Genomic DNA, 285845 nt, shown 5'->3' on the forward strand with positions numbered 1-285845 from the left:
TTAGACCCAGCATCTTCTAAGGTCTAAAAAAGAAGGACCAGTTGTTAGAGGTGGGGAGAGAGTAAGTCCACAGCAGTGATGACACCAACTGTTCTATTACAAAGTAGGAGCTGCCTTGAAGGACGGGGTCAGGATCCAGTCTACCCTGAGAGCTCTAAGCTAGTTTGATAGGGGTGCAAGGACAGGGACAGAAATGGGTTCTGCAGATGACCATGCTGAATGAAAGGACTGTCTGTCTCCCTCTAGTCTCAGCCAAGGCCCAGAGGCCCCTTCTCCTGAATCCCGAGGCTCAGGGACCCCATTCTTCCATTCTCAAATCTCTTTCCTTCACTCCATACCCCAGAGACACTTCCTCCTCTATCTTGAAGCCTTGACACTCTGCCCCACTGACAGTTGTGGTACAGAGAGCCACAGATGTGGCTTCTACTGAGAAGGAGAGGAAAGAACAGAATACCCACCGGGTGGTGACACATGCCTTTAATCCCAGCACTTGGGAGGCAGAGGCAGGCAGATTTCTGAGTTCGAGGCCAGCCTGGTCTACAGAGTGAGTTCCAGGACAGCCAGGGCTATATACAGAGAAACCCTGTCTTGAAAAACCAAAAAAAACCAAAAAACAAAAAACAAACAAAAAAAAAACAAAACAAAAAACAGAACACCCTATCAAATCTTGGGGACCTTAGATTTTCTGAGCAAGTGCCTTCATGGACTGGAGGGGGGTCAGGATTGGGGAATGACTGTCCTTAGACAGAGAAAGAAAGGTCAGAGGAGCCAGGGGAAGGCTATGAAAAGATGGAGAAGAGACCTAGTGATTCAGCCAGCACAACCGAGGGACACCACGGCTTGAAACTGACCTCTCCTGGAGCCGCCAGAAGGGTCACCCTGCTGACACCTTCTGACAGCTGCTGACTGTTGACCTTTGGCCTCCAGGACAGAGGGAACTCATTCTTGTCACATTAAGCCCCCATGGGGTGGTTGTTGTAGCCAGCTGGAAAGTGGCTCAGATATGTAAATGTTAGTCTGTGCTTAGCTTAAGCTTCTTGCTTCCCTCCTGTGGACAATCAGAATGGGGAAAGGGACAGATTTAGAGACCTGGCTATAGCCTGCAGGGAAAGGTAGGCCAAGTGAATATCTTTCCTTTTTTAAATCAGGTTTTGGAGACCTCCACTTTTCAGAGTGACCTGGGACTCACCGTGTGTATAGCTGGCCTCAAACTTGCAATCCTCCTGCCTCCTGCAGCTTTCCTAGTGCTGAGGTTACAGATATTTCCCACTGCACCTGGTTTTCTTTTCTTTTTCTTTTTCTTTTTCTTTTTCTTTTTTATTTTTTCGAGACAGAGTTTCTCTGTGTAGCCCTGGCTGTCCTGGAACTCACTCTGTAGACCAGGCTGGCCTCCAATTCAGAAATCCGTCTTCCTCTGCCTCCCAAGTGCTGAGATTAAAGGTGTGCGCCACCCTTTTATTTCTTTACACTCTACTGCCCCCAGACCTATTGGTACATACCTGTAATCTAGCATTTAGGAGACTGAGGCAGGAGGATTAAAAGTTCAAGGTCATCCTGGGTTATAGACTGACACCCTGTCAAAGAGAGAAGGGGAGAAAGAGAGAAGAGGAAGAAAACAGAGGGTGAGCAGCGAGGCTGAGCTACAGCCTAGTAGGAAAACACTCGCCTAGCATGGCCCTAGTGATGCTGGCACCCACAGCTGTGGTTTGGATTGTTGTTGTTTGGTGGTGCTAGGAATGGTACCCAGGGCCTTGCAGACTCAAAGGTGTTCTGCTGCTGAGCTCACCCCACCCCACCCCCATCCCAGCTCTCCCACTCACACCCCTGCACCACCTGAAAAGCAGGTTCTCTCAGTCTTATCCTGCCCCCGGAACTGGAAGATGAGATATATGAGATGTACCATGCTACCCTGAGCACAGGCCACCTTCTCTGCTGTCTACTGTCTGTCTGTCTGTCTGTCTGTCTGTATGTATGTATGTATGTATGGATGTATGTATGTATGTCTAACTGGCTACCTGTTATCTGTCTATCTATCTACCTATTTGTTATCTGTCTATCTGTCTATCTATCTATCTATCTATCTATCTATCTATCTATCTATCTGCCTAGTGTGTGTAAGGGGGCCATGACGCATGCGTGCAAGCCCTAGTGCATATGTGGAGGTCAGAGGACAACCTTTGGGAGTCAGCTCTCTCCTTTTCCCATATGGGTCCCTGGGATTAAACTCAGGTTGCCAGGCTTGGTAGCAAGTACCCTACCTGATGTGCCAATCTGCTGACCTTATCTGGTCTTCTCTGGCATTTTTTCTATTCTAGTCAGTCTGTGCAGGGCAGAGAGGCAGCAGAGGGCAGTGGAGGCCCAGAGGCCTTCAACCTTCCGGAGTGTTGTCCTTCCTCCTGAGCTCATGGGCAGCCGGCATCAGGCAGACCTCTCTTGCCAGTGCTGCCACAGTCAGACCATACTCATCCCTGTGGCCCTCGCTCTGCTGGTTCTTGCTGGCCCCAGGCCTTCGCACTGGCTGTTCTCCCCACCTTAAACACCTTGTCCTCACCCTTCACATTGGGTAATGACCTGCAGTGACTAGGTTCTCGCCTCTCCCAGATGCCATCCTGCTGAGAACCCGTTTCGTCTGCTTCTGTTCCCTGTGCTTCATCCTGCTCCTGGCTGGCTTTGTTCCCAGTGGGGAAAGGAGAAGCCAAGAGCCCTAGGCAGTGGGCGAGGCTAGGGTAAGCGGTGAGCAGTGGATTTGGCTCCTGTCCAATACTGCCCACTCAGGTTACCTGTGCTGCCAGGGGCTGAGGAGACAGGTAGGCAAGGAAACATGGCTTTGAAGCTAAATTCTGTTGTAAGAAAGAAAAGGAGACAGACTGTGAATGTTCTAGAAACATAGGGGGTGGGAAGCACCATTTGGGATCTGAGTGTAAGAGCTGTCTAAAAGAATCAACTTTAAGAATAAATCAGAGGACAGAGGCAGGGAGATCTCTGTGAGTTCAGGGTCAGAAGATGAATGAATAAGGGGGCAGGGTCAGAAGAATGAATAAGTCAGTCATCAGTCGGACAAACAACCTTGAAGCCTGGAGGCAGTGATCACCCAGGTCCAGAGGCCCCTTCCCCCTTCCTAGGGACCTGGAGAGCCCTTAGATTAGTTAGTTATGTTACAGAATGAGAAGTTACACAGGAAAAGAGTCCCTGATCCTGTCTCCTGTCTGGTGACAGCCTGTAGCATCTGGGACAAATGGAAGACAGCAGAGGAGAGCCCTCCCTGGCTAGCTGGTATGAGTGAGTGTTCATGCCGTCTCCCTCCCAGCTTTCCCACGCCCACCCCAGTTTGTAAGCTCAGGATGTGGCTGTGTGGGGGCAGCTGGCCCTGCCACCCCCACCCACTGGCCAAGCAGGGACTTGCCCAAGGATAATGGGGCTTCAGATAATGACCTCCAAGAACAACTAGGAGAGAGCCAAGGCAGAGGGCTCCCCACGGGGTGGGAGGGAGGGGGGGGTGAGGTGCAGGAGAGATAGTAAGGGCAGGGTGCTGGCTCTGCAGTTCTTTTCCCACTAAGGTATGTAGGGACCTGCACTATCTGGGACCAGATCTGGAGAGACTTCTCTACTGGGGAGACATCTTGTGCTCTGCATAAGAAAAAAATGGTGGCTATCCCAGGGGGAATTTCCTACACTCTGACCCACATGCTCAGGTGCCTCACAAGGCAAACAGCATAGCACAAATGCAGCCAGGACCCAGACAAGGTTAGACCCAGACATCTGTGGGGATCTCAAAAGCAGGCCACAGGCCCACGGGGACAGGGATGTGAACACTGTAACCTGCTCCGTGACAAACGTTGGTGGTCAGTCTGAAGCCCTGTGCCCTGCCTGAAGCACTGCAGTTTCTGGGTCTGACCAGATTTCTGCATCCTGAGCATCATACACCACGGCTTCCTCGTCTTCATGTCAGTCTCTCAAATGGGAAAACCTAATTCTATGTAAGTGGCATTTCCCCAGGCAGTCCCTGTGGTGGCTGTCAGCAAAGCCTGGTAGGCAGCCATGCCTAGGCATACTGGCCTGTCCCTTTCTCTGTGAGACAGGGTCTTACAGTGGAGCCCAAACTGTAATGGTGCTCATGAGTCTTGGAGAATGCACAGTCCTGCTTCAGCCTCTGCATGCTGGGGCTTCAGGAGTGTGTCACGTGGTAGCTTCATGCTTCTGCTGATATCCCACAGTCCTTCACTCTTCTGACTCTTCATCCTCCTTCTCTCCCCTCCTGTGATATAACCCCTGGCTCTCCTCTGGGACTCTTTGCCTCTGATAGCATTGGGGTTGCTCATTGTCCCACCCCAACCTTCTCTCTCCTACAGTGGATCTGCTCAGGCAGTCTTCCATTCTAAACAGTCCCCCTTCTATACTTATTTGTAGATACTTTTTGCTGATGTGACTCAGGTTGAGGTCACAGAGCCACTCTCTGAGCCCTAATCAATCAACTGCAGTCCCTCTAAAAGATGGGGACAAATGAATCCCAGAGGAAAAAAGACCCTCAACTGGGACTGAGGCAGACATTAGCATGGTGTAAGCTGGGGTACCATAACTCTCTGTAAACCACCAGGTTTCTGGGACCAAGAGCAGCAGGGATCCCCCTCTAGCCACTGGGGAGCACCACTGGGGAGCACCACTGGGGAGTACCACTGGGGAGCACTGCTGGAGAACATCACTTGGGAGCATCACTGGGGAGCACCACTGGGGAGCATCACTGGCAGCCACCTTGATTTTAGACATGTATCTTCCAAGACAGAAATGGATTTCTGTTGTTTTCAACCACCCATGTGTGACCATTTGTCACAGCATCCCAGGAGGCCTACATAGTTCCCATTCTGGGCCAGCACAGCCTTTTACCTGTCTAGCAGATAGTACTCCCAGCCTGCTGCTCCTCCCCAAATGCTCCAGAGTCCTCATGGAGAGAACACTTCCTTTTCCTAAGGCTCATTTCATTAGTGATTACTATTTTAATAAATCTTAAACCTACATCATTTGGGGTGTGTGTGTGTGTGTGTGTGTGTGTGTGAGAGAGAGAGAGAGAGAGAGAGAGAGAGAGAGAGAGAGAGAGAGAGAGAGAGAGAGATATTGAGATCCCATGATGTATATATGGAGGTCAGAAGACCACTTGCAGGTGTCATTTCTCTCCTTCCATGTGGGTGTCCAGGATCCAGCTCAGGTCCTCAGAATTGGCTTGGCAGTAGATGTCTTTACCTGATGGGTCTCTCACAGGCTAAGTTTAATAACGCTTTAAGACCAAGAGAAAGGGCATGGTGTAATTCATGTAATCCCAGAACTTGGGATCTGGAGGCAGGAGAATCAGTAGTTCAAGGTCATCTTCAGCTATATATCCAGTTCAAAACCAGTCTGGGATAGATAAGACCCTTTCTCAAGTCAAAAACCAGTCAGGCTGGAGATGCACACCTTTAATTTCAGCACTCTGAAGGCAGAGGCAGGTGGATCTCTGTGAGTTCAGGGCTATAAGGTGAGACTTTCCTTATCAAAAAAAAAAAAAAAAAAAAAAAAGGCATGCCTCTGCCACCACTCCCTGGTTTAGGTCAGAGGCAGTGAAGTCAAAGCCTGCTGGGTGGCCAGGGAGGAGTCTGTGGGAGTGGAAGGTGAAGCTAGCTGAAGCTGGCATGGAAGTCCCCAGCACCAGGCTAGGGAATGGAGTCCACCATGGCTGTGAGGGCACAGCCAGGAAGGCACAAGAGGCTGAGCAGACTCGGGAAGCTCACCTTGCAGATGGCACAGAAAGAAGTCAGGCAGGATCACCAGGCCTCAGCCAAGATCACCTGACCTTGTCCTACCTGCTGGCCCTCCTCAGTCTTAGTCACCTCCTGCCTTCAGGGTGAACATGCCATTCCCCAGCACCCTGCCTGGGAAACTCCCTGGGTGCTGGCTCTGCCCCTCTGGCCTCTGCACATCCCCTCCTGTCACTGTGATTGGTGGGAAGCAAGGCTCTAGATCCATCCAGACATTTCTTTTTAGAATAGAAGAGCTGCCAAGAAGCTTGTGATAATACAAGGTGACCTAAATCTCACATCTCCCCAGCAGGTGAACCCTGAAAGCCACAGTAAGTCCCTCCAGCAGTCAAACTTAGAGGCAGAAAGACTAGATGGGGCAGCAGGGGTTACACAACATCTTTCCTGAAGAGACATGAGTAGATGTAGGTTCCCCAGAGAGGCGCCTTCAGACCAAAGGAACATTCCACCTCAGTCCAGTGCGGTGAGTCAGTGCATTGTCAAGCTTACTGTCCTAGAGGGGGGCTCCTTTCAGGAGTGTGGGTGACTTTGCAGTGCTGCAGTGACTTGCATAGCTGCATAGTGGAGTCCTCTCTGTCTCCTGAACCTGTGACCTCCTGAATCTGGGGTTCCATACAGCTGAGAGGAAGGACAGGAGGGTGTGGCTGGAATCTCAGGTGAGGATCTGATGACCATCCCCATCTCACCTTTTACAAGGTACTCAAGGGACTCCATCTTGAGGGTTTTGTGTGACAGTTGCTCAAGGCAGCAAAGGCAATGTGCCTGGAGAGTAGCATTCAAAAACAACCAAGGGCAGAGTTTAGTTTGTGAAGAAGGGAAGCTCTGGAGGACCATAGAGTGCTGTGGTGGTTTGAATGATAAAGGTCCCCGTAGGCTCATGTATTTGAATGTTTTGTCCCCAGTTGGTGTAACAGATTAGGAAAGATTAAGAGATTTGGCCTTGGGGCTGGAGAGATGGCTCAGCAGTTAAGAGCACTGACTGCTCTTCCAAAGGTCCTGAGTTTAATTCCCGGCAACCACATGGGGGCTCATAACCATCTATAATAGGATCTGATGCCCTCTTCTGGTGTGTCTGAAGACAGCTACAGTGTACTCATATACATAAAATAAATGAATCTTTTGAGAGAGAGAGAGAGAGAGAGAGAGAGGGAAGATTTGGCCTTGCTGGAGTTGTGTCACTGGGGGTGGGCTCTAAGGTTTCAAAAGGTCATGTTGTTGCCAATTAGCTTCCTTTTTCCCCCTCCTTGTGGCTTTATTTCAAGATGTGAGCTCTTGGCCTGGAGAAATGACTCAGCAGTTAAGAGCACACTGTCTTCTCTTTCAAATGACCCAGGTTCAAATCCCAGCACTCAAAATGGCAGTTCACAACTGTCTATAATTCCAGTTCCAGGGGATATGACACCCTCACACAAACATACATGGAGGTAAAACATCAATGTAAATTAAAAGAAAAAAAAAAAGAGTGAACTCTCAGCTACTGCTCTAGTGTCATGTCTGCCTACCGCCATGCTCTCTGCCATGATGGTCATGGACTCTCTCTAAAACTGTAAGCCCCTAACAAATTCTGTCCTCTATAAGTTGTCTTGGTTATGGTGTTTTATTACAGCAACAGAACAGTAACTAAGACAAGTACCTAGCAGGCCAGAACCAAGAGCATGTGTGTGGATGGCCACACAGCTCAATAATCCTGTCATCACCTCAGCTCCATTTATGGGGTGGGAGGACACTGGAGCAGTGGAGGAGCATGTTGAGGCACATACCTGATCCCTGCTGCACCCTGCATGCAGGGTAAATGAATGATAAAAAAAGCCAGGGTAATAACACATGTCTATGTCCCAGATACTCTGGGGCCTGAGACAGGAGGACTTCCATGCTTCTAGACCAAGCTACAGAGTGGGACATTGGCCTCAAAACAAAGCAAAGCATGGACCCAATGACCAGGCCTGGGATGTGGCTCAGTTTGTTGAGTGCTTGCCTAGCATGCATGGTGCTGGGGGTTACATTCCCTACGTTCTACAGAAAACTGGGTGTGGTGGCACATTCCGACAATCCCAACCTGTGGGAGATGGAGGCAGGAGCTCCAGGAGTTCAAGTTATCCTCAGCTACATAGTGAGTTTCAGGTCAGCAAAAACCAAACCAACCCAACCCAGGGGCTGGAGAGATGGCTCGGTAGTTAAGCACACTGGCTGCTCTTGCAGAAGACCTGGGTTCAGTTTCCAGGTCTATATGGCAGCTCACAACTTCAGTTCCAGGAGATCCAATGACCTTTTCTTACCTCCAAAGGCACGGGTGGTGTCCATACACACCCCTACACAAAACATCAATACACATAAAATAAAAATAAAATGTCAACACCTACCACCCCCAAATATATGGAGTTAGATTAACAGTGAGTAAACTGGAGGGTCTTCATTGCTCTGAACCCAACCTCCAGCAACGTCTCAGGGAAGATGTCCTGCCCTTCCTCTCCCCGCTGCATGGGGAAACTCGGGTTTTCCCATGATGAAAGGGTTTGGGATGCTGTCCAGACATCACCGCCCTCTCTTCTTGGGCTCTGGCCAACGTAGGCTTAGCTGTGGAACTGCCAAAGCCTGGGAGCATTTCCGGAACCTAGGCCTCATGTTACGCTCCTCTCAATGAGAGTCCCTTGCCCCAGTCCAGACACTGACCACTTTTGAGTGCCTGGTGACATCAGCCTGTTTGCTCTTCCCTGTGGGTCAGCATGCTGCTGGTGGTGACTGTGTCCTTCTGTGGACTTGTGGGGTAGACCATTCAACAAAACCAAAGTTGAGAGTCTGTACTAAACCACCAGTGACTGCCTGGAGAGAGACACTGCTCACAGTGCAGCCCCGAGTACATTTTACAGGGAGCTTTTAAAGGCAAAGAACACAGAAAAACTACATCCTGGTTGGCAGCTGTAGAGGGAAGAAGGAAGCAGTTTAAGAGTACCCCAAAACATACAGTTAGCTTAGACATTTCAAACCCAAGTTTCTAAAACAGGGTTGGATACGTACCTTCCTTCCTTCCTTCCTTCCTTCCTTCCTTCCTTCCTTCCTTCCTTCCTCCCTCCCCCCTTCCTTCCTTCCTTCCTTCCTTCCTTCCTTCCAAAGATTTGTTTATTTATATGAGTACATTGTAGTTGCTTTCAAACACACTAGAAGAGGGCATCAGATCCTATTATAGATGGTCGTGAGCCACCATGTGGTTGCTGGGAATTGAACTCAGGACCTTTGGAAGAACATTCAGTGCTCTTAACCACTAAGCCATCTCTCCAGCCCCCGGTTGGGTACTTTTCCATGGTACTTTTCACAGTGGGAGTAGAAAGGGGAGCAGGAGTCAGTTTCAGCTTAAACCAAAGATGCTCCAGCTAAGACAAGATGGAGGAACCTTTGCTCTGTCACATTTCCCACTAGTCTTAGTTAACGAATCAGATCATGGACATATCCTGCTCTAACGAGGTGTAGTTTGTCTTAAAGACCATTAATTTGATGCACTACTTTTTTGTTTTACATAATTGGCCATATAATTTAAGATGCAGGGCCTTACCATTAATCCAATCAGAACGAAAATCAAAGACCCAGTCAGTGCTGATAACAGAGCAGTTAGCTGGGAACCAAGAGAACAGAGACTGGCACCAATGATCTGATTCATGTCTTTGTCTTTCTCTCTCTTTGAGGTTTTCCCCAACCACAGCATGATTTTCTCTCATTACTCAATCAATTAGCACAGGAGCAACAGGTCTCTCCCAAAGCAGTCCCAGTTTCAGTCTTGTGAGAAGTAAGCCCAAGCCTCTCTGATTTTGTAGGACCGTGTCTGCAAGGGAGCTAACTGTTGTTCTAATTCAGAAGTGGAAACTTTAACACCTCTGGGTCCTGATCACTCTGCCTGCTTAGTTCCTTCAAGTTTTTATTCCTGTGATAAAGGCTGACTCTCTCTCTCTCTCTCTCTCCCTCCCTCCCTCTCTCTCTCTCTCCCTCCCTCCCCTTCCCTCTCTCTCTCTCTTCCTCTCTCTTTCTCTCTCTCTCTCTTTCTTTCTTTCTTTCTTTCTTTCTTTCTTTCTTTCTTTCTTTCTTTCTTTCTTCTTTCTTTCTCTCTCTCTCTCTCTCTCTCTTTCTTTCTTTCTTTCTTTCTTTCTTTCTTTCCTTCTTTCTTTCTTTTTGTGAGACAGGGTTTGGGTTTCTCTGTGTAACAGTCTGGACTGTCCTAGAACTTGTTTTGTAGATCAGGCTGGCTTTGAACCCAAAGATCTGCCTGCCTCTGCCTCCCAAGTGCTGGGATTAAAGGTGTATGACATCACCTCCAGACTCTTTTTATTTCCTTTGTAATCCAGGGTCCATATTTAAAAACATTCTCCCTTCCTCCCCATTATAGAGGTATGCCTGGGACAGAATGGATTTCTTAGTTTGGAAAGCACTAGAAGAGGCACAGATAGTTAAACCATTAGTACAGGCTCATCAAGTAGTCACGTGGGTCTGGAAATATTGCTGTTGTCCAGATGAGTTAAACCAAAAGGCAGAATAGCAAGCATCAGAATAAGGGGAAGTGCTTAAGTTAAAGGTTTTGAATGATATTAGACAAGTTCCAGCCCTTTGTAGGTCCTCTGACATTACTTTGGGCTGCCCCTAGTCACAATGAGTTTTTTCAGTCAATGGGCTGACAGTCTGGAGAGTTCCTATCCCTGTGTAGTATGGGGTCTGGGGATCCAAGCATACCCAGTGATCCTGGCCAATTTCTGGCTGGCAATGATTAGCTAAGGGACAGTGGAAGGTGGGACTCTGCCCTGATGTGCTCAATAAGGTAGTGAGTGTCTTTGGAAGGGAGAGTTGGTCAGGGCTTTGGCATGGGTAGGAGATTTTTGTTAGGACCCAAAGGTCTGGGGAAAGAGGGGTGAGGAGTTTTCTGGGTACTGAATCTATCCCCCAGGGTCTTTTCCTGTAGTATAGAGTCTTATTCCCCAAATTTTCCCTGTTTCCCATAGGCCAGAATGTTTCTTAACGAATTTCCAGACTTCTAATTTTATGGCCATTGGATTGCATTTTCCTATTGTATATGCCTTGGGCGGGCCTTCCTTTCCATACACATATTTTCATTTATGAGGGCTCTGTTTTATAACCCATTCTGCCCCCTTGTTGTTGGTAACTAGAGTGCCCAGCCACAGGGCATGCACAGACTTATAAACTCTGTATTCCTATATAAAAAAAAAAAAGCTCCCACAGCTTTCCTTTCTCCGATTCAACCAGACACTTAAAGCGGGCATCAGTGAGCAAAGATCAAAGTGGAGTATGGGTTGTTGGTCTGTAGTCATGCTAGCTAACACCTCCCAGGTATCTGTCTCTCTCGGTTCCCTAGTCCAAGCCTGAGGGAAGTGGGGTTGGACCATGACCCTATACTCATAACCACAGGGCAAAACACAAGGCTAAGGAGGAGGTAGAGGGGCAGGGAGGGAAAGGGTCCAGACCAGCCAGACGAAACTTAATTTTAATGAGTCCGTAGTTCAGGAGACAGTTCATTTGGAGGCAGTGTCTCTGGCTTATGCTTTCTTTTTCTTTCTTTCTTTCTTTCTTTCTTTCTTTCTTTCTTTCTTTCTCTCTCTCTCTCTCTCTCTCTCTCTCTCTCTCTCTCTCTTTCTTTCTTTCTTAATTTTTAATTATGAGACATTACAATGGAGAGAAAATATATAAGGAGTTATTAAGAATGTTGGGGAACCATGCTGGAAGAAGTAGAAGGCTTCAGTATAGACAGAGAAAAAATAATGTCAGGCAGCTTAGAACTTCGATGCAATGTAAGCCACAAACATATTCACTTAGGTCATGATCGTGGAACACTGCTCAGACTGCTGATACTCGAGCACCCTGGGCTATATTAGTTTTACCTTTTGTGTTTTCACTGAAGACCATAGCTTTTATTGAGTTCTGATCGTTAATGAGCCCTAACACCAAACCTAATCTCTCAACCCAGCCGAGATCATGTTTGCACAGCCTGCTGGACACATTCACAAGGCTGTCTGTCCCCCACACGTGTTGAATAGACACAGCCACAACTAAATCCATCTCTTTCCACACCTGTGTTTGGCAAAAAATATTCCAAACACAATGATTCTTTTCTTTTCTTTTTTTTATTAGATATTTTCTTCATTTACATTTCAAATGCTATCCCCAAAATCCCCTATACCTTCCCCCTGCCCTGCTCCCCAACTCATCCATTCTCTAGTTGGCTTCTGCTTTCTTGATCTAGGGTGGTGGATCCCTGGTATATGCCTACTGCCCTCAGGGCTGTAGAATTGGTGAGAATCGCCATGCTGGGTCCTTTCCAAGCTGGTTCCACCATTCCTTAGCTACCTACCTATTTGACCCAGATGGCAGCACTGGGCTTAAACAAGGGGGAGCTGGTGGTTGACAGGGAGGTCAACCAGGTCTCTTTGACAGTCTGATTAATATAGTCTTTATGGAGGAGTTTTCAAACCATACATGGGGGTATGTGTGTGTGTGTGTGTGTGTGTGGTGTGTGTGTTGTCAGTTTGGCTTAAACCAAAGGGGGCTCCAGCTGAGACAAAAAGGAAGAATCTTTGCTCTGTCATAGACTGTGACTTCTTTTTGGGTCAGTGGTACTTGACTGGGCACTAGAAGGTTCTGTGGGTCAGGCCGGCTCCATCTGGCTGGTAGAATGTCTAGGACTTGGACTCTGTTTCTCCAAACTCATCCTGGGCCATCCTAATCCAGCCCTAATCAGCCAACTTGAAGCCCTTCCCCTCATCTGCTGAAGGGGAGGATGAAACCTGTTTCTCTATACAACCAGGCTCAGGAGATCCCAGAGCAACTTGTAACATAGAATTTGTCAGAGTATGGAGCCAGAGCTGTTTGTGGATAGAATACCTCAATCTATCCCAAATGGTGATCATGGCCCTAAAGTCAACTGGGGCACCACTCTGGAACTCATTTAGTTTAGCAAGTTTTCTCCTCCTCCCTTCCTCTCATCTTTCCTTACTCTTTCCCCCTGCCCCTTCCCCCCAATTCCTTCCCTTTCTTCTTCCATTCCTTTCCTTTCTCTTCCTTTGTTTCTGGAACTCAGTTTCTTGAGTGCTGGGATTAAAGGTGTGCACCACCATGCCTGGCTCCTTCTGTTTCTTTGAGGCAAGGTCTCCTGAAGTTCATGCTGGCTTGGAACTCTATGTGGCTGAGGCTGGCCTTGAACACTGATCTTCCTGCCTTTCTCTTTCTGATTGCAGTGTGTGCCACCACACAGCTTTTTCTTGTTTGGTGGGGTGTGTGTACGAGAGTAGTAGTTTGGATGTAGCCTAGGCTGGTCTTCAATTCTCAGTCCCCTGTCTGAGGCCAGCTCACCCCCTTTTATTTCACACCCCGTCCCCCCTCCCCCCCTGGCCTTTCCCATCACTGTTTCCTAGGACTGAACTGTTGCTTCCCGGAGAACTTCTGCTAACCTTATGAAACCCAACTGTGATGGTGAATGTAAACCCAGATCATCTGGGAGATGGAGTTTTAAGCAGCTTGTGGGTAATTATCTTGATTACATTAATTGATGTGGGAAGACCCATCTTAATTGTAGGTGAGACTTTCCCAAGGCAGGAATGGGCCAGGGAGATAGCTTAGTAGGTAAGGGCACTTGCAGCCAAACCTGAAAATGCAAATTCAATTCCTGGGACACACAAGGTGGAAGCAGAGAACCGATTCCTGCAAGTTCCTTTGAACTCCACACATCAGTCTCCGAATCCCAGAAATAAAATGTAATAAAAACTTTAAAAAATAATAAAATGAAGAAAGTGAGCCAAGTGTCAGCAGTTATTTGCTGTTCTTTGGTTTCGTTTTTTGTTTGTTTTTGTTTTTAATTAAAACAAACATTTTTTCTTTTCTTTTTTTTCCTGAGACAAGGTCTGTCTTAGTTAGACATATTGGTATGGTGATATGCCATGACCAAAAGAAAGTTGAAGTAAAGGGTTTATTTTGCTTACACTTCCAGATCATAGTCCATCACTGAAGGACAGAAACTCAAAACAGGGCAGGAACCTAGAAGCAGGAGATGATGCAGAGGCCATAAAGGGGGTGCTGCTTACTAGCTTGCTTTCTGTGGCTTGTTCAGCCTGCTTTCTTACAGAACACAGAATCCCTAGCCCAGCATCCCTCTGTGCCTAACCCCTATGCCAAGCCTATACGGCTCCCATATTGCTTCCTGCTGTTATCCCTGCACACTACCCAAGCCCTCCTCCCACCATTGTCCCCATAGCTACCCCCATTGTTCTCATTGCCTCTAAGTCCTCTCCTGCTTCCTGAAGCCAGGGAGGTACTTGAAGAGCACAAACACAATCTCCCCACCAGATGCACCAGCCAGAAGGCTGTAGTATGGAGCTATCTATCAGGTGTGAGGGCAGACCTTCTGATGTTGGTAGTCCTGGGTCTGGAGGGTTGAAGGCTTGGACAGTGCTACCAGAAACAGGCTTGTAGCTCCAAGCCCTGGGAACTAGACAGGGATGACTGCAGGCCTCAGAGACAGAGACTGATGGCTCAGGGTGAAGGTGGGTGTCCAACTTTCAGACGTCCAAGGAAGATGTTATTTCCCAAGTTCACCTCGGAATTGTAATCAAGTTACAAACAACAACAAAACAAAACAAAAAAACCCAACCCTCAGGGCAGCTGAGATGGCTCAGCAGGTAAAGGTGCTGGGTGTGTAAGCATGGCAGCCATAGTACTATCCCCAGAATAAAAAGAGGGAAAAAGAAAATCAGCTCCATTAAGCTGTCCCTTTACTCCCACATACACAATGATAAATCTTGGCATGTGCCTTATGGGCTGCAAGTTGGACATGCCTCCTAGGACCACAGGTTCCAGGCATACAGTCACAACAGTAGCATTAACAGTAGCTATGCGCCAGGCATGGAGGCGCACGCCTTTAATCCCAGCACTCCGGAGGCAGAGGCAGGCAGATTTCTGAGTTCGAGGCCAGCCTGGTCTACAGAGTGAGTTCTAGGACAGCCAGGGCTACACAGAGAAACCCTATCTCGAAAAACAAACAAACAAACAAACAAACAAGCAAAAAAACAAACAAAACAAAACCAGTGGCTATGCTATACAGATTCTGAGTTCTGGGTGCACACATCCTTCAAGGACTGGCAACTCCCAGGAACCTGCAGCCACCAGCCTCTTGCCTGGGCCTCCTGTTGCTTTGGAAAAGCCTTTTTTGTCGGGGGTGGGGGGTGGGGGTGGGGGTGGGGGGTGGGGTAATGTTGCAACTCCAAAAAGAAACAAAGCAAGGTGCTGTGGAAAAGAAAGCAAATGAAGCATTGTATCTACACCAATCAGCTTCCAGTTCCAAAGGATTGAAGATGCCCACAGTAAGTGAAAGCTCATCCAGGCTAGGGCTGGGTATACTGTCTGGAGTGGTGCCTCTGGTAGGGCAAGGCCTCCTAGGTGCAGGAGCATGCTTCTGCCCAGTGGTTCCCCTGGAGCTGGCATGGTCTCAGCATGCTCCCTCAATGAAGGCTGCAGAAGTAGTCTGTGGCCACTGAGAAGCCATGCCTGGTTTATGTGGTGCTGGGACTGAAACTCAGGGCTTCTTTGTGTGTGCTAGGCAAGCACTTTACTGAGCTACACCCAAGCCCTTACTTACTTGGCAACTAGATACCTAGGCTTTTTTTTTTTTTTTTTTTTTTTTAAAGAGAGGGTCTTTCTAGTTCTGAACTTGTATCAATCCTCCTGTCTCAGCCTACCAGGTGTTGGGATCACAGGTGAGTCATACACAGGATCTCACACACAGCCCAGGCTGGTCTAGATTCTTCTGCTTCAACTTCCAGGGCTGTAGCACCAATGGACAGGCTTGGCCCCAGAGGACGACTGTTCCTGTCCAAGTTAACCTTCCAGTGAAAAGAAACGGCATCTTTGCATGTGCTTTTCCTGTCTGGTGGGAAAGCCAGGGGACACAGGGGCCTTTCACTGTCTCTGTGCAAACTCCAAGGAAGTGACGACTTTACTTAGAAGAGACTGGGATGAGCCTGAGTAGGCCCCTCAAGGACACAGGATGGTAGGGAAAAGGCCAGCCCTGGCTCTAGTCAAATTGGTGGTAGCTTCAGCTGGGCCTTAGCTATGAGCAAGGGAAGGAGAGGGCCTCATCTAGAGGACACTGCCTGTGTCCTGCTGCCTCTAACCAGGAGACCCACTGGAAAAAGTGCCACTGTCCCAGGCTTTTATTAGCAGTGGATCTCTGCCACATATAAAACCTAGGCTTTGTGATCAACAATAAACAAGAAACCTGCCAAAGCAATAGAATTTAATTTAGCAATGTAATTAGGTGTGCACTACTACCTAGGAAGACAGAGAACAGGCCCGTGTAACTAACTACATCTCTCACCAAGTTCAGAGACTGAGGTGTTGAAGCTGATTTGCTGCAGTCACCACTGAGCATAGGGACTGTCTTCTGCACTCTACAGGAATCCTATTCCTACCTAAATATGCAGTGTGGCTTTTGTATTGGCAGTGGGGTCAAGGGGTTGTTGAGATAGGGTCCCAGGTAGCTTAGACTAGCTTTGAACTGATCCTCCCAAATGCTGGGATTACAGATGTATATGCCATGACACACCTGCCTTTTTTGTTTGAGATAAGGTCTATTTAGCCCAGGGTGGTCTTAAAATGCAGTGACCCCTCCTCCCCTCGCCTCTAGTGTTGAGATCACAGGCATAAGACAGTATGCTCATCAAATTTTGATGGACAGGGAGCAGACCTCATCTTTACAGTCCATTCAGGCTTTGGGAGTCTGGGAGCCATAGACCTCCACATGCATGCCTACCATGCTGTCCTGTTCTAGCCACACCTAAAACACTCCAGCCCTCTCACTTGGCTTTGGCTGAGCAAAGCCTTGGTGACAATGAGTCCCATTGCTGGCAGATATCCCTCAGGCAAGCATCCACTTAGCACATGACTAAAGATTCTGTGGGCTTCCCGAATCTCCCAGAAAACCAGCACTGTTTTGCATCAGCTACTGGAGGCCCATGGCCTATGGTGGATGCATCACACATTCCATCACATCATGTCCCATCGTCTAATTTGAAACACAGCTCACACTGGGACCTTGTGACCAGAAGGCAGTCAGCTGAATGACTCAGAAATGATTGTGGAATTCAAAAATAGGAAACTAAAAATATGCAGGGCGGCTGGCTTCTAGGAACAGGCGGGTCTGTGGTTCCAACGCTTGGTAAAGGATGGGTAGGAGCCAAGACCCTGATGGGAGCTGAGGAGTGAAGAGCAGGCAAGGAGAGTCACCTGTGAGCTGTGCAGCTCTGACAAGCCTTTATTAGCAGCAGGAGGAATTGATGCTGAGGTGTTCAGGGCAAAACTGGGCACAAGTTGGGGAGATGCAGAGATGTGTGGGGTGCTCACCCTGATGATGACCGCGTTTTAATCCCCAACGTGGTTGAAGGGACTCTGTACAAAGGGATAAGTTTCTTTGGTGGCCCAAAAGCCCTGCAACAGTAGTAACTCAATACTGCCACTTAAAGAGGGGAATACAGCAAGTGACATTCTCTTAAATCTAGAAGGAAACCAGCTTGCTCATATCTGAGCTGAACTCTGGAGAGCCATTTTGGATTCCTGAGCTGTACAAAAAATGTGACACGCCGGGCGTGGTGACGCACGCCTTTGATCCCAGCACTGGGGAGGCAGAGGCAGGCGGATTTCTGAGTTCAAGGCCAGCCTGGTCTACAAAGTGAGTTCCAGGACAGCCAGGGCTATACAGAGAAACCCTGTCTGGAAAAACCAAAAAAAAAAAAAAAAAAAAAAGTGACATCTAAGCCCATCGACCTGTGACTTGCCACAGGACAGTTAAAAGGCATCAGCAAGAGCAGTAGGGTTGCCCAGGCTTCCTAGCGCATAGGATGATCAGAAAGGAGTTCAAGGTCACTTCAGTTACACTCAGCTTGAGGCCAACCTAGGTTACATCTGGGCTACAAGAAACCGTGTCTTAAACCCTTCAAACTGGAGAAAGGGGGAGGGGTAGAGAATGACAGAGAACACCCACCAGACACCTTATACAGGCCTATGCATAGTCTGGGGAGTCAAGAGCATTGTGGCTACAGCCAGGTGAGAAATGGGGTCAGAGAAAACAGGATGAGTCCCCAGAGTAGTCAGGAGGCCTCAATGGCCAAGAATTTGAACAAACAGCCAGATGGAGCAATGCTGAGCTGAAGAACATGGTAGGCTTGAGGCTGTGGAGGAGGGTGCAACCCAAGGAATGCAGGAGGGACCAACAATGCGGAAGGCGATTGAGGAGAGTTCAAGTGTGCTGAGGGGTCAGCTGTCTGGTGGATAGGTGGAGCAGGGAGCAGGAAATGAGGGCATAGAACCTAAGTGCCAGGAAATGACTGATCTGTGTTTGAGTACAGGCCCCAGGCTGGTCACTTGAAGTCCACATTAGGTTAGGACAGTGAGGTACAGCTCTTCACTCTGTCAGGAGAACCTGTGGCTAAGATCCTCTTCTCCAGACATGAACTTTTATTTATTTGAGATATGGTCTTTCTACTTAGTGTTCTCTATGTAGGCTAGGCTGTCCTTGAACTCATAGATCACAGAGATCCACCTGCTTCCACCTCCCTAAAAAGCTAGGATCAAAGGTATGTATTATCACACCCAGCCAAAGGTTAGAAAGCTGAGACAATGGTTTATTGGGCTCCAAGTGTGGCAGTCAGGGCCCCTGCTGGTGTGAAGGAAATCACATCACTCCATTCACAACTAGCACCCAGGGCTGTAAGCACACCTCAGTCAGCCTGATGGGAGGGATTTCTGAGGTTAGAAGGGTTCTTAATATAATAGAAATTCTTGGTGACACAAGTTATCTCCAGGTAAAGGCACTTGCTTTTGTGTGTTTGGGGAGAACATCTCATTTGTAGCTCAGGCTGCTGTAAAGTGCAGTTCTCAACTCTCAAGTGCTAGGATTTCAGAGTGAGCCACTATATGTAGGTAGGCCCAGGGCACTTGCTTACAGACCACCATGGAGGCAAGGTGCTACCCTTTAAACCACAGTCCTCACAGGGGTCTTGCACTTGTTTGAGGGTGGGGGGTCAGGAGCTGCTGTCTGATGGCCTCCAAGGATGTGAGACAGATGTCCTCTTGGCCAACTGTAAGGCAACCAAGTGATCTTAACTGAGATGGTGTCTTCCCCCAAGGAACAAGAAGAAGGCTCTCAAACTGCAGTCAGCACATGTGCCATCAGCTTCAACTTCCTTCTTGCAAGACCAGAGACCTCTTGGGGGGGTGGGGGGGAGGAGCAGTGGTGGAGAACACGACGGGGAACCTTCATGTGTTCCGAAAGCCCAGGGAGCAGAGGTTCCGTAGATACAGATATACTCCAGGAGCTGGTGGGAGGGGACCCGCCCTGGATCAGCAAGGTCTTTTTGGCACTGGGCACAAAAGGCACTTGGTGCTACATCATGGTGTGATCAAGTCCACAGTGACTCCTGAGAGGAGCTGTAGGCTTGTCAGGGTGTTTCTGAGGAAGACACAGTTGAATCCCTTAGTACTGGGGACATATTCTCACTCTTGCTCACAGATTCCTGGGCTTCTTCCACCAGGTCAGCCACCAGATTCAGCCTGCAGGTCCGCAGCGCCTTAACCAGTCCGGCCACCGAGGCGTTCTTCTTCTCAGCATTCTTCCAGACTTTCAGACTCTCCCTTACCCGCTCACTCAGACTTCGGGGGTACTTCTCCTCAATCCCATCCATCTTGGCCTCAGACACCTTCAGCTCGCGGGCCAGTCTTTTCCAGTCTCTCCCCACATTGTCACACACAATGTCAAATGCCACCTGCAGATCTAGGAGGGAAAAGAGCAGTGTGACTTGACTGAGGAGCTGGGGCAAGTCTCCCTACCGGCCACCAAGCATGGGCCTGAGCACTTCGAAGACAACATCACTTCAAAGCCACTCAGGTCCTGTGCTGACACTAAGTAGCACAGGAGCTACTTCAAGATACCCAAAGTGGCCTGATCTGCCCAGCCACATTCTCAGCCTGGGCCACAGCGAGCTATGGCTTAGAAGACTGTCAACTGAGGACTGGAGTGTCAGAGGGAAAAAGCAGGGCTGCCCTAACACCCCGCTCAATAGTGGGTTGGCCAAAGTCCCCAAAGCTACATCTTACACTGTGACCTTTGCTGGTTTGACCAGACACCACAAAAGATCTGTCTCTGTGCTACTCTGGAGCCCCTGCTTAGACACAGGCAAGGTGTAATCTCTGTAGGGAGCCCTGGGCAGTGGCTGAAGACCCTTTACTGGATTCCTGTAACAATAACAAACATTGGAATGCCTTGGAGATGTGAATACACAATCCATTTTCGTGTGGATCTTGCACACACCGGCAGTGGGAAGCTTTACTCCACAGGCCCTCCAGCTGCTTTGATGTTCTGTGTCACTGTAGACAAAGAGCAACGGTGACAACCAACCAGGAACTAAATAAACCTTTGCCCCTTTAAATGGCTTCTCGAGTATTTGTCACAAGTGATCAAGTGTCTAATATATGCTTAATCTGTATCTACATCCCAAGGCCAGCCTGGTGTTGCTCAGCTGTGGCTGCTATCCACTGTGCGTTATGGGGAGGCATAGCGCCTCCTCTCTACGCAAAACAGAAGTAACTGCCGATAACCAGACACTGCACTCTGGACCAGAGAGCACAGCCGCCGCGCAATCTTTCCTTGGCCAGGAAGGGCAGTCTTGGACACAGGCACTCCCACTACGGAAATGGTGCCGAGCAGCCGGCACACGTGACCTCTGCCCACTCTTCAACGCTACCCTCACTGGGGTTAAGATGCCTTAGTCACATTCACTTCTTAGCTGAGTTTTCCAACGAAGCACTGCAGGTCTGAGGCGAGTTAATACTGGGGTTGGGCAAGTGGCACGAACCCTTGGGTTCAACCTTGGCACTGCCAGTAAGAAACAAGACCTCCCAGCTTCCGGCTCAAGCGGTTGAAAAAAGTGGGCGTGCCCTAGAGTCCATCCCAGTCGGAGCCAGTGGAGGGTGCACTGAGGCCAGGCCTCCCCGCCCATTCCCCGCCCCCTGCCCACCTGCCTCCCCCGGGGGCGCAGCGGTCGCCGTCCCCGCCTCGAAGTCGTCCAGGCGCTGCAGTAGATCGTGTCGGCGCAGCGAGGCCAGCAACTCGCGCAGCAGCCCGGTGTGCCCGCGCTCCAGGTCGTTCTGCTCCAGCAGCACCGTGAACAGGTCCAGGCCACTCTGCACGCGCTCCAGCTTTCGTTTGCTCACGCGCTCGCGGCACAAGAACTTGAGCTCCATCAGATCGTTGCCCGACAGGCTGCCGGACAGCGAGTGCAGCAGCACCAGGAATGGGTCCATGGCAGTGGTACGCCGGGCTGCCCCTCAGCGATCCCACATAGGAAATCACCTTAGGCTTTCCCGCCCAGCGTCTCGCGGGATGTCCAAATCAGACGCATGCGCTTCGGATGTGGCTGTAACCGCTTCCGCCCGGGCTGGCATCCGCTGTTGTAGTAGCTTTGACAGCTGAGCTGCGTTGACTTCAGCTTACGCGCGCGTTTCTCACCCCGAGGCAGAACAGATCTTGTTCACCAGAAGTGTAACGTGGATCCTCTTGGGGCTCTGAGGAGCTGCGCAGCCCTACTGTGTGGGGGGGGGCTGGAAGAGCAGCTGCAGATGCCTACGGCTGCCAGATCATGTTCTATCACCGGAAAGAAGGAAAGAGAGAGAGAGAGAGAGAGAGAGAGAGAGAGAGAGAGAGAGAGAGAGAGAGAGATGGATGGAGTTACTTATGGGCTGGAGAGACAGTTCAGGGGTTAAGAGCACTGGCAATTCTTACAGAGGACCTTCACGAATTCAATTCCCAGCACTCACATGATGGCTTACAACCATCTGTAATTCCAGTTCCAGGGGCTTTGACATCCTCTTCTGGCAAGCACACTTGTGGTATGCTGACAAAATACTCGTACATATAAAAACCATTAAATATTCCTTGGTATATGTATGAGCATTTGTAGGTGGTTTAGTGCTCCTACAGGTCTTCAAGTGCCCACGGAGGACAGGAAAGGGCATGGATACCCCTAGGACTAGAGTTCCGTTTGGATGTGAACTCTTGTGTGGATCCAGGTTCTCCGTGAGAGCAACACAGTGCTCTTAACCGCCAATCCATTCCCCCAGGCCAATAATATGTATATTAAAATGAGTAGAAGAGAGGATTTGGAATATTGTCATCAGAAAAAGTTGATGTGTGCCGGAGGTTGTAGAGACACTAACTGCCCTGCTTTGAGCTTTCGTTAACAATACACTGATTCCACAGCCACACCCAAGTACTGCTCATGAGTTAAAAAGTGCCTGTTGCCCAAGCTTGAGGACCCATGCTCAGATCCTGGTGTCCACATAAAAAGACGAACAAGGAGGTGCCCATCTGAAACCCCAACTTTGGCAGAGACAGATGGATTCCTGGTGCTCAGTGGCCAGGCACTCTAGCTGAATGGCTGAGCTCCAGGTTAGTGGGGCGCAGTTATGCACAGCATACCCAGCAGGGTTGACTTATATTTTTTTAGATTGACTTATAATTCACCCATTTAAAGTTCAGTGCTTTGGTTGATTTTTGAGACAGGGTCTCACGCTGTAGCCCAGACAGACAGCTGAGGCTGTATAGAATGACAAATGGGGCTGGAAAGGTGGCTCGAGGTTAAGAGCGTTTGTTACTCTTCCAGAGGATCTGGGTCTGGTTGCAAACAACTATGCAGGACTGCTTACAACTGTCTGTAACTACAGACAGGGGAATCAGGGGCCCTCTGCTGGTCTCTGCTGGGCACTACAGTCTCTCTCTCTCTCTCTCTCTCTCTCTCTCTCTCTCTCTCTCTCTCTCTCTCACACACACACACACACACACACACACACACACACACACACACACGAACACATTTTTACTAGGTTGGGGGAGGGCTCTTTAGGGGAGCAGACCAACAGAAGTGAATTTACTGGACTGGCTTACTTGAGGGGGCTGAGTGTATGTATCCTGTAAATGCAGAGGAGATTCAATCCCAGAAGCTGGAAACCTCAATAGTCAGAATCCAATCTTGAAAGTCTGGGGGTTCCCTGGAGAGCCTATAGTTGTTGAGTCTATAGTTTTTCCTCTATGGTAGTTTCTTTTGAGACAAGATCTCATGTAGTTCAGGCTGCTCCAGAACTACTCCCCTTCACACCATGTAGCTCAGGATGACCCTTAAGCTTCTGATCCCCCTGCCTCCACCTCCCAGGTGTGCACCACCAGGTCCAGTTTATTTTTGTTCTGGATGTCAATCTCTTGTTAGATGTGTGTTCTGTAAACACCTCCACATCATGTGCACTACTTTTCCAGTCTGTTCATAAGATCCTGCAATTTAAAAGTTCATAATTTTGATAAAATCAGGTGCATGTATTTTTCTTTCCATTGTGCTAATAAAGGGGAAAAAGCCTCTCTGGTGGCGGTGACCAGAACACGCCTCTCAAGAATGGCCTCCACCATCCTTGTCCAGAAGAGAAGAGGACATACAGAAGCAGGGTGCTACAGAGCCAGGTTCCCACCTCACAGCTGTGAAATGCCCAGAGCATATGCAATTCCTAGTCATGCCACCATACTCCACGTTGGCTGCTCCTACAGCAGGGAGAACAAGGTTTCCAGAAAGAAGTTCTTCATGAGGGAGGAGCACTGAAAGTCCCTGAACCAAGATGAGCCGGAGGCCATCCCAACAGACACCAAAAGGAAGGAAGAGAGCCAGCTGTGGCGGTTCACGCCTTTAATCCTAGCATTCAGGAGGCAGAGGCAGATGGAAGTCTGAGTTCGAGGCCAGTCTGGTCTGCAGAATGAGTTCTAGGTCAGCCCAGGCTGAGAAACCCTGTCTAAAACAAAACCAAACACAAACAAAAAGGTAAAGAAAGGAAGAGAAAGAAAGGGGGTGGATAGGAGTCAGGATGGGAGGAAGAGGAAAGAAGGAAGACAAAGAACAAAGGGAGAGAGGGAGGAGAGAAACAAGGAGGGAAGGAGGGAGAGCTTGAACATCCCTTACTGGTTTCATGGAGGTAAACTCACCCTTGTTTGTGCTGATGATGGTTAGAACTCTTGCCTTCCTCTCTAGGGTTGTCTGTCTCCAAGTTTGTCTTTTCTTGAGTGTTGTTGCTCCACTAATGCTAGGTGGGAGCTTTCCTCAGCTCTGCCATCCCTTGCCTTTCCTTGCAGAGGTTGTTGTTATTGTTGTGTTTGTTTGTTTGAGGCTGGGTCTCACTATGTACCTCTAGATGGCTTGGACTCACAGAGATCCCCTTGCCTCTGTCTCTGGAATGCTGGGATTAAAGGTATGCCCCTGCCATGTCCATCAGGGAACGTGGAACCTCCGCTGCAGGGATGGGCAGCGTTGTAGAAGCCTCATCTTAGACACCCGTATCTTAATTCTCAACCTGTGACACCCAGGCTTAGCCCTGGCCCCTGGATGGAGGCCATGAAGGCCTGCTGAGTGAAAAAGATTTTGTAGATGTAGTGAAGATAAGGCCCCAGGTTGGAAGATCTGCCTGGCATGCCTCAGAAGACCCATCTGGGCCTGTACACTCAACAACTAAAGAGCCCTGAAGAGGAAGGGCCCAAAGTCAAGGCTGGCACTGCAGTTCTGCCTTGGATTTTGGGGACTTGGCGTGTCTGGACCAACCTGGAACTCAGTCTACAGAGTCCCCTTCAGACCTGAAACTTTAGGCTCCTGTTAGCAGCATCATTTGCACCAAGGATTTGGTTTATGCTCTCTGGGTACAGATCCCAGGGTTGCCAGCAGAGGGCGGCAGCCACCAACAGAAAGAGGCCAGCAGTGCCTGTCTTGGCTTGGAGTCAGCACGGTGGTCAGTGAAGAGGCTGCTGAGTATGGGACATGAAGGGATAAAGGCTTCGGAGGAGCCATAGTGTTCTGCATGTCTCCCCTGAGTGCTGGGATTACCGGCATGAACCGTCAGGCCTGGACAAATCTGAACATTTAAATGCAGATTTCCAGGACTTTTATTTAGGAAATTTTAGAAGCAAGTAAGATGTGAACCAGTGGTGTAGATCAACTGGAGCTGCCTTATAACCAGGACAGGCCCCACTTTTGGAAGTATCAGGCCACAAAAACTGTCCCTGTGGTCTGACAAGACTCATTATGCACCTAGTATGACTTGGAGAACTTGGGGCCAGAGAGATGGTTCCATGGTTAGGATCACTTGCTGCTCTTCCTGGGAACCCGAGATTAACCACAGCATTTACATGCAATTAAAAATAAAAGAAAATCTTAAAAAAAAACCCCACAGAAGTTGCAGACCTAGGGCCTTCCCTACCTCGCTCCACCCATGAAGTCCCTGCAATGGTAGAAATGTTCAAGCCTAAGTAGGAAGTTGTAGTTTGAAGAGATGGTTTTCCAGCCAGCTTGCTGGGTGAATGTAGCCCTCTCTAAGCCTCTAAATTCTTATTTAAAATAACACCCCTGGCTGTCTGGGGTTGTTTTTTGTCACCAGGTCCTGAGCCATATTAACCATTCTCCATTCACCTCATGCTAGGCTTATTGTATGCCTGCCTGCAACCTTCTATTTGGTCCCATTCATTATTTTCCCCCTCAGCCATGGCATTAATCCCTAGTGTTAACCAAACTCCACTGATGTGCTATATCCTCCTCTTCCTAAAGTCCAGGCTATCATGTCCAGTCTCCATGAAGCCGGAGAGCTCTGCCTGGGTCAGTACTGGTCTTCTGTCCTCCTCGTTATCTTGCTACCCCCTTGCCTCTCTCATCTCAGAACTTATTAGGCACCTTAGGGCCACCTCAGGGCCTTTGCACATGCTCTTCCTGTTCGCTCTACCTCCTTCTGGGCTCTCACTGCTTGTACCCAGTGCAGTTACTCGAGACAGCCTCACCCGTGTTCATTAAGCTGTTGGCATCTTACCTCCTTGTGGGATGATATGGTTGTGGGGTTTGTCTTCTGAGTCAACACATGACACCCTCAGTAGTGCCATCTAGGGGGAGGGGATATGTTCACTCTGTCCCTGCAAATGCTATGTCAGTTCTGCAGAGTGGGGAGGAGGCTCTGTTAGGAGACCTCTGTCCAGAGCTAGTAAGGGGTCTGAGACATCATGCATGTAGTGCAGCTCTAGACCCTTACTCTGTACCCTAGCGGGCTTCAAAAGAGGGACCCTGCAATGCTAACTGTGCTGATGTCCTGTCTGGATCCTATAGACGAGAAGGAAATGTTCCAGGGCTTAAACAGGTTTTTCTTTTTTGAGACAGGGTCTCACTATGTAGCTCTCGATGGCCTGAACTCCTGAACTCCAGAGATCCACCTGCCTCTGTCTTCTGAGTGCTGGGATTAAAGGTGTCCATGCCATCAGCCCCCCTGGCTAGGGCAGAGTTAGATTAGGAGCTGCAGCTTTCTACATGGTTTGCAGGAGTGCCAACAGTAGGGGGCATCAGAGGCTGCTGCTGCTCTGGGGAGGTTCCAGGGCTAAATGGTATGCAGACTCCATAGCTAGGTGATTAATGCTTTACTGGCATTTTGGGGTGTTAGAAAGAACTCTTGTATTATGAAATTATGGTGAATATGGGCGACAGATCTTTAAATAAATGTCCCCACTTGCCCACTCACATACACTGGTCCCACAAAGTTGCTCCCCATGGGATTTGGAGACAATGTGTGATGCTGATTCTACTGCGCTGGGTTATATGGTGCCTTAGCTGTGAGGCTGTGGGACAAGCAGCTAATGGCCAACTGTAATCTCCACTGAGGCAGAGCTCATGCCTAGCAGGGTCAAGTGCACCTGTCCACACCCAAACACAAAAGCACATCTGCACACAGACGCACAAATGTACACATACACATATACAAACATGAGAGAGTGTGTGAACATGAACGCAAACACACCAATGCCTGTGTGGAGTGTGTATAAACACACCCACATACCAAAGTGTGCATGTGCAAGTGAGTGATACATAAGACAAGGCACTTCTGAAACATATCCGTATACACACACACCTGTGTGTACACACAGGTCCGCATGTGCATGTGTACACACAAATACGAACATGGAGACACAAATGCACACAGGCACACATGAGCACCACAAGTATACACATGTATGTGCACATTCAGAGGCACACACAAACACTTGCACAGCCCACGCACGCAGTACAGGGAGATGGCATCCCAGGACCATCTAGAACAATTCAGACACTGGCCACAGAAGAAATGAGTGTTCTTGAATGTTCTCAGGTCGGTGGTAGTGCACGCCTTTAATTCCAGCACTTGGGAGGCAGAGGCAGGCAGATTTCTGAGTTTGAGGCCAGCCTGGTCTACAGAGTGAGTTCCAGGACAGCCAGGGCTATACAGAGAAACCTTGTCTCGAAAAACCAAAAAAAAAAAAAAAAAAAAAAAGGATGGTCATTTTCAAATCTGCTGTATTAACCATAGGGCTCATCGGGGACTTTGGGGACCGGAGAAGGTTAGGAGAAGAACAGCCAGGAGAGACCAGGGTTGTGTATTCAAATTTATTTGGATGAACGCTCAGCCACAGTCTCCTGTGGGTGTGTATACATTCAGTTTTGTTTTGTTTTTTTGTTTTTTTTTTAGTTTTTTTTGTTGTTTTTTAAAAATGGTTTCTGTAAAAGAATTTTTGGTAATTATCTAATTTTGGATACAGTAGCTATATACAAAACATCATTGGAAACCACATCACTGCACAAGAGAAAATAGAAGCATCAGGTCTCACGATTTTAGCAAACAGTGCAAACCTTGGAAGCCTGAGATTCGGACCCCAGCTCACAACTACAGCACTGTCTGCCTTGCCCTAAGACGAGTGCAGGGAATTGCCTTCTTCGGCTTGGGCGAGAGAGACACTTCTGGCAATGGTGCCGAGAGGCCTTGTACAGCTGGCTAGCACATCAAATGAAGCTGGCCCATGAGGCTTGTTTTAGAAGCTATTACAATGGTAAGTGCTGAGGGTCTCATCCCCACGAGTGAAAATATAGGTGTGTTACCAAAATAGAAGCTTTTATTGAGAAAAATCTTTGGTAGTAATGATATTTTAATTTCCTCTCAGTATTTGGTTAACTAATGAAATAAACTCCTTCCACCTTCAGCTACAGAAAGAAAATCCCTCAAATCCATCACATTATTGATTTTTAGACAAAAACCAATAGATGGTTTAAAAAGCAAAAAAAAATGAACCCACAGAGGTCCCAGGGCTTGGTGAAGCCCTCCAGCCTGTTTAGAGATGCCCTGCTTGTCACGACAGCTTGTCTCACAAGGAGGACATCAGCTTCATGTGAGGGGCCCTTGAGTGGCTTGTGTGCAGCCTGCCAGGGACCCCAAGGGTACTGGACAACTGGGAGCCCCTGTACTCCTCCGTTACTGGAGTACAATGTGAAGCCACCATATGTGTGTGCTGTGTGGGTGGTCAGGCACCTCTGTTTCTGACCCCAGGTCTGAACTTCTGAGCTCCCAGAAGGAAAGACAGTGGAGTCTTCCAGCTTGTCCAGCTAGAGCAGGTGACATCTTTGGGAATCTGAGTCTGAGTTGTTCACCCTTCTGCAAAATGTCAGCAGGTTCCTAGGTACCATTCTGCATCTATCCCAGGGCATCCTTCAGACTAAGGATGCTGACTTGGCTCCCTACCACCACAGGGGGGCTCTATATTCCTCCATATGTCTGTGGAACATGCCTCACCCTGTTCATCCCCATCACCAGCCATCCTTGGCATTGAATACTAAAGATAAAAACTTCCCTGCATAATGGCCTTGTGCAAAAATGAGAAGAAACAGAAAGAAGAAAGAAGACCGTTGTCTCATCAGAGTGCTCCTCCACACGTCCAGACGACACAAGAGCCATAGGCCCTGGTGGGGCTAGAAGTGCTGGCTTTGGAGGAAGCCGAGTAGTCACTTGGTGATGGTCAGAAGCCTGCTGGCCTGCTGGCCTGTCATCATGGCTACAGCGCGTCCCCATGGTACTCGTAGCTGGGGACTGGGCTGCCGTCGCCTGCCTCTGGGTGGGTTGTGGGGCTGTGGTTGTTACAAGGCACATCCCTTGGCTTCTCCTTCTCCATCCATGTGTCCAGTAGCTGCTGCTTGCCCTGCTCCTCACGCATAAACAGCTCCACCATGAGAACCTTCTCTTTGTGGATCTGCTGGCTGATGTCTTTGGGGATATCAGGGATCACCCAGTCCACAAAGTCACTCATGAACATCACCAGGTTCTGCAGGGAGATCAGTGATTGGGGGTGGGGCAGGAGGTGTCTGAGGAATGCCTCAGCCTCTGCCTAGTGTCTACATCGCCTGTGTACCCTACTCACACACTTTCACCTCCTTGTCTCATCTGTGTACTCCACCTGTGCACCTCACCTGTGTACTACCACCTATGCACCCCACCTGAGTACCCTCACCTGTGTACACCCACCTATGAACCTGTGCACCCCACCAGTGTACAACCACCTACACACCTGTGCACCTTCACCTGCTTACTCCCACCTATGCACCTGTGCACCCACCTGTGTACTCCCACCTATGCATCTGTGCACCTTCACCTGCTTACTCCCACCTATGCACCTGTGTACCCACCTGTGTACTCCCACCTATGCACCCCACCTGTGTACTCCCACCTATGCAGCCCACCTGTGCACCCATTTACACATCTTCACCTATGTGCCCCACCTATACACTACCTACTGTCTGCCTGTTCTACGTGGCAAAGCCCATCCCTTCACTCTCTGTCCCTGCCTCCATTCCTCCAGGTCTCAGGTTCCCAGAGGTATAAACAGGACAAGGAGGTGCACGGGAGACCTGGTGTTTTTCTTTTTGAGAAGCTGGGGATGAAACTGGTTCTTTCACTCTACTACCCCCTGTTAGCCTACTTGAGGAATCTGAACTAAGTTGTCAAGAAAATGCTCCGAAAGACTGATTCTTCAGCGTTTGAGGTGCATTTGTTGGCACCCGAGCATGGATGATTGACCTTTGTTCAAAGGTGATTCCCCTAGCTGTGCTCCCGGCTTTGAACAGTGGCACAGCTAGGAACCCTCTTCCTTACCCTTTTCCAGCTTGGCTGTGGAAGTCAGTAACCAGCCATTTAAGATGCTATGGGTCTGTAATTTGGTGGCTGGGGCAGCGTGTACCTGCTGGGATGGGCAGAGCTACCCTCACTGCAAACCCTTTCCACTACAGCCCTGCCTGCTGTGCTATCCACTTAGCCCAGAGCAGTAGTCCTCAACCTGTGGGTCGAGACTCCATGGGGAGGGGTCACATATCAGATAGCCTGCTTATTAGTTACATTACAATTCTAGCAGTACCAACACTACAATTATGAAATAGCAATAAAATAATTTTGTGGTTGGGGTCACTACAACATGAGGAACTGTATTAAAGGGCTGCAGCATAGGAAGGTTGAGAGCCGCTATCTAAGAGCTCATTAGCCCTAATATGTACTGGGTAGTTCTCTGTCAATTTAACAAAACCTACAGTCATCGGGTAATGAAAAATTGCCTTCACCTGCATGGCGTGTAGGTAAGCCTGAAGGACAGTTTCTTTGTTTCATAAAATTTTTTTAAAAAGTTATTTTTCTCTAATGTATTTGAGTGTTTTTCTTGAGTGTATGTGCAACTTGTAAGTGCCTGGTTCTCAGGGCATCCAGAAGAGGGCATTGAATCTCCTGGCACTGGGGTTATAGATGGTTGTGAGCTGCCATATGGATGCTGGGAATCGAACCCAGGTTCTTTGGAAGAACAGTTGGTGCTCTTAACTGCTGAGCTACCTCTTTATACGAGGTGTTTTCTTGACAGATAACTGAAATGTGAAAGGGCCTAGCCCACTGTGGAAGGAGCCATCCCTGGGCAGGTAGTCCCTATAGAAGAAACAAGCCTAGCAAAACATAGGGAGCAAGCCAGTAAGCAGCACCCTCCATGGCCTCTGCATCAACTCCTCCTCCAGTTTCTGTCTTGACTCCCCACAGAGATGATGTCACAAAGTCTTCCCCCCGGTGGTTTTGGTCATGGTATGAATCACAGTAACAGAGAAGGAACTAAGGCATTACCCCAATCCTAGCCTTATGTCTTCTGCACCCACTTCAGTGAAAGGTGAATGGAGAAGTGCCTGCCCAGCAAGGGCGTGTAAGGAGCTTAGCAGTGAGGACCTGGTCTTGGAGTTTCCCAGCTCTGGCATAGATTTCCCTGATGCCAGAGGGATGTGCAGGGATATGGCCCGGGCAGCACACATGGGCCTCAGTAATTCTTCTCTGGCCATTCAATCAGTGTGTGTGTGTGTGTGTGTGTGTGTGTGTGTGTGTGTGTGCATATATCTGGAGTCAGCCCATAGTAGGTGCTGCTAGCCAGGGTCTGGAGTTATCTGAGAGCTGCTACCTCCAGTCTGAACTTGCCCTGGCCTGGCACAGAAACCCAGAGGGAGACGAGCAGGCACAGAGACTGGCTTCTCCTTCCTGCAAGCCTGCTCAATGAATCTTACGGCTCTTACCAGGTGACCCTTTCTTTGCCTGTTCTATGACTACTCAGGTTCAGGTGGGTCAGCGTCCTTCTCAGAGTCCCTGACGATATCTCCTGCCACTGTCAGCTCCCCCTCCCCTGTCAGTACTTCCCAAGTGCTGTCCTTCTTTAGAATTAGACAGACATCCCCAACACACACATACCTGGAAGACAATGACAAATGCCAGTCGGGCGGCCAGGACAGCCCAGAAGTCTTTGGAGATGTCATACTTGTGTTCTGACCATGGGGGTTCCCGGTAATCTTTATACCTGCAAAGGGTACGAGGAGTCATGGTAGGTCAAGTGGATCTTGGGCTCTCGAGAGGAGCTTCAGGACTGAGACGGCTCTGTGGCTGGCTGCAGTGGTGGACTGCTCTCTGCCTAGGAATTCTCTCCATGTTGGACAGGGTGGTCAGAGCCCAGGGGCTTGACATAAAACAGACATCAGGGACTTTGAGCAATTTTAGAAGTGTTGAGACTCTGGGGACTTTTTGAGACAGACTAGCTGCTGCAGTGCGTGCTATGAATGGATTTGAGCCTTTAGGGCCAGGGTGGGATGTCCTGATTTAAAGTGATGTTTGGTGTTAACAATGGATGATACATTTTTTTCTTTTACATTTAATTATGTGTGCATGCGTGTCTATGAAGGTGCATGTGGTGTTCTCACAGGTTAGGAGGGAATGGCAGATCACCCTGCAGCTGATGATACAGGAGGTTGTAAGCTGCCATATGTGGGTTATGGGATCTGAACTCTGGTCCTTGGGAAGAACAGCCAGTGCTCTTAGTCACTTTGCCCACACGGCTGGTCTTGATTGTCTACTTGACAAGATTTATAATCACCGTGGAGGGCTGGGGAGATGACTCAGTGATAAAGACACTGTTATCAAACCTGACTGACTACCTGAGTTTAATTCTCATGGTATCGAGAGAGAACTGACTCCTGAAAGTTGCCTTTTGCCCTCCATGTGCACCATGGTACATGTGCACCCACCCATCCACCTACCCACCCACCCACCAACCCACCCACCAACCAACCAACCAATCAACCAACCACCAACCAACCAACCAACCAACCAACCAAATAACCAAAAGCAGACAAATATAATAGAATGATCATGGACCTCTGGGCAGGTGTGAAGATGTTTCCAGAGAGGTTTAACTAAGGTGGGAAGACCTATACTGAATATGGGCATGGGGGTGGGGGTGGGGGTCCCATGTGGGCGGAGCCTTCCCATGTGGGTGGAGCCCTCCCATGGGCTGGGGTCATGGGCTAAAAACAAAGTAAAACAGCAAGGCTTCCTAGCTCTCTGTTTCCTGACTGTGGATACAATGCCACCAGCCCAGGCACCTCACACCCTTCTGCCCTGACTTCCCTCAGACTGTGAGCCAGAATGGACCTTTTCTTCCCTAAGTTTGCTTTTTTTTTTGTCAGGTATTCTGTCACAGCATCGAGCGAGATCCATAACTAATATAATACAATTCCCAAAGTCAGGGACAGGCCTCTAGAGCAGCTGGGATGTTCCAGGCTGGTCACTATCAGCCGAGGCCGAGGAAGAGAACACAGAAAGAGGCACCTGGCCCCAGATGCACAACCTTGATGCTCAGCTCCCATTGACTGTCAACTTGCTGTGTGTTCCTCAGCACCTGCTTGGCCTCTCTAGGCCTCAGCCTAAGCATTCCCTCACTTGTTTGTGTCATGAGCATCCATCAGGAGCTACCAAGTCCCGACCCCATCCCAGAGGACACACAGGTAAGAACACAGCAGATGGGGCCTTTTGTTCAGGAAGGGAGTTGGACAGGAGTCTCTGGGGCCTGTTTGCCATGGAACTACCAGCTCCCCAGATGAAACTGGCTGGGAACAGCAGCAGGTGCTGAGCAGAGGTTGTATCATCACTCTGACAGGAACAAGCGTCCTGGGCTCCCAGTGTTACCACAAATGTCTGTTTCTCCTTTTCCTTCAAAACCTTGGATCACCTGGAAAACTCTTATGCATCCCTGAAAGTCCTTTCTATAGCTCTTCAGTTACTAATCTCCCATCAGCCATAGTGACTTCTAGAAGATTCATTTTCTTCTCTTACTTAGCTTTACTAATCAGCCATCCTCCGGCCCCCATGGGGAGGGAATGTGCTCTCTCAGAGCGGATGGGGCTGACCTGGGTTATGCTTGCTTTAGCTCAGAAATAAACAGGGGCCTGCAGGGATCCCAGGTCCTAGCTATTGCTTCTACTATGCTCTGGGCCAGCTTGGGCTCCAGCTTTGGGAGGTGGCTGGGGTGGGCGCATCTGGTGTATGCGGGGAGCTCAAGGTGCCTACAGGATTATGATCCAGGTGGTGGGAAATCTGGCTGGAACTGGAGCTGGGGACCAGAGCTAGTCTCTGTTTTCACGAGACCAAATCAGCAGGAACATACATACATATATACATACTACCCATGGAGGCCAGAAGAGGGTTTCAGATCCCCTGGTGCAGGAGTTATAGGTAGTTATGAACCAACCACCTTGTTGTTCTGGGACTCAAACACAGGTCTTTTACAAGAACAACAAGTGCTACTAACTGCTAAGCCATCTCTCCAGCCCATGTTGTTGTTTGGAGACAAGATCTGATGTAGCACAGGCTGGCCTCAATCTCAATATGTAGCTGAGGAGGGCCTTAAACTTCTGATCTTTTGTTTTCACCTCCCAGTATATTACATTTGAGACCCGGTCTCATGTAGTCCAGGTTGGCTTCAAACTCATAGCTATCCCCCTGCCTCAGGCTCTGAGTGTGGGGTTACAAGTGTGTGCTACCCCTGCAGGCACTTTACATTACTCATTGAGTCCTGCCCCCGAAGAAGCCTAGCTCCTCCTTATTCTTTCCCAGTTTTCTTTGCAAGGGGCTCTCTTCAGAAGAAGACATGAAGGTAGTACCTGCAGATCTGAACCTCATAGCCCAGGTCCAGTGGGTCATTGGGTGCTGTGCCATTCTGGAAGTCGCTGACATTGAAGGAAGAGAGCGTGTGATTGACGAAGCCGTGCATGGTCCCATTCTGACTGTACATGTAGAGGTACACCAGGCGAGGGATGAAGTCAGACGTGAAGGAGATCACAAAGGCCTGCCAGGGAAAAGGAGTAAACACAGATCCAGCGTGAGGTAGGGCATGGTGGGGCAGGGGAGCCACATGAGTGAACAAATGGTCAGGAGGTTCCTGCTCTACTCTGCAGCTTGCAGGAGCCTGATTGTCTATGGTGATGATTCTCCTTGGACCGCAGGGACCACAGGGACAGTGGGCTCCCTCTCACAGGCTATGTGACTCTGGGCAAAGCTCTTAACCTCTCTGTCATCCTTCTGTTCTTGTTCAATTGGTTGACTGTGCCCACTGAGCACAGACCTCACCTCCTGGGCTTGCTAGGGAAACTCAAGAGTCCAAAGAAGGAAGCTGTAAACTTTAAAGTTTCTGTCTACCCCTAAGGCAGATCTGTCTCTGCAGTGACTTCACGCAGAGGCCTGAAGCCCAGCAGCCTCTGATGGATAAGCTGGACTTGGCTATGTCACCTGCCCTTTCTGTGCCTTAGTTAGTTGTAACAGGGTGCTTGCCAGCCATACCTCCTCCAGCTGTATGCAGAGTAATGGTTTGGTATGTGGCAAGAATACAGAGGCTTTAGAATATTCTGGGAGCTCCTAGCATTGTTGCAGTTGTCCTCAATAGATGTCTCATGTGTACCCTGGCTTCACGCGGGCTGTACTCTGGGGCATCTTCATTTTGGGCCCTACTGTCACTCTCCCAGAGGGAAGCATAGATATCAAGTTGTTATATTTCAGGCCTTCTCAGTTCCCTTAACAAGGTCCTCAAGGCCTTCATTGGAGAAGTGGGCAGTTGGCAGGAGGGACCAACAGGGTGGAGTTTGGAGGCTCCTAGGAGCGCAAATATTATCCCTATGCCTGGTGGGGACTGGATTCTAGGTGCTTCTGCATTGGACGCCCTGAGCCTGTTACTGTTCTGGGAGCAACCCCTACTTCCCATGTGCACGGGGTCTACATATGGGGCTCAGGCAGTGGATGGAGAGCTGGGAGGTTATAGAACACTGCTGTGAATGGTGGAGGTCCACTTGTGGTTCCTCCATTTCTGAGCCAGCCTTGGGCTTTGCTGCAATTATATGGAGGCTGTGAGGACCACAGTGGCCAAGGGCTATGCCACTCCTGACCTGAGGCTATTACGATGACTTGGGAAGACATGGTCATGGGCTGGGAAGAAAGCCAGGAGTGTAACACTGGAATTGATGGAGATAAGGGTGCTAACTTGTCTCTCCCTTCTCAGCTATGTTACAAACAGGGTTGTTTGTTTGTTTGTTTGTTTGTTTGGAGACAGAGCCTTATGTAGCCTAGGCTGGACTTGAACTTTCTATGAGGCTGAGGATGACTTTAACCTTCAGATCCTTCTTTTCCCACCACCCCCTGCCATCCCTAGTGCTGGAAGAACGGGTGTGCTCCACCATGCTGGGTTTATTCAATGCTGGGGATGAAACTCAGGCCCCATGCCTGCCACACAAGCACGCTACCTACTGAGCCACAGCCCTAGTCTTCAAGGGAGGTTTCTAAAGAGAGACATCCCTCCCAGCAGCCTGGGTGGTCTCAATGCCCAGCCAGGATCCCCACTCCCATCACTTACATTAATGATGACAGCCAGCTTCCCAACACCTCTGAGGATGTTATACCAGATGCCTAGAGAAGAAGCAGATTGGAGTGCCTGTGGTCAGGTATATGGTTTGTGGTGCCCAGGAAGTGCCTGGGTGGGCCCATCCTAGTAGGCCCTGAGGCAGATAGAGGGGCACCGTCAGCAATGCTGGGGAAGGCACAAGAGGAGCCCAGGGACTGCCAGTGCCCTTGGCTACACTGTGTTGCTGTCACCTAATGGATTGTCTATGAGCAACCTAATGGGTAAATGCCTCACAGGGTATCTGTTAGACAACCTGGTCCCTACTGACCCTGGCCCTTCCCTGTGAACCCGTCTTTAGGTGCTCAGTACAGGAAGATCCCTTTCCGACGGCCAGTGATTTGGCTCCAGTGCCAGTGCTTGAGCAGCTGTGGCTAGGGCATCCTGACTGGTGAGGCTGGGATCTAGCCTCAGGGTTGATGGGCATCAGTATTCTGCCAATCACTGTGCTTGGATATGGCCTGGCTTCCACTCCTATGATCCGAGATGGGCAGAAGGTCTACACCTAGTGTGGTGGAACCTTGCTCCTCAGCTCTTCCACAGGAAAAGAGAAGGTTCAAGGCCCAGGAAAGAGGAGAGGGACTGGTTGGGGCCATAAGGCTGAGATTCCTACAGGGAGTCCCAGGTCCTGCATGACCCAGCTCCAACTTTACCCATGAAGTTGGGTGTGTACCCAGGGGCTCTATCCTGAAGTGTACCCCATTAGACCAAGAGAATGTCCTGTCTATATGTCACTCCCAGTACTGGATCCCAGGTCTGACAGCCCTGACATCTCTACCCTTGGGGAAATTATGGCAGGTGTTTTGTTCTAGGTGTGGTGTATGGCCCAGTGCTACATGGTGACCTCCCTATCTAGGAGCAGTGAGGCAGCATTCAAACCCTCAGTTTTGAGTTTCACACTTGTAGCCCATGAGGCTAGCAGGCATTCAGCCCTGGGCATCCCAGCAGCTAAGGTCACAGCAATGTACATGTGTTAGGTACATACTCCTGCTCCAGTCAGAGATGATCCCAGCTTAAAACAGTCTCCCTCACAGCGATGAGACTCCTGTGATGATGGTGGCTCTGTCTAGCTTCTTGCTAGCAGAAGTGTTAGGCAGACAGATGCTGAAAGCTGAAAATCCCATAGGCATGAGGGAGCCAACACTAGGAGGAGAGGGTATCCCTGTTGGGCCATTGCAAATATATTTCAGTAACCGTGGGAACGCTTCGTGCCTGGTCTCTTACACTTCAGGAGCTGAGTGCTGTTCTGTAGACTCAGAGCAGGCTGTGGCCTATGCACTCTTGTGTTTCCTGAACCCTTACATAGCATTTACCCATTAAGTGTTTGTTGACAGGCTGCAGGAGTGTGCAAAGCCTTTTCAGAAAACCAACCAACCCCCCCCTCCCCCCAAGCAAAAACCAAAACCAGAGGAGAGGACACAAAGAGGCAGGCCTGTTGGCTGCACACTCCTAAAAAACTGGTGGGCTGGTGAGATGGCCCAGCAGATAAGCACTCTTTTTGCCTAGGCTTGATGACCAGAGTTCTACCTCCTGAAACACAATGGGAGACAGTGGGGAAATATGTAAGAAATACTTCCTGTAGAGATCCTGTGGCTGACAGTGGTGGCTCCTGCAGGTCATCTGACCACATCTCTTCCCTACATACAGGGAGTCCCTGATGCCACCTCTTGGAGCCACCAGACACTTCTTCACTTCTTGCTGCTTTAGCTCTTTGCTTGCTTGCTTGCTTCCTTCCTTCCTTCCTTCCTTCTTTCCTTTCTCCCTCCCTCCCTCCCTCCCTCCCTCCCTCCTTTCCTCTCTTCCTTTCTCCCTTTTTCTGCACACCCCTTCTCTCTTGGTCTCATGTGATCCAGACTAACTTCACCATGATCCTGTGGGCCAAGGATGGTTTTGAACTTTTGATCTTCATGCCTCTACTTCCCAAGTGTTAGGATTACAGGTATGTGCCATCACATCTGAATTATATGGTGCTGTGTGTATGTGTGTGTGTTGTCAAACCCAGGCAGATGTACATGGTAGACAAAGCACTCTACCTAGGCCAAAGCCTTAGCCAAGCCAAGGTGTAGTTCCGGATGGCCTCCATCTTACTTCATGTGACTCAAAGTCTGCCACTGCTGTGTTTCACAACTGGCAAAACTCACATTGAAGCTTATTTTATTAACTTAAAACATAAATCTATTTTCGAGACAGGATCTTACTTTATTAGCCCAGGTTCTGGCCTGGAACTCATTGTGTAGCTTGGGCTGACCTCGAATATGCAGCAATCCTCCTGCCTCATCCTCCTGAGTGAGCTTGGATTTACAAGTATGGCTATGCTCCATCTATAGATATGCTTGTTTTGTTTTGTTTTGTTTGTTGAGACAGGGTTTCTCTGTGTAGCCCTTGCTGTCTTGGAACTCACTTTGTAGACCAGGCTGGCCTCGAACTCAGAAATCCGCCTGCCTCTGCCTCTCAAGTGCTGGGATTAAAGGCGTGCACCACCACCGCCCGGCTTTAGATATGCTTTTATTTGAACATTTGTTTTAAATTTTCCAGGGCAAAAACCAGGAATAGACTTGCCAGGTGACTGATAATTCCGCAATGAACTTTAATCTCAGAACTCCAGTCAGAATGGGAGGAGAGAGTTCCTCCTTCCCCTTCTTCTTATTTGATTGTTTTAGACAGGGTCCCACAGTGTTAGCTTTAGCTGACCTGGAACTCAGAAATCCACCTGCCTCTGTTTCCTGTTGGAATCAAAAGCATGTGCCAGAACAGCTGGCTAAAGTCTACTTGTACTTTATTTATTATTTTTGGAGACAGGCTCTTACATAGCTCAGGCTACCTTGAACTTGAGGTGGGGAGCCCAGAATGACCTTGAATGTCTGGCCCTCTTGCTTCTATCTCTGGAGTGATGGGATTAGGAGTGTGTGCCATTACATGTGCCTCCTTTTCTCCTTCTTCCTCTCCTCCTCCTCTATCACTCCAGAGGACTCTAAACCCCATTTCCAATCGCTTGACAAAGAAGCATGCTGGGCAGGCCAGGTTCTCCATGAAGAGTATGGCACCCACCCACCTCAGTGCTGGGACCAGCGGCTAGGGCTTCTACATGCAGTATAGTGTAGGGAGTCATTACTGCCTAAAAACCTGCATTCTGGTGTCCCCTACACTTACTGTGTTGGCCCCCAACAGAGAATTCCTCCCAAGAGGCCATGTGATAAAGGCTTCTGTAGTCAGGAGCACAGTTGCTACTAGCCAGGGTCTGTGGGGGTGCAGGCCACCGGCGCCACTGGGTCTCCTGTCCCCTGGGAACACTGTCCCAAAGACTCTGCACGGATCAAAGGAGGAAGACAAAAGCCCCTTTGAGCAAAAGGTTACTGCACAGGAGGCCACAAACAACCATGTGAAAGGCAGATCATGCCTCTAACCAACTGGGCAGGAACCAGGAAGCAGCCGCTGATCCGTGAGGCCTGGGAAAAAGCAAGGAGCCTGGAGGCAGAAATTCTGAGGGCACACCAGGAACCCCATGGGGTGGGGAGGACAGGGAAGCCAGGAGGCCACCCACATACCCTGTTCAGCTTGGTGGGTTTCTAGGTTTTTAGGGATAGCCTGCCTCTGTCCTGAAGCAGACTTCACCAAATAGTGGCACATACACTGGGAACTCTACCAGGGGCATTTTGCGAACTCAACAGGGCACAGTGTGTGGCCATATGCTTTTCTTCCTTTCCAGCTATGGGACAGTAAACTGAAGAGTTTCTAAAAATTACCTAGGAGAGCCCAAGTTCCCTTTGGGCCTCCAGCATTCAGTACAGGGTTTGCAAAGTTGACCCTCTATTCATTTATGAGCCAAGGGGCTCTGGTTTTCTGGGCAGTGGGACTTAGACTCTGTCCAGGCTTCTATTCTTCCAAGGTTTCTCCAAGGGCCCAACAGGTGGAAAGTTCCTGGAGGATTTTGCAATAGACACATCTCTGGGCTTGTCTGAGAGCAGGGTTTGGGGCACCCATCCTGCTGCTCAGATGTGGCCCAGGGCTGCTTCTATATCTGGAGGATGGCTTTTAAATGTTAAGAATAGAAGGGATTTGGCCTTCCACTGAGAACAGTTGTGCCCCAAAGCTGAGGTAAGCCAAGAGCTCCTGAAGGGCTCTTGTAGCTCTGAGTTACCAATCTAGCCATGCCTGAGTGTGGCTTATGCTATGACCACAATGGGGCAGAGTATGGGACTCTGGGGGCTGAGAGGGTCAGTTTGTCTAGAGAATTTCAGTGGTTTTAAAGTCTGTGGGCATAATCCAGGCCCACTTGGGTGTCTGTTTCCATTGTCTGAGTTGCCTGGGTAGGAGGTGGCATCAGGAAGCCATAGTGTCTGGGCATAGGATGAGAACCTTGCACATGAACCCTGGCTCTGACCTCCTCATCCAGCACCATGTTTCTAGGCCACTCTCTTCAGGCTGGGGGCAGGGGTGGGGGCAGGCAGGGGCAGGGTGTATGTTTCTACAGGCTTATAGCAAAGATGTGAGTAAGGCTATAGAACCAAACAGATGAAGTCACCATAGTTGATGTGCTTGACTGTGACCATGGCAATTCCATCCAGCTCACTGTAAAAGATCACAGGGTGACAGAGAGGCCCAGGCCACCTTCTCTCAGAGGTGGTTGGGAGACTGGAAGATGTGCTTGTCCCTGGCAGGGGCTGGCCATGCTGCCAGAAGCCATGGATGGCCCAAAGAGCATCTAGCCTGGCAGAGACACTAACTAAAGCAAGAGAGAATACGGAGTAGATGGTACCATCTGAGGGTTCCCACAGGTGTGGCTGGTACTACCCAAGGGTTCTCCATGGGATGACCTGGATGTGCTGGGGGCTGGGAAGTGTCTTAGAGAGGCCAATGCCACCCCAAACAGTCTAGAAAACTCCTATCTGGGTCACAGAACCTAACCCAATGATCCCTTATCACTATGGAACTATAATCTCTATGGCTTCCCTCACGTGATTCAGTCTGCACAGAAATGCCCTTCTTACTGAGGTTGTTCAAGAGGAGATGGATTAAAGGATAGTGGGTCTCTTTGTAGGATAAGGAGGACACTATCCTAACTGGCTCTGGTTGTGGCATGCATGGCATCTGGAGCTCTATGAACTCCATCTTCCATGTTCTCTACTCTTCCCAGATACACCCAGTGTTTCTCCTTAACTGTCGCTGATGACGGGATGCTCACTACCAGGGGGATGTGTGCTCTTTCTGTGGACTATTGCAGCGCTGTGTATCTCACTCTCTATCTCTCCCCCCATCCGCGTTCTCCATTTATAACACAGGCAGGAGAATCAGGGTTCATAGTCCCACACCGAGTTTCATCCTGGCCTTGAACTTCATGGGTAAGCCATCAAGACAAAACTATACTTCCTTGGCTATGGGAGGTATCCTTACCAAAAACATTTCTTTTAAGGTTTTAGTGTGTGTGTGTGTGTGTACCCTTGCAAGCCAGAAGGCAGCAATGGATCCCCTGGAGTTGGAGATTATGAGAAGCCCAACATGAGGTTAGTTGGTTAGATGGAGTTAGGTCCTCTGTAAGAGCAGCCAATATGCCTAACTGCTGCACACTCTCTCCAGCCCCAGCTACTTTCTCAACCATGAGCTCTGAGTGCTGTAGCATACAGGAGGCAGGGGGCACTTGTTGAGCAGCTAATGCTCTGTCTCCATTGCTCTATCTTTTAGCTCTGGGGCTACCCCAGTGTTGGAGGATGGGGTGTTGAATAAGCATAGAGAAAAATGTCCCCTCATGTGTGTCTGATGCATCCCAGGAGAGCCATCACAAATTTACTTAAAACATGACTTTTGGTGTGGTGTGGTGTGTGTATGTATGTGTGTGTGTGTGTGTGTGTGTGTGTGTGTGTGGTGTATGTGGGGTATGTGTGTGAGAGAGAGAGATTTTTTTTGTAACTTTGTTGTGTTGCTCTGGAACATGAACTTTGTGGATGACAATGTGATGTCACAACACCATAAGATTATTGGACATGCCTGGGAGACCTACATCAGTGGATGGTCAAGACAGGCAGATGGCTGACAAATAGTCCCATATGTCATTGGTAGCTGACATATCTTGGAGGTTGGGGGACCAGTGGGACACTCAAGATCTTGAACTACTTGGGAAGGTGGTGGGAAGGCCCTGGTAGGGAACACAGGTCTGGAGCCCCCTATCTTCTCAAGAACCCCTGCCCATGTGCTCTGAGCCCATCTCCCAGCTCACTTACCGATGTCTTTGGCTCTGATGGCTACTGGCCTCCGTAGCTCGGTGACAAACTTTTTGGCATCCAGGCGGATCTCAATGATGTTGTTTAGCAGGGCGAAGAGTGGAGCCAGAGGGAAGGACGCAACAAACAGGGTGACAAAGCCGAACTGAATGACTGCAGGGAGAGCACACAGTGTCAGCTGTGTAGCCACACAGTGCCCTGTACACTGTCAGCAGTACAGCTGTGCATTGCCCTGCACACCACACAGCACCTTGCACACCATCAGCAGTGCAGCTGCGTGGAGCCCCGCAACCCCGCATGGTTCAGACCAGGGCTGCCTGGTACCCTGCCTCAAAGGAGTTCATCTCCATGGACCTGCCTCCCTCCAGAGAGAGAGAGAGAGAGAGAGAGAGAGAGAGAGAGAGAGAGAGCGCCAGAGCCAGAGCCAGAGCCACTATCATCTTGGACAGTGCCCAGGTCCCAGGAACTGAAGACAGAAGTCTCTGTATCTGGAATTCAACATGGCTGGCTTTGAACTTGTGACAATTCTCCTGCCCCAGCTTCCCAAGGATGGCACTGTACCATCATGTCTGGATTATTTTATTGTGTGTCTGTGCATATATGTGCACATTTGCATGGGTGTACATGTGTGCATGGGGACCAGAAGACACTGTAAATGCTAGTTTTCAGGTGTCAACTACCCTTTTCCTATTTCTTTTCTTTTCTTTTCTTTTCTTTTCTTTTCTTTTCTTTTCTTTTTTCTTTTCTCTTCTCTTCTCTTTTCCCTTCCCTTCCCTTCCCTTCCCTTCCCTTCCCTTCCCTTCTCTTCTTTTCTTTTCTTCTTCTTTTTTTAAGTAGACTCTCTCACTGGGACTTGGGGCTCATAGTAGCCTAGACTGACTGTCCAGGAAGCTCTAGGGAACCTCCTGCTTTTCCCTCCTCAGTGCTAGGATTACAAGCACACCACCACTACCCTTGGCTTGTTACAAGGGTTCTGGGAACTGAATTCATTTCTTCATGTTTGTGTAGAAAGCACTTCATGTACTGAGGCATCTTGCCAGCTCTACACTGTGTAATTTTTATACTTGTTTATAAATGTGCTCTGGTCATGTTCACCCTGGTATGACTGCTGAGTTACATGCATGCTTGAAGTTCACAGGTCCAATCTTATGAAATATCTGCTCATAGGCAGATCCAAGTGGGCGCATGGCCTGGCTTGGCCCGGCCCATCCCTGTGCCCAAATCTCCCTAGGGTCAGGAAGACCTGCTCCCATAACTGTTTAAAGAGTCCCTCTTTTCCTCTTCCATCAGGCCTAGGAGAGTAGGAGGACATGTCTTCTGGGACTGTCCCAGCCTTTTGTCCCCAGGCTTCACGTTGCTGTTCACCAGCTCTGGGCTTCTTCAGACCTAGAAGCCGCAATCAACTTGAGTTGAAACAGGTCAGGAAAAGGTCATCAGAGGGATGAGAGTCGGAGAGCTGGTCCAGAGGCTGTATAGTGGGACCTGGTCCAAAGGCTGCTCCGTGCCAGGGGTAAATAAGGAAGCTACAGAATGTCACTCTGTGCTCAGATGGCTGAGTATGGCTATTGTTAGCAAGGTAAGCAGGGCAGGAGGCTGTGGGAACTGTCTCCCAGATGTCTTGGTGACCTCTCTTTGGCCCTAAAGTATGGGCAGCAGGATGGGATGCCTCTGCTGAGGAATGGAGGTGTTGGTATGTGTGTGTGTGTGTGTGTGTGTGTGTGTGTGTGTGTGTGTGTAGGTTATGATGAAACAGGACCAGCCATGTGCCATGGTTATGTGCATGAGGCTCAGGCTCAAGGTTGCTGCTGTAGGTGGGCTTTCCCACTTTAAAAAAATTTTTTGACACAAGGACTCATGTAGCCCAGGTTGGCTTCCAGTTTACTATATAGCTAAACATGACCTTGACCTTCTGATGGGTCTGTCTGCTTCTCAAGTGCTGGGATTGCAGTATAGGTCTGCACTACCATGCCTGGTTTATGCTGGTGATTGAACCCAGGGCCTTGTACATGTTAGGCAAGCATCTGCCAAAGGAGCTACAGTCCTAGCCTTGGTTTTTTCACTCAGAGTGATGTCACTGCCTCATCCATCATGAAGGGGATGAGAAAGAGAAAGTGGAGGGGAAGTGGGAGGGAAGGATTCTGGAACTGAAGCTAGTGTGGGATATCCTTCCATCCATAGCTGTGAGCCCCCATACTAGCCTTAGATTTCCTGGAGGACAAGATGGCAGCTGATGTGACCAAGAGAGAGAGCCAGGCTAGTACTGCACCCTGGTGCTGGGCTGGGCTAAGCTACTTGACACATAACAAAGAGACCTTTGTGCCTGAGATCTCCTTATTCCTAAGCCCTGGAGGATCATGGGAGCCTGAGGTGAGATTTCAGTAGTAAGATAACTGACCATGTCTCTGTCAACTACAGGGTGCTTCTCTGTGGTATCTTGTTTCCAGAGCCTCCTCAGAGAGTGGAGGCCTGACTTTGGGGGTAAGGGAGACCAGTACCCAGACTCTATTGGCCATGGCTCTGGGGATGAACAGGGAAAGAAAGGAGCCTGGAGTCCTGTTTGCTCCCCACCCCCATAATCTCCTGAATTTTGGGGTGAGATGATTCCAGCTGGGAACATGAACAGAGAGTAGCTGGGAGGTGTTTATGGGGGCAGAATGCTCTGGCCACTGCTTCAGCCTGGAGGTCACCATTGTCCTCTACGCCAAGGCTGAGGAGCTCTGTGGCCACATACCAGGCCTGCCTTGCTTTTCAGCACTGTGGATAATGCAGAGTCCAGAGCAGCCCCTTCCCAGCCAGGACCTGATACTGCATGCTTGAGTCCTGTCCATGGAGGCTGAGGCCATGCCAGTCTAAGCCCCCTCTGCTTGAGTCTTCCTGTCTGTGCTCGCTTATCCATATGTTCAGTGATCATGCACTGAACATCTGCTATATACTCAGGCATGCATTGAGTATCTGCTGTATACTTGGGCCCATTCTAGGGTAGGGGGACAACAGTCAAGAGTGAGAAGGAAAGGTCTTCCCTCTACAGGGCTCCATCCTTCTGTGAGACAGACAGAAAAGGGGGGGGGCAACTAACTTATGATGTCAGCTGGATTTAAAATGGGGCCAGAGAAGGAGCTGGGTCCTAGGCATGGGGAAGGACTAACTTTTTTAGTCACTGTGGTCAGAGAAAACTTTTATTGGGGGACACTCAGAGTCTTCCAATAAAAGGAAGGAAGGAAGGAAGGAAGGAAGGAAGGAAGGAAGGAAAAAGAGAGAGGATCCATGCAGGTATTTGAGGGAGAGCATTCCACTAGAGGTATCTATCATAAAGGCAGAGGCCTCATTATAGGCCTGAGCTACATGCTTACAGAACAATGTGGAGTTCAGTGTGAAGACAGCATAGAGGCCCAATGGACGGAAGGGAGCTTGGGAGGCCCCAGGGCTGTGTAGGCTGCACAGGCTGCACAGGTTGCACATGGCTTTCCCTATCGCTCAACATCCTTCCATGCAGGGACTGCATTAACACTGGCTGTTAATGAGGCTTATCCAGGCCTCCCTAAGAGGACTGGTGTCATGTTAGGGTCACAGCAAGCCCAAGTAGAGACAAGTATCTTGGTTATCAGGAAGAATAGAGAAGTCACAGACCCAAAGAAGGTCTCTAAAAGTGTGTGGCTATGGTATCCCAAATGCTGGGGGCCTCCAATGGAGCTGGTATTGCTGTTGAGGGAAGTAGAGGGAGGAGGAATTGTTGCTTGGCCTTGTGTATCACACTGTGTGGCAGGTGACCATGTGTTGCCTGTCCTGGGCCTTTGGAAGGTGAGTTTGGAAGAAAAGGGACAGTGTTTATAGTCTGGAGGAGGAATAGAACCCAGAGCCAAGAGTCAAGGCCAGGCATCTCCTGTCCTGCCTCTGCCTGACACCTGTGAAAGGGTGAGGGGCACTGAGGGTTAGGTCATGGGCATCCCAGCCCACAGCCCTTTTCCTATTTCTAATGTGGTAGCCTGTTTCCTGTGTGAAGGTCAGAGGTCAACTTCCTGTATCATTCCTTAGGTATGGTTCATTTTATTTTTTTGGCTCCCATCTCTTACTGGCTTGGCACTCATCAAGCAGGCTAGGCTAGGCTGGCTGGCTAGTGAGCTCCAAGGGTCCTCTTGCCTGCCTCCTCCATGCTGGGATTACACATCTCCAACTCTCTCTCTCTATTTTTTTAAATGTGGATTCAGGGATTGAACTTAAATCCTAGAGTTGATAAGGTAATTTACTAACTGAGCCATCTCCCTAGATTGTTTTCCCTTTTTCTGTTTGTTTTGGTTTTTTTTGAGGCTGGGTCTCATTATGTAGCCCAGGCTGGCCTCAAACTCAAGAGCAACCTGCTTCAGCCTCCAGGTTCTGGGATCACAGGCAGGCATCCATCACTGTGCCAAGATCCATAGTCTTTGTCCGATCTGCATCCCCCATGGCCGGTACCCACTGCCCTGGCCAGGATACTACTCACTCATTTCCATGTACTCGGGCGTGAGGCCGGCGAAAGGTTCGAGGTTGAAGTCCACCTCATAGCGCTGCTTCCGCTTCACGTACTCTTCACGGTCTGAGGGGCTCTGTCTGCGCAGCTTCAGGTAGCGGATGAACTTTTTCATCTTCCTGCAGGGGGCGCTGTGTCAGTAGGCAGCCAGGGGTGGGGGCTGCACTCATCCCACCTCTGAATTATACTTATACTACTCTGTCTGCCCTAAGCCTGGACCACTGCTAGTGTCCTGAAAGAGGCGTCTTTTTTTATTGTTGCTTTGTTTTGAGCCAGGGTCTTACTATTAGCCCTGGCTGGCCTTGAATTTACTATGTAGACCAGGTTGGCTTCAAACTCAGAGATCTACCCTTCTCTTCTTCCCTAATGCTGGGAACAAAGGCATGTGCCACCATGCCCAGCCCGATACCTTTTGGAAGGGGACTGAAAGCTCTGACCTCCTCCTAGAGGCAGCACAGCTCTGTTGGTTTCCTAAGATGCTGAAGGTCAGAGAGAATGAGAGGCCACCTATCGCCATGGGAGTCCCCCAGAGGGGACCAGGAAGTGTGGGCTGTGCTATGCCCCTGTGGACTCTCATCAGTACACTAAGGTCCTGGCTCCAGGGAACCTGCACCCCTGAGGAGCAAGATGAGGGGATTAACCCCTTGGCTAGACACTCTGCCACTCAGGAGCCGGCATGCAGCTAGGCTGTGTGGCCCTCTGAAGGTGGGACTCCATGTCTCCTTGTCTACAACAGGGCAACTTTTGCTTCATGTCCTCTCCCCATCTTTCTCACCTCCTGGTTTCTGATGTCTCCTATCCCCAAAGAGGCTGATGCCTCACTTGTCATAGAGGCTACTTCTAGAGTCCACTCAAGCCCCCTGCCCCCCACCGCTATGTCCCCACCCATAGCAGGCACCACTCACGGGATGCCAATCTCGAAGAGATTGTTCTGGATTAGCTGCTTGCCCAGCATAATGATGCTCAGCTGGATACAGAGCTCCATGAGGCAGCCGCCCGGGGCACACTGTAGGGAAGAGGGCCGGTTAGGTCTAGTCTGGCTCTGGGTCAGGGGGAGGTTGGCCCTCAACTTGTGAGGTGACTCATGGCCTCATAAAAGTCAGGTTGGGGGCTAGGGAGACGGTGGATGGGTAAGAGCACTTGCTTGCAAGCAGGAGTATCCAAGTCTGAATCCCAAGCCAAGTGTGGCTGCATGTTATCTCAGCATTGTGGGGTCGGGGCAGATGCAAGAGACACAAAGATCTCTCGGCGCAGTCATCCTAGCTGTAATAGTTAGCTTCCAATTCACCCTACCACAAAGCATCAGGAGGAGAGTAGTAGAGGAAGACACCTGACATTATTCTCCTCTAGCCACCTCAAATGCACATTATCTGTACGTGTGCTTGTGCATATGTGTGCACACATGTCCGCGAGCATGCGCGCGCGCACACCCCCCCCCCCCCACACACACATACTAAGGGTGGTTCACATCAGCACCTTCTGAAACCTTGAGAATAAGACCTAATTTTAGGAAGAAGTCATTGCCCTGCTTCAGTGACCAGTGTCCTCAGAAGAACACAAAGATCCAGAGGGAGACAGCATCTGGAGTGATGCAGAGAGGGCCACCAAGAAGCCAGGCTTGGTGGCACACACCTATAATCCCAGCACTGTAGAAGTGGAGGTAGGAAGAGCAGGAATTCAAAGTCAAACTCAGCTATGTTAGATCCAAGCCAAGCTAAGCTACGTCAGACCTCGTCTCGAAGAAAAGAATAGGGTATTGTTGGCTCAGTCAGTGAAGTGTTTGCCTTACCAGCATAAGAGGATGCCATGCAAGAAGCAAAGCACACATTACAGACTTTCTGTAAACCTCACACCTGCAGAGGACTCCCTGCGGCGCCTGGGCCTGTGGTCAGATAACTGAAGCAGACTACCTTCCACTACTGAGTCATCCTGTGTCTGACGCTCATCCCTTTGTGACAATGTCCTCTCTAGTGTCGTGTGTGTGTGTGTGTGTGTGTGTGTGTGTGTGTGTGCATACACACACTCATGTGCATGTGACAAGCACATGTGCGTGCATGCATGTGGAGGGCAGAGATCAATCTTAGGAGTCAGTCATTCCTCAGAAGCCATGAAGCTTTTTAAATTTAATTTAATTTTTTACATTTTTATTTTATCTATATGAGTGTTTTGCTTGCATGTGTGTCTGTGTACCATGTATATAAGTGCGTGGTGCCCATGGAAGTATAAAAAAGGGCATCAGATGCCCCAGGGCTGGAGTTATAGATAGCCACAGTGTAGGTGCTGGGAATCAAACCTGGATCCTCTGCAAGAGTAGCAAGTACCCTTACCACTGAGCAGTCTCTCCAGCCCCCATGCCTGGCCCGAGTTCAGTCTGGAGAACCATGAGGTGGAAGTAGAGAACTGACTTCTGCAACTTGTCCTCTGGCCACCACACATGTGCTGCAGCATACACACAACAAATAAGAAACTGCACTCAAAATAAGATTAAAAAGGGGCTGGAGATATGGCTGCGATAGTAAGAGCATTTAAATGCTCTTGCAAAGGATCTGGGTTCCCAGTATCTGTATCAGTCGACTCGTAACCAGCTGTAACTCTGGTTCCAGGAGATCTGATGCTTTCTGATTTCTGCAGGCACCTGAACATATCTGATGTACATAGCCCTTGCTGCTTTGACTTCTGCTCCATGATGCACTGCACCCTAGAGCTATGGGCTGAAGTCAACCCTTTCTCCCGGAGGATGCTTTTATCAGGGTGTCAATCACAGTGACAGGGAAGAAACTATGACATTATAGATCTATGTGGATGTGTGAAGATGCAAGAAAGTTTCCCCCTGTAGTGCAGAAGCCCAGGGGACAGGAAGCTAAGCAGAAGGCTGCTGGGAAGGGGGTGATGTATTACCTCCTCCATCCGGAAAGAGCGGAAGATGTACACGTAGTCACCGGGCCGACCAACAAACCTGGGAGAGTTGGGGCAGTGGTTAAGGAGGAGCTGGACTCAGGCCCTAGGAGCTGGCACCCAAAAGGACCTGTGCTTCTCTGGATCCTCAGTCTGAGCCACCAGGATTTTAAACAGGCTCCCTCATTTCCCAGTGGATCTTCAGTATATATACCTCTGTGCCACCTGGTCTGCTGAGGGGACTAGCCGAGGTTACTGTCTTGGCTGCTGTCTGGGGTCTATTGACAAAGGTCCCCACTGCCTAGGGTCTGCATCATTAGGAAACTCCTGTGCTCTGTTGACCCAGCCCTCCCCAGAGCATCTTGGGCTGTGGAAGCTGCACTTCCTGTTTTCCCTGGGTTATGGGAGTCTCCCACCATCGAGAGGGACAAGGTAGGACAGAGGCTTCTACCCAAGTGAGGAAGAGGCAAGGAGCCAGGGTGGAGGAATTCCTACCGGCCTTTGAAGAAGGCGACATAGAAGATGGGAGTGTAAGAGTTCACAAACTTGAGCAGGAAGGCCTTGAAGGTTAGCCTCTCCTCAAAGCTCTTCTCTGTCTTTGGGACCTCTGAGGAGAGACATACGGTACTGACTGTGCCAGCTGCTAGCCACTCACAGCCAGGCCAGGCCAGGGGAAGTTGGGACTAGCCACAGTTCTGTGACCAGGCTGCCCACTTCAAGGCTGGCCCTGCCCTAGGCCCATGCTGCCTATGCTGTCCTGCACATGGCACTCACCAATCTTGGTGAGCCACCTGGCAATGCAGCCGTAAACTTCATCCAGCAGAATGATGACCACGAGGTTGATGATAACAGCGGTGGCCGTGACTGTAACCCGGATGTTGGACCGCACAGACGGGGAGGAGTTCATGGCCAAGGCTGCAGCTGTGGAGATTCTATAGATGATAACTCCGAGGACGATTGCAAATGTCACTGCGATCTGCAGGGCAGGCGTAGACATGCTTAGTGGGAATGCTAGGGGTGGTTTGGGGGAAGGCGAAGAGCTCCTGTGAACCTGCTCGTCTGCTCCTAACCCCCAATTTTCCTGCATCAGAACTAAAGCTGGAATTACTGGAGTCACCCACCCGATGCCAGGTTTTCGGTAGGAGTCAGACCGCAGAACAAGAAGAAAAAGTGGGAAGACTCCCAGGATCAGAGAGGTCGTGTGGCTGGGTCAGGGCACCTAGCTCTGGAACAGGCTTCACCAGCTGGTTCTTCCAAGCCTAAAGTTCTCCAGATCTGTTTACAATCCTTCCTTACTGTCCCCTATGTAGATCCCAGGACACTGTAGCCACACCCCCAGTGGCTGTTCTGGTGGGTGGTAGAGCAGACTGGCTGCCGTGGATGCTTCTTGCCCAACCTGAGGCAACTAAGATAGCAGACATTTAGTGTGCAGGGCTGAGTTGGTGCCCTCACTGTGATCATGTAGATGGTGGCATCCTGCAGGTTTGCTGGGGCATGGGCAGAGTCTTCCCACAGATATCTTGCAGTTACTACCTTCCAGCTCTTCCATGACAGCAGTCCCAAAGCTAGCCAAACCCATCTCAGGCTACAACATTCCATGGAACTCAGACTGCTGGTGCCTGAGAGATGGGTGGGAAGCTGGTGACAGGTTTGTTCCGCCTGCTACAGTCGTCTGTCTGGGTTCCTTTTCCCTTTGGCACAGGTCCATGGGTAAGACCCAGTCTCTGCCCAGCCCAAGGGTGTGAACACCCCACCCTAGAGCTTGCTGGGCAAGGGTTGGCATGTCTGAGGTTCGAAAAGCAAAGCATAGCTGGGCTTTAACCAATTGTGTGTAGGTTTTGGCTGCTCTGGGCTCGGGCCCTTATGCCCCTGAGTCCTGGATGGAGGGGAAGCCTTGTCCTTGCTGGCATGGTCTCTTATGGCTCCTGGCACTGCTGCTCTCTGTTGCCCACTCAGGGGACATGGCCTTTGGAATTTCTTCAGAAGACTTGCCCTGTACACTATGGGCCATAACCAGACCTTTCCAGACATCTGTTAGTGACTAAACAGAGAAACACCCTGCCTGGGAAACCATCTGCAGCCCCCACTATGCCCTGTAAGCACAAGGCATGGATACCACGCCTTGATCTGTGCCAGGCACTGAGGTTTTCCTCGGAACACCCCTCAGGTCTGCCAAGAGGCCATTCCTGGCCATAAGGACATCTCTTGTGCCAGCGTGCAGAGGTGGGGAAGGCTCTGGGTCTGTGGTGACTCAGCAGAGGCAGCCCTCCACCCTCCTCCTCTGAGGGAGCCACGAGCCATGTGCCCTGCACTTCTGGCTGGCCATGCACACTGATGTCTTCAGGCTTAGCTCATGTGCATCACCAGTATCTGTGCCTGAATGGAACTCTGGGGTCAGGAGTGAAGCTGTATCTCCCATCAGCCATGAACCTGTATCTCTTGTGACAGGACCCTTAAAAAAAGACAGTCCCAGCTGGTTTCCTACCTGTGTCTGTCTACCCTGGCTTCACTCACCTACCTCTGTTAGCTCACCCTATATTCCTTATTAAGGCAGGGGAGGTAGGTAGGAGAAAGGATTCTGACCAATGGGATACATTGTGGGAGGGTCTTCTGAGGAAGCCCCCTTCACACACAGGCAGCCTCTGCTGCTCATCTTTTGCTTTATTCTCAGCTTTCCCCTTTCTTACCTGGAATGCAGAAGTGATGTTGGAGGAGGAGCTATAAGGCAATCGGGATGAGTGAGCAGAAGTCCAGAGATGCCAGTGCCTCTGGCCACACTAGGCCCTAGGCTACCTACCCTCTTCCTAAGCCATCACTGGCCCTTTTGCTAGGAGCAGCTGAACTGTGGGGCTGCTGGAGTCTCTTGATTCCCGAGCTTTGCCCTTCACTGACTAAGGGCTGGGGGTGTGATTCTCTGGTTATGCCTCAGTACCTGAGGGAACGTGCCGCCCTCAAAATGAAGCTGAGAGTGTGTCTGTAGTCCCAGCTACTCTAGAGGTCAAGGTTCAGAAGCTCAGGAAGAGCCTGGGCAGCACAGGCCTCATCAAAGTGAATCAGAGCAAATGAGTGTGAGCTTGACTTCCTGTGAGTTCCTGGCTTCTCCAGGAAAAGGTGGGTGAAGCTAAGGCCTACACTGTCTTCCAGCGGCCCACCCTGCCCAGGAAACACAGCCTGACTCAAGGCTGTCTGTCCATCTCATATGAAATGAGGGGCCCGTAGGGCAGATGAAGAAGAAATAAGCTGTTAGCTTTGCCCCTTCTGGCTTGGCCTTCCAAAGAACAGCCTTTAGATCTGTTTCCTCAGCAGCAGCATTGTGGAGTCAGGGCTGGCTAGCTGTGATGACTGAATGGATCATTCCCTGGAAAGCCCTTGGGGCAGGTGGCTGATGGGCATCTTGGACTGAGAGACTAGGTGGCTGTGCCAGGATTTCATCAAAACCTCTCAGGCTAGACAAAAGATGACAAGTGGCCCATGCCACGTGAAGGTTAAGACAAGTACAGGTGGTTTGAGGCAGAGGCCTGGTGGGGCCAATGGGAATGAGAGCCTCGTAAAAACCATGAGGTGTTTGCTGGGTCTTTAGAATCAGCTTAGAGCCACCTGTCCTGTTCTTCCTCTTTTTCTTAGATTTTGAGACAGCCTCACTATGTAGCTCAGGCTGGCCTTGAACTTGTAGCAATCCTCCTGTTTCAGTCTCTTGAGTACTGGGATTACAGGAGTATACTGCCCTGCCTGACCATCTTGTGAAATTTTGTTACTGGTTTCTCTAAGAATTGTCAAAACTCTCTAAGAATTTTGAGGGCACAGAGATCCCAGTGTGAGGTATGTCCCACTTATGGAAAACCATGTGTCACTGGATTCAAATCACATAACCCAGGACCACCACAAAACCTAGCCCAGCCCATCTTAGGGATGGAAGAGGGGTATCCCTCACTCCCTCTCTGTCTCATTGTGTCCCAAGATGAGTGCAGGGCACCTCTCATTCCAAGCCCCTCCAACCTTCTAGAACTTACCATGAAGATGATGGAGACAAGATTGGTGAAATAGGCTGGGAATCGGTCCCTCCAGGTCAGCTTCACCTTGTCGGTCTGCAACATGAAACCATCTGCTCACTCACTGGGAACCACCCTAGTGGGTGGACAGGAGTGTGCACAAAAACTCAGAGAAACTTCCAGAAGGTGCTGAGCAAACATGACAGCGCAGTGAGAGGAGAAGCACACAGGGCCTAGTCCCCTGTGAACAGGGTCACATGGTGACAGAGAAGGGAATGGGTTTGGGGCTAGGTTTCTTCTTTGCATGGGCATGGCATTGCCTACTGCTCCCTAAGAACTGGGTGGCCTGCAAGGGAGAGGCCCACATCTGAGACACTCTTCTTTCTCTGCAACCTCCTGTCCAGGGCTCCAGGTCCTAAGCTGTTGGGCCATTTGTCTGGGTGCAGACCATAATAGCTATTTCTCCCTTTGCTGAGCAGGTCAGAACAAGTGGCTAGCACTACGTGTTAGAACTCAGAGCACTGTAAGGCCATGTTGACCTGGGGCCACATAGCTCACAGAGGCCCTCTTGGGCCCTGAGCTGGCTGGCCTGGAGGGACCTTGGGGAACAGTAGTTGGTCACTAGCCTCTTGGGCCCTGAGCTGTCTGGCCTGAAAGGACCTTGGGGAGCAGTTGGTCGATAGCCTAGGCAGTTTCAAGTGTGTGTGGGAGGGGCTTTCAAAGACAAAAACACACTTGAGCTCAGCATGCTGGCACTGATGTCACGTGGGAGGCCACTCATTCCAGAGGTGTCTGCATGCATGCGCACAAGGAAAAAAGAAGCAATCGTGGACACTCGTGACAAGCATGTCTCCAGAACCCCACACGAAGCTGCCTTACTCCCTGTGGATCCCTGAGAGCCATGCAGTGACATCACAACACAGGGCAGGCTGCATGTGAGAGGTGGGGAGAGGACACAGATGGGAATGTTCCGAGAACACACCACAGAGATGGCCAGGGACAGACACAGTGGGCAAGAAGGCCTGCAAACAGTGTCAAGCCTTGAGTTGCCCCCAAACAGAGAAGTACCAATTTCACCCCTGCCATGGCTGTCCTAACCCTCTGCTTCCATTTGTTGGTCGGTTCTTCTGGAACATTTCGGCACTTCTGAGGGTGGGTGGGGAAAGAGAGCACTGGGTGGCAGAATGAGGGCAGGGTATTGCTGATCTTGGATGTGAGTCTAGGCAACAGCTCACTCTCTCTGTGAGCACCATTTGCCAAGGCTGACCTAGGCTCTTGACATTTTAAACAAGTTAACACACAACAGAGTCTCAATTCAAGGTCAGGGCAAGGAGAACTACAAGTTTCCAGAATAAAGAATCCAGCAAAGAGTCCCCATAGGTTCCTTCAGCAACATGATTTCAATGGTTTAGAGCTTGAGGAACCTGGGTCTGTTCCCACTACCACCCTAAGACACTAGAAATGGAGCCACACCCAGAAATACAAGTTGGCATGGCAATCAGTGGTTGATCTGTTTTAATAAACCAATTTCATGGGACTGGACTGGAGCTCAGTTGGTAGAATGGATCCTAGTCCTACACAAACACACGGTGGTGTCATATCCTTGGAATCCTAGCACTCTGGAAGATGGAGGCAGGAGGATTAGAAATTCAAGGTCATCTTCAGTTACATAGCTAGTTGGAAGCCAGTGTGGGCTATATAACCATGGGCTGGCAAGAAGGCTCAGCTGGTAAAAGTGCTTATGGCCAAGCCAGATGACTTGTTTTCAAAACTTCAGGACCCACACTATGGAAAGAGAGAACAGACTTCCTAAGGTTGTCTTCTGATCTCCACACATGTGCTGTTTCATAGACATACAAATAGATGTAATTTAAAAAGGAATAAAACCACATGAAGTAATGTTGTTCCATAACTGGGGAAAATCAATGCAAAGCTGTCACTGGGAGCCACACGAAACAAGAGAGAGAATGTGGTTGTATGAACCCAATCGGCTCAGGGCTGCCATCCTCCTGAAGTCTGCAAAAAACCCCAAACCCCAAAACTCAAAACCAAAACAAATCAAAACAGAACAAAACTAACCAACAACAACAAAAAAAAAAAAAAAAGAAAGAAAGAAAAAAGAAAAAGAAAAACACACACCCTCCTAACATCTTTGTGACTCTCTAATGATTCAAGAGCTGGGGCTAAAACTGAGGCAGGGTAAGGCAGCGCCTGCTCTCTGAAGTTGCTTGCTGCAATGGGTGTGGTATATGGGGGCTGCAAACCTCTGTGGCTTTAGGAATGAGCAGACACTTCTCTGTGTTCATTCCAGTTTGAGATCTGTGACCAGAAAGCCACTAGGCCCACAGTACTAGGGAGCTCAGGCTGACTCTTGAGATTTCTCCAGGAAGGCTTAGGGCCAGAGAGATGCCCTGGTGACATGACTCACTTGGGGAGGCCACCAGGTTGTATACAGAGGAAACTACCCGGCTGATATGTTAAGTCAGACAGATGGCTTCTGGCTGGTCTAACCCATGGGTTGCACATGGCCTACCACAGCTATGGATGTGACCCAGCATAAAATTGTAAACTTCAAACATGAATTTTTTTGCCATTTATTTCTGCAATTTGAATGTAAGGCTGTCTCAGCTCTATAGATGACAATGTTGTGCCTCAGTGTCAGAACTCCAGACACACCTGAGAGTGATCTAATTGTTTATGTAGTTTTATTCTTTTTGAGACATGGTCTCAGTGTCTAGTCCTGGTTGTTCTAGAACTTATTTGTAGACCAAGCTGGCAGAGATCTGCCTACCTTTGCCTCCCGAGCACTGGGATTAAAGGTGTGTTCACCAGCACATCTGGCCATGATGACTGTACACCACCACATCAGGCGTGTTTATTTTTTTCATTCTTGAGTCCTGCTCAATCCCTTTGGGGTATTCTTGGAGATGTACCTCCTTCCTGGCTACAAAACGAGCCCTGTACCTGCCTGCCTGAAGCCTCTGCTGTACCCACCTCCATGTAATTGTAAAGACCATACCCGGAGGCTGCTAGGTACCATAAGCTCTGTACATGGGACATGATAACAAACAAGGTAAGAAGAGCCCAGGGTTTGTCTTGTTACTCTAGAGGCTGAAGGGGCAAGGGTATCAGGAAAACCATGAGCATGGAAAAACATCTTCTAACTGTCTAGTACTGCCAAGTACCAACATGACCCGGAAGCCTAGAGGTCCTGGCCTGTCCCCCTCATGTGAAAACCATTAATAACGAACAGGTCAATGCTTTTAGAGGTATGCAGCGAGATGTGTGTTTTGCACATACAAGCTGCCAGTCAGAACAAAAGGCTTGGGGCAGTTTATCAGAAAAAGACAGAGGCCTGAAGCACATCACAACACCCACATCTGCTCCCTGTCCTATGTCCTAGATTCTAGGACATGGAGAAACAAGAAGCTCACAGACCCGGATCTACAAATGCTCCTAATTCATTCTTCAACACAGAACACAGGTTGCCCGGGGTGGGGCAGAGCCTTCCCAGCAACCAGATCTAGTGTGACATGTTTGTTGAAGTTGAGGTCACTTTCAGGATACACCAGGGGACAGTCTAGATCAGAGTTGGGCCAATTCTGCACCTTTGGTCCAATTTGGCCCCAGGCCCGTTTTTGTAAATAAAGTTTTATGGGAACACAGTCTTGCATATTTGTTTATCTTTTATCAATAGCCCTGTTCACACTATAGTGGCAAAGCTGAGTAGCTGTGGTATAGGCTTACATAGCTTAAATATTTACAATCTGAGCTAAGCTGCAGTCGGCAGAGAGCACACAGTATTTGTTGACACCTGTCTATACCTGGGAACATATAGTTTTTGCTGACTCCTGGACATACCTATAAATGTATAATGTTTATTGATTCCTGGTCATACCTGATAAACAATAGTGTTTGCTGACTCGCGATCATACCTCAGACACATAATGTTTGCTGACCCCTGATCACACTTTAGACACTCAGCATCTCACTGTGGGAAGTAAAGAGCAGAGCCTGTACCTCTTTGTTTCTGGATTCTTTTCTCAGTGACTTCTCTAAGACTCTGGCTTCATACTCTGCTCTGGGATGATCCTGAGAAAGACAGCAAGTGAAGAAAGAATGTATTAGTGTTGAGTCCCTCCACAGGAGTTGATGTATTTGCCTTTGGGACTCTGGGGACCAGTTCACAGCTGGCTGTCATATTTCCAACATTGAACTCCCTGAACTTGGCCTGAATCTCAGCCCTGGACTCCCCTTCTCCCTAGGAACCCCAGCTCAATGGAATGGCCAGAGGGTCTGGCTTCTGTGTCCTGCATAGGGTCTTGGCTATGCTAGGTTTCAATGAACACCCAGCTGTGAACTGACCCTCTGGAATATTCTGTAGAGTAGCCACGGGAGCCAAAAGAGATGTAGCAAAAGGCAGCAAGCACAGGCAGGCTGGAGGTGCCAGGCCTCGGGGAGCCGAGAGGAATTCAGCAGAAGGTGCTGGAAGGAAAGAACAGGTCAGGTGATACCAGGAGAAAGCAGAGCCCAGGTGAGAACCATGAGGAGCTGTCTGGTGGAAAGACAGGAGCGTGTGTGCGAAGGTCCCTCTCCCCAGAGATAGGCTAGAGGAAGGCAGAGTGACCAAAAAAATAATTTCAAACCTTGACAGCTTCCTGCGGGGAACCGGGAATAAAGACAAAAACAGAAAGAAGCATTACTGAGGTTGTCTGTAGAACCAGGATGGTGGCAATGTCCAGCAGAACAGAGGTCTGGATGCTTGCCATTTCAAGATGCCAGTTGTGCAAGCTTCCCACAATTCTCAGCTCAATGGAGAAGCACACAGAACAATGACCTGGTAGCCAACCTGGCCTTCAGACCACTGGATGGGGGTAGGAGGGTAGAGGCAGCCTCTTCACCTGAGGTCACATACCCCACCTGGACGGTGGTTGGCTGCCCATGGGATATAAGTGGCTTACTTTGGGGGATCCACTCAGGCCCACTGGGGTTGTATGCCTGGTATCCTCGGGGATACCTCTCAGAGATCAAGCCCTAGGGACCTTGGGGTGGTGGGGGTCAAGATGGGGGGTGGTGAGTTGTTCCCTTCAGCTTTCAGGACACCTTGGAAATGTGTCCACCAGGACAGTAAGACCCAGCTGGTGTTTCTTCTTTTGGAATTATCAACATGGAAACAGCAACCAAGGAGAGGGGCCACCTGGGGGTCAGTGAGCCCACTCAGGCCAGAGCTCCTCCTGTACCGGGTACAGAGTACCAATCATTTGTGAAACAGACTCACTGCAGAAGAGGACAGACACTGTTATGTGGGTGGGTGGCAGGTGAAGCCTGGTTGTGGTTAACCAAGTAACACTCTGGGAAGCTTTCTGTGTCCTGGGCACAGATATGCCCAGCAGAGACCTCCCCAGTCTGATCAAGTGAGCCTTGCCTCTCAATATCTAGGGGTCAGTAAAGGGCACTGGGAACAGAGATGTTAACCAATATATTGCAGGTTACACAGCAGTGGTGGTATCAGATCAAATGAAGTCAAGTACTGTGGTCCCAGAGCCCTGGATTATAACCATAACCTGGCTGCCAAGCTGGGAGCATAGAACAACATGGCTTCAGCATGGAGCAGAAGCCACCACAGGCTTCTTTGAAGGGTGCATGAGTAATGGCCAAGAGTAACCAGCAGACTGGGACTCCAGAGGTTGTGAGCTGTTTGAGTTTTATAAGGGTTTGTAAGTGGGGCTTAGTAGTAGCACTTGTCTACTGTGGTTCAAGCTCCAGAGAGTGGGAGGGAGGAAGGGGAGGGAGGAAGGGAGGAGGGAGGAAGGGGGAAGGGGGAAGGGGGAAGGGGCAAGGGGAAGGGGGAAGGGGGAAGGGGGAAGTGAGAGACAGATTTATAACACATCAAAAACATAAACGGGGTCTCACTTATAAAAGGAAAACATGAGAGGGGCATTGGCAACGCAGCTGAGATGGGACAGCATTTGCCTGCACAAGGCCATGGGTTAGATTCCTAGCACTGAATAAATCAGATGTGGCAGTATACGCCTGCCTGCGATCCCAACCGTCCAGATGTAGAGCCTGGAAGGTTGGGAGTTCAAGGTCATCCTTGATTATGCAGCGAGTTAGAGGCAGCCTCAGCTACAGTCTCAAAGGGGGTAGGGTGGGGTGGGGCATGCCACTAAGTGTGCCTCAGCCCTGTAACCCCAGCTGCTGGGAGGCTGGCTCCTGAAGACTGTACTGTAGAACAGAAAGGAGATGGCACGGTGCACCAGGCCATGGCCATGCCTCAGCTCGTGCAGGGAACAGCCTGCTCTACATCAAGGCTCTCCTTGATGACCCTAACAAGGGATTCCTGCAGGAGATGGCAGTCAGGGGATTCTGGGCAGACGTATTGTCCCTGACTCCAGGGCCATCTACCAGTGAGCAACTCCGCTTTGGAGCCCAGCCACATTTGCATTGAGCCAGTTATTAAAGGTTCTGCCAGGCTTCCCAACTTCCTCTGCTTGTAGACAGGGATTATTTGGATCGAGGACGGAGAGGAAGGCAGCCTGTGGATGGCAGTGACTCCCTGCCCACACCCCACAGCCGCAGATGTGATGAGGTCAGCATGGGGAGCCCTGGCCAGCACCCGAGCCCACACTCGTGGGTGTTATGTCTTTGGGAGCATGGAGACAGAAAACACTGGTAGATGGAAAACGGTTGCCCTGGCAACTGAGGAATACCAAAGCCATGAGTGGAGGAGCCACAGGAGCCGCGCCTGGGATCAGAGACCAGTCGGGACCTGGGGCGTCCACGTGAGCCAGAGGAGAAGGCAGAGGGGGGGTCTGGGTAGGACAGACACAGCCACTCACCTCCTCCTCCTCGAAGCCTGTGAGGTCCCATCGGTAGTTGAGCCTCATCTGCTTCCGTTTCCAGTGCTCCATGAAAGTGGCAGCTGTAGGATATTGGGAAGCAATCAGGGCCACTGGGCACCCTGGACGATGCAGAACCTGTCTCTTCCATGCCATGGGCTGAGCAAAGGCCAGGGCCACATAAGAAAACAGGTTTAGCCCTTTCACTGACCCTGCCTGGATATTGCTTTCCCACTTTGCAGATGAGGAAACTGAGGTAGATGTAAGCTCTGGCCAAGGTCCCTCGGCTAGGAAGAGAGGGCTAGACTGGCTAGCCTCTGACCCCGGATCTCTAGTAATATAGCTCATCGCTCTCAGGGACTCTGGGGCACAAGTGTTGGGGAGGTCTTGAGGTCAGAAAAGGTAAGGGTTAGCTAGACACTCACACTAGCATTGAGCCCTGCAGGCATCCCTTGTATCTGTCTGCTGACTGCACCACTGGCCACTGTGTCCCGTGTTCCATTTGTTTGTTTGTTTGTTTGTTTGTTTGTTTGCTTATTGAGAGGGTCCTGTGTACCTGAGGCTGGCTTTGAACTTGCTGTGTGTGGCTCTGATGGTTGGTTTTACTTGTCAACTTGCCACAATCTAGAATCACTTAAGAAAGGAGTCTCAAGCCAACTGACTGTGTAGATCAGACTGGCCTGTGGGTATGTCTGCAGGGGATTGTTTTGATTGTCAAAGACCACCCTGATTGTGAGCAGAACCACTTCATGGGCTGAGCCTTAAAATGTATAGGCAAAGAAGGCAAGCTGGGAGTAAGCCTTGGGAAAACCTGATTTTCCTGCCTCCACTTCCAGAGTAGACAAGTCTGGACCATCATACCTTAGATCTGTGTTATACACTTGACAAAATAACCAAATGTTTGAATGCCACCTCTTCTAGGGGATGCAGGTGACCCACACACACACTCCCCACTCCCAGCTCCGCTGTCCATACAAACCCAGTGTCAGAACACACCAAAGGCTGGAGAGGTGGTTCAGCAATTAAGAGCACTGGCTGCTTTTGTAAAGGGACCCAGGTTCAGTTCACAGCATCCACATGGTGCGTATAACTATCAGTAACTCCAGTTCCAGGGGATATGTTGCCCTCTTCTGACCTCTGAAAGTACTACACTCAAATGCAACCCATACATACACTTCAGTGTGTACACATACATATACATCTTAAAAGAAAACGTATCAGCCAACCCCTCACAGGATGCTACAGTGCAGGTATAGGTGGAGCATCTTCTAAGACTCAGTGTTGAAGTTTGATCACCACCGGGAGCTATGAAGACAGTGGAAGGTAATCCCACTGTGCTGTTCAGGGGTGGAGCCTTCAGGAGCCAATTAGCTCAGATAGGTCCCCAGGATGGAGCCTGGTGAATGAGGCCCCACAGCTCTGTGAGGAAAGGGAGAAACCTTTGCAAATGAGACCCTGTGCTGCCCTATGATATTGCCAGCACCAAGGCCATCCTCAGAGATGGGATCTTGACCTCGAACCTCCAGTACCATGAGCCAAAATGAACCTCTTTGCTCTATAAAGTGACCCCATCTCAGACATTTCATTGTTGTATGAAACAGAAAGGATACAGGATGGACCCCAGACTGCATTTGTTCCTGCCACCTTCCAGGACAATCCCTGTCTACGTGGGAGGCTTTTCTAGGTATTCGGGGCAAGAATAGGGCCTAACTCCTCTGTTCATCCTACATAGTGGGTACCTGGCCCAGACTGGTTCTCCACAGTATTCACTGATGGATAGGTGATTTATGAGCAGACAGCTTGCGAAGGCAGACACAACAGCTGAATGTTTGCTGTGCATACTGTCCCCAGAAAGTCAGCAGAGGGAGGGAGATGGTCATCAGAGCTTGAGATTCTCAGGCTGCCACATGCAAGATGCTGTGCTAAGAACTGCCATGCGGAGTACCTCTGTGAGGCCCTGCAGTGACTGGCCAGGGTTGATTTCCCACTGTCTCACAAAGGACAAAAATGAGGCTCACAGGCTGTAAATGGCTTGCCTGATAAGTGGGGACATCAAGACAGAAATAAGATGCCCCATTTGGGAATCCCAGTGGGGGCTTCCAGGAGTCAGAGCCATGAGGATATGGCCACAGTCCCAGGACAAAGGGAGAAGCATCCTAATGCCCTTTTTTACTACTTCAAACTATGCTGGAGAGATAGCTCAGTGGTTAAGAGCACTGGCTGCTCTTTCAGAGGACCCAGGTTCGATTTCCAGCATCCATGTAGTACCTTACAACCATTTGTAACTCCAGTTTCAGGGCACCTGATGTTCTCTGTGGATATCTGAAATATGTGCAGGCAAAACACACACACACACACACACACACACACACACACACACACACACACACACACACACAAATCTAAATCCTACTTCTAGATGAGACTCAAAGCTGAGGACGTAGGACCGTAAGAGCGGAGAGTTCGGTTCCCAGCACCCACACGATGCTCACACTCACCTGTAATTCCTCTTCTGCTCCAAGGGTTCACACATGTACATAACAGTCACAAACTCACATGAGCACACAGCACACATACAACTATATTAATCAAATCAAAACAACCCAAACCAAATGGGCCAACGATGTGAAGAGAGAATTCTCAAAAGGACACATACAAATGAGCAACAGGTTTATAGAGGGGCTCTGCCTTGCTCTCCAACAAGGGGACCAAAACCCACAATCACAACAACTCAAACAAAAGATAAATAAACAGGAATCAAAACTAAAAACAAAATCCTCCCTCACTACAGTCAGAGCAAGACCCCCCCCCCACACACACACACAGACACTAAAGACAAAAGACAAATGTTGGTCAAGTCACAAAGAAAGGGGAATATTTGTTTGCTTATGTCTGGTGGGAGAGGACTACATAATCTTAGCCATTGTTCAAAGCACAGGGGCTTCAGAAACCTCGGGCTGGAACCACCACACCATTAGTCATCCAGCTACTGGTGTCTATGCAAGGGCAGTGTCAGCATCGCCGAGGGAAGCACCCATGCATAGGACAGTGCTGTTCAGGGCAGCTAAGATGTAGCACTCAGCAAGCATGCATAAGTGGGTGGGTGGATGCAGAGCACGTGCTGGGTACATGCAGCTGTGCCTTAGACATAAGGAGGCAAAATTGTCATTTTTTATCCACAGTGGGACCAGAAACCATGATGAGATGTCCAAATATAGGAATGGAGGCTGAGAAGAGGGAGGTGCTGTCATCAGAGACCAGGAACAGAGGTGAGCAGAGGCTGGGTGTATGGACATGTGCAAGGCCAGGAACAGGGCTGACATTCCACAAGTGGGTGACCAATTATAGTCTTATATCATTGGATTCTGAGAGCTGGAAGTCAGGACTGTGGATGCCCTCAGCAGGGCTGTGATGCCTGAGGGGTCTGGAAACTTCAGTGTTGAGCTGAGGACACACCCAAGAATCCTTCCTTCAGGACCTGAGAGGGAGTAACCCTTTCTGTAGAACCCTCCCTTGCCTATGGGGAGGTAACAGGGGACAAGGGATTTGCTTGGGAAGTCTATGAGAGAAACCAGACCCCAGAAGAAAGACACCCCTCCCTGTCCTGGGATATGGCACCATGGCAGAGGCCAAGGTCACCTCCAACTGCCTCTGAAGTCCCTGCCCCTTATAGTGTTAATACAATTGGCTTTATCTCCAAGACAACACACCAAGACCTCAGGCAGTGAGTGTTAGATGGCTGGGCTCTGCCACTTACAGTCTTCTGCTCTGCACACCCAGCTCCCTTGCCTGTCAGCTGCAATCACTGACTGGCAGTAGAGTGCCACACTGCTGTGGAGGTGGGGTAACTTCGTGTCCACTAGCATCAGAGACAGAAGGAATGAGGTGCCACACTGTGTCACTTGGAACTGACTCTGGCTGACCCTTGGGTCTATGCTTAGTTACTTCACTCTAGTAATGTTGAGGGATGCTAGACCTCCTTAAAGGAAAAACAGTCAGGTCCTATCTTATATGTCAATCTATTCAAGCTTGCTTGCTCTCGCTCTCTCTCTCGCTCTCTCTCTCTCTCTCTCTCTCTCTCTCTCTCTCTCTCTCTCTCCCTCCCTCCCTCCCTCCTTCCCTTGTTCCCTCCCTTTTTCTCTTTTTTTTATACAGGGTCTCTCTATGCAGCTCTGGCTGGCCTGGAACTCACTTATATAGACCAGGCTGGCCTTGACCTCACAGAGTTCCTCCTGCCTCTGCATCCCAAGTGCTGGGATTAAAGGGGTGCACCCTCATGCCATGCTGAACACATCCTTTTGGCAGGAGGAAACAGTGAAGCAGAGAGGTTAAGCAATTTGCCTAAGGTCACAGCAGCTGGTTCCAGAACACTCTTTGCTTGTTTAAAGGGAGGTATGAGGGTCCTAATCCACTGGGATCCAGGCTGACCAAGACCCAACAACCCTCAACTGTGTTGAGAAAGAAACATTTAATATTAAAGTGGAAATTGCTGGTTTCTTTCATGTGAGCTAGAGGCCAGTACTGGCACTAGGGCGCTGGAGCTGGGCCTTCTGCACTTGGCCACAGGCCACATGGCACACATCAGCCGGGCTCTGTGCTGAGATGGAACAGAGGGTGAGACCATGCTCAGATGAGGCTGCAGGAAGGGGTCAAGGAGGCTCAGACAGAGGCAGGGTCAGACCTCAATGTTAGGCATCAGAGCAAGGGAGCAAAGTTCTTTCCACATGGGCTGAGCAAAGCCCAGAGGGGAGCCAACCACTCATCTTCCTAGGACTCCTATGGTCTTGATGGTGCTTGTTCTGGTGCTAACATCCCGCACCACACATACCATCACATACCAGCATCCTCCCACATGGACTCCCAGGGCCACTGCTGCTTGAATAATACACCTCACTTCATAGATACAAACTGAGACACAGATGCACTGGCGCCTCCTCTATAAATGGTGAGACCTGTACCCTGATCCTGTGACAGCAACATGGCTTGTGGAGGGGAAAAACTTCTTTATCCACACCGGGGCTGAGCCATGCATGGAATCCAAAATAGCAGGATCACCACCTTGGCTTGGAGTGCAGAGGCAAGTACAGCACAGGACAGACAGTGAGGAGGAGTCAAGCCAGGGCCGGAACAGCACGGAACCATAGTCCTGCTTCCTTCCTTAAGCATTTGTTTTGGCTACAGTGTGTTACACAATTGTCTTCACTTGGAGGATCCTGCACTGGATGGTAAGCGAGTCTCGGACCTGCCTGTATCAGACCGGGATGTGAGCTCTGTATGCTCCCAGAAGCCCTCTGGAGGGCCTGCTCTTATCATCCAGCTCTTCTGAAGGACACTTCCTATATCAGTCAGCACGACCTAGGTCAGGGATGGAAATGATGAAACGGTTCTATGTGGCCCCAAATATGAAAACATCTAAAACATTTATGACAAATCTTTACTTGGGCTCTGGGGATCTGAACTCAGGTCCTCATGTTTATACGAGTGCTTCTGCTGACCTGGCCACCTCCCTGTCTCCAGATTTTTTGTTTTTTGTTTTTAAATACTGGCTGAGCTCAAGGCTAGCATGAGATGATGGTATGTGCCATACCATGTGTGCATTAGTTCCCTGATAGACTTCTGTTCATGTAAATCCTGCATTTTTATGCTGTGGTCCCAACTTTCAAAGAGATGGTGTGGGAGGTGGTGCCACTGGGACCCTTGAGGGTAGAATAAGGAGCCCTTATTGAAGGGTTCCCTATTGTGTGAGGACATGGCCAGAGAGGGCACCAACACCCCAGGATCTGCTGCCCCCACAGGATCTGAATCTGGGATGTCTGGCCTTCAGGCCATGCAAAGAAATGGGGTATGCTCCCTGGATCGCTGCCTGTGATACCATTATTCCCATCAGGAGAGATGCTTGCTCGGTCAGGGCTCAGAGCTGGGTTTCCAGGGAGTTCCAGGGCCTGGGACTCCCCACTGCCTAACCTTCAGTGCAGACAATGGCATCCCTGCATTTTGATGTGGGTCACTGAGACCCAATCTACTCGCTACAGAAGTTCAGCTCACGACCCACCACTGGCCTTTTGATACCAGCCAACAGCTGCATTGTAACTTTCTCCACATCCCCTTCCAGCTTGAGGTGGTGGGGCCCAGTCTGGGACACCACCATCAAATCTCAGGCTCTAATCTGACATGTCATTCAGAAGTCCCTCCAGACCCTGCCACTGGGCAGAAAGCACCATCCTTTGTTCTGCATGAAACTGACAGACGACTGAGACCTGTGATTATTCTATAATGTCGGAAAATTGATGGTGGCAAATAGCTAAATGGGCTCAAAGTTGCTCAACGTGACATTTCATTACGAGCTTTAAGATGTCAGACATGGCAGGCAGGAGCCGTCGGAAGCCAGGATTGCTGAGCCCACGCTAGTGAGGCAAAGATTAAAGAGCATTTTTAAAGATTAAAACAGCAGTTCTGGGGGGACACTGAGCCCCACTCCTCATTGCAGCCAGCGGGGGAACAGTACCGCAGGCCTGCCATTGTGCAGAGCTGGGAACAGCTGGAGTGCAGGAAAAGAGCTCAATGGAAGGAGGGATTTGGGGAGAACTAATCCTTCCGAGGGTAATGAAAGGGTAATTGATGAGGGATTTGAGATCTCCGCTAAAGGCCCTTGACAGCTCACAGTGCAAAGGACCCAGGATGGCTTTTCCTGCTTACTTTACTACTTCCCGCAGCTCTCTCCTGTGGGCCCCTTCTTGTTTCTTTCCTTTGGACATAAGCTTCCTTTCTCTGATGCAAGGCCTCTTTCTCTCAAATGGGTGGGCGTGGAGCCAGCCAGTACTTGCTTCTCTACTTGATGGACAGGCACACAATGGAGACATGCTGGTGAGACCCCAGTCTCAGAAGAATGAAAGCTTCTAGCTGCTCTTCCTCAGGCCTGGCAGTGCTTTGAAGGTGCAGAGTAATGGGGTCTCAGAGAGAGGCCGCTGACAAACTCCCACCATCCTGGCTGGAGCAAAGAAATTCTGAAGAGACTCCTGGGCCCCTCCCTTCTGCCATCAGACTGTTCAAACAATGGAACTCAAGGAATTGGAATTTTCCCAGGAGTCTCATGCTGAGGAAGAGAAAAGCTGAAGCCTGGTGCCAGACAGAGGGGAGCTTGTCTCCCCAAGAGACCTCACACAGGTCTGAGAACTTGTCAGACCACCTTGCAGGAGAGACTGGAACTGAGACAGTGATGGGTCAGTGATGGGCAGGACCACACCCTGACCAGGACTCTTAGCTCTGCACTCCTCCTGCCCTCTGTTTAAACCTAAGCCTCGAGTCCTGACCCTAAAGACAGACTTGGGAGTCACTGGTGAACTCTTTGACCCTCATCCCAGTGTGGCTGCATTGAATGGCTCTCCTCTCTGATTTACACTGTTATTTATCCGTGTAATTGATCAATTGATGGTGGCTGAGCCAGGCTCAGGGTTACCTGGGCCCAGGCTGACTCTGACAGCACTTGGAAAAGTAGATGTTCAATGTTCAATAACAACTGGCTCATTCCTGCACCATCACACACAGGCATTTCATGAGAAGCCTCCCATTCCCAGCCTGAGAGCCATGCTGGGCAACCCCTTCCTGTGTGCCCTCACCACTGCTTAGGGCACACATCTGCTTTCCCAGGAAGGCACCTTGCAGGGGCTAGGAGAGCATTTGAATGTCAAGGTATGAACAGAGAGGAAAATGGGCAAATGGCCCCTGTCCCCAGAGAACAGGCATGAGTGTTCTTAGAGGTAGGCAGTCAGGCAGACAGGCAGGCAAGCAGGCTGGAGAGCTGCCCTCTGTTTCAACCTGTGTGATGTCTGGCAAACCACTTAACCTTTCTGTGTTTCAGATCCCTCATTAGAGAATATACCCAAGATGTCTGCAGGTACAGGGCAGCCCACCAACCTTGTTCAGCACACAGATTTAGGGTCTTGGGTGACAACACAGTAGGTCAGACACGGTATCTCTCTAAACTGCACATCAGCCCTAGAAGTTGCTCTTTGGCAAGCTCCCTGAAGGATTCTGAAATGGCAAGTCCTACCCTCACTGGGAGGAAAATGGGCAAATGGCCCTTGTCCCCAGAGAACAGGCATGAGTGTTCTTTCTAGTCATCTTCATTAGGGTGACACCAAAACATGGCAGGTGAGTGCATACACACATATGCACACACACATGTATGCATGCACACACATGTACACACACACATGCACATGTGCATGTGCACGTGCACACAACATACAGACACACACACTCAAGCATGTTCAAGCGCACATGCATGTGCACAGGTACACATGTGCATACACATGCATGCACACATGCACACTCACACGCATAGGGTCTATTCCTACTACTACATAGCTGCCAGAGGGAAGCTGAGGTAATCCCTCAGCTGCTATGCATATTGCTAGGCCAGTGAGATAGTAAGCAAGCTGGACCAATGTGACCAATCTGGCAGTGTTCTATGCTTGTACTGGGGCTTGGGGTGTCACTGTGGGGTGGCCCTAGGTGAGCAGTGTGTGCTCTAGCCTGGGGCAGCAGCAAGGAGGCAGGAATGAGAGAGTATGAGAGAAATGGTGTCAGAGGGACGGAGTCTGTACGGCCATCGCACACACCCCCTGATCCTTATACACTCGAAGCAGAAGCAAGAAGAGTAGGAGTTCAAGGTCATCCCTGGCTATAGATCAAGTTCAAAGCTAGTGTCAGCTTCACGGAACCCTGTATTTAAAAAAAAAAAAAAGTCAAAAGTAAGAAAAAAATCTTTAAGAGGCACCAGGTGCCACCTTCTTTGGAACAGGATACAGAGTAGGGACGACAGGTCTCTGCAAAGGCAAGATGGATGACTCTGTACACATGGGTGAGTCCACGACAAAGGAGGTGTTACCCACTACCTGTGACAGACTTCATTCACTGTTGGTGAACACTTCCCACCCTCAAGGCTAGGCCATGTGGGTGGCACTTCGGTGAGGACCCTTCAAGAACCTTTAGGGCTGGGGCACAGCTCAGTGATAGAACCCAAGCTTAGCCCCTATGAAGCTGGCTGCAGGAAGCTCTAGTTCCAACCCTAGCACAGCCACCAAACAGACAAACAAACTCAAGGTCTGCTGTGGCAGGTTGTGGTTTCCATATTTGGGTTGCAGCCAAGTCGCTGTCTCTGGAGAGCTCAGAAATGATTTAGCTCAAATGAAGTGTGGGGTCACACAAACACCTCCCCTCCATCGGAGACCTCCTTCCTCCTAGAGGAGCCTCACCCTAGAGGTTGCTGCTCAAGCTCTGAGGGAGGCTGAGGCTCCAGAGGCTCCTCTCCTACCTTTCCTCCTAGAATTCTCCAGGGAGAGACTTCATGGTCAGACACAACCTCGAGGCAGATCCTCCCAAGGTGGGTAGCGGTGCACCCTGGGAAATGTGATGAACCCAAGTACCCTGAGGAGCTGATGTCCATCTCAGAGAATGCTCTGGCCACTGTCCTCCATTGCAATTGAGTCCCTCCTGACCAGTCACTGTAGAACTTACTCTGTCATTTATGGCCTCTGACTCAGTGTAAGGCAGGAAAACATCTATAACATGGTAACCCAGAGTGTTGGCTTCTGATTCCTCCTAGCAAGAACATGAAGTTCTTTAGAGCAAGTCCCTGCTGACCTCTCTAAGATCCCCTGACACACTCCCACCCATTTCCTGCAGCAGCAGGTTCCTTCAGTGTCCTGCACCTCACCCCCAGGGCTTTTGCACATGCTGTTTCCTTGGAATCCTAGTTGTTAAGACTTAAGAGCACTGAACCCCATTGGGCTTGCTTCTTGTGGTTTCTGAGGTGGTGAATACTTGGCAGCACCCCTTACACACTGACTGGTAAGTCTCTTTAGAGACTCTGTCAGCCATAGGACCTCAATGATCACCCTGTTGCTGCCTCCAAAGTTCTGAGGTTACAGGTACACAAACAAACACACTTTAAAACAAACAAACAAAAAAACAGGGATACTAGGGATTTGAACTCAGATCCTCAAGCTTGCATAACAGGAGTTCTTATCTACTGAGCTGTCTCCAAAACCCCACTCTGTGGGCACTCTCATAGGCATTTTCCTAACCCCACCCCCAACCCAATAGTTCAATGTGTTCAGTGGCAGCAACCATTCATAAAAGGTGTGGAACGTGGGCTGAGACTGTGCCCACGGCCTGCCTCCTCTCACCACATTCCCAGCTTAGAGACAGACGAGGAAGCTGAACTTAGAGCTCAGAGTCTCAGTGAACACACTGGGCTGTCCAGTGGCTTAAGACATGGCACTGAATAATCTGCCAGGCCCACCACTGGGACTTTTACCCACTGCACATCTTCACTGCTGTCTGCATGCCTGCCTCCTAACCATGTAGCTCAGTCTGACTCTGAGGACGTTGGTACCAAGAAGGAACCCTTAGACTGGGGCCTTCAGGCAGAGAGAAAATGTGGGCTGCATTAGATCCAGGTGAACAGGAGGTTCTGGTACATCTTTGGCCACGTTTCCCTCTTAGTAAGGTGCTTGTCTGACCAGCACAGGCTAAGATGACATAGACTGGGAAGGGACCCAGAATTACCCCCTTGGTCTACTATGGCTTCCCACAGCCAAGAGTGTTCAAGGCTGTCCTGGCCTTTTTCCTGCCCTGTAACCCATCAGCCAGTTGAGTCCAGAGGTGATAAAGTAGGCCCTCAAATGCTACCTATAAGGTTATCATAGCTCAGTTCACAAGCTTTCTGCCTCTTCTAGGCAGCCTCTCCTAGGTGATCCTGCCATTCTCTTCCAAGACTTTTCCTTTCAGCTGGGAGCCCTGGAGGTGCATGCTCAGAGCTTGCAGGCAGTATGGGAACCAGCCACCCCTGTGTGACTCATATATCCCCTGCTGGCAAGGCTGTGCAGAGTCCTGCTTGCAAAGAAGAGATCTGCCTCATTTGCTATCAGAATCATCTATGGAAGGCCTGGGAGCTGGCTGGGGGTAAAAATTTTGCTGTGTAAGCATGAGGACCTGCATTCAATCCCTGCAATCTATAGGAAAAGCTGGGTGTTGGGGCATGTACTTGTAATCTCAATGCTGGGGAGGCAGAGACAGGAGGATCCCTGGAGTTCCCTGGACTAGATGGTCTAGCATTACTTGGTGAGTTCCAGATCAGTAAAAGACACAAGGTGGGGCTGGTGAGATGGCTCACTGGGCAAAGGTACTTGCTGCCAAACCTGACAATCCAAGGAACCCTTGGGGCCCATGTGGTGGAAGGAGAGAACCAATGTCTGAATATTGTCCTCTGACCTCTACACATGTGCTGTGGCTCATGTGCACCTCTCTACATGCATACAAGACAGATATGAATAAATGTAATCCAGAGTCAGACAAAACCCCCACACGGACAGTGGACAAGGACAGTGGCCAACTGTCCTCTGCCTTCCACATACATGTGAGCACATGTGCACCAACACACACGCATACACCACCACCACCACCACCACCACACCTCGTCCTCGTCCTCCTCCTCCCCTTCTTCCTCCTCCTCCTCCCAGCTTGTCTTCAAAGCTGAAGTCTGGGCCCCAGACTATGACAGCTGGGGTTAGAGTCTCTATAGGGAACAGCTAGTTGTCCCTAACTCTGATCAGGCTCAGGCTTGAGGACTGTAGTTTAATTTTGCCATTGCTATTCAGAGCTGGGTGACCTCAGACAACTTGTGACCCTCTGGATGACAAGCCACAGCAGGATTTATCAAAGCCTGGGCTATATTGACACCTTTCAGCCGGGTTAGAAGATCCTTGCTCATCTGGGATTCAGTGCAGACATGTGGCCATCAGGTACACTATGTGACCCACCTTCACACCCAGTACACAGACCCGTGAACCATCGGGCTCAGAGTCAGAAGAGTGTGTTCCTGTCCCTGCAATGCGGGTGGCATGGGCTGAAGGTTCCACTTACCCCAGAGGGCCATAAACACAGAGAAGAAGACGGTGGCAGGGTTATCAAAAAGGTGACTGGCACGGGCTGTGGCACAGGCTGAGCTCATCTTCCAGTAGCTGCAGGTCTTGTCACACAGAGGACACATGGTGATGTTGTATCTCTGGTCACACATCTCCATACTGTAAGACAGAGGTAGCCTCAGGTTCCCAAGTGGCCTCAAGTCCTCAAGTCCCAGTCCACTTTTCAGGGTCAATGGAGGGCGTCCCTGGCAGTCATAGGTGTATTGGCTAGCTGTGGCCACTCTATCACTTGACAACCCTCTCTATCCCTGTCACATGCTTTACAGGCATGGGACCCATGTCTGACCATGAGTTTCAGGGCCCTAGGTTCCATTCAATATCCTTGACTTAGGCTCCCATGTTTTGGGGGGAAGGGTCATGGATCATCACCTTGAACAGAACATTGATAGAGCCAGCTCTGGAAACACACACTCATGTCCACATTTCTCTTGGGGCAGAAAGAGGCATCTGAGTGTCCTCTCTGGAGTGAGCCTTGGATGGTTACCTTGGGTGATACCTGAGGTCAATACTCCTGATACCTGTATAGCACAGGACCCCCAGGTGGCCTCCCTATTGTCCTCAGGACCCCAAAGCTGTGCTACGTGCATAGAAGCAAGTTCTTTCTATGGTCAGGCTCAGAAGCCCAAGGGAGGGATGGGGTGAACTGCAGCCAGGAGGCCTCACTTTGGCCAGACCAATGCTGAGTGACTGTCTGGTGGCACTGGGCATCATGCCATGACCCTTACAGGGCACACTGGACAGCTAAAAAGGTGGAGAAAGGGTACCCAGCACTTCTCTCTTTGGGTGGCTAGGCTCAAAGGAGCATGCCCCAGGTTCCCAAGTACTCTGAGGGACTCACTTGGGAAACAGGGGAGGCTCCAGGTCCTGATGAGCGAAGCACACAGGCTCAGCTTGGCTCTGAGGCAGTGCTTCTGTAGCTGAGGAGCTTTGAGGCCAAGGCACTGGGCCCTTCCTTGCTCATGCTAATACATCCTGAAGTTTACAGTCTTCAGCTGAAGAGTGGGGTTGGGGTTGGTGTTAATCATTAATCTGAAGGTGTCCCCTGATCTGGACTGGCACTGGGAGGCTATCCTAGCTTCACAGATGGGAGCAGGAGCTCAGAGGGGGGGAAAAAGTAAATTCCTTAGGGCCATACAACATGGTGGGAATTAAAGCCCGATCTTGGAACGAGAGCCCTGGGCTTGGAATGGCTCTTGGGGTCACAGGCCCTGCTGAGCTCAGGTTTCTAGTCTGTGTTCTGCACTGTCCTGTACTCCGTGACTATGATCCAGTTCACTAGCTTCAGGCTCAATGTCTGTGGAAAATGAGGAGAGGGGCCAGAATACTGCCCTCTAGCCACAGCCTACCCCGAACTTTCCTTCTTTCAAACTTGGACCAGACCCTGACCTATAAATAGATGCTCAGGCTGGAACGACCATTCCCAGGGGGCAGATGGCCATCCGGGAGAAAGCTGAAGTGAGTTTTTGCTTTTTGCTTTGTTTTTCAGATTTCTGGGTCCATATGAACTTGTGCACATATTTGTGCTGGCTCTCTGGGAACCCCCTCTGTGCCCAAGGTAGAGAACGCCAGATCCATTCTTTTTGAGCAGCAAGGAAGCTGGTCATTCACAACGGATGTGAAGTTGAGGACAGGCTAATGGCCACCAAGACAGTGGTTTTGGGGTTTCTGGGGAGATATGATATACGCATGCACATGTGGGAGAAAGGAGGGCACCCAGAGGAGAGGGAGGAGACATAGGCTCTGGAGCCTGAGGTTCTGAGTTCAAGTCTCAGCTCTGGCACATGTGTGCAATCTTGGGAAGGGTGCTGAGTCCTATGCCTCAGTTTCTCAGCTTTCCTAGATGAACTGAGTGTAAGAGCACAATGCTGTTAGATTGCTGGGAAGGTGAAGTGACATGGACCAGCATGTGTGTGACCTTTTCAGGGGCCAGTACAACCCGGCTCTAATGTGGCCACTGCTGTCACCAGCCTCTTGGGGCCTTAAATTAGCACAACATTACCGGATGCCCAGGATCTGTGAGGCCCACTTCTCTCTTCAAACTGAGACCAGTGAGTAGACAGAATGATCCCAGTTGTGACCAGTCTGGTCTGAGCCCCTTACCCTAGGAACTGGTGGGTAGGAGGCTATTCCTGCTGGGTCAGCTGTGTCCCAGGGCCATGCTGTCTGCTTGGCTCAAGACTGGGGAAGGCTAGAGGGTCTGAGGACTGGCCTTAGGCACAGGGAGTGCCAAGGTCCAGTTCCACTCGCCTGCCTGCCTATGTGTCTCTGTGGCTTTAAGCTGTCCTCCTTGCCAGCCTCAGCTTCCAATGCAAATGCCAGCAGCGAACAAACAGCTTCTTTTTGGGGGCTTTAAGCCCAAATCAAGAAACACAGCCTGGAGGTCCAGTACTCAGAGAGGACTGGTGGGGCAGGGTATACAGGGTGGTTGTCACTGGCCACCCCTTCCCTGTGACCTCAGTCTGATCTGACAGACTCCAAGGGGGACTACATGCCTCTGGCTGCCATGCAAGATCAACTGGGGCAGAGGCCAAGGTTGGACAGGCCTGGGCATTGTCTGTGCCCCTAGATGATTACTGTTTGCCTTTCTGACCATGTGATCTAAGGAGGCTGAGCTGCCAGAGTGAAAAACCTCGGTGCCTCCTCTAGGGAGTCCACACCCTGAGCGAGCAGAGCCCCCTCTACTCAAGCACATCATGGCAATACCTCTACTCCACTTCCTGCTTCTCACAAGCTTTGAGTTCTGGCAGTTGACAGGGAGCCTTACACACACCAAGTCTCAGTCATTTTTTCATCTGTCCCATCAGCAAATCCCAGCATGCACTGCATTATCTTTGCATTACAAATCCTTTAGTTATCCATGTAGAGGCAGAAACAAGCTTTCTTTTGCTTGAGAGAACTGGGGAGGGAATCCTGGCAAATGGAATAGCAGATGCCTTATTTACATATTAAAACATAGAAGGGGCTGAGAGATGGCTCAGTGGTTAAGAGCACTGGCTCTAGAGTCCCAGCCCATATGATAGCTCACAACTTTCTGTATTTCCAGCTCCAGGGGAATCTGTGGCTCTCTTCTGGCCTCTGTGGGTTTTGCACACACATGGTACACATAGACATGCAGACAAAACATTCATATACACAAAATTAAAGCATCACACAGCAAAATTGGCTAGATATAGGTGGTTTGTTGTTGGTTTTTTTTTTTTTTTTTTGGTTTTTTTTCTTTGGTCTGACGAGATCCCACCTCTTCCCCAGCTGACAGAAACCAAGTTCTCTACTGACTGAAAACAGTGCTAATATTCCAACCTTCAACCCCATGCCAGAGCAGCACAGATGCCTATGGGGTCGAGCCAGCTCTGGTCCCCTGTGTGACCTCAGGACACAGGTATCATGTCCTCCACAGAGCCCAGGATTGCTGCCTACCTGGGGATGTTTTCGTCCACAGTGGCACATCCATAGAGAAAGACAATGACACCCACGATCGAGGCAGGGATGAGCATCTGGGTGTAGGCTCCAAGCCAGGCAAAGTACAGGCCAACCTTCTCACCAAAGTATTTCCTATGCCAAGAAACAAAGGGATACACTCACACCCTAGACCAAGGGACATATCATGTCCCCCACCCCCAGGAACAGCCCAGCTGTGCCACTGTTTTTCCCGAGAGTCAGAGTGTGAGGCTCTAGTACACCCCCCATCCGACATAGGTCTTGTCTCTGTTTGTTCCTCCTTACCTATTTTTCTTTATGTTTCAGTAATAAATTTGAACCAAGGGCCTCACAGATGCTAGGCCAGTGCTCTCCCACTAAACTATAACCCCGAACATATTTATATTCTCTCTTTCTCTCTTCCCTCCCTCTATCCCTCCCCTGCTCTTCCCCCCTCCTCTCATAGAGCAGGCTAGCCTCAAGTTCATTATATAGCTGAGGATGACCTTGAACTTGTGACTCTCTCTTCAGTTTCCAAGTACTGGTATTACAGGTAGGAACTGCCATGCCTGGCTTACACCATGTTGAGCATGGAACCTAGGGCACAGGCATGCCAGGCAGGCATTCTACCAGCTGAGCTGAATCTCCAGCCTCTTTTGGGGACTGGATTTTTCTCTATAGTGCAGCTGGCTTTGACCTCACTATATAGCCCAGGTTGGCCTTAAATTCCCATTCTTCCTGCCTCAGCCTCCCAAGGACTGGGATTGTCTATATGTCACCAGGTTGGACTTTGTCACTCCTCCCTGCCCTAGGGAAGAGTGCACTTCTGTTTGTGAAGCCCTCAGTGGTAGTCCAGGTGTGTCGCCATGGTTGTAGGTTCCATCGCAAGCCCCATTCAGTGTAAGCAACAAATGAAACTTGGTCAGAGACATCAGGCAAACCCTCCCACCCCCATAGAGTCTGTTAGTCCTCCCTAGCTGACATGAACTGTCACCATTCACATCCTCATCCATAAGCCCCCACAGAACTCAAAGCCCAACTGGCTGCCCAACCTATTGGCCTCTCAGGCTGTCCTGCAAATCCTCTCAGACCTTATTACAAATTCTCACACACTGAGGCAGATGCTTTTTCAGGTGATCTCAGCAGCTGCCTTGGTGATCAGGTTGAGGAGGACTCAAATAGAGTCAGTGGGCATGGTCAAATGCTGGCCATCCAGCAGACATAACTAGGCAGTGTCACAAAGCCTACTTAAGCTGCCTTGCTTCAGGGAGATTCAATGGCCCACATAGCCTCTGAATTCAAGCAGGTTCCCAGGTGGCTGAAGATTTGGAGCAGTTGACAAGCCCAGAGACTTTATAATCCTGACACAGCCTTGAGTCTTGCTTCACATAGACACTGGCTAAGAGGCCAGGTACCCCCACTTACCTGACCAGGTCAATGGGCTGGTATTTGTAGAAGACTCCGTAACTTGCCCATTCCTCATACAGGAGCTGGGGAGGAAAGAATGGGGGGAAGTTGGTGGAGAGGTCTCTCTCTCTCTCTCTCTCTCTCTCTCTCTCTCTCTCTCTCTCTCTCTCTCTCTCCCCTCTCTCTCTCTCTCTCCAGCTGCAGGGTCTCTTATGACAGGGTAGAGTGGCCCGAATCCCAGAACAGCTATCTGTGTACTGTTATTGTGGAGCTGCCATTGTTACTCACACTGTGTCCTAGAAGAGTGTCTGGGTTTCAGTTATCCACTCCTTCCTTCCTTCCTTCCTTCATTCAACAAATGCTTAGGGAATGCCAGGGAGGGGACTGGCATTATGGATTCAGGTGGGTGTGGGAAAGATGTTTCTAGAAGGTTATGGAATCTCAGCTTTTCATGACTGGATTGGGATTTCACCTACGACAACTGACAAGAGATCACTTGGGTCAGATACCAAATAGTTTATTATCTAAAATGTGTCAAACCACTGGGGTTCAAGCAGAGACGCATGGATGGTAAACTTGAAAGAGAATCTCCTGGCATACAGAGATAGCACAGGATTCATCTCCAGAGACAGGCTGCTGAATTAACGCCTGTTGTGAAAGAAAAGAGACCAGGGCTGGCCAGGTGGCTCAGCATGCAAAGGTGCTTGCCATCAAGCTTGGTAACCTGAAGTCAGTCCCTAGGGCATGGTACAAGAGAACTGACTCCTACAGTTAGTCCTCTGGCCTCAACATGTGTTCTCTCTCTGTCTCTGTCTCTCTCCCTCCCTCTCTCCTGCTGCACAGTCTCTCATGATGGGACAGAGTGGCCCAAACCCCACACAGCTGTCTGTGTACTGTCACTACCACTGTGCACAGACTGGGTGTAAACGGGGCCCAGAGAACCTCCTTGGCACACACCCTCCATGCCTAGCCTGGCAAGGAATTACCAGGCAATGGACTGTGTCCCCACTTCCCAAGGGGGTCCCATATCAGAGCTCCTCAGCCAATCTTCATGGGACAGGACTGTCAGGTCCTCAGTTATCCTTCCTCTATTGACAACAGAATATTAATTGAGAGGAGACTAGGTAGGAATGGCTGTGTGGACTCCCATGGTCCTTGTCTCTTCTCTTACTCTGTCGCTTGTCATGTGTCTTCTTTCTGTAATGTTCAACTCTATTTATGTATTTAAATTATATACCTCTGGCTCCCTCCCTGCCCCTGCCATGTGTGTGTATATGTATGTACATGTCCGTATGTGTATGTGTGTGTGTCCCCGTGTCCAGGTATGTGTAAGGCCAGATGGCAGCCTTCGGTGTCATCCTTAGGAAGGCCATCCACCTCTTTTGATCCCCCATTAGTCTGGAGCTCACCAGTTAGACTGGCTGTCCACAATACCCCAGGGCCCTCCTGTTTCTCTTTGCAAGCTGCCATGTTGACTTATTTTCCACACAGGTTCTGAGGATTGAATTCAGGTTCTTGTGCTTATGAGAGAAGCACTTTAGCAACTGAGTTTTCTCCTGAGCCCCTTAACATTCAAATTTAAAAATGAGGGTGGGGTGGGTCTCTGTACTCAGGTGTTATACATCCATGAAAACATCATTCCAGATACTCTTAGGGACTGGACATGTGGACTCCCTGCATATGTGCAGCCCTGAGTCTCATGTGGGTACTAGCAGCTGGGACCTCTTGAGAGGACCTTTTGAGGTCACATAGTTGGGGCCCTGCCTCCAGACACCATGGATCTTTGATGGAGCAGAGCAGTTGCTATCTGCGGGTAGGAAACTCAGCTAGTCATCTTATTGGCTATCTGAATGCCCCTGTTGGTTCAGTCTCCCATAAGCAGCGGTGGGTCCCATGCTGCCTGAGATGGTCTCAACTCAAAGGTCCAGGGTAGAGGGGGGAAGATTGATTCATGTGACTTTTTTTTTTTTTTTTTTTTTTTTGGAGACAGGTTTTCTCTGTGTAGCCCTGGCTATCCTGGAACTCACTTTGTAGACCAGGCTGGCCTCAAACTCAGAAATCCGCCTGCCTCTGCCTCCTGAATGCTGGGATTAAAGGCATGCGACACCATGCCCGGGTTTCATGTGACTCTTTAAAGGTGAAAGACAGGTAGGGCAGCATGATCTCCACTTGGGGGTTCCTTCTATGCCAGCCTGCCTATCTGTCTGTCTGTCTATCTATCTATCTATCTATCTATCTATCTATCTATCTATCTATCTATCTATCTATCCATCCATCTGTCCATCCATCCATCTGACCTCTTTTTGAGACAGTACTAGAGGTTGTCCATGACTTTGCTGTGTAGCTGAGGATGACCTTGAACTCTTGGTCTTTCTGCCTTTAACTCCTGGATAATAATTAGGATTGCAGGTGTAGCTACCATGTCTGTTTATGCAGTACTTGGGAATGAACCCAGGGCCTTGTGCAGGCTTGGCAAGCACTCTACCAAAGGAGCTGCGTGACCAGCCTCTTCCTGACACTCCTTCTGCAGCTCTGTGAATTAACAATTGTGTGTTTCATTAACAGGCAATCCACATACCTCCAGGAAGCAGGGTAGAAAGCAAGGGAAAGCCAGAGGCAATTGAGTAGGGGTCCCTGCTGGGAGGCTGGGACTTGCCTGCCAGTTCCCTACCAGCATGGCTGTCTCTGGCCCTAAGGTCCCAGGGCTGACACAGGATGAACACCACTACATTCTCAGAGAGGCTTCCCGGTAGGAACTTGTAAGGAAGTGTAACCATGCCTGAGCCAGGGCAGATTTAGGGAGCCCTAGGCAGACCTGCTTCTGTCTCTTCTTTGCACCAAAGGCTAGCTAAGGGGTGCTCTTTCCTCTTGGGTCACTGTAGGAGCCTGATGGCTCATGTGTGTCACTATGACCTGCACAGGCTATACAGACATGGCAGAAGGCTACAGTTTTATCCGGAGAGCAACACAGGCCACCAGCAAACCTTGATGAATCAATACTAACCTCTTGTCAGGTGACCAGCCTCTAGCTCACCTGTACCATATTGCTCTGTACCATAACCTGATGGCAGCAGGGGTCAGGGGATACTCATCAGAGGAGAAGGCAGGAGACCAGGGAAAGAGACTTGGGGTATGAGGGGAAGGACAAAGAGAGAGGCAGGGGATGCAGCTGAGAGGAGAAGGAAGGGAGGGAGGGAAGCATGGGGGTGAGAGACAGAAAGAGGGAGAGGGAAGAGGAAGGAAAGCAGAGAGAAGGTGGGAAGGGGGAGGGAGGGAGGCAGACAGATGGGTGAGAATTTACAAGCTTCTTGGAAATAAAGTGTTAAATCTGGAGAATTGAACTTCATGTAACCACTGTCAGGGGGTCTGGCTGGCCTGTGTGGCCTCTGCAGGCTCATCATCGTTCTGACAGAGGTTGGCAGACAACACTGAGCTTTCTCCATGAGTACCACACTGTGAACTCTTCCTGCTCTGAGGAAACCTCCCTCACCCTTTGCAGTCAAGCAAGCGGCTCACAGGGAAATTCACTAGCATGGGAGTAGCCTGGGGGGCCTCTTTAGCCTCAGTCAGCTCAGGAGGAGTAGGGCTTAGGGTGGATGGGCTGTGAACTGCAGCAGACATGGTCAGGCTGGGGACCATCTTTGCTATCTGATAACAGATGAATAAACAGAGTTCGGATTCATTTTCCATATTTTTGTGGTTCTTAGTCCAGGACAGAGACGGGGCAGACTCGCTCAAACCACATCTGTACATCTCCCATGATGACAGAACCCCTTCCTTAGTGGTCTGGTTGACTCTTTATCTGTGGGACTCTGACTGGCCTTGGGAGGATCCAGCAACTGGACGTGTATATGTATGTGTATATGCATATATCCACTCAGGTGTTATGTCCTAGGCTTAATTAGCATTTGCCTTGGTGTAGATCAGAAGTTGCCTGTGACCCTGGGGGAGGTTGGCTAGAGGCCCCCAGTGACTATGATCCAGACAGCAAGTCTGTGCTGAGCCATGCTCACACCCAACTCTGGCAGAAACCTCACTGCCACACTGCTCGGCCCAGGAAAATGTCCTGGCTACACCTTGTTTCTTTGGTCCTCTCAGGTACCTGGGGTCAGGTTCTGGGGGTTCCCATTCATCCAATTCATCTAACAATCCATCTTTATACCCATACACCCACCCACCCACCCATCCATCATCCATCTATTTATCCACAGATATAATGGGAATAGCAAAGAAGCAGCCATAGATTTTGTCACAGAAAAGGGAAAATTTTCATTCAAACCAAGCCACTTTAAAATGGAGCCATCATGGGAGAACAGAGGTTCTGGGACAGGATCAAAATACTTACTATAGCTTCCCCTCTTCCTTCCATCTATCATATCTACTCACTGACTCACCAACTTACCATCCACCCATCCATCCATACACCTATACATTCATCCACCCTTTCATCCATCCATGCATCGGTCCCTCTATTCATCTATCTATGTATCCATCCACTCATTCATCCATCCATCCACTCACTCATTCATCCATCCATCTACTCATCCATCCACCTACCCATCCATGCATCCATCTATCCATCCATCCATCCATCCATCCATCCATCCATCCATCCATCCATCCATCCACTCATTCATCCATCCATCTACTCATCCATCCACCTATCCATCCATGCATCCATCCATCTATCCACTCATCTTTCTCTCCACCTACTTATCATCTATCCATCCTTATTTTCCATCTATCTGTCTACCCACTCCCCATCTATCCATCTACTCATTCAACTATCCTGAGGTATACCCATCTCTCTACTTATCCATCCATGCATCCATCTTTCCACCCACCCACTTACCCACTCATCTATCTGTCCAACTAATGACTGCCACCCATCTAACATTTTTTTTTGGCCAGGCCTTGTACTCTTTGCTGGGACATAAAATTCGCTGGAGTGTGGAGTGTTCCCAGCAGAGTTAATAGCTGGGCCTGGACAACCTGGAGCTGTGTTACTGGACCTGGCATTCAGCAGAGCCAGGAAGTTATCTGGATAAGTAATAGCTATTCCTGGCATGGTGTGACTGTCAGCTGCATCACTGGGACCAGCATGATGGCTGGTATGGCTGAAGCTCTGAGGAGAGTAGGGGGCTAGGATGGTGGAGACAGAACGAAGTGGCTGTTGTTCATGAAAGAAGGACCTCAGCCAAGAGGTCCACAAAGAGTGAGGGGGTGGACTCTGAGCCCAGAGCTTCTAGAACATGGGGTAGACTGTGCTTTTCCAGCAGGACTGGATAAGGGAGTTCAGAGGGTCATGGGGTCTCAGATGAATGCCAGATGGGACACTAAAAATAACCAAATATGTCATTTTTTTATGCTAAATCAGATAGAATCTTCAGTTAGATTCCCAGGCAGGCAAGTTGCATCAAGTACTAACCACTTAAAAACAAGCCCGGGGCTGGAAGAGTCTGAGAGGGAAGGACATGCCACCCAGAGGACCCTAGGCCTGGGATGTGGGGGACAAGGCCTCTATTGTAAGCCTCATAAGGGAGCACCCTGCATACCACTTGCAGGGGGACATGGGAGGAGCAGAGGTCCAGGGAGGGCTCCCTCTCCATGAGGGAGGCCTGGGTTTGGTTAATTGACAGGATTGCTTGGATGTAACTGTGGAAGTCTAGCAAGGGGTAGGGGCATTCCTGAGTGTGGAACTAGCAGCTGGGGGGAAGACACTCACACAGGGGCAGCTTCTTAGGGGATCTCCTGAGCAGAGCAAGGATTCTGACTGCTGGAGAATGAGGAAGGCCAGCAAAGAATAACACATAGTTTTCCAAGAGTTCCACTGAACTGCTCAGTAACTTCTCTATTCAAAAGGGGTCCAGGTAAGTTTGAACACCATAAAATCAGTTCCCCAGGGTATGTGGAAACTGTGGCTCTCTGGGCAACTGGCCACAGTGAGTCCATGTATACTGATCCTAGAGCTGGTGGAATGAGGCCAGGTACCTTCAACAACCATGGGAATCAGGAGCATGGTGCAGGGAGACCCCTTAAGACAGGGGTTCCCTGGAAGCCAGTGTGGGAGAGGAGGGTGGAGAGGAAGGGGTAGGATCCAAAGAAGTGTTTTTCCTTTGCATGGTCAAGGGCTGAGTAAACTGACTTGGTAAAGGGAAGGAAACAGAGAACCCCCAGATGCTCACCCCTCCCAGCCATACCTCCCACTCCACTTTCACACACTTACTTTCCTGTCGTTGAACTCAACGTTGTCACCCTCATAGTCCCCCTGTGAATGAAAGCAAAAGTAAGTTCCAACCATGCCACAGTGCGTGAGGTTGACCAGATGTCTCTTTTCCCATGGTCAGGACTGTGCCAGTCTTGTTGGCTACTTAGCTGGCTTCTGATTCCAGACTCAAGTTTTGTCTCCCCTTGACCTAGAGTGGGATCTGAGAGGAGACCCATCAAGTTGCCTTGAAGTTGGCAGGGCTAAAGAAAGGAGGTTTTGAGGGGCAAGAAACTCTTCCTTCAACAAGAACATGTGGTATACTCTGTGATGTTCCCAGAGCCCTGTCTAGGCATCCACTGCCAGGTGTTCCACAGTAAGTTCCACAATTTCTGCATGTCTAGATCTCTGAGCCCAACATGGCCAGAGGCTTGGAGATGCAGCCTGATGTTCCTAAGGATACACAGCTAAGTTTGATCAGACCCAGAACTAACAACCATATCTCTAAAGTCAAGGAAAGAGAGGATCCAAAAGTTGAAAGTGAGCCCCCAAACCACTAAGAGGGAACAGCAAGAAAGTGGCTTTCTACAGCAGTCTCTGTCACATATAGCTTTCCTGGGCCAGTGACCTGCTTTCTCTAGTCATTTGGCAGGTACAGCTCTGGCCTCTTAGAGTCAGTCTAGGAACCCCTTCATTGGTCAGCAACATTCTCAGTGTCTGCTACCCCCTGCCAGATGAGGAGGATCTGGCCATGTCCCCAAGCAAGTGGCCCACTGCTAGGGTCTAAAGACAATAGGGCCAGCTTCTTTCTGGATTCTTGGGGCTCCTCTTATGCCAGGCTCAGATCCTGTGGGTGTTTTCATGAATGAGTCTCATGGTTCCACTGTGGATTCATTCATACCAGAGGCTTGCTCATGGTGACCTGATGCCAACCCGGAAGGAAGCTAAGAAGCCACCAAGCAGCCAACATAAATGTCACCAGCTTTTCTGTACAGGTGATACCTCTAATTATTGGAGACCTCCCCCAGGGTCTCGTTCAGAACAGGTGATTCTTGGTCAGCACACAGGACTAATTCTGGCTGCCCAGCTGATCATGGTGCCCCACATCTACCATGGCTACCCAGATGACCATGGTGCCCCATATCCACCCTGGTTACCCAGATGACCATAGTGTGCCACATCCTCCTAGAGATATTAGGTGAAAGAATGAGCAGACCACAGGTATGGGGAGAGTCCCAAACCAGGAATGAAGACAAGAGCAATGGATGGAGGACAATGTAAAAGATGTATACAGAAAATGCAAACAAGCATACAGTGAACATAGTCATGAATCCCATGCTGGCCCAGGTTGACTGCCCTGCAATCTTAAATCCTCTATTTAAGGACATGGAGCACACTTGGCTCCCTTCAGAGTGAGCTACTCCCCCCTAGATCCTACAACAAGGTCTTAGTGTGTCACTCAGATAAGCCTCAAACTCACCATCCCCCTGCTTCAGCCTCCTGGCTTCCCTAGCTATTTCACCTAGCAGTGTGAGCTTTGGTATTTAAAGGGGTGGGTACTCTTCAGTTGTTTGCAAAGTGTATGGGTGGAAAGTTCCTTATTGTCCAGAGGTCTGGGCTTTGCTTCCAGGCTGTGTGTTCCTAGGCAAACTGCCTGAGTTCCACAAGTCTCTGCTTCCCCATCTTTAATGTAGGAAGTGTGGCCACCACACTGGTTACCAACCACACTGGTTACCATATGGCTGCTTCATGAGAACAATGGCAGGGCTGCTGAGTGAAGATGAAGCTTGATCTTCAGTGAAGGAAGATGTGACACCACTGGAGACACACAGCCAGCTGCCAACCACTTTATCCCCAGTTCCTCACGAAAATTCTGTGACTTCACAAAAGTTACTAAACCTCTCTAAGTTTGTGTCTGCATTGGATTAAATGAGATAAAGCTTTCCCTTGTCCCAGGGTCTGAAACCAAACAGCTTTTACTGTATGCAGTGCTTGGCATGTGTAGGTTCTCAGAGATATTTTCCAATCTTTCTCTTTAAGACTTAAAGGGCCAGGTCAAAGCCTATCCAGCATTTTAGCTTCTGGGTGTCAGCTACATCAGGGGAAATAGGGCAGAGCTAGGCTGCCAGCTCTGGGCAAGACTGTATCCTGGAGTCCAGTGGAATCTTTCAGAGAGGGAGATCAACAGTAGAACAGGGACTTCATGGGAGGGACCAGGAGTACTGTCAAGACGAGGGATCAGGACCCTACCCTGGAAATATTCACAAGGAGATATATCCCTTGAGGAGGAGGTTAGAGATCCAGAGTCATGCAAACACATCACACACACACACACACACACACACACACACACACACACACACAGAGTGGCCACACTATGGGATAAGGGGCATTGGAAGGACAGTGAAGGGAAGATGAAATCAAGGGTGCTGGAGAAAAGGCAGGTGAAGCATCGCTGTCAGTCCAGTAGAACAGCTCATGCAAAGGCACAAAGTAGGGAGGCTGGGCCAACTGACCCCAAATCTCTGGCTCTGCAGGTGGGGAAGGCTCCAGTTGGGGGTGGGAAAAGCATGGCCTCTCTGCCAAGGTCCCCCTGCGCTAGCTATTTTAGCAATCCTGAAAGTGGTTTCTTGCCTGGGCTTGCTCTGACATCCACATCTGCCATGCTGTTAGACAGGCACCAGTCTTACCAGGACACCAGGTCTCTAACCAGACTGCTCGAGGCCAGTGAAATCAAGAGACCAGAACAGGGTCTGGGTCGGCTGACCCCCAGCCCTGTCTTCTTTCCCTCCTGCTCTGGGTTCCTGGACTATGCTACATTCCACATTTGGCAAGTTCCAGCTCTGTCTGGGGCTCACACACCACCCAAGCCCCACACATGACCTCGTTCCTGTTTCCATAAAGACGATAAGGAGAGAATTCTACACCCCCTCTTCACCCCTAGCCACAGCAAAAGCTAAATTTCTCAAGAAGAGGCCAGCTGGATTCGGACACTCAGCCCAGGAAGCTGGCCATTTGCTGTACACAGAACCCTGGTTATTGCCAGAGCCTGGGGCAGCAGAACTGGTGCCAGGGCAAACACCCTGTGGGGCAGCTGGCTATGAGGTATGGAGGAAGCCAGCCTGGCATCTCCCACAGTCGCCCCTGTCTTCATGGGGCTGTTCTGCCAGCCAAAACTGCCCTGTGTGTGACTTTTCTAGCTCCCACTGAGGGGGCACAGAGGAGGCGAAGCAGGAAGCTATGACCACAGGATAATTGTAGCTCCCAGGGGGGTGGCCCTTGAAGATTTGGGGAGATCAAATGATGTCGAAATTAACTATGTGTGAAGATGACTTACATCGTGCAGAGGGTATGCAGCTGAGTATACGCCATTGGCCAGGAGGCTGGTGATACCTTTAAAAACAGAAGTAGAGAGATATTAAAGACTAGTAGGCCTGCTGCCCCGCATTTGGAAGTCAGAGCTGTCACAGGGTGTTCCTGCTCACAGGGATGCTGCTTGAAGCTTGAACCAGGCTACCCAGAGCCCAGTCACCATCTTGGGGTTCTTCCCTGGGTAGAAGGCAGCAGGGCGAGTTAGCTATCCACTAGAGATGATTTCAACATGCTTGATTGGCAGGGTTAAGAAGACGCAGAGCACACCCCAAGAGGAAGTTCTGTCCCTGAGGAAGGAGGCAGAACAGTTCAGTCACCCCCAAACCTTGGATTCACCAGCTACCCCCACCGGCCTGAGGGAGAGCCTGCAAGACGGACAGATGGCCTCCGAGTGGTCAGAGAAGCTGATCATGAGAAATGACGGATGGGAAATTGATGGTGTCGGGAAACACACATACAATTTGGAATTAGCTTGTAAGTTGATGGGAGAAGCGGAAGAGGAGGCCCCGCTCTTACCGTATTTCCCACACTTCCGCCGTTTACTTAGAAGGGCAGAGTCCTTCCTTCTTCCCTCTCCTTGCCCTGTTTACACATTGGCTATTAGTTACACAGAAGGGCCTAGAAGGATCAAAGCTACATTTTGGGGAGACAGAGCTGGTGCTGGCAAGGGGCTCACAGTCAAGTGCTCAGGACAGAAGAAAGATGGCTGGGCCCTTTCTTGGCTGGGCCCGGAGCCCACACTGGCATAGGAGAAAAAAAAATTTACAGCCTGTCTCCTGGAAAGGATGCTGTGACTGGCTCCGGAACCAGGTACTGAAGAGGTGGAGGAGAGTGGACCCTGGGAGGAGAGGATCCCGGGGAACTGCTCTGGTTCTGACACACTCAGAACCAATGTCTTAGATCCTCACCCCCCATCCCCACCCCAAACCTCAACTGCTGCCCGAGAGCCCAGCAGAAGTGGCTTTCTACATGATCTCTTGTGGGTCAACTTTTCTCTGCAGCCTGGAAGCTGACTCTATGCAACACGGCTAGATGGCATTTGAAAAATAACCTAAACAGGGCCCATCTCCTCAGACAGTGGCCTGGAACAGCCAGAGGCCCTGGGGGGACATAGAGGAATCAAAATCAGAGGTGGCAGGAACACATGGCCGAAGTCATGGTCACAAGTGGAAAATTCACCTCACATCAAGAACGTATGTGGGGCCGGATTCTGGCCTGTATGTGGTCTCCTCACCCTTTCTAGGATTCATCCAGAGTGGAGTCTCCACAGGCTCTCCCTTGGGCTTACCAACTCCTTCAAGCCTTCACCTGAGAGGCCTGGACCTGGGCTCTTAACCACCAGAGCTCCCCCAGCCCTCTGTCCATGAGGCTACATTCTTGGTTTAACTATTTCCTTGTCCTAGAACACAAGTACCTGAGGGCAGCCCCTGGGACAGACAGGGGCCAACAGGAGCCAGTCTCTACTTGATAGAAGATCAGTAAGTGACCAGGGCTCCTGGGCCAGTTACCAACATAAAGTAGGATTATGAAGGCACCTTGATCTCTCTCTTCTACCCAGAGGTAAGGGAACCAGAGAAGTAAAAATATGGGTGGGAAACAATCCAGCCCCTTTGCCTCAGGGTCAAGCTAGAACAGAGGTCAGCTCCAGTCCAGCTACACTCTACCGATCTTCATGGAAGCCTTATTCATCTCTAAGGATGGGTGGGACCTGACAGCGCCTAGCCTGAAGTCACGCACCTTTTCTTCTTCTGGTGGTCTTGTTACAGCTGTGATCTGACAGCAGTGACCTGAACAAGCCCCTTGTTGAGTGAGCACAAGACAGGCTCCTTCTGGAGGTCCCCACTGTCTGAAGGGACCAGGACAGTGGGGACAGAACTCCTGGGTTCCGGACTGGGGCTCCAGCTTCCAGTGAATCAAGATATGGGCTAAGACATTTTGAAGTGTCCCTGTGGCCAACTGTGGGCCACACCAGTCAGGCTACATGCAGTCTCTGGGCCCTGGCAGAACCCTCCCTCCTGTCTCAGCCAGGTCACCCAAGGGCTTGGCCACTGCTCTCTTTGGGTTGCTATTTCCAATGGCCTAGACCTGGGCTGTGGTCCCCAAGGGACACCTTCCTACTGGACTTACAATCAAAGAGGGGTTAGGACCCCTTGTGTGGTTCTTTTCCATGGCTTAGGGTCTCTTTGCAGGACCCTGTCCTTATATTCACACACACCCTCAGCTAAGGAAATAGCAGCTCTGGATGTAAAACCCCTGGCTGTAAATCCACTGGGAACAGGTCTCTGGCACTTTTCTGCCAGTCACCCAGATTTCTTTTCTGAACCAACATAGGCTTAAATCAAATCTCTTTGAGGAAGCCCCAAGCCAGATGCCCACCTCCCACTGAGAGACAAGATGGACACTGAGAAACTGCTGCTGACCTCAAGTCCACACAGAGTCCTTACCCATGCTGTACTTGGCCTTGGTGCACGTTGTTCTCTTCAGGATTTCATAGACCTAGGGCAGAGGGAGGGACAAAGGGGTGAGCGGTTACTTTGCTGCTCGGCCAGCCAAAGGCCCACAGTTACTGGGCACTAGGAGGGTTCTGGGTTTGGAACACCAGGAGGGTGACTCCCAGAGGTAAGCAAAGAAGGGGTCACAGAGAACCCTTAGCCTTCACCTCCTGGTGCAGGACTGATCCTACCGGCCTCACAAGGTGCCAGCTGTGTGCAGTAGGCACCTTCCTAAGAACTAAGGGACTAGGTGTGTGTGTGTGTGTGTGTGTGTGTGTGTGTGTGTGTAGGGGGTGTATGACATAATAGTTAGATCTGTGTTCTGCAGCTACTCACTGCCCCTTATGTGGACACAAGAGCAGGAGCTGAGATCCTGCCTGCATGCATCTCTGTATGAGCTAGAAGCTTGGAGGAGGGCAAAGTGGGGGCTGGATCTCGAGAAGCCCCCAAGAAGAGATCCCATCCCTTTTGTCATCCTTTTTACTAATAAGATATTTTGCTTGGTGGTCTCAGGAGCCCTGGATCAGTAGTCTTGTTTGCCTGGGGCTGAGTTAGGAGATCTTGTACAAACTGCACCACCACCCCCGTGCCTCAATTTAACTCCTTAAAATTTAGGCTTGGGATAAATAGCCAGGGCCTAATTACTTTCATTTTATTTTATTTTATTTTTTAAAGATTTATTTATTTATTATATGTAAGTACTCTGTAGCTGTCTTCAGACGCACTAGAAGAGGGCATCAGATCTCATTACGGATGGTCGTGAGCCACCATGTGGTTGCTGGGATTTGAACTCAGGACCTTCGGAAGAACAGTCTGTGCTCTTACCCACTGAGCCATCTCGCCAGCCCTCACTTTATTTTTGAGACAGAATCTCATGTATAGCCCAGACTGGCCTCAAACATATTGTCAAGGATAACTTTAAACTTCTTTTTTGTTGTTATTTTTTTGTTTTTCAAGACAGGGTTTCTCTGTGTAGCCCTGGCTGTCCTAGAACCCACTTTGTAGACCTGGCTGGCCTCCAACTTAGAAATCTGCCTGCCTCTGCCTCCCGAGTGCTGGGATTAAAGGTGTGTGCTACCACTGCCCGAACATTAAACTTCTGATTGTCCTTCCTTCACTTCCTAAGTGCTGGGATTGGAGGTGTGTATGCCTAGGGATTAAACCCAGAGCCTCCTGAAATCTACCATGTGACCCAACATTCAATCACCTCCACTACCATGTGACCCTCACATCCATGTACCTCCACCACCATGTGGTCTTACATTCATCTATCACCACCAAGGGACCTCACACCCAACCACCTCCACTACCAGATGAGTCCACATCCATCCACTTTCATCATGTGACCTCACATCCATCCATCTTCATCATGTGACCCCACATCCATCCACCTTCGTCATGTGACTTCACATCCATCCACCTTCATTATGTGATCCCACATCCATCCACTGCACCATGTGACCATACATATACCTTTCACCCACTCCCCACAGTTAACCCCCAGGAGTGAACATAGCTGATATAAAAAGCTTTTCCCAGCCACCTTTTATGGCTCCCTACTGCCTGCAGGCCCACTCTCTAAGGTCCCAGTGAGCACAATGTGCCCTTGTCTCTTGGAACCTGCTGGTCTCCGACTCCAAATAGCTTGTATATGGAGCCACCCTAATCCCAGGAGAAAAGGGGCCAGTCCAAGTGGAGGAAGAGACTGTCACACCTGGGTCTAAACCATGAGACCTGACAAGCCAGCTACAAATCTGTGAATCAGCAGATGCCTTTGGAGCACAGAGGTGGTCTACACACAGGCCTCCAGGATCTCTTGGAGGCAGTGTTCCTCCTTCGTTCCTCCAGCAGCAAACAGTCATGGCTCTTCACATCTGTTGTCCTTGGCACGATGGCTCTCTGGCTTATTAGAAACAGTAACATTCAGGGGAACCTCAGACTAAATAGTCTCACAGCTAATCACCAGGAAGAGGTATCAGAGTCACTCACAGCCCCTTCAGCTTGTCACCTCCCCGCAGCAAAAGTGTTTGCAAGCATTCTTCTGGAGGCATCTGACAGATACCCTGGAAAGTGTGCGAAGCCAAGGTGCACACATATCAAAGCACAGGCACACAGCTGTTACAGTGGAAGAGACACTGTGCTGGTCATATTGGAGGGCTTCTCCCAAGACACAAGCTTCCAAGAGACTGTCTCTTAGACATGCCAGCCCCAGATCCTTTGGAGGCCAAGAGGGGGGTATGACTGTCCCTCAAACACACCAGTCCCAATTTCACCAGAGGCCATGTCTGCTCAGGTTCCTCATTGCATGTTATCATGAAATATAATTGTCAAAATTAATCAATAGTAGACAGGCCAAATGGCTCGACAGGTATTCTCTTTCTTTCTTTCTTTCTTTCTTTCTTTCTTTCTTTCTTTCTTCCTAAGATTTATTTATTCATGTATTTAACTTTAGGTATACAAGTACATCTGCATGTATACCTGCATGTCAGAAGGGGGCATCAGATCCCATTATAGATGGTTATGAGTCACCATGTGATTGCTGGGAATTGAACTCCGGACTTCTGGAAGAGCAGCCAGTGCTCTTAACAGCTGAGCCATCTCTCCTACCCCCAGGGAAAGGTTCTTGCTGTCAAGTTTGATCATCTGAGTTCAATCCCCAAAAGGAGAGAAACAACTCCCTTGGGTTGCCCCTGACCTCTACCCATACACTATAGAGCATGTGCCTCACCACACCCAATAAATAATTTAATAGGACATGCAAAAAATTAAATTAACAACATCAGTGATAACAGAACTACACTGCCCATGGGACTGTCCTGATGGAGGTACTACCTGCCCCTGTTGGGAACAAACCAGAATCAGTCTTGTTCTGATACAGGTTTGGGAACTGTCCTGGAGACACAGGTAAAGGGAGAGGCAGCTGAGGGAAACATCTGCCTGCCGTGGGTCTGAATGTTTCTCACCAACAGGACCTGTGTCATCCCCCTGCAGGGTGGTGGCTGCAAGAAGAGTTGAGCCCCCTGTGCCAGGCAAATGGGCAGCCTCTGCTCAGCCCTCGCCAGGGGCTGGATGCTCTAGGCAGGAGAAGAGAACAGAATAGGCCTTAACTGCCAGGAGAATTTCTTGTCTAGATAGAAATTGGGTCCTGTGGCACGCACAGTCTCATCTTGGCTGGCACTCAAGTTGGCAGCTGAAGGATAAACACCAGGCCAGTGCCCTGAGTAGGGTAGGGTGGCCTGCGTGTTCAGATTGCAACCGAGGCTGGAGGCACTGGCAAAGGCCTTGGGATGTTATCCTAATGCATGTGCCTGGGCTGCCTGGCCTGCTCTGATATCCTCAGCCAAGCCCCTTGCAAGCTCTACCAGGACCAAGTTGACAAAGGGGGCTCAGTAGGCTTGGCTGGAGCTCAGCCTGGAGATCCCCTCCCCCAGCTTCCTGCAGCTTAGCTCTTTCTCACGCTCCTCCTCCAAACTGAGCAGCCAGGGCCTCCCTCCCCTGGGCCACCCACTGCCCTCTTGATTCATTAGTCTAATTATTTTTGTCACAGGCAATTAGAGCTGGCTTCCACCCTGAGGAGTTTCAGAGAAATGAAATGATCACTGGGGTCCCCCGGGGGCACCCTCTGATGAGGCAATTCCAGGACGCCTACTCACTATTGTGCTCCGGGTTTTGCTGTCGAAAAAAGAGTCCCTGTCAGTCAGGTCGAATCTGCAGGAACAGAAGGAGACAGGGGATTGCTGTAGGCCTTAGGGACTCCAAGCCTGGGGACTTATCCTCTCTTCAATAACAGTGACCACGAGGGAGGGGCCTAACTATCCTCACAGCAGGCACAAGTCCCCCTGTCCCTGGGCATGAGGTTAGCAGACCTCATTAACCCTACATGGGAGACTCTGAGACCTCCCATTGCTGGGAAGGGAACTAAGGGTGCCCTTTAGCACTGATATATTTCCTTTTATTTGAACCAAAGTCTCATGTAGCCCAGGCTAGTCTCCAGCTAGCTGTATAGGTGAGGATGGCCTTAAATACCTCATCCTCCTGCCTCCACCTCCTTAGTACTGGGATGGCAGGCATCAGTCAAGCCCTATTTTGATACCTCTGGAAGGCAGTCTTTCAAGCCCCTGTTTCAGTGACAAGAGGATGACAGTGTCATCCCTCCACATGAAGGTTTCAGCTTTCAGGATGCTCTCTCTGGAAATGGTCTGCATTCAGGTGTCCTGGGCTTCACTGAGATTGCCTGAGGTTTCTGGGACACTGGAATAGCTCTAAAGTCACCCACCGTTCCTTGTTCTTTGGGGTGCTTAGTGGAGAAGCAGAGGGTGGAAATGAGCTAGATATGGCTAATGGGTATGGCCCTCTCATGTCCCTGAGCTGGCAGAGGCCACTGGGCGGCTCTGCCAAAGGCTGGTCACAGCCACCACTATCTTTGCAGAGCCGAGAGCTATATTCTGAGCTAAAATGTGGGTGCATGCTCCTTGCCCCCTGAGGTCAAAGCACCCCAAAGCCACCTGCCCCTGGGCCTTGCCACTCAAACTACCTGAGTTCCTGGTACCCCAGCCTTTTTTCCCATTTCTGCCAGCAAGGCCAGGCCTGGGTAGGCCTTCCAACTGCCACTGCTGAGCCAGGTAGCTATGTACCACTGCCTCTTGGGAACAGGGAGGATGGTAGGGTCCGAAACAGGCTCTGCACTGCCAGGCAACGCCCTGCTGGCTGCGGATCCCCAGGGCCTCCAGAGTCCCTTGAGGGAGGCTTCTTGTTCAATTGATTGCTACCTCACCAGCTGCTCCATTCGGGGCTGCTGAGGTTTCATATGGAACCAGGGCTCGGAGGGACAAAGCAGAGCTGGGTACCCTAGACCTATCTAGCCAGGGCCCAGGTGGTTTTTCCTAAGCATTCCCAAGCAAGGCAAAATTCTGCAATCCCTCTCTCCTCTATGGCCTTGTAATTTGCTTCCTCGGCCTCTTCTGGGTTCCACAGTTACACGGTACTTATAAGAACATGTTCCCCTGTTCGGGGTGGGGAGTGGGGGTCAACCTGGACTTCTCACTCACAGGTGTTGCTTCTCCCGGGAGAAGGGATAGGAGAGCCTCTTTGTGGTCTGTGGCCTGTGCTCAGCCACCTTGGGCTGGATGGGGTCTGTGATCTTCTGCAGAACCGAGTTGATGGTTTTCAGGAGGCCTCGCGTCTCACTGATGTGGTACACCTGTGGGCAAGACCAGGTGGGGAAATCAGCTGCTCTCTCAAGTTCTGATTTTTGTGATGGTTGGTTAACATTGCTTGTCAACTCAATGGGATTTAGATTTTCCATGGAAACGAACCCTGGGAGTGTCTATGTGGAAGTTTCTAGATTAGGGTAACTGACGTGGAAGATACACCCTGAGTGTGGATGGCATCACCCCATGGGCTGGGAACCTGGGCTGAATCAAAAGGAGAGAGCAAGCTGAGCGCCAGGGTTTGTCTCTGCTTCTGATTATGGCTGCAACATGAGCAGCTGTCTCACGCCCCTGTCTTCATGCCGTCCACACCATTATGGCTGTATCTCCATAAACTGCGAGGCAAATAAATCCTTTCTTCATTAAGTTGCTTTTGTTAGGGCAATGTGTAAAGTGACTAAGTCAGAGTACCTATTCTTGGCTGGCGAGAAAAACATTGTCCTTTCTGGGAACACAGCAGCTGAGAGTATGGGGGTTGGGGGGAGTGGGGTAGCCAGGGTGCCCTGTATCTGCTGTTTCAGGCTTACCCAAAGAGCTCAGCATTTTAGGAGAGTTGGGCCAACAGCTCAATTATAACACATTCTAGAAAACATTTTCCCCAAATGTGTCTTCTGTTTCCAAAGCTGTAATCCAGCGGCTTCGGCGGATCTGAGAAGCCGCGCTGCAGAGGTCCCCCTTCCACCCACACACATGCAGATATGGACTCTCAGCCCAGCTTCCCTGGCAGGCAGCTCTTCAGCCATAAAGTTCTCAGAGATTAAAAGGAAAAATCCCAGCAAGCTAGAAAATGTAATTAAATTGAATCTGATAAATTATCTGAGACCCCACAAGCATCAAAGAAGCCGGGCCTCAAGCTGAACTATATTTGTTCAGGTCAAATTCCTGGGAGAGAGCAGGCAGCTTTTCTGCTGGGATCTTTTCTTGGTGTCCCGGTGGGGTGTGGTATTAGGTCTCTCTCGCTCTCTCTTTTTAAGATTGTGTGTGTGTGTGTGTGTGTACAGGTACCTACAATGGCCAGAAGAGGGCGCTGAATCCCCTGAAGCTGACAGTACAGTGAGCTGCCCTTTGTGGTCCTGAGATCTGAACTCTAATCCTCTGCCAGGCATCTATCTAGTCCTGGTCTAGAGTCTCTGAAGATCACCCCAGGCAGGGTCAGATGCTTCACAGTGGATATCTCCCCTTGTGTCCTCACTCCCACTTCCAGGTGTCCTCACATCAAGACCAGTGTTCTGTAATATAAACGTGCCTACTCACCTTCTTTGTGGGCATCTTTAGTTTCAAAAACTCAGCTTCCCTACAGAGCACATGCCAGGGCGCATGGATCTTCACAAACCCGACACCATGGATTTTGGTCTAGAGAGAGAAAAGGAGCTATTAGTGTGTTTGGCAGCTAGAGCCCCTTTCCACCTTGGTAACCAGCTGTAATTGATGACATGTGGCTGCCTTTGCCTGCAACCAGCCCCATGACAGTGCTCAACAGGGCTAAGGGACCTTCCTTCCATACAGCACTTTATGCAAGAATCCTCAGGTCACAGCCAGGGGGATCTTAGGGGTATGAAACACTTGGGATGTTTTCAGGGGTTAAGTGAGAGTCCCCCCAAAGCCTAGCAACAACAGAGGACCCTTCATGATTCCAGGTCCATACCCCTCAGTCTTGACCGGGGACGCTCAGAGCTCATTGAAAAGATACTCCTGGGGGCTCATGCAGTTCTCTCTCCTTGCTCATAACCTAACTCCAGTTTCCCTGCATATCTTTATCCTTGAAGTGCTGACAGCCTGACACAGGGACACCAAGAGTTCAAGTCCAGTGCTGTTTAGACTTGGGACAAGTATGATGGTTATTTTTGTCAATTCGACACAATATAACATCATGCTGGGCTGTGGACACATTTCCATGACAGACTGTCTTAATGAATTGGAAGACCTGCCCACTGTGGGTGGCACCATTCCCTGAGCATGGGATCCTATATTGAATAAGAGTGTAAATAAGCTAAGTATAAATGCATATGTATTAACTCACTGTTCTCGATTGTGAATGCTATTAGTTGCTTCCAGCTCCTGTTGCCTGACTTGCCTACAACAATGGACTGCAACCTGGAGTTGTGAGCTAGATGAACCTATTTCCCCATAAGCTTCCACGAGTGTATGTTACCACCACAAGTCATGTTTCTCTGTTGAGTGACAGGAAGGGAACCCAAGGGCTACTAATGGCTTCACAAGAACTGATTGCTACCACCATCTGGAGAAGAAAAGCACCATTGCACAAGGGACACTTAAGTTTGTGGAGAAGTCCCTTTAGCCTACCAGCTCTTGGCTGACAGAGTCCACCCAATTCAGACCCAAACTGTGTTTCCCCAAAGACAGCAGTGCCATGCCTGGCCCCTGGTTCTCTATAGACACATGTCCCTTGGAAAAGGCCCTTTATCAAGAGACAACAGCTGACTATATAGCCACACAAATATGCAGGACATTGCCCAGATCTTTCCCAAGGCCTAGAAGACTGGAGCCCTGCCTGAAGGTCTATAGGATCTACAGTTCTGAGACATGAAGGAGTTTGTCATGGGGTTGAGAGCAGTCAGTGTGGCCAGTCCACCTCAGGACCATTGGCTGAGTGAGTGGCCCAGCCCAAAGATGTACTACAGGCTGCTGGACTGCAAAAAGAAATGGGCCAATGTCATCTGAAAAACCATTCTGGGATGCTGACGCAGGATTGTTTCTAAGGCTCTTATTCTGAGTTACATAATGAGTTTCAATCAACCAACCAACCAACCAACCAACCAACCAACCAACCAATCAACCAAATTAACAGAACATCTGAAAAGGGGGAGGAAGTAAGCATGCTTGTCCAGAGCTACCACCACGAGGTTGGTGCCTCTGGGAGCTGACACAGCAGTGCAGCTCTCCCACCTGGCACAAAGAGTTAGATCACAATAGAAATGTAGCAAAGTTGGTGGTGCACTAGCCTAGCATGCATGAGGCACTGGGTTCAAGCTCCAGTACCCCATAAACTGGGTGCAGTGTTGTATGTCTGTAATCTCAGCACTCCAGAGATAAGAGGCAAGAGATCAGAAATTCAAGGTCATCCTCAGCCTCACGGGGAATGCCCGGCCAGCATGGGCTTCTTGAGATTCCCTGACAGATAAACAAGATAGTTCAGGCCAGAGCTCAGGGATGGAAGGCTCTGGCCACAGGCCTGCTCTTCCTCTATGAAGAGACACATCTCATTCCAGGATACAGAAGACACCCTCGAGTCTTAGGATGGAAATCCCCTGTCCTTTTGCACCCCTGGTGCGCGTGGGATGGGCTTGGGAGGCTGGGGTCAGAATCCTACTCAGCTGAATGGTCTATGGCAAGTGTCTTAACCTCTCCAGACCCTGCTCCCTCACCTAAAAGCAGATGATATGAGGTCTGGTTTGAAGACAGACAGGTCTCTGGTGACCTTAGCAGTTGAGCCCCAGCTTTGGCCCTACAGGCAAAGTCAATACAAGGGACCAAAGGAGCTAAGTACAGCTTCAGCTCTGACGAAGATTAGGCTATGCCTGCTTGGGCCAGCCCTGTCACAGAGTCCCCAGCCCTGGTGACTCACAGATTGATGTCATGGGACATCCCTAATTCAGGGGAGATGTCTGTTGTCTCACCAGTGGTAGAGGCCAGTAGAGACCACGTGTGATGGAGGCTAGCTTTTCCACTACAGAACCAGATTCATCTCGGTGTAGTGTTTGCCCGCACGCAAAGACCCAAAATATTCTTTGCAGTCCCAGCATCCCTGGGAAAGTGAGCCCTGCTGACGTGAGCACTCGGGTCTCTCCCAAGGAAACATCTGGTTGGTGAATGGGGTCGTGGGACCCATTTAGCAAAAATACACTAAGATGTTTAGAAAACGTGGTACCCTGTCTGACCACAGCACTCCCGCAGTAGGAGGAGCCTGGGGCATCGCCAGGTCCCTTCAGCCACAGCCAAAGGCTGCAAAGGACTGAGTTCTATCCCTGCTCCTAAACCCTGAACTACTACCTTTGAAACCACAAACTCATGGGCATAAGGCAGGGAGGGCACAGCCTAGCTAAGCCACAGGGGCCTGTGAAGGGACAGGTCCCCAAGAAGCCTCCATCCAGAGGAGAGATAAGGTCAATTCAATTACAACTCGGCTGAGGAATTACAGTCTTCTATCCTGAGCTCCAAATGAAAGAGCTTTGAATTCACTAGAGATGGTTCTGGAACCGTCTTTACAGAAGAAGTCAGGTATGGTGGCTCATTCCTGCAATCCTACCAGTTGAGAGACTAAAGCAGGGTTCAGGAGGTGTCCTGTGGTGCCAGCCTGGGCTACATACTGACTTCTAGGTCACCCTAGGCTACATTGTGAGACTGTCTCAACAACAAACAAACACAGAAAGAAAACTAAACTAGAAGTTTGAGCAGGCAGGTGACTCGAGTCCATAACCCCAGACAGATAGGAGAGTCAGGAGTTCAAAGCCAGCTTTACCAACATAGCAGGGTCAAAGCTAGTCATGAGATTCCATCTCAAAAAAAAAAAACAACTAAATAAAAGAAGGAGGAAGAAGAGGAAGAGGAAAAGGAGGGGGAGGAAGAGGAGGAGGATGAAGAAGAGGAAGGAGAAGAGGAGGAAGAGGATGAGGAGGAGGAAAGAAAAGGACAGGGGTAGGAGGTTCCATGAAGGGTTCACGTGACTGAGGGCACCAAGTCACCACCTCATCTTCATGCCTGGAGGCCTGTATACCAGTCACTCAAGGTAATAATGGCAAACTACACAAACCACCCACCTGATGCCTTGATTCCCACCTGTCTTGCCCACTGGCAATGGCTGCCTGCACAGATGTGAGCTTGAGACAGACAGCTCTGCTTCCATATGCCCCTAGGATGACTGCCTGCACATGGCACAGAATATTCAATGAGTAAGTGATAGAGGAATGGGAGGAGCCTGTCCTTAGTAAGCGCCTACTATAGACCAAGTGGGGACAGCCAAGGCATCTGGCCCTGTTCTCACTCTCACTCTCAGACCTCCTGGTCTGCCTCAGTGTACCCCTGTGGGTGATGAGGGGATGGAAAGGTCTGTAGACACTGATCCAGATGTTTGAGCAGCAGGTGTGGCATGGGAACTCAGTCTGGTGCTCCCTTGTTGTGCTCATGCTGCTCCTCCACCCACACAGCTCCCAGAGGGTGAGGCATGCCCATGGGGTTGGGATAGGTTGTCAGTAGTGTAGGGCCTGGGTGGGGAAGCCTTGTACGATAACTGGCATGCTCACAGTGTAAGAGAGCCTTGTACTTCACAGCAAGAGTAGGTTTGGGAGCAGGGGCGCCTATCTACCCTTAGGGCTGTCCTCTTGATGCTCTCCTCAGATTTAATGCTCGGTTGTCCTTTGTCAAAATATGGCAGGGACAGGCCCTGGATTTGCTTTTCTCTAGACCTGGGCCTGAGGCCTTCCAGATGACAGACAGAGATGTCATCAGGTAGATCTAGTCACACCTTTGCTGCCTTTGAAGGGTGAAGCCATCCCCCTGGGGCAACCTTCCATGAAAACCAAAAAAAAAAAAAAAAAAAAATGCTGGCTACAGTTAGGGTGGAAAAAAAAAATCAATGCTCTGTCTTCAAGATTCTGCAAAGCTGGAACCAGGACACAGAGCCACAAGCCATGCTGTGACAGCAAATGCAGATCCAGAGAGGACACTAGAACCATGTCTTCATGGGGTGGTGACATCCACCTTGTGGTGGTCACCAGGCCTGGCTTGAGCTGGCTTCAATGGCTTGGTGAGAAGGAACAGGCTAGATACCCTCCCACGAGTACTAGGTTCCCTTTCATGAGCTCCACAAAGGAACAGTGGTCTTCTTCTGTCCCCAGGGCAGTAGGTTGGTGGCCAATAGAGAACTTGAGGGTACAGGAGGATTTAAACCCCAGGAATGGGCAGATACCATCGAACACCCCACACTCCCGTGAGCATGCCTGCTCCTCTAAGTTACCCTGAGGCGCATGGAGAAGGAAACTGAGGGAGAGAAGAGCAAGACTCACGAGGAGTAAGAACACCCACGAAGGTGCGATGGCCTCAGCTGTCACTGTGGCCTTGGGGCAGTTAGCCCAAGCCCTGGGAACTCTACAGGGTTTCAGGAGGTCCTGGGTGGGCACAAAACCAGCTGCGCTCACTGGGTTTAAACAACCCAGGGACACAGCCAGGGAGAACCAGCAAGTGACAGAGACAGAAGCCAGTGCTCTTGGCTGGAGAGCGTGAGCTCATTAGATGGATGACAGACAGGTCAGCCCTGCTCACCTCAATTACAGACATAAACTTCAAGACAGGAAGGCCTGGAAAGGACAGGAAACTATTAAAAAGTGACACAGCCAACTTGGGGAAGAACCAAACAGAACGTCTAGAATTTAGAAGACTTGTACTGAGAACTAGAATCTTGACATGGTGTTGGCAAACAGAGCCCCCGAAGAAAGCAGGATTAGAGGGCGGGTGTGGGCTAGAGGTATCCGAAAGGGCTTGGGGACATTTGCTCACTTCCATGGGGTGCTTCTGGGCTGTGGCCTACCTCAAGCTTTCCAACTAACAGCTGCCAGCAGGGTTCCTGGCGGACTCCTGCAGGCCTGGCCACAGAGAGGGCCTCAGAGGGCAGCCACAATGGGACTGGGTTCACCTGAAGCCATCTATCTGCTTCCACTAGCCTAGGGTGAGCTGTATAGTCAGATGGGAAGGCCTGGAGAGACTCAGTAGGGAAGTGCTTGCAAGCATTCTGGAGGACCTGAGTTTGATCCTTGGAACCCATATTGTGGAGCATGGTAGCTTAACCCCTTGTAATCCCACTGCTGGGGAAACAGAGCCAAAAGGATCCCTGGGGGCTGATCAGCCAGGCTAGCCTAACCAGTGAGCCAACCAGAGACCCTGTGTCAAAGAACAAGGGGAAATACACCTGAAGCCTTCATACCCATGCATGCACACAAACATGGCTGCATACACACACATGAATGCACACTACAGAGAGAGACAGAGACAGAGGGAGAGACAGAGAGACAGAGACAGAGAGAGTGTAGTTCAGGACCATAGAACTGTATTTCTGTAGAATGAAGCAAGTTAGAGGGACAGCAGTCTGTGCTGCTTTGAGCCTCAGAGTAGTGCCAGAGGGCAAAGGCTTCAGGGACCAAAGAAAGAGCCCTGTGGTAATAGAATTGGGAGTTAGGGCTCTATCCAGCCTGGACCTGAGCATCGCAGCATTGAGAGGCCAGTTCTCCCTGGGAAGAGATGGTGGGGGAATGCTGTACATATTAGGGTGAGCAACTCAAAGCCAGGGGTCTACAGCCTGGGGCCCAGGGATAGGATAAGAGGTGAGTTGATTGAGCCATGCTCCTACACTTTGCCAGGAAACCCACAGGGGGGTGGGCTGGAGGCAGCTTGCTTCCAGGCCCATGAAGGGATAGGAGGAGTCACGAGACCCCTTAAGTTCAGGGCCAACAGCCTCATCTCATGAAGGAGCCCAGGGCTGCAAGCCTCCATTGCCCCTGCACGTCACTGGGCTCTAGAACTGCCTGCAAGCACTAGAGATGGCAGTAAATGGGTGCTCCTGTCCCTACCCATGCCCTGGGACCATGGCCACCCTGCCCTTCAACTTCCCCAGTCAGCTTGCAGATCTTGGGAGGGGGTGTCCACAGGCAAGGAGACCTTTCTCTATCCTTCTCCTCAGGGACAAGATCTCATTTGGCATCTGCATGGAGGCATCTGAAGTGAATCCCTAGATACCTCCCCCATAAAGGGCTTCCAACATCCAGAGTGCCCCCATGCACTGCTCACTCCCCAGAGGTGGCCCCAGAATGACTGTAGCACCCATAGAGTGACAGCCCCCCCTTCAGAAGCTTTGTCTCCCGCAGGCTCTGTGTCCCCCCAGCTTGGCATGAATTTAGCGCAGCGGCATGAGATCAAACAGGCACTGGTGGGGTTCTGTGTCCATTGACTTAGGGGAATCTGCCAAAGCCAGGGTCAAGTGCAGTGTCAGGGCTGTGAGGGACCCGGCCACCCCCAGTAGACACAGCCAGGACTTAAGACTGTGGTGTTCTTAGCAATGACCCCAAAGACATAAATAATGCCTAGCAGGCTTTAAGGCTCCGCTTCAAAAATGCTAATGGATTTTCTTGGAGGAAAACACACTGGTCACAAATTTCTCTTGTCTCTCTGGAAGCTGATCCCGTGGGGGGAGAGGTGTGTGTGTGTGTGTGTGTGTGTGTGTGTGTGTGTGTGTGTGAGAGAGAGAGAGAGAGAGAGAGAGAGAGAGAGAGAGAGAGAGAGAGAGAGAGAAACAAAGAAAGGGAGGGGGAGAGAAGGGGATAGGGGAGGGAGAGAGGGAGGCAGAGAGAAGTGCAGACAAAAAGGGAGCTAGGAAGGAACAAAGACAGAAGAAAGAGAAAAAGAAAACGGGAGGGACAGGAGGTGAGGAAAGAAAGAAGATACAGACAGAGGGGAAGAGAAAGGGTCTTAAGACCTCCGCCTCATGACAAGACCTCTTGCGATTCCCCACCATGCTGTTCATCTAGGGCTTCCTGACCCCTCAAGGGCAGCGGGTGGTGAGAGACTCCCGTGGGGCAAAGCATCCCATCCGCCCTGGGCTCTCTCTCTAAGGCATCTTGGATTTCTCCGGGGGGTGGGGGGGTGCTGTGACTCTACAAGTTCTACAGTTATATTGGGGCCACCTCTGGGGACTGAGCAGTGGGTAGGGGTATTCCTGGATGTTGGGAGCCTTTTTCTGGAGATGCATCCAGGGAGAAAAGTACCCTCCTTTACTGCTCAAGGGATAGTCTAGAACCCTGGGACTACTGATTTAGAACCTGTGTTTGCACAAGGGTATTCAGGGTGCATTGTGGCCCCATGGGAAGGCAGGTTAGCCCAGCCAAGGCAGACCTGTTCCTACGCTAGCCTTCCAGCCCACCTTGTGCCAGATGTGAGCCCCGCTCCTCTACCACAAGCGCTGAAGCCCTCTTGCCACCCTGCCTTGTCCCCACTTGAGAGTAGAGAGCTTTATTCACAAGGTGGGTTTAATGGGCCGCATTCCCTCAACAACTGCTCAAATGCCACTCCTGAGACTTGTGGGTGTGCCCTGATTTGGAGAAAGGGTCTTTGCAGATGTAAGCAGGCTTCGATAAAGCCAAAATGGGGTAGGGTGGGCCCTAAACAGAGAGACTATGAAGCAGAGAAGGGGACATATGGGCTACAGCAGAAGAGACCAGACTATGGCTCTACCCACATCCTGATTTCCAACCTGTGGCTTCCAGAAATGCAATTTCTGCTGTCTTAAGTCACCCACCCATCTGTGCTCACCTGTCACCTAGTCCTTAAGAGCTGCTCCCCTGCATGGTAGCAATGCCACAGGCCACATGTCATTCTGAACACCTTGGGACAGTAAGTTGGCCTTAGTGAGAAAGAAAGCACAGAGGGGCTCTGGTCTGCATGGGGCTCCCAGGCCACTGTCCCCAGTCAAATTCTGCCAACCCATACTCAAGAAGTCAATTTGAAATGGTCAGCAAAAAGCAGAAAAATACATCCCCAGAGTGTGAGCATTATGCCTTTAATCCCAGCATGAGGGGGCAGAGGCAGGAGACAGAAAGCTCTCTGCAAGTTTGAAACCAGCCTGCTGCTCTACATAGCCAGTTCTAGAACAGCCAGGGCATCTACCTCCCTTACACACTCAAACACACACACACACACCACACACACACACACACACACACACACACACACACACACACACAGAGAGAGAGAGAGAGAGAGAGAGAGAGAGAGAGAGAGAGGAGAGAGAGAGAGAGATTTATCTAATATCCAATGTGGTCACATCTAATGTGGTCATCTTTCTGAGAACAGACTGTGACCCCAACTTTGGTAACATCACAAACAGTGTAGTATATACCCACTCTTCAGCTGCCTGTAGGAAGCTGGGCTGCAGTTGTCTGCAATGCTGCCTCATGGCCAGCTCACGAGGCTAGGATCATGCTCATGACACCTCATCTCCTTCAAGGTCATTATTCACCTCATCCAGCCTTGGAAACAGAGGTCCCTGGCTGGTGGTAATTTAGGGTGCCAAGCACGTTCAGCAACATCACAGGGACAGACAGTTTTAGTTTTCAGAACTTGAGAGTTACCATCAGCCCAGCAGAGCCCAGGGATACCATTAAAGGTCAGATGCTATGGAGCTCAGGTTGGGAGACCACCTCCGATGTCACAAATGTAGGGTGTGGGAGGGCATGGAATATTGGGGTACTTACTGGGATCTGGAAATGTCCTACCCACAGAAGACACTGGGGGATCCTGGTCTAGGCTTTCTCATTACAAACTCTGCCAGCCCTCAGGCTCCCTGTAATCTGAGCACACCCTGGAAAGCTCATTAGCTCTTCACCCCCAAACAGGCCTGACCTTGCTGGGCTGGCCCTGTCTGTTAATCTCAGCAGCCAGAGGCCACTCATACTTCTGCCTGCTACTTGTGCCCAAACAGCCCATCCAGACCCAACTTCTGCTCCACTGGGAGGACAGGGAGGAACTGCTGATTGTGGCCCTGTCAGCCCTGTAGTCTTGCAGCTTCCAGCAGGCTGCTGGGACCAGGGGATGACCTCAAGGCTCTGCAGGGAGACCACTCAGTGTTGTTGCCTAGGAAGCTTGAACTAGAACCTGGAAGGACTCAGGCTCTATTCACAGAAACTGGGTGTGGTGGTGTGCACCTGTAACCCTGATGCAGACAGGCAGAGATCTGTGGATCCTGGGGCTTTGCTGGTTTGCCAGTCTAGCTGTAATGGCAAGTCCAGACTCAGAGAGAGAAGCCCTTTTCTCAAAAAATGGAGGGGATAGGTGGGGGTAGGGTGACTGGGAGATAGTTCAGTACACAAAGCCCTTGGTGTGGAGTTTGAAGACCCGTGTTCAAATTCTCTGAACACATGTAAAGGTGGGCACAGTGTCATGCATTTCTAATCCTGGTACTCTTACAGCAAGACAGGAGCAGAGACACAAGACGGCCTGAGCTATGCAGGACAGTGGCAAGCATCAAAGAAGCTCTGCCTCAAATAGGACCAATACCTGAGGCCGTCCTCTGCACATACATGCACACCCATGTGCGCACACAAGTACACATGCACACACATATATACATATATGCACATATACACACATGACAGAAAACTTAGACTCTCATATACTTGGTCTCATCATGATCTCACCCCCCCCACCCCTCCTTTTCTTTTTGTGCTGGGACTGAGTCCTGCTTTCAGGCATACCAGACAAGTTCTCTACAGCTGAGCTCCACCCAGTCCCACATTTCATTTTTTTACTTTTTCACTTTTAAAAAAAATGTGTGTATTTGCCTGCGTGTGCATCTGTGCACCATGTGTGTGCAGGAGCCTGCGAAGGCCAGAAGAGGGCATCAGGTCTCTTGAAACCGGAGGTACAGATGGTTGTGAGCTGCCATGTGGATGCTAGAAACTGAACCTAAGTCCCGTGCGAGAGCAGCCAGTGCTCTCGACCATCTGAGACATCTCTCCAGCACCTCATATTTTGTTTCTCAAAAGGGTCAAACCAATGGCTGCAAAGGCTTATTCAGCTCTAGAGCCAAATTGTCTGTGAAATTGGGGTCATTTAGGGACAAAACTAGGTCTTCTATATAAGAGTCAGCAACACTGCCCCCCCCCCTGTTTGCTTTTCATTGCAAAGAGGAGAGAAGCCATCACATACTAAAACCCCTCTTCCCTCCCCCTTCCCTCCCTCTCTTCCTCTTTGCTTTTATTTATTTTGCTTTAGCCAAGGCTGCCCTCAGCTTCCTCATTATATCCCATCTTATCCCCTCTCTGGTGTTGAAGCTTAGGTGTGCTTGGACATAACAACACACAGCCAACAACGATGTGCTCCACACCCAACACTGAATGAAGGTTTTTGCTATCTCTATTCTCCAGGTGGGGAAACTGAGGCCTTCCGTTCAGAAAGGCTAGGCCAGAAGTTGAGGTCTGACAGGTCGGTCTGAGTCACCCACGTTAGAGGGCCCACACCTGGGAGTTTCAGATTGTTCCAGGAAAGAACTTCACAGATATAAAGAGGAACACACAAGAGACACAGCTATGGGGTTCACAGTGGGCACTGGATGGGGTCTTTCAGACTCCCAGCCTTTGAAAGACCCTCTCCTTCCTCCAGGGATAAAATGACATGTACAATAAACTCTGCATGGCAGCAGTGTGTTCCAAAAGCCCCTGGTGGCCTGAGTGGACAAGGAGAAAGCCTGACACAGCCCTGTTCAAAGTGATCTTCGATTACCCAGGTTCTAGCTGCCAACCTTGGAGTCAAGGACCTCTGAGTCACCAGGCGGTGGTGGTGCACGCCTTTAATCCCAGCACTTGGGAGGCAGAGGCAGGCGGATTTCTGAATTCGAGGCCAGCCTGGTCTACAAAGTGAGTTCCAGGGCAGCCATGGCTATAGAGAGAAAAAACCTGTCTCAAAAAAACCCCCCAAAAAAGGACCTCTGAGTCTTTGCCAGCTTCAAACCATTGCTGCCCGACCCCTCTATTTCCTCATGCACCCCAGGAACTGCCACAGGAAAAAGCAGAGTGGATCTGCAAGGGGAAGCTGACCCAAGAAGGTGAACAATACCCCAAGTTACACTGGGTGATATTCTCAGTGGGTGTGTACAGGTGCACGTGTGCATGTGTGTGTGTGTAGGTCAGAGGACAAATTAAACTGTCATTCCTCAGGTAATATCCATCCTTAGGTCTTGGATTACAAGTGTGTCCACTAAGCCTGGCTTTTTACATGGGTTCTGGGGACCAAATTCAGGTCCTTGAGCTTGCAAGGCAAGCTCCTTAGCCACGGGGCTGTCTCTCCAGCCCCTCCTTTTAATTATTAAACAGTTTCTTGCTAAGTAGCTCAATCCTCCTGCTAGTCCGATTACAAGAATTACACTTGCCCATTTCACTTACAAAGCAGGGGCTTTTCCCCACATCCTCTTGTCCAGTGAGAGGGTAAGATGTCAACCAGGAAGCACACAGCAATTGGCTGAGTGGTTAAAAGTTGCAATGATTTGAGCCACTCTCTGCAGCTGCCAGAGACAGTGGATCCTTTGTTCTTCCCAGAACCCTAGCAAAACTTCTAGACTTCCTGAACACAATGTTACAGAGATGTGGGTTTCAGAGCAGGGACCCCAAGATTCTACAGACCAATCCAATCTCTTCTTCACAGGTTGAGAAACTGAGGCTCAGAGAAGGCTGAGGACATCCAGGAGAAACCCCAGAATGGCTCCACACTCTGCACCTCTGACCCAGCAAATCTTCCCATGCCGGGCACTGAGCAGAGGCAGGAAATGGTCTGACCTCAAGGTCACAGTCACGGCTCGCTCTGCCCCAGGCAGATGAGGTTGCTGGAGGAGGAGGCTGGCTTGGGACTTCTCAGAACTGTTTAGAAGCCATTTCTAGCCCACTATAGACGCAAGAGCAGAGCTAAAGGTGACCAGCCCCCCCCCCGCGTCCCCACCTTCACTCCCACCCCCACCCCACCTTCTGCAAACAGACCTGCCCAGCCCATGTCCACCTGGCATCCCCAGACAACGTGAAGCCACACTCACATCCTCGTCATTCTCCAACTCCAGGCCTGCCTCCAACAGGTTGCCCTCATATTCCTCCCGTCTGAAGCGTTTGTCATCTTCATGGTAATCCATGGGGACTTCCGGTGAGCCTGCATCCACAGGGCTCCCCTTCCCGGGAAGGGGCTGGTCCTGCCTGACGCTGCGGGTCCCCAGGACCATGTCATTTTGTAGTCCCCTCCTGGCCAGAGTCCTGCTCCCTGAGGCTCTCTTGTGATGGTATACCAAGATGTAGTCCACCTTCCGTTTGCCATCCCTGAAGTATAGTCCATACTTGCATTCGGCGTCGGGGTCCACGGACAGAGAGTTCAGCAACTGTGAGGCAAGAAAGAGAGACGTGTTCAGTGTGGAGTGGTTCTCCAGGGGTCTCCCCTGGTAACGTGCTTCAAGGTGGGTGTCATACTCATCCATGTTCCCGGTCACTCAACAAACACGCCAGGGTTCATAGTCCCACTTGTTGGAGACAGATATAATCTCTGATACAACATGTTTATTCATGCCTGCATCCACTTCCTCCTCACTGACCCATGTGTTCAGTGCAAACACACAGCAGATTACTTATTTTTCCTTTTCCTGTGTGTATGTGTACATCCCTGTACTTGCATATGTGGGCAGAAGTTGTAAGTCAACAAGAGCCTCTCTTGGTTTCATGTATCTTTTTAAGGTTTATTTTTATGTGTGGAGTGCTTGCCTGAAGGTATGTGTGTGTACCATGAGCATGCAGTGTCTGTGGAAGCCAGAAGAGGGCACTGGATCCCCTGAAACTGGGTTACAGAGGGTTGTGATTCTCCACCTGAATGCTGGGCACAGAGTTCACAGGTCCTTTACCCACCGAGCCATCTCTCAAGCTTATCTTCCTTGTTTTTTGAGACAGGGTCTTCCACTGAACCCGGATCTCTCCCATTAGGCTGGTTGGCCAGTGAGCCTAGCATCCCTCTTGTCTGTACCTCCATAGCATGGGGATTGTAAGTATGTCCATCCTCATGCCCAGCTTTTAAATGTAGGTGCTGAGGATCCAAGCTCAGGTACTCATGCCTGTGTGGCAAGCCACCCCTAGCCCTACTGTACCATAGCATATGAGACTTGAGCATCTGTGGGTTTCAGTATCTGAGGGATCTAGAACCACTACTGTGCCATACCGAGGGACAGCTACCCCTATAGATGCCCACTGTGAGCCAGACCCAGTCCCACGGACTGAAGTATGTAGAAGACGAAGTGACTGACCTCTAGGAGGAGGCCTTTGTCTCCCTTAAGGATGCCAAGTTGTGCCTGGTTACCAACAGGGCCTCCTGCTCTTTGGATGGGAAGGTCCTGTCTGACTCCTGGCAAAAATCTGCTGTAAAATCCCTGAAGCAGAAGCCCTATGAAGGAGGTGGTCCATATGCACAGGGCAGAGCCCGAGGCAGGGCAGAACTGCATTCAGCTCTCTGCAAGCATTGTCTCCCTCTGGCAGCCAGCATCCAGGCAGCATGGTGGTGCCTTCAGGGCCACGAGCCAATTGGATGATCAGAGCTCAGAAGTGTGAGGCCCTTGTTTACTTAGCCAGGATCCTCAGAAACCCAATTCCCATGTTGTACTCTGGCATGGAGGGATGAGGCCTGAGACCCAGGCATGATCCAGACTGGGACACGGGCTGAGGAACTGCCACCTGTCTCCAGAGCTGGCTTCAGCCCAGCCTGAACACCTGATTCCAGCAGTTTCTTTCTCAGAGTTTAGCAGCCATGCAGAGGCCCCACCCTTTCCCCTGTGCCAACTCTTGGTCCTGAGCAGGGTGGTGGGGAGGACATCGCCAGCTACATCTTCCTGGTGCCATGTGAGGCCCAACACAGTGGCCAGCAACTACAGCTGTTTGCATGTCCCTCTTGGCACCACGGCTAGAATACCTCCTCCTGGAACCCTTCCTGTACCAAAAGATTCTAAGCCAGGCAGGGATCCAACCCTCTCCTCCACACAGGGTGCAGCCTCAGTTCCCCCTGCATGGTACTGAAAAACATATATTTCTCAGTATTAGCCAGCTAGGTTCTGCTCCCTTCTCTGGACACCTGTCACTACAGCCCCAGTCACAGGATTCTTCACTCAATCCATATCACCTTGGTCCCCTAAGATGCTTTATCATATCCTGCCCATGCCAGAGGCTCAAGCTCCATCAATACCCAGGGGTCTGACCTTGATCCGACCTGGACCCTGACACACCAGCAGCCAGGAAGCCACTGCCCACCTCCCCCAGTGTGGCCACCCAAAACCTCAAGATGTCCCCTACTTCAGAGGTGACTCTGAAGGGCTATGTATTTCCTCAGAAGTAGCATAACAACACCATCCTCTGAGGCACAGTGGGTTATGAAGGTGACAAAGGAGAGGGGAGGCAGAGTAGAGCTGCATCTGGTCCAGAGCAGTGAAAGGAGGGGAGAGGGGCTCTTGAGCAGGGCGGGGGGAGGGGGGAGTCATGACCAGCATCCTTATTTCAGAACTACATCTCCTAGAGACAGTAGGGCCTGTGGTCCACCTAAACACCCATAGCTGCAAGAGACTGAAAGGGCTCTACCTACTTTCTCCATGGTAACTGGGGTTCCATCCATCCTGGTGAGCTCCACAGGGCCCTGGACAGTGTGGATAATTCACACAAAGTGCCCCTAAGGGGTTTCTTCCCTGTTCTCTTTGAGTGATACCATCTGGATGCCTATAGGCCAGAGACACCCCTATATTTGTGTGGCCCCAGGAAGGCTCAGGATGGCTGGGTTTTGTTTTATTTTATTTATTTTATTTTATTTAGTTCTTTTGAGGCAAGGTCTCCTGTAGCCCAGGCTGGTCTGGAACTTGTTATGTAGCCAAGGATAACCTTAAACTTCAGATTTTCCTGTCTCTGTCTTCTTGGTGCTACAGTTGGGGCATGTGTACCCTCAGCCTGTTTTATGCAGAACAGGGACTAGAACTCAGTTTAATGTCTACCCACTGAGCCACAGCCCCAGATCAGAGCTGTGACACTCTGGAGTGTCACAACAGGAGCGGTACTCTGGCCCAGTAAAAAGCTAAATGTATGGGAATATGAACATCTGTTTTCAGCCATTAAGGTGAGTATGCGTCTCTGTAGAGGGACAGAGGACCCATGTCTGGGGCAGGTATGGCGCTGGGCCTAGTCTTGGATTCTGTCCACACACCCAAGGCATTTTTGCCCTTCACAGAAATGGTGACACACTTTCTAAGAATGGGACACCCTGTCTTCAAGTGTCCCACACATGGAAGGAGCACTGTTGCTGGGTCCACTTAGCCTGGAAGAAACTAAGACTGACACATGGAAGAGAGGGTAGGCCACAGGTGTCCAGCTCGATGCCCTGGGTACCAAATCCCCACCCACTACCTTAGGATTCCAGCTCTGACTTAGCACTGAGGAACGTAACCAGGAGCGTGCCTCCATTCTGCCACAAAGTCACCGAGCCACCAGGCAGTTTGGTAAGCAGAGGCTGACAGGGAGGTCTCAGTGGTTTCTTGCAGCCCTGAAGTTGGCTGGGCCAGGTTCAAGTCTGGGAGCACTGGAAGGCTGGAAGGTCAGTAGGGCCACCTCCTGCCAGGAGGATTAATCAGGTTGATTCGGGTTCTGGATGGGCCAGGTGCCTGGGGGGCATGACCGTCAGCCAGGCTCCATCCTGGGGGCTAAGGGCAGGTCCTTCTCAGAATCCCAGGAAGGGCAGAGAAATGCAAAGTCACTGGGTGCTGGCTGCTAGAGGAGCCTTAAAGGGGAAGATGAACTAGGCCCCAACAGGGAGCCCTGGAAGACAAGGAGCCCCTGTGCCACACTAGGCAGTGTAGCCATGCTGAACCAAAATAGGCATATACTAATGGGCGCTGAGGACACACCTGCTTTGGTTGGCATCCTGATCATTCCAGAGGCTCAGAGGTCTCAGTCTCATTTCCAAACAGTCCTGGGATCCTATCAGGCTGGCCAGGGGTCCTGGTAATTCCTGAAGCTGGGACCTCGCCTCCCCTCTGCCCTGCCCTTCCTACCTGCCTTCTGCCCTATCGTGCACATTGTCTGTCCTCTCTTCTCCCCACCTCCCCCTTCTTCTCTTCATCTTTCTTTAGCCTCTTCAAACTGGTTTCCTGGCTTCTTTGTCTAAGATCCAAGGTGCCACGCTAGTCTCCTGTGGACCACCTTTCCAAGAAGTTCTAACTCTCCTCAGCACGGGCCCCTGAGGCTAGACCAAGGACTGCCCTGACACACCGGCACCCAAGAGCCAGAACAATGGCTACCATTGAAGAAGATGGACAGCCAAGACTTAGAGAAAAGGACAGAGCCTTCCTGTGAGACACACAGGGAAATGACCCCAGGGAGCCACCAAGGAGTCTGCAAGGTGAGGCAGGGGTCAGATTCAACTTGAGCAATTGCCTCCTGTGTCCACGGCCTATTAGGTCTTCCGGCAGGGGTCTAACCAATCCTAGGGGAAAACATAGGGGACCAAAGTAGGTTTCATCTTGCCTGTGCTCAGAGACCCGCTCAGCCACAATTGGTGGGCTGCTCCTAGAACATGGCTCCACCTCCCTGAGACACATGTCAGTAAGCCCTCCCTCACGTAACAGGACTTCCCTGGCAGTGCTATTAGAAGGACTCGGTGTGTGCACCATAAAGTATCTACCACAGGCCCCTCGGACTGTGTGTCCTTAGGGAGGCTCATTCTCACCAGGTGCTTGGGGCATGAAGAAAGAGAAAGGACAAGAATGAGGACCTGGGTTCGGGTCCTTGGCACTCATGGAAAAATCTGGATGCAGTATGCACAGAGTCACTGTACTGGGGAAGCAGGGGCAGGCTAGCTGGCCAGACAGTCTAGAGGAACTGGCAAGCTCCAGGTTCAATGAGAGACTGTCTCAAAATGTAAAGTGGGGAGTGAGAGAAGTCACCCAAAATACCACCCTCTGGGACTACACACACATACACACACACACCACATACACCACAAATGCACACACATACATATACATACCACATATACTATACATGCATACACTTATATACACACAACACATACACATACACCACATATACTACACATGTATACACATACATACACACCACATATACCACACACACACACACACACACACACCATATATACCACACATGCACACACACATGCACACATGCAGGTGGGACAGGTAAAAGGACCTTACTGTCAGAGGGAACCATAAGAGAAAGGTGGTAGTGAGTCAGGTTCAGATTTTAGAACTGACCAAGTTGGGGGGGGGGGGTAGTAGGACATGGCACCAGCACCCGTGTGGCCATTCCTAGGGGCCTGGTCCTTGGTAATTTGTCCTGTTATACTGGAAAAACTGTCTGTCATCTATGTAGGCATTGGCTTTATAAAGTGAGGAAAAGCCATTTTTATTCAGTGTTAGTGGGTAGCAACTTCTAGGCAGGCAATATGGGCTCCCTGCCTGGAACTCCCAGGGTCTGTGAAGCTGTTTTGAGGTGGGCCTGGGAGACACAGAGGAAGACATGGTAAGTCCCACAGAAGGTGCAGAGGCACCAGGTGACTCTGCATGTCCCTTTGCTGGACAAAGAGGCCACTATGTAAACTGCAGCAGAAAGAATGTGGATTGGGGTTTATGTGTAACTTCTAAATGTTCTCCCTTTCTCTGGTTAAGAAAAGGGGCACCTTCGTGTTTCTTAGTGATCTCTGGATGGGTGGTTGTGGGATGAGTGTGTATTTGTGTGTGTGTTCATGTACAAATGAACAATAGACGCTTGTATCTAGGTACCACTATGTGCTGTGGCCACAGAGAATGGGAGGGACCCTTGCAGGGGTTGAATGGTTTCTCCTGGGAGTTTGGGGGAAGTGCTCCCGGAAAGAACTTCCCCCAGGGAGTTTTTAGAGAAAGATGGACAGCAGATCCTGTCCCAGCACTACAAACAAGGAAGGTGCCAGCTGCTGGGCAGAGCAGGAGGCATTGGCAGGGCCCCATGGTCACACCCTAAATGTGCTGGGACCCTAAATGTGCTTTACCCGCCTCTGTCCCTGGAGCACAGGCTGAATTCAAATAGCCTGTGACAAAATACTGATGCTTCTGAAGGAATCTAAAAATCTCGGAACTTCTTTAAAAATGGGAAAGACAACATTAGAGGCCGGAGATCTTGCTTCTGGTCCGGAGACTTGGATCCCAGATGGGTAAGGAGCATCAGAGCCTTGTGGTTGATTTTGAGATAGAGTTTCACTCTGTAGCCCAGGCTGGTCTCAAACTCTCAGCAAGTCTCCTGCCTCAGATGCTGCAGTTCTTGGATTGCAACCTGAAGCTACCATGTCCAACTCCAGGGAATGTCAATGTAAAACTTCATTTTTATTCCAGGCGCGCGCGCGCGCGTGTGTGTGTGTGTGTGTGTGTGTGTGTGTGTGTGTGTGTGTGCCTGACTCATAGGCACAAGCTATCCATTTCCGATCACTGGGCTTGTCCAGGAATCTATAAACAGAAGTCTCTGATGGCAGATAAGCCTATGCCCTTGTCCCAGCAGGCAGGCTGACACCCACACAGCAGGTATTTCAGGGTGTGGGTATCCCAGGCCATGGAGAACTTGGGTTAAAGACTGAAGCACTCAAAGATCACTACAGAGAAAATTAAATCCCATTCACCTGGCCTCAGTAGAGACAATGAAGGAAACCAGTCCCATTCACCTGGCCTCTGCCTTCCCAGATGCTCTGGCCTCTTGACTGAACCAATGGAGTGATCTGCCCCCTTTCCCTTGAAACGGAGTTGGCAAGGAGGACGGCCTGGGGGCTGCAGTCTGGGCTAAGGGTTTTTTTCTAAGGCTGTTCCTCTAGGGAAGGAAGGTGTGGCCCACACCCTCTGGCTTTCAAGAGCATTGGGCTTCCTCTGCTGGGTGACTCTGCCATGACTAATGGAGGTGGCAGGAGTGTATGGGGATGCTCAGAACCTCAGGTTTCAGAGTTACAGTCCCAGCATGACCCCTGAGTGTGACCTGTAGGGATCCAGAGCCACAGGCCTCCTGGCCTGCAACACTGTATAAGCATCTAGGAAAAGCTGTGTGCACAAGAAGGGCCACCACCCTCCTCTGGGCTCACCCACGTGTTTCTGGACCGTAACACCTTTGAGATCAAGAACTCAATGACTTTGGTTTAGGGGTCACTGGTGGCTGCTAGGTGTGAGCACATAACAGGTCTCTGGATGGGAAGTCCAGTGCCCAGGACCATTAGTTCAGACTCTGCTCACTCAAGTCCCCTCCCATGGGGCCACCTCTACAATAACACCTCTTTATTACCTTGGCAACCATGGTTCTCCAGTGCCTTTAACTGGAGTCCTCATGTTCTGGCCTCTGGGTCCCATGGATGTTCCTCCTCTTCCAACCCCCCATGTCCATTCACAGGCAGGCTTGCTATGGTTTCCCTCAGCTGTCTTTCAACTAACTGATGGGTGACTTAGAAGCAGTCACCTGTCCCTCTGGGCCTCAGTTTTCCAAATTGTATTAGCAGTCCCCCCTCACGTGTATGCACACACACACTCCCCAACACACACACCATGTCCTCATTGTTTTGAGTTAAGCAAGCTAAGAAGCAGTTAGCCAACTCTGGGCATCTGTCCTTTGGTCCTGTCATAGACACAGTGGAGCATTCCATCTGATCTCTTTAAGCTCCAGAAGGGGCAGAGCCCTCCCTCTCTCTGGGTGCCCAGGGGACATTAGGGGCCAGCAAGGCCCAGTAAGGCCCAACTCACAGCTCTATTCAAATGTCCCCTGAGCTCCTAAGGTTGTTTCCATCCTGTACTTGACAAGAAGGCTTCTGTCCATCAAGAGCTGTTCCTGGCCCAGGCTCCCCAGGACTCTGGTACCACCCAGTAGAACCCCACCCACTCCTCTACTGAGACCCCAGGACTGCCAAGACTGTCCACAGCCTGAGCCTGCACTGCCAAGCCATAGCTCCCATTAGGCTTCTGGGTGTATTCACCCAGGCCCTCAGGCTCTCAGCCCCAGGCTAGGACAGGCTGGGGCAATCCCTCAAGCTGGGCCTTCCACTCCAGCCCCAGGCTAGAGCCCCAGGCATTGGACAGCAATGCTCCCTCTAGCCTAGATAGGGACCTTGAGGGATCTGGGGGTAGGGGTGAGGGGGAAAGGAAGAGAAAAAAGGAAAGAAAGAAAGAAAAAGCTCTTTGGTCTTTGGTGCCTGCTGGGAGTGCCCCGCCCCCACCCGGGCTCTGGGAAAGTTTGTTCTTTAAACCAGACTCATCAGGAGTGAATCCCACTCCCTCCCCCTCCCAACACACACACACACACACACACACACACACACACACACACACACACACACACACACACACACGGTGCCACCAGGAATCCCTGTGACCTGCTGTCTGGCCCCAGGGACAATGCTATGGTAGAGGGGACACCTCTGTACTGGGTTCCCCAACCAGGTGACTGGCTCCACCCTGCACCCCTACCCGTGCCCAAGGCGCTGGGAGGGGATGAGGGACTAGATTGAGGTTGGCAATCTCTGGGTTGAGTCTGAGCATGTGCCAGCTGCACTGGGCTGGAGATCTAAGCACTGCAGGCAGGAGGACTCGAACCCCACCGGGTGGCGGCGCAGTGGTCTCGCTCACTCTGGTGGCCACCTGATCCTTACCCTTGACTCCTACTCCCACCCACCCTGCTGCTCCTGGCTAAGGGCCTGGAAAGGAGGGTCTCATCCAGGCTTGGGCTGTATGCGTAGGAGACTGGGAACCCCCGGACTGGGCACTGTGGGGACCCTGAGACACTCTAGAGATCCCAGGAACAAGCAAAGACTTCGAGGGACAATTTTGGGATCCCAGGAACACTGCAAACCCCGAGTTGGGCTCTGTGTACACTCTGGGGACCCCAGTCAGTGTGTTGTGACGATCTCAGGGGGGCACTTTGGGTATTTTAGGGACACTCTGTAAACCTCAGGTAAACCTCAGGTCCGGCGCTGTGGGTACTTCGAGGACACTAGAAAACTCAGAACACTCTGTAGACCCCTGGCAATAGGCTGCAGAGACCCCAGGAACACTCTGGGGACTCTGGGCATAGCACTGAGAGGGACCTCAGAGACACTGCAAACCCTGGGCTGGGCTCTGCAAGGACACCAGGGACACTCTGGGGACCCCTGGCGCTGCGTTCCGCGAGTGGGAGGACGCGCAGAGTATAGCCGGTCGCGTGCACTTGGTTCCGGCAGCAGCGCGCTCCCAGGCCACACGTGCGTGGCTGGGAACCCCAAAAACCTTGCGCACTGTGGAGAGGTCACCCGTGGCCGCACCCGAACTCACCGTGCCCTCGGACGGCAGGTAGCCCAGGTCCTCGATGGCGCAGATGTTCACGATGTGGACGCTGCGGTCCTCCGCCGGGAGCGTCGAGTACTTCTCGGGGACCCTCATGGTGGCCTCGCGCTCCCCATCCACAACCCCGGTGGCGTCTGCAACGGAGAAGCGGTGCTGGCCTGGCGCGGACGGGACGTGGCCGCTCCCTCCTCCCTCGCGACCTCCCGGGCGCTGCCGCCACCTGGCCCGTCCCGAGGGCGCCCGCGCGCCGTGAACTTGGCCGCGCGCCGGCTCCGCCTTAAAGATATAAGCGCAGGGGCGGCGGCCACAAGGGTCAGATTTTCCGTAGAAATTTAAACACAGGAAGAAAGGATTCCGAGTTTTATTTTTACCCGGGGTCAGAGCCCGTTTAGAGTTTTGTTTTTTAAATTTTGAGGGTGGAAAGGATTCTTACTCGAAGGGAAAGTGCCCCAGACCACACCTTAAATAAAAAGGCCTGGAGCTGGGAGGGTGTGGGGGACTTTTGGGATAGCATTGGAAATGTAAATGAAATAAATACCTAATAATAATAATAATAATTTTTTAAAAAGGCCCGGAGCTAACTTTGCTGTTTCCTAAGGAGGTGACAGATTAACCACAATGTCATCACCTGGGACCCCTCCTGTGTAGACCTCCTCCCCCACCATCATCTCCCAAGTACTGTAGCCCCCACCTGTGAGCTTTTAGACGATCTCCTCCACAGGGGTGAGTGTATGTCAGCTAACTGAACTCCTGCCCACCAGGAGAGAATGCTGACCGGTTGGTTGGTGGGGTTTTGTTTTCTCTTAAGGACTTAAGAGGCTGCAGAGCACCCTGATCTGACCCTCCAAGGCCAGCTGCATCTCCTGCAGTGACTAGAAGCCTGTGCTTTCTCTCACCCCAGGACCTAGCAAGGTCCCTGTACACAGTAGGGTGTTTTTAAGTCTCCCTTCTGGAGGAGGAGGAGGAAGAGGAGGAAGAGGAGCATCTGCTGTCCTGATTGAGCTTCTGCAGGGGTGGCCTCTCTTTCCTCTACCTTTCTGGTGGGCATCAGAGTGCTTGTCCCTCAGGACACCCTCCTGGGCTCTCCAGCCTCAACCTCTCACTGTCCTCAGACCCAGTCTGAACCTCAGCTTCAGAACTTGCACTCAGCACCTTGTCTGGTGGGCTACCAGCTTCCCACAGCAGACACTCCCACCAACTGGACTTGCAGCTGCATGACAACATTCAAGGCCCCCCAGAAGTCATCATGAAAAGTCACCAGGAGCAAAACAGCCTCTGGTGATTCCCAGGCCGGATCTAGAGAGGTGGAACGGGAGGGACAGACAGGAGGTACTGGGCTCCAGGCTCCCAATTCAAAGAGCCAAGCAGTGCCTTCTCAGGCTCACAGGCCTGTCTTGTGGTGATCACAGAGAACTTCCCTTGCTGTGTGTGCTTAGCCATGTGACTGCCATCTTGTCACTGTCTTGACTACCTCTTCTCTGCCAGTCATCTGCTCCCGTTTACTCTAAGTAACTTTGAACTTGGAGAGGTTTTGAAAAGGCTACTGGGTCCTAGAGCTACGCACTCCCATAAGTGCCAAGTGCCCTTAAAGTGGGATTTAAGAAATGCATTAAGTTGGCCAAATCCCAGCAGCAAACAGCTCTCCTCCTCCTCCACCCTCCACTGTGCCAGGGGACTGGGCTGGAAAGACACACAGTCACACACAGGATTATGTAACTTCATACTGTTGTTGATAAACAACTGGCATTGTGAAACCGGAGCACACCCTCCTCCTAAATTTATGATCAGGTGTCAAGGATCTCCCAGGAACCGGCGAAGTATTTTTTTTCTTCTAAAAGAAAAAAAAATATATATAATTGATCAGGGCCAGGGATGTGACCCAGTTGTAGAATACTTATCATGTGTGATGCACTGGGTGGAACTTTAGTGCTATGCTAAAAATGTGTACGTGCATATGTGTGAGTACTTGTGTGTGCAGGTGTATATGTTTCTGTGTGAGTACATGTGTAAGAGTGCATGCACGTGCATGTGAGTATGTGTGTGGGTAGAAGTGTGTACATGTGTGTATGTGCATGTATGACAAGAAGCTCTGGTGTTCTCATGTGTTTGGGAAGTGACATTTTTCCTCTAACCCTGAGGGGGTTTTAGGGCAGGTGTGGCCTCCTGGCCTTATTCCCAAAGATCCTGAAAGCTGCCAGATGGGGACCATCTCTAGACATGACAGCTGTCTGTCTTCTCGCCAGACAGCACCCAGCCATGGTGTAGGAAGCTGAGCTAAGGCTCTTCTTTCAGGTTTGGCCTGCTTTTGCGCTCTGCCTTGGCAAGGGCTTGACACTACTTGCTTAGAAGACTGCATTTTCTCCTTTTCCATTCTCTGCTTCTTCTGGTTACCTCCCTCTCCATGGCTTCTGAATGTGCAGTTCAGGGATGACCCAGCAAGGGCAGAGAGGACATGGAGTGGCCTCCACACAATGCAGTGTGGGGGCCAGATGGGCTGGGAAGAATCCTGAGACAGCTGATGCAGGCCGTCAACTTGATAGGTTCTAGAATCACCAGGAGACAGACCACTGGGCATGTCTGGGATGGAGCTTAGATTGGGTTACCCGAGGTGGAAAGACTTGCTTTGAATGTGGGGGACACCATTCCGTGGGCTGGAGTCCCAAAGTGAATGAAAGAAGCGAGCAAGGGGAGCACCCGTGTCCATCCTCCTGCTTCCTGACTGTGGACATAACATGATCATCCTCACATTCCTGCTTCCATGCCTTCCCACAATGGACTGTGCCCTCTAACTGTGAACCAGAGAAACCCTTCCTCACTTAAGTTGTGCTTTATCAGAACAATGAGACAAGTAGCTACTACAGGACACATGCTGTCCCCAGGTCCCCACAGCCCAGGCCCAGAGTTCTTGGGTCTTGAAATCTTGATGACCACCACTACCACCACCACCACCACCACCACCACCACCACCACCACCACCATCACCACGACCACCAACAACAGAGTTAAACCAACAAGGGGGACTATCTCCCTTTGGAGTAGCAAAGTAGAAACAGGTCTTGTCCATTGCAGACTGAAACAGATTTCATCACACTATACCCCAAGGGCCAGCCTCTGTCATTGAGACTAATCCCCTCATTAATTAGTAATTATGGCCTTTCTGGCTGGCTGCAGGGTACTCTTTATGATGGGACTCTTGCCTTCCTGAAGCACCATGGCTAGTGTTTGATGCCAGGAACCAACAGACACCTGTGTCTTTGCTGACATTTCTAGTCCTGGGTGTGTGAGGTGGGGGTGGGGGGTGAGCAGGAAGTGATAGGAGGGAGGAGAGAACCTGCCTTTTGCAAAGCTTGGAGGGAAGCCTTTCCCATGGCATTTTGTCTTGGCCTCCTTGGCTCTGCCCTCTGTCCTGCCCTGCACCACAGGTCTGAGCACATAGCCATCTGCAGCTCAGAGAGAGGAGCAATGAGCTTTTACAAAGTCAGACACAAAGAGGGCTTCTGCACCAGAGAGAGATGATGACTGGTCACAAAGACCCTGGGCTCAAACAAACACCTCACCATGTCTCAGTCTCTGCTTTTTTTTTTTTTTTTTTTTTTTTTTTTTTTTTTTGGTAGACTGGACTTTTGGATGTCTGTGTGTCTGTGAGGTGGTTATAATATAGCTATGTTTTCTCAATTGAAACATTCCTTCTCCAGGAGTTCCTTAAAGACTCAGAAAGTAAAGGAAACCCATGAGACTCAGGAAGATCCTAAAATTTACAGGACTCAGAAGGCCCTTCACAAGAGTTATACAAGCAGGACAGTGGCTGGGGAGAGGAGACTCCCCCACTGGCTTAGATATTAGAATGCAAGTCATGTAGGAGCTGCAGGGATGCTGCCACCTGAGATGTCATTCATGTTGTAGTGAGATTTTCAATAATGCAGCCGCCTTTGAGCTGCCATGCTCCTATTTAAGTATCTCCGTACATATATAGTCCTCTAAATAACCCCAATAAGCTTACTGGTCTTCTGAGCTAGACTCTGGTAGTTTCTTTGGTATGTTGCCAGTACTCTATTTAGGGTAAATGGACATTTGTTCACATCTCCCCAGGAAAAGTTACACAAAAGCATTTACAGAGACACTGGATCCTGAGGGTTTAGACCTAATCAGTGAATCAATGGCTTGATGGGTTCATAATCTGATGTAGTGACTAGGAGATGGTGAGAGGTAGGAGACTGGGCCTAGATGGAAGAAGTAAGCCATGGGGTGATGTTCTTGGGGCTGGACCTGGCCTTAGCCCCTTCACAAACTCTTTGTATCTTGTCTGCTGTGATGTGAGCCCTTCTGCTCAACCACACCCTGGCCATCATGATTGGCACCTCTGATAAACAAATAAACAGCCCAAATAAACAGTCTGTCCCTAAATTGTTCTCTAGGATACAAGTAACTATAACACCCCGATGACATTAGGGATGGGACCATTCTTTGACCCCCAAGGACATCTTATGTCTTTGGTCCCCTCTATTCCTAGAAGCCAGTAGCACTTCCTCCTGTTGGTTCCTCTGTGACATGTGAAAATGGTCTTGAGACTTGTTAGACATCTCTGAGATGCCCTCAGGTTGGCCAGCATTCTGAGGTCACCCTTGCTGGGCAGACCATATGTGTCACTGGCCTGATAGACAATGCACTTGGCTTAAAGGTCAGGCAGGAGAGTAAAGCTGGCTCTCTCTCACCAGGACTGCTGACCCCTGCTGAGAGTCCTGTGTGCACAGGTGCAGGTGTTGGAGGTTGGGTAGACAGTCTCTCCTTCCTGTAGAGTTCTGCATTAAGAGGCACCTAAGGGATAGGAATGAGGCTGCTGTTGGTAGAGAGTTTACCCAGCATGCCAAAGCCCTGAATTTCAGCCTTAGTATTGTATTGAAAGAAAGAGAGGGGGGCACCATGGTGCATCCTGTGATTCCTAACATTCAGGAGGCAGAGGCCAAGGATCAGAAGTTCAAGGATCAAAGGTTCAAGGTCATACATAGAGAATTGGAGGACAACCTGGGCTACATAAGAATCTGTTTCAGAACCACAAAAACTCACTAGCAAGTCTGTGGCCTAGATTTAACTTGTTAAACTTCCTTTTCATCTTCAAATCTGAAGACTATGTATATATATATAGTGTGTGTGTGTGTGTGTGTGTGTGTGTGTGTGTTCATGTGTGCGCATGAGTGCAGTTGTCCACCGAGTTCAGAAAAGGACATGGATCAACCTGAATCCTGAGGTATAGGAAGTTGTGAGCTGCCTAGTGTAGGTGCTAGGACAGAACTTACCTAGGTCTTCCATAAAAGCAGGAAGAGTTCTTAACCTCTGAGCCATCTTCCCAGCCCTCATCCTTAAACCTAGATCACTGCACTTCAAAAAAAATCTACCTTAAAACTCTATTTACCAAAGGAAACTCTTTGGGCCAGCATGATGACTAGGCAGGTACAGCCACAAGATGGAAGAAGGGAACTGACTACTACAAATTGTCCTCACATGCACACTCTCGAGACACACACACACTCACACTATATCAGTGGTTCTCAACCTTCCTAATGCTGTGACACTTTAGTGCAGTTCCTCATGGTGCAACCTCCAACTATAAAATTACTTTCATTCTACTTTATAATTTTGCTACTGTTATGAATTATAAAATAAACATCTGATATGGAGGATATTTGATATGTGACCCCTGTGGAAGGGTTATTTGACCCCCAAAGGGGTCTTGAGTCACAAGTTGAGAATCACTGTACTGGATAAATAAATGTACAAAAAGGAAAAAGAAAAAAGAAAGGAAGAAAGAAAAGAAAAGAAAGGGGAGGGGTCTTAGGAACTGCTGGTGACTCACTGCAGCCTGAGGGTAGGGACAGGAACAAGGGAAAAGTGAGCCACACATGAGTCAGGTCTGGTGGTATCTCATGGAAGGACCAAACAGATGCCAAACAATGTAGATGACATGGCCTGCTGAAAGTGACTCGACTCAAGAAAGATCTAAAGGAGGCTGTTGCTAACGGAGATGGGATGTCAATCATTTCCTTCCCTCTCATGACATCAGCGTCTAGCAGAGCTGCCCGGCTGCCAGAACCACCAGCCCTGGCATGCAGCCAAAGCTGGGTGCCCAGTGTGAGGGGATTGTGTGGTTCCTGCGGAGCCTGCAGAGTCTATGGGACTGTCAGCTTCAGGAGAAGGTCCAGCCTCTTCATGTGTCTGGCTCATTCCGATCCTTGGGAACTCTCTCTCTCTCTCTCCTCTCTCTCTCTCTCTCTCTCTCTCTCCCTCTCTCTCTCTCTCTCTCTCTCTCTCTCTCTCTCACACACACACACACACACACACACACACACACACCTTTGAAAACATGCCCAGGCTAGGCTAGGACTCGCCAGCCTCCTGTGGCCTCCTCCCGGAAGCCTTTCTTGTGGGGCTGGGGACATTGACTCAGCTCAGTCCCACCAGCCCTGGCTCCCTCTTCCCAGGCTCCTGGGCTGGCTGCTGCCCCAGCAGGCCTGGTCACAGGCATTCTGCGAGCTAGTGTTTGGCACCCTGTGTGATTTCTCAATTTGTGCTTATTTATTTAACAAGCTGTCTTATTCGAGCTGACCCAAAGCTGAGCTCTTTACAAATATTAACTTGTGGTCTTACCCTAATTGTGGCTGTCTGTGAGTAGATTCACACCCCTGCCCCTCCTGGGTGCCTTGCAAGGGAGGAGCCACGAAAGGTTCAGGGCCAGAATTAGCCTCTCTCTCTCCATGATAGGATAAGGTGGGAAACAGGCTGATGACCATCATGGCGACCAGTGACATCAGAAGCCCTACCTGGGCACTAAGGTGAACTTCACCACCATGAACACAGATGCCCCAGACTCCAGCCTCAGAGCCTCAATGATAGATTCTACATTTCCTCCCCAGATAGAAAAAGAACAGCAGCTCCCTAGCCTGTCCTGTCCTTCCAGGGGCACTGACCTCGCACTCCAGGAACAGGTCTCCAGGATCGAGGAACAAATGAGCCTGGCTTCCCACTGTCAAGGCCGTGAGCCCGTCCCACCCAATTGCAGACATCAGAACCTCTAAGTCACAAGGTCCTCACTCTCTCGACAGAACATTCTGAACACAAAGGAGTCAGTTACTGTGCTTCCCAACAGGACCATGGAAGCTCTGCTTTCGGGTACTCTGGCCGTCACATTAGTGGAGTAAAAATAAACGGGTCAAAGGAACGACTCATTGCACGCAGCCCATTAGATTAAAAAATAATAGTAAATTTCAATATGCTGTCAACAAGCACTCATGAACAGAATTGTTTTTTGTTTTTTCTGGTTTCTCCTTTCTTACGGATTGGAAATGTGCTGGCTGCCTCATACTCTCAGAGCTTCTTTGGTTTAGAAATGCCATGCTTCCTGGGACTGCAGGCCATGTGTGGCCAGAAACCACCTCACCTTAGCCTTTCCTGACTGTTCAAAGGAGACTAGGTATGTAGTTCTCTAGTCTGGTCTTCATGGTCCTAGGTTTCCTATGGTTTCGGCTGTGAACTCTACTGAGATTGTTTGGCTTATCAGAGAGAAGGCATCTGATTCAGAATTGCCCTTTTGCATGGCCTGTGGGCATATCTGGGGGCCTCTTATTAATTAATCAGATTTTAATCTAGGTCACACAGATGTAAAAAAGTCACCTTTGCCTAGAGGCTGGCTGCCCGAGCATCCCTGACATCTGTTGACAGAGTTCTCTCATTACAAAGCCTATGCGTTGGCCCAGCTGCTGAAGTTCAAGGCCCACGTAGGATGGAGGTGCCTCCGGGTAGCTCCAGTGCACACACCACTGGCCATCTTGCTTCCGTGACAGGGTAGGGGTTGGGGTAGACTTCCTGTCCCCAGCAGTGATTAAAAGGTTTCATCTGGCCACTCAACCTGGGTGGGAGTAGAGAGGGGTGGGCCCACAGAAAGGTGTCACAGGCTTCAGAGAGAGAGAGAGAGAGAGGTATCCCTCTGTCAACAACTATCACTCACAGATGCCTTAGTCAAATCTGAACTCCTGGTTCATTCATTCATTCATTCATTCATTATTTCCCCACTCTCTCATTTATACACTCACTCAGGGGTCTCAAGCTTCAAAGCCAAAATCCCATCTGCTTTATCAATGCATCTGAGAAGCCATTTAACTCTCCTCCAACATCATGTCTGAGGCTTCGGCCTCCTTGTGCCATATGGAGTCCTCCTGGTCCCTCCCTTGAGCCTAAGACTTATTGCCAAGCCTGCCAGCATTCCCTCAGACCCAGGAGAGCAAAGCCCTTTATTGTCTTCCCTGGAACCTATGCTCAAGCTCCAGCTGGGTCTGGCCTTGTGTAAAATGTCTGTGAGAGTCTAGCCAGGCATGCTGCACAGACTTCAAGTGCTGAGGCAGAGAGAAGGGAGCACTAGGCCGGCCTGTGCTACACAGTGAGTTAGAGGCTAGCCTGGGCAACGTACTGAGACCCTGTCTTAAAGTAAAACAAGCAAAGATTGAGGAAAGCACAGATCACGGTGCTTTGTGACCAGAGCCCGGCTGCTGAGCGCCATCTGTCCACAGCCCCTGCCTCCCCACCCCCGAAAGCTCCAAGACAGTGGAATTCTCCCCAAGGCAGGACAGCTTGTTGTCTTGACATTTTCAGAGAGCCATGGATGCTGCTGGTGGCAGCTGCCATACCCAGGTCATGGTCAGCCAACCCAGTGGCCTTCCCTAGCCCTGGAGGGAGTGGCCTGCTCTTTTTGAGAAAAAAATCATGGTCCTCTGAGGGGGCAGTCAGTGCACCTATTAAAACCTTACTGTATGCAGCCATTGTGAATAGAGGAAAGAGATGGCTACAGGGAGCCTACAGGGGCCCAGGCAGCTGCAAGACTGAGGGACAAGCTGTGAAGTGTGCAGGCAAAAGAAGAAAAAGTCAACATGGTTCTGAAGCCTGCAGAGGGTTTCTCAGTGGAGCCTCAAAGGGTCACTGGGAACCTGGACAATGGGACATTCATGCTTTATGGGGCAAGACTGGAGGAGGCAAGTATATGGTAGATGGGACAGTGAAGAACAAGGCAGTGTGGACCAAGACAGTGTGTGGACCAGGGAGGTGTAGGTCAAGACAGTTGTGGACCAGGGAGGGGTGGGCCAAGACAGTGTGTGGACCAGGGAGGTGTAGGCCAAGACAGTTGTGGACCAGGGAGGGGTGGGCCAAGACAGTGTGTGGATCAGGGAGGTGTAGGCCAGGGTGGTATAGATCAGTGAAGTGTGGACCAGAACAAAGAGTGTGGACCAGGGCCATGTGGACTAGGGACATAGGGGTCAGGGCTGTGGGGATGGTCAGGGCCAAGGCAGTGGAGCCCAGGTGAGCAAGCTATGTTGTGCCCACCCTTATCAGCTGTTGCTAAGCAACTTTCCAAGATTCCAGGACCCACTGCCCACATGCCAAGCCTGCCCTGAGTGCTGATGTTGGTTTAGAGCAGACAGGCACAATCTAAGAGCAAGTTGCACAGCCTAGAAAGTGGGAAGTTTCCCACACTGACTCATTGTCAAGAGCTCTTCATAGGCTCAAGGTATGTGATGGTTTGCACATGATTGGCCCAGGAAGTGGCACTATTAGGGAATGGCCTTGTTGGAGTAGGTATGTCACTGTGGGCGTGGGCTTTAAGAATCTCATCCTAGCTGCCTGGAAGGCAGTATTCTGCTAACAGCCTTCAAATGAAGATGTAGAACTCTCAGCTCCCCTGCCTCCCCCGCACCATGCCTGCCTAGATGCTGCCATGTTCCTGCCTTGATGATAATGGACTGAATCTCTAAACCTATAAGCCAGCCCCAATTAAATCTTGTCCTTATAAGAGTTGTCTTGGTCATGGTATCTGTTCACAGCAGTAAGACCCTAAGACATGGTACGAGGCTCAGGGAGAAAGGAGGGAAACACTGTCTTTGCATGAACTAAAGGATTGTCTGGAGGGCTGGGGAGATGGCTCATCTGCTAGTCAGGACATGAGTTTGATCCCTAGCACCACTTAAAACATTAGGCATAGTCTTGTAATCACAGCAAGTGGACGCAGGTAGGGCCCTGGGACTTGCTGGACTTCCATTTGGTTTCAATGAGAGACTGGCACGAAAAAGTAAGACAGGTAGCTCTTGGAAAATGACACCCAAGGTTGACCTGTGACCTTCATATTCAGGAGTGTGCATGTATGATTAACTACACAAAGATATACATATACAGATGTGCACACACACACACACACACAAACACACATATATACCCCCCCCTACACACACACACACACACACACACACACACACACACACACACACACACACAAGGTCTTTCAGAGATGAGAGGCAGAGCTCTCTTTCTGGTGGAGGGTTAGAATGAGAGGCCCTGAGCATGCCTCTGCCTGCAGCTCCTTACCTCCCCCCACCCCCACCCCGTCTGTTCCCAGCAACCTCTGGGCATCAGCAACCCTGCTCTCTGGCTGTGTGTCCTCAGTGCACTGGGCAGATGTCTTTCTGGGAATTACTGCGATGTGTTTTGGAAGAGTCAAAAGGCAGCGCTGCCTGGGGCCACATGGATTCCTCCTCTAGGAGGAAGAAGCAAAAACAAGGGAAGATTTAGTGGGGTCTCCTAGGATGCTCCTCTGCCTTGCCTAGCCCAGCAAGTCCAGTTCCCTCCACTCCAAGCCTTTGGCTAGGTTCCAAGTCAGGCTCAGCCACGTGTTTTCAAAATCCTTGCCCTGGAACATGAACTGTGAGCAAAGCAAGCCAGGACTCGGGGCAGCTTATATGCACGACTGCCAGGGCTCTGGAAGTTCCTTCCCGAGATCAGCCTCCTCCATCTCTTCCTGCTATGCCCCGGAACATCTGTAATGCAGTCCAGAGTTTCTCATTCCCCACTGAGACTTAGATAACAAATGTTCTGAGAATGGACAGTCTTGATGTAATTTACACTCAAGTGTGAATGACATTCCTTTCTCCACCATGCTACCACATCAGGCCCACAGACATCTTGGGATTGAAGGAAGTGAAGAAAAGGAAGAAATTCCCACACCAAAGCAAAGGAAATGGGAACAAGGAAGAAGTTTGGGGACTAGGAACAAAGACATCCTTTCTGTCCTGCTAGCCTGGCCTGGCCGCTGCCCCTGGAGGCAACCACACCAGGAGTGGGGGGTGACACCTGTCTGACTGAGGAGCCACCTAATGTTCACCTCTGTCTGAAAGTTCTTTCCAGAACAGCAGAGAGATAAAGAAGAGTTAAGCTGAGATCGGGAGGGGGGGGTGGTAAGCTGGGGGCCTGAGAAGGCAGCTTTTCAGATAAGAATCTGGTCCCTGGAGAACCAGCAGAGGGAGAGTGGGGGAGTGAGTACCAGACTCTTCCTGGTATGTGCTATGCAGAGGCAGGGGCCTGGCTGATGGCCCACAGCCTCTGCTCCAAGGGCAAAGTCCTCCAGACCCCCTCCTACAGACACATCCAATTCTTTGCACTCAACTACAGACCCTTGAGTCAGCCCTAAGTTGTTCTGATGGGGCAGGGAAGGGCTGGGTCCAGCCCCACTCCTCCACTTCCCCCCACCCCTCGCTGAGGAAGGCCAGAGAACCTCTGCAGCCAGGCTCAGCTTTGAACACAAAACAACCACGGTGTGCTGGGAGAGAATGCCGTGGGAGGATCCCCAAGTCTTCTCCTGCTTACTCCCAAAGCATTGAAAGATCTCAGATCAAAGAAAAAGTATGAAATAAGAGACCAGCGTTCAGATGAGACGCACCCAGGTCTGAGAGTGAGAACAAGAAGCCACCTGGCTACACCTACATTACCCTCTCCTGTCACCTGGTGCTGATGGGGACTGGGACAGGACCTTTAAAAAAAATAAGCAAAACAGACAAAGACAGAGTGGCAGGCACAGCCAGGTTGTGTTTCTCCAGAACAAAGGCTGGGGAGACAGGGAGACGGGGAGACATGGGTGGGTGGGGTCCGAGCCCTGATTCCACAGATTGCTACAGCTCTTAGGACCTAGTCTCCCCCTTATCATGTAAGTGGACACCCAGAGCACCAGACAGACTGCTCCCTTCACAGCCAGGGTCCTGACCCTATGGTAAGAGCTCCATTAACAGGAATTTGAGCTTATATTTAAGGAAAAAAAAATCACTCTGGCCACTAGGTACCAGGCCTCAGTAGGGGAGCCTCATCCTAGCCTGCCTATGCATTCAACACAGACATAATATAATATCAGGCCCAACAGCCTCTCCATTCTCCTTCTGTAACAAGATACAGCTTAAAAAAAGATGACCCAACATGGTAGTGAATGCCTTTCACCTTCCCAGCACTCCAGAGGCACAGGCAAGTAGATCTCTGTGAGTTCAAGACTAGTCTGGTCTACATAGTGTGTTCCATGCTAGCCAGGGCTACACAGAGAAACCCTGACTCAAGATCAGTCAGTCACTTAAGAGTCAGGAAAACACAGCAAATAGTGAAGACTCAGATAAACCATCACAAGGACCGAAGGGATTGAGGGGAGACCCCAGTATGGGGAGTGCCACTTCCACAAACAGAACCAGACTAGACTTCTCAAACCAAAACTAAGGGTGGGAGAGACAGAGCCGACAACAGGCTGGACAGACAGGAAGAAACCACTGGCCAGAAGATGGCTGAGGAGAGAATGGTAACACTGGAAGCCACTGCAGGCCAACAGGAGGCAAGGCAGGAAACCAAGGAGGCGGGATGTCCAGCTGCTGACCCTGCAGGGAGAAAAGGGGAGGGTGGGCTACCAGAGATGTGAAGAACATGACTCAGAACTGCAGACCTGACAGCATGAAGCTGCATGGGGTCCTGCACAGAGAAGCTTGTAGACCCGGAGGATGCATATGGAGGTGTGGTACAGCCTGGAAGAAGCACCAGCAACTTTGCTCATCCATTCTGAAGAAAATATCTGACTAAAGCAACTTGTAAAAGAAGGGTTTACTCCAGCTCAAGGCTTCCATGGTGCTGATGGCAGCAGCAGGGGCCCTTGTCGAGCTGTGTGTGTGTGGCTTTGCTGATTGTTCCCCAGAAGTTATGGAAGCCAAAGACAACAGAGTGTCGTTGACATGAGAAGTGTGTTTGGAGAGACAGGATGCTGTGTGACTGCTACAGTTCATCTCAGTTGTTAAGTTGATGAGATCTAGAATCACCCGAGAAAGGGGCCTCTGGGTGTTCCTGAGGGGGTTACCTTGTATTAATAGAGGTAGGAGACCTGCCCACTGTGGGTGGCACCATTCCCTAGGATGAATTAAATAAAAAGGAGGGAGGAAAAAGCTGAGCTCTTGCATATATTCACAATGGTCTCCTGACTGTAGATGTGCCATTACAAACTTCCTTGTGTTCTGCTGCTGTGCCCTTCCCACTCTTCTGAGCTATAATGTGAACTGTGAGCCAAATAAGTCCTTTCTCACTTAGGTTGCTTTGTCAGAGTATCTTATCACAACAGGAAAACAGTGATTTATTCACAATCACATGAGGCCTTGACCTCACGTTCTCTGGGAACCACAGTCCTGTGTGCACACATGTGCACTCGCTGACCAAGTCATAAGCAACATGTAATTGTACATTGTTTAAAGAAAAGACATGCTGACCTAGGCTCCTCTATCTGCAGAAGGTGAAATTAAGAAGCCTTCAGACAATTAAACTCATAGGATTCATCACTAGTACTGGAAGGGATGCAAAAGGGAGATTTTAGATGTAAAATGACTAATGGGCCAGTAAAAGGGTTCAGTGAGTAAAGGTGCTTGCAACCAAGCCTGACAACCAGATTTGATCCCTGGAACCTGTGTGGTGGTGGAAGGAGAAAACCAGTTCCCACAAGCTGTCCTCCACTGTAGCTCATACATGGACATAAGTGTACATGCATGCCCGCATACACACACACACACACACACACACACACACACACACACACACACACACCACACACACACCACACACACACACACACACACACACACACACACACACACACACACACCACACACATACACACACACAGAGAGAGAGAGAGAGAGAGAGAGAGAGAGAGAGAGAGAGAGAGGGAGAGAGATCTGGGCAGCAGAATCAGCAGAATCCCAAGCAGAAGTTTAGCATGCACTCCAGAAAATGGAGTGTTCATGGGCAAATCCAAACACTAAGAACACTCAAAGGCTAATTTGAGATGTTGAGGCTAAAATGCAAGCACAATTAACGAGAGAAAAGCACACAGATACCAAGGGACAAAATAATTAAACTGCATTTAAAGTTCTTGAAGTGATCATAGTTGTCTAAACACCATTTAAGGATGAAAAAGCCAGGAATGTATATGAAGTTTCTAGATTGACCATCAGTTACTAACCAGCTAGTGGATAAGAAATTGCAGTTTAAAAATAATCAACTAGTCCAAAAGGAATTTGAAAAGCTAGTTTTCTTCTTCCTTCTTTTCTTCCTTTTTTCCTCAAAGAAAAATAGATCCAAATATGGAGACAAATGTAAAATAGTTATACAGGGAATATAGTCCTAGATATAGCAATGATTGCAATCAATATAAATGGATCAGAAATTCTAATTAAATGGCCACAATTTTACAGGAGCTTTCTAGAAGCCTTAGCTGTTCACCATTTACAGACAACACAGCTGAATATAAAGATCAGAACCCAAATGGTAGAAGTATATACACCACAGAGATTGGATTAAGTTGGTGCAAGCATACCAATATCAAATTAATTAGACTACCATACTAATACAAACATAGAAATGTTTACTAGGCATAATTAGCAGAAAAAATAATTTAAAGTTATAGTTGCAGGCACTCTTCAACTTACAGTGGCACTACATCTTTTAATTTTTGCTTTAGTTTTATTTTGTATGTATGAGTGTTTAGGCTGGGTCCATGTATGTGCAGCACATGTGTGCAGTATCCACAGAGGTCAGAAGAGGGAGTTGGATCCCCTGGAAATGAGGTCATGGACAGTTGTAAACCACCATGTAGATGCTGGGAATCTAATCTGGGTCTCCTGCAAGAGCAACCAGTGCTCTTAATCACTGAGCCACCTTCCCAGCCTCATGGAGGTACATTTTAAACTCACTGCGTATCCACATTGTCTTAAGTTGAAGATGTATTAAATTTACTAAGTGCAGGCCCTCTCCTGGCCTCACTATATCATGCAATCACTGATTTGCTTCCTGATCTTGAGCTGATGAGAAGCCATAGTTTTTGCTCATCGATGCCTACAGCAGAGGCTAGCCAAAGTCTACTTTGAGAAAGGGCAAATTGAAAGCATGGTTTCCACCAGATTCATATTGCCACTTCACCAAAATGAAGTTGACAACTCATAAGTCAAAACTTTTAAGTCAGTTTAAGTCAGGCATGATGGTGTATGCCTGTCATTCAACACTTGGAAGGCTGAGGTAGGAGGATAGCACAGTCAAAGTCAGCTTGGGCTACATACTGAGCCATTGTTTAAAAACCAAACAAAACAAAACAAAACAACAGCAATGGTGTAAAACAAAAGCAAAGATCGTTTGTCATGAGGACATGTTTTGGCATTTAACACAACTCAGTAAAAAGCTGAACTACAAGAAAGCATCTCACTGTATATAATCCACATTTTCTTCATGCACATACAGCCGTTTATTACATCAGCAGAGTTGAGCCACTGTCAGGCACAGAGCAGCTGTAAGGATGGAGATAGTGCCTGTGATGGGGGTGAAGTGGGCAAAGGACAGTAGCACAAAGGCTTCTATGAGACAAGAGACATGGAAAACTGGGAGATGCTGTATGGATGGAGCACTTGACCCATGCTCTAGGTCCAATCCTTACACATCCACATAAAAAGCTAGGATGGTGACCTGTACTTGTGATCCCAGTGGTGGGAGGCAGAGCCAGGGGGATTCCCAGGGGCTCAAAAAATAAATCGGACAGCTCCTGAGGAACAACACCAGAAGCTGACCTCTGGCTCCACACGCTCAACCGCACACACACACACATACACACGAACATACTGACATATACACATATGCACACATGTACATGTACACACATGCTCATGCTCACACATATACGTACTAACACACAAACACACCACCTCAAACACATGCACACATACATGCACATATTCACACATGCATATGCACCCACCCCACACTCATATGCATAGGTTTACACACAGGCACCAGACACACAAATGCACACACACACAGATACAACTTCCTATGACAGAAAGGCTCCACTCAAGCATAGTATGTCTCCTGGCGTACTGATGAGTTAGTGAGGGTGCTGTGTCTACTTTTAACTCTCCTTTGCCAACCAGGGCTGCCAGGAGCCAGCATATACAAGCTGTGTCACAGACACCGATTCCTTACCCCAGCTGTCCTCAGGCTTCTCCCCACTGGGCCTCCCTGTGTGCTGTGCTGTGATCTGCCTTTGGGAGGACAGACCCAGGGAGGAGGCCCTATAGGATCTTTGTCCTGGGTAGGGTTATTTGTGGCCTGGGTTCAAAATAGAAATTCAAAGACAGATGAGCCCCTGGGACTCACTGACCAGCCAGTCTAACCAATCAATGTATTCTGGATTCAGTGAGAGACCTTCTCTCTCTCTCAAAAAAAAAAAAAAGATTCAGACTGATTGATAAAGTCACCTGACATCAACCTCTGCCTTCCATATACAAATGTACACATGTGCATACACTTATACATATACACACATGCACACATGCATATATGGAAAGAAGAATAACATGAAAATAAAATAAATAAAACATAAATGATCAATAGCGAGAAGGAGGAAGCAGTCACTACTACGGACCCTACAGAGATGATAGGGTTGCTGCAAAGACCTCATGTGAACGGGACAAAGACAACCAATCCAACCAGACCATATTTAGAAGGTAAGTCTGATTTCTCATTAGCACCCTTCCCATGCAAAACAAGAATAAAACCAAAACCAAAACCTTCTAGATCCACCTGGATCCATGCATGAAATTTTCTAAACATTCCAGAAAAAAATAACAATGTCTTTTAGAAACAATTCTGGAATAGAGAGTAGGGAATGACTCCTAGCTAACCTAATTGTGATTTCCTTTGTGACTCTGGGGACCAAACAGAACAGTCTCTACTGACCCAAATCCTTCTTCTTCTCCCTGCCCCTTAACTTCATATACATGAGAATGAGATCTGTCTGCCTGCCTGTCTGCCTATTTATTTATTCATTAATTAAGTTAGTTAGTTAGAATGTGTGGGCATGAAGGTGAAGGGACAATTTTCCTCATGGTATGGGCCCCAGGGACTGAACTCAGGCCATCAGGCTTGGCAGCAAGTGCCTTTATTCATTAAGCCATCTGTCTGCTTATCCCTATATACTCTTAATAAAAGATTATTATATTGAGTTTTGTTTTCTTTCTTTTTTTTTTTTTTTTGAGACAGGATTTCTTTGTGTATCCCTGGATGTCCTGGAACTATCTCTGTACACAGGGCTGGCCTCAAACTCAGAGATCCTCCTGCATTGAGACAGGATTTTGCTCTGGCTGGGCTAAGACTACAAGCACACACTGCCCAACCTGGCAACCTGGGTTCTGGGGATTGAACTTAGACCCCTAAGCTTGTATAGCAAGCTCTTTACCAACTGAACCATCCACCCAGTCTTTCAAAACAACTTTAAGGTTGGCATGGTGGTTCTCACCTGTCATCCAAGCACTGGGAAGGCTGAGGCAGGAGGATTGCTGTGAGTGCAAGGCCAGCCTGGGCTACAGAGTGAGAATTTGTCTCAAAATAAATAGAAACAAACAAAAGACAACTTTTGAAGTAGCCTAGACACTTGCCCAAGGTCACTTGGTCATGAAGGGTCAAGTTCAAATTCACAGTTTGGTCTTCCAGGTGGAATGGCAGCGCACCTAGAGTCGGGAGGACTCCTACAGCCCTGCCGGGGTGCCAGACTCAGCAGCTAGTACAGGCAGCAGGAACCTAGGACCCAACCCTGGTGCACACTGCTGCACTTACCTGCCAAACCCAGCTTCGGGAACTCCTGTGAGCCTTGGGTTGTTGCTTCCAGGCATCACAGCCAAGTCCCATACAAGCCTCCAGAACTCAGTCAGAGGTGCCATTGGTGGCAATGGCCAGGAGCAAACAGCTGTGGATCGGGAAGAAAACACACGTGGCCAGGTGTCCACAGAACCCACATGCAGCACAGAGAGACCAGGCAGAACCCTTGACATTCAAGAAGAACCTGTTTCCCCTGGCAAACACCAGGCCAGGATCCTGTCTGTCTACTCTCTGAGGTGGTGGTGAGGCCCCCAGGGATATAGTTTCCTGAAACACACAGCAGCTTGGACAGGGTGCTGGTGTGCACTAGACAGCACCTAGTGGGCTGAAGGGGAACTGCATGTGCACAAGACAGCCCCTTGTGACCAGAAAGAGAAGTGCATGTGCACAGGACATCACTTAGTGGTTGGAGGGGTCACTGCACAAACATGAGACAGCACTTAATGATTGGAAGGACATTCCACGTGTACAAGACAGTAACTAGAGACCAGAAGGGGATCTGCATGAGCATGAGACAGTTCCTTGTGTTTGGGGTGGGGACGGGGGTGGGGACGGGGGTACTGCACATGCACAAGACAGCACCTAGTGGCCAGAAGGGGAACTGCGTGTCAGTGCCTCCTCTGCTTAGAAGCAGAAAGATGGAGGAACCCAGGATACTGTGAGGCCTGGACTTTTAAAGGTTATTTTTATGCATGGTGTGTATGCATCACTTCTGTGCAGGTGCTTTCAAAGGCCAGAAAAGGTAAGCATAACAGGTAGTTGTAAGCCATTTGGCATGGACGCTGAGACCTGAACTTGGGTCCTCTTCAAAAGCAGCAAGCCACTCTTAGTGACTGAGCCAGTTTTTTAGCCAACATTTAATCTTACATCTAACCAATAAACCACATCCCCTCACTTCTTAGCCTAGATAAGGCACAACTGAGCTCAGACAGAATCTATAATCAGTCCTTAAAGCAAAACTGAGGCGGGAATATAAACTGATCTTATTAATAAAAATTTCTATATGAATCAAACTTTATTCAACCTTTAAAGGAGCTAAAACATCTAATAAATTGATACCGTTTATAGAAATGAGAGAGGTTATTACATAGGGAAGTGTTTACTATGTTTTAAAAATTCAAATCCACCAGGTTCACTTTGGGTAAATGTTTATCTCAGAGTTCAGGGGCAAAGTTAAACAGTTGAAATAAAATGGAATTAAGCCTTAATATTTTGTTTTACTTCTGAGTACAGATGGAAGACGAAAATAATATTCCATAGAAACGGAAAGTTTCTATTTTCACCAAAATATTTGGAAAGTTACTTTATTTTTACTCTGGACACCTAGGTTTTGACGGAACTCTGCGAGCACAGCAGGAGCACAGCTGGGTGAGCTGCAGGCATCAGGAAACCGGCTTCACCAGGATTTAAAACGTTTGTTTCGCAAAGATACAATTTGTTTCAAAATGTGTCAGAGCAGCCAGACACTGCCTGTAAACCACAGAGTTTGTAAAAGCTGGGACTTGGAGATTAAATACTCCCCTCTCCTTTCCTTCTTTGAAAATCCCAGGTTGGAAAATCCAGGCCGATTCCTTAGCCCGGGGTATGCTCCCTTGAGGAGACTCCTTCATTTCTCCTAATTTTGGGGGTCTTTTTTTTCTTTTCTTTAAGTCATGGTAATAATTTTATTCTATGATCAAACTCCTGTCAGAAAGTCATGGCGTACCAAGGGCGGAGCAACTGTGCCCTGCAAACAGACATGGAAAGTCCCCCTTTGGCTTGGTTTTCATCTGACAAGCTTCTTCAAGGATACAAAATAGAAATAAGGTCCTTAAAAAAAAAAAAAGATTTAAGCCAGGCGTGGTGGTGCACGCCTTTAATCCCAGCACTTGGGAGGCAGAGGCAGGCAGATTTCTGAATTTGAGGCCAGCCTGGTCTACAGAGTGAGTTCCAGGACAGCCAGGGCTATACAGAGAAACCCTGTCTCAAAAAAACCAAAAAGAAAAAAAAAAGATTTAAAGTTTGTTTGTTTTTTTAATGTATGCACATGTGGTTGCTCATGGAGGCCAGAAGAGAGTATCAAATCCCCTAGAGTTCAGGTAATTGTGTGGGTACTATGAGAAAGTCATCTCTCAAGCCCTCTGAAAGTTATTATTTTTTAAAAGATTTATTTATTTATTATATGTATATTAGTGCTTTACCTGCATGTATACTTGCATGCCAGAAGAGGGCATCAGATCACATTATAGATGGTTGTGAGTCACCATGTGGTAGCTGGGAATTGAACTCATGTCCTCTGACAGAGCAACCAGTGCTCTTAAGGGCTGAGCCATCCCTCCAGTCAATGGAAGTTATTCTTAATGTAAAAGGTTTAATTGATGATTACAGTACTGGGGATTTAACCCAGGGCCCTGTGCATGGCTAGGCACGTGTTTTACCACTGAGCTACACCCCAGTTCTTTCCTCTTCATTTTGAGGCAAGGTCTCAGTGAGTTGTCCAGCCTGGCCTGAAGTTCATTCCACAACCCAGTCAATCTTTCTGCTTCAGCTTTCCTGCAGGTGAGATGACAGGACCACATACTAGGCTCAGTGAGGAACCCTCTTTGGTCTCTTCCTCCCATCACCTACACCTACAGAGCAAAGGGAAAGAGTTATTCCGTCCACTTTCTCTTCAAGGTCTGGGCTCGCAGATGACTCCATTCTCTCTCTTCTCTCTCGTTCTCGTGCCCTTGAAGTGTTTCAGTGTATGGTGGTTACCATTCTGCATGTAGTTTCAATGAGTCTCCGATTTTACAACAGTTTTGGATTTCAGAAGTGAATGGTCAGTTTCTGCATAGCCAACTGAGTCCCCTGTGCTAGCATCTTCCGGCTCTGCTGTCAGAATTTGAGAGCCAGCACTGCCATGCCATTAGTTAAATTCCAGGCTCCAGTCAGACTTGTCCTTCAGTTCCCCGAATGTACTTTTCCTGCTCCCAGATCTCACCAGGACCCCACGTGGTACCTCTCCTCTTTGGTGTCAGACAGCAGCCTCCTGAGTCTTTCAGTCTGACCTGCTAAGCCTTATGTCTGGGACCACAGGAGATGCTGGGCTCATTTTGAACTTTTCTTGTTTTGGGCCTGGTGCCAGTCATTTCTCTCTCTTTCTCAGAGGTATGTGTGGAGGCTTTGGGGATCTGATATGCATCCTCATCCAAATATGTGGGTATTGTGCAGCATATGCATCGAGTGTGCCAATTCTTGCATATATATATATGCAATATATATTAGTGTCTAGAGCAGGCTCTCAGGTGTATTCCTCAATCACTCTGTATTATGGTCTTGAGGCGGGGTCTCACATTTAATGAGGTTGTCTGGCCAGTGCACTCCTGAGATCTGCCTGTCTCTGTCTCCCCGGTGCTGTAGTTACAGGCATTTGTGTCTATGCCACCTTTTTAAAATATGGGTGTTGGGGATTTGAACTCACATCCTCATGCTTGCAATGCAATTGCTCTTACCCACTGAACCACTTCCATAGCCCCAGGACTGTGCTTTTAAATGCTTATGCCATGTCTTTAGTGAGGGCAGTTTTGTACTGATGAATTTTGTGTGCCTGAGAACATGTGTGTACAGGAATTGTACATACATAAATATAGGTACACATATGTAGAAGTCAGAAGACATCCCTTCCTCAGGTTTCTTCCACCTTTTGCTTGAAACATAGATCTTTTATTGCCCTGAAATCTCTCCAAGAAAGTTAGACTGTCTAGCCAGGGAGTGCTTGGGACCCATCTGTCTCTGCCTCCCATCTCACCACCCTAGAAATAAAGTACAAGCCATCTTGCCTCTATAAAACTATGCACACTAGTATAGTTTTAGGCACAAATAGGCTGCAAAAGGGGATCAGGGGCTCAACTTAGTTCACTTCTTGCTGACACACACTCTTCCTGGTTTGTTCCAGACCTTTCTCTTTCTTACCTTCTTTTCTTTATCTCTATAGTCTCTTCCTACCTTCAGATACCTCCATCTCTGCCTTATTCTCTGTATCTGACTGAATCTCCTTGTTATTCTTTCTCTGATCCAGATGTGAGTGTGGGCTGGAATTCTTCACTGGATAGTCTTTCATGATTAAACATCGTTTCTTAGATAAACTTAGTAAAGTCCTGGGACTCGGAAACTTGATATACATGAAGCATTGTGACTAATTCTACAGCCTCTAGTCACACTATGTCAAGGCTCCAATTAGTGTTCCCGGGTGCACAATTCTGTCTCAGAGCCAACATTCCAGTATATTGCCCCTATCCCACTAGATCTAGAGTTTCTTTACTATTCATGGCCTTAATAGTTTTCAAGAATATTAAGCCAGGACTTGTGGCACAGGCCTATTATCTCAGCTCCTAGGGAGCCTGAGGCATTGGGATTTAAAGTTCAAGGCCAGCCTGGCCAAATTATTAAAATGATATCTAAAAATAAATAGCAAAAAGAGAGCTGAAGACAACTATCTCAGCAGTGGTTATTGGGGGAGTGGGACAACCAGCTGTTACATTGTTGTTTACTTTTATTAAAAACCTGTTTTACACCTGAAACCTTCCAGGTAACCCCTCTGTCCTTTATGTACTTAACACACAACAGGGTCTAGATTTTTCTTAAATGGAAAGTCTGAGCCTTTTAGTTGGAGACTATAGACCATTTACATTTATTGTAATAATTAATAAAGCTGGATATAAATCTACTATTTTGATAAGTTTATGCACAAGTGTACTTTCTTTGTATTAAATGAATATTAATGACTATTCCATTTTCTCTTCATTGTTACAATTTTTTATTTTGTTTTTATTTAGTGGCTGCTCTTCAGTTTACAAGATACATTTTAATCTTAACAATAGTCTACTTCCAAATAATATGCCACTTCACACTCAACTTGAAAACCTTTCTGCAAGATGCTACCATTTCTGCCTCTTGTGTTTCCTGTTGCCATACTTACTGATATACTATTTTTAAATGCTTTTTATTTAAAAATATGTGCACCTGAGTGTAGTGTCTGTAGTCAGAGGAGGGTGTTGAATCCCCTGGAACTAAGTTAGGGGTAGCTGTGAGACACCATATGGATGCTGGGAACTGAACCCTGGTCCTCTTTAAGAGTAGTAAGTACTTAAGTGCTGAGTCATCTCTCCAGCTCTTACATTTTACTTCAATATTTATTATAACTCTAATAATATGCTATTCTCATTTTTGCTATGGTTTATTATCTTTTATCTTAGAGCAAGAGTATACTTTATGTCAATCCATATACTTACTATTGTTTATTCATTCTGGTCTTGTGTATTTCATCTTTCTAAATAGGCCCAAAGTACATCTGTTACCATCTCTTGCTTTGCCTGAAAAACTTCCTCTGTTGTCTCTTGTGATAGAAATCTGAGAGCAATGAGCTCACTCAGCTTTTGTGTTTCTTGGGAAGCCTTCCTTTTACCCTGCCTGATAAATACCTTTTTGCTGACTATGGAACTATGGGCTGGTTCTGTGTTTCTTTCAGTGATTTCTGACTTGGTTTCTCTTTTTTGTTATCATGATGATGATGATTGAGATGGGTATCCTTGAGCTTGATACATAGCCTCAGATGACATTGGTCTCGTGATCCTTTTGTCAACAACTCCCAAGTACTGAGATTACAAGTGTGCTCCACAACACCTGGCATTTATCCACCACCCACCAAGTAACTCAGGGTGGCTTTGAACTTCTGGTCCTCCTGATTCTAATCTTCTGAGTCCATGGCTTTTCTCCTTACCTAGACCATCTCTGTCTCTTTCCTTCTTGTTGCTCTTCCAGATTTTTCCTCAATCCCTTCTTCGGCACTGACCAGCTTATCTTGTGTTAACATTATTTTTTTATGTTAAATTTGTCTGTCTCTTTGATCTGTGGCTTTATAGCTCTCACTGGCAAGGTTCAACTCTTGCTCATTGGTTATATTGTGTATTTCCATACCTCACTTCCATTTCTTGGGCTTCTAGAACATGCATATTACAGGCCCCTCCCATTGATCCCTAGTCCCCAATATTCCATGACTTTACCCAGAACTTCTCCTGTGTGTGCTTGACTTTGAAGACTCTACATCCGAGTCATAAGTCAATAACAGTTCTGAATTTATTTTTCAGTGTCCCTTGAGTTGTCAATCCCATTCTGTGCAGTCCTTTGTTTGTTTACATACACATATGGGTGTTTTGCCTTCAAGTATGTGTATTGTATGCACCAAATACATGCCTGGTGTCCACAGAGGCCAGAAAAGGCATTGGATCCCCTGGAACTAGAGTTACAGATGGCTGTGAGCTGCCAGACAAACACTGGGGACTGAGACAAGAGAAGCTAATGCTCTTAACCACTGAGCCGGCTCTCCTGCCCCTTGTGCAGGTTTCCGTGGGAGAAATTCCCTTTGGATTTTTTTAAAAATTAATTTTTCTTCTTTGCCCACAATTTCTCTACCTTCTTGAACAAACTGTGGCCATCTTGAATCATTTTGACAGCTTTCCTTCTGACACTGCCATTTTCTTCCATTCTGTCTGTTTTTCATTGGCAGCTTTTCTTCTGACTTTAGATTGCTTATTATTATTATTATTATTATTATTATTATTATTATTATTATTAACATTTTTGCTCCCTGTTAATTTTTGTTTGTTTGTTTGTTTGTTTGTTTGTTTGTTTGAGACAGGGTTTCTCTGAATAGCCCTAGCTGTCCTGGAACTCACTCTGAAGACTAGGCTAGCCTCAAACTCAGAGATCTGCCTGCCTCTGCCTCCCAAGCGCTGGGATCAAAGGCATGTGTCACCGTCACCATGAGCACTTCCAGCTAATTTTTGATTAGTGCCAGACATTGTGACTTTATTGCAGTTGGAGCTGAGTTGCTATTACTTTCTTCTTCAACAAAGCCTCACTTACTTAAAAAAAAAAAAAATCAAAGAGCTGGAGAGGTTGTTCAGTGAGTAAAGGCCCTTGCAGCCAAGCCTGGCAACTTGCCTTTAATCCCAGGGACCCACACGGTGGGGTGGATCGTGAGCCTGAAGATTGTCTGCTGGCCTCCACATGAGCACAGTGGCCTGTACGGCCCTCTCATGCCACAATTAGATGTAATAAAAAGGTAAGCCCGGCATCCTTGACTGTTAATCAGGCAAATAGCCAGAAACGTGGGAAGCTCTGAGTCCCTTTTTGCTGAAATGACTACAGCCAGGGTAGTGTTCTCCACACACCTACCCACTGATAGAGAAAGGAGGACTAGGCAGGCTGAACCTTCCTATTTATTTCACTGAGAACCTCTTTCTGGCCATGGTCTATTCCCAACCCCAAGACTCAGCAGCCAAATGTAGAGACCCTGGCACCCAGGAACTCAAAGGCTCACAGTGCTATGCCCATCTGTGGCCTGGCCTTAGACCTTAGACCTTCAGTTCCTGTAGTCCAGGCTAGCCTTGATCTTCTAGTCCTCCTGCCTCTACCTCCCAAGTGCTGGAATTACAGGCATGCACTATACGCAGCTTTGTGTGGTATGTGAATACCAAGTAAAGTGCTACCACATCCCCAGGGCTTTGTGTTTTAAGACAGAGTGACAACTCTATAGATCAGGCTGGCCTTGAAGTTGTGGCAATCCTCCTGTCTCAGCTTTCTGAGAGCTTAAATCACAGACACTGTATCTGGTTCATTGAACACATAATCTAGGAAATCCAATTACTGTCAGTGCCTCAGCTGATAATTGCTTAGACACCCAGGTGTATGGCTCTGGCTTCTGGAGAGAAGGGACACCCACCAAAGGTCACATGAAGCCAAAGCACAAGAGCTGGGCCACGCAGGAAGGTCTTATGTCATATCTGGTCTTGTCCCAGCATATCTGGGCCTTGTTGACCTGTGTGATGACTGGTGTCCCCTAAAAGCTATACCTGCACCCTAACTTCCCTGACCTGTGAGTGTGAACATGCTGGAGTAAGGGATCACTGCTGAGGTAAGGAAGGCTTTTTAAAGATGAGATCATTCCAAAGTGACCCTAATCCAAAAGACAACTTGTCCTTGTGAGAGACACACATAGAGAGAGTCACAGGGGAAAGACCCTAGTGACGGGAGGCAGAGGCTGGGGGAGGGGAATAAGGGGAATGGGACCACAGGCCAAGGAATATAAGATCTTTAGGAGCCAGAAAGGGAGAAGGGGCCTGCAATGGGGCCTCTCACAGGTTGGGTTCTCACTGTGAGAACTAAACTTGTTTCAGACAAGCCCAGCTTGTGGTCATTTGGTTCTGGGACTCCAGGGACATATCACAGGTAGGTGCAGATAATTGAGGAGAGCCCTGGTGCAGGCCAGACTTCTTCTGACTCTGAGCTTCGTGGTGTCCTGATGTGGTGACCGTGGGAAACCTGCATAGTGAACCCCAGCCTCTTACAGACCTGGACTAGGACACTTGCCCCCTCAGGGTCCTCACTAAGCCACTGAGCTGGAGGTGGGGTGAGGTATACCTGGGAGATTTGGTGGGGAGATTTCTCTGGAAAGCAGAGAGAAAAAGCTATCCATTGTCAATTCAGCAAATATTTACCAAGCAGATACATTTCCAGCAGTTTCCAGCCACTGCGGCTGTGGTTCCTGGGCTCAGCACCTGCATCCCCAGCTCCGTCCAACATTGGGGGAGATGGCTGATGTTTCAGACAGTCTGGGGTTCAGGATGATGGTCTCAGCTCCCTGCTAACTCTCAGGATCCCACTTCTGACCTCTGTCACATGTGACCTCTGTTTGTCTGCACAAACAGCATCTTAAACCTCACTCAGGGTGTGCAGAGAAGACCAGCTCAGCTTGTGATTACCACAGAAACACACGCCAGGAAGGTAAGCAGAATCAATGTGAACCGGCTCCTCTCGCTTTAGAGATGAATAATTGATGTTGGGCTGGACCCACTCTGCATTGCACAGGGCAGGAGAAAGGCCAGTTCTCCCTCCTTACACCATGGCATCCCAACTGACCTCAGAGACTTTGCTCAGTTGTCTCTTCTGGAAGTTTCCAGAACATTGCTGGGTCCAAGCCCACAACTGCTGACTTCCTCAGCTTTGAGTGAGGCTCTACCCCACCCTCCCCAAGCCTGCCTAGAATCCTGACACCCTGTGATGCTCCTCCCAAGTGGCAAGTGACCATTTTACCTTGAACAGTCCTGAGTCAAATGCCTGTCTAGTTTCCCAGAGCAGACAGCGCCCAGCATCCTCTGTAAAATAGATGTAGGCCGAGTAGGCAGAAAAGGCTGTGGAATTGGTGAGGTTCCATGAGGTGACAATGCAGGTTCTTGGTGTGCTGGTGGGTCTTATATCAACCTGACACAAACTGAAGTCGTAGGAGAGGAGGGAGCCTCAATTAAGAAACCGTCTGCATAAGATCAGGCTGTAGACAAGCCTGGAGGGCATTTTCTTAATTAGTGATTGATGGGGAGGGCCCAGCGCATTGTGGATGATTCGTAGGCTAGAGGTCCTGGATTCTTAAAGAAAGCAGGCTGATGGAGCCATGAGGAGCAAGCCAGTAAGCAGCCCTTCATGCATCAGCTTCTGCCTCACTTGAGTTCTGTTCTGACTTCCTTCAGTGATGAACAGTGATATGAAAGCATAAGCCAAATCAACCCTTCCCTCCCCAAGCTGCACTGGTCATGGTGTCTCATCACAGGGATGGTGACCCTGACTGAGACACCTGGTTAAAGGACTAGTAAGAAATTCTGCTAGGGCAGAGGGTCGCAGTGGGTAACTTCTAAGCATGGACCACGCACAACTGTGCTTGGTCACACACTTGCAAAGTCCATCCATGACAAGGACTTGGTTCTGCCACAAGAACCAAGCACAGCTGCATTTCATAAATCTCCATAGACAGAGACCAGCCCTTGCTCTGTAACAGTTCCTGCAAGGCAAGCACCTCAGGGCTGCTTCCACCTTCCACTATACAGGAATGGACCCACCCACCTACCCATCCCACTCCTCTGACCATCTATTCATCCATGTGTGCATGTGTGCATCTATCCTGAAAACTCTTCCATCTACTCACACATCTATGCATGCATGCATCCATCCATTCTCCATCCTTCATCTATCTATCCACCACCCATCCATCCATCCATCCACTCACCCACTTGTCTGCCTACATAGCATGCACTGGTGACTAACCTATCTACCATGCATCTGGGTTAGGTGTGAGACCGCACAGAGGAGAACGTTCCTCTGGTCTCAGACATCTTGGGCTCAAAAAGACTCTGGCGTTCTAGTGTCCAAGACTTTGGCAGGAGTCTGGAGGACATCAACACAGTTGTCTTCATGTGCTCCCAGGGACCCCTAGACAGGGGGGGCAGACACCAACTGAGGTGCAGAGTGAATCATGTGAGTTGTGACTCCTGTCTTAGATGAGCCACAAACCCGGGCTGGGGCCAATCATCACTGTGCTTTCTGTGCTCTGGGAAGTTGACTCGGGTTCCCTTCAGGAAGATGGAGTGAGCAGAGTTCCTTGTAAGTGTCAAGAGACTGAGTAAGGCAGCACAAATGAAGGCCTAAGAGATGCACAGAACCCATGTCTGGAAACTTCTGGGACCTACTGGGCCATACGGGGTGCCCTCGGAGGAGCAGCTACTCTGATACACAGAGAGAAGAGAAGGAGCAAGATTGCTTCTCCCCATGGCCCTTAGTCCCCAGGCAAGGAGACGTCAGATATACAATAATGAAATAGCTTTTCCTCCCTCCCTCTGTCTTTCTTCATCCCTTCTTCCTTCTCCCTTCATCTTTTCCATCTTCATCTTCCTCCCTTGCTCTCCGAGTACTATCTGCCCAGCTGGAAGGGCAGCAGGCAGCCTCCTCCACACCTGTATAAACTGACTGGGTCAAACTGACCTTGTACTAGAACATGCTGGAAGTGGGTGCTGCTCTTCCCACAGGGTCACTCAGCCACTCAGAACCAGAACTAGAGGCCCAGACGCCTCTAGTCCATCATCTCCCACCCTGTCTCTATGAATCTGTGAATCACACTCTTAAGACATCTCAGTCCATCTAATTCTCCTCACACTCATGGCCCTTGGCCACATGTCCTCTCCCCACATGTTCTCCCTTAGCCTTGCTTCCTCCCCACTCTCCCCAGTAGCAGTTTCTAAAGCGGAGACCAGAAAACTCCTGCAAACTCTCCCTCCTCTCCATGGTCCAGGAAAGTCTTTGCATCTCGTACGGCATGGATCTGTGCCGACCTCTTCCATGGCTACCACTTTTCTGACAGCCCACTTCCCAGTCCTCAAACTCACCCAGCCCTTCCTGGCATTGGCTGTCAAGCACCTGAGTCTTGGGCACCCCCACATACTCACAGACTTGATGGGAGTAGGCAGAAGAGGGGGTGCGGTGGGAGTAGGGCCTGCTGTCTGGGTTTGGGAACTTAGGTTGAAGTGGGGGATGGGTGGGGTATCTTCCCAAGAAGACGGTGACAAGAGGCATTTTAGAGACCAAGCAACCAGCTTGTAAGAGCCTAGAGGAGTCTCACTGGGGAGCAAGTTTGGCACTTTGTCAAATTCAGTGGGCTTAAAACTGGAGATCCGTTTAACAGTGTGAACTATTCCCAGAAGCACCACTCAAGTGCTCTTTATTTCGGTGTCCTCATCTCTAAGTGTAGATGACCAGGCTATAGGAGAAAGGGCCATCAGGGTTCTGCCTGAGCTGGCCCCAGAATCCCCTTGTGACACTTCCTCTCAGCTTTGCCACCAGCTCCTGAAGGCCTAGACCAGACAGGCATTGAGGATGACCTTGTCAGCTTCAGTCTCTACTCAAGTCACTGCACCAGGGGAGGATTTACATATGAGTTACATTCTGGATCCCACCAAAAACTTCTAGGGAAGGCATGGCCAGCCCAGATGATCTAAGACACACAGTACATGCTCACACACACTTGCATGCCCAGGACACACACCTGCCTTCTATCCTAGCTCAGTTATTCTGGGAACAAGATGACACACAAGGTCATGGTCACCAAGGCCAGTGTCCCAGCACCTTCTGCCACTTGTGGGTGGTTATCAATATTGGTACAAATGTGTGACAGCCCTGTCAATGTGCTTATGCTTGCTTTATGGGTTTTTGTTTGTTTAAAGACAGGGTCTCATGTAGCCCAGGCTAGTTTCAAAATCACTGTGTATCTGAGGATAACTTTGAACGCCTGATCCTCCTGCCTGTACCTCCTGAGTGCTGAGAGAGCTGGCAAGCACTACTATGCCTGGTTTATGTAGTGCTGGTGTGGAACTAGCATGCGCAGAGCTTTGTGCACCCTAGGGGAACACTCCACCCCCTAAACCATGTTTGCTCATTGGGTATAGTTTCTCTTAAGAGCAATGAAAAAGAGATGCTTTAAAAGAAAAAAAAAGCCCATGGGTATATTTAACTCAATTATTTTAAATATGAATAAAAAATACAGAGGCTTCCAACCCTAATGACATAAAACTACATAAATGCACAAACAATGCCACCCAGACTAGGGTTCTCAGGATGGGCTCACGACTGGGCTATGAAGATGTTCCTAACAGAGTGTTGGGGGTGGGTGGCTAACAGTGTAGGCTAACAGGCAACCACAGAACACACACATTTCTCACTGCGGGAAATGCTCATGTTCTGAGTCTCCAGGAGCGTCCATACCTGGCAGAGACCCTGTCCATGCCCTTCCCCATGTTTTCAGGCTCACAGACTGCAGCCTGTTGCATGCTGGGTGGGAAATGAAGTCCCACCTCAGCAGCTCACAGGCCATTTACAGGGAGCCTGCTACAGGCAGTTTACTAGGTTGTTGTATATAGCGAAGCTGAGAGAAGTAGACAGAAAAGCCAGCTACACAGGAGCACAGGACAGTCTGGTGGTCATGACAGTGGTGCTTCTGTTGAGGGTGCCAGCTTAGGCAGTGAACCCCAGGCCCATCCAGACTTCTGGATGATCCTAGAACTCTGTGTGCAGTAACCATCCAGGACAAGATGCCAGGACACGGGTGGGCAAGGACTTGGGTCTTAGTCTCCTCCTCTGTGAACAGTGGGACAGTCAGCCCCAATACCAGAAGCAGTTGCAAAGGTAGAGATAGAAGGAACTCTGAGAGCCTCTGGCAGGATCTGGTGCCCCACAGTGGACTGCAAGTTTGGGCTCTGTGGGTTCTCTTAGCCTTGGGATTCCTCTGCTCAATAGTTCCTCCCTGACCAAAAAAAAAAAGTATTTTACTATTATGTGTACATGAGTGTTCTGCCTTCATGACTGTCCGTGCACCATGGTCATACCTGATGGTCAAAGGTCAGAAGGATTATAAGGGTCTCCTCAAGGTCAGACGTGGGTGCTAGGATTCATGGTTCCTGAAAAACTCTAGCCAAGTTGTGGCCCCAGATCTCAAAAACAGAAAGCATACTGTTCCGGGGCCCATGGACTCTACTTCTGGTCGGTTATAGCCAAGCATAGCCTAAGCAGCCATCATCTCTTTTGGGATGGCAACAGACACATGTCTAGACAATCAACAGTAACCATGGAACTCCATCACAGGGGTCTGGGGTGGTGCTTTCTACAGACTGGGATCAATCATAGTGGGGACCAAGAGCTGCCTCCCGAGGGTGAGCCCAGCCCAAGGACAGCAGAGTATAGAGAAGGTCACAGATGGAACTCTGGCTATGTTGTATCCCTAGATCCAGCTGTGCCTGAAGCTAGTTTAATTTTCATTGGCTTGTTTGTCTTTAGATAGTCTTGTATAGCCCAGGCTAGCTTCACTATTTAGACCAGGCTGGCTTTGAACTCCTGTTCTCCTTGCCTCCAGTCTCCTAGTGTTTGGATCACAGGAGTGCAAAGCAGACCCAGTTTTTCTTTGTTTTGTTTTGTTACTTACAATCCATGCTCCAGAGAACAGAGTGGGTAGATCCCACTGACCCACTCACATCTCTGGGAGTGTGTCTGATATGAGCCCCTGTCCAATCCCACACTGAGCCACTGACTGCCTGACAGCCCGGCCTGACACAGGCACTCTCCCGAATGGATTCTGGGAAATAAAGTTTTATGTGAATTCATTAGCAGAGCACCCTCATTATTTTAAGCCATGTAGTGATAGTTTAAATATTTGACTTTTCTTAAAATAAGCTGAGCTCTTCCTGCATGGTCGTCTCTGAGTCTGAGCATGTAGCATCCACTTCAAGTCCAGAACAGAACTAAAGCCAACACTGCGAATTCTTTGCCATTGCATCTGCCAGACCCAACCCCAGCTCTGAGAGGAAAGGAAGTGACCCCCAGCCCCACATAAAGGTCCAGGGTCATCTGAATCTGGGAGGCTGACTCTGCACAATCCTCTTGGAGAGGCCTCTGCCGAGGTGTGCTGTAGGGAACCCTGGCCTTGGTATAACCCGGGCTCTGAGGGATAGAGGCTGGATCTGACATGTGACATGCCGTGTTTCTGGGAAGGGGGTCTACACTGAGACAACACATGCTCAAAATATCTGCTGGGCCCTAATCGAACCTCAAAGCATTTAGTGTGGCCTTTTCCAGTTCCTAATGCCCTATTGCACTGTAACAAATTCCCAGATGCTTAGTAACTTAGAGCAATACAAGGTTCTCTCACATCCTGGATTGTCTGTGGGCTAAAGCCAAAGTGTGTCTGGGTCAGGGGTTAGTTTCTGTTCCTTTCCTACTCTAGGGGAACTGCTGTGACATGCAAGCTTTCTCCCATCTTCGAGGCAAACGCATCCCTCCACTGGCTCTGCCTCCACCTCTGCATTCTGTCTATGGCCTTCTTGCCTCTGCTTCCTCACAAGGGACCTTGTAATGACACCAGGTCACCTATAGTCTAGGGCCACCTCCCAGCTCTGGTCAGCTTATTGTCAGGGCCACTTCTGACATTATGTCTTTCCCAAAGTACAATATAAGATATTCATAGGCTCTAGGTGTCTCTCTGCCTGGCACGTTGGCTAATGTGAATATATTTGCACATGAGGAAAGAGCCTGGACCAGGTAGTCCATCCAGATCTCTAGCTGTTCACTGGCTACATGCTGGGTCCCTGGGGAGGGGTCAGGGGTCAGCAGCAAAGAGGCCAGGCCATGGTCCTGTCCCACTGAGTGTCTTCCATCAAAATAAACAGGTTAAAGGGAACAAATGAACCTATCTTACCAAGTCCTAGCAGGAGAGCACCCCTTCATCTAAGGCCGCTGTGATACATCCCTGGCCTCGCTCTCTGGGCGGGGGGTGGGGTGGGGTGTTGGTGCCCCTGGAAGGAAGATGCTAAGGAAAGAGTTCAGGAAAGATGGTCAGCTACTTTTCTCTGACAGTTGGCATTTGGGAAGCAAGCCCTCATGGGACTGCAGCTGGAGTTTCAAAGTCTCCATGTATTCCTCTGGAGTCGGTTCACACGCTCTTGACATTGGTGGCCATGGTGCCAGGAGCCAAGGTGCTCCTAGCCAGTCCGGACACACAGGGCTCACGTGGAGAGGTTGGGCATCGCTGACTCTTGCTTCTGTCTTTGGAGCCCCCCTGGGTGTGGGGTGGCTCCTGGACCTCCCCCAGCCATTGACCAGTGTTTAACGAGTCTTCCTGATGGGATGTCTCAAGCGATTAACATGGGAAAATGGAGGAGGCTGAGGAAGCAGACGTATTAAAAATAACAAGCCTGTTTTAAATGGACCCAGGTTCCGGGGAGATTGCGAACCCAGCCCTTGGCTTTTTTTAAAAATATACTTTATTTTCCATTCTGTCTCTGTTTATTCCTTTTAACAGAGCTAAAAATAACCCTCCTCATTCTAAAAACTGAAATTTATATATAGCTTACAAAAGAAAAAGATGAGGGTGGGGCTGGAATGTGGGTCAGAGCAGGGACTTGACTTGAGGCCACTGGGGTCCCCAGCACACAGTAAGGCCACACCAATACTGAACTAATGAGGAGGTTAGCCTTATGTGGGACAGATACATGTGGCATGTTCCAACTTTCTGTCAGCTTCCGGGATCCTTCTTCAGGTCAGTGGCCTTCCTTTCCTGGATCAATTCTGCGGGGAAAGATGAGTGGGATTGTTTGGCCTCTGGAAAGGGGAAGGTCACACCCTACCCAGCCTGAGTGACTGAGTGCCTTTGGTTAGGCAAGTCCCTTTATTTCTCTGGAAAATGGACTCCAGTTTCCTTGGTGATATTTTGGCATCAGATCTCTGCCAGAGCCAAGAGTGGCAGAATACCGGACATTGATGATAGCCACTCGAGGATAGTGACAGTGCTTATTGCTTGGCTTGGGGGCGGCTTGTTCTTATTTTTGCCTCTTACTTTTGCAAAACTATTGATGCCTGGAGACATGTGATTGGTCCTGTGTTGGTTTAACTTCTGCCCCTGGGCTTCTGCTCAGATACGGCTTGATAGAGAAACTTCCAGTATCCACTCCGGCATCTCCTTACCCAGCCCGGTGTCCCTGGGCATCTGTTTGATAGCAGGCTATCAGAAAGGGCTCTGTGAGATCTATCTGGATGATATTTTAAGTGTAGGGACCAAGTGAAAGTGGCCCATAGGACATGGTCTGTGATGGTAGTTGGGTAGCTGGGTTCCCTCAAAGTTGAAAAAGCTACTCCCCACTTATTGGGGAATCACAGCCCACAGAAAGGGTGCATTTGTCTTGACGTGGATTGGAGGAGGTTCCCAAGAGCCTTCTGGGAGGAAGATGATTTGTGTCCAGAGCTGAGGAACAGTTGACTGTGCCTCTGCCAGACAGCAGGCTGCAGGGTAGGTACAACACTGAGTAAGAATATATGTTCCCAATGACAAGAACATCAAGTGGCCAGGAAGGAGGGGTCAGAGGGCTTCCTACAGACAGGAAGTGCTCCCCAGAGAGCTGGCCAGAGACCCTAGTGTCTTGATATTGTTATCCTAGGTATGTATGTTCCTTTGGGGAGATGCTCTCATTATACCAGAAAAATCCTTCAAAAGACTTAGCTTGATGGGTCTACACCAGCCTAAATGATACATTCTGATCCCTACAGCCTGCCAAGACAGGATCCTGCCCCGTGGCCTCCACCCCTACTTTGCTGTGGATCAGGCAAGGGACTGGGGCATAGTAGCCAGGACCATGCTTCTCTCCCCATGGAGGCCTCCAGGTCTCTGCTGCAACTGGTTGGAGAGTAGGAAAAGACCAAATATGCTCTGCCATTGAGTCACACAGAGGACTAGACAGTTTACCCATTCTAAATAGTCCCAGGACTATTGGTCCTATTCTAAATAGGACTCAGTACCTTGTGCTAGACTATCCAAGGGTCTAAGATGGGTGACAGAGGTGACCAAATCAATAGGTTCAGTCTATGATAAAGGCTACTGAGATTTTTCCTGTCAGGCCTGTCTGAAGATAGACCAATGAAGAACAACTCTGCGAGCAGGTGTGAGCATCAAGGCTGGGGTGAGCCGGCATGTGCTTGGTTGAGCTGATAGGAACTGAAACCCAGGAAGCCACTGCAGAGGACCCTGGATGTGTGTCAGTGGTGACCATCCTCTGTCAGGTATTACCTGCACTGGGCAGACCCATCTTTGCTGAGCAGACCCATCTGCAAGCATTTAGGGAGTTCATACTCTTCTCAGCCTGCATATTACAAACAAAACTTTCTTCTGAAAGTCAAATATGGGGCTGGGAAGATGACTCACTGGGTAAAGAGCTTGCCATGAAAGCAAGAAGAACAGAGTTCAGATCCCCAGTACTCATAAATGCCAGGAGGGCATGGAAGCTTGCATGTAAATATCTCTTCAGAAGTGGGAGATAGGGTCCCCAGAGCAAGTTGGCTAGAAAAACTGGAGATATTCATGAGCACTGCAATTGATTAAGAGCACCTGTCTTAAAGAATAAGGTGGTAGAGGGATGGAGGATGACTCGACATCAACCTTGACCCTCCACAGAAACACACGCACTTATGCATGCACACACACACACCCCAAAAACAAAAAACAAAAGTCCAAATCTGATCCTAGCCCGCTCATCCCTAGCCTAAATCATAATGTGTCATGTTATTCAGTGCTGGGGAGGAACCCAGGATCTTAAGGATGCTCTGGGAACTCACTGAGGGAGGCTGCAGCCCTCCTGTAAGTGGCTTTGCAGGCTGGCTCCACCCAACTTCATGGTCTCTCTATCCCTAAGCCATCTACTGCTCATGAAAGTCAGGACTTCCTTGCCACAGAGCCGCTGTACTGACTGGTCCCTCTACCTGAAACACACTATGTGTTTTTTTGCCTGACACATCTTGAGGTACAGGTAAAAGCAGGTCAGATGCCTGCTTGAGGCTGTTCTGACCAGCATGAGTCACACCTCTGGTGTAAACCTTCTGTCCTTCCTGATGCCTGACACAAGTGGAAGTAAATGAAGTAAGGCAGCCTGCTGATTGCCCTCCCCATAGAACTGGTCACTGTGCTCAGGCCAAGTGGATGATGGATGGATGAGTAGATAGATAAACAGATCAACACATAGATGGAAAAGTAGATGAGTAGAAGGGTAGGTGGGAGTATGGGTGTATGGTGTGGGTGGGTGAACACGTAGATGGGTGGGTGGGTGCACAGGATGGTAGATATATGAGTGTGGGGGTCAATAAGCTTGTGTTTTTGTGAAGGTAGTTTGGGTGGGTAGATAAATGGGGGATGGATGGCTGTATGCATTACAGGCTGGCTGGCTAAGAGACATGTGGATGGATGGATGGTAGGTGGGTGGGTGGGTGATAGATAGATGAATGGATGGATGGATCGGTGCATAGGTGGGTATAGGTAGATGGGAGATAGGTGGGTGGTAAGATGGTGGATGGATAGATAAAGGACAGATGGATAAGGGATGGGTAGATGAGTGGTTGAGTGGATGGCTGGGGGATGGATGGATGAAAGGATGCATGGGGAATGGACAAATGCAAGAGTAGAAAAAATGAGCATGTAGATGGGTAGATGGTTGGCTGGAAGAATAAGTGGATAGATTTAAAATCAGATTGGTATGGGTGGCTACCAATTCTGAGTCAACATCTTCAGCCCCGTGCATTTAGACAGCACCCTCACCAAGGAGTGAGCACTGTGTGTCCAGGCCAGCATCCGTGCCCTGCCAAGCCTCAGGGGATGGTCTAAGAACAGGCTGTTGAGGTTTCCACCGATGGCTGGATGGGGAGTTCTTTAAATATTTATGTTTTTTAAGTGCTAAGGTTTGGAAACCCCTAGAAAACACTAACGGCATACTGTCCCAGAATGCCAGCCATGGGCTCAGGCCGCCTGGAATGGAGGAAACCAGCTCTCAGAGGTGGCTGAAAGACACTTCCTGAGTGTCAGGGTGGCAGTCTCGATGGCAAGTCCCAAGCATGTGGGCAGCTGTTACTGTGTATGGTGGGGTGACATCTGCTGTAGCTCCCAAGGGATAGTCCATAAACTTCAGGGTCAGACAGACAGGGTGGGTAGGCCCCAGCACCTCACCCACTTTATGAGACTGTCTTTCTAGCCACTCACCAGGCCTTGCCCTGAGAGTTCAACCCACACTGTCTTTTCCTCCCTTCCTCTCCAATCTCTACCTTCCTAAGGTCTCACATACTGTTCCTTCTCACAACATTTCCTCCCCTTTCTATCCGACCAACTCCTTTTCACCCAGCATTGTTAGGGGGAGGCCTACGCTTCCTCTGGAAGGCCCTGATTCTTCCCACACACTACCCCCTTCCCCTTGGCTCCAAGACACCCAGTGTGATCCTAAACATTCAGTCTGCTTTTATAGGGTGCTTACTCTGTGCAGATTTCCACCCGGGCACTGGGAGTGCAGTGGAGAACTAAGCAGACAGTCCCCACCCTAGAGAGTCCCATATCCTAGCACAGGCGCCTCTGTGGGCTGGTCAGACCTGAAAATGGTAATAAACAGGGGACTTAACAAGAAGGAGGGACTCAGGGCGTCCCCACACTGCAGGGTAGGGCTGGCCCTGAAGCCCTCCCGAGGAACTGTGCCAAGAAGCAAGAGGGGTGGCCAAGACAGGGATGTCAGGAGGAAATAGCTTCCAGTATGGGAAGAACAAGGAGGCTGAAGGCCATCACACCCACTGTGTTGACTGTCTCTGTTGCCATGGTAGAACTCTAGGAGGCTGTGTGTGCCACTAAGACCCTTCTCAGACCCCATCCTCAGCTTCCTGCTCCCAACCGTCACCCCTCCACTGAAGACAGTCCTCTACACCCCTCTGCCCAGTGCCCCAGTGAAGATGGAGAACTCCAGAATACTGATGATCAACTTGTAAGCACTACAGGAGCTCTGGGGGTACCAGAAGTCCTCTGGGTAGTGGCTCCTGTATGAGTTTACAGGTATGTGTGTGGCCTCATCTGGGCTGCTGGGATATCATGGTTCCTACTCTGGGGCACTGATGGCTGCTCCACTGTTCCTCAGTGGAGAGAGTCCTGCTGTCTTACCACAAATCACCAAACCTGCCCAGGACACACCTTCCTCTTTCAACATCCAGGGTACATGTGGGAAGTGCTGAGGTACCTGGTCCCTGCAGGCTCCCAGGACATACTAATTCCGTGAGGAATGCTCTTCTGTCATGGCACTGATGGCACTGAGCCACTTTGAGCTCTGTTTCATTGATGTCCTCCACTTAGATACAGAGGATGCGGACTCCACATCTACCAGGTCTCTGGACCACCAAGCACTACTAAGTAGAAAGGATAGTTTGTCCAAAACTAGATAGAAAGAGCTTCCCCTGGCAGCTCAGGTTGCTTACTATGAGCAAGTCTCTAGGTTTACACACGCACACGCACGAGCACATGCACACACACATGCTTGAGCTCACACAGAGATACAAAATTGACGTAGTGTAAGGTGTGCACTCTCAAGAGAAAATGAATAATCACATCTTTATAAAAGAAGAAAACCATGCGTGGTGTCATATATCTTTAAGCCCAGTATTTGGGAAGCAGAGGCAGGTGGATCTCTGTGACTAGGGGGGCAGCCTGGTTTACATAACAAGTTCAAATCTAGCCAGTGCTACACAGTGAGATCCTGTCTCAAAAAATAAAAAATAAAATTCAACCAACCAACCAGAAGAAGGAGGAGGAAGAAGGGGAAGAAGAGGAGGAGGAAGAGGAGGAAGAGGAGAAGGAGGAAGAGTAGGAGGAAGAGGAGAAGGAAGAGGAGGAGGAAGAGGAGGAGGAGGAAGAGGAGGAGGAAGAGGAAGAGGAAAAGGAGGAGGAAGAGGAGGAGGAGGAAGAGAAGGAGGGAGAAAGGGAAAAGAAGAATAGCATAGCCCTATAGCCCTGGCATTAAGACAGGGACCTTGACCAAGCCAAGCAGAGACCCCGAAAGGTACTCGTTCAGCCACCTGCTGGGAAAGACTGTCCGCCATATGGTGCCAGAGACAGCTGCTTGTTTGTGTGCAGGGCAATGATACTGAATCTGTGTCTCGCTCCTTGCTGCAACAAAGAACCCAACAAAGCAACTGACTCAGGAAAGTTTTAGTCCACCATGGTCGTGAGGTCATGGTGGCAGGAGTGTAAAGAAAACATCAGGTCCCATCTCCAGTCAGGAAGCAGAGATGAGGTGAATGCTGAGCCCAGTCCACAGGTTGCTGCCTCCCACATTCTTCCCTCAATTTCACCTTTCTGGAAATGCCCTTACAGGCAGGGCAAGAGAGATGGCGCCTAGGTCAGTGGTTCTCAACCTTTGGGTCTCAACCCCCACAAGGGTCGATTATCAGATTTCCTGTATATCAGATATTGATATTACAGCTCAGAACAGTGGCCATTATGAATCAGTTGTGAAGTAGCAACAGAAGTAATTTATGGGCTGGGGGAGGTCACTATAACATGAAAAATTATATTAAAGGTTGCAGCATTAAAAAGGTTGAGAACCACTGTCCTAGTGATTCCAAAAGCATCCAGGCTGACAGTGAAGATGGACCGTCATACATACCCTACCTGAGACTGCATTATAAAAAGCAAACTCCAAATGGTTTAAGCACCAAATGTCAGATCGAAGCTACCAAACTCAGGCACAAAGGCAATATTCAGGTGCTTTCTGAAATCTGACACCAGAAGTTAAGCCTGGTAAACAGGACTTCATCAAACTCAAAAACTCTGGATGAAAAAGAGACCATCTGCAGACCAGAGAAAACCCTCTGGAACCCTGTGACCCACAAGGGGTCGAAATCCAGAACACAACCACGATACCAAGTCTGAGATCAACAACAGGCAAAGGACTCTGGGGGTGTTATCATGAGAAATGTCTCCTATAGGCACAGGTGCGTAACACTTGGTCCCCAGCAGTTGGTACATTGGTGGGTGCTAAGGAAACTCTAGGGGTGGAGCCTTGAGGGAAGAAGTATATTGCAGGGGATGGGGTAGGCTTTGAAGATTTATTGCCTTACCCCACTTCCAGTTAGCCCTCTGCTTCCTGTGCGGATATGAGATGTGACTGACCAGTCTGCTTCCTGACTGCCTACCCAGCCTCATGTTCCTGCAACCACACCTTCCCCGCCATGATAGACTGTGTTCCCTTGGGACTGTGAGGCAGAATAAATCCTCTCCCCCAAGTTACTTTTTGTCAGGGTGCTCTATAGCAGCAACAGGAGAGTAATTAATCCCGACCCCAAGTAGACGTTTTTCTATAGAAGACCGACACATGGTCTTCTAAAGTAGAAAAGTTTGGTTGTCTTAGAGGTTTATTCTATGAAGAGAAAACAAGACCACCACAACTCTTATAAAGGAAAACATTTTACTGGGGCTGGCTAAATTTTAGAGATTCAGTTCATTATTGTCACGGAGGGAAGCATGGTGGAGTGCAGGTAAACACAGTGCTGGAAAGGTAGCTGAGGGCTTTACATCTGGATCCAAGCAGCAGGGAAAGTGAGACACTGCCAGGCTTGAGTTTCTGAGACCTCAAAGCCTCTAGTGAGACACTTTCTCCAATAAGGGGACACCTATTCCAGCAAGGCCACACAAGGTAAGAGAGAAACTGCTTTAACAGGCATGTGCATCATCTCTCCTGGCAGGATGGGTGGGTGCTGGATGGGTGAGTGCTGGCTCGCTGGCTCCCTGCAAGAAGTCCAGAGTCACGCAGGGGTCCCTCCCAAAGGACTGCAGCCCAGAGGCCAGATGTCCCTTTGAACTGCTCAGGGGAACTTTCTTCTTTTTTCCTTCTTTCTCTCTTTCTTTCTCTCTTTCTTTCTCTCTCTCTCTCTCTCTCTCTCTTTCTCTCTCTCTCTCTTTCTTTCTTTCTTTCTTCTCTCTCCTCCCTCTCTCCTTCCTTCCTTCTCTCTCTCTCTCTCTCTCTCTCTCTCTCTCTCTCTCTCTCTCTCTCTCTCTCTGTCTCTCTCTCTGTGTCTCTCCTTCCTTCCTTTCTTTTTTCTTTCTTTCCTTTTTTTTTTTAAAGACAGGATTTCACTTGGTAGACTAGGCTGGTCTTGAACTCACAGAGATTCGCCTGCCTCTGCCTCCCAAGTCCTGGGACTAAAGGTATGCACCACTACCACCCAGCCAGAACTTTCTGTTTTGAAGTCTTCAGAGCTGACGTAAGTGCACAGGATTGGCCTACTCACTTGTAACACAGGCACGGGGAAAGCTACTGCTTTATTTATAGAAATCTCATTTTGCTGTTCATCAAATAAGAAACAAATATAACCCACCTCACACCAAAAATATGCAGGTCCACAATGAGGCCGTGCTTGGCTGACTGTAGACTTCAGTCCACAGGAATTTCTCACAGACATGCCCTGAAATGATCCAGGACAGTGGACCAACAAGTGCTTTCTTTTTTCATTGACATTTTAACACACACTACCTCCCCCTAGTCAAGCTGTAGAGAAAAGCTTTACATTCTGACAGATTAACAAATGCTGTGTGACCTTTGCTATGCTACTTAACCTCTCTGAACTAGGACTTTTCCCCTTATGTAACGAGAAAAATAACATCTCCTCATCAACATCTAACTCCTCACCTCACAGATTTTGTGACAAGTTAGTAAAATACAGAGCTTTGGACACTCAGAAGATGTCCAATGACCAATGACCAGGAGTCAATCTTCTTTTGAGACAGGGTACATTTGGCTGGGACTGGCCTTTAACTCATCACATAGGTGAGGGTAAGCTTGAACTTCAGACCCTCCTGTCTTTGCCTCCTGAGTGTGGAGATTTGGGTGTGTACCACCATGCAGTTTATATGTGCTGGGGATGCTTTGAGCATGCTAAGCAGGCACTCTACCAACTGAGCTACATCCCTAGTCAACTGTATAACACTCGTGGCACAAACATTGGAGCAGTCGATTCTGTCAACTGGTACACTGGTGTGGTCGGTCTCACTAGCCCAGGTGCTAGCCCCCTCCAGGGAGCACTGGAAAGTCCACTGCTAGCCCTAAAGGATCTCAGGGAATGACTCTCACAGTCCTGTGGTCTGAGGCAGAGCAACAGGGACTCAGAGACACTCACAGGTTGTGTCTCCATGTGTTTTCTTATTGCTTCCTTCAGAAAGTTGGGTCAGGAAGCTGCAAGCATGTAGCCCACTGCTTGGATTTGCACCCTAACCACCACTTTCAGGCTGTTTGACCTCAGTACTTCCTTCAATGAGAAGTGGGAAGGGTGAAGGAAGCCCCTCATAGGGTTCACAGATGAATCACGAGATGACACCTGTCAGGGAAGAGTTACAGACTGTCCACACCAAGATAAACTCCATGCAGGCTCCCCTTGTCTCTTTGTGTGCACACATGCATATATTCAGGGGGTCTGCTTTATTCACTACCCCAAAGCCAACAAGCCAGATGTTCCATGAACATCACCAAAAATACAGTAACAGAGAAGCATCATCCGTCCATCCTTCCACAGAGGCCTAGCACCGTTGATTTAGCTCAGCCATGTGTGAGCAATAGAGACAGAGGAAAGAGCCCTGGAGTGAGTTCTGTGGTGGTCAAAGGTGGCAAGAACACTGGTTCATGAGCATCCACCACAGGGTGTGGGCTGCTAGGTGCTGATCAGTCTCCTGTTGAACTCTTGGATATGAGATACTAGGAGGGGGAGAGATGTGCCTTAAGTGGAAGGCTGATGGGGTACTTAGGTAGGACAGGTGCTGTCCAGCCTTGTTTCATGATAGGAGCTGAGAGCCAGCAGCAGCCTCATGCAATCCCTGTGTTGTCTGCAAATAAGTTAAAGGGTGTGGTACAGCTAGTCCATCAATTGTTAAGTCCATGATGTTGGATGTCTCAGCTGGTCTACGGTATACACTTAAATCTCACAGAAGCAGGCTCTAATGCCAGTGAAGGGGGGAATGTGCAAGAGCAAGGGCAAGCAGACAGAAGCCTCCCTCTTCCATGTCTTTTATACAGGCTACCAGCAGAACGTGTGGCCTAGATTAAAGGAGGTCTTCCTACCTCAAGAGATCCGGATTAAAGGTGGGTCTTCCCACATCAAATAATTTAATTAAGAAAAAATCCCTCACTGGTGTACCCAGCCACTTGGGCTTTATTTAATTCCAGATTTGGTCAAGTTGACAACCAAGAATAGCCATCACCATCTACCATTATCATCATCTATCCATTCATTCATCCATTCACCCACCATTATCCATCATATATGTATACAATGTATGTTCATTCATCCATCTACCCATCTATCTACCCAACCACCATTCATCTATCATCCATCAATCCATTCATTCCCCCATCCATGCATCCATCCCCCATCTACCCATTCTTCCATCTATCCCCCATCCATCCATGCATCCATCCATCCAAGTATCCATCAGTGCATTCATCCATCCATGCATCCATCCATCCATGAGTCCTTCCATTCATCCATCCATCAATTAATCCACCCTTTCTTCCAACTACCCATCCACCCACAAATTCACCCTTCCATTCACCCACTCATCCATCCTTCTATCCCTGTCACCATGGACAGACTGCAGCATGGCCAGTTCTTAAGGAGAAATTAGGCAGAGTGAAGCATGAAGAAGAGTGAGGGTCCCTTGTATAGGCTTCCAGGGAAGGGGTGGGGTTTCATGCAATGTGACTGGTGAACAGCCCATGGTACCTGCCTGCAGTTAGGCCATCTCTACATCAGCAATGAGGGTGAGAAGGGTAAGAGTCTAGACAAACAAATCACTTTAGCTCTGGAAACTAAATGGTTGTAGTTTTGGGATCTGTCATGGTTCAACCAAAAGGAGCAGTTTTACAAAATGGTCAGGCAAGTGCTAGGCAAGTGCTTTATCAACTGAGCTATGGCCCTAGCCCTAAGCTTTTCAATGAGCTGACTCAACTTCGGGGTGATCCAGAGCTTGTAACAAATTTTCTCTCTCAGGCTGGTGCTTCTACTTCTCTACTTCCAGGAACCCTAACACACAATGATGCATCCTACAGACGCTTCCAGAAACAAGTCATGTGGATTAGTGGTTGCTGGAGCTCATTCAGATGAGCCTTTGATGTCCTAGACAAGCAAACCCAGTCACCCTTATGGGAGTCTTCTCACGGGAGGTCCTTTGTGATGCCACAGAAAGACCCTCTGGAGAATTGGTCTTGGCAAAGCAGGGCCTAGTTACACAGGACCCAGAACCTTCTCAGAGGTAGAGAAGGGGTTTGCCTTGACCAGGCCACTCTGGGGCCCACTCACCCTTCTCTCTAGAGCTCTGGAGTCCTGACCCTGATATCAGACACCCACTCAGGGTCTACAGTGGACAAGAGCAGCTCCCCCTCCAATCTCACTACATCCCCATTGTCACAAAAGCCAACCCAGGCAGCTCCATCCCAAGATGGGCCCTGGGCTGTGAGCACAGAAAACAAAGCGCAGCATGGATGCTTCATTCATTCCTCCAGCACCATCTGCTCAGGACCGTTGCTGAGCAAGTACCCATTCAGCCACACACAAGCCCACCTGGCATCTACACAGAGAAGGAGAGATGTGATACAGCCAAAAAAAATCAAAACTCAGGGTCCATCAGATGAGACCTACTGTGCTGCTGTTCTCTGAGCAGACTCACTTCTGTCTTATGACCCAGGACGATGGCTCCCCCTGTGGGGATTTTCTAAGACATGGAGCCCTGCATCTCTAAAAACCTTCTCTGCAGTGTCATCATACTGAATCTAGACTGGACACAGTCCAGGGTCCATGTGTGTGTGGCGGGGGTGGTATGTGCGCATACGTATACTTGTGGAGCTTGGTATCCAGTCTCCCACCAGCGCTCTCTGCTTCAGCTTTTGAAACAAGGTCTCTCACCCAACCTGAAGCTCCACTAAACCAGCCACTTAGGCCAGGGTGTACACCAAGCTCAGCTTTTTATGTGGCTGCCGGAGATCCAAACTTGGGTCCTCATGTGTGTGTGGCAGGGACTACACCCACTGAGCCATTTCTCCAGCTGCCAGCAAGGGACAAGGAGATGCTCAGATGACAAACACGGAGATATGACATTAGACACGAGACCCTTGTCTTGTGTAACTGGATCTACTTTCACGAATATGAAAGCATCATCATACCCCAGTGAGGAGAGGGGGCGTCTCCAGGGCACGGGCATTGTCCTTACCTCAGCTACTGTTGGTTACAAGGGTTTGTGTTAAATTGATCAAATTATATACTTAACATCGGGGTGTGACACTGTGTGGAAATGACACTGTGCTGTCAAACCTCCAGGTTGTAAAGGGGAGGGGTAGGTGTTGAGAGTGTCTGCTGGGCACACCCAGTTCCAGGACCATGTTCCCTGGGAGACTTGGGGACTGGTCTGTAGAGAGAGCTGAGCAACAGCCCTGGGGCTACCACATGTCATCTAGTGCTGGGAGCCACTGGGTGATTTTTTTTTCACTTCACAGCCCTGAGGCATTGTGGGACCAGCAGTTCTGGCTTCAAGGGGCCCAGGGTGAGCTCTGCCTGACTTGGGCCAACTCCTACTTCTCAGCCCCTCACCCACCCCTTCCTTCATGATTAACACGAGCTGTTTTCTTACACTTTGCTCACATAGGCAAGCTGGCTCCTGGATTTATTTGGGGTAGGAAGATAAGGCAAGGTAACATGAGGGTGTGGTGCTACCTGCCTGTGATGCCAGCAACTGGAAGGGGTTGGAGGGGGGAGCAGGAGTAGCTGGAGTTCACAGCCAGCCTGGACTACATAGTAAGTGTGCCAACCTGGGCTACATAGTAAGTGTGCCAGCCTGGGCTACACAACAAGCAAACAAACATTACGGTCTTTCCTGTAATGGCTCCGTGAGTGAGGCACTTGCTGCCGAGTCTGAGACCCGAGTTCAGTTCCTGCCGTCCATGTGGTTCAAGGAGAGAACTGATTTCTGCAGGTTGTCCTCAGACTTCCACTCATGTATACACATGAAATAAATCAGTAAGTAAAGAAAGTTAAATAAGCAAGACAATTTAAAAAACATTTATTCTGTGTGTGTGTGTGTGTGTGTGTGTGTGTGTGTGTGTGTGTGTCTGCATGAGTTTATGTGGCTATGTGTATTCAGGAGCCTGTGGGAACCAGAAGAGGGCACTGGATTCAGGGAAACTGGAGTTACCGGCAGTCATGAGCCACTGTGTGGGTGCTGGGAGTGAACCTGGTTCCTCTGTAAGAGCAGCAAGCATTCTTAACCACAAGAGACCCATTGTCTCTTAGGTCCCAGACAATGTAATTTTAAAGTCCAGGCATGACTGTACAATGTGATCCAGCTTGGGGTCTGCTCTGGAGACACTACCCTGTTCTACTCTTGGCTATGATGACATAAGTCTCACTAAAATGTCTGCCTTGCAAAGTACCAGTTATAAAGCACAGCTGTATTGCAGTTGTTGACTCCCACCCCAGGGAGCAGCTGTTCCAGGATGTCTGGGGGAAACTCGATGTCCCACTGAGATCTCAGGGCCCTCTGCCTTCAGCAGGTAGCCAATGTGCCACCTGCTATCACCATGCCCAAGGTGTTCTGTGCACTTCCTCCAAAGACTAACACATGGCCTCTGGCTACTGAGCTAGCCAACATCAAAGTAAATGGTGAGAAGCTGGAAGCAATCCCACTAAAATCAGGGACTAGACAAGGCTGTCCACTCTCGCCCTACCTATTCAACATTGTACTTGAAGTCCTAGCCAGAGCAATTCGACAACAAAAGGAGATCAAGGGGATACAAATTGGAAAGGAAGAAGTCAAAATATCACTCTTTGCAGATGATATGATAGAATATATAAGTGACCCTAAAAATTCCACCAGAGAACTCCTAAGCCTGATAAACAGCTTCAATGAAGTAGCTGGATATAAAATTAACTCACACAAGTCAATGGCCTTTCTGTATACAAAGGATAAACAGGCTGAGAAAGAAATTAGGGAAACAACACCCTTCTCAATAGTCACAAATAATATAAAAATACCTTGGCGTGACTCTAACTAAGGAAGTGAAAGATCTGTATGATAAGAACTTCAAGTCTCTAAAGAAAGAAATTAAAGAAGATCTCAGAAGATGGAAAGATCTCCCATGCTCATGGATTGGCAGGATCAACATTGTAAAAATGGCTATCTCGCCAAAAGCAATCTACAGATTCAATGCAATCCCCATCAAAATTCCAACTCAATTCTTCAACGAATTAGAAAGGGCAATCGGCAGATTCATCTGGAATAACAAAAAACCGAGGATAGCAAAAACTCTTCTCAAGGATAAAAGAACCTCTGGTGGAATCACCATGCCGGACCTAAAACTGTACTACAGAGCAATTGTGATCAAAACTGCATGGTACTGGTATAGTGACAGACAAGTAGACCAATGGGACAGAATTGAAGACCCAGAGATGAACCCACACACCTATGGTCACTTGATCTTTGACAAGGGAGCTAAAACCATCCAGTGGAAAAAAGACAGCATTTTCAACAAATGGTGCTGGCACAACTGGCGGTTATCATGTAGAAGAATGCGAATTGATCCATTTCTATCTCCTTGTACTAAGGTCAAATCTAAGTGGATTAAGGAACTCCACATAAAACCAGAGACACTGAAACTTATAGAGGAGAAAGTAGGGAAAAGCCTTGAAGATATGGGTACAGGGGAAAAATTCCTGAATAGAACAGCAATGGCTTGTGCTGTAAGATCAAGAATCGATAAATGGGACCTCATAAAATTGCAAAGCTTCTGCAAAGCAAAAGACACCGTCAATAAGACAAAAAGGCCACCAACAGATTGGGAAAGGATCTTTACCTATCCCAAATCGGATAGGGGACTAATATCCAATATATATAAAGAACTCAAGAAGGTGGACTCCAGAAAATCAAATAACCCCATTAAAAAATGGAGCTCAGAGCTGAACAAAGAATTCTCACCTGAGGAATACCGAATGGCAGAGAAACACCTGAAAAAATGTTCAACATCCTTAATCATCAGGGAAATGCAAATCAAAACAACACTGAGATTCCACTTCACTCCAGTCAGAATGGCTAAGATCAAAAACTCAGGTGACAACAGATGTTGGCGAGGATGTGGAGAAAGGGGAACACTCCTCCATTGTTGGTGGGATTGCAAGCTTGTACAACCACTCTGGAAATCAGTCTGGCGGTTCCTCAGAAAATTGGACATAGTACTACCGGAGGATCCCGCAATACCTCTCCTGGGCATATATCCAGATGTCCCAACCGGTAAGAAGAATACATGCTCCACTATGTTCATAGCAGCCTTGTTTATAATAGCCAGAAGCTGGAAAGAACCCAGATGCCCCTCAACAGAGGAATGGATACAGAAAATGTGGTACATTTACACAATGGAATACTACTCAGCTATTTAAAAAAATGAATTTATGAAATTCCTAGGCAAATGGATGGACCTGGAGGGTATCATCCTGAGTGAAGTAACCCAATCACAAAGGAACTCGCACAATATGTACTCACTGATAAGTGGATAATAGCCCAGAAACTTAGAATACCCAAGATATAAGATACAACTTGCCAAACGCATGAAATTCAAGAAGAACGAAGACCAAAGTGTGGACACTTTACCCTTTCTTAGAAATGGGAACAAAACACCCATAGAAGGAGGGTTACAGAGACAAAATTTGGAGCTGTGACGAAAGGATGGACCATCTAGTGACTGCCATATGCAGGGATCCATCCCATAATCAGCTTCCAAATGCTGACACCATTGCATACACTAGCAAGATTTCGATGAAAGGACCCAGTTATAGCTCTCTCTTGTGAGACTATGCCGGGGCCTAGCAAACACAGAAGTGGATGATCACTGTCAGCTATTGGATGGGTCACACGGCCCCTAATGGAGGAGCTAGAGAAATTACCCAAGGAGCTATAGGGAACTGCAACCCTATAGGTGGAACAACAATATGAACTAACCAGTACCCGGGAGCTCTTGTCTTTAGCTGCATATGTATCAAAAGATGGCCTAGTCAGCCATCACTGCAAAGAGAGGCCCATTGGACTTGCAAACTTTATATGCCCCAGTACAGGGGAACGCCAGGGCCAAAAAGAGGGAGTGGGTGGGTAGGGGATTGGGGGTGGGTGGGTATGGGGGACCTTTGGGATAGCATTGAAAATGTAAATGAGGAAAATACCTAATAAAAAAATAAAAATAAAAAAATTAAAAAATTAAAAAAAAGAAAATGGGAGAGATGGCCAGGGCTATTTTAAAGGCTGATCTCCAGGTCTTCCTTGGGGGTACTTAAGGACTGCCACTCATACACTCTAGACAATTCCCATTTGGAGTAAAGGAGAGAAGGGAGAGACAGGGAGGGAGAGAGGGAGGGAGGGATGGGAGGGGAAAGGAGAGAGAGAGAGAGACAGAGAGACAGACAGAGAGAGAGAGAGAGTGCACTGGATTCAGAGCCAACATTTTAAACTCTAGTCTCATCTCTGTTACCAAACCACTGACCCTAGGAATACTTACTGGTGGATTCTAAGCATGAAGGCTGCCACTGAGCCATACCCAGTTGTTCCAATAGGGTTACTTATTTAGGAATCTGTAGAAGTTCCAGAATATTCTCTGGCTCTCTTATGGTAGAGATGTGCCTACTGCTAAAACCAATGACTTTTTAAATATTTCTCTTGTTGAGACAAGAGTTGGGAAGCTTTCATGGGAATTTGAGATATCTCCTGAGGTCAAGTAGAGCTCTGTGGAGCTTTGCCCAAGTGAGAGTCTGAAGTAGATTTTCTTTTTTTTTTTTCTTTCTTCCCCCTCCCCCCGCAGAAGGGTTTCTCTGTGTAGTCCTGGCTATGCAGGAACTTGCTCTGTAGACCAGACTGGTCACAAATTCACAGAGGTCCACCTTCCTCCACCTCTTGAGTGCTGGAATTAAAGGGATGCACACCACTGCCTGGCTTGAATTTATCCTTAATCAGATATTGTTTAATTTATATACCCAATGAACTGTCAGCAGCACAACAAGTGCAGCTGTGAAAACAGCTTCTAAGTTGATGGTTCTGACCTACGACCTTCTACAGGGGCTAGGGTGTATGTCAGTGGTAGAGTTCTAACTATATTCCCACAGTGAGGGGCTTGGGGAGTGGCCCAGTGACAGAGCACCTACCTAGAATCCTACAATGAGAGACTGGCTCAGTAGTAGAGCCTCTCTCTAGGTAGAGTCCTCCAGTGAGAGACTGGGGTATGATTTAGTGGCAGAGTACCTGCCTAACCTGGAGCATCCGAGCCTGTGGGCTCTATCCCTGCCACAGGGATCAGGGGAGATCTGAAATCTTCTACTATGTAAAATGGCAAAATATAGACAAAAACTTTTCAGTGAAGCCTGGTGACACCTCAGCAACATGACCATGGTCAACACTGACTGAAATGAAACCATGCTGACAGCGTGTGTCCTCAACTTGATGGCATGAGATGGCATTTCATTTCTGTCCCTTCCTCTCCCAAACCTACAGTCTCAGGCCAATCACATGGAGAAGGTCCTACTGATGGATTGTCTACCCATGTCTGAGCAGCTGCCATACACAGATGCCTGAGACACTGTCAGGTCAACAGAACTCCAAGGAATCAGGCTGATTAAATGTGCCCTGGGCCTCTGGGAAGTAACAGGAGTAAAAGGGCCAGAAGGGACATGCATGAAAAACACATCTCCACACCCTCCAGTCTCCTGAAACAATCAGATGGTCAGCGTCAACCACGGACTGCTTTAGTGTGAGATGCTGGCCTAGGTGTGGGGGGATGAGGACTTCCTGAATTGCCTTTGCAGTAATTCCACAAATCTAGAGTCATTGAGGAGGAAAAAGATGAAACAGAAAACAAACAGGAACACCCACAGGCACGGAAGCAATATGAGGGGTGCTGTCACCACATAACCACAAACCAGTCTCAATGTGTGTTTTCTCATTTGCATTTGACACAGGAGCTAGTGCAAGATTTTGCTCCAGGCATGAATGAGATAGTTCTATTTGCATATGTTTAGGTCTATAGAGGTCATATATTACACTCAATTTCTCCAGCCATCTCTACATTCACCTACCAGTCTTTCCATCTACCCACCATCTACTCATCCATTTAATCTATCTATCCACACATCCATCCACTTATCCATGCACCCCCATCTGCCCATCCATCCATCCATCCATCCATCCACCTGTCTGCCCATCCACCATATTTTGACCTATTATCTACCCATTTATGCAATCATCCATTTCATCCACTAATCTCTCCATCCCTCTACCCCCTCCATCTACCCATCCACCCTCATTCATTTACTCATCTATCCATCTACCCAGCTATTTCCCATCCACTCATCCATCTCCCCACTCATTCTGTCTGCTTATCTTCCCATACTGCCACCACCCACTCATTTATCTAACCGTCTACCCGTTTACCTATTCAGCTACCTATTCACCCATTCACTCATCCATCCTCACATCTATCCATTTGTCTATGCATTACTCTATCAGAGGGAACACCTTTCAATAATAGACCAATATCCAAATTGAAGATGTGTCACTAAATGCCACTTTATTACCAACTATCACAAAGAAAGAACAAAACAGTGACTTAGTTCCTAAGGAGGGGGCTTAGGATAAGGGCTTTCTGAGCCCCCTGGGCAATACCTGTTAGGGTCTCATTCAACTTTAGCATAAGAGATTAAAGATCTACCCTGTCCTTTGGAACTTGTCCATGTTGAGAGCAGCCATGTGGGTACAGTGCTCACAAGAATGACAGAGCAGCCGTGTCTGTGCTTGTGGAGAGGAGACTGGTGCTGAAGACAGTGGCCACTCTGCATCGGAGTTAGCCTGGGAGGGGATGGACCACAGAGCAGAATGAGGAGCTCCTGGTGGGAGCAGGGAGAGGAATTAATGTACAGAGACTGTGGGGAGGGCCAGGGTATGGCGGGCCAGGGCAGGCTGAATGCAGAGGATAGGAGCTGTGGGAAAGCAGTGAAGGGAGACAGGAGTGCTCTCCTGCAGGACAGGACCAGAGGCGGCTCAGGGACCCTTGAAAAGGCCAGGGGTAGAGTCATCTTGCTCTGTTTGACATCTTCCCTCTTGTCACTTCAGCAGTGACAGGCTAGGGCAGATAGGGCCAAGCAATAGCTGGCATTGACATGAGCACGTAGTAGACAGAGCTGAAGGGAGAATAGAAGGGAACCTGTCTGAAAGTTGGGGCATGAACCATGGAAAGAGAACCCAGACACCCACCCTTTCATGAGCTGCCCTAGGAAGAGTCTGAAGATCACTCTGTGCTGCAGGGAAGGGGTCCTCTGGATGTGTGTGCAGAGTCTGTTCCTGGGTGTGAAAAGGGAAAGGATTAAAGTCAGGTGCCGAGGTTGTGTTTTCACACCATGCCCAGGGCCTAGCAGAGTGTGCTGCAGATAGGGACACAGCTGTTGGCCCGGTGGGGTGGGATCCTGGTACGTGGGAGTTAGAGATACTGCACTGAGTCCGCAAGGAGGAGTCACAGGCTGGACCTATGCTGGACCTGCCCCCAGCCCAGCTTCTTCACCTCCCAGGAAGCAGCGTGATAATGGTGACATGTGTCATCTGCTCTCTCATGGCCACACCAATAGTGGATAAACATCTCCAGTCCCTTCAGAGACTTCTGCACTGAACGAGTTTTAAAATCACTAGGAACCACAGGGGATGTGTTTGCAGAGTCTGTTCCTGGGTGTGAAAAGGGAAAGGATTAAAGTCAGGTGCCGAGGTTATGTTTGCACACCATGCCCAGGGCCTAGCAGAGTGTGCTGCAGATAGGGACACAGCTGTTGGCTCGGTGGGGTGGGATCCTGGTACGTGGGAGTTCTGTGGCTTGGGCTGTACAAGGGAAACCCTGAGCTCAGTGGAGCCATGGGGAAAGGCTCAGAGAAAGTGAATGTCCCCCATGAGCTGATAGAGGAAGAAAGGAAACACTAGTGAGCCAGCTCCTGGGCACACCCACCCACCCCAGCCCACCCACTGACAAACACACAAAACTAGTAATTTGTCTGCCTAATAGCCACGTGATCACCATCAAATGGATCACTGAAGGTTGGAAAGGCATTTAGCAATTCATTACACAGCATGAAAACTGTCACGTGTGCCTGGCACCAAAGGCCAAGGCCTGATGGAGGCGGAATGGTGAACAATGCTGGGTGCTGGGCTGGGGAAAGATAGGAGACTATGGTGAGCCCTGCCTTCTGGGTGTGGCTCCCTGCAGCAGCCAGATAGTCACAGATAACTTTCTTTTCCTCCAAAGCCAGCGACCCCAGTTCTGGGGCCCAAGCTGAATTCCAGACTTCCCTCACCCCTGGCCTCACTTCTCTGTATCCAAGCCTCCATGAATCAGGCTAGGCAGGGGCTCCGCAGAACATCTATAGACAGCTGTTAGTTGTGTGAATTGGAATACATTCCTTGCTCTCTAGGAGCCAACAATGAGCCCCTGACTGAAGACAAACCCATGACTGTCAAATGTCTCCTAAGATTAAGAACTTGACAATTGAGTGCTAGGGGAGTCTAAGATGAGAAAGGGCTTGCAAGGCAGGAAGAGCAGGCAAAATGTACTGTTTTCAGCCACCTGCTCCTCTACCTGTCCATCTGTCAGTCATCCATCATCCACTCACCCATCATTCATTGTTATTCAGTCATCATTCACCCATCTGTAACTCGTCCAACCACTCACTCATTTTCCATACAGCTTTGTTTTATTCTCACTACTCAATCATCCCTCATCCACCAACCCACCCATCTATCTACCCATCCATTTATCCATCCACATCCATTTATCCACATCCATCCATCTACTCATCCATCCACTCACATCTACCTACCCATCCATCCATCCATTCATCCATCCATCCATCATCCATCCACTCACTACCCTTCCTTCCATCATATACTTTCTCACTACCCATCAATCCATCTATTCTCTCTTTTCATCCATCATTTATCCATGTACCCACTATCCATCTACCTACATATATCATTAACCAACCATCCATCATCCATACATACGCACATTATCTAGCCAGTGAGCCAGCCAGCTATGAACCAGCCAGCCATTTACCTACCCACTATTCATTTATCTGTCTATCTCTCCATTCATTTATCTATCTGATTTTCTTTGAACACTGCCATGACCAGGCCCTGTGCTAGCACTAGAAAATATGAGTGAGATGCCAGTCCAGACACTTGGGGTCCAAGTCTGGCCAGAGAGGTCGATACAGTAGGAAGAAATAACTGAGTGCCAGTTTGTCATAGGATCTAAAGAGGATAGAGGTTGACTCTTATCATGCCCCATGTCATAGGTGGGGATGAGGGTCACTACTCTGCTGGGTAGACTTGTCCTTGGCATAGTATAAACCATGGAATAAACATGGAGAACAGAACTGTGATATGGCACACTCTACTCCTGACAGGGTGGCTATCCCATTCCCTGCTCCTGACAGAGTTGCTATCCCATACCCTGTTCCTCCTGAGAAGGTGACTAGCCCATACCCTGCTCCTGACAGGGTGGCTATCCCATGCCCTACTATTGAGAAGGTGGCTACCCTGTGCCCCACCATGTCTGTTTGATGATAATGGAATTCTGTATGCATTTGCAGAGCTGGAAGACAGTTTTCTCTACTTCACTATAATACAGTAGGGAAACCTGCCACGTACACAGGGCATCAGCTTCTGTCCACATCCGGTGGTCACCTGGAGACTAGGGGGATAAGGTTTGCTGGGGTGCTGTCTGCACCAGCCTCCTCACTGCTGGAGAAGACAGAGCATGGGCTGCTGTCAAGCCAGCCAGACACATCCTCAGTGTCTCTGGCCTCCCAGGAAGTGTCCACAGAGCACCTAGACACCTAGACTAATAAACTGCACATGCTCATCAAAAGTTGAGGGTCAGCTTTGGTGACTGATACTGTTGGTAATATGCTGAAAAGCAAACCCCCAAAGGGTGGCACATCTGACAGACAGTACCTCGATGACTAGATAGTCACACAGGAAAGATGATACTGAGCCCTTTCCATACCCCATATATAAACATTAACTCAACCTGGATCAATGATCTAAATATAAGACAAAACCCACAAAACTCTTATGGCTGGGATGAGTCTGTGACCTTGCAACCAGCAGTAGGTTCTTAGAGCTGATGCCAATGACACCAGCAGAGAAAGAGAAAGAGAGAGAGAGAGAGAGAGAGAGAGAGAGAGAGAGAGAGAGAGAGAGAGAGAGAGAGAGAGGCTAAACTGATGAACCTAACACCATGAAAGTTGGTTTCTGTGTATCACGGGATATTATGGAGAAGGGGAAGACATAATCTGTAAATATTTGCAAATCACACAATAGATAAAGGTTGATATCCACACTCTAGAAAAGAACAAGAAGACAAAACATTTAGAAGTAAGCCTGCTCCCACTGTCTTTTGGGAGACCTTTTTCCATAGAAGGCTGATAGGTGACAGATAGCCTGATGATGCTCAGGGCAACCAGCTACTAGACAAACTCAAAGCAAGACCACATCACACCCTTCAGGATTGCTGTCTTAAACAAATAAAATTATATAAATGCCAAATGTTGTTAGAGATGTTGGAACCCTTGTGCCATTCTAACAGGAATATAAAATAAGAAAGTGGCTGTAGAAAACGAATGAGGGCCAGTGAGATGGCTCAGTAGGTAACAGCTTTTTTCACACAAGCCTGGCAACCTGAGTTCAAGCCCCAGACCCCACACATCAAGGTAGAAAGAGAGAACTAACCCACAAAATTGTCCTCTGTCTTTCACACATGTGCAGCGGCATGCATGAATCCCCACACACATCATACATACCCTCAACAATAACAACAACAGCAACAACAACAATAATAATAAAGTTTTAAATATTTATTTTATTATTTTTAGCTATATCCCTGTGTGTCCATGTGGGGTATGTGCGTATGAGTGTTGGTGCCTGAGAAGGTGAGGAACATGGAATTCTTCTGAAGCTGGAGATGCAGGTGGTTGAAAGTCACCTGATGTGGGTGCTGAGAACTGAACTTGGGTCCTCTGCATGAGTGGCACTTACTCTTAACTGCTGAGACACCTCTCAGCCCAATAATAGTAATTCTTTAAAGTTAAAGATGGCAAAGCTGTCAGACAGCGATTTCACTTAGGTAGCTACACTAAAGAACTGAGGGCAGGCTCTTGGGTAGAGTCGTCTGGAGTTATCTGTTATGGCATTGTTGCAGACAATGTAAAAGGTAAAAATACACTGGGTATCTACTCCTTGGGCCACTGGCTGTGGTATGGTGGCTTTGTAAAACATTTGGTACAGTGGAGTATCACTCTGCCATGCAGAAAAGAAATGGAGAGGCATTCTGAGAACAGGCTATACAGACAGTTTGCACAAAGATGGTTGTCATTGTCATTAACACATGTGGGACTCTGGACAGGTTCATAGACTAGTGGGACAATCACTCTTCCCTGAGCCGGGGAAGAAAATACATTCTATGTCTGATATACAGAGTAGTGGAGTGAGAACAGTCAGGCGGTGGTTACTTGACATGGTGTGGTGGTTTGAATATGCTTGGCCCAGGGAGTGGCGCTGTTAGGAGGTGTGGCCTTGTTGTTGGAGGAAGTGTGTCACTATGGGGGGTGGGCTTGGAGACCCTTCTCCTAGCTGCCTTAGGTTGCTAAGTCTTCTCCTGGTCACCTTTGGAACAAGAGGCAGAACTCTCAGCTCCTTCTGCAGCACCATGCCTGTCTGCCTGGATGCTACCATGCTCTTGCCATGATGAGAATGAACTGAACCTCTGAAACTATAAGACAACTCCAATTAAATGTTTGCCTTTATAAGAGTTGCCTTAGTCATGGTGTCTCTTCACAGCAGTGGAAACCCTAACTAAGACACCTGGCAAGGTTTGATGGCAGTTAGCATACTTGTAACAGTTGTGAAAAACCTTATATATTGTATCTCAACGTGACAAAAATAAACCAAAAGATCCTCCCCATTCTACCTCCATCCCATCAAAGTTCAGTCCTTATAACCCTTGCTTTGAAGCTGCCCAGCCCTGAATCTAGTGACTCTAGATCCATTACAGACACACATACACTCACACACATGTTTGCACACACAATAGACACACGCACACACATACACACACACATGCACAAACACTCACACACTCTCTCAAATACACATACACACACACACACATGCATGCATGCATACACACACACATGCTCTCACACACACGCTCTCACACACACCTGTGCCCATGCCTCAGGCTCTGCTTTCAGGGTACCCCTGCCCACTATCCTGTGTCCTTCATCAGCAGCATCATGCACATCTGCACAGCACAGTGAAGCACTGCAGAGCCTCTGCTGACTCCACAGCTCCAGCCTTCTGGATGACCGTCCCCCTGATACACACTCAGCTCAAGCTGCACCTGGGATGTCTGGGTCTCCCTGCTCCATCCTTTCTGTCTTTGTCAGGTCCTCAAATCCAGGAGCCCCAACGGCAGTTACACTTCACATTCCCCCTGCCTGGCTTGTGTCCTCCCTCAGAAGGATGGGAATAAGATGGCCAAGAGGACAGTCCTCACTCACACTGGGAAGAGAGCTGGGGACAAGAGGCAGGTGACAGGCTCGAGCCCACTCTCACAATACTCTAGGCTTTGAGGATAAGTTACAGAGTAGGTATGGCGGCAACCAGAGGTTCAGAACTGAGGCCAGCTCTGGAGTCTCAGTTCCTGCTCACCCTCCACAACCGCACTGCACAAGGTTGTCCTCTCAGGCTCAAACTGAGATGACGGAGCAACCTTGATCACTGGGCTTCTCTATGTCCTGCAGTGCGAGGCTCCCTTGCAGTCTGTACCAGCAAATGCTATCAGCTTCGGGTCTCTGATTCTATCCCAAGCTGTTCCCACGCTCACACATGTCCAGCATTTCTGCATGCCTGTGGTGTGGGACCACACACCCATGTAAACCCAGACATTAAAGCTGGCCCACCAGTCCTCGGATCTTACTCCTGTCTCTGATGATGCCCAGGATGGCAGAGAGACAAGAGCCGGCCCGGCACATGGCCCGAATAAAAGTTGGGATGCAGAGGGATGGACCGGAGGGATCCCCTCTACAAATGTGGTGGTCATCCTGCCCCCCATGCCCATCCAGAACCTGTTCTACCCAGCCTATTGCAGAAGGAAACCCAGATGCCCACACCTGAGACCCACCTGGCCTACATCCAGGAAGCGAGCAGAGCCCAGGCCTCCCTGCTACAATGATTGGCAGACACAGGCCAAGATAAGGCTCTCTCATCAGATCTTGGCTGCATGATCCAGACTCTGCCTGAGATGGAGTCAGGGGACCCTCACAACAGCTACACCCAGGTGGTGCCACCCTGTCTTCTATGAAGCCTCAGTTTTCCAGTCTGTGGAGTGGGAAAGGCCATGTCCCACTGCCTACAGTTGTCAGAGGATTAACACCCACAGTCCTGCTTCCAGTGCCCAGCACCCAGTGAGATGCTCACCCAGAACCAGCCCAGTGCTGGCATTTTTGGTTGGCTGCAAAAAGGACAGAAATATGAGCTGGAGGGGGAGGGAAAGGGGGATAGAGTGGTCTGGCCACCCAGCACCAGCCTTGGCAGAAGCCCTGGCTCTTACCCTGGTATTGGCGTGCCCCTCTACCTTAATTTGATGCTGAAAAAGCCAAATTGGGTCGTTTTGAAAAGAACATGGGATAAGTTGCTTCATGGGAGTCTAAGTGAAGACAGGGAGGGAGGCTGCAGAGAGAGCATCCTTCCCAGGGCTCAGCCCCAGCAAACTCCAACTGTGTGATCAAGTCCACGTCTTCCTGCCACCCCACTCCGGGTTTATTTAATAACCTCTGAACTGGGAGGATAACATGCAGGAAACGTTTCCTGGGTCATTTATTTGAAAATTATTCATATAAAAACACCCAAGGTGATGACTTAGTAGCCAGGACTCCCCCTCCCCTCCTGGCTTCCCGACCTCATCTGTCTCCCTGCTCTGCCAGCAGTTTCCGTTATGACTTCGAGTCATCGAGTTACTTTACTTCCCAAATAAATCTCCACAACAGTGCGGAAATATTAAGAGTATTAATAGTGCCTGTAAAAACATCCGAAGACTCACATCTGCCAGGAGCAGTTAGATGTAGCAAGCTGGGGATGCCTCCGGGGAAGTCCGAAACCAGGTGGCCTAAGTCCCTCCAGGGGACAGGCGAGGTCCCTCTTCGGGGGTCTAACAGGGTCTCTCCAGGATGCTACAGACTCCCTCTAGGGATGCCAGGTTCCCTCGAGAGGGGGGGCACTACTAGCTCCCACCCCACCCCCGCGCAGCAACTGACCGTGTCTCTCTGTCTGTCTGTCTGTCCCTCCGTCCATGTCCCCTGCAACCTCCACCCAAGTCCCTGCGCTCTCCTGCAGAGCGGCTCAGGGAAGATCCTACCACCTGAGTTGGGGGTTCCTGCGTCCTGTGCCTCGTGCGCGATTGTTTCCGGTCCCCGCTGGCACTCTCGGTCCGCAGAGGTTCCCTCTGGGGTCAAGCCCTCCAGGCCGATGTCGCTGTCCTGCGCGTCCTGCATGATGTGTTCGCTCCGGACGCCCTGGGTCCAGCAGAGGGACCGGCAGAGGCGGGAGGAAGGTTGAGCCCAGCTGCCTGCACCGCGCTGCTCCGCCCCCGGCGCTCTAGTCCTGGGGTCCCCCAGTTCTCCGCCCCGGGGGTCACGGGGTCACCTGCAGCCGCGCCCTCGCCCCGCCCTGTTCCCGCCCCCCACTGCATGGGAGGTGCCCCCAACTCTAGCTTGGCCCCAGGGAGCAGCCTTGGACAGGGGAGGCTCACAGGGTGGGCCAGCCCCGCCTCTAACCCGCAGGACCCTGGGCGACCACTCTGCCAGTTTGTGGGAAGAGATGAAAAGGCTAACTAACGCCAGTGAGGTGGTGGTGGGGGGGGGGGGCAGCGGTGTTTTATTTTATTTTTAGTCAGGGTCTCATTTTGCTGCCTTAGTTGCCCTAGAATTCACAGAGACCCACCTGCCTCTGTCTCCCCAGAGCTGGGATTAAAGTGGGGTGTTCATCACACTCACTATTTGATTTTTATTTTACATAAATGGGGAGGGGGGAAGGATTTTGAGAGAGGGTCATGCTATGTTGCTGTGGCTGTCCTCAAACTGACCACAATCCTGCCTTCATCGCTCAAATACTGAGATTATAGATGTGACCCATCACCCTCTGGACAAAATCCAGGGAGTTTTAGGGTACCTTTTAGGGTAAGCCCCACCTGTGCAGAACTTAAGACTCTGGATAGTTGAGAATAGCCCAGGGTGGAAGGGAACGTGGGGATTCTCATTAACTGCAGCAAAGAGGATTTAGCCAAGAGCTTTGAGCCTCTGGCTGCTAGCTTGTCCTGGGCCCCTGCTGCTGGGCAGGCTCTGTCTGGGCAGGGATACAGAGACCCTGCTCTCTGGGAGGCTCTGTGGGATGGGCACTCTGAGTACCCCACTGCTCAGAGGAGGTGCCTTTTGTGTGACATTTCTAAATAACTATCATAAATTGTGGGACAGAAGGACCATAAACAAAACGTTAATCTGCTGGTTTGGGGGAGGGGAGTAGGCAGATGGGAGTCCAGTCTCAACTTTTGGGGTGGGGAGAGTCATTTGTTGACAACAGAGAGTGCTAAGGACCCCGGGTCACCTGCCAAGTCAACTCTCCACTAATGCTTTGGTTGGACCTTGATGGAGACAGGTCCCAGACACTGTGTGGCACCCACTGCACTCTCACAGGGAAGGGGCTCCCAGCTAGGGGCATGAGCCATGGCTCCTCCCCCTGCCGAACCTCAGGGGTGGGTGGGAGGGAAGGGGGCACTTGATCCCCCTGTACACTGCTCTGAATGGAAAAGACTCTAGTGGGTGAACCACAGAGAACCATCCCCAGCCAAGTGAGCCCTGTTGTTTCTACCTTGCCTCCTTGAGTCTGGCTTGAGACATTTAGTGCCAGGTTGGGACTTTTCCTCTCCCTGGAAGTCTTAAGAAGCCCCCCCAGAGTGTGCCCTGTACCTGGTGTCTGCCAAGGAGACCACGTGGAGCAAGGGGCTGCCCTGGTTCCCTCCCACAGTCAGTCATGATCCATCTGACCAGTGTGTGGGAGTCAAGATAAAACTGGTTTTTCTTGGAAGGGTCTGATCACTAACGTGGTGCACAGCAATAGCTCCGTTGTATAAATACACAGAAAATTCTAGAATTCTTATCCTTGAAATGATGAACTATAAACCAAAAAGACTCAGGGGGACAAAAATGTAAACACTTGCTGGGACTATTTTTACTCCCTCATTGTTTACCTTTGGGGGCCGGGGCTGGCTATTGTCTACTGAGCCAGGTTTTAAAATACACATTTTTTTAAACATATTATTATCAGAAGTATGCTAAGGAGTCTTTAATAGAGGTTGATTCATTCAGACTGAAGCCAGGTTTTCTTTTTCTCCTTGTCATTATCTTGCTTCCAACTTATGTCATATTCATATAAATCCCTTAACTATGTACAATGTATGCACAACTGCCCTGAGCACCGCTCCAAACTTCACGGGCATATCATACTAAAGACATGACAGCAAACACCTGGAACAGTCCCCCCCCTCCCTTTTTTTTTTAATGATTGCTCTCAACCGCTGTTTTAGCCAATGAGGTCATATGCAAGCCTTGCCAGGCTAGGCACAGGGGGGCTGCCATGTGGCCCTCACAGATAGAGTGACCCTTAAGAGGAATGCCCTCCCTACGTCCCAAGAAGGCCTGGGGTGGGGACCCTCTGCAGCGAGGGCCTCCCCGGCCTGCGTACGTTGGGGGAGGTATTTATACTAGCAGTAAGGAGAGTGAGCAGACTGAGCAGGGAGGTGACGTGCCTGTCATTGGAACACACAGCCATCATTATGGAATACAGTAATCAGAGAGCCCAGCGTGTCATTATGGAAAATGGTTTCCCTTTTTGGTGAGGTGGAGAGGGAGGGAGGAGGCAGCACTCTGTGAGGCTGTGGCCAGAACACAGCTCATGGGTTTGGTGCAGCTTAAAATAGACATTGCCAGTGATGCCCTGGACCCAGATGGACAAGCTCAGTCCTCCCAAGTGGCAAATCAAGGCCTGTAGCTTCTTTGCCCACAGTCACACTTAAGGTCACATGTAACCAGAAGGCCAAGCCCTGGTGCATATTGGAGGCTGGAGCTGGCAGGATTGGGAGATGGTTGCAAGAGTAAGAAAATACCTCAATTCACAGGTGTCTCCTTGGGTCCCCTCTGGGATCTCACTTCATTATCTGCTCTTAGAGACTTCAGTGTCATGGGAAGCTGAGAGAAAAGCACACTGTTCAGGGTCTGAGACGCTAGCATCTTGCAGAGGGCAACCAGATGTGGATCTAAGCGCTCAGGGCTTGCTGACACTGAGTTTGAGAAATGAAGCATCTCTGTGCTGTGCTTGTGACCCGTCTGAACCTAGGCAGTGGGACAAAGGCTAATTCAAACACATTTCACTCTTAATATAAACTTCCCAATGGAGTATTTAAGAGATGTCCAGGCCATTAAAGGCGTTATTTGCTATATGAAAATGGATCCCCTGGTTCAAAGGGGATAAGGAGTAGCCTCAGCCCCTCCCTTTCCATACCCCTCCAGACTCTCCTAGCAACCTTTCCTGAACCTCTAGGTTTCCTGAACCTTTTCTGTCCCTTAGGGAAACCAAGGGACACCAAGCCATCTCATTCCCCTGTCCCTGATGTCATACACACTTCTCTCATTGTCTCAAGGGAAGTCTGGCTCTGTGAGCATCTGCTGTGGGTTAGGCCACTGACACCACAGGCTTCGAGGCTGACACTCAGAGGATGGTAGGGGCAGGGAAGGTTCAGTGGTGCAGGTGCATAGCTGTAATCCCAGCATTGAGAGGTGGAAGCAGGAGGATCAGAAGTTCAAGGTCATCCTCAGCTACAGATCGATTTTAGAGTCAACTTTAAGACATAAGACTCTGCCTCAAAAGACATAAACAGAGCCAGTGAAATGGCTCTGTGGGTAAAGGTGTTTGCTGCCAAAGCCAATGACCTGAAGTTGATCCCTGGATAGCAGGGAGGTGGGAGGGAGTTTGTGGAACTTCGGGGGAGAGTCAGGTGATCCTCCCCACTCATATCCTTCAGGACACAGTGGAAGACTAGTCTCTGGACAGGCTGACTAGACCCACAGTAGGCCTTGTCTGAGGAAGCCGTCCAAGAGAATGTGAGGCTACTAGGTGACGGGTGCTGGCGCAGGGGGCTCTAGTGCAGAGTAGGGGTGCTTGGTGTCTAGGCAGGGATGGTGGTGGCCAGTGGGGCAGGTAAGTGGCCAGGGATTTGGCTGCACTGTCTGTCTGTCTGTCTGTCTGTCTGTCTGTCTGTCTTTCTCTCTCTGTGTCTGTGTGCGTGTGTGTGTGTGTGTGTGTGTGTGTGTGTGTATGTGTGTGTGTGTGTGTGTGTGTGTGTGTGTGTGTGTGTGTGTGTGTATGTGCATGTGTATATGTGTGATATCTGAGTAGAGGCCACAGGCTGACATTGAGTACCTTCCTCATCCCTTTTCAGTTTAATTTTCAATCTCTCACTGACCCTGGATCTCCATTTGGCCAAGGCATCCCAGCCATTCTCCTGTCTCTGCCCGTCCCATGCTGGCAGGATTGTTGGCACATGTGAGTACCCAGGGTTGATCTAAGCACAGCAAACACCTTTTCTAGTCTCTTTGGACCTTTTGTCTGATGTTTGTTTTTAAGACAGGGTCTCTCAAGATAGCCCTGGATATCTTGGGGCTTGCTTTGTAGACCAGGCTAGCTCAAAGTCAGAGTCAGAGCTCCTGAGTGCTGGGATTAAAGGTTTGCACCACCATGCCTGGCTGACTTTTTTGTTTTGTTTTATGTATGTATTTATGTATTTATTTATTTGTTTATTTATTTTGACACAGGGCCTCACTATGTAGTCCTGGCTGTCCCAGAGCTCAATTTGTAGACTGGGATGGCCTCGAACTCACAGAGATGGTCTCACATCTGCCTTCCAAGCACTGGGGGATTAAAGGCATATGCTACTGTGCCTTGTTTTGTTTTGTTTTGTTTTGTTTTGTTTTGTTTTGTTTTAAGACGAAGTTTATCACCTTATGTAGTGAACCCACACCAGCATTGACTCTAGAGAGAAAAAGCTAGATGCCTGAGGTTCAGAAGCCCAGCCAGACAACACAGCCAGCCTCAACCCTACCGTATGATTTTTACCCACAGTCCCAGCCACGTGATGTCTAAATGACTGTTCCCATGAGCTGCTTTGGAACATGACACGTAGAGAGGAAGAAGAACATGCCAGGACCCACACAGTGAGTAAGTGGAGACCCTGGATCCCAGGTCCAGCTATTCTAGAAAGTTCTGCTCAATTCCAGAACTTTCTCTGTGGCACTGTGTAACCTTGCACCATTTATTCCTGGCATTTAGGGGTAGGGAGCACACACCAGTGACCACACATGGTTGCTGGGAGTAGTAGAAAGAAGGTTCTAGAAACAAGAGTGCTAAGTGCTACCCTGTCCTGTCATAGCTTGCACCTGGGCACTCTGTCCTGCCCTTAACTTTTAGTTTGTTTACTCACGGGGATGAGGCAGTGAAGGGCCTAGCATGGAAGGCAGTCCACCAGGCACGGCCTGGTACTGGCTTACATCTAACCGTAGAATCTGCCCACTCCACTTGAGTTTTTGGAGTTAAGTGAACTGTAATTAATGAGGCAAATATTTGCCCTCACTATGCCATCAGAGAAAACAGGATGCCTTTGCACAGAGCAAATACCACTGACAGAAGGCTAAGCACAGCAACACAGGTGAATCTCCAGTGGCAAAGTGGAGGTGTGGACAGGGAGCCCCCAAAGACCACGAGGCTATGCCATGGCCCAAGGGATCTCAGGCTCCATGCCTCTGGGGGAGAGAGTTAGTTTTGAATGTTTAAAATAAGACAGTGGAGAAGCTGCAATCTGTATATCTACTGTTCCCAACGGGGCCTTGGGATGGACTTGGCCATTGGAAACAGTCCCGTGGTCATCTGATCCAAGGAGTGGCCTTGGGAAGACAGCCCCTGGGGTGGCCTGAGATACCCCTTCCAAGAACAGAAGGCAAAGCTCAAAGTCACTGAGTTCTTGGTAGAAGGGAGCGGTCTGTTCCAAGTGTGTCCCACGTGCCACCTCTCCCTCCTTTAATGTGGGTTTGGATTTGTAACGATTCCTGGGGTCAGGCTGCCTTCAGGGACACAAAGGCCCTGTGGCTCAACCTCCTCTCCCAAAGGCTGCTCTCAGTCTCCTCCTTGTATGTCCCTTTGGAACATCTTCCCAGACCCTTTCAGCCACCACTTGCAAATGACAGGGCTCTGGGGGCCACGTTCACAAAAGCCCTACTTTCCAGGGCTAGGTCAGCTTCCCAGAGGAGAAGGGAATTTGAGAGTGGGCTGGAACTGCTCCTCAGGTATCTACAAAGGGATCTTAGTGGACACACTGCCCACGAGGCCTCCGGAGACAGCCCTGCGGGGGAGGAGGTCCCTTTGTCCTTAAGAAGCAGAGAGTGAAGCATGTCCCCAGGCCACCCTGGAGGGCTGAGAGAGGTTAGGACTTCAGATCTCACCTGGAGATAGGGCTAAGCTTTGGCCCATACTCAAACCTCAATGCCACCCACGCAAGGGTGGGAGCCCACTGACTTTGGTTGCCCTGGCTCAGTTATATGTCTATTTCTACCTTAAAGGATCCACTTGTGCCCCCAAGTTCTTGTATGGGTATTTTGACTTACAGCCATCTCTTACCAGGGTAGCAGAAAACTGGGTACTCAGGCCCATGGCTGGGCACACCTGGCTGAGGTCAGCTGTGGGAGGCCCAATGTGCTGCCACCATAAACTGTGGTCTAGAGGGGTAGCCGGCAGATGGAGCAAGTGGTTTGCTGGTTCTGGGGTCTTTGCTGACAGAGGTTGGAATGGCTGCAGGATTGACAAACAGAAGTTCTGTCAGCTACTCCTGGGCTCTCAGAACTCCACTTAAATGGTTGTCATGCTAGGCACTTTGACCTGTCAGGTGACATACTGGACTCCATCCACATCGTATTCTGGCCTTAATTTTGACAGCTATGATAACAGTCTTGGCCAGCTGAGTGCAGCCTACCTGTTCCAACAAATGCATTCCCTGTGTTTAGGGAAACAAGTGATTGGGGACCACTGAGGACCACTGGAGGTCACTAGGGACTACGGGGGACCACTGGGGACCACTAGAGACCATTGGAGACTGTTGGAGACTACTGGGGGCCACTGGGGACCACTGGAGACCAGCAGGGATCCCTGGGGACCAGGGGAACATCTGGGGACCACTAAATATTGTCTAGAAATTGTCACTCCCTAGCATGAGTGACATTTGCAGGATTCTCAGCCTGAGCCCATCTCCTGGAAACTCCTAGTATAACAGCTTGCTGGCCAGGCCCAGGTGACCCAGTGGTACAACAGCTGCCTTCTTATCACCCAGAGATCAGAGTCAGCTGCAGCCACCCTGACCAGTGTCACAGATGGGGTCTTCAATAGCAATCACCCACACCATCTGCTGTCCTGAATGTTAGGAGTCAGATGGGGGGATGTGAGGGTGGCCTTCTCACAAGCCCTCTCTCCTTGTGTCATAGATGATGTTCCCTTACTGCCTCTTCTGTGTCTGTGTCCTGATCCCTGTTCATGTAAGGACCCATTGTGTGGCTTGGGGACAACCAGGTACCCCGTTTTATCCTAATATAGTCACGTACTGCAGGGTCATGGATGTTGGATGGGGACACAGTCTACCCAGCAAAGGGTCACTTTAAAGAGTTTTTTTTTTTAACTATATGTATGTGTATGTATGTGTAGCACTTATATGCAGCACTCATGGAGACCAGAAGAGGTTGTCTGATCCCTGTAACTGGAGGCAAAGTTGTTGTGAGGTACCATGTGGGTGCTGGGAGCTGAATCCAGGCTCTTTGCAAGAGTAGAAAGGGCTTGTAATCACTGAGCCATCTTCCTAGCCCTGAAGGGTCATTTTTAAATTTAAAATGTTTATTATTGTTGTATGTGAGTGTGCAGTTGGGTGGAAGTCAGAGGAGGATTTACCATCTTATCGTCCACCAGGGCTGGCCTTGCCCAGCCTGTGCAGAGAGCAAGACTGTGTTGTTGAGGAAATCCCTCACAACACAACATGTAGGCACTCTGTCCCAGCCAAAAATCTAAGCCTTACAAACGTAGGATGGATCTGTTTCCCCTCAATCTCACACCTGCCTCCTCCCTGCCTGGCATGCAGCTTGTGACAAATGCCCTGAGAATTCAAGGACCACCATCCAGCAGGTGTCACCTCCCTGGGCACATAATGCTAGCTTCAGTCTCCACACCAGGGGGATTCCTCCAGAAGGGCATGGGTCCCAGAACCACTGTTCCAGACATTTCAAGGGGAGAACCTCTAGAAGTTTCATATTTCTATTCCCTTTTATTAAAGGGGAGGAGAACCCTGTGAGACCCTGTCACCCTGAGGGTCTATGCTAGGAGGAGCCCAAGCCATTGCAGACTGTGTATGACTACCAGCAATCTTGCAGGAGCCTGTCATTCCCAGGGGCTAACCTGAAGGAAACGGTCCTTTGTCTAGTCCAGAATCCCCATTCCACCTTTTCTGCATGGTACCTGCTTCAGGATTCGGAAGGTAGCCCATTGCTGTGTCTCCCTGGCAACTAGAATGGTCACATGATTCAGGTGTGACTAACTGAATACCTCAGGAGCTGCCAAATGGGACTGTGGAGACAGGTTAGGCCGAGCTGACCAGCACCAATGGTGGCCTGCCACACTGTGTGGGACTGTTATTCCTTGGCTCACCGGCCTCCCTGGGCCTCTGTCCATGCCTCTAACTTGTTTCATCCTCTCTGGTCTCTGGGGGTTCTGGGCTGGACAGAGCTTGCCCCTGAGCCAGCATCTCTCCATCTGCCCAGCATAGACCCTCAGGGTGAACTACAGCGAGGTCCCTGCTTCCCTCTTCAGGCTGAGTGTGGGACACTTGAAGACAACGTGGGGCAGGGCTGGGGAGGCACTCAGATCCCCATGTTAGTCACCGGTGGTCCTTCTGTCAAGTGTCAGTGTCAAAAGCACTCAGACCAGCCTCTGACCAACCCTGACATCCTAGACCAGAGCTTGTTTTTCTCCTGCCTCAGTTTCCTCATATGGAAAATAGACATCCACAGTAGTGCCTGCACCAAGGGACATCCATGATTGTGTCCTCATCAAGGTGTCACAGAGAGCAGAGACCAGGGCTAGGGGAAGATGGAGCTAGTTCACAGCTGGAACCAAGTCTTTTTCTTTTGAGCCTTTCTTTTGTTTTCTTTCTTTTTTTCTGTTTTGGTTTTGGTTTTAGAGCCAGACTCTCACTCTGTAACCCAGGTTAGTCTGGAACTCACAACAACCCCACTGCCTCATTTCCCAATACTAAGATCACAGGCCCCTGAGGATGCTGGGCTGTCTTCCTCTCAGAGCTTTGCTGTTGCCTCTTTCCTTCCATGCTCCCACAGTCTGCTTTGCAGGAGACTTTAAATCAAGTCCCTTCCACCCCTGCTGACCCGCCTAGAATCTAAGCAAAATGTGGACTCAGTGCACCAGAGCACAGGCTCTAAAAGGTTCCGTTCGAGGGGGGAGCCCAGCGATCTCCCAGACTCTGTGTCCTGTCCCCAAGAGTGAAAGAGGAAAAGGTCACTGTGTTTTTTTCAGGGGAAGAGGACGAATAAACACACGACAAGAAGAGTCTAAAGAAAAATGAAGAAACAAAAGGTCAGAAGACAGCACCCTGGGCAAGGGTGGCAGATGTGACTGTCATAGATGGGTCCTGAAGGGCACAGGGTGGAGATCAGGCCCACAGAAATGAGAGGTAGACAAAGGCCCTGAGGGCTGCTCTTCTGAAATCCACTCCTGTTCTCTGGAATGCCATCCTGGGGAGGACTCTGCTCCACCCTGTGACTCAGGCCTCAGGCACTGCCCCTGAGTAAGATGTATTTACCCAGAAAGTTCTTATCAAGACGTACACAGCTCAGCAGCTGAGCATCCATCTAGTTGATGGCAAATCAAACAAGTTCAGAGCTTCAGAAAGGCCACCCACTGCACTCACAGGGCCTCCTAGATTCTGACTGGAATGCAGGTGTGAGCTCACAGAACTGGGGAAGGAGAGAGACAAGTGGACAGGGCAGGTGCTGGCCACTCGAGGGGAACCCCTGCATAAAAGACCATGTGTCCTGGAGTAGCCCAGACACCCGAGGTGACAGTGACTTTTCCAGATGCACCCACAGGTCACACATTCCACAGGGGCACAGTCTCACTCAGTAGCCCAGGCTGCCCTAGGTCTCACCATCTAACTACAGCTGATGAACTTGTAGCCACCCTCCTGCCTAAGGAGGGGCTCAGAGTTTCCATAGCCAAGGACTCCAAGTCAGCCACAGCCTGCCAGGCCGGCCTGAGGGTCATCATAAGGCCCAGGACGCTCACATGCCACCACTCCTATAACCCACATCTGGGATTTGGGACACAGGTCATCTAGGAATCTTAAATGAAAAAAGGAGAGGTGAAGGATGAGGGGAAATAAAAATGGCAGAAGAAAAATATTTTTTTCTACAGAGTCAAGTAGTCCCCTCTCATTCTGCTTGAGCAGCTGTCAGTCACTCAACAAACACACAGGCCATGTGACAGAATTCCCAGCCACTAGGATACACAGTTTACATGGCATTTGACCTTCCCTCCTCTAGAAGATTCCACGAGGAAGGCTTCTTGGGACAGTCACAAGCTAAACAGAATGATCTCAGCCATGGTTTTCAGCCAACCCATCTCATAGGTTGGGAAACTAAGGCTTGAGAGAAGAATATAGAGCCCTGACCTCTATTCTGATACAAACCTACAGCTTGCAGATAGTAATAAGAAGAAGAACCCCCAGCTCTCAGTTAGCAGGCAACTATCCAGATCTCAGACAACCTATACTGGCCTCCCTTGCAGCTGCATGTGGCCTGACTTGTTCTTGGTCCTTGAGAATGAGTGACATCATATGAGGTGGGGTATAGTCAGCAGAGAGTACCTGTCTAGTGTGTATGAGACAGCATAACACACAACACCCCAAAACCAAACCAGACCAAACTGAATGTGGACAGCCCCCGGATGGGAAGGAAATCCTTATTTGCCCTTTAACCTCCTATTGTATGGGATACAGATTCAATGGCTTGCTCTCAGGCAGCCATCTTGGGCTACAAGATGGATGCCTGTGCTGGTTGCCGAAGACTCCTGGTCTCTATGACTTCTCAGAGCTGACCTCTGAAAGACTTGCTGCTGGGTCAGCAAGGCCTTCCCTGGGTCCCTGAGAAATGAGAAGGGTGTGGCCTTTCCTAGCTTCCTAGAACTGCAGATACCTGCAACACCAAGCTGGATGCCCTAGGGTCATTGGGCCTTCCCAACAGCTCACGAAAGACAGGACCATGAGGCACACACCCTAAAGCTTCACCATGGAAGCTGGCAGCCAGCATGGTGCTTGAGCACACACAGCCATGGGTGCTGGACATCTCCTTCAGGGTCCCCTTCCTCCTCCCCTGTCATCTGCACTGCCAGTGTATGGTCTAAACCTGGAGATCCTGATGCTGTCCTTATCTCTAACCCATACTGAATTCACCATAGACCCCACACACGCAGGGCAGTGACACAGCTCACCCATGTCCCACACTGCCCTTGTCCTTCTCAAGAGCCTTGCCTGGCATTTTACAGCTTGGTTCTTGTCTCCCTTCCCTTCTTGGTGTCACGCAGTTGGCGTCATCAGAGGACCTTGTCATGGCAGAGTGTGGTGTCCACTCTGCCAAAGAGGAGACAAGACCTGCGCACTCCCAGCATCTGTAGATGCCCTGCCTCAGATCAGATCCTTCCCAGGCTGGAGTTCACTCCCTCTGCCTTGAAAGAGAATCGTGGACCCTTCATGTGTCCCCTACACCCCTCACTGTTGCTTGGTAACCTCGAATCCTGAAGAGGAGACTGTTTCCATTCAACCCACACTCACCAGGGAAAGAGGATAACCTTATTTGTTCGAGAATGTGACTGACAGGTGTCTGACTCTAGAGTACCAGGGCAATCGCTTCTTGGCCTTTTGGCTAAGATCAAGTGTAGAGTACCAGGGAAATGGGAAGAAGACTAAAGGATGTGACTTCCCACCACATGGCTAGTGATCTACTCACTGTGTGGCCAGAGATCTTACAAGAGAGGATCCTAAGTCACAGGCCTGTGTTGCCAACAGGTGTCTGAGGCAGGAGTAAGCATGGGCTTTGCAGTCAGCATAGGAATATCACCCATTCCCTGGGCAGCTCTGGGCAAAAACGTCTGCCTTAGATTTGAAACTCCATCACCCTGAAGGTTCTGGATGCCACCTCTAGGGTCTAAATGGCTGAGACACAAATTCTATTCTGCCATAGAGAGCCCCAGAGAGCCCTGTCCTGACCCACTCAGCTCAAAAGCTATAGGTGGGAACTCCCATTTTTCAGAATTCTCCAAAGGAAGCCAGGCAGCATCCCAGAACCACCTGGGAGACTCCTAGCAAACAACAGACCCCTACTGCTATTTCCCAACACCCAGTGTGGCTACTGTGTCCAACACCCAGTGTGGCTGGTTGAGGGCAACAGGGAGGAAGGGGCCTTCAGATAGCCGAAGACCTCAAGACAGGATACCCCTGAGGTTACTCCAGATTGTAGATTAAAGATGTCCTTGCCCAGTGTGAGTGGCCCCTCCCCAAGTCTGGACTTGTGGACACTTGCAGACCAGCACTTACTTCACTTCTCTGGGCACCAGCTTTACTTTAGGACTGACAGCTCCAGGCTCTCCCATCTGCCCTTGGAAGTGGGGGCTTGGTTTCAGGGGTATGCCAGCCTTGGCCCAGAGAGTCTGTGGGAAACAGTAACCTCCCAGCACAGGCCTCACTTAGAGAAGTCTTCCCTCTGCCCTGTGGGAGGAGACGGCTCAGCCAGAGTACCAGATGTTGGTCTGTTGCTTATCTGGCCACCACTCACGTCCTCATAAGTGGAGGAGTGAAGACCTTCATTTATACATCAATCATTGGTCCAGGGTGGGCCTGAGAGCCATGCAGCAGCCAGGAATTAGGTGGGCACTAGTGGGTCACTATCAGGGCACCAGCACAACACCAGTCAAGTGTGGCAGCTGGCTTCCCAGGAGACAGAGGTAGGGAGCTTGGCTCTGAGGTCCCATCCCACCCCATGGAAGGACCCTAGAGTCCAAAAATCAGAAGGGTACCAATCTCAAGAAGCCAAGCAGCAGACAGGGCAGTGATCTACCCACAGCTAAAGGGAGGGACAGGTCCCCACCTCTGAGTTCTGTTCTCCATTATCACATCTCCTGACAGGAGTCTCAAGATAGAGACACAAATGCCATGCAAGCCAGTCTACCTACTGTGTGTCCTCAGACCAGTAACTTAACTTCTCTGGGCCTTGTCTTTACTACTAATAAAGCCATATCACCAGTTTTAGGAGCTAGTGAGCCCTGTTCCAGTAGCCATTGGATGGTTTATTCTTGTCCCTTCTGTAGCCTGGGTTCCCAGAGTGGGTACCACTTGAGCCCATGTCTCAGTGGATTGCCAAGTCACAGAGAAGTAGAGACCATACTCTGAGTGACTTAGCTGCTACACAAGGGAGACCAGCTCTGAAGGGCAGAGGCCAGGGAGAAGGCTAAAGGTGTCCCATACCACTTAAGATGGAGCTGCAACTAAGTTCAAGGCTTTCTGCAACGTGCACAGCCACTCAAGAGACAGGAACTCCATGCGTGAGGACACCCCAGGAGCCACTTGAGAGGTCAGCTGCATGTGTACTGTACATCCATGCCTGGACCACTGTCACCTTGCCTGTCCTGTCACAGCCAGCCCAGGTTCTCCCTCGTCAGTCCCTAAGAAGCCCCCATCCTTACTGGTCAGCAGAAGCTCCCTCACTGGCTCCTCCATCTTGTTGCCTTCCACATGTCAGCCTCAGGTGCCTCTTGCTCCCTGCAGCATGTCTGATGCCAGGGCCACCTGAGGTGGCATGCGACACCTCGGTAGCTCAGACAGGCAGGGAGGCCGCACCCAGGGCGAGAAGAGTTTACAAAATGACTCAGCGGCTCTCAGACAGGCGTCCCAAGATGGTTAATCATTACTAGAGAGACAGACCCCAAGGTGGGAACAGACCCCTGAGAGTGGAGCTGACTCCCCGAGCATAGAGACAGGCCTCTTGACCTGGAACAAGCCCACGGGTACTGTGACATAAGTCCAGGTTAGACGCTGGCTTCGAAGACTGGCATCCAGGGACCCTCACCCTGCAGCACTGGTCAGCAGGAACTGTTGGCCCCTCAGTTCTCACGCCCCCTGGCCAGCATCTACTTGCCCATGGTCATTAGCCCTCATCCAGTGCCTCCTGCATTCCCCATGCTCTTCCAGGCCCCTTAGTCTTGAACACGGGGATGAAGTGTCTTTTTCACAGGCCAAACTGCAGGCAGGATATCAGCCTCATGGTGCTGAGGAAGTGAAGGGAAAGGGTGACACAGGAGTGGGTGGGTAGGGGACTCAGCAAAGGCTCGGTGACAGAGGTAATGAAACTTCTATCTGTTCATTCATTCATTCATTTGTCCTTGATTCATTCATGCATTCCCTCATTCATCAGTTCATGCATTGATTTGTTTATGCGTTCACTAATTCACTCATTCATTTGTTCCTACTTTCATCCAACCATACATTCATTCATTTGTTCATGCTTTCATTCATTCACTTATTCATGTGTTTATCCAGTCACACACTTGTCCATGCATTCAGCCATGACATTCCTGAAACAACAGAGACTAGAGGAGACTAGGGTCACACAGGGATGGAAGAGGGAGCTGGGAAGAAGGTAGGGACTCTCAGGGAGAGAGGAACGGGTGAGATTTCTCTCTGGAAGGTACCACAGTGTTGCTCTGGGCTCTGTTCCCAGGTGATGTAGATGTGACATTTACTGAGTACCTACTGTGTGCAAGCCCTACACTCAGGCACCCGTTGGTGCTCCTGGCCACATGTCCCTGTGGTGGGTCTCTGCGGCTGCAGCCAGCATAGGCCAGATCTTTGAGGATTTGTTTGATGTTCAGAGCCTCTGATGGCTTTAAACCTCAACACTAGTCTTATAACTAATACCGAGGCTTCAGCTCAGCCCTCTGGTGAATCTCACACTGTCAGAAAGGAGGGGCTTGAGTCTGTCTCCCAGGGAGAAGATGGCTGGTGGTAAATGCTGGGGGTGGGGCGGCAAAGAACCCCCAGGAGTGCTGCCCAGCCTCTAGGAGACTTAAACCCTACTCCAGCTGAATATCAGTGCTGGCTCTGCTCTGGGTATCCAGGTTGGACATCCCCCCACACACAAGTCTATTGATGTCCATCTGATAAGTGACAGGGTGCCATTTTCATGAGGCCCCAACCTGGCTTTGGGCAGAGCTGTTGGCTGCCAGCTGCAGACAGCATGCTCTGGGATCCTGCGGTGCCCCGTGTGCCCGGCTCACGCGCTATAAACACTGAAATGAAATATTGCCTTATTTGGTCATAGAGCCCAGTGATCACCGAGAGGCTGCTCTGCCTTTGACCGTGTGAGAAAGGACGGATTCCAACCCCTCTTTGGCTGGGGTGGTGGGTGGGAAGGCACTGCTTCGGGGTCCTGCACAGCTGCAGAGGATCTGTGCGTGAGAGCCGGGGTGCTGTGCAGACATCGCTGCCTTATACAGCTCCGTGCTGGCAGCCCAGGTGTGACCTGAGGTGGGGCAAGGTGCTAAGAGAGCATTGTCCCCAAAGCACCAGTGACCAAGAGCTAGCAAAACACCTGAGAAAAAGAAACCCGAAAGAGGAGGGGCTTATCTGGCTCACAACGTGAGGGCACAGTCCATCACCGTGGGGTTGGCATGGCGGCAAGAGGGTGAGGCTGATGGCCACAGTGCAGCCGCAGTCAGGGAGAGACAGGCTGGTGCTCAGCTCACTCTCTTCTCTTTGTTTAGTTCTGGACCATGGGGTGGTGCCGCCCACTCAGGGTACTTCTCCCCTCCTCAGTTGAGCTAGTCTGGAGAGTTCCTCACAGGCACGCCCAGAGGTATCCATGATGGTCCTAGGTCCCGTACGGTTGACATCAGCCTTCTGTGCTGGGCCTGGGGACAGAAGCAGGATGTGCTTTCCTTCATCAAGGCTTGCAAAGGACTCTCTCTGGGCTGCATGTATGTCCCCTTGGTCCAGGGCTGCAGCCCCTGAGCCTCTCGAGACGGATGCGTTCCTTAGTCGTCATCCACCAGTAGGCCCTGTTAAGGATGCTCTCCTCAAAGCAGCTGAGGGCTGCCCAGGTGCCCCTTCTGGTGGTGACCTGAGTCACTGGGAAGGACCTAAAGCCATAGAACAGTGACTCACAAACAGGACACGTCGCAGGGAACCACAGGACACAAGCAATGGAATGGCAGAACCAGCTGCCCTGTACCCACACTGCAGCACAGATGTGCCTCACATCTGTTCTCTCTGAGCCTTAGTTTCCTTGTCTGTAAAATGGGCTTGCTGAGAAGCCTCCCTGACCCTGATGGGTTGTCATGAGCCTCGGCACCTGGTTAGTGAGATTAAATAAACCACAAGAAGTAAGAATCTGTCACCTCGGGCATCCCTTCGGGCTGAGTGAGATAGAGCCGCAATGGCAGGAGCAAGATGGCTCCTTTCGAAGCCAATGGCTCTGAGCATGCAGGCCTCACAACACAAACTAACACTACGTAAGAAGCTGGTCTCTGGAACTAGGGATCACCCAGTCTCATCCATGTACCCCAGGCTTTTAAGACAGAAAACAAATTTCCATTTTCTTCAACACATGAAGTATTCTGAACTATGAAGAGAACTCCAGAAGTATGTGATGGCCAGGATCCAGATGGCCAGGCTGAGGGACAAGGTCATTGACACTCACTGGCCGCTGTTCTTGCCTTTGAAATAGGCCCAGCTCCCATCACCCTCCCAAGTTCCTCCCCTCCCCCTCCTCTTGAGCATTCATTGGGCCCATTTCTGTTGCTCAGTGTTGTCCCTGGGTGTCCAGCCCTCCCCACTGCCCCGTACTGCCCCTCTCCTATGCCCACTGCTATCCTGTCCCTGAACTCAGAGCAGACCTCTTACAGAACCTGGGACCCAGGAGGACCTTGGGCACGTCTGACTTTAGTTCTTGTCTAGAGCCTACTCTCACTACGACACATCCAAGGATGAGTTGGTAACCACACCAGTGCACCTGGCCACAGTTGTGAGCTGTGTGCTGGCCCTGGCGAGAGGTGTGTGAGAGTCTGTGTGTGTGTGTGTGTGTGTGTGTGTGTGTGTGTGTGTGTGTGGCCAATCTCTCCTCTTAATTCTGCTCAGGTCAGATTCTCCTGGCTCTGCTGTGCTGTGAGAAGGACTGAGCAGTAGGGTATTAGGGGCTCCCTCTCTGCCCTCTGGGTTCTCAGTACTGGAGGCACCCTTACTCCCATAAGATGGATTTATCCAAGGGACTCCTGGCTACATTTGGAGACATGCTATTCCTAGATTGGTCAGATGTGGGAAGAGGATTTGAGCCTATGTTTATGTTGACCCTATTCAACCTCTAATATCAGAGGGCAAGGAGACTAATCTCAGAAGAGCCAGGAATTCCTACCTCCAGGAGGGGCACAGCCCCACCATGTGCTGGGATTGCAGAACCATTTCTTCAGAAATGTTTGCTTGAGGCAGGATTTCACATAGCCCAGGCTGCTCTCAAACTGGTTGTGTAGCCACAGATTACCTAATCCCCCTGCTTCCTTCTCTGGAGTGCTAGGACAGCAGACCTGGCTATTCCTCTGGCTCTCTTAGAAACTTCTAGAAAGAACACTCATTAAGTGGCTAAGTGAGGTGGTGCGATGCCCTCCTCTGATCTGGGACCTGCTCCTTTCTCTAGAAGCGATAACGAGGAAGAATAGACTTCGTTCCTACTAAACTTGAACCTGCTTATCGCCCGTCTCTGTGGCTGTTTGAATTGCCTGGGGTGTGGCTTGGCTGACCGCCCCCATAACACTTTTGTTTGAGCCTCGAGATCTGATGACAGCTGAGGCCCAGGAGACTGTCGATTCCCCAAGAATGCACAGACGCCTTATTTGGGATTGCTGGGTTCTGAGCTTGCATGGGAGTATGAATTCTGTGGGGCAGGGATGGGGGTGGTGATGGTGCTGTCTCTGGAGGCCAACCATGAAATGAGGAGAAACTGATAGGTCAGGCCTCAGGTTTGGCTCTGTGTAGACTGGAGGAACCAGGAGACCCAAGAACGGCTTTCTTCCTCCAGGGAGGCAAGGAGGTTCCACTGGCCCATGTCTGGAGAGGAGATGCTGAGAAAGAGGGGGGAGAGGAGGAAGAGGAGGAGGAGAGGAAGAGGAGAGAGGAAGGAGGAGAGAGGAAAGGATTGGGACAGAAAGTTCAAGCTGAGGACCTAAGGTCAGGCAGAAAGTCAGCCAAGACTGCCAAAAGCTCACTCTTACACAGAAGGCCCAACCCCGGCCTGGCTCAGTGGCCAAGAGCTCACGCTTTCCCTGTGAGGGTCAGAGAGGTTAAGTAACCTGCCATGGAGCACACAGTCTGCAAGCCTGAGTAAAGCTGCAACCTAGCAGGGAGGGAGCAGGTCTTCCTCTTCTCTGCATTCCTAGACCATCAGGTACCTTTGCTCGCAACAGTGTCCCCATTACTGCAAGAGCTGGGACTCTCAAAGATGTCCTTTGCAGAGTGTTTAATGGCACAGGCACAGTGGGAAACACCTAGAATTTTCTCAGTAAATCAAACATAAAGCTGCTCTGCAAGGCAGTATTCCTTCCTCAGGCTTGAACCTTAATGAAAGAGTATCTAGGCAAAGTCTTGTGTATAAATGGCCACAGTAACATCATACAATAACTAAGGATATATATATATATATATGACATAATATATATTACCTCAGAAAGGTTAAGTAAGTAACTTGCCCTGGGACACAGCCAGGCTGTCCGTCAGCTAATGAACAGGTAAAATAGGGTCTGTCTGCACTGTGGAATATTACTGGACCATGATAATAAACAATTCAGAAGTAGGCCTGTCACATAAGGCTATGAGACTACACAGTTATGAGACACAGACAGAACTGAGATTGGTGGCTACAGGGTCTGGGAAGGGGCTAGGCAGCAATTGCTAAAAAGGAATAGTTCACTTTGGGAGATGATAGAAATATTTGATATTAGCCAGATGTGGTGGTACATGCCTTTAATCCTATGTATTGGCAGAGGCATGCAGACCTCTGTGAGTTGGAGGCCAGCTTGGTTTACAATGTGAGACCCTCTCCAAAAGAAAAAAAAAAGAAAAAGAAAAAGAGGAAGGAAGAGAGAGAGAGAAAGAGAGAAAGAAAGAGAGAGAGAAAAAAGAAAGAGAGAGAAAGAGAAGAGTTGGAGAGAAAAGGAAAGAAAAGGAAAAGAAAGGAAAGAATTTTGGGTTTCAACCCACATTGGGCAACTCACACCCATCAGAAGTTCAGCTCTGGGAGATCTGATGTCCCCTTCTGGTCTCCATGGGAACCACACTCATATACACAAACTCCACACACACACACACACACACACACACACACACACACACACACATAACTAAAAATAAAAATGTTCCTTGAGTATATGACCAGGAGCCTGCAAGAGGTCAGGAGGAGGGGCCAAATCCATGTCCATTCTGAAGCAGGTAGATAGTGTTCTGGACTGGATGTGGGAGTCCCCACCAGTCTCGCCTGAGACACAGCCTTCTGGAAGGTTCTCTGAAGCATGTGGGAAGGGTGAAGCAAGAGTCTTTCAGAGTCCTGACCTCCTGGTACTGTAGGCAGCATCCCTGTGCTCTTCCAGTGCAGAGCTTACTGGCCACAGCAGGGCCTGGCCCGGCCTGGCTTCTTTCAAGCTATGGGATGTTATTTAGTTTCCTTCCTGTTGCTGTGATAAACACCATGACCAAAAGCAATCTGGGGAGGAAAGGGTTTATTTGGCTTACATATCCCAGGCTACAGTCCACTAAAGGAAGTCAGGGTGGAAAGTCAAGGCCTTCAGAACCAGGAGGCAGGAACTGAAGCAGAGATTTTCTCAGCTTCCTTCCTTGCTAGACGGCTTACCTAGGGATGACACCACCCACAGTGGGCTGGGTCCTTCCCATCAATTATCAATCAAAAAACTGTCCCCATAGACTAGACTACAGGCCAATCTGATGGAGGCATTTTCTCAGTTGAGCTCCACTCTTCCCAGATGACTCCAGCTTGTGTCAAACAGACAATCAAAATTAGCCATCACAGATGTTTTCCAGGGACAGCACCAAGAATGCTTAGGATAAAGTCTAGTGACCTGTACAGTGTAACCTGTGGCCTTGTAGGCCCTTCCAGGTCAGTCTTAGTTAGAGATAGCAAGAGTACCCAAGGGGCCCTGGGCCATGGTGGGCACTATCTTAATTTACTGCCTAGTTTCCCCCTAGGGTTGCCTCTCCCCTACCGTGAGGCCCCGACAAGCTGACCTCTCTCTGGCAGCCAAGGTGTGTGGCCTGGAACCAGACTTGACCCTGGAAGTCCTGAGTACCAGTGAGGGTAGAGATTGGCCAGTGACTGAGGCTGGCCCATTCAGAGGCACACTGTGAATTTTGCTGGAGCCCCTGTGACCACACCTGAGCTGATGCTACTGTTGTGGGCCAGTCAGAGACAGCTGCCACCAAGCCTGTGGAGGGATGTAGTCCCAACCAGAAGCTAGCTAGGTGAGTCCACCGTGGAACTTCCTGGGCTGTGGCCTAATCTTTCCATTTCTGCTATCCAGCTTGGAGCACGGAGGACCACAGGAACTGGGGAGACACGGACTGTTACAACAGAGAAGGTGGACTTGAGTCTCTGAGGACAGGTCACAGTGGTCACCATCTCTCTCGTGGCAGTCCAGGGCCCTGGCCTGCTTGAGCATTAATGCATGGCAGACAGACAGTCCTGGATGTGACACACCCCCACCTCCTGTCAGTTCTGTGGCCTTGGGTTCATCCTTGCCACCCATGACAAGCCTGTGCCATGACTCTCCTGTCACAGTTCCATCAGGAATCAAGATAATCTAGAGATGCAGGTGTCCTGCCCTTCAGTCATTAGACTGTTGAAACAGTGGACCCCAAGGCATTGGATTGTCCCAGGAGTCTCAGGATGGGGAGGGAAAGGCTGAAGTCTGGGACCAGACAGAGGGGAGCTTGTCTCCCAGAGACCCCACAGAGTTCTGAGAACTTGTCAGTCCACCTTGCAGGAGAGACTGGAGCTGAGATAGTGATGGGTCAGTGACGGGCAGGACCACACCCTGACCAGGACTCTTAGCCTTGCACTCCTCCTGCCCTCTGTTTAAGCCTGAGCCTCATGTCGGGACCCTGAAGACAGACTCAGGAGTGACTGGACCTCTTTGTCCCTCTTTCCAGTGTGCCTGCACTGAATGGTTCCCTTCTCTGCTCTCACTGTGACTTGGCTGTTTAATTAGCCTATTGATGACAGTGTTGGGAGCTGAGCCTGACTTGTTGGATCTGCCTGGGCCCAGGCTCCAACCCTGACATCTCCAGGAACACTCACAACATCCCAGACTGGCTTCTGCCTTCTTGCTTTGGTTTCCCCCCACTGTTAGGTGGCCCTGCCTGGCACATCCCTACTTCTTGGGAGTCTGCCACAGCTTGGCCCCTGCAGGATGACTTGTCCTGTTACCCGGTATCAGCCAGGCCTGCAGCCCTCCCAGTCCTAAGTGGTGACGTAGGTGTTGGAATGAATACTCCACCTCCACTGGCACCCCACCCCCACCCCCACCCCACCTCCAGCAAAAGCCTTTGACTACAAGCATACATGGAGTCCTCACTATGCCAGCTGTCTACCCCCAGGAGGTGGCATCTGCTTGTTACAAATGGGGTGTGATAGAGGCCTGGTGGGGGAGGTGGCATCTGCTGGACAGTCCTGATGGCACAGGCCCTAGCTTCACCTGACCAGGCCCCACCAGAATATGGCCTCAGTTCCTGCAGGATCCTGCTGGGTGTGGGGGGTGTAGCCAGGGATAACCCATGTTCTCTCACTAGATGGCTCCTTTCTGCCAGGTCTGCTATGGGACTGCTGCTGCCCCTTCCCTCTTCCCTCCCCTCTCTCCTCCCTGCCCTCCCCACCTCCTTTTTCCTTCCCACCTTCCTGGAGATGTGGGCCTGCTACCCTGCTGCTCTTCAGGGATTTGGACAAAGGCTGGTTGAAATTAAAATAAGAAGTGAGGTCTAGAGAGCTTAATATTAAAAAGAAAAAAGAAAGACAAGGAAGTTGTTAGATTAAATCCCTCTTTCTAATTTTCTCCTGATGGGAAGTCACCACTCATTAACCCCCGGAACGTAGTTATATAGCGGTTATAGGACACGAGACACAGAGGGCCCCCAGGGTGCAGGTGGGCCTGGCAGGCATCACACACAGACAGAGAACGCACAGATGGGCAGCATGTCTGTCTTCAGAGCCAGCCATGCATTTCACTGCTATCCTACCACACTGGCCCTGTGCTCCCTGCTCAGCTACATTGACAAATTCTCAGCACAGAACGCACGCACGCACGGCAGCAAATGAGTCAGTTCAAGGTCATCATTGGCTATGTAGTGAGTCTGAGGCCAGCCTGGACTACCAGACCCAGGGAGGGAGAGGGAGGGGGAGGGTAGGGGGGAGAGGGAGGGAGGGAGGGAGGGACGGAGGGAGGGAGGGAGGGAGGGAGGAAGGAAGGGAGGAAAGGAAAGAAAGGAAAAAAACGAAAGAAATTCAAGGCTTTTTGCCCCTCCAAACACCATCTAAAATGCTGCTGTTCCTGCACAGCAGAGTTAAAATTTTAATTTCTTGAGGCCAATCAACAAACTTTGAATATTCTCTCTTTCTTTCATTCATGTTTTTCATTTGTTCTTTCTTTTGGCAGGTACCCCTCTCTCCTCCCTTGACTGCCCAACCCCACAGCGTAAGTTTATTATCTCATTGGGTCATTTCATCAACTCCAGTGTCCACTAGCTACCTCTGCCTTTGGTGGTATGGAGCGAGGACTGTGCCCTGAGTGTCCAGCGCTCTTGAGCATACACCCCCCCTATCCCCTGCAGGATCCAGGCTCCTATTTTAAAGTGTCTCCTGGTCTGTTCACTTTGTGGCCTCTCCATTGCTGGGCCAGGCTTTGCTGCCAATGAGGATTTTATGTACAGACCTCAGAGCCCACCCACGTGGATCAACAGACCCTTGGGAAGGCCCTGCCTGGAGCCTAGGGATTAAGCTAGTGCTAGTGCTAGTCTGAGTGATGGAGTGCTGGCTAGCACACACAGGGCTCCCACAGCTCAGGGAATATGGAGTCAAAGGTGGTCGCTCTCTGCTCCAGGAGCACCTGAGGGAAACTGAGGACCTGTTACTCAGAAACACAGGCTAGAGCCTCAGCAATATTTCTATGAACTAATGCTTGGAGTATTAAACATAGGGTTCCAGGGTGTTCTGGAATGTTCCATCATGCCTCAAGAAGACCACTAATCTCTCTCTCTCTCTCTCTCTCTCTCTCTCTCTCTCTCTCTCTCTCTCTCTCTCTCTCCCTCTCTCTGTGTGTGTGTGTGTGTCTGTCTGTCTGTCTGACTGACTGACTGACTTCTTTCTCTCTTAAACAATATAGACAATTAGAAAAGATGCAATCCATATATAGGTGCCTCTAGTCTGTAGTGCTGAGTTCTGTCTCTTCAAGAACAAGGTCATCTTCAAGAACGGGTCACCTTTATGCAAATCCCTGCTCAAGACACTCCACTTCCACATCCCAGGAACCCTACAGGATGCAAAGCAGCCGTGCCCCTTACTGAGAATGGAATCCACTGACCACACATCCATCCACTCATCTACCTATCCATCCATCCTTCTAGCCATCCATCCACCTATCCACATATTCATCTCTCTGTCCATCTGTCTGTCCATCCATCCATCCATCCATCCATCTACCTATTCATCCATCCACCTACCCATCCATCCACTCATCTATCTGCTCATCCACTCGTCCATCCATCATCTACTTACACATCCGTTCATCACTCATGTATCTATTCACCCATTCACATCCCTGCCCACCCACACTGTCTAAGGTGGGAGAAGGGGTCTGAGCAGAGGCAGCAGTGGTACCTGGAGGCCACAGCTGGGAGGGGAAGGTTTCTCCACCTGACTAATCATGGTCCAGAGTCTTGAGTCTGCTTTATAGAGCTGATGTGAACACTGGTGTGCTTTCCTCCATGGGATAGGTCCTACTCTCTCAGACAGAATACACCAAACCCCAGAGTTTTGGTCCCTTCAAGGAATCCCTGACTGGTGTTTCTCCAAGTTGGTCCCTTGAATACTTCAGCCTCCTAAACCCTGGAGAGTGTCAGCTAGCTATGAATGCCCCTGTGTGCTGTCCCACCTCTGGGCTGCCTCAGTTTCTCTCAGTGTGCCAGCCATCTTCCTGAAGCCCAGACAGTTTGGGCAGGGTCTTTTGGCAGCCCTCTCTGTCCCCAGAAACTGTGCACTGGAGACACCATGCCAGGCACATGACAGGCCAGGGTAAGCAGTCATGGGGATGAGCCTCCGTGCTTCAACAGGCTTTCTCAGCAGGCGTCTGTTCCCAGGAATATGCTTGACCCAAGTGAAGATCTCCAAGGCCATTGTTACCAGCCATCAGTTTCCCAGGGTCAGATTAGATTCCATTCTGCCAGAACGAGCCATCATCTTCCAGCCAGTCATGCACAAAGAACGCCATGTCTCCCCAGGCCACTCACCCCTAGCTGAAGCTGGGAGATCCCAGCAGGTCTCATCCTTGGGGCCCTCACCTGGTTCCCTCTTACAAGAATGCTCCCTGGGGAGCCACAGGTGGAGGTAGAGAAGCAGGTAGGACTCTCTAGAGCCTGAAACTGAGACCTGGAGAGGTATTTCCAGCCAGCCTGGGTTGATGGACAGGCCACTCCCAGCCTGCGGGCTTCAGAGCCACAGCGGGCTCTCTGGGCCCCTCTCTGTCAGCCCACGCGTTCTCACGGTACTGGCTTCCGGGTGTCCTGGGTCAGTCCCTGTAATAGCCTCCCTCCTGGGGCCTGGTCTGTCCCCTGCAGCTGAGGGGGAGGCGTGGGAAATGCGGGTGGCTAGGCAGCCACGAGGTCTGGGAGACTGCGCCTGCCTCCTTCAGGTCGGCTTCCCTGGAGCAAGCAGAGGGGTCACTCCACATCATTATCGGGGTCTAACATGGCCTTACAGAGGTGCCCTGGGACTCCAATTGGCCTGGGAATCCCACAGGCAAAGTGTCTGCCTCAGGAGCCCATGTGCCTACATCTTCCACCCTTGGATTTCAGCTTCCATCTTCTCTCAGGATCGTATCCTCCCCAACCTCAGAGCTATCTGAGAACTCTGAAGATTGTCAGCCTATGCCATGCTGGTCATCTGGGGCCTTACTCCATGGTTGAGTATGGAAGTGACTGGGGCTGGACAGTGCTTTCAAAGCCACCACAGACTGCAAGCTGGCCCTCCCTCTGCAGCTGGACAGAGCAACAGTATTTGTCCGGGCTGAGCCCCCTTTTCCAGACTCTTGCAATCCTGCCTGTCTGTGGACCTCTCTGTGAACCTAGAAAGGTCTCTGCACTCACATGCTGTATGTAGCCCTCGTCGAACTGAAGCCTAAGAGGAGCCATGAACATCAACCAAAATATGACATAAAATACAAAAAAGGGCCATCTGGGCCCATCCCTAGGGTGTGACACATTAGGGCCAGCTATTCTTGCTGAGGTGCAGAGCATCGTCAGTCCAGCTCTGGAGGCTACACACTGGGCAGGAGACCAGACCCATTCAGAGCAGCTACCTTTTCTTCTGACTGCAAGCTCTGACTCCAGAGGAATGCACACTGGGCCAGCCTGTGGCATGTTTCCTGGGTGCCGTGGACCCTGTGATTTGGGAAATTGAAAAGAAAAAAAATCACATCCTGGGAGGGGAACTCAGTCTTGGGAGCTTGGGTCTGGAAGTAAAGGTAGATCCTGGAAGGGACTCAGTTCAGTTAGTAGGAGGGCATGAAGGGCTCAGGTTCTGGGGGTGGTGATGACTCAGGTCTTAGGCTGGTCTGTCCCACAATCCCTCAGGCAGCAGGACAGCAAGCAGCATGGCCAGGGCCTCCGAGGCAGGGCCCAGGCTTCCTCCCTCTCTCTTGATCTTCCGGGTCCCTCTCCTTCCTCTGAACTAAGGTGAACCCACCATCCCTGGGGACAGGCTACCCCTAAGGGAAACTGTGGATGGAGACAACTTTAGTGTCATCAAAACTAGGACAGATGTAATGTAGAGAGACTGGGACAGCCCACAACACAGAAAGTTCTGTATCAGTGTAAAGGGTGCCAAAGATGCACAGCCCAGCTCTGAGCCTAGGCTGGCCTCTGTGGAGTCTGCCTGGAGACTGCAGCCTCTCTCTTTAATAAAAGGTTGCTGTGAGCTCTGGGCTTTAGGATTATCAATGAGGAAGAGGGGAAAACAAAGCAAAACAAAACAAAAAACCATTAACTCATGTCAAAAGGGACAGAGCCAGATACAGGCCAGAAGGCCCAGCACAAGCAAAGGTCCTGGGGGCGCTCTTGCAAGGCTGAGCATATACAAAGGCTGTGGGCAAGCTCCTGCAAAGGAAAGGCTGTGTTTGTGCCAACTCTGGAAGGCACCCTGCCCCATGTGCCTCCTCCCTTCTCACCAGTCTATCTCTGAAGAGAGAATGCCGTCAGCCAAGCAGTTTTAATTATAAGAGGCAGAGGCTGGGGTCACAACCCAGCAACACGAAGGCAAGACTTCAAAGCCAGCATCTCCAGCCCTGCTCTTGGACTAAACACCCGGACAGATTGGCTGATGAGCTCTGGCATCCAGCCAGAGAGAGCTCTGGCCAGCTTGAGGTCTCTCCCAGGACAGTGGCTCATGCTCACAGTGGACAGGCGGGAATAGGTTGGTGCAAGGGGCCAGTTTGGGTCTTTCTGCATGACCCTGCAGTTGTGCTGGTCCTGTGGGTTTCCAGAAGAGTCAAGGACCCTAGGCAAAGTCTACAACTAAAGATGGCTGGACACTCCTCGATCTGTGAAGCCACTTGGCCACGCAGCCTCTGGTGCAGATAGTCTCCCAGCAACAGAGGAGGGACCCCGGGGATACTTGCTAAGTTACCAAGCTGTTTATGTTGAGCCGCGTGGCCTTTGCAGCCAGGCCTGCTTGATGCTGTTGGGACTTCTAGAGGTCTGGCCCAGGGCAGGGGTCTGAACCCAAGAAGGTCGCCTGGCAGGAAAACAAGGCCTAGACTTGCAACACATTCAGAATGCCTGGAAGCTGCTGAGCAGAGATCAGAACTTGCCTGCTGTTTCTGAAGCACTCTGACATGAAGCCATGGAAACAGATGCGTATAGGACTCTGTGTGTCTCCTCCTGGACTCACACTTGCCAAGAAACAGTGAGTATGCTAAGATGCCTTTTAAGATTAGAGCAATGAATGGAGGCCTAGAGAGATGGCTTACTGGGCAAAAGCACTGGCTGCTCTTACAGAGGACCTAAGTTCAATTCCCAGCATCCACATGGCAGCTCACAACTATCTGTAACTCCATTTTTAGATGATCTAATGCCCCTTTCTGGTCTCTATTGGCATTGCATGCACAGGATGCACATACATACAAGCAAGTATTCATACACATAAAATAATGTGTCTCAAGGGGAGGAAAAGATTAAAATTTTAACTAAAAAAGAACAAAACCTTGAGAAAACTCCTAGCACTCCCCAAATGCTGGGACTATAAATATGTGCCGCCACCTCTGACAGGAGAGGCATGGGGCAGGAGAAGAAAGTGGCTGCAGACAGAAGCAGAAAGAGGAATGCCAGAGCTTAGTTCCCTTGCTCCTTCCCCAGCCTAGGGGATGGTGCCACCCACATTCCAGGTAGGTCTTTCTCCTCCAGTTAAACCCTTCTGGAAACACCATCACAGACATGCCCAGAGGTGTGGCTTGCAGGTGATTCCAGGGCCAGATAAACAGCCTCTCCTTTGTTTTTTCTTGTTTGATTGCTCTGGCTACAGCCTCCAGCGTGGTATTTGGGAGACATGAGAGTGGGGTTCTGGTGTGCTCTTACACGGAAGGTTCTGTCTTTGTGGAGAATGCTGGCTGCCAGCCCCAGGTTTCAGGGACGGACTTTGCTGAACTTTTTATCCATTCCTAATTTGTTGTGTGGCCTTAAAATGTGTGTGTGTGTGTGTGTGTGTGTGTGTGTGTGTGTGTGTGTGTGTATAGGTATATGAGTGTATGTGTGTGTATGGGTATATGTGTGTGTATGTGTATGCATGTGTATATGTGTGTGTATGTGTATATGTGTATGTGTGTATGTGTATGTTTGTGTATATGTATATACGTGTGTGTGTATATATGTATATGTATGTGTGTGTGTGTGTGTGTGTGTGTGACCCATTAGTAAATGTTATGTGCCTTCTCTATATTTGGGAGGTTTTCACATGTGTGTCTATCTGGGTGTTGGTGCACATATATCCCATGGCCCTCATGTAGAGGTCAGAGAACAACCTTGGGGAATAGTGTTTTATTGCTTGTTTTATTGCTTTTGGTGTTGCTATTGTTTTGAGACAAGGTCCTACTCTGTAGCCCAGGATGGCCAGGCAGTCATTCTGTAGCCCAGGATAGCCTTTCACATTCTGTAGCCTAGGTTAGTTTGGAACTTACTATGTAGTCTTGATTGGCCTTGGACTCACCACAGTCCTCCTGACTCAGTTTGCCTAGCACTGGGATTGTAGGCAACAACTACTGTAGCTGGTTAGTTACCTCTCTCCTCTTCTCTTTATTGAATTTGATATTCATGGCCCACCACACTAAGGACTCTAGAAACGGTTGGCTTTTCCCAGGACTTGGGGCAATGTAAAAAGTGTTGGATTCATCTGTTCCCTCAACCTAAGAGAGAATTCCCATGGGAAACGGCCGGGCTGCGGCCTGGCAGCTGATAAGAAGCCTATCTGAGATTTTCATTGTTTTCTTTTTTCTCTCGAAATGGAAATTGGGTAGTCCTTTTTCTGTCTCTTTTGCGGTTATGTTCCCTAATTTACATTTTCTTAGAAAATCAGCATCTTCCCAGCTCCCAGCTCTGGCCAGGCTGATTAGCAGTTTCTGACCTAAACAACTCTTCACTCTTGTTTCTACATTTCATCCACAACCACAGAGATGTCCCGGCATGCTCATTCAGGAGCTGTGCTGCCCAGCGCTGTCTTCCTGCCTCATAGGTCCCATCTACCTTGTGGTTGAATGTTCCCCGACATCCTCTTACCTCCTCCCTCTGTAGAGCTCTGTGCTCAGTCCCATCTGTGCACCTGGCTGGTAATGGAAATGGTAATGGTAAAGTCCCTAATATGTCAGGTTACACAGTTGCTGCTGGATCCGAAGGGACAGCACATGGCTGGCTGGCAGTGGCAGGGCAGGAGGGAACAATGGCCAGTTCTGGCACTTTGGGACCAGGGAGACTGTGTTTTGTCATTTGTCAATGTTCTTTCCCAGAGCTGTGGGTCAGGTGAGACTCAGAGACAAAGGGTGATACATGTGTTCTGCGCCCTTCAGCTCTTCCTGTTCTGAGAGCAGCTAAATCGTGGACAAGTGACACAGACAATTGACAATGGTCCCTGGAACAGCTCAGAAAGGCCAGAGACCTCAGATAGGCCCACTATTAGCCTAAGGCAAAGAGGTTGGGTAAGACCCCCCTACCCCATGAAAGCCACCTTAGTGTCTGGTCCACTGTGGCCGGGAGGAAACCAGACCCAGGAAATTAGCTTAGACCACAAACATCAGGGAGTTTTCTGGTTTGTTGTACTGTTGATGCAGGCAGGTGATGTAGAAATGGAGCCCAGCTTTGAGAAGTCACTTGGGGCCCCAGGCTCCATCTGGTCTTGCCTCTCTAAGCTCTTAGAGTTTTCAGGGTGCTTTGGCATACAAGAGAAGGAACAGGCATGGAAAACACCCAGTTGCCCATAAGTCAGAGCAAGACTGACTCTGCTCACGGCTCACCTCCACTTCCAGGGGGCCACTGTGAGCATAGGGACAGCGGCCAGAGAGCAAGTGCCTTCCTGTCTCTTGTGGCTGTGAGGAGAATGTAGGTATGTGGTCCTGTCCCATTCCAAAAAGCTGAAGTGGTGTTTTCTGCAGCTCTGCCCTGGAAATCCCCAGAGGAGGCTACCAGGAAAGCTCAGAACTCACAGAACTGAGAGCCATCAGCTCATCTCTGGAATAAGCATTCTTCTCTGGCTCCTGCCGCAGGGTGGCCTCTTAAACTCCTATTGTGTTCTGCAAGAGGCTCTTTTCCTTTCTTGTTTACAGAGTAAGACAGATGGGATTCTAAAATGATGTCTGTCTCTTGCCTCCAGTCTCCAGTTCTCAGCCCGAGGGTAAGTGGTGAGGGAGAACCTTTCCTCTGAGGTGGCAGTGTGAAAAGGGAAGCCCAGAGCTCCTACGGGCCTAGCCTCACTTCAGCCAGACTACTGCGACTGGTGTGCTCCAGGTACCCTGTCTGCCCACTGTTCTACTAGCAGTGGAGCGGGACTTAGTAAGACAAGTTCCGAGGACAGTGTCCGGGGCCTAGAACAGCATTTGTTAGGCCAGAGTTACTGCAGACAGCGAACTTCCACCTGTGTTTCCTCCTTCTGCTGAACAGACAGGAGGCCTTGCCAACATCTCTTGCACTTTTCCAAACCTTAAGGTGAAGTTGCCACTTCTTAAAATTAACCATTTCAAAGCCCATAATGAGGCCACATGCACTCCATGAAGCCCTCAAACCTCATCGCCCCAAAAGGAGACTGTCTCATTACATCATCACTTCCCAGTCCTGTTACATCATCATTCCCAGTCCCATTACATCATCACTTCCCAGTCCCATTACATTATCACTTCCCAGTCCTGTTACATCATCATTCCCAGTCCCATTACATCATCACTTCCCAGTCCCATTACATCATCACTTCCCAGTCCCGTTACATCATCATTCCCAGTCCTGTTAAATTTCACTTCCCAGTCCTGTTGCATCATCACTTCTCAGGCCTGTTATATCATCCTCAGTTGCATTACATCATCACTTCCCAGTCCTGTTACATCATCACTTCCCATCTTCACAGCACCAGCCCCTAATGACTCCTGAAATGGTGAATATAGTTGCCAACTTGACAAGATCTAGAATTGCCTTGGAGACTTTGAACATGTCTATAAGGTAGGCTCTAGATTGAGTAAATTGAGGTGTGAATATTTGCTCAGTGTGTCTGCAGCACCATCCCATGGACTGGTGTGCACACTGAGTAAAAAGGAGAAAGTGAGCTGAGCACCAGCGTTCACTCCTTGCTGCTTCCTGACTGGAAGCGATGTGGCCAGCCACCTCCCGGGACTTCTGTCTTGGCTTTCCAACATGATGTACTGAGCCCTCAAACAGTGAGCCAGAATAAGTCTCCCTTCCTTAGGATGGTTTTATCAGGCATTTTGCACTGGGGTGGGCTAACTAACTAAATAATACAGTACCAGACTTCACGTCAATGCACCCCCTGATTCTGGACATTTTGTGTAGCTCAATGTGGCCTCATCTGTGTGGTTTTGGTTCACACACTGTTTCAACACACGCTCCACTCCTTTCATTACCCCACTGCCTCTCTTTGCAGAGCCAGGAGCTGCTGGCCCCGACCCACAAGGGGAACTGCTTCCTTACAACTCTTCCTTGAGGCTCTCTGCTGCATCCTGCCGACCCCAGGTGTACATCCAGACAGGAAGCCACAAATGCTCCTAGAATATTGAAGATGAACAGAGGCGGCAAGGGCATCTCTGTGAGCTCAGACTAGGGCTCACCATCTCCTGCTCCGCAGCTCCGGAGGCCACACATCTGTCAGTAATTTTGCCTTCATAAATAGCTGTGCTTCCATTTGTTTGAAAGGCTGCCTGCGTGGGTAGATGGCCCCGGGCTCACCAATTTCCTCCTGAAATGGTGCAGGACACCTGAACTTTACCAAGTAAATGCAGTCTATGCTCCTGAGAGCCAGGAGCAGAAGGGGGACTATGGATCCTCTGCTCCAACAGAGAGACTTGCAGCATCCTGAGTGACTGTGTTGCCTCCTCTCCTGTCTACCCGTCCCTTCTAGGAACCCAGTAGTACAGGAGGTTCTCTAGCCACAGGCTGGCAGCATGTCACAGCTGGACCCCTATTAGCTTTGTGTCTGCCAGGATTTTGAGAGTCATGGTGGGGCTAGAATGCCTGGGCCCAGGCTGTTTCTGGGTCTTCCTTGAGCCCCAAGTCCTGGGACAGTGGCAAGGCATGCCCCTGCCCCCACTGGTGGCAGGAGGAAGCCATTCATCATCCTGGAGATCTGGCTGCTGGTATGTTTATCTGCAGGAAGGAAATGAAGTCTTTTCATCTCTTCCCAGCGGCGTCTGGCCCACTCACTCTCCAATCTGTCAGCCAGGGGAAATTTAAATAATGGGCTGCTCTCTGTCCGTACCTGGTTTTTGTCTTCAGAGTTCTATGTGCCTTGCTCCCTGAGTGTCTCCAATTATTGCTGCTTCCTCCTTGAGATAAATTCTGTCATACATTTACTTCTTGTAGGAGAAGTATTTAGAGGTCTGTCCCAGTAGCACAGGCTGGCCAGGCCATCACCTCAGACCAGAGTGAACAGAGCGAGCTATGTAAACCTTAGGGCTTATTGGGTGCTGGTAGGGATGCCCTACTGGGTCTGCAAAGCCACCACCCTAAAGAGCATAGGAATGCCAGTATTTCTCAAAAATTCCAAATGGAAACAATCAGTGGAGAGTGGTGGAAGGAACTAGTCACCTGTATTGGTCTGGATACCCTTGCTCTTTAGCCAAGGGCAACTCCTGAATTGCAGGGCATCAGACCTCCAGCCTTCTCAAGGGGAGGTGATCAGGAAAGAGACCATAAGGTAAATGAACTCTCCATCCATCTGTCTTCACATCTGTCTACCCATTCACTAGTCACCCATTCACCCATCCAACTGTCTACTCATCTATCCTTCCGTCTGTCTGTCAGTCTGCCTGTCCATCCACCCACCCATTCACCATCCATTTTTCCACCCACTCAGTCATCCATTCACTTATCCGTTTGTTCATCCGTCCATCCAGCATCCATGGCACCTATACACAATAATCCATCCTTCTCACCCATCCATTCATCCACTCATCCATCTTCCCACCCACCTACCTCCCCATGTGCCTCCTCTCATATCCATCCATTTACCCATCTATCCATGCAGCCAGCCAGCCATGCTCCAAGAACTTATTGCCTTTCCCAGGCCAGATGTGCACACTGTGGGTCATGTGATGAAAAGGATAGGTCCCTGCCCGTGGGGTGCTGACAGAATGAGAGGGGGCTGGGAGGAACTGCAGGGTGATATATGAAGGGGGAATAGAGGTAGCATGTAAGTGAGAGCCAAGTAGACCATCCTGGGGATGGACTGTAGAAACAGAGTGAAGGAAGTGACACCAATAAAGTGAAGAGCAGAGGATCTCAGGCCAGGATCAGATCTGGGCTGGACAAGCAGGAACAAGTATCAAGCCTGGAGGGGTGCAGGTTGCTTCCCACCATAGCCTGAGCGGAGCTCTGTACTTTACCCACTGTGATGAGGCTGGGACAAGGGGCTCCTGGCCGGCCCCACGGAGCTGGAGTTGGACAGGACCATATCCCCTCTGAGTCGGGGAGTTCAGGAAGGGATGGGCTGCAGCTGTGCCTGCAGGTAACCAGCTGTGAGGGCAGCCTCAGGTGCAGCCCATGAGGAGGCGCGGTTCTCACCTTCTGCACCTGTCCCCTAGACCGCTTCTCTCTTCAGTCCCTGTCTGTCTCTCCTGATTCTATGGGGCCTACCACCTGGATTACCACCAAACCTCCAGCTCATGGGGTGGCCAGCCCCTGCCATGCTTGCTGTCATCAGAGACCAGGGGACAGCCGTGGGAGTGTGTGAAACGCTGGCCTTAGGTCAACACGAAGCTGCAGCTAATAGAGCAGCTAGGGGAGGGACCCTTCAGCCCTGGAGAGTTGGCTTCCCTCTCCCATAACCTGGCATTGTCACACGAATCCCAATACCTCTGCGTGTCTGGGAACATGGAGAGCATAAGCTAAGCTCCCAGACAGTATACAGACTCAGAACTTGGCTGCTGCCCTGGCCTTAGGTTGCACCTCAGCACTTCTGGCCCAGCACATGACTCCACAGGCTGTCATCCATGACAGCCCAACAGCCATGAGGCTCTACACTCAGGGGATAAAGGCACCTCAACTACTTAATGATGTGACCTCAGTGCTTCTTGCCTGGACACTTTGGATGACAGATGCTCAGGATCAGGGTGAAGGCTGGGCTTGAACATAATGACTTGTGTGTGGCTCTGTTCTAGTGAGAAACTGCTGTCTTGGGAGACAGACCAGAGTATGGGAGAGAGCCGAGCAGGGGACTGTCAGAAAGTCAGGCCCCAATACTTGAACAATACCCGGAGGGACCTCTAGCTCCTCCAGAGACACTGTCACTCACTGCTCAGTCATCTTGGGAGACCCTGACTGGTCACCTAGCATGCAAGCCCAAGGCAACAATGCCTCTGCCTCAGAGAGAAGGGGTCTGGGCTTAGAGAATGAGAATCAATGTCTTAGGCAGTGGGAGCAGAAGAGAAAGGGCACCCGGGGGTGGGGTAAAAGATGGATAGGCATCCTTCTGATAGTCCTGCCTGCCTTCTTCCAGGTGAATGTGTGAGGAACCTCATGGGAGATCACCACTGTGGGAGGACTCCTGTGGTAGAGCACAACTGTGGGAGGATTCCTGTGGTAGTACACCACTGTGAGGTGATCCCATGGCAGTTCTGAAAGTCAGAGGTCAAGGTCATGATGTAGTTAAGAACCGGCTGGCCTGAAAGGGTCTGCCCAGGTCTAGCCTGACTCCATAGTGGCAGAGATCCTATCATCAAGTCTGTCTATCTGTCTGTTTTCCCCTTCTAGGGGACCAGCAACCCTGTGTGCTGTGACATCCTGATGATGGTCCTGTTCTGGGATGTTGGGGCCTAGGACTGAACCATGAGAACCCAGTGTTCTAATGTGCTTTCTGTTTCTGTGACAAACACTGTGGCTGAGAATGACTGAGGAGGAAAGGGTTTATCTGGCTTACAGGCCCCAGGCCATCACTGAGGAACGTGAAGGCAGGAACAGAGGCAAGGCCTGAAGCCAAGGCCATTGGTGGATGCTGCTTACTGGCTTGTGCCTCCTAGTCTGCTCGACCTGCTTTCTTATACTCAGGGCCACCTGCCTAGGGATGGTGTCATCCACAGTAGGCTGGGCCCTCACACATCAATCATTAATCAAGAAAATGTCTCACAGGCCATTCTGATGGGAGCAATTCCTCAGTTGAGGCCCCCTCTTCCCAAGTGACTGGAGTTTGCGTTAAGTTGACAAAAACTAAGCAGCTCACTGGGGAAGGAGCAGGACTCGGACTGTGACACCTACTGAGTCTCTCTTAGGATGAATGGGAGCTCAGGCTCTGAGAACTGGCCTCTCTCATCCCAACCCTGCCTTGAACTGGACCTGGACACTTGGTTCTTGGCTATTGAGAACAACAGTTTCCGTGGCCTCCTGGAGCTGTCTTACAGGTGCCTGGAAGATGCCAGGTCCTTTGGGGCACTAGGCCAGGTGCTTGCTTAGAAGAGGTAGGCTGGGGACAGGCCATTAGCGGTACCTTCTACCTGCCCAGTTGCCACTCAGTCTCCCACAGGCAATTCCCAGAAGCCTCAGCCTTTGGGCTTTTCCAGTGTCCATAGTTCTAGGAACCAACTCAAGGACACTATTCCCCAAGGGACTCTGGGCTAAGTTGTCCCTTCCTCTTCCTAGTGTTTGGTCAGGTGCAGCCCTGCCTAGAGGCTCTGGAGTCAGAGCCAGCCCAGCCCTGTCACACTGAGGAACTGGGCCCTGCCTGCCCCAAAGGTCCCTGAACCACTCGAAGGAAGACAGCAATGTCAGAAGATTAGAAGGACACTTTGCAGGACCGTCCACCAGACACATGGCTTGAGTGTCTCACCAAGGCTCCGTGTGGAAACCTCAGCCCCATACCGTGTTAATAGAGGGCTGGCTGGGAACTCTAGACACTAGTAAGTGCTGAGAGCTTTGTGGGGTGTCTGGCCCTCCCTCCAGGTGATGCTGAGCCCCCACAGGACCCTGAAGACTATGTGATTGTCAAGTGGCCCTCACACAGGTGACCTGGCCCTCAGGATGAAGAGAGTTTTGTTCTTTATGAACACCAGACTCAGGTAGTCTGCTGAACTGACAGGAAGCACTGAAGAGACTTTTACCAAGAGCTGGCTTTCCACAAGAGAGGTCATCTGAGTCCCCCTCTGGTACCACTTCCTGTTACACTTGCTTCTCTGTGTTCCCAGCACACCAGAAGTCTCTATCCCCAGGGTTTTGTCTACACTGTCCTCTTCTCCATCCCAGAACTCCCTGGTGGCAGCCCTGTTGGGACTCCCTGGATGTCCCCCACCCACTTGTGGTGGGGACAGTGCTGGCCCTCTGCCTGATGCTGTTTCCCTTAGTGTGTCAGCCTTCCTCCTGGGCTGCAGGATCAGTGAGAGCTGTGGGAACCCTGGCTCCGGCCCCTCAGCCAAGTGACTCGGGGACATAAACCACAAGCAGGACAGGTCTGTCCCAACCCTCAGTCTAGATGAATACTGGGGAACTGCATTCATCACCGTAGAATTGAATCCCTCCCAGACCTGGAGGCCAAAGGGCACCAGTCTCCCAGAAATGGGTGCCTGAGGCCACAGTTCTAGTGGCCCTGGGCATAGAGGTTTCCAGAGAGGGACTTCATTCCTGACCCTGTCCTTGAAACAAAGGTTCTGTCTAATGTCCGTTGGCTGCAGGATCCACACGGCCCCAAATGCAACATTGGACTCTGCAGCCACCTAGAGCCGTGCCTCCCTTCAAGACTCTTCTGGATCTAGGGCCATTTCCACTCCCAGACTGAGCTTGCCTCTTCTTTTTCTCTCTGGACACTGGGCTTTATTCCTTGAAGGACAAATAGGTCATTTGATATTTGACAGACAGTGACAACCAGAGACCCTGAAAAGCCAAGGTACTATGAGGACCGAAGTGCCGGGTCTTCCTTATCCAGAGAGTTAGGATGAGCGGGGGACTACAGCAAGTCCCTCTCTGCATGTCTTAGGGTATGCAGGCCACCATTACTGGCATCCTGCCTCCAAAACACTGTTTATACTGACAATGGTGGCCTTCAAATGCCCCCCACACACACACACCTTCCCTCAACCAAGATTTAGAAGGGCCACGCCTCTGAGCTTCTACTGACCTCACAGAACCTGTTGCTTCAAGGAGGGGCAGGTTTGAGCATAGGTGCTGGGAGGGGCAAGCTCAAACCCTGTAGCCAGGGCAGCCATAGGCCCCCAGAGCTGCAACTCTGAGGCACAGGGTGAGGAAAGGAGAGTGTGAGCCCTGCCTTCCTGGGGAATGTGAGTCCGTAAGAGCAACTGAAGAAAATCTGTGGGAGCTGGCTGCCAAGATGGACTCCAGGAGGGCAGACCCAGAGAGGGAGGAGTTATCCAGGAAGAAGCAGCTGAGTCCGAAGGGAGGACTCACTGCAGGGGAGGACACAGGCGAAGAGGACTCACCCTGAGACGGACTCACTCTAGGAGAGAGGGTCCTGTGCAGGAGGAAGTACTCATTCTAGGGGAGAACCTGGGGGAAGGACTCACCCTGAGAAGGATTCACTCCAGGAGAGAGAGTCCTGTGTTAAGAGGGAGGCTTCATCCGGGGGAGGAAGATCATGGTGAAGAAGATAGATACAACCAGGAAGGGGAACCAACCTGCTGACCTTCACCTCAGCAGGGAGGGGATGCTGCCCGGGCAGCCTGGTGATGACACTGAGGGCCTGTCCAAGAGTCCTGGAGGAGTGTGTGCACAAGGAGCTATACTGCAAACCTGTGAGCCAGCATGAGTGTACATTGGGAGAAGGTGTGTGCTCACGCCAGAGCATGTAGAAAGGCAGGCTAGGAGGCCAGTCAGACACCCAGGGGGCCTGAACGCCACAGCACAGAGCCTCTGATATCTTTGCTGTGGTTTGAGCAGACACAGTCCCTGTGGCCAGGATGTTGTGGGGTCCCTTCTGGAGTTTTTGAGAACTAGGGAAGGGGCTGAGAACTGCCTGGCGGGCTCTGGGGAGTTGGCCTCTGGACTCTAGGCGGTGAGAAGACAGCTAGGTCCCCAGGGAAGCCAATGTGAGGGCCTGTGCTGCCCCCTGGTGGTGAAGCATGCCTATTCCATGCAGCTGCCCGTCAGGGACTGTTGGGTAAGTATTAAAGGGTATTAAAGGTGAGGCCTTCCTAGTGGGGTTTTGTGACCTGGGACAATAGTACAGGTCATCCCCCACTGAGGCAGGGCCTCTGCCTGGTCACAGTTTGTCCTGGTCACTTGCTAGATTTTAATCCATCCCTCCACTATGTCCTACAATTCTCCTCTTTACAGTTTAAAAGAAACTGTGACCCATGCAGGGCTGTCCCTAACATCCAGCATCCAAGAGCCACCCCATTCTTAAGCCACTTCTTGCAGTGCTTTATGCCCTGGGGGACCAGGAACCTCCTCTGGGGGTGAGGGGAAATGTGGAGGAGCCTGGGAAGGAACAGGGGCCACCAACTCCATTCAGCCTTCCTCTCCACAGAGAACATTATGCCTCTGGTACCACCAGAAGCCAAAATATATGATCTGCTTTGAAACACTGTGTGGAAGTAAGGCAAGAGCTGAGGACGAGGAAGTGTGGGCTCCCAGAAGAAGACAGCTCAGTGTAGGTAGGGTGGAACCTGGCTGGTGAACACTGGTCTTTTTAAAGACCAAAGAAAGACAGAAAGTGATGTAAGAGGAAGGCATGTCTAAGAGACAGTGCCAGCAAGGGTCATCGGAAGGCACCTCTGACTTTTAAGCTTGGACCAGCTGAAAAAAAATTCTAGGGCAAGTGTGGAAGCTCACATCAGAGGCAGGGAATCTCTGTGTGTTTAAGACTAGCCCTGTCTACAAAAGTGGATTATAGGTTCAGTTAGACTTTGTCTTATTTTTAAAAAAAGAAGAAGAAGAAGGAGAAGAAGAAGAAGAAGAAGGAGAAGGAGAAGGAGAAGGAGAAGGAGAAGGAGAAGGAGAAGGAGAAGGAGAAGGAGAAGGAGAAGGAGAAGGAGAAGAAGAAGAAGAAGAAGAAGAAGAAGAAGAAGAAGAAGAAGAAGAAGAAGAAGAAGAAGAAGAAGAAGAAGAAAAGGAGAAAGAGAGGAGAGAGAGAGAGAGGCATTTCAAGCAAATAGGCGCCCTGGGGAAGAAAAGAACCTGGCATATATTTATAAGGCATTTTTCTAAGAGCCCCCAGTGGAGTTGAGGATGTAGCATAGTTGTAGAATGTTCGCCTAGCATTCACAAAGTCCTGGGTTCAATTCTCAGCATTACACAAAGCAGGGATGGTGACATGGGCCGGTCATCCCATCACTTGGGAGGTAGAGGCAGGAGGGTCAGCTTGAGCTGCGTGCGTAGCAAGTTTAAGGCCATCCTGGACTTATGAGACCCAGAGCATGCAGAGGCCCAGGAGCGAGTGGGCTGGAGCAAGAGGGAGAAGGGAAGGGGGTGGGGGTGGGGGAAAGATCCAGATTCAGAGAAAGAGAAAAATGATGGGGAGGGTATGTGCTAGGGTAGAACCATAGATAGGTGACCCAGGGGGTTGAATGGAGGGAGATGGAGAATGGAGAGGATCTGACCTTGGGGCTGAGAGTCTCTGGAGTGCCACTGAGCATGACTGGATCTGGGTGGGGTGAGGTTCATGAATCATTTTTATTTGACTTTGCTGAAGTCCACCTCCCACTGAAATTCTCAAAAGAAACCACCATTTGCTCCTGAGGTCTGACACTTGACAGCCCCTGGCTGAGCTCATTCTGCTGGAACCAGTTTCTAAGATACTGGTATTTCAGCCAGCAAAACGGTTACTCTGGTAAAAGTGCTTGTGGCCAAGACTAACGTCCTGAATTCAGTCCCCGAACCCACAAGGTGGAGAAAGAGAAGTATTTCCTGCCAGCTGTCCTCTGGCTTCCACACTCACACGCCACTCACTCTCATACACACCACACACTCACACACACACACACACACACACACACACTCACACACACATCACACACTCTCACATGTACTCATTCAAACACACTCATACAGACTCACATGCTCACACACCCCACACATACTCATTCACATATGCATACTTACATTCACACTCTTACTCACATGCACACTTGCTCCCACAGACTCATGCTCTCTCTCTTTCTCTCTCTCTCTCTTACACACACACACACATTTTTTTAATGAGGCTGGAGAGATGGCTCAGCAGCTAACAACTCACACTGCTCCTGCAGAGGACCTGAATCTGGTTCCCAGTACCCACATAAAGCAGTTCGCCAACTGCCTTTAAGTTTAACAACTCAGGGCCTAATGACTTTGTCTGGCCTCCTCAGGCACCTACAAGCTGTGCATACATACACATAAAATAAAATAAATATTTTAAGTAAAAACAAACAAACAAAATATACTGCTATTTTTAAAGTGGTTTAGCACCATGTTAAAATGCAGTTTTGCTGTGCCTCTGGTACTTGAGCTCAGCCCTCACGTCTCTGCCCATCCCCAGCCAGCCATGCTCCCTAGTATAGCAGAGATGGGGCTAACTGCTTCACACACCCTGGCTGTTCCTGCCCTGCACTGGCCCTGGCGTCTCGATGGCTCCTTCCCTCTCTTCACACCACTAAACCTTCTGTCAGGGCTAGGCCAGGTTTGGGGAGGCACCATGGGCTGAGCTCAGGTTGTGGAAGACTTGAGAACTGAGGCCACATCAATGTCCCCAGGAAAAAGCCAGCTTCCCCGGGCCAGGAATGACATTGGGAAGTTCTCATGACTACCCTTACAGGGATGTGGCTTCTTATAGATGAGGAAACTGACGCACAGAAAGATGAATCAGTGCAGCCCTACCCCTGGGTGGTACCCTCCAACCTGAGGAGGATCGTGACCCACAGCCCTTTCCTCGAGGGGCAAGGCACCTCGGGTCACACACAGGCATTATCTACCCCTGATCTTTCTTACTCTCTTTTTGCTCATGTGTATGTGTTTGTTGTGTACATGAGTGTTCTTGTGTGTATATGCACATACATGTGTGTGCTCATGTACGTGAAGACCAGAGGTTGATACGGGCTTCTCCTTCAACAACTACCTTGTTACCAAGGCAAGGTATCTCTCTGTGAGCCTGGAGCTCAAAAATTTGCCTACTCTAGCTGGCCAGCTTGCTCCAGGATGCCCTGCTTCAGCCTCCCAGCTACTGGGATACAGATAGACCATCAAGTGTGCTTGGCTTTTCATGAGAATACAAAGGACACTGCCCTGGTCCTCACACTCACACAGCAAGTGCGTTGTTCCCTTAGCCACGTCTCCAGCACCTCTGTCTCTCTCTGTCTTTCAGCTGTCCTTTCTTTCTTTTCTTTTCTTTTTTTTGTTTGTTTGCTTGTTTGTTTTTGTTTTTCAAGACAGGGTTTCTCTGTGTAGCCCTGGCTGTCCTGGAACTCACTTTGTAGACCAGGCTGGCCTCGAACTCAGAAATCTACCTGCCTCTGCCTCCCAAGTGCTGGGATTAAAGGCGTGTGCTACCACCGCCCGCTATGTCCTTTCTTTTAATTTGTCTCAGTTGTTAGTTGTTTTGAGACATGCCTGACTCTATACCTCTGTGAGCTAGAACTCACTATGAAAGCCCAAGCTACCCTAAACTGGTGGCAGTCCTCCTGCCTGAGCTTCCCCGTATCAGGAGCGAGCTGCCTCTAATTCCACACTGTTCTGCAATCCCCACAGTCTGGGTGCAGTGACTTCCTGTGTTTGATTGACAGGTAATTCTTCCTCATTTGAGGGAATGGGAACTATGTTACCTCTGATTTCTCTGTCCCCAGCACCCAACACAAACCTGGCCTGTGTCCTCTGCTCAGCTGGTTTTCCCATGCTGAGGCAAATGAAGGGACATACAGGGGACACTCACACCCTGCTGTGTGATAGGACCTCTCAGCATTTCTGAAGAAGAAGGCTTTTACGACAGCAAACAATGTCTTAGTTATGGCTACCAACCACCTTTTTACTCTACCACCAGCTCTCCCATCTTCTTTCCCTTTTGCCTTGGCTACCAGGAAGCTCCCATCCTGTGTATAACCAAGGGCTGAGTTATCACCCCTGGCAGAGGAGCTATCGCTCCTCCCAGGTGGCTCTGCTCTCCTTCCTGACTTCCTTACCTGCTTTGGCTCTGCCACCTCTGGGGCAACTCCACGGGAAGGGAGGGGAAGGGAAGCCACACCCCCTCTCGTGATTGCCCACCTGGGCCTCCCCGTACCTCCAGGAGCCAGCTCCAGCCTCTGTCAAGGCCACGCAGATAAGATCAGAACAGATAAGGGCCCCATTGACCCCAGAGAAGGCAACAGGGCCTCGGGCTTTCCCCGCACTCTCCTGGCACCGGGCTTGCTTGGGAATAAAAATACCAGGTGTGGGTGGGTGTGAAACTCTGGAGAGACTTCCCAGCCTGGCACCACCTGGCCAGGACACCTCTCAGAGTTAAGGAGTGACAGGAAATTCCAGCCAGTCCCCACCCAGTGGGAGAGGTGGCCTTGGAAGCCCAAGCACGCTGGGTCCATCTATCTGCCCTTCTTTTTCAACATCTGCCAAGCCTCACTTTTTCTGTCTGTAAAGTGGGATGACCATATGCCCTGCAGCCCAGGCTCCTTGAGAGCCCACAGGAGGTGCTGTGAATGATGTGGTGTCTCTTTCTCTCTCTCACTCTCTCGCTCCCCCCAAACAACCCTGAACACTGTTCACACTGTGCCTTTCTCAACTGGTGACACTCAGTCCCTAGTGGGGGACTTCTGGGTCCAGGCTATCCAGCTTCTAGAAGAGACCATGCCAAGCTGATGGTGACAGTGAGGCGGCTTTTCTGCCAGGGAGCCCTTTGCTGGAGGGCAGTGACTTCTTACCTCCTCTGTCCCCACATAACCCCTGAGGCTTTGAAGGGCTTATTTCTCCTCAGTTCTGTTTTCTGCCTTCTGCCCTCAGGTCTTAACAGGAGGAGGAAAGCCCAAGCCTGAGTGGGCTCCCTCCTGCACCTGTCGCACGAGCCAATATTCCCACTCATACGGGAGCCCAGCTGCACTGTCCCCCAGCAATGCCCTCTACAGGTGTGGTGGTCCAGGCTCCGATGCAGAGAGGGGTACAGTTCAGATCCTGCCACCCAGCAGCTAACCCTATGGTTTTCCCTGCCCATGAATAATGCTACCCATGTCTTGTGGACCATAGGAATGGTCACAGTAACCATCCTCTACATGCAGGGAACAGATCATGGAAGCCCTGGTGTGGCCCCAGGCCTCCAGGCCTCCACTCTGTCCCTGTGTGTGGATCCAGGCCTGAGCCAAGAGAGCTGTGCACTTGCAGTTTCCAAGGATGACCTCCAGTGGGCAGTACAGACTCCCTTTCTCCCATACAGGGCTCCTTCCCTGCCCCAACCTGGAACTGGAGGATACCCCAGGGAAGGCCACCCACAGACTGGGATTTCCTTCCAGTTGGACCTCCCAGCTGCCGTCCACTGCTGAGGTTGCCTCACTGGTGGGACACCGGCGGACACCGGCGAGGTGATGAGGAACCAGGCTGGGTGGAGCCTGGAGCACAGAGGGCCTAACAAGTGGTCAAGGGAGGGAAACAGGGAGCCTTTCCTATTCAGTCCTGCCTAGAGCAGATGTGTGGCACCATGGAGGCACTAGAAAGGGGGTGGGGTGGCCTTGAAAGGAGGCCAAGATATCTGCTGTGCTCTCACTAAAGCTTGGAGCCTGTTTGAGCATGAGCTTCCCCTTCTGTACGGGACTTGGGGAGAGTCCAGAGGCTCTAGGTACCCCCAGCTGATTAGGGCATCTGCTGCTGGCCTTGAGATGCTGGGATCTACCCAGGAGGCTCATCTGGAGATGTGGTACAGGACTCAGCCAGCAACCACACAATGGCTCAGTCCACTGTAGCCCAGTCGTTTCTGTTACTATACAGGCCCATAGCAGGAAGGGCCAGACAGGGGTGTTGCAGTGACCATGGTCACTGATGGAGACACAGCCATCTCCCCGCTGTCCCCACAGCTCATGGGGCTGTGGATTGCAATGCAAGCCAGGCCTGCTTCATGATATACGTGGTGTGAGCTCCCTACCAGTGTGAGCTCCATCAGGTGTTAGCTACTACTGGCAAGAGACACAGCTGTGATGCCCACCCCAGGACTGGCCTGGCCTCAGTTTCCTATCTGGGAAGTATGAACTGGTGTCAGCCAGACTCTCTCTTCAGCAAGGTCCTGTTCTACTCTAGAGTTTGCAAGGACTCCCCAGTGCCCCATGGTGAGTGAGCTGGGCCTGGGGCTTCATAAAACCCCCTTGTCCTTCATGAACACACAGAGCATGCTCAGTGAAAATAGCTAGGGTTCTAGGAGGACATGGAGCTGGGATGCCAGCTGTTTGGACTCTGATCCAGGCTAAGGGCTGAGGAGGAAGGTGCTAGCCACACCCCAGAGCTAAGCCAGCACAATGCAGCTGGAAGCTTGCCTGGGTGTGTGCTGTGCCTACACATTCTGAGGAGGACTATCTCTTCCTCTGTTACCTATTGAGCACCGACTGTGTGCCAGGTATCATTGAGGATGATTAAGACCCAGGCTTAGCACTCACACAGGGTCCTAGCCCAGTCCATAGGGCCACTCTGCTATGCTCCCAGTGGGAGATATGACTCAAAATAGCAGTAAAAAGTCCAAGTGGTGACAGTATCTCTAGAAGGTATCAGGGCCCACCATCCAATCACCACAGGGTCCCACAGGGCTGTCTCTCTCTGCTCCTAAGTACAGCTACCTTCTCCTCCAGGTGCCATGTCAGAAGAAGGCTCAGCTACCAACCCTCTGCCAGAGCAGGGACATTGGGTGCCCTTCTAGGAGTTCCCTACCTTGCTTTGCCACCCCTTAAAGCTAACTATTCTAGGTATCTTGGACTGTCTGGTTTTATGTCAACTTGACACAAAGTAGAGTCATCTGAAAGGAGGGAACCTCAATTGAGAAGATGCCACCATAAGATCTGGCTGTAAGGCATTTTCTCAATTAGTGATAAAGTGGGAAGGGCTCCGCCCATTGTGGGTGGGGCCACCCTTGGGCAGGTGGTCTTGATTTTACCAGAAGGCAGGCTGAGCAAGCCAGGAGGAGCAAGGCAGTAAGCAGCACCCCTCCATGGTCTCTCATCAGCTCCTACCTCCAGGTTCCTGCCCTGTTTGGGCTCTTGTCCTACCTTCCTCAATGATGAACTATGGTATAGAAGTGTGAGCCGAATAAACTCTTTTCTCCCCAATTTACTTTGTTTATGGTGTTTCATCATAGCAATAGTAATCCTGACTAGGACATAACTATACCGCAGCTGCCCCTGGTCCAGAACCCTGCATCTCCCTGTCTCACTGTGTTCAGCTGGGTTAACATGTCTTCCCGCTGCAGCCGCAGTGACTCCTGGAGGCAGCTGCAGTCGCAAACACAGTTCTCCATCACAACCTGTCAACCCTGCTCCCTGGCTCTGCAACCTCTTGTCCTCCCTGCATCTCTCTACCTTCCTTCATGCTGCCCCAGCTCCAAGTGTAACAGAGAATCAAGGTCTCCCACTGCTCTGGCCTTCGGGTGTGACCTTCTCTCCCAGAGGCCTCTGGTGATGTGGAGGGGACAGCTTCATCTCCCTTCTTCCCAGGCAACCCCTGGGGGTGCTAGAGGAGCCAAGTGATGGACCTGAATGGCCCTAAGATGGTGCCAGTGCCATGGGGCTGAGCACCATTCCCATCCACACCTAACCCCTGGGCTCTCCTTCTTCTGGTCCTAGGGAAGGCACAGCCACTGATTGGCTTCTGCTGGCCAGGAGTGAGCAGACTGGAGGAGGCACAGGCTCTCCCAGACAGTGAGGAGGCTCAGTAGCTCTCCCTGCTGGAGTTGGGATCTGCTCAGCTGATTCATCTGAGATGGGGACAGTGGCTCTGATGCCCTTGTCTTGAGGGTAAATGAGGGATAGTCACAACCCCGTGAAGGGGAAGACAACCCTTAGTTCTGCCCCTGGCAGCACAGTGTCAGCCTTTGGTCAGATCTGCCCACAAGCCTCCCCTGAACAGGATGAATTAAGTGTCCATCCCTTTGCAGTGCTCCCAGCTCCCTATTGTGGTGCTTAGTGGGACAGCCACTCACATATCACAGGGAGGTCCCCGAACCCCAAGGTCTTATCATCGAGAGTCAGGGGGGCTGAGGGAGTCTTGCACAGCACCCTTTCCAGGGCTGAAGCTGGGGGAGGGGCTGGCCAGTGCCACATATCAGAGATGTGGCTCGTGCCCAGTAGAGGCCTGTCCAGATGGAGTTCAGTCCCCAGGATCCTTAGTGCTCTGGCTAGGAGGGCAGCTGAGGTTCCTAGCTGAGGTTCCTAGGTATACAGCTGTCACAGCCCATTTAAGATAGGAACCAAAGCTGGGGACGGGACTCCCACCGGAAGGCCATAGGGACAGCTTCCCATGGGAGTCATTACTATCTCAGCCATCTGACCCAAAGGGAACTGAGTTTTGAAGTGTGAATTGACTCAGATCAGAGCTCATAACCAGCAGTGGCCAGTGAGGACCAGCCCAGGGCGGTGGCTCTGAGGCCCTGTTATGCACTGGTGGACTCCCTGCTGCAGAGGGAGGACCCAGTCCGTATGGGATGGGAGGGAGGTCCCAGAGGGTATAGGATGGGAGGACTGTTCCAGTGGGTATGGAAGACAAAGAGAAAGAGAGAAGCAATGAGACAAGAAGACAGAGAGCCTAGAGCACTCTGGGAACTAAACATCACTAGTTGCTGGAACAGATCCATCAGAGCCAGGCCCTTTGGTGCCGAGAGAGAGAGAGAGAGAGAGAGAGAGAGAGAGAGAGAGAGAGCCAGAGAGAGAGAGCCAGAGAGAGAGAGCCAGAGAGAGAAGAGAGGCCTGAGGCCAGGGATCTTGTGGGTCCCTCTTCCCTGACTCCTAGCTCCTAGGCTCAGGGGCTCACCGACAGAGAGGTACATACTTCTTCCCCAGTAGCTCAAATGCCACCATGGCTAGACACATTGCTAGCAACATTGCTGACATGCATATTGTGAGCCAAAGGTCTGTCTCTCCAGGAACCACACTAGAGCACACTAGAGAGAGAGCCCCCAGGTTTGGGCACCTACGGCCTGCTGAATGTACCCTGGGGATGATAGGAGCAGGCCATCCAACCACGACCTGGATGCCTTTGGGGACCCTGAAGAGAAGCTTAGAAGGTCCCATTTAAACTTTGACTCTTATGCAGACTTACAGAGTGACAGCCATACCCGAGTGACACTGCCTGAGCCATGACGTGACCTCAGGTCCATCTTCACTCTGGATTCAGTCTCTCCTCTTACATGGGGGTAGTGACTCTGACACACACACACATGTGCACATACATGCATACATGCACACACACACACACACACCCCTCTTCCTTTCCTGTGTCCTGACAGCTTTTCCACTGTGGACAATGTGCCACAGAGCCTCCCTGCTGCCTGTGTAGGTCACAGAGTGGGTCAAAGATGAAGGACGTGCCCAGCCTGTGAAAGATGTTCAGCAATGTTTATACAGAAAATCACACACACACACACGCACACACACACACACACACACACACACACACACACACACACACACACCTGGTACAGAGATAACATCCTGAACTCTATGTTCCTCTGATCTCAGACTGGTCCCAAACACCATACCCACACTGTCTGGAGTCCACAGAGGCAGTGGGACTCCACAGGATGGCCACTGCAGTTGGTACAAGGCAGGCTGCGCTCTAACCCCTGAACCCTTGCCTAACAAAAGCATCCAGTGGTCAATAGCCCCTTGGATCTCTCTCATGAGTTCCTGCCTTCAATGCCCCTGACCTCCTAGTCACACCTTACCCACACTAGGCTCCTGCCACAGGCCCTTTGCACATACCACAACCAGGATCGTCATAGCTACTCCCCACCACCACCACCACCACCCCTGCAAGCCTATTTTACTGTCATGAATATCTTAGTTTGAGCATGTTCTACTCCAGGGACTGGCAGGCTGCAGCCTTGGAACTAAGGCAGACACACATGGGGAAGAGATAGCTTTAAGTGGTTAGAAAGAAGTCAGAGAGAATAAGAATATTTTGTAAAAACTTTAAATGATGCTGCATTCAAATCCAGCACCCCTTGGTACAGAGTGACACAAAGCCACCATTTCTTTACAGCATGCACAGGGCAGCTCTCCTGCTACAGGAAACAGGGGTGTACAAGAGATCCCACAAACCTGGGGAACTCCTGCTCCATGCACTCCTCCAAGGAGCGGTATTAGAGCTCATCTTCCCCGGGGCTGAGCAGACGGATTGCCACAACTATGGATCCCAGGCAGGGATGGGGGGCAAAGACACTTGTCACCGAGTTCCCCCTGGAGACCTCATGGCTGACTACACAGGCTCTGGCTTTGAGCCTCAGTTCTGTGGCCATTCCCTGCCCCAATTAACCCTGGTCCTCACACTTGCTTCTTTGATAGCTAGACCTGTAAGTCAAGGCATGCACAGTGCGTAGGTGGTGCCTGGCCCCTGGTGAGGCTCCAGACCAGCACACTCTTATCTGAGCCCAGCATATCTGCTTCCAGGAAGTGGGGCTCTGACATCAAAGACCAGGCCAGCAGCCTTACAGCTCAGCACCACACGCTCCTGCCTGGGTGATAACAAGAGCCACCCAGCTGGTCTCCTTGCTTCTGTTGTCCTGTATGCTCTCTGTGTCCACCCTACCCCAGCACAGCTTTTGCAAACCAAATCAAATCCATCTCTCTTGAGCTCAGAAGCCCCAGCCTCCAGACCACCCCGGCATCAAAGCCAACGGGTATCCAATGGCCAGCGATCTCCCAATCTCTCTCATGGATTCTCAACCTCCAACTCAATACCTCTGACCTCTTTTATTTGTGGATCTTTGCCTGCATCAGGCTCCTGCTCCAGGCCTTCAACCATGGCTCCACAGGACCTCCATGTCTCCTCCCTCTTCCAGTCTTTTCTCAGAGGTCACCTGCTTGGGGCTGGGAGAGAGAGAGAGAGAGAGAGAGAGAGAGAGAGAGAGAGAGAGAGAGAGAAGAAGGAGGAGGAGGAGGAGGAGGAGGAGGAGGAGGAGGAGGAGGAGGAGGAGGAGGAGGGAGAGGAGGAGGAGGAGGGACAGGGACAGGGACAGAGACAGGGAGAGAGAATGAAAATGAATGAATCCATGAACTAGAAGCCACTAAGCTAGGACTGGATCTTGCTAGGCCTTGGCTATCCTCTGGGCCTCAGTTTTTCCTCCTGTGAGATGGGTATAAGACACACAGTCCCACCATCTTGCTGAAGGGTGATCAGAAACACATGAAGTGGCAATATTGAGAGTCCTATATGCAGCCAGTGTGGGATGGCCCTTGTGACATTCTCAGAAGGTTCCAGAAGTTCTCAGTAGGTTGCTGCTGAAGCAGCCAGCAGTGACCAGCTGAACCCCCAAGTCTGAGGTCTGGATAGAAGTTCCTAATGCCACTCCTGTGGGTCACCTAAACCCTATCTGCCACCCAGCACCTTGCTTCTCCACTGCATCCTTGGTCGCACACAGTCAGCACACAGCGTGAGGGAGTTTGGCAGCCACAACAGAGACTCTGGAGACCGAGTGGTCTGCACTGTGGCCAATGCTTGCCCAATGCTTGTCCCTTCACCTCAGAGGGTTGTACTTATCTTCCGTGGGATGGTGGGAATGAGGAAAACTGAGCCGCTGTTTGGTTTGTTTGGGTTTGAAGCAGTCTTTTTTTCAGGGGTTCAAGACAGGGTCTCTCTGTGTAGCCCCAGAAGAGAAAATGGGTTGTTAGTCATCAACTTCATCTCTTCTGCACCCCAAGAATGTGTGGTAGGTACACCATGTCCCAGACAGACAACAAACAATCTGAGGATATATGGCTGCCAAGCTTCCTCACTCTGTGTGCTGGGTGTGTATGATCAAGGACGCAGTGGGGAAGCAAGGTGCTGGGTGGCAGGTAAGGTTTAGGTGAACCACACGGGTGACATTAGGAACCTCCCTCCAGACCTCAGACTTGGGGCTCAGCTGGTCACTGCTGGCTGCTTCAGCAGCAACCTACTGAGAACTTCAGGAACCTTCTGTGAATGTCACAAGAGCCATCCCGCACTGGCTGTATATTGGACTCTCAATATTGCCACCTCCTGTGTTTCTGAGCCCTCCAGCAAGACCATGGGTCTGTGTGCCTTATGCCCATTTCATAGGTGGAGAAACTGAGGCCCAGAGGACAGCCAAGGCCAAGGGTAAGGATACAGTGGCTTCTAGCTCATGGTTTCTCTCTCCCTCTCCCTCTCTGCCTCTCCCTCTCCCTCTCCCTCTCCCTCTCCCCCTCCCTCTCCTTCCCTCTTCCTCTCTGACAGGACTTGGTAGCAACAAGGGGTATGACATAGGCCAGAAGCTCCAACAGACAATGAGAAATGATCTAGGGGCTGACAGAGCTCACCAGGTCCTCTCTCTGGTCACCTCACCTGCAAAAGCCCTAGCAACCCTGGTTCATCCCTACATCAAAGTGGCCTCTGTTCCCTCACGAACATGGAGTTCCCACAGCCCAAAGCCGCTGAGCTGTTACTGGCATGGCTCCAGGACATTTGCAAGCTGTCCCCACGAGCAGGCACCTTCAGAGAAGCCAACTGCCTTGTAAAAGCAGAAAGCAGTGACTGGCAGAGAGGGGCTGGAGATAAGGCCTGACCATCAGATAAGCCAACAGCACTGGCCTCCAGGCCTGGCCAGGCCCAGGATGCAGTGGGGCCCGACCAGGCTTGAACTTTTGCAACAATGACAGATAAGGGGACAGAACTGGAGATAGGTAGGGGGGTTGGGGCCCACAGAAGAGGTGTTGGATGGGGGTCTGAGTGGGGACCTTGAAACCTGGTGACACAACTGGGCTTGGGCCAGGCGGGTAGGCAGCCTGGTGGGGAGGAGTTATGGGCTGTATTTTTTTCTGGATTGAGAGAAGAAAGCCTGTGTGACTCTGGATTCTCTCTGTCCCCTCTCCAGAAACACTGTGGGTATCCCCATCCATTGAGGGAACCCAGGGAAGGAGTGGTTACCCCATATTTCTGCACTCTGACCTGTGCCATGCCCAGGAAGGCCTACCTCTGTAGACAGAACTCAGGGTCCATTCTCTCCAGGGACTCAGAGAATGTGGGGGTCTCCTCTTGAGAATCAGGGCACGGGGAGATGCTGTCCTTAGGGATCCTGAGCAAATCACCCTCCAGGCAATGCCCTGCTGATGAGGTCCTGTGGAAATATCGGTAGATGGGACCAGTATCTAAAGTCCCACCTTGCTGTCATTCAAGCACCTGCTCTTGGGTCAGAGGCACAGAGCTCACTGAAAAAGGACTATGGCCCCGTCCCTCCTCGACGTGTGGTCAGCACACTAGATAGGTGTCTTCTTCTCTCAATCCCGTTGGCAATTCTCAAGTGTGTGTGTGCGTATGTGTGCGTGCGTGCACGTGCGTTCGTGCGAGAGCGCTCTGAAAGCCCCAGATTCTTATTACTAGAGATTCTGGTCTTTTGGCGATACCTTAGCCCACCGAGTGAGGGGGCACTCAAGCTACAAGTTAGTGGCTTTCTCTAGGCACATCTATGGGAGAGCACTTGGTTTAGGTGCGCACTTGTGCATGTTAGTGCGCATTAGAACACATGTGTGTGTGCTCCAACACATGAGTAAGTGATCACGTGAGAACATTTGTGGGTACATGCTCATTCACTGAGCGCATTTGTGAGCGCGTGTGTGCGCATGAGTGCCTGTGCGCACTTTTCTGTGTATACGCGCATGAGAGGGCACTTGTGTGTGCTTGTGCGGTGTGAGCACATTTATCTATGTTCATGGGCACATCTGTACATGTGTACATGTGTGAATGCACAACTGTATGCATGTGCACTTGTGTGTTTGTATGTCTGTGCCCATTTGTGTGTGTGTATGTGTGTGTGTTGCGCGAGCGCGCGAACTTTCACGCGCCTGCGCACGCATGCGCACACACATTTCCCATGTGAACAAGTTTCTGGTTTTGAACTTGTGTTTGTACCTGTGCGTGTGTGGTTTTCCAAAGCAAGATGGACAAAATATAGATGCGTTTATTGGAGACTCAAAGATATCTGGCAGAGCTTCAAAGATTCAACTCAACTGCTGCTTCCTGAGGGACGACCTGGCCTCACAGGCTCTGTCCTCTGCCCTCTGCCCTCTCCCCCGCAGGTGTCGCTGTCCTCATTTTAAAGAGGGGCTAAAACCTTCTCTATCACTGGGGCATGGCCCCAGTTGGATCTAAGGACCAACCTGTATTTCCTGCCACCCACTCAGCTGGGGCTGGATGGAGTCCTCAGGCCCCAGAGCCCCCTGAAGATGCAGAACACTGCAGCCACAATTTCTGTGATTTTTTTTTAAATATTTTTTAAGATTTATTTATTATTATTCATAAGTACACTGTAGCTGTCTTCAGACATCCAGAAGAGGATGTCAGATCTCATTATAAGTGGTTGTAAGCCACTATGTGGTTGCTGGGATTTGAACTCAGGACCTTCAGAAAAGCAGTCAGTGCTCTTACCGGCTGAGCCATCTCACTAGCCCTGCACAGTAGAATCTTGCTAGTGGTAGAGGAAAATGAAACGAGGGGAGATAAGAATGGAGCTGGAGATGACTGTGTTAAATAAAATAAGCTAGACTCGGGAAGACAGTCTCTACGCTTCCGTGTCTGTGTCTGTGTCTGTGTCTGTGTGCCTGTGTGCGCACATTCAAGTGTATGTGCATGTGTGCATGTGTGCGCGCGCGTGTGTGTATGACTCTCTGAGTGAGAGAGACAGAGAGAGACAGAGAGATCATGAAAGTAGGTAGGGGTCATGGCCTGAGGGAAGGGAAAGGAGGAACAAGACAAGGCAATGGCAGGGAGAAGGAGACCAGCAGGAGGGGTAGTGACGGTGAGTGAAGTGAGAAAGAGCAAAGTACAGTGATGGGTGTGTATGCAATGCCACAGGAACCCAGCTCCTCAAGTGCTAACTAAAAATTTATTTTAAAGCTTCATTTATTTATTTACTTTCCAAGACAGGGTTTCTCGCCGGGCAGTGGTGGCGCGTGCCTTTAATCCTAGCACTTGGGAGGCAGAGGCAGGCGTATTTCTGAGTTCGAGGCCAGCCTGGTCTACAGAGTGAGTTCCAGGACAGCCAGAGCTACACAGAGAAACCCTGTCTCAAAAAAAAAAAAACAAAACAAAACAACAACAACAACAAAAAAAAAGACAGGGTTTCTCTGTGTATCCCTGGCTGTCTTGGAAGTTTGCTCTGTAGACCAGGCTGGCCTCGTAAGAGGTTCACCTGCCTCTGCCTCCCAAATTCTAGGGTTAAAAGCATGTGCCACCACCTCCTGGCACATTTTTATTGATGTGAAGGCGTATGCCTGCTCAAGTACATAGATGCCAAATGCATACAGTACCTACAGAGGCCAGGAGAGGTCGTCAAATCTCCTGGAACTAGAGTTATAGGTTGTTAGCTACCTGTCGTTGGTGCTGGGAAAAGAGCCCTGGTCTTCAGTAAGACTGAGAGTGCTCTTGATACTGATGGCACTTGCTGATCCGTTTCTCCAGTACCCTAAAAAAAAAACCCAAGTGGGTAAACCAGGCCAAGTGCCTCAGGCCTTTACGCTACCTACGCTACAACATTACAACGACGCGCCTACACCGACGATGACGACGACGATGACGACTACGATGACGACTACAATGACTACGACAACGACACAACGACGACGCCAACGACACTGACAAAACATGCACATAAGAAGCCAGAAGAAAGAGTCGTCACCAGCGTCCTTCGGAGCGGAAGGAATATGGCGTCCGCTACTCGCGCTATCCAAAAGCTGCGGAACTGGGCATCTGGGCAAGACCTGCAGGCAAAGCTACCAGGAGATCGCCAAGCGGACCCAGCCACCTCTGAAACTCCCTGTGGGCCCCAGTCACAAGCTGTCCAACAATTACTACTGTACTCGTGATGGCCGCCGGAAAGTTGTGCCTCCCTCAATCATCATGTCCTCCCAAAAGGCCCTGGTGTCAGGCAAGACAAGAGTTCTGCTATGGCAGCCGCTGAGAAGAAGGCAGTGACGCCTGCTCCTCCCATGTAGAGGTGGGAGCTGTCCAAGGACCAGCCACACCTGTGACCCTGCCTTAGGTTACCTTGCTATATATGTCTCTAGGGCCACATGACTGCTTTTCCTCCTTGGATTCCTTCTGGGGAGAGTGTGACCTAATTTGTAACAAATACATAGAATTCCACATTATTTCCAAAAAAGAAGAAGAAGAAGAAGAAGAAGAAGAAGAAGAAGAAGAAGAAGAAGAAGAAGAAGAAGAAGAAGAAGAAGCCAGAAGAAGCCAGAAGAAGCCGGGCGTGGTGGCACACGCCTTTAATCCCAGCACTCAGGAGGCAGAGGCAGGCAGATTTCTGAGTTCAAGGCCAACCTGGTCTACAAAAGTGAGTCCCAGGACAGCCAGGGCTATACAGAGAAACCCTGTCTCGAAAAACAAAAACAAAAACAAAGAAGCCAGAAGAAAAATTGCTAGGTGATAAATAAGCCAAAAACTAAAATAAGTTTTGAATAGAGGCGCCTCCCAAGGGTAAGTGGTAAATGTGCTCCAGGAAGCGATCATACATCATTAAATGAAAATCTCAGGGCTGGGAGTGGGCTGCCTCCTTATTAGCAGTTGGTCAGGGAGGCCCCAAATGCCCTCACGACAGTGCAGGCGATCAACTTCCGCTGCTCTTGGTTGCTCTATGAGAATGAGATAGTTAAGCCCTGCGGGTTAAGACATAACACACCTGCAGGACAGAGAGGTTTCAAGCTGGGTTAAGCTAGACACTAGCCTACATAGTGCCAGAAGGTGCCGAGAGGCCACTCAGTGGTGGATCCTGTGTGAGACTATACCAATTGGCAGGCAAGGTAAGACCACTAAAGCAATAGTGGCATTACTGTTGTGGCGCAGATCCCCATCTCATTGGATCTGATGCCTGCGCCACAGAAGGGAGCTGTCAACTCCAGCAACAGTCCGAGACTGAGAGCTCGCAGACCCTAGAGGGGAAGCTGCTGCTGTTTTTCCGCTCAATGGACAGGCTATGCCTGTAACACTGCCTCTAATCAACTGTGCTTGTGCCCGTAGATTAGCGCTGCCCTCAGCTTTGGCCACAGAAGCTTCATTCCGAAGTAGTCAGCAGACACTGCCAAGACTTAGAACTGGTCAAAGTACAGACAGTAAATGACTACTGAATATCCAGCCAGGGACGGGATACCTCTGTCCTCCTCCGAGGCAGGGAATATTTCAAGAGAAGAGAACGTAAGAGTGAGAGAGGAAGGGGAGGGAGTGGTGTGGGCACTGACTTCCGGGCCATTGCACCCTTGAACTCACTCTCCACATGACTGGCTCTCCCGACACCTGCCACCGAAGGGCTCACAGGGCCCCACCCTTTCCTAAGAATGTATACACAGTTAATGGTTCATGGGGAAGGAGAGACCGGTGGTGTAGCCCCAGACAGGAGCTCACGATACTGGTGACCCCTTCTTATCCAGGCAACCCTGGTGAAGCTTATTGAGACAAAATAAAGAAAAAGGCATGAAAGTAAAATGGGGTCATTGGAAAGGAGGGACTTGTGAGTGGGAGACAAGAGGATCATGGGGGTGGGTGTTACCAACATGCATTATATATGTATGCAAATGTCACAATAACAACTACCGTGAATAGTTGATATATGCTAATTGACAACTTTTTTTTAGCTTAGGATGGCGTGACATTGCTTGAGGACTGGGACAGAGGGCTTGGGTCCTAAGACTTGGGGTAGAGAGAGGTCTGCTAACAGTCCACTCTCCAGACCCAGAGGTCCTGCTGGGGAGTGGCTCCCCATCCTCTACCCCACTGCACAAAGGCTTAGCCTTAACATGGAAATCATCAACCTGGCCCCTGAGTATGGCAGAGGATAAGGCCCCCCTCACATATTTGGGGAACCCCTGGATGCTAAGAGGAAAAACAGCACAGTCCCAGGGACAGAGTACCGAACCCAGGCAAAATGGCTGCAGCGTGGTGTCACAGACCCGCTCTGAACTAGATCCCAGGATCTCTGACATGAAATGTGGGCTCCTGAGGGAATTGCCTTTCAGTTTGCAACATTTCAATCCCTGTCCCAGGTTTGTGAGTGTGGGAAAGAGAGCATTCTGCAGAGGGGGGCAGGGAGAGGCTGGGAGACACCTGCAAAGCCAGGAGAGCAGAGCCTTACTCCCACTGAGCTGAGAAGAGCTCCTGCCAGCCCTAGCTCACCTTGCCTGTAGGCTGACCCCAAGGTTGGCACATAGCACCTGCCTCTGGCTGTCACATGGATCTTGAAGTTATTGACCCTGCACACAGAGAGGCCTGCTCAAACAGGTCACTCAGCATCCTTCCTGGATGATGACCCAGCACACTGTACATCCGTGATCTGGAAGAAAGGGGTCAGAACCTTCCAGATGCCATCTGCCCATGGGTTCTGGCTCTCCACACCTAGCCCACATCTTTTTGCCTGCAGAACCTGGCCCAGCTGGCAGAACTTTGCACAGGTATTGTGGAGTCATGCTTTGGACCCTTCTCTTCTTGCCCTCGAGGGTTACCAGTGCCATTTCTCTGTCCCTGGGGAAAAGGTTTCCTAGTCTCCTGGCTTCTGGACTCCACTGGGCAGCCCAGGAGACATAGCAGAGACCAGAAAGGAGAGCACACGGTATGTGCCTGCTCTATGATAGGTGGCAGAATCCCCATCACACAAGCCCCCTCTCCTGCTGGGTTCTTAATACCATGGCAAGGTGGTGGTTAGTATTGATATCTTCATGACAAAACCTTGCCTCACCAGGGAGGCATGTGGATGAGGACGTTTCTAGATTAAGTCAAGGAGGGGAGACCCATCCAGAATGTGAGTAGCACCATCCCATGGCTGGGGACCAGGACTAAATAAAATTGAGAAAGTGAGCTGAGTGCCAGCATTTGTCTCTCTCTCTCTGCTTCCTCACTGGGGATGTCATGTGACTGGGCTGCCTCCTCACACTCCTGCCATCATGCCTTCTCCACCATGATAGGCTGCAGCCTCAAACTTAGTTTAAGGTGGCCTCGTCAGGTTTTTTTGTCAGTAAGAAAAGTAATTAAACTAGCCACCATCTCTTGCTCTCAATCCCCTCACCTGGAGTAGTCACCTGCTTCCACCCTGACAGACACAGAGGTCTCTCACAAGCAGCAGAATCACAGCGCTGGGCTAGAGAGAGTTTGCCTGCTTCATTCATTCCTTCTAGCAGGTTAATGCAGGACACGGGGATGAATGACAATGATCCCAGCACTGAGAAGACTGGGGCAGGAGACTGGGGCAGGAGGATCAACAGTCAAGGCTAGCCTCAAAGACCAGCATAAGCAACATGAGACCCTATCATCTATCTAAAAAATAAAAATAAAGTATTGGAAAAGTAGCCATTTCAAGCTGCTGTATATATGGGAGTTTTGTTTGCTTTGTGGGGGGCATGGGCCCCATTTTCCAGTATGGAAACTGACATGAATGTTCAGTGACTGTCAATATTTCAGTTCTAGACTTTGGGGTGTAGGAATCTGGGAGTCTTTTCTGAAACATGGATAAGGGACACATATCATGCTAAAATCCTGGGGCTCACCTTGCTGCTGACACAGGAATCCCTTATGGGGGACATGTCTAGGATTAGCCCAATTCAGAAGAAATCACAGTGCTGACTACTGTCCCTGGTGTGCTGACCATGGTCCCCTGGAAGGCAACTCCTCAGCAAATCTCGGTGGGAGCCATGACCATATCGGACCAGCACACACAGTCATACCCTCAAGGGCTTGGTAAGACTCACCACTGTGATATGCAGTTCCTGACAGAAGTGTGACCCCAGTGGCCAGAGCATTGCCCCAGAGTCACTGTTGTATTGGGGCCAGACACATGCATACTGTTTCCTGTCTGTCCACGGAGAAGAGAGGAAAGTCAGGACACTCAGGGTAAAGGAGTTCAGAGCTAAAAATATTCTCCGTAAATAAACAAGAGAGTCAGTGCTGGAGGCCGGCGTCAGGGGTTCTGGGTGTGCAAAGGCCACTGTTTATGGCTGGGGTTTGATCGTCCAGCGATAAGGGGTGGCAGTGTCCCTCAGGTAAATGGGTGATCTACATTGAGTCATTAACCTGCACCTGGCTCACCTGCCCGGCTGGAGGGGCCTTCTGGGAATGTCCCTTGTTTGACCCAGGCCACTAGGGTGTTTAGAACTGGGCACAGAGACTCCGCACCAGACAGCTATGGGGCCATTAGTGTGCAATAGCCCTCAAGCTGTTATCAGCTTCAACCCTAGGAAGGAGCAATCCCTGAACTGTGAGCTCCCAACAGTACTGTTTACAAGGGTGACCCTCTCTGTGGAATCCGGGCCTTGGTTCAGGAGTAAGGAAGGAAAGGGTGGCAGCTATGAATGAATCTGGATATTAGATTTAGAGGGTGGCCCCAGGGACCTCAGAGGCAGGACCATAGCAGAGCCTGCCTCTTGGCTGGACAATGGAGAAGATTCTATGTTTGGTAAAAGCCAGTGCTGAGCACAGAGCCTTGCACACAGCCAGTGTTTGGTCCCTGTATATGTCGTTCAGATATATGCATAGCTCTGCTCACTGCAGGGCCTGAGGTCACATGGGGGAAAGGTTCCGAATGAAGTACCAGGATAGTGGCTCAGGGTCCCAGGATGCAAGATTCCCACTGTCTTATTTCTCAAAATGGCCTCCTAACATCCTGCTTCCTCCTGCTGTGGGCACACTGGCTTCCTGGAGCTGAGCTCAAGCACTACCAGACTCGGGACAGGAACGTAGCCAGTGGCAGAAGGCACCAGTCACGCTCAGGATGGACCTCAGACACCCTTCAGAATAGGGTACTACCCTCATAGATGGGGTACAGCTGGTGCCTATCAAGGGAGGGTAAAGGACATCATGGTCCTGTCAGGCAGGAATCAGGCCTAGAGAGTCCCGCTGGCCTTGGCTATGGACTTCCATCACAGATGGCCCAGAACCTACCCGTTGGCCCAGCTCTCTCAGATTTCCCTGTAGGAAAGTGCCTGTGGTTTCCTCTCTGAGACCTTTTATTTATTCACAACACAGTACCAAAGAGTCTGGCAGGCATGTTGTAGGCCTGGAAGCCCTGCATCATCGTTCTCTCTCCCTCCCTGGCCCCCCAGCCTCAAAAAGGGACTTTTCATTCCAGCTCTGTCTCACATTAGAGTTGATTGGCAATTAGCAGATGTCGTGACCCTCCTCTGGGAGCCAGTGCACTAGCTTCAGACATCAGGTTCCCACCAAGCTCTGCCTGTTCTGAAGCTTCCTTCCAGGGGTACTCCAGGGAAATTAACATCAGCGTTCCAGGAAGGAGGGGAAAGCCCTTCAGAGCCTGAGAATGTCACCTTCTCCCTGGGAGGGAATTCAGCCGCCGCGTCTATCAACACGGAAAGATTAATTGGTGCCGAGTAAATTATCAAAATGCGTGAAGCAGGGCTGCCCGTGGCCATCACAGCACCACGCCCCAGATCCACGAGGGGCTGGGAATAGCCAGCTGCAGATTATTTTTCCCTCGGTAGGAGACCTCTTGGTCCACAAGGCCCAAGTTCAAGTCCAGGATGGGGCTGGTCTTAGACGGCACAAAGCCCACATTGTAGATGAGTCTCCGAGGGCTCAGCACCTAGCAGGGCCTTCTTGTAGGTTCATTTCCTTATTCCTACAGTTCTGCATTTGTCCCCACTAAAGCACAGGTGAACTGACAGGATCCAGTCTGTCTCAAAGCCCTCTCAAATAGGCAACAGATCTGAGCTAAAGGCAGGAGGCGCTCCAGGCCTCATGTGCTCCTTTAAAGTGTCTTAGTACCTGAGCAGCTCTGAGCCTTGTTCCTACAGGCTGCAACTAGAGACAGGGTAGGAAAGAGTCCCTGCTTCAAAACAGAGGATCCTATGAAGCAGGATGTAGCCAGGACTGCATGGGGTGCTACCCCGTCTTTTGAAGATGCAGATACCCCCATCCCCTGGGAGATTGTTAAGACACAGAAATAACAAGCAGGGTTCAGAGTCAGGTGTTGGGCCTGGTGGCCCTAGTGATTGATAGGTAGCTCTGGTTTGGGACCTGCCATGGGAGACAGTCCTAGCTATTTGTGACACATACAGAGTGGGACATATTAAGAAACTTTGTGGTGGCCCCATTTCACAAGTGGAGAGAGTCAGAGCTATAAGGGGGCTCTCAGTTCTTCCCAGAGAGCCCAACACCTGGGAAGTCTCAGCAACCTGGGTCAGTGGGCTGGGGAGAGCCCCCTGGACATCTCTTGCACTCCGAGATACAAGGTTAAACAAGTGACTGCCCTGGGGCTTCTGCTGTGGGTCATGTAACAGTGGTGAGGGCAGACTTGGGGCAAACCCTCCAGAAGGAAGAGCAGCCAGGCCCCACTGCTACCACAAGATGGCACTGCTTTGTGAGATTTTTATTTTCCTTAGCATCCTGATTGGAGATGCCTGGGTGCACATGGGCATGCTCCTAGAATGCCCCTCCTGCTGCTTCTCTCTCTCTCTCTCTCTCTCTCTCTCTCTCTGTGTGTGTGTGTGTGTGTGTGTGTGTCCTGTGTCTGCAATCTGCATCCTTGATATGAGTCTGTGGCTGTGGTGTCTCTGCAGGACCACAAAAATCCCCCAACTCTAGAAAGACTGTCATCAATACCAGAGTCTGTTCTATGGTCTCCTTCAGACTCTACAGCCCCATGCTGACCTAGCAGCTGCCCTACGAGGCCACACAAAAGTTTTCTGCATGTTCTCTGGACAGCTGCACCACTCCACACTGAGCTCCTGTGGTCACATCTGGGTAGAGTGACCCAGACATAAGCACAGGGCATGGCCTATGATAGGGAGCCCCAAACAGTTCTCTGAAAATTTGTTTACTCCTTCAGCCAGTCTCTGAGGTAGGATCAATAGCCATCCTTGCTTATGATGTAGAAAGTAAGAGTACTCAAAAGCTGAAGCAGAAGAATTGCCTCAAGTTCCAGACCAGCCTAGCTGAAGTGTGAGACCCCAGCTCACAAAACAGCAAGAAGCAGAGGAAGAGGAAGAGGAGGAGAAGGAGGAAGAGGAGGTGAAGGAGGAAGGAGAGAAGGAGGAGAAAGTGAAAGAGAAAGATGAGACTAGGAAAAGAGGAGGAAGGAGACAAAGAAGGGGAGAAGGAAGAGGAGAAAAAAGAGGAGAGGAGAAGAGGGAGGAGAGGAGAAAGAGGAGGAGGAGAGGAAGAAGGTAATAGCTAAGGCATGAAGAGATTTAGTGTCACCAACTAGGTGACAAGTGGCAGAGGCAGCCCCCTGGCCAGCATCTGGTTGGTAGTCAGAGATAAGAGGGTACGTGATGCCCCTGGACTGTGTTGTCACTGTAGGGAGACAAATCCTCAACCCAGCATTAGCAGCGTGACTGTCCCTTTCAAAAGCCCCTGTCTCCCCATTTCCAGGAAGCCACTCTGACCTCTAAGCTCTGCAGCCATAGGTTGGCGTTCTGACCTGGTGGGCTTGGGTTGGTTTTGACCTGGTGGGCTTGGGACATATGCACTGTTTACAAGCCTGTGGGTGCTAGAGCCAAGGCTTTGAGAGCTAAAGGGACTGTCAGGAGTGCTGGACGTAGGATGTAGCTACAGGTTTGCAAAAAAATCACCTCTCTGTCCAGGGCCTCAAGGCTATAAAGTTCAACACCTTCTTGACACGTGCTTGGGATTGACCCACTGGCATAGTCTGGCCACCACCTCAGAGATGACAGTACAGTCACTCTCCAAATGTAAACACATACCAAGCCTGTGTATCAGTGAATTAAGGAGCTAGAGTCCCTTGCCTTGGGAAGTGAGGGGTTCTAATGAAGGTTGCAAGCCTGTCCACCCAGGGCCCTGCTAAAGAAGGAATGGTCCCCAGCCTGTTTTGTCCCCTCTGTGGCTTCTTAGTTCTGGACACTGAGCCAGTCTGGGCAGCAGGCAATTCACACTGTGAATTTCTGTGGAAAGCATTTTAGGGGTTCTGAAAGCCCTGTACATTCTGTGTTAAGGACAGAGGGCCTCCTGCATGCCCTGTGCTGCTGAGAACCTGCCAGCCTGGCCTGAGGATGGGTTCTAACCATCACAGTGAGCAGATGTTCCTGGGCCCCAGCTCCGCCATGGATCTGGTGTATTTCCCTTCCCTCTAAGAGGCCACCAGTGGCCCCAAATGCCTTGCATGTCCTGAGTGGCCCTGAGTGTCACCAGCCCACCATCTGTTCTTTTTCCAACAGGCCTGTCCTTGGTGAGGTCCAGCTGGGACCTCCAGCAGGACCCTCCTTGGCAGGGCCATAGGTGGCTACTCCAAGCCTAACGCCCTGTCCCCTGCCTCAGCTCTAGCAAGCATTCATTAAGAACCCTATCTCATCCAGAGCTCAGGTTCCAGCTGAGACCCAGGCTCTGTGCTCTGAATTATCAATAAAAACCATGATCGCTGCAGCCCCTGCTGTATACAGAGCATGAACTGGGGCTTCTGGGACGATGGTGTGGTGGCCCTGTTACTACCACAGGAGGGGTGGCAGAGAATGCTGATGGCCATGGGGGCTAAGCTTGGCTTATGCTTTGTAAAAGAAGGCCAGGAAAAGAGGGAGGAGAGAGGGAGGAGGGAGGAAAAGAAGAAGGGGAAAAGGAAAGGGGAGGAAGGTACATCCCTATAGGGGTTGGTCCCTCCCCAAACTGGTCATTACCCAGCCTTTCCTTGTCCCCACCCTCCAGATCTCTCCCTTGGGTCTTCTCTTCTTCAGGCTGTCCCTGACCATCTCTACCCTTGATGCGACCCCCACCCCTGGGGCAGACAGACTTTTCTTTCTGGGGGCAAGCACTGACCCTTTAGAATCTTTCTACCAAGCCTTTAGCAGATAGTATTCAGCGAAGGCTTCTTGACCAAATGAATGAAGTCCTGTCTCCAATCCCTGTAGCCACCAAAAGACCTGGCTCACTAATCCTCACTAAACAGGCAAGTGCTCCTGTCATGGGACTTGGGGACCAAAGCACATGAAGCGAGTTCTTATGCTCTAAGGTGGAAACTGCCAAGTGGCCCCTGGCCACTAAGCCACCCCTGGAATGTCTCAGGGGGTATAAATTAACGGTTTGGAGGTCCCGAGTGCTGTGAGGTCTGTCTCTGTGTGAAAGGAAACGGCGAGGTAAACTGTGCTGTTCTCCGACTCTGGGCTCGGAGGCATTAATTACTCAAATGAGTAAGTATTGAATCAAAGGCCTGGCTTCAAAAATTAAACTCAGATTAGCCCCTGCCGTACTTCCTGTAAAATGAAAAACATTTGGTTAAAGAATGGACACCGGGGTGGGAGAACTGGGAAGAAAGACCTCGAAGGCTTCGTCGTCCACTTCAGGGGCCACTGGCGCCCACAACCCTGCAGCCTGCCACACTGGGCATTGCAACTGCCAGCCGGGCTGCAGGTGGAGGTTGGCAGAGCACCAGGGAGAAGGGGCCCCAACTCCAGCTTCTGCTCTGAGTAAGGTTGGGATTCTTTAAGAAGCTGACCAAGGTATAAAGACTACAGCCTCCTTCAGGGTCCACAACCCCCCCCCCCCGGATCCTTGAGAGCATCTATAGGCAGCTTTGTGGTCTACTCTGGGCTCATTCAGACCTTAAGGACCTGGAATCTCCCTAGAGTAGCTTCCCCAGACTTCCTCCTGTCCCATATTATTTGGTTTCCCCTCTGGTCTTTTATGCCCAATACCTTTCTGTTCTTAGCACAGAGGTTCAAACTCCTCTGCGACTGTAAAAGCCCCAAAGGAGCTGCCCCCAGAGAAACTGGTCTCCGAGGAGCCTGAAGCAAGTCTGACCTCTGGTCTCATAAGCCATCGTGGGTGGAAATGTCATTCATTTCCAACCAAGCTGCCTTTCTCAGATTCCCTCTGTGCTCCCAGCCCCTTTGCCTCTTCCCTAAGAATCTCTCACAGTTGCTCCCTCCCGGACAGTGCTAGAATTCTCTCGGAGGTTCCCTGGCAGACTCAGGCTGCCAAGTAACTGTGACCATCTCCATGAAGCATACCCTCAGAGTCCACTGTCACACCAGGACACAAGCAGGACCACACTGAAGAAATTGTCCACTGGAGACCAAAGGTGTCCTCATGAGGTCAGTGAGGAGTATGAAGCTAAGGGAGAGGCAAGAGCCTAGGAGGAGCAGAGGACACTTAACATCAGAGCCTGTGGCCTGGTGGGAGATTTTTCACCCTAGCTACTCACATTGAGGACACCAAGGTGGCTGCTGGCAGGAAATGGTAAGTGGCCAGCCACGGTCCTCCTCTCCTGGCCCAATCTGCTGGGTCCATGGCCCTCTTGGAAGTGTGTACAGTAGGCACAGGACCCCTGAGAGATAGGCCTGGAGAGAAAGGCTGAGACCCTATGTGAGTTAGAACTTTGTCCCAGGCACTATGCCCGAACCCAACTGTAGAGCATAGCCAGAGAAAGGGCTTGGCAGACCCCTGCTCCTATGACAATGACCTATTCCGAGTGGCTGTGGCCTCTGAGGTGATGCCAAGAAGCTGAGACCCTCCCCTGGTAGGCTGGCTCTAGGTTTAGAACAAAGTATGTGTCACCAGGCAGACAGACATGGAGCCCAGCGGTCCTCACACATAATCCCAGAGACCTCTCCATCTATCCTGTATGGGTTCAAGGACAGGCATCAGCCAGGAAAGCCAGGTGGCTTGGCAGAACACTCAAGGTCTGAACAGGCTGTGGACTCAGGGCCCTTGGGACAGACAGCAACTGGTTCATGATATAACACAATAGTCATCTCCTGTTGGAACTATAGCAAGGCCTGTTTGACCACGGAGCATCTGCAGGGCCCAGGATGAGCCACCAGGGAGAGGCTGAGAGACATATCTGATGGCCTCCCTAACAGTCACAGACACAGCATTCTGACACCATACGAAGCTGCTGTTACCCTGTGGGGTCAGGGGTGCCGGCCTGCCAGATCCAGGCAGCGTCGGTCTGTGGTGTTCCTCTAGTGCCCTGCCTCCAGTGTAAGCAGGAAAGACCAAGCTACCCATAGCTCTCTGCTCCTCTTCTTCCTGATGCCCAGAAAGCCTCAACATGCTGGTGACTCATCTTGTAAAGTGATCCAATCCTATAATCCCAACACTTGGGAAGCTGAGGCAGGAGGATGGCTGTGAATTGAAAGCCAATCTGAGAAGCCCTTCCTTAGGGGTTCCTTGCTGTTCCTGCCCTGGAGGGCCAGGCATGCAGGCAAGCCTCCTTGCCTGGAAGAGATCTGACCAGCTGTGTGGTGACTGTTGGAGGTTGGCTGGACAAGAGGAAGGGACTTGTAATCTTTCCTGGCCCCTTCTGGGTCTGGACTCCACAGGACACTGTGCCAGGGTGACTCCATTGCCCCACCTCCACTCCCAGAAAGAAACCCCACCATTTGGTTCATCAAAGCCATTTTGTCCCTGATGGTCCAATTCACACCTGGCTGTAGGTCAATGAACAGGCAGAGGGGGGCTGGGAAGTATTTATGAGGGGGCTGGGTGAAGGGTATTTGGGGGTCTGGCCCTGGGAAGCTGGAGCCAGCAGGATCTGCACCTTTTGGAGTTGTGCAAAACACCTCCTGCCTCTTACACAGGCTTCGCCCTATCCACCTACTCACTCCAGCAGGAGGAAGTCCCCCGGGAGACAGCTCCCAGATGCAGTAGAGTCACAGTGGGGGACACCACTGCTAAGACAGGGAAGGAGGTGAGGGATAAAGGGGGTGTCTACCCTAGGGCATAGCCCCCATGTGTGCTGAGCTATTAAGAGTAATTTTGCCCCTGGTTTTCAGGTGGGGGGGTAGTTGGAGTACATTTCTGAACTAAATGAGACCATAGACCTCACTACAGCCTCCTCTCTAGAGCAGCATTTTTAATATGTGGGTTGTGACCCCTTTGGGGGGGGATCAAATGACCCTTTTACTGAGTCACCTAAGACCATCGGGAAAACACAGATATTTACATTATGATTCATAGCAATAACAAAATTACAGTTACGAAGTAGCAACAAAAGTAATTTTATGGTTGGGGGTCACCACAACATGAGGAGCTGTATTAAAGGGTTGCAGCATTAGGAAGGTTGGAAGTTGCTGCTCTAGAGCCTTCACAGGGATGAGAGTCATGGATGCCACCCACCTTCAATCCTTGATGTCCAAAGGTGTGAGTACCATGACTACCTCAACCTACCTGCTCCTCTACTGACAGCCGAAAGCCCATGGTCCTGCTGATACACAGCCCACTGCCCCTCAGCCTCCTGGGAAAATCTGTCTTCCCAGCTCAGTCCTAGTACTTGGGACAGGTCTTACAGGCATTGAGTCACCTTTGTGTCTCTAAGCCTACAGCACAGGACAGCAAGCAGAATGAGAACAGTAGAGGGTGTCTGTGGTTAGCCTGGTTGGCCATCTGTGGATTGGCAACCTTGTCCTGCTGTGTCCAGGCAGGTGAGGTGGCAGAGAGAACATAGGACTTTCCTACTGGACCCTGGGGCAGGGCAGGATGGGGATGGATGATAGGGTGGGGAAGGCACGGGCTGTGGCAGTAGAAGAGAAGTCCCAGCTGACCAGACCTCAGTGGGCTGTGAAACCTAACAGTTTCTCCTCTGTTGAGCCCTAAAGGGACACTGGGAGGAAGCTAGGCTCAGAGAGGGCCTGGGGTGAAGGCCCAGATCTGGGTCTGGCTTAGTCTTTCCTGTAAGAAGCCCACAGGAAGCCTGGGGCTCCTGGGGTCACTGTCACAAGTGGCAACATATGCCCTGCTCCTGACAGCAGATGCGGCCCTTCACAGTTCCCAGATCAGAGATTCTTAAATGCAGCCACCGCACCTATCATCCCTAGACTCTAGAGGGAGACTGACACAGGAAGATCCTGAGCTCAAGTCCAGCCTAGGCAACATCTTATCTCAAAAAAACAAACTAAATGAATAAAAACCAAGTCTGGGGGTGCCGTCATTGCTACTCCACCACTGGGAGGGGAGAAGATTGAGTTGGGGGTCAGCCAGCTTCAACCTCTGATTTGAAACAGTGTATCATAGTAGTATCAAGGGCAGGGATTGGCGGCTCTGTGCTGAGCTGAGCTGTGTCCTTCATAGGCTGTAGCCCTTGGTTCTTGTCCTGGAGTCCCAGAGCTCCCTCTGAACTACTGGCTTCTGGGTCAGGGGTTGTATGCCCACTGGTCAGCGCACCTATGAACAGAGCCAAAGCCATTCTGACACAGATAGCTCTGGTAGTACTCAGCAAAAAAAGGGCATGAATGTCAGAAAGGGGGTTGGAGGGAGAAGGGAGGTAGAAAGAGAGACTGGAAAGTTACAGTAGCCAATGCATCTTCTACACAGATGAAACTGACAAAGTACAAATAAAGATTATATACCAAAATGAAAAAAAGTAAACAGCACACATTTATAGATGCATCTAGCATCCCCCAAAGCTCAACACCATCCATACTTGAAGACTGCAGTGGTCCCTCTAGACAGTATGCTCCAGGTCAGCCCTCAGCACTTGAGAATAAACAGCTTCATTTACTCAGCCTGTTGTCAGGATCCATGAGCTCGAGGGGTGGACCACAGGCCTGGTGGTTACCAACAACCTGCTGTATGAGGATGTTCCAACATCCTTTCTCACTTGTCCAATGGCTGACAGGCATCTAGGGAAAGCCCAGATGAGCCCTCAAGACCTGCAAAAGGGATTCCACCAGGATACTCCAAGAGAGGGCGGGTGAGGTTGCTCAGGGCTTGCTTTTCATTTGTTTTGCCAATGGATTTACCGAGATGTAATTCATATAGCAAATGATACACCCATTTGAAGTATATAATTCAAGATTCAGGAGTTTAATCTCAGCACCTGGAAGGCAGAGGCAGGGGCATCTCTGAGCCTGGTCTACATGGTGAGAATTTGTCTCAAACAGAACAATTAAGAAAAAAAAAAGAAGTAACCAATGGGTGGCCTGAGAATGTCACCAGCTAAAGGCCCTTTGCTAGGGTGTTGAGCCTTGGATGGGTGCTAAGCCTTAAGCCAGCCAATCTTCTTGGAGCTATATGGCCGATGCAGGATTTCTATGGGAGTCATGGACTCTGGGGCAGCCAGGCTTGGGCTGCCCCGCACACATGTGAGCGAAGGTTGACCTGCCCACTCCAGTGAGGTGGGTCGCTGCACAGAGCCTTTAATCAGGGGCAAAAATTGCCCCCAGAAGGCGCACACAGGAGCCATTAATTCTAGTTTGAGCCAGTTTAATAAATAGCTAAATAAAGAAACTGAGCCTGGGCCTCCCAATTAGCCTGGATTCCTCGATAAGTGGTAGGTGGCTTCCCATTTTCCATTGCTTACTGAAGTAGCTGGGCTTGCTGTGGTACAAAGGTCCCTGTGGCTGGGACACAGTTGGGGTGGGGATGAAGGTCCTTGCGAGTGGGAAGATCAGCAATACTGTGGGTGACCATTATGTAGTTGCAAAATATACAAAACACAAAGATATCCAGTCCTGCCATCTCCTGGGAGCCAAGGGACTCGTCCCCACAGCCCCTCTGTGATCTCCCTGGCAGGGTATTCTTCAGCCTTGAGTCTGGGTAAGGAGGTTGTCCAGCAACTGTGTGGGGTTCACAGAGGTGCGGGTGCACATGGGGTCTCTCTGTGGGCTGTGGTGCTACATGAGGTGCCACAAACTCTTGAGGTCTGTTCTCGGTACAATCTGCACATCAGTGGGAGGCAGCACACTCTCCTGCCTCAGCTTCCCTGGTGGTGGTCTGGTCTGAGGAGCTCTCTCTTGGCTCTGCTTCCTGCCATGCCCTCTGCCTCCCATGCGCGCGCGCGCACACACACACACCCACCGCTGTCTCAGTTTGCTTTCTGTTGCTGTGTTGATTCACTGACCAAAAACAGCTTGAGGAGGAAAGGGCTGGCTTCCCCTCACAGGATAGAGTCTATCATTGAGGAACAGGGCAGGAACCCCAGCAGGGACCATGGACAAACTGGCTTGCTGGTTCTGGCTCCCTCAGCTTGTTCTTATACATCCCAGGCCCACACGCTGGGATGGTACCACCCACAGGGGGCTGGGCCTTCTACATCACCAGCAATCAAAAGAATGCCCGCCCGCCCCCCCCCCCCCCCATACATGCTCACAGTCCAGGCTGATGGAGGCAATCTCAACTGAGGTTCCCTCTTCCCGGATGTGTCTAGTTGACATCTGAAGCTAACCATGACACCCGTGTGCTCATCATAGCAGTACATTGAAGCCCAAGAAGTGTAGGCCCATCACTTGGGGATACAGGTAGAAAGCCACCAGGGCCACACAGTGTTAAACTGGGTGAGGGCTAGATTCAAAGCCCTAAAGCATCCTTGAAACCCCTCTCCATCCAGTGCTTTTAGGATGATGAATCACTGGAGTCCCCTGTCCTCAGTTTCCATCTCTGCCTGCCGCTGTCCACGTGGCCCCGGTGTGAGGGCCTGTTAGTAATTTCTTTTACAGCTGATATGTCCCCACAAATTCCTAACACAGAGACTTCAGCAGGTGGTTGGATGAGGTGATAGGACCTTTAATTACAGGAAAGTGTGTATCCCTGGTCTCCATGGCTGGAGATCTTTTTAGGAAGAGGGGTCAGGATATCCCATAGAAGACATCCACGTGAGGACATAGAGATGGCACTACCTACAAATCAGAGATACCTTCAGAGGCCTGAGCCAACTCCACACGTAGAATGGAGCCTTGGGGTGTTATCAGTCCGTCTGAGCCCACTCATGTGCCTGGGTACTAATGGCCTCTCAGACACTCCACTCACTACTCGAGTGCACATGAGACATCAGGGAGGACCCACAGGTACTAAGTTCCCCACACTCCTACTTCAATTCTGCTACATTAGTCTTTAACATTCAAACCCAGCACAGAAAGGCTGAGTAACCAGCCCGATGTCACACAGCATCAGAGTGTTGCTTCTCACCTCTTGATACTGACCTGCAGGGCTGGGAAGGCTAGGCATAGTGACATGGGGCCTATAGAGCACACAGTCTGCCACGAGATACCCTCTGAGGGTCTGTATATACCAGTTTTTGTGCTCCCCAATGCAAGTGGTCAAGGCCTACTTGAGATAAAATCAGGGCTGGTAGGTTCCAGACGTTCCTGCTAGCAAGGTCAGTATTATCAGGCACCTGAGCACTGTGCTGTGCCTTTGTTGATAAGCTCCTTGGCAGCAATTAACAGCACTGAGCCATAAGTGAGGCAGGGCAGCCTTCACACATGCTCTTGACTGAGAATAGGCAAGCCTGCAGGAGCTGCACAGCAAATACCCAGCCTGCATCTCCCCTTCACTCTGCATCAGCCTTGGGCCAGGCTGGATCCTCCAGCCCTAACCTGCTTCACACTGCCTCTTGTCTGTTCATTTCAATAATCTAGATCTATTGACTCATCTGCCTGCACCTCTGCCTCAGTTTCCCTGATTATCAACAAGTGCTCATGTGAACACTGAGGTGCCAAGGTAGATGCATCTTGTTCACTGAAGCTGTGGTTCCGAGGGATTCCTAGGGGTGCATGCTTTACCCTGTATACAGTATATGCCAGAGTAGCTCCTCAAAGCCCTGCCCTGCACTGTTCTACAGCCTGTTCCATGGGCCATATGGTACACTTCAACAGTGTTCAAAAGAATTTTGACGCAGAAAGACTGGGGTTCAGGGAGGTGGAGCCCATCACGCAGCAGTCTCTGAACCTTCCTCCTCTGCTTCCGTAGCCTCCAAATTATTTTAGTGCCAGATGACAGCAGCATCTCCATCCTGCATCTCTGCAGCATCTCCATCCTATGTCTCTGTCCTTCATGTGGATGTGGTAACTTTGAATCTCTGCAGCATCAGCTCAGTCTGGACCAAGTAATGTAAACATCTTGCTCTTTCTTTTTGTCTTTTTACCTCTTTCTTTCAAAGGCTGTATTTATTATTGTATTTGTGTGGGTGGGCTGAGGGGATGGGGGCTTGCTTACACCGTGGTGAGTCAGGTCTCTTCCACCATATGAATCTGGTGCAAGTGTGGAGGCCAGAGAACAACCTTTCCTTTCTCTGGTTCCGTGCTTCTGTTCAGCTTTCTAAAACAAGCAAACAAGGTCTTTATGTAGCCCTGGCTGTCCCAGAACTCACTATGTTGACCAGATTAGCCTCAAACTCACAGATATTTATATCCTTCTGCCTCCCAAGTGCTGGAACAAGAAATGTAAACCACTATGCCCAGTTGTGTGTGTGTGTGTGTGTGTGTGTGTGTGTGTGTGTGTGTTGCATACATGAATGTCTGTGGACTATATGCACATAGTGTCTGAGGAGGCCAGAAGAGGGCATTGAATCCTGTAGACCTGAAGTTACAGAGGGTTGTCAGTGACCATATAGGTGCTGGGAATTGAACTTGGATCATTTGGAAAAGCAGCCAGTGCTCTTAACCCCTGAGCCATTTTTCAAGCCTTTATTTATTTATTTATTTATTTATTTATTTATTTATTTAGATCTCTGAGGAGCAGCCAAAAGAAAGGTGACCTGACCTCTGGCCACACTCAGGTATTGTAATGAAAAAGGAAAGTTGTGAAATTAGGGAAGGCAAAAATGTTGTGGTTAGGGGGTTGGTTGGTTTGGTTGGTTTTTGAGGTTTGTTTTTGTTTTTGTTTGTTTTACCTGTTTCCATTATTGAGGTTTAATTGGCAAATGAAATCACATATATTTATAATAGCGTAGGTGTTTATAGAATCATTGTGTGTTGTGTAACTACAGGTGACTGGTGATTTCACTGTGCTGTACACACATCTGCAGGAGAGACTTCTGTCACCTTGGATAGTCAGAGCTCTGATGAGAGTCCCTGGGCTATCAAGTGTGTTTTATGGGGTCACAGTACCTCATACTGAGCACTGGGTCTTAGTCCTCTGAGGTCCCTAGCACATCAGAGGTTCATCAGTTCCAAGAGATGACACAGCCGCAGTCATGTCTGTCACTGTAGTGGGGACATTGAGGCACCAGAGACAGGCCACAGCCAAGGCTAGCTGTATGATCCACAATCTCTCTTCCAGTCTCACCAAAGTGTTGCTGACAAGACCACAATCAGACTTCCTGTGAAAAACACACTGAGGAGAATACTAGGTCTATAAGAAACCCAATCTTAGGATTCCAAGGTCATCTCACTCGTAAAATGAACAAAGGGACTGCAGAGATGGCTCTGAGCTTTTAAGACCATAGCCTGCTTTTCCAGAGAGCCCAGGCTTCATTTCCCAGCCCACATATGGCAGTTCACAACCATCTACAACTCTAGTTCCTGGGGATCTCACACTTTTGTCTTCTGTGGGCACTGCGCAAATGTGCACAGAAATACACGCAAGGAAAACACCCATGCAATAAAATAAAATACAATTTAAATAGTGGGCAAAGGATTCAGATAGCCTCTTTCAGGGTTCAGAGACAGGTAACCCCTTACATGTGACTCCTACTGGAGCTGGCAGCAGTCCCACGGTGAAGCCACTGTAGGGGAGGGGAGATGACCCCTCTGCACCTAGGCTGTAAGAGAATGAAAGCAACGATGGTCTCACAGCAACTACCAAAGGGGGCTGACAGCAAGGGGAAACAGGCCTGTGACCTTCCTACACTCGGCCATGCAGAAACTAATTCTGGAGCCCTGTCCAGAGGGCAGAGAGGACTCCCAGTGCCCTGCAATGAGAACATATGTTCAGAGTGAGTTGCGGGGGAGGGGGGGGGGCAGGAGTGTTCCATCTGGAAGCCCCTGATCATTTCATATGACAATTAGCAATGTTTTCCCGTAGAAGCTTGTCTTTACATTTATTTATTGGGAGGCTGCACACTGAATAGTACACATATTGGGGTCAGAAGACAACTTGTGGGAGCTGGTTCTCTCCTTCTATCATATAGGACCAACCTCTGGTGGTTGGGCTGAGCCACAAGTACACCTCCACTCACTGAGCCATCTAGCAGGTCCCAAACAAGGTGACTTTTGTCATCCAGCAAGACATAGCCATCTATGCCAGTCATCCTTGTCATGCCCAGGCAGAAGAGAAATAGCTGCTTTCCCTGGGGCCACTAGGCTACATCTCAACTGCAACCTCAACCCTTTGTGAAGCCACAATGATGCCTTTCCCATGAAAAATCCTAGCCTTAATGGCATCCAAAGACAGAAGCCAATGCTTGCCCACCCTAAATTCCTTCCTGGGCACCTGTCTTCTGAGGCAGGTGAGCCACGTTATAGGCATTTCCTACTGACCAAAGAAAGACTGCAATGTTTAAATGTCTGTGAGGGGGGTGGCAACTCAGGACTCCAGCTGCGCTTATATTACATCAGAAGCCTGAATCCAGTGAATCCTTCTGGAAGATGACGGGGTGACAGTAGTGACATCACTCCTGACTGTTGCTGGAGCAGATGATGGCATCCAGCATGCCTCAGGAGCTCCCTCGGGAGAGCTTACCCTACACAAAGCCGGCTAAGCTCAGTCTTGGGTTGTGTCTTACTCAGGAATGTGGAACAGCTGTTCCCAGGGCAGAATGGAGCTCAGGGAGCCTGGCCTCCACTGTCAACTTAGCACTTGCAGTTCATCATGCCTCTGTCCCAGCGCTGTGTGGGGCCTTGCCACCCCTTGTCACTCAGCCCTCAGAGTGTGTTCCTAGAGATCTGTGCTATGGCCAGAGTAGCACCAGAGTGTCACAGAGAAAGGTCTCAGCCCACACTTGTTGCTTAGCCAGTCACAGACCTTCCCCTGAGACGGGGGTAGCCCCAGGAGAGCAAAAGTGATAGAGAGCACAGCTAGCTCCTCCTGGGGACCCCCCACTATCCAGCTCTTCCTGTTTCCTGTCACCCACCCACATCCAAGGCCACCAGGAGCCATAAAGGCAGCTATCTAAGGCTCCAAGTGCCCCTGGGCCACATGATAAGATTACTGAAGGTAAGACGATCGTGGAATCTCACCCCCAGCCCACTATCCAGACCCCACAATCTTAAAACACAGAGCTAGGCCTGGTGGAGGAATAAATGGCCCACGGATTGACACTTAGGGGCATCTGCTCTGAGACAGGGTCTTGCTACCTAATTTAGGCTGATCTCTAATCTTAATCCTCCTACCTAAGCTCTCTCTGTTTTACCCCCAAGGTGTCCCGAACCACGTGTGTTTGCCATAGGCCCACCTCTGTCTGCACTTCTACCCTGACGCCAGCAAAAACAAAACAAAACAAAACAAAACAACAAAACACCATTCCACTCTTGCCCTGTGCGTGAAAAATGTCACCTTTCCCAAGAAGCCTCCTTAGCCCCATGTATGTCCAGAGCCGTTTGATACAGTATCTGACCCTGTCCAAGTTCCCTGGGGTACATTGCATGGCAACCCTACTGCCATAGTTAACTTCAGACATCAACTCAACACACCTGGGAAGAAGAAATCTCAACTGGAGAACTGCAACCACTATATGAACCTGTGGAAAAGCCTACGGCATTCTCTTGATTAACGGCTGGTGTGGGAGGGCCGGGCCCTGCACACTGTGGGAGCTGGCAATCCCCAAAGCAGACTGAGCAAGCCATGAGGAGCAAGCCAGTGAGCAGTGCTCCTCTGTGCCTCTGCATCAGCTCCTTTCTCTAGCTTCCTGCTTTGAGTTCCTGCCCTGACCTCCCTAAGTGTGACTTGTGACCTGGGAGTTATCTCTGATCTTGGTGTTCATCACAGCAACAGAAGAACACTGGAGAACTTACTGTGTGGCTTGTGTTGGCATCTCTGATCCTTCTCTGGAAGATGTGATAATAACCCTGACTTTTTCCCCAGCCCTGGGCTCTGAGGTCTATGAGAGGAACAGCTGCCACTAGAAAGGGAAGCCACTACTATTGCTGCACTGCACGTTCTAGAAAGCCTGAGCTGTATAATATAAGATGTTTCTGTACTTCACCCACCATACTGTACCCCACAGTGTGAGAAAAAAAAATCTTACAGTTAAATCCCAATGAATGCCATGCAGCCCTTGGAGCTGAGTCCAGGAGTTCACAGGCTAACTGAAGGAAAACTGTTAAAGGTTTAGGCCTTACAAAAGGTCATCAGGGAGATGGCTCAGCAGGTAAGGACTGAAGACTGGAGGCTGATTCCCCAGAACCCACATGGTGAAAGGAAGCAGGTGGCTTTGACCTCCAGATAGATAGATAGATAAATAGATAGATAGATAGATAGATAGATAGAAAATAGTTAATGTCCACCAAAGCAAAGCAACCCCTCTGCTCCCACTCCTACCTCACACCACCCCCATTGCTGTCTTCCTGAAACTCCTCCCCTGGAATTTTGAACTTGGGAAGATCTGTGTTACCAGTCTATGTAGCCAGATGGAGAAACTGAGGCACAAAGAAGAAGTGAGAAGCCTTCAGACCCTTAGAGAACTGGGTCTCCTAACTGGAGTTGAGGGAGAGGAAAGGGAACCTATCTGTCCCCATCCGTGCAGCTCCTTTCCCTGTCTCTTCCTCGGCCTTCAGCCTGATGGAAGGAAACCCCCGTCCCTGCCTTCCTTCTTCCTTGAGGCTCAGAATGGCAGCTCTATTCCTCCCACCACTGCCCTGGCTCCTCCTGAGCTCAGGATATGCCCTGCCCAGCCTTCCCTTTATTGCTCTATGTTGTTGTCCCCTTTAACTAAGATCAAAGGTGGCTCAGGCCCAGGATATGTCACTTGAGAATCTACCCCAAGTAGGCAGTCATCCAGGAGCTGAAGAAGGTGGTGGCTTTGTGAGAGTTGACTGGCCCAAAGCTGCATGCATCTTAGGAGGAGGAGAGGGCAGATGGCAGAGCTGACCCATAATTCCCAGCTGAACCCATGAACGATGCTAGGCTTAAGAATGCTCTCTTTTGGGGGTGGGTATGGGGGACTTTTGGGATAGAATTGGAAATGTAAATGAGGAAAATACCTAATAAAAAGTAAAAAAAAAAAAAAAGTAAAAAAAAAAAAAGAATGCTCTCTTTTCATGGTAGCACACGCCTTTAATCACAGCACTCAGGAGGCAGAGGCAGGTGGATTTCTGAGTTCGAGGCCAGCCTGGTCTACAGAGTGAGTTCCAGGACAGCCAGGGCTATACAGAGAAACCCTGTCTTGAGGGGGAAAAAAAAGTGCTCTCTTTTGGGGGAACTGGCTCCTGCAGGCCCCCTTCTCCTGTCCTTTCTCTTGACCACTGAGGACTCTAGAGGCTTTGAAGCCTTGCGAACCAGAATTAAGGCTGAGCTTTTTGGGGGTGATCAAAGAATTTCAGGGTGTGCAAAAACACCAAGAGCCCCAGACACTCTTCAAGACCTCCCTGCTGTGGCTGTTGCCTCCTTGGGCCTCACCAGACCATACTGAGGGTAGCCTGAGGGATAAGCTAGGGGGAAGCCTCTGGGTGGGGGATTGGGGTGCAGGATTCCCCAATATAGTTACTTACTCTGGAGTTCAGGCTTTGAAGCAACCTGTTGGGATTGTTGCCCAGCAAGGAGATGATGGCGTCTTGCCCCCGTGATATGTTAAGACATTCCCAGTGGGGACTGAAAATTAAGCAAATAAACCTGCCTGAGACACAGAGTCAGACTACAGAGAACAGGAGCAAATTCCCAGAATTCTGCTTGCCTTCTGCAGGGCATCTCCTGGCATGGTTCATGGCTTGAGATGGGTGCTATCTCAGTAGCTCTTGAGACGACCTGAAAGAGTATATATATCCTAGTGACTGCACATTGTGGTGGGTTTGACTCTGTTGCCTGGTCCCTGCTTTTGCCATTTGTGACATGAGGAGAAAGTGCCACTTGCTGTGAAGAGAACAAAGCCACCTCTGTCAAAGTTTAGTCACATGTGCGGCTAGGCAACTTTCTGACGTTTTGGATCCTAAAAGAAAAGATCTACTCAGGGGCTCAGCCAAGAGCATGCAGTCAGGGGCCCAGCCAAGAGCATGCAGTCAGGGAGGGACCCAGAGGTGACTCCAGCCACCTGGATTCCCCCCCAGTTTAGCTCTGCAGCTAACAAGGGTTAGAGTTAACATGAATCAGGAGTGGGGCAGCCATGGAGCCTCTTGCTACAGTAGCATGAGGAGAGGCCTGGTGGCCTGACCTCCCTACCTAGAGGACTGGGAGCAGCTGACAATCTGAATTCTTATTCTCAGAACAGCCTTCTCCATTCAGCTATCCCAGAGCTCAGAGGGACTGTCCCTGGGGGCTAAGCCTCTGATTCCTGCATAGACACCCAGTGATATGTCCCTTTGAACATCTCTCTAGGATTGCACTATGCCACCCCACTGTGGGCTGATGGATGGGTCCTGGCTGGGACAGTGAGCCAGAGAAAGGCTCTAAGCCAGGGCAAGCTCTTTTCTCAGCCCCGAACTGTGCTGACCTCAAAGGAAGTGCCTTAGCTGCAGAAACCATTCATACTCAGGTCTTTGTGGGGTCGGTTAGCTTTTCTTTGGTGCTTGAAGAAAGGGTCACTGGCTCCTTGTTATCTCTGAGAATGCTGGAACCAGGGCTGCTGGCCACTGCGGCATGCAGGAGGCCGCTCTTTGTTTTCCTGAGGTTTCTGAAAGTTCTGCCCACAGCTGGGGCCACTGTCTCATCTAGGGCCCAGCATCAGGCAAGGGTTAAGAACCACTGGGTACGATGGCAGACACCTGGGAGTCCAGCACTCAGAAGTCTAAGGCATGAGGGTCATGCAGTCTGGGCTACAGAGCAAGAGTCTGTCTCAAAACTAAATAAGACGATAGAAGCTGATAGAAGAGAACAGTGACTCTCAGGTTGAGATGTGTCCACAGAGGCCACACTAAGGCCTTCAAGAAATGGAGCATCTGTGTAGCCTTGAAATGTCTGCCCAAAATAGCTATTGACTGCAAGAGGAGAAATAGGGCCAAGTGTGATAGTACAGGCCTATTATCCCAGCACTAGGGAGATAGAGGCCAGAGGATCAGGAGTTCAAGACCAGCTTCAACTACTTAGCCAGTTCAAATCCAAATAGGGCTATAAATAACCCTGCCTTTAAAAAATTAAAGTAATGAGGAGAGTGCTGGGACAAAGGTTCAGTCAGAAAAGTGCTTACCACGCAAGCTTGGGACTTAAGTTCCGTCCCCAGAGCCCACACTTTTGTGGTTTTTTAACCATGGGGTGAGGCTAGGCCTGGAAAGATTATTCAGCAGTCACAGCACTTCCTGCTCCTGTAAGGACCTGAACTCAGTTCTCATCAGCCACACGGTGTCTCACAAACCTCAATTCCAGAGAACCTGGCACTCTCTTCTGATGTCCCTAGGCTCCTGTGCCCACATGGTACACATATAAACACGCAGGCACGAACACATAACATAAGAAAATACCTTTTTTTAAAACCTGGTGTGGCATGCATTAATCCTGGGAAGTAGAGTATTGCTTAGCATTCGCTGGCCAGAGAGCAGCAGGTTTAGTGAGAGACCCTTTCTCAAAAAGGAAGGAGCTGAGTTCAGGCAGTAAGTCCTCGCCAGCTGCTGATGATTATGGTGAACTTGGTCTGGGCCGTGCCAGAGTCACTGTGAACACCGAGGAAAAACAACCAAGTGCCTGAAAAAGTGACACTTGAAGTTGACCCCTTCCTTCCATATGTGCCCACACACCAACTAAAAACAAAGGAAAGGGAAAGAAGAAGGAAGTCTCCAGCCGAGACACCAGCAAACACCAGTGTCATGAAAGACTTGGGGTGCCATCTGTAGACACACCCTACCCCCAATATGACTCTCTGTTTTGAGAATTTTTCTCCTTGGGTAGAGCTCAATTCCATCAAAGCTCTGCTAGGGAGGCAAGACATTTGTTGGGCTTATTACAGAGCTTTGGTGAAGGGTGGCTGGCATGAGCATGAACGACCCCAGAGCAGCCACACTAGAAAGTCTTCACCTAGCATAGCCACATAGATGGAGTGCCCTTCCCAACCTGGTCTTTCCCAGCCTATGAACTCTAGGTCATACACAATTGGATAAAGATTGGATATCAATGTCTGGGAGAGGTGTCTGGTATCTAAGATGATGATCCCCAAACCCTCCTTCCATAAGAGGAAGCCAACAGCCAACAAGCCCAGCTATGAAGTGAAGATCTTTTGCAAGCAGACAGAGCAGGTCTTAAGAAGATATCAGCTGCTTGGCTCAGACGATAGCCCTTTGCGACACCTACTACCAGGGGCTGGAAGTGAAGGCTGGGATTCCAACCCCAGCACAAAACCAACTAAACCGAAACAGAGGAACATTCTGCCCAGTGAACAAGCATGTAGAGGATAGGAAAGTCTAGAAAGAGTTTAATAAGTGCCCAGAGAGAGCACACTAAGACACAGGGCAGGCTAAGGAGCCAGGGGAACCTGCCTGGGACAGACATGAGCACAAGAAGGGACTTAGGGCTGAGAGTATTGCTGGTAGCTGGGAGGATCGAGGTGTAAATCCTCTTCCTCAGTCACACTGCCATGTGTTCAAGCGATGTGGAAATGTTAGGGGACACTGGGAGAGGGTCTCTTGCAAATTTTGTTAACATGAAAATTATTTCTAAATTAAAACACACACAAAAAAATCTGTCCTATGAAAGAATTCTGCTTTCAGGGCTGGAGGTGTGGTTCAGTGGATGGTTAAGAGGGCAGCCTGGCCTACACAGCCAATCTGGAGAACAAAATGGAAGAAGCAGCAAAGGACCCTGCCACAAGGAAGGAGAGAACTGACTCCTGAAAGTTGTCTTCTGACCTCCACACATATGCTGTGGCATAGATGCATCTGCACACCTATACACACATGTGTGCATGTACATACACATACACACGAATCAAAACAGTAAATGTTTTTAATAGAAAAAAGAAAGAAGGAAGAGATAAGGGGGAATGAGGGAGGGGAAGGAAGGAAGGAAGGAAGGAAGGAAGGAAGGAAGGAAGGGAGGGAGGGAGGGAGGGAGGGAGGGAGGAGGCAGAGCTGGTGTCCGTAGGAACACAGTGCTGTGTGCAGTAGCACCCACTTGGAGATCATGTGGATGAATGTCAAGAGACGGGGAGAGGCAATGTGGCCAAAGGCAGACATAAGTTCACTGCTCTGAGTATCCATTTCACCATGTGCAAAAGGAAGGTCACAGATTCTGTCTGGTGAAAATGTTGCAAAAACAATGACACGAGCATGCCAGGGCCCCAATGAGAGTCTGGCATGGATAGTGTCCTACCTGAAGGACCAACACTCTACTGCCTGAGTGTTATGGAGCCCCAAAAGAACAAGAGATTCATCATGGAGTTGATGGCTTTAGAGATGTGTGGCTGAGAGCATATGTAAAGGCAGGTTAGGTGCTGGGAAGCACAATAGTGCCCTTAAAAGCTCAACAGCAAGCGGGGCCATGATTCTGGGAAGACTTGCAGTCTTGGCTCTGCAAGGAACTCCTCCCTCTTTAGGGATCTCCTCTCTACTTTGACATTCACCATTCTGGAGCTAAGAATCAGATAGAGAGATGTGATATTTACAAAGGTGCAAAGAGAAGCAGGGCATGAATATCTATGGCCTTTCACTCCAGACACTGGGTTGGTTTATTGGCTTTTTGTTCATTTGAGAGTTTTTGTTTTTGAGACAGAATCTCACTGTGTAGCCTTGGATGGCCTATAAATCACTATGTAGATCAGGCTAGCCTTGAACCCAAATGCCTTTGCCTTCCAAGTTTGGGGATTAAAGTGTACAAGCACATCTGATAAAGGTGTTTGTTTTCTTTGAAATAAGTTATTACTATGTTGCCAAGGCTAGCCTACTACTCCCAACCATTTTTCTGCCTCAGTTTCCCAAATACTAGGATGACAGGCTTGAGCTGCCACACCTGGCTTTGTAGCTAGTCTTGACTGTGGGACATTCATACCTAGCTATAATGCCATTTAATGTCAAACCCTAATCAAAACTGTATGGGAGCAAGAACCTGCTAGGCTTTTGTGATTCCTAGCCAACTTTTGTCCCTGAGGATGTCCCATTGGTAGCAGGTATTTTGTGCATTTCCCAAGGTTTGTGCTGCAGGGCCAGCTGAGTGCAGGTGCAAGGACCAAAGCTGAAACAGGCCTTACTTTCCCCATCCTGTCCCTCCATCTTAGCTCTGCAGAACTCAGTGTCCTGCCTGAGTGGGTGCACAAACAGGTGGGCATTCCCAATTCATCATCCAAAGGATTAATGGGTAGAAAAGGAAACGTGTTTTGTTCTTGTACTTACACATCATACCCAATTTTCCAAATATTTACGCAGTGCCATATCTGTGTCTCAGCAGCCACTTTGTCTCTAGCTTCTCAGGAGGGTCACATCTAGTCCTTTCTGTGATGAGGAGGGCAAAGCAGCTCTCTCGCTCTCTCTGCTGAGCACTGGGAGCCCTAAGGTGCCAGGCTACTGATGTGCAGGCCCCTGAAACCTGATAGACTCCAGTGGTCTCCGAGGTTTCCACTGCTGCCGTCCACTACCTCTCTAGAGCCCAGAAGCCAGATGTAGCCTCTAACACTTTTTAAAATTCCATTTGTTTAGTGTGTGTGTATGTGTGTATGTGTGCTGGAGATCAATGCCAGGGCCTCATACATGCCACTGACTAATGAGATACAACTCCAGTCATAAGCATATTTTTAAATGCCAATCTAGGAGCTGGGCGTAGTGGCACACATCTTTAATCCCAGCACTCGGGAGGCAGAAGCAGGCGGATTTCTGAGTTCAAGGCCAGCCTGGTCAACAAAGTGAATTCCAGGACAGCCAGGGCTACACAGAGAAACCCTGTCTCAAAAAACAAACAAACAAACAAACAAACAAACAAACAGCCAATCTAGGGCTGTGGACATAGTTCAGGGGGTGATGAAGTGCTTGCTGTGCAAGCTGAGTTTGATCCCTGGCATTTATACACACACACACACACACACACACACACACACACACACACACGCGCGCGCGCGCGCACACACACACAGAGACACAGAGTGCACACTTATCATCCTGTTCTGGGGAGAAGACAGGAGGCTCCCTGGGTCTCATTGGCCAATCATCTTGAACTAATTGGCAAGCACCAATGAGCACCCAGTACTAGAGTGGTTGATGGCTGAAGAAATATACTCAAGATAGGCTTCTGGCTCCCACATGCACATGCATCTGTACATACATGAGCATGTACATACACTTTCATAAAAAACAAATTAAAACCCTGTCTAGACCTACTTAAATCTTGTTAGTGATCACACCAAACAGAAAGGTTCCTGTTGCACAGAATGAAGGGAGAAAGAGACCCATGGAAGATGCAATTGGCAGCCACTGTGTGAAGACCTAAATCTGAACACCGTGAGTTCCTAGACCAGCTGCTTATATTTCAGCCCTACTGGAAGTCATTAAGGAAGGAGAGCTTGGGAAAGGAACTTGGAATCTCAGGGACCCTGGGCTGGCCCCACGTCAACTGCCTTATGGGCTTGGATTGTCCTGCCCCTTTACTTGACCTGTTCAGATGGGGGGGGGAGGGGGACAGGATTCCAGCAGCAGCATCTCCATCCTCCTAATCTCCATCCTCAGTCTCCCTATCTCCACCCTATCCTCTACACCCTCATCCTCCCCATCCCCATCATCTCCCTTTCCATCCACACCATCCCCTTCCTCCACATCCTCATCCTCCCTATCATCTCCCTTCCCAGGCTCTCCATCTACCCATCTTCCTCCTCCCTATCCCCATCATCTCCCTGTCAATCCTCCTCCTCCCCATCCTCTCTATCTTCACCCTCCTACACTCATCCTCCCCATCCCCATCATCTCCCTGTCCATCCTCCATATCTCCATCCTCCTAATCTCTAAGCCCATCTTCCCCATCCCCACCATCTCCCTGTCCATTCTCCATATTCCCATCCTTCTGGTTTCCATGACCATCCTCCCACCAATATCTTCCTCATCTCCATCCTCCCCATCTCCATCTTCCTCATCTCAATTCTCCCTACCTTCATTAGCTTTCTTAAACTACTGGGAATTGATCCCAAGGCCTCATACATATCAGGCAAATACTTTACCATTACAACTACACCCAAGCCCTCCTTTTCATGTTGGCCTGGAACCTGTAACCTATCTTAGCCCCAAGTACCTGGGATCACAAGCCTGCAACCTGCACTCATAACCGTCATGGCTTTACCACCTGCAGCTTCACTGGCTTCATCATTATTTTCCTAACTACAAAGTTGTCATGGTTCTCCCTGTCGTGACTAATGATGCTATGTTCATCTCATCATCTTCTTCATCATCATTATCTCCTTCCCCATTCACTGTCTTCATCTCCATTACCACCACCATCATCTTCACCATCACTACCATCATACTGACCTCATCATCATCTTCAACACCATCTCCATCATCATCATTACCATCATCCTTATCATCATCTCCACCACCACCATCTTCATCATCATCATCACTACCATCATCATCATCTCTGTCACCATCACCATGACCTCAGTCAACACAACCATTTTTAATCACTAACTTCACCACCATCTTCTTCACCAACGCCTCCCACTTCACCAGCAACAGAGGCTCTGACATTGTCCTCACCCACCATCTCTGAAGAGCCCATGAATAATATCTCCTGTACCAGGCACCACACTTGCCTGCTCTGGGTGTCACTCCGTTCTTCACCATGGTGTTCATTCCTCCCCACTTCCATTCAAAAGAGCAGTAACTGAGGCTCTCAGGGGCCGAGTGCCCTGTTCTCAGCTCATGGCTGAAAAGTGCCACCCTAAAATGAGCCTCAGACTTGCTGGTCTTAGCTGCCACCCACCCACGCCCATTCAGTGACTGCTGAGACCGCGGTTCTGAGGTCGGACTTGGAGGGAGGAGACCCTCCTCTACCTTTGTTCCACAGGCTTGAGACTGCAGCCCCAGCCTGTCCTGTGGACTACAACCCTTCTTCAAAGTGGCTCCCTGGGCGGGGCCTGCCTATTGATGAGGGTAGGCTATCAAAAGGCCACATCAAAGCAGGCCAGGGTGCTTTCAGAAAGGCAATTTACAAAATAAAACAAGACAAAAAGTCTGTGGCAGGGAACCGTGGCTTTTGCTGTGCGGTTGTCTCAGCATCAGCAGCAGCACAATCTGACAAGTCCAGGGCACTGGGGTTTCTCTCTGAGTAATGAGGTGTGCACCCAGCTCAGCGGTGCAGGTGTTCCCCTCCGGCCCTGTGGAGGGAAAGAGCCTGAGGATTCTGGAGACAGTGCTGGTCCTATGGCCCCTTCAGTTGCCACCTGACTCCCAATGCCTCAGTTCAGCCTTAAGCACTGATCAATGGCCAAGGTTTGCCGACTTGGGATCTGGGGTATAGACATCCACCCACTGAGACCCTCTAACAAAACCAGATGTGGAGGTACGAAGCCTGGCTCTGGGGCCTGTCCTTTGTCATCAGAATTCACCAGCTGCAGCTCCTGGGTCAGCTTTGTTTGGCATGCATTGGGTTTTCTGGGTCATTGAATTAGTAACTGCATGAGGATCCTTGTTGGAGACCATCCCTCAGAGTCAGCCTGAGGGCTGGGCGTGTGGCTCAGTTGGTAGAGCACTTGCCTAGCATGCATGAAGCTCTGGGTTCCAACCAGTTGTGGTGGTGGTGCACATCTGTCACCCCAGCTCTGGAGAGGCTAAGATGGGAGGATCAGAGGTTCAAAGCCTCCCTTGGCTACACAGCAAGTTCAAGGCCAGCCTGGGCTACATGAAACCCTGTTTCAAAAAAACAAAACAAACAGCTGGGTACATGCCTTTAATCACAGCACTCAGGAGGCAGGGTCAGGCAGATCTCTATTAATTCAGAGACAGACTGGTCTACATGTCTGTATAGTGAGTTCCAGGACAATCAAGGCTACACAGTGAGGGGCCCTTTCTATAAACAAACAAACAAACAAATAAATAAATCTTTTTTTTTTAAGTCTAACCTGGGTAAACAGTTCTTATTGGTTCTCTCTCTGGCAGCCTGGCTCTGGCCCCAGCTCGAGCTATCTGGCTCTCCAGCTACAGATTTTCTCCTGACCCCTCTCGGCACCCTCATATGACCTAGATTTAGACACACATCACCTTCTGAGGGAAAGGTCAGGGACCATGCCATGAGGACATGATTCCTGAACACTCCTGCTCTCTCCACCATGGAGAACATCCTAGAGACTGGTCACCCGGCCTGGGCACGTGAGCTATTGATAAGACAAGAAGTGCTCAGGTCACAGTGATGCTTTTGACCCTCTTGTTATGCCATCATCAGTGTGATAGCTGCCACCGCTGCTGCTAGGGACAGGTGACAGGCTGCCCAGGACCCTGACTCCCCCAGGTGCCTGCTGCCCAGGCCCCCATCTCCCTGGTCACTGACTCTGAAAGGTACAGCTACTTAACCACTCATCAGACTCTGACCCTACCCCACAAAGCCAATGGTCCCCTCTCCTGGACACAGCTCTGCAGCAGCCTAGGCCCAAAGGGATGCTCTATGGGGAGAAGGAGGGGCTCCCTGCCAGCCTGGCACCCGGGCTGTGAAGGTGCGCCAGACAGCAGCTGCCCCGGCTGCCCTTTCTTCTCCCAGCTTTTTGTTCAGCCCTTTTGATTTGGAAACAAGGCCCCTTTATGCATTAAGGGGCCTCAGCAAGCCTCACCGTCCCACCCATGGCTGGCCAGTTCCTTTTCATCCGGCTCTGGGATCCCGACGGCTGCAGGAGGGACCTGGTGGTGTCACAGAACCTGGGTGACTCAGCTTTCAGTGGGGCATTGTGGCCTCCCAGCTTTGATATTACAAGTGAGCGTCAAAACAAAGGGGCTTCGAGGGGCTCCAGCAAGGTGATGCTGCTCTGTGGGCTCCCAATGGCTCTCTGAAAAAAGGCTGTGTCCCAGGAGGGAAGATTGGCCTGTGACCCTGACTCTCAAGGATGACACTGAGCTGGCTTGCCAGTGGGATCTGCAGTGGGGAGAGTGGTGGCTGGCTCCTCACCTGCCCTTAGTTCTTGGGTTCCCACAGGAGACTACAACAGCTCCTCTGGCCTCTGCAGCCTTCCAGGCAGAATAGCTTGGCAGAACTCCAGCCTTGGCCAGCTGGGTCAGCCTGGAGTTGGGCCACCAGAGCCACCTCACTCTCAGCCTGCACACCTGCCTGACCACAGTGCAGGACCTTTGGAGAAGTAAATGCCATGAAGTAAATGCCAGGGCCACGGGGCCTTCTGTCAACTGGGGGATTTCCGTGCCTCAGTTTCCAGGAACCTTGAGAGTGGAATGATGACACCACATAGGACCTATAAAAGCTTCTGAATGACCCTCTCTCTGAGACAGCTGAGTGTGGTCACTCTTTGTGACCTGTTCTGTCCGATGCAGGAGAAGCTTCTGATAAAGAACTGGGGCTTGGGGCCAGGTGACTCTGCCCAACACTGGCCAAGAAAGGGAGTCTCAGCCCCTTGCCCTGCCTCCCTGGGCTTCAGGGGCTCCTCTGTGAAGCGGGCAAGGGACTGACCACAGAGTGATGCCCTATAAGCCACTCTGTGGCACCAATAAGGCAAAACAAAACTGGGTGGGGGTGCAGCTCAGTTAGGAGAGTGCTTGCCAGCCACGCACAAGGCCCTTGGCTAAATCCTCCGAACCCCACACACTGAATGAAGAAGCACACACCTATAATTCCAGCACTCGGGAGGTAAAGAGGAAGATAGATTTCAAAGCTAACCTGGGCTACACAGACAATCCTAAGCTAAGTGAAAGCCCACCTCAAATAGAAAATTCAAGGTCATCCTTAGCTACACAGTGTATCAGAGAGCAGACCCAGCTACGTAAGATCCTATCTTAAAAGAAAAGAATCATCAAACTAAAATAGGCCATCAAGGTTTGGCTCATGCTCTGTCTCCATGACCACAGTGCCTATCCAGGGTTGGCCAGCAGACTCTGGGTAGCAGAGGCCAGAAAACACAGTGATCAAGGGCTGGCTGGGAGGAGTCTCTGCTGGTTGGGAGGAGTTTCCACTGACTTTAGATCCTAGATTCTTTCTACTGCCCCGGTGGCCCTGAGTGGGTCACCTGGGGTTTCTAAATCTCAGATTCCTTTTCTGTAAGGCAGAGCCGATGGCACCTCCAACTCCTGATGGATGGTCACATGGCTGCCACGTGATCACCCCTGCTGCAGCAGGTGCTTGGCCCTAGCTAAGTTTTAGGGGAGAAGCAGGGTAGAAAGGGGTCTTGTGAATGGCCTCTGAGGCCACAGCCCCTACAGAATATCAGAGGCTTGCTCCACAGCATGGAGATAGAACAGAGGACAGCTCCAGGGAGGGGCCTGAGAAACTGTCTTGTTCGCCCTGTGATCCTTCCCATGGTGTCTGTGGACATCAGTTAGGCAGATGCTGCGCAGTATGGCTACAGGTGTCTGACCCTTTGCTGGCCAGAACGGTGCGTTGTCTTGTATCACCAGTGAGGCAACCAAGGGACAGAATCCAAGACCTTCTGCAAGTTGCCGGATTGGACAAGGAAAGCCCGTGTCTGGGCAGCCATTTCAGGCTGTCCTGTGGTTTGTTTTGTCTTAGTCAATACTGTGAGCAGGAAAAGATGCTCCACTGGCTGTGCTGGGTGAGGGCTGGGGGTGCGGGGAGGACCTGGAACACAGGGACACCACCAAGAAGGCAGAGGTCAGGGCCCACAGATGCCCTGGTAGGGCTCGACATGGAGTAGGGGTGTCACAGTGACTGTCCTTGATCTTTAGGCATCTGAATTCTCTCTATCAGCTCACATAATCCCTGGCGACAAGGTGCCAGGTTCCAAAGTACCTTTGTCACTGGTCCTTGGGCAGAGTCTTGGTGGAGTTTTAAAAAATGACCATATGGTCTTTGATCCTCTTCTCAGGGAGAAGTGGCTTTGTCCCCCTCCCCTCAAGCTCTGGTGGCTGTGTTTTGCTTGTAACTAAAGTGACTGGGTGGCAGCAGAGGCACCTCCTCCCAGAAGTCCCTCTGGCTCCTGCTTTGTTTTCTAGTGAGGCTTGCTCCAGGGCTACAGTCCCCACCTCCAACACACACACACACACACACACACACACACACACACACACACACACACACACACTATGCCCCAGAGTCCAACTCTTTGGCCCCACCCCCAGCTGGTCAAGTCCGACGCAGCACATGGGAGCTAAGGCACCTCCTCACCTTCTGTTTCCATCTAATGTTCTGTTCTCTCAGCTTTCCTGTCTTTCCAGCTGAGACCAAGCAGCCTGAGGGAGCTGACATGTGGCATCATCCCTGGTCCTTCCTAACTGGTGGGATCAGAGAGTGAAGAGCTGAACTATCTGTCACTTTGAGTCCCAAGCTGGCTTGTTAGCAGCTCTGGGGGACAAGACACCATGTTTCCCAGAGGCTGCTTAACAATCACTCAGACAGTTCATACAATGGCCCAGATACTCAAGGTGAGCAGGGTCCACTCAGGAGGAAGCAGGCCATGTAGTCAGCAGTTCAGGGATGTGCCAGACTCCACTGTGTGAACCTCTTAAATTGCTCATGATGGATAACTTTAATTGTCACCTTGACATAACCTAGGCTGACGAGCATCACAGTGAAGGACTGTCTAGTTCAGGCTGGCTTGTGGGCTCATCTATAAGGGATATTTCTAGGTTAACTGAGGTGGGAAGACACATCCTGAGTGTGGATGGCACCACTCCCTGGGTTCTCCTAGACTGAGGAAGAATTGAAAAACTGCTAGAACATGCAACTGTCGGCTCGTTTCTCTCTGCCTGTGAGTGTGGGTGTGATGTCATCAGCTGCTTCAGGTTCTGCTCCCTTGAGTTTCCGGCAATGACAGACCATGAGCTGGAAGTATGAGCTAAAGCAAGCCCTGCCTTGTGGGAATTACTATCACTGTGCTGCAACACTGTGACCAAAAGCATAAGACTCCTGCCTCCCTATTTCAGGACCGGTTGTGGGCTTAGTAACCTGGGGAGAAAAGGGTTTGTTTGGCTTACATAGTCTGATCCATAGTCCATTGAGGAAAACCAAGGCAGGAACTCAAACTGAGGAACCTGGAGGCAAGAGCTGAGGCAGGGGCCATGGAGAGGTGCTGCTTACTGGCTTGTTCCTCGAGGATTGCTCAGCCTGCTTTCTTATAGATCCCAGAATCATCAGCCCAGGGGTAGCTGGGTGACTTTCCTGAGTGTCTGGATTCAACTATAAGGAGTCACACAGAGGGGGCTCCTAATTTTCAACGTTTCTGGATGGAGGTCCTCACTCATGCTGAGAGAGACTATCACCTCTGTGCCAGCTTCTCGGACATTTAACAACTCTGGATCATGAATACTTTGTTAATTTGTTTGGGTGTAAGCAGGTTTAAGATAGGACCCGACTTTAGCCTGGTCTGGCCTGGACTTCTCTATATAGCTGAGGCTAGTTTCCAACTTACAACAATCCTCCTGCCTCATCTTCTTGAGTGCTGAGATACATGCTGCACTCATGAGTCCCTAGAGCAGGAAGACCCCTTCTCCCACCCCACACCAAACCACAAATTGTCTTCTGACCTCCATGTAGCACTGTGGCAAACTTGTTCAGGTTTCCCTACACACCCACACAATCAATCAGTAATAAATGTATAAATAATAGACACACCTCTGAACATGGTGGTGTATGCCTTTAACCCCAGTCAGTACTTTTATGGCAGAAGCAGGTGGGTCTCAAACAAAAACAAACAAACAAACAAACATTATCACACTTAATCCCATGATCCCCATGGGTAGGGACCAGCCACAACTCCTTTTCAGAAAAAACGGAAGCTCAGAGAGCACAAGCAACCTGCCTACAGGTGCTTAGAGGCTAAGGACAGTGCTCCTAGCAGAGGTGTTCACCTCCCCCTACCCCACCTCCCAGGGCCCCTGCCACCTTCAGGACCTTTCACTGAAGAGCTCAGAGAATAAGGACTGCATGCCCCTCAGGAAACGCAAAAGCAAATACCAAAATCACTAGGAATCATCTGTGGATCTCCCAAAAAGGAGGACAACACCTATATACATCTTCACTGGAAAACGTGACACCATCCATTACCTGCGGCCAAAGAAGACACAAAACCCAAGAGCCAGATTGATTGGCAGGGAGGGGTGTGGGGGGTGGGATCGACCTTTCTTCTCTTTTTACTCTAATGTCCACCGACCCCATTGTCTTTGCAACAAAAATAACTCATTTCCCCATGAATGACTTTCTTTAAAGTGTCACTTCCAAATTCCTGCTGGACTCTCGGAGCTGTGGTCGGGTGCCTGCTTGGAAGCAAGAAGCTATTATCTCCTCCCAGGGAATAAGAGTCGTCTGTACGGGGCTTTGATGCTCTGCGGTCCCTAAAAGAAGAATGGTATTTCTCTGGGCACGCAGGAATGTCCGGTGGGTAACCGGACCCACGCAAAGGGACACTGTGATCTCACGTGACGCAGGAGGTAGAGGCTGGGCAGTGGGCTATGTGGTGTGTAACCCAATCGAGCATTTCCCAGAGTCTCAGAGTCTAGGAGTTGCTCAAGGGCCAGCCCACTGCAAATCTCCCAGAGGAATATGCATTGAGCTGCAAGGTTCACCGGTAATGAATCAAATCCTCCTGGGGCAGGGCTGGCAGCCTGGGGGTGAATTGGAGGCTGAGGAAGAGTCTCTGTGGACCCAGTCTACCAAGGATCTTGGGTCCTGGCTGTTGAGTCCTGGTATACACAGGAGAGTGCACACTATAGTTTCCATGTTGGGAGGGTGGGCAGGACACCTATCTCCCATGGATGAGTACCTCTACACAGTTGGCACAGTGCGGTGGGTCAGTTAGTAAAGTGCTTGCTGCACAAGCATGAGAATCTGAGTTCAAACCCCAAGTATAGATCTCTACATCCAGGCAAGGCCGAGCATCCCTGAGGAGGCAGAAACTGGAGGATCTCCATGCCTCTCTAGTCAACTGACATAACTGAATCTTTGAGCTCCAAATTCAGTGAGAGACTCTAGCTCTCCAGTGACAAGTAATTGGGAAGGAGACTATATGTTGACTTCTGGCCTCCACATGTGTAAGCATACAACATGCATAAGTACCTAAGCACACATGCACACACATGGGCATCCATACTCAGAGAGAGGAAGACAGAATGACCCATTCTTAGGCAGTTCAGCGCTTGTTTTCCTCATCTGTACTGTAGGGATGCTCTACTTCAGTGGGGACACAGTGTTTGCCTTCACAGCACACAATGAGCTTTTAGATAGCATGGACCTTGCCAACCCTAGGCCCCTGACAACCACCTAGTCATAGGGATTCTAGCTATCGAGAGTTGAAGTCAGGCAGGTCACACTGGGCAGATGCAGGTGCTGAGTGGGCTCTTAGCAAGCTGTCCTGGAGGCAGGAAGAAAGAAAGGGCAGGGTGTCTGGAGGAAGCTCATGCAAGAGGCTCATAGAGAGAAAGACGGTCCCTATCCAGGGCATCCTCCCAGGTGAACTTTGCCTGCTCCTGCCTGGCACTCAGGGCCTGGGGAAAAACAAATGTACCCTCACCAAACAGGGATGCCTCTGATTTGGTGGCTTTCTGGTAAGGTCCCCATCCCAGGAGCTTGTGACAGTCTCATGCCAGGACAGAGAGAGCTTATATAGGTCTGAGTATTATAAGAAGGTATCTGAGTATATTATATTGGTATCTGAGTATACCAATACCTTCCTTCCTCAGCTGCATGAGGGAATCTGGGGAGCCCCAAAGACAGACAGCTTAACCCACAGCTCCTGGGCAGGCACAACGTGAGTGGGCAGAAGTCTCCATAACAGATCCCATTTGTCAGCAGTGGGAGCTTGTCTTGATAAGGTTAATTGAGGTGGTGTCCTGGTTAGTTTTTATTATCAACTTGACACAATCTGAAGTCAGCTGGGGAGAGAGCACCTCAGTAGAAGGTTTGCTTCCATCGGTTTGGCCATGTCTGTGAGGGTCTGTCCTAATTAGTGATTGAGGTGGGAGGCCCACTGTAGGGGGTAGGTGTGCCCAGGCTTTGTAAAAAAGCCCAGCTGAAGGTGGGGTGGTGACTGCACATGCTTTTAATCCCAGCACTTGGGAGGCAGAGGCAGTCGGATTTCTGAGTTGGAGAGCAGCCTGGTCGACAGAGTGAGTTTCAGAACAGCCAAAGTACACATCTGGAGAAGACAGACAGACAGATAGACAGACAGAAGGCAGGTGAGAATGACCCTGACAATAAACAGCATTTCTCCAGTCTCTGCTTCCAGGTTTCAGTCCTGACCTCCCTCGCGGATGTACTGTTACCTGGAAGTCTCAGCAGAAATAATTCTTCCCACAAGCTGCTTTTGGCTGTATTTACCATAGCAGCAGAAAAGACACTGATCAATGAAAAGATGGGCTTGTGAGCGGAGAAGGTCCCCATATGTGGACATGAAAAGAAATAGGAGATACCAAATCAAGGGGGGCAGCCTCACCCCAGCTGGGGCTGTGCTGAAGACTCTGAAGGGGAAGATAGGCCTAGGGTCACATGGAGGCCCTGCTGGCTTCAGCAGGTGGCCTTGGGACTTGTTCAGTACAGAATCTCACCTAAGGTCCTTTAACAGGCCTTCAGAGATGTCATCCTTGCAATACCTGTGGTCTCTCAATGGAGTACTCACTTTTCTCACCTCTGTAAGGAAGGAAGGGAGCTCTACTTGGCTCATAGTCTGAGGGCACAGTCCATTGTGGTTTCAAGCGATTGAAGGAGCTGATCACATCTTGTCCACAGTCAGGAAGCAGAAAGATGAACGTTGACTCTCAGCTCTCCTTCTCCCTTTAGTTCTATGGAGGTCTCCAGCCCATGAAACGGTTCCAGCCCACATTCAGGGTCTTTCTCCCTCAGTTAACCTTTCTGGAAACTCCCTCACAGACTTACGTAGAAGTGAGTCTCCCAGGCTACTCCAAACCCTGACCAGATGACAGTGAAGATGGACCAGCTGGCTCACTTAGGGATATGGTCAGCTCAGCTGGAGCTGGAGAGTCTCTCAAGAACCTCAACTCTGGGCTTTAAAGTCCAGCTCAAATGAAGACAGGTCAGCTCTGTCTGGGCTCTGTGGAACTCAGTACAAACACTCTGAGAGCCTTAGGTAAGGGCTAGCTCCACCACCAGGTTACTGACAACCTGTGGGTGGTTATAGGAGCGAGAGGAGGGCTAGAGAGGGGAGTGTGCTCTTTCCTTGATTTAAGAAGGTCAAGTTTACAAAAGGCCCTATGTAGGTAAATTCTGGAAGGCAAACAAATGCATGACAGTAGTGACAGGCACTGATAGCTGCTGGGGTCAGGAGAGAAGGGGTGGGGTTAACAGATTGAGAAGTGGAGAGAGGATTAAACAAGTCTCTCATAGGGGCTGTATCTATGCCCAGTTGGTGCAGTACATGGCCAGGTCCTGGGTTGGATCCTCAACACTGCATCACTGTGGGGCATGATTGTGCCTTTAATATCAGCAGCAGAGGCAGGGGAATAAGAAGTTCAAGGTGGGTCATCCTTAGCTACACAGTGAAGCCACCCTAGGCTCATGAAATCTTGCCTCAAAAACAGAAACAAAAGAAAGAAAGAAAGGAAGAAAGGAAGGTAGGAAGGAAGGAAGGAAGGAAGGAAGGAAGGAAGAAAGAAAGAAAGAAAGAAAGAAAGAAAGAAAGAAAGAAAGAGAGAGAGAGAGAGGAAGAAGGAAAGAAAGAGAAGGAAAGAAAGAAAGAGAGAAAGAAAGAAAGGAAGGAAGGAAGGAAGGAAGGAAGGAAGAAAGGAAGGAAGAGGGAGGCAGAGGCAGGCGAATTTCTGAGTTCAAGGCCAGCCAGGTCCACAAAGTGAGTTCCAGGAAAGCCAGGGCTATACAGAGAAACCCTGTCTCAAAAAAAAAAAAAAAAAAAAAAAAAAAAAAAAAAAAAAAACAAAAAACAAAAAAGAAAGAAAGAAAAGAAAAGAAAAAAGAAAGAAGAAAGGAAGGAAGAGAGAAAGAAAGGAAGAAGGAGAGAGAGAATATTATAAATGGGCCAGTGGTGTCGGCTGCAGATTGCTGAACAGTTGGGACTATCTATGCAGCAACATGAACAGCATGTGCAAGATACCTTACACCTCAGCAAAGTTGCTGTCTGTATAGAAAATAAATATGCTTGTCTGTATGGAAGACACTGCTTGAGGGGTGCATTGTCCATGGGTGCCCGAGTGTCCCCATCCCTGGGGCTGAGCACCCAGCAGGTGGGTATTAAGCTATAAAACTTGGGCTTTCTCAAGGTTTGGAAAAGGCTGAGTTGAAAGTCAAAAGCTATCAGCAAAATGCTTCTGGGAACACAAGGGTGGGGGCCCATCCTAACAGAGGCCACAAGCGCCTGGCACAATGCAGCTAACATTGACATCTCAGAGAACATAATCCTGGGAACAGTGGAACAGAGACCAGGCCCTATAGCCCAGCCCTTCTCTTCTGCTTTTTCTGCAACTCCACGTTGGAGCTATGTCTCCCAGGATTTCCTATGAATCACTCACAAATGAGAGGAGAGAACGGAAAGGCCTGTGATCTGGCAGGGATGCTTGGGCAGACAGTCATCGGCCCTAATGTCCCAGTAGGACAGGCAAGGGAAGGGTTAAAGGCCACTGCAGGGGGCCTGTGGGGGTGACATCAGCCAATTTGTAGAGGTCAGGAGGCCACTCCTCCTCCCAGGTGAGATCAAATGCTGTAGGGACAAAGGGACAAAAGGGAAGGAGATTGACAGGGATGCTCTGGGGGACTGCACCCCAAGGGAACACCCCACCCCCACCCTGAGAACAAGTATGGCATGGGGTCAAAGGTCAGGTTGTTTGGCTTGGATTATGGCTTTCCTTTTTACCTGGAGAGCAAAGCAAGGCTTGGAGGCTTCCATTCAGACCTAGACCTGCTGGGGAAAGAAGCTTTGTGAGTTCCAGGGCTAGGGCTAGAAGCAGGGTGGCAGCTGCCATTGTGACCCCCAGAAAGGCCACAGATACCTCTGAGGCACCGCAGTTGCCTCCAGCCTAAGGACCTCTTGAGCTCAGCCCATTGCCACAGAATCCAGGGCTCAAAGGATTTGAGATTTGACAGAGAACAATGTCAGCCAATTAGCTACCTTGTGCATGGAGCAGCCATGTCCCGGGTGGCCCCAGGTTCCCTCTGGAAGTCAAGTGCAGCTTTGCTTATTTGTTTAAGCCATCCACCATCCAGTTATTAGATCTGAATTCATCTTTTAGGGTCAGCTTTGTTGTAGATTTAGGATGTGGCCCCAGGGCAAGGTACTCTGAGAAACCCTTACCCCATCCCAGACGTGGTCTTCTATCATGTCCAGCTGGGGAAGGGAGAAGTGTGTGTGTGTGTGTGTGTGTGTGTGTGTGTGTGTGTGTGTGTGTGTGTCTGTCTGTCTGTCTGTCTGTCTGTGCGCACTTTGGAACCCAGAGTCTTGATTCTCTCTGGGACTGGGATTGTGAACAGTTTGCGAGCCAACCAATATCAACCCTAGAAACCTAACTTGGATCTTTGGGGAGAAGTGTGCATGCTCTTCCCTTCCAAGCCACCTCTCCAGCCCAAACTTCACATTGTTCTAAGACTGGGTCTCTTACTCCTATTTCCCCCACCCACCACCCACCACCCACCCCCGCAGCCACCGCCACAGTTCTGGAGTTCTGGAGATCAGCTTTGATGTACGGCTGCTGAGAATTGAACTTGGGTCTTCAGACTTGTGCCACGAGCACTTACTTACTGAGCCATCCATCTCCCCAGGCCCCGGAAGAGCTGCTCTTGTTTGTACTAGATCATTTGCTTAGAAAAATCTCCATGAAGACCCCAGGCTCAGTTTCTGCTCCCAGGAGAAAGTCCTGCTCTCTAGTCTGCCCTGAGGGCCAAACACGGGACTCTTGGTGCACCTCGTCCAGTTTTGTGCAGTGCTTTAGCAGGGCCAGAGAGCCCATCTAGTGGCCAGGGCAGAACCCTGTCCCTGGCTGCATCTGGTCTTCAGCTCAGGAATGTGAGATTGTCTTGTTAGTTTTTGAAGTAACAACAGTTCCTGCCTAGCTCCAAGAGTGGCGCTCCCTCCCACTTTTTGTTCTGTTTCAGGTTTTTTTCCCTGAGTTGTTTGTTTGTTTGGTTTGGTTTTGGTGTTTTGTTTTATTTTGTTGGCTTTTTGGTTTGGGGGGTTTATTTTTGGTTGGGGGGGTTGTTTGTTTGTTTTTGTGGTTTTGAGATGGGGTCTCAAATGTAGCCTGGCTGTTTCACTCTATAGATCTGATGAACTAGATGACCTTGAACTCCTGGCTAGTCACCTGCCTCAGCTTTCTGAGTTCTGGGATTAAAGGTGTGTGTCACCACACCTAGCAGGCTCCACCTTTTTCTTACACCCTGACCCTGGAGTCCATGCTCCTTGTCTTGATTTTCTTCCAGATCCTATGAATCCACTCTGTGTGTTAACACCAAGGACCACAGCCCATTGGCCAGACTCTCCCAAGGCTTCTCCGTCGTTACAGTTTACCACAGTTCTGAGGCCTGTCTTTTTTTTTTTTTCTTTCCTGTGTGAGGACAGACTCCCTTCCTCCATGTAGCCTTAGCTTACCTAGAAGTTGCAATATAGTCCAGGCTCGCCTCAAACTCACAGAGATATCTGTCTACATCTCAAGTGCTAGGAGTAGAGGCCTGTGCTACCACGACCATTTCCATTAACAGGTAAGGACACTGAGGCCTGAAGGGTTCGTAGGCCCACTACCACTTGAGATTCCCATGTTGCAGAATCTCGACTGGGTTTGTGTCCAAGTTCAGCTGGCCCTCAGAATTTCACTAAGGTAGGCTCTCAACAGGGTGGACATCTGTATGCAAGAGTTTCTGCACCTGTGGTCCTGGCTGACATTGGCCTGTTCCTCAGTTGGCATCCACACACTCTCTTGGCCCAGGGTCTTCCTCTGGGCCCTATCCATGGGCCCTTCTCCGCACCCTCCAGTTGGAAAGAGCTCTTCCCCTTACTCCAGGCCCCAGCCTTGGTGTTGCTGGGCTTGCATGCTCTTGTTTTACAACCCTAGCCTGCTTCCTTCAGCCCTCTCTTACCCAGAGAGGTTTTCCTGCACTTCTAACCACCTGCCTTCTTGGCCTTGGAAGCCCTTGCTCCCACCCTCTCTCAGGCTGTGAATGGACAGGTTGCTTCAGATGCTGCCCTGCCCTCCCCTCCTCACACGGAGGGTGCCTGAGTGTGTGCATCCTGGGCAAGCACTGGGCCTCCATTGTAGTCTCCCTGGCCTGAGCTGAGCCTCCACCTTCCCCCTTCCATACAGAGCAGAGCCTAGTAGAGTGTGGAGGGGGTGGAGGGGCATAATATGGTAATGGAGACCCTGTTAATTGCTTCCAAATGGCCAATTGCAGCCGTTTGACTAATTGGTCTCTTCCAGCTCCACCTCCCTGCCTGGACACCTCCAGACCTGGCCAAAGCCTGCTTAACACTGCTCCCAGGGCCTCTGCTCCGGAAGTTCCCTCCTCTGATCTCTGGTTCTTGGGCCCACCTCCAGCCCTTACACCTACAGAGAAACTCAGGAGAGGAGAGGCAAGGGAGAGCACCCTGTGATATCCCTGACTTGTGGCCCCAAACTCATTCTTGACTCCACCACCAAAAGCAGGGGAAAGAGACCCATTATGCTTGCTGGGTGCTGACCTGGGGCCACTGTACCTCTGAAATCCTAAAAGCAGCCCAAACCAAGCTCAGAGAGGTGAGCTAACTGGCTCAGCAGCACACAGATGGGGGGTGGGGGTGAGGGCCAGTCTACTGGAGTCACCTGTCATCTGGAGGCATCTGCCCTTTGTCCTCAGTAGGCTAGGACTGACTTAAGCATCCTTCATTTGAGTCCCTGGGCCTTTGCCTCTGGTACTGCATGGGTGCTACTCTAAAGCCCAGGCTCCAGTTCAGTGGAGCCTTTCCTGCTTGTTGTGGGGACCAGCCAGACACCCTCCACAGGTGCAGTGGTGCAACATGGGAGATGAGGAAGGACCACACCAGGGTGCAGGTGGACTTTTTCAGCCAGCCTAGGACCATGAATGGCAATGGTGTGTCTTCATACACAGTACAGGTAGGTTCTAAGTCCCATCCACACCCACATGAGGTAGAGTGAACTCTCCCCAAGTTCAACGGCTACATCCTGTGGGCTCTTCATCCCACATGTTCCAGTAGCTCTGAGTAGGGAAGAATGTCCCTGTCCCTATGGAACTTGAGCCTACATGTGCCCAAGAACAGTAGGCGCTGCTAGATAGTGACTGTATCTCTTCCCCAACATGCTTGAGAAACCTTGGGGTGGGTTCTGCCCCAGATGTAGAAATGGCAGTTTGGGCAACAGGTCAGAAGGAGGGTCTCATTGCCCACCCTCACAGTGGCATACTTCCTCCAACAAGGCCACAGCTCCTAATAGTGCTTTTCCCTGTGGCAAGCATATTCAAACCACCACAGTGCGTGTGTTTTAAAATTTATTTTTATGTGTACGGATACCTTTTGCCTGCATGTAGGTGTTTATACCAGATATGTGCCTGGTGTCTCCCTAGGCCAGAAGATAGTGTCAGATCTCCTAGAACAGGAGCTACAGACATTTGAGAGCCACCATGTGGGTCCTGGGAACTGAACCCATGTCCTCTACAAGAACAGCCAGTGCTTTTAACCAATGGGCCATCTCTCCAGTCCCTTTCTTAGATTTGTTTGTTTTTAAGACAGGATCTCAAGGCCGAGGCCAGCTTCAGATCTACTTTGTAGCCTTGACCCCAGGATTCTGCTTCCACATCTCCAGGGCTGACATGCAGCAGGCCTGTTCTAGCACACCTGGCTTCTGCACTTCTCTTGGCCAGGCACAGGAAGGTAACTGGATCCAGATGCCCTCTGGATTCATTTGTGACATCTTAGGAGCTTAGGTTGGTCTTCGAGACACAGGGCTGTCCCCTGTAAAGCAGGTTCCATCAGTGACTCCAGGGTTTTAGCAGTTCAGTGGCGTAGTTTTCAGACTGCTTAAGATTTCTCAGGGGCTAGGCGTGGGGCAGAGACCCTGCAGACCCTGGCTAGAACAGAGGCCCTGGGAGACAGTTGAGGGTGCTCAGCTGTGGAGGACATGTGCATTCAGCATGCTGAAGAGGGCCTGCTACCCTAAATGAGGTTCTCAGGGTGGAAAATGTCCCAGTGTGTGCTAGTAATAGCTTCTGTATCGTGGAGGTCCCCCCACCCCAACACTTCTCAGGATCTCACATCAACAAGGGCTTCCCGCCAGACTCCTCCCAAGAGCTCAGGATCAACTTAGGAACCAATGTTGTGACCCATGCCACAGGGTCCTGAGGCATGCCTGAGGGTAGTTGCTGGCCAGGGGACCGTTGGAAGCACAGGATGTGGGGTGGGACCTTTTCTGATACCTCAGGAAGTCCTTCTTCTTTGAGGCCCTTGGCAGATAAGGAACTGAGGTCAAGAGCTCAGGGTCCAGGGAGCTATTCCCTGAACCTGGACTCCCCCTCAGCCTGCCAGGTGGGCATGCGGGCGCCATTGTGGGATCTTCTTTCCCTTCGGTTCTGTTGCCCTCTGTATCTCCACATTCCTCCCCCTCTCCACTGCTCTCCTCCTTCTTTCTCTTCAGCCAAATCTGTCATCTGCCTCACCCACCTTTATTTCTGTCTCTGCCTAGATTTCCTGGGCTCTAAGGCTCTGTGACTCTATTGTCTCTGCTCCTATCTGTGCAGTCCCCTCTCTGGACCACCGCTGGGATAGACCACTCCCACTTAAGGTGTGCAAACTTCCTGTGCTACCTTCTGGTCAGTTAGGTAGCTTCGAGCTTAGAGTCCCTGGGCCGTTGGGCCACAAGACTGGACGCCTGAGGACCGCTCTGCGGTGTGAGAAGCGACCTGCACGAACCCAACCCCGGGCTCCCCACGCACCGCCCTCCGCAATTGCTCTGGATTAGGCGCCGCCTTTCATGAGCGTTTGTCAGCTAGACTTCCCCGCAAGTTGTTTGCGCAGACATCAGTCATCCACAGTCCCATTGTGCACCCAGGATTGATGTAAGGCGGGAGGGGGTGACAGGGCCTGGGGGCGGTTGCCTTTAGGCCTCGCTCTATAATTTTCCGAGGCATAATTGGTCTGGGGGCGGGGGCGGGGCGGGGACCTTTCAGAGGCGGGAGGGGGCTCAGGGCGCACGGCGGAGGAGCGGCGGCCCGACGGCTCTGGCCCGGGAGCTGTGCGCAGGCGACGCCCGGCCTGAGTCCCGCGCCCCCGCCAGGGACCACGGCCGCCTTTTGTTGTCAAGCGCCCTTTCTTCAGAACTGTGTTCGGCAAAGAAACACGACCCCCATTCCTGGGTGAAAATTCAAAGTCTTCTTTCTCCATCTCCCTCTCCTCTTTCTTGTCTTCTCTCCACTATCTCTTCCCCTCTCCTGCTCCACCCGTCCTTATCTCCATCTCCACCTCTCTCCACCTCTCCCTGTCTCCCCTCCTCTTCCTCCCTCCCCTGTCTCCCACCTCTTCCCGGTCCCCCTCTCCCTCCCTTCCTCTCCTAGCCACAGTCGAGCCGGCCTGGCGCGCGGGCGTGTGCTCCCAGCGCCGCGCCTTCGTGAGACCCGCGCTGGCGCAGCAGCCGCTGCGGGCGGGCGCGATGCCGGGATGGGCCTGATCTGGCTTCTGCTGCTCAGCTTGCTGGAACCCAGCTGGCCAACTACGGGGCCCGGGACGCGACTACGACGCGATGCGGGCGGCCGTGGTGGCGTTTACGAGCACCTCGGCGGGGCGCCACGGCGCCGCAAGCTCTACTGCGCTACCAAGTACCACCTCCAGCTGCACCCAAGCGGCCGCGTGAACGGCAGCCTTGAGAACAGCGCCTATAGTGAGTGTTCAGGTCCGGACAGGGAGGGGAGGGTGGCGGAAGAGACCGGAGGGCTCGGTCCCCTGCCGCCACGTCCTAGATAGAGGCAGAGCTGAGGTCAGTCCGAAGACGCCGCCGCGGTCCCAGCTACCGAACTCAGCAAGCTGCCCCGCCCGTCCCGCTCCCCCAGGAGCTGCGCGGGAGGCGACCCCGGTTCTGACACGTTTCTATTACTCAATGAAAAGCCGTTGGACAAGGATTTATCGCCCTCTTTATTGTTTTGACGACCCCGGGGTGCATGGCCAGTCCCTTTCGTTCTCTTTGCTCTCAGCCGATGCGCGGAGGACACTCCACTAGGCAGAGCTCGGTTTCCGCAACGCGGCATCTGACGACAGGCTTGTCCCGCGTCCTGCGCCCTGCAAGAGAGCGCGACAGGACAAACAGGCGTCCCCTCGTGTTCCGGATGCTGCTGACACGCACCCACAGCCCGCAGCTCGATCATACCCAGGGCCAGTTCCCGAGTATTGCAGGGTTTGGCTTCTTCAGTTGGGTACCCACGAGCGGAGCTGGACCAGGAGCGTTGCTCGCTGCGTGGGAGGGAGGCCGCGCAAAACTCACCGCGCCCGGGGCGCAGGAAGCCGAACGGGGGGCGCGGGCGGCGGGGGGGAACCGCAGCTTCCTCCTGCAAAGCCGCAGCCCCGCGGGGGCGTCCTGGGGACTAGACCCTGTCGGGCCTGGAGCGCGGGGCTCCTCATGCGCACCACTCCCCATTTGCTGGATCCCGGGAGGTCCCAGATGTAGAGGAGGGGCACATTCGCTGCCACCTAGGGGCACTCAGTCTGGTGCTCGTCTGGCGCCAGCTGTAGAGGCCTCATCCTGCACCCCTCCAAACCGTGGCTAGGGCAGAATCTCAACTGAGTCCGGTAATCTGGACCATGCTGGGTCCCAGCGGCCGCTCCCTAGAAAGGGAGTGAATCCTCGACCCACTATCCCGGGGGTCTTTGACCTCCGCTCCCCTCCCAAAAGCACTATACTGTTCACGGCAAAGGCTGGTAGAAGTTTGGTTGTTTTTGTATTTTGTTTGTTTTGTGTGCCACAGTGAGTGTGTGGAGGTCATTGAGCCACTAGCTGGAGTCTGGTCTCTACTTCCATCATGTGGGTTCCTCGATCAAACTCTGGTGATCAGTCTCTGCAACTTCTCTGTCATCTGCGCTGAGAGATTGTTAACTTTTGTACCTACTCTTAGGCCTGGGTGAGCCCTGTCACCTTTCCTCAGCACCCAGGCCCTTTTCTGTGGCAGGCTACCTCTCAGCACACATCTTTGGATCACTTGCTGCCAGTGGGGGGCTGGGCTGCAAACCCTGGCTTCCCTAAGAGTCTTGGCCACCTCCCCTTCTGGGTCTCCATCTGCTCTGGGGTTTGGATCTCCCAAACCATTATGTGTGGCTTAAGTTACTTGATGCTTGCGAGACCGAGGCATTCACAAGATTGCACAAAATACAGACTGGGTCGATCTGTCCAGGTTGCACCCAAGGTGCATGGCAGGGGCAGAACATTCCCATCATGTCTTCTCCTGAGGTTAGGATTAAGGTCTCCCGCACAGTGGCAGGATGCCCCTTTCCTTACCACCTGCTCAATGTTTTCTTCCTACCAGGACTTCCAACCAGACCTGTCCCAGCTTCCTGAGCCTAGAGGGGGAAGCTGGCTCAGGCTGAGGTTCTGCTTAGGTTGAGACGTTGATGGACTCTTCCTGACTCTTTCCAGGCATCCTGGAGATTACTGCGGTGGAAGTGGGCGTGGTGGCCATCAAAGGGCTCTTTTCTGGGCGGTACCTGGCCATGAACAAGAGAGGACGGCTGTATGCTTCGGTGAGTTCCATTACTGGTGGGCAGGTGCTGATGGAATAACCATCTGGCTTGAGCATCTGATTGGGGGACAGAAGAGGACATGAGAGATAGACTTCTTAGCCCCCAGGTCATGCCAGACTCAAGCTCGTCCAGATCCCTCCTGGGCTTCTGAGTGCCTGCCCAACACAGACTTTAGGTGCTCAGGAAAATGCCCTTTCCACCTGTCTGAAGTCAGTCTCTTTCTCTAAACGTCGAAATGATGGAGACAGGAAGTGAGCATGGCAGCAGGGTCCCAAACCTCCATGGTGTGAGTAGCCACCATAGCTGCAGTTGAGGGAGAGCAGGTCATGGCAAACCTGCCCTGCATCTGTGGAAGGAGGAAGGCTGGTGCTTGGCCTGTTCTTCTCAGGGTGGGAAGGCAACAGTTGTCTGGCTTAGCAGGAGACTGGAGAAATGGCTGTCAGTCTAGTACTGGTTGCACAGCATGAGAACCTGAGGGTCTCCAGCACCCATGTATCAAAGCCAGGATAAAGTGTGGTCATCCCAGGGCAGGGGGAGGAGGCAGGATGGCTTTTGGGGTTCCCCAGCTAACCTAGCTGAATTGGCCTCCACGCTCCTGGATGGGCAACAGGAGGAGCTCAGGGGTCTCCATTCTCCTGACCTGAGGTGTGACAGAAACACACTCTTGCCTGAGTGATGGGTCTTAGCTGCTGCAGAGCTGGGCTGGTGATTTCCCTGACTCTTAGACTCTGTGTCCTGACCCACTCTAGTGAGTGAACTCAGCTGACTTTACAATGAACCTGACTATCCCCCAGAAACTCTGCCTTAGGGTGAGGTTTTGGGTACACTCAATGACAGATCTGCCCACAGGGAAGAACATGATGGGGGGCATGCCTGTGCTCTCTTGGCTTCAGGGGAGCAGGGATGATGAGGTCAGGGGTCCCACTGGTTGGAGTAGAACTTTCCAGATAACCCATCAGGGATGGTCCTACAGACTTGCAGACAGGTCCCAGCTTCTTTCAGCTGCTGGCTGGTGTCTAAGGCCTCTTCCTGTAGACCTGTCCCTGGGTGTCCTGGGTGCGTAATGTGGCTGCCTATGTGCTATATCCATGGGACAGTGACATTCCATAGTCAATCCCCACCTCCTGGAAGTCTTCGACCACAACTGCCCACAGCTCCCTCTACTGTAAAAGCAGGCTGAATGAAGTCAGCTCATCCTTCATGACAGTCTGTCCATTCATTGTCTATCATCCATCCATCCATCTATCCACCCATCTACTCAGCCTGCCATCTATCCACCCACCTACACACTCAGTCATCTACCCACACCTCCATCTATACACTCGTTCATACGTCCCAACCTATCATCCATCCATCTATCCACCCATGTACCATCCTTACACCCAATTATCTAACCACTGATACATTTATTTGTCTATCCACCTACACAGTCACTCACCCACCCAGCAACATACCTAGCTACCCATCCACCTATTACATCCACCTGCCTGTTCAGCCACTCACCAACACATCCATTCATCCACCCTCTGACACACCAGCTAGCCAGCCACCTCCAGCATGCTCTGTCTACCACATACCAAGCACTGAGCCAAGTGCAAGGCTGCAGCAAAAGGGGATAGTGGAAGGAAGTCACTTGGAGCAGGGCACAGACTTGGACAGGTTGGATAGCCAAGCTGCCTAGACAGTGGCAGGTGTGGACTGCTGGTCCAGGCAGCCTTAGGAGAAAGGGAGGCATTGGGGAGATGTAGCCCCATTGACATCATGGCTCCAAGGCTGTTGACTGTGGCTTCTGTCTCACAGGATCACTACAACGCAGAGTGTGAGTTTGTGGAACGGATCCATGAGCTGGGCTACAATACATATGCTTCCCGCCTGTACCGCACAGGGTCCAGTGGGCCAGGAGCTCAACGGCAACCTGGTGCCCAGAGACCTTGGTACGTGTCGGTGAATGGCAAGGGTCGGCCACGCAGGGGCTTCAAGACCCGCCGCACACAAAAGTCCTCTCTCTTCCTGCCCCGAGTGCTGGGCCACAAGGACCATGAGATGGTGCGGCTGCTGCAGAGTAGCCAGCCACGAGCCCCAGGAGAGGGCAGCCAGCCCAGGCAGCGGAGGCAGAAGAAGCAGAGCCCAAGTGATCATGGCAAGATGGAGACTTTGTCTACCAGGGCCACTCCAAGCACCCAGCTGCATACAGGTGGACTGGCTGTGGCCTGAGTGGCCACCTGGAAAGCCCTCTGAGACCAACTCCAGTGGGCACCCAAGATTCACTTGGAGCCCTGGCCTCCCCACCCTTGTCTTTGGGCTGGCTGCTTGGGGGACCAAGAACTTGCATGCCTTTTACAGCTTTCAAAGAGCAAGTGCCAGCTGCTAAGGGGCTTGAGTCAGAGACTCTGGAAGACTCGAAGTTCAAGATGTATGTGGAGTTACATGAGAGGGAATTCTTATTACAGGGGTCATCCTAATCCCGGATGGAGCCCAGCCAATGGCAGTCAGTCCTGGCAACCTGAGGCAGTGGACCGTGGAGGGGGCTGTGATTCACACATTAAAGGTGTCTTTCTGTCTTGCTATTTAACAGCTGGGATACAGACTTAGCATGCCCTGAGGCTCCAACTGAGATATTCTGTGGAGGGTGAAGAAGGCAGTGATCTGCGGGCTTCCCTGCAAGGTGTCAGACTGGCTGTGTCCTGAGAAAGGGCTGAGGTGCTACATGCAAGCATGTGTTTGTGGGTTCTTATGTCTGCAAATACCCACAAGCATGTGTGTAGAAGGGTGTTGGTGTATTCCTGAGAACATGTGTGTGTGAAGCATGCACACAAACTGGCCCTGAACTTTTGACTTCCAGGCCTCTGCCTCTCTGCGCGCACACACACACTCGCACTCCTGTATATGAAGCGTATATGTGTTTCTCTGGGAACTGTTTTTATCAGGTGAAGTACTTCCTTTGTTCTTGCTACCCACCTCCAGGGCTCCAGGATCTCCAGACAGCCAACCCTAAGACAGGCCCAGCTTCCTCTGTATCTCTGTGATGAGAACCTTGGCATAGAGCTGCCCTCACCCTCGGGATAGGGCTTATGTTCCCCGGAACGAGCCAGGCACCTCAACAGCTCCTGGGGAGGAATAGGGGACTGGGAAGTGTCTGTTGGCTAATATTTAAAACTGACCCAACAGGAGTCTGGGCCACTTCGGGGATCTGTCCCTTGCCCTTAGTCAGAGGCCAGTGGCTTCACACTGGGCGTGGGTTGGGAGGGAGGCAGGAACATTCATGTCCTGCTCAGTTCCTATCTACCATTTGACCCTGGTTGACACAACACAACCTTTTCTGAAAGGTTTTGCTAGATGTGAGTAGCTTACAGAAGGCCATGCAGGCTCAGGGAAGGCACCACGATAAGCCATTAGTGTCCTGATGAAGAAATTTGGCTGTAGGCTGGGACACACACACGCACACAAGCCCCATGGGGAGGCACATAGACATTCAGAGCATTCCACCAGTGAGATTCCATGTGGACCTGGGGGCTAAGTCAGGGTGAAGCTTCCACAGCTAAGTGGCTGGAGGCTGCCCTAAAAGCTCAGGAGGCACCGCAAGCAAGCCTTGAAAAACCTTACCCACCAGCTTGACCTTAGACTTCTGGCCTTCAGGCTGTGACAATACATTCCTGCTGTTTAAAGAACCATATGGTTGGTGATGTTTTGTTTGTTTCTGGTTCTTTTGTGTTGGTGTTTTTTGTTTGCGGGGTGTGTGTGTGTGTGTGTGTGTGTGTGTGTGTGTGTGTGTGTGTGTTGCAGTGCTAGAGATAAGATCTGAGGTCTAGAACATACCACACAGGCCATTGAACCACACCCCAAGGCAGCTGTGACATTTTTGCCAGCTTCCCTAGCACCATAGTACCAGGTATTGGGTAACCCTAAAAAGAAGACCCCGTAATGCAGGAAGGTGGGGGGGGGGAGCAGGTCAACTCCCAGACTCAAAGTCATCCAAGGAAAATTCTGGATCTTTGTGAGTTCAAGGCTAGCCTGGCCTATATAGAGAATTCCAGACCTTCCAGGGTTCTGTTGAGAGACTCTATCTTAATTTTTTAAAAAAATCTAAGGAGGAAAGAGGAAGATACTAGCCTGGTACCACTGGCCTCCATGTACACACACGTGAGCACACACACACACACACACACATAAATGCATATACCACACACACAGGGAGAAAGAAAAAGGGAGGGAAGAGACAGAGGGAGAGAGAGAGAGAAGAGAGAGAGAATTTTAGAATTTCAATCTCTCCAAGATGGGCATCAGCACCTCTTTGGCCCCTGCCCTTTTACCTTATGACCCCCGACCCTTGCTCACCTTCACCACTAGAGCCATGTTTGTTCCCAAACTCCTTTGCACGTGCCAAGGGCACTATTCTTCCCTCTGTTTGTCCCCAGATTACCCACTTCTCAACATTCACTTCTGAGTGCACTGGGCTGTTTAATCACTGAGTCCCTAGAACTTCTGCTCTGTGCCTCCAAGCCTGGAGCTTGTGACATGATTGAAATACTTACTCATAAACAGTGGGGGTAAAGGTGCCACAGACTAGGCTACTGCTTGCTGTCACTAGAGGTGAGAAAACCTGCTCAGAGAGTGGTATGTGGTTTTCCTGAGGCCACACAGCCCGTGAAAGACCTACTGGGCAAGATCTGGGGACTCTAAAGCCTGTCCTGCTACCTGCATGGTGCCAGGAGGAAGACAAGGGAGCAGAGCCTAGTGGCAAGAGCCTGTGGCTGCGTGTGCTGCTGTAAACTCCCAATCCTAACGCTGGGGTAAAAGGCAGAGACAGGGGGCTGGTGAGATGGCTCAGTGGGTAAGAGCACCCGACTGCTCTCCCGAAGGTCCGGAGTTCAAATCCCAGCAACCACATGGTGGCTCACAACCATCTGTAACAAGATCTGACTCCCTCTTCTGGAGTGTCTGAAGACAGCTACAGTGTACTTACATATAATAAATAAATAAATCTTTAAAAAAAAAAAAAAGGCAGAGACAGGAGGATCTTTGTGAGTTCAAGGCTAATCTGGCCTACATAGTGAGGCTCAGGTTAGCTGGGGCTGTATAGAAAGACCCTGTTTCAAAAACAAAACAGGAGAGGAAAACAAACAAACAAACATGAGCTGCATGAGACTCCGAGGTCACCCCAAAACTGTGCCAGGAGACAAGATACAAATATAAACACCAGCAGTGCCTACAACAGGGAACCGGGAGACTGTAAGAGGGTGGGGCCCTTTCCAGGTGAAGAAAATGTTCTAGAAAGGGCATCAGTGACAGGGCAGCATGCTCCATATAAACTCATCAAGGTCACAACTTAGACAGAGGGACTGTGCAGGCTGTTTTGATGGGGACCTGATGCTGGGACTCGAGCCCAGGTTGGTCTGAAACTTTTGGCCATCCTCCTGCCTCCAACTCCAGAGTATCAGGATGATAGGGGTGAGCCCTCATGCCTGGCCAAGTTGAGCGCTTCCAGAGTTGCATCTGGATAGGTCTGATGTAATTGTAGGGACTCCCAGGTCTTCCTGTGACAGTTCTGTGGGTCAGGACCACCCCATACAGTACTACTCCCTTCCAGCAGGTGGCAGTGGTCTCGGGGATGAGCTCAGGTGTGGAGCTAGCTGGGGGTGTTACTGTTTTCAGGCGAGGACACTGAGGTCTTTGCAGGTGATGGCTACCTGGGTGAGTCATGGCTGGTCACCCCAACAGGCTCAGGATTACCCACGATGGCACAGACACAGGAGTAGGACCTGGCAGGGCAGATGCTGGAGCCAGGAGAACCAGGTCAGGGATACAGCAGGGGTCCACTCTTGCCCATACCTCAAGGTGGTGGCTGAACTTGGAAGAACAGTGGGGCTGGAAACATTTTCCACGCTATGCTGTGGTGGCTGACTACTTCAGTTTCCCCGGTGGGACAAAAGGGGAACTGAGGCCCAAAGAAGAGAGGCTGCTTGCTTGGAAGTGGGGAAGGCAGGGCAACGGTCAGGCCCACTGTGGGCTCTAGGCCCCTGCTGGCTCACAGTGTCTCCTATGGTGCTCAGTTTCCTGTCTTGGACACTGACAAGCATGTCTGGTCAAGCATGGTGGTACAGGCCTATTGTTTCAAGACTGAAGACTCAGGAGGCTGAGGCAGGAGAATGAGTTTGAGGTCAACTTGGACAGCAAAGTGAAATCTGTCTCCAACCAACAACCAACATGGCTCTAAAAGACAGCCCCCTACCCAGGTTGTGCTCCCCAGATGGCTCTGGATATAGTGCCAGTGCCCCGAACTGCTTGGCAATGGTTGCCAGCCTTCCTAGCCAGGAACCCCTACTTTATTTTAATTTATT

At 50.2% G+C, this 285845-nt stretch overlaps 3 protein-coding genes, 2 long non-coding RNA genes and 1 pseudogene across 32 annotated transcripts, besides 7 other annotated features; 3 read left to right on the forward strand and 3 right to left on the reverse strand.

Annotated features, from left to right (window-relative positions):
* Positions 1-17055: 17055 nt before the first annotated feature.
* Fadd (Fas (TNFRSF6)-associated via death domain) lies at positions 17056-21174 on the reverse strand. Its single transcript, NM_010175.6, has 2 exons — positions 20837-21174; positions 17056-19593 (listed from the first exon to the last, which is right to left on the reverse strand). The coding sequence occupies exons 1-2, from the start codon at positions 21120-21122 to the stop codon at positions 19262-19264; spliced, it is 618 nt and encodes a 205-aa protein (NP_034305.1). The 5' UTR covers positions 21123-21174; the 3' UTR covers positions 17056-19261.
* Positions 21175-27281: 6107 nt separating this feature from the next.
* Ano1 (anoctamin 1, calcium activated chloride channel) lies at positions 27282-190759 on the reverse strand. 20 transcript variants are annotated; one of them, XM_006508463.4, is made up of 28 exons: positions 190619-190759; positions 117367-117512; positions 108076-108408; positions 95748-95846; positions 94332-94483; positions 92937-92991; positions 89236-89287; positions 87308-87373; positions 86757-86812; positions 83441-83482; positions 77233-77297; positions 75808-75942; positions 72329-72489; positions 60401-60483; positions 58208-58219; positions 57582-57653; positions 54630-54707; positions 53583-53657; positions 50347-50548; positions 50068-50179; positions 49576-49633; positions 47583-47683; positions 46651-46796; positions 42174-42326; positions 35914-35966; positions 34175-34359; positions 31434-31539; positions 27282-28998 (listed from the first exon to the last, which is right to left on the reverse strand). In XM_006508463.4, the coding sequence occupies exons 1-28, from the start codon at positions 190650-190652 to the stop codon at positions 28732-28734; spliced, it is 3099 nt and encodes a 1032-aa protein (XP_006508526.1). In that variant the 5' UTR covers positions 190653-190759; the 3' UTR covers positions 27282-28731. The 20 variants fall into 20 exon arrangements, with proteins under 20 accessions (XP_006508526.1, XP_030097813.1, XP_006508522.1 ...); XM_030241953.1 differs by lacking the exon at positions 190619-190759 and adding an exon at positions 183455-183502 and having other exon boundaries at positions 117367-117654; XM_006508459.4 differs by lacking the exon at positions 190619-190759 and adding an exon at positions 177096-177371.
* On the forward strand, positions 180784-209245 carry D930030F02Rik. Of its 9 annotated transcripts, XR_003946693.1 has the most exons (7): positions 180784-180985; positions 181227-181330; positions 181907-184396; positions 186401-186460; positions 199637-199675; positions 207059-207126; positions 208381-209245. It is a non-coding gene; the product is annotated as an RIKEN cDNA D930030F02 gene (long non-coding RNA). The 9 variants fall into 9 exon arrangements; XR_003946696.1 differs by lacking the exons at positions 207059-207126; positions 208381-209245 and adding an exon at positions 202050-202120; XR_003946695.1 differs by lacking the exons at positions 207059-207126; positions 208381-209245 and adding an exon at positions 200363-200605.
* A 16542-nt stretch (positions 209246-225787) lies between these two features.
* On the reverse strand, positions 225788-227548 carry Gm34964. Its single transcript, XR_003946906.1, has 2 exons — positions 227376-227548; positions 225788-225901 (listed from the first exon to the last, which is right to left on the reverse strand). It is a non-coding gene; the product is annotated as a predicted gene, 34964 (long non-coding RNA).
* Positions 230690-231186, forward strand: Gm9711 (predicted gene 9711; annotated as a pseudogene).
* Positions 264587-270243: an enhancer, noted in NCBI's record as "EcoRI/BamHI construct 6 fragment". NCBI's record gives its function as "enhancer in anterior cranial sensory ganglia, CND, otic vesicle" and the evidence as "EXISTENCE:transgenic organism evidence [ECO:0001131][PMID:15108308]".
* Positions 275668-277353: a promoter, noted in NCBI's record as "BamHI/NaeI promoter fragment". NCBI's record gives the evidence for it as "EXISTENCE:reporter gene assay evidence [ECO:0000049][PMID:1647813, PMID:8265348]".
* Positions 276484-276522: an enhancer, noted in NCBI's record as "PS4A". NCBI's record gives the evidence for it as "EXISTENCE:reporter gene assay evidence [ECO:0000049][PMID:10358083]".
* Positions 276484-276522: a protein binding site, noted in NCBI's record as "PS4A". NCBI's record gives its function as "positive regulation of promoter activity" and the evidence as "EXISTENCE:protein binding evidence [ECO:0000024][PMID:15082719]".
* Positions 276484-276522: a protein binding site, noted in NCBI's record as "PS4A". NCBI's record gives its function as "negative regulation of promoter activity" and the evidence as "EXISTENCE:protein binding evidence [ECO:0000024][PMID:11504872]".
* Positions 276484-276522: a protein binding site, noted in NCBI's record as "PS4A". NCBI's record gives the evidence for it as "EXISTENCE:protein binding evidence [ECO:0000024][PMID:15082719]".
* Positions 276484-276522: a protein binding site, noted in NCBI's record as "PS4A". NCBI's record gives its function as "positive regulation of promoter activity" and the evidence as "EXISTENCE:protein binding evidence [ECO:0000024][PMID:10358083]".
* On the forward strand, positions 277345-282081 carry Fgf3 (fibroblast growth factor 3). Its single transcript, NM_008007.2, has 3 exons — positions 277345-277660; positions 279404-279507; positions 281308-282081. The coding sequence occupies exons 1-3, from the start codon at positions 277441-277443 to the stop codon at positions 281719-281721; spliced, it is 738 nt and encodes a 245-aa protein (NP_032033.2). The 5' UTR covers positions 277345-277440; the 3' UTR covers positions 281722-282081.
* Positions 282082-285845: the final 3764 nt, after the last annotated feature.

Source organism: Mus musculus, chromosome 7, assembly GCF_000001635.26.
Source record: "Mus musculus strain C57BL/6J chromosome 7, GRCm38.p6 C57BL/6J".
Classification (NCBI taxonomy): Eukaryota; Metazoa; Chordata; class Mammalia; order Rodentia; family Muridae; genus Mus; species Mus musculus.

Bases quoted from the DNA above. Each gene is read 5' to 3' on its own strand.
- Fadd (NM_010175.6), bottom strand. From the start codon at position 21,122: ATGGACCCATTCCTGGTGCTGCTGCACTCGCTGTCCGGCAGCCTGTCG. The intron at 19,594-20,836 runs GTGGGCAGGGGG...TTTCCCTCCTAG, and splicing joins TGCGCCCCCGGGGGAGGCAG to ATCTGCAGGTGGCATTTGAC.
- Ano1 (XM_030241952.1), bottom strand. From the start codon at position 135,429: ATGGGACTTGGCTGTGATGCCTGGAAGCAACAACCCAAGGCTCACAGG. The intron at 83,483-86,756 runs GTAAGTCATCTT...TTTCATTCACAG, and splicing joins CTGCATACCCTCTGCACGAT to GGGGACTATGAGGGTGACAA. The intron at 53,658-54,629 runs GTACTTCTCTGT...TTCATGTTGCAG, and splicing joins CCATGGCAGGGGTGAAATTG to ACCGACAAGGTGAAGCTGAC.
- Fgf3 (NM_008007.2), top strand. From the start codon at position 277,441: ATGGGCCTGATCTGGCTTCTGCTGCTCAGCTTGCTGGAACCCAGCTGG. The intron at 277,661-279,403 runs GTGAGTGTTCAG...GACTCTTTCCAG, and splicing joins CCTTGAGAACAGCGCCTATA to GCATCCTGGAGATTACTGCG. The intron at 279,508-281,307 runs GTGAGTTCCATT...TCTGTCTCACAG, and splicing joins GAGGACGGCTGTATGCTTCG to GATCACTACAACGCAGAGTG.